Genomic DNA, 273236 nt, shown 5'->3' with positions numbered 1-273236 from the left:
CATGTCAATGAAGAATCTAATAAAAATTGTTGGTCTGCAGTCTGTAGTTTTTAACAGCATTCACAGCCAAAAAATAGGTCAAACTGGCAGGAAAAGCAAAGTATGAAGTGATGCATAGTTACACGTCTCCTTGATGGAACAAAGCATTCCATAGTAACAAGTTTATTCTAACTTTTCCCTTCTTTAAAACAAACTTCTTGCTGCTATTACTTGTGCCCTCTCGTGCATGCAAATAGTGATAGGTGGAGGATGCTTGTGTTTCTGTTTGTATGAAAATAAAGTGTATGCTTCAGTTACCCATTGATGGCGAGATGCCCGGGGTAAAGTCAGACCCAAGCAGGCCAACAGAGAAAGGATGCAGGAAGTCAAGCCCTGCTAGAAGAGAGGAGTGCAGGGCTTTGCATTGGTGTAAGCAGTGAGAAAAGCCTGAGGAAAATCTGAGAGAGGACACCATAGAATCATAGAATGCTTTGGGTTGGAAGGGACATTTAAAGGTCACCTAGTCCAAGCCCCCTGCAATGAGCAGAGACATCTTCAACTAGATCAGGTTGCTCAGAGCCCCATCCAGCCTCGCCTTGAATGTTTCTAAGGACGGGGCATCTACCACCTCTCTGGGCAACCTGTTCCCGTGTTTCACTGCCCTCATCGTAAAAAATTTCTTCCTTATATCTAGTCTGAAACTACCCTCTTTCAGTTTAAAGCCATTACCCCTTGTACTATCACTACTGGCCCTGCTAAAAAGTTTGTCCCCATCTTTCTTATAAGCCCCCTTTAAGTATTGAAAGGCTGCAATAAGGTCTTCCTGCAGCCTTCCCTTCTCCAGGCTGAACCACCCCAGCTCTTTCAGCCTTTCCTCATAGCAGAGGTGCTCCATCCCTCTGATCATTTTTGTGGCCCTCCTCTGGACCCGCTCCAACAGGTCCATGTCCTTCCTGTACTGAGGACCCCAGAGCTGGATGCAGCACTCCAGGTGGGGTCTCACCAGAGCAGAGTAGAGGGGCAGAATCGCCTCCCTTGACCTGCTGGCCATGCTGCTTTTGATGCAGCTCAGGGTACTGTTGACTTTCTGCCTGTGTGCGCACGTTGTTGGTTCATGTCCAGTTTTTCATCCACCAATTAATTACCACTGGGTAAGTAGGTCTGAGAAGAACAGCTTGGGAAATGGATGTGAAGCTTGAGGGGAGGAAATATGGAAGAATTCCTGCAGGAAACAGTTCTTATGGATCTCATGGTTGCAACCCTAATGTATCTCCTGGGATTTAAAACCTTACATCTTGTAGGATGACACCACACGCACAGTGTTGCATGCAGAAGCAAACGTGACCAGTGTAATTGTACTGGTTTCCAACCTCAGCAATTTCAGAGACTTCCCTTGTTTTTCAGTCTTTGTTACATATAGCACGTAAAAATGTAACCGAAGCTGCTTTTTTCCCTTTCCATTCTGTTTTTCCTGTTTTGACTTGATGTATATTGGATGATCCTAGCTTTTGGAAACACATTTATTTAAAAAAAGAAATGCACATTTTTCTTTCAAGAATACAAATAGTTCTGTTTAGTAATCCTTTTTTTTTTCCAAATTAAGCATTCATTTCCAAAATCTACAGGGGGCAAAATGCAAGCTTCATTTGCTATTTGCTGGAATATTTAACTACTATAGAATCCTAATTCATGATACAGTAAATAATTTTAGTTTTTTGTCAGATATGCCTTTTCTGCTTTATTATGTTTTCTTCCTTCAGTATTGTGTTAGTATTGAAGACATACCATAATGCTTCCTAATACTAAATTTTTTACAAGTGTGTCTGTGATACACACTCATTTCCTATCTTGAAATTAGTGTTTTAGAAAATTTCCCCTTACTGTATGAACTAAGATCTCCATTATCTCACTTATCTTTAGAGTTTTGGAAAAAATAAAATCAATGCAGAAATAACCCTTTCAGACTAAAGATTTTAAAATTTTCAGAACAGATTAGCAATAATGTAGTTGCCAAACCCACAATGTCTCACAAGTAAGGTCACAGCTAAAAAATGCAAACCAAACAAGCCCTACTCCCCAAAGGCTGTTTTCATTTAAGAGAAAATTTTCCGTGCTCTCATATCAGATTTCAGTTATGTATAAAATAAAGGATATTGCACTCTGCAACTAAAATAAAGCTTCTGAATGCCCCTTATTTTGGAGAATATCACCCATTCCAGTACCAAAATTACTTCTGTTCCACACAAATCTATTGTTCCATCAGTTTTGTTATCAATAATTGTTTATTCAAAGAATGGTGAAACAGGGTTTTACCACACTCTCACAGAATAGGTCCTAGAGGAACTTACTGTCGTGGAGGAGCAACTCTTTTATGATTGCGTGTGATCACATCCTGCATCTTCCTTTTGCATTGCATCCAACTTCTTGGCCATGGAAGACTGAGAAATTTAAAGTGAAAAAACGCCACTTTATCTCAATACAAAGGGATTAACTGTTCCTTAGTTCAATCTCAATCAGTAGAGCTATATCTTATGAATGATTTATTCAGTTGACTTCATTCTTTTCCAGCTCAGAAATGTTCCGGTTTGCATTTTATTTGTTATTTTTATTACTACCAGTATTATTGCAATGCCAGAAAATTGTAGTTACAGAGGAGGATTCTGTTTTGACCGTAGCACAGAGAAAAAGGTCCCTGCCTCACAAAACTTGCAGGTTAAGTATAAAACAACACAAGTGTCTGGAGGACCTATGTGCAGAGACAATAGGGCAGTAATAATCACCCAGAGGGACTGTGGTCATCGTATGCCACATTGTTTTCAAGCTTCTGTAAGTATCACAACAAGGGAAAGTTTTTAAGCAGGTACTTGAAAAAGAATAGTGATTTTCATTTTGCAAATATCGACAGAGAGATCCTTCAAGTTTCAAGTGAAAAGTGGATATAAACACAAAGGAAGCGGTTTAAAAATGTAAAATGTAATGATTAGGCAACAAGCATCACTGGCAGTGAAAGCTGAAACCTGACCTTGGTATTATATGAGAGATGGCGAATACAAATGGATCGTGTTATGAAAAATCTTGAAGGTGAAGATCAATAGTCTATGTTTGATGTACTAGAGCAAAGGAAAGATGCAAAGAGGACTGAGAAGTTCAAACAGAGGAAAGAAATTAACTTTGAAATAGCGTATAGGCTATGTATGAAAAGGTCAAGAATGTTCTTAAGGAGAAATACATTACAGTGATGGCTACCTGAAGAGCAAGTCTTAGATATGTAAAAGGTTAAGGAAGGATATATCTTGGTGGTGTTGTACGAAAAGAATTGGCAAGACATAGCCTTAGTATGAGGTCAAGCCAATGTTAGAAATAGCGTCATTATGTTTTAGTGATGGCAATGCATCTTATCCATTGTGCCTGAGAAAAAGGATGACAGAAATTTGGAAGGGAATTATGAGCCCTTTTTAGATTCTGCTGGGCTTGAGATGTTGTCTTAACATCTATAAGAAGGTGCTTGACATATGGAAGAAAGTTTTTGTTGGGATGAAAGTACCTGGTGTTCAGTGGTAGATCTCTAAACTGTCAGACTAGAGATGGGAGCTGAGTTCATAAATCTTATTATTTACTAGAGATAAGGTATAAATGGAGAAGTGGGAAGGATTGTATATTTATGAGCTTGGAAAACAGTTGACACTCAAGAAGGGTAAGGATTAAATATTGATTCTCAGGTTGCTTATAGCCTGGGAGGAGCTTCTTTTGAGTGAAGAGGTAGGATGGCAAGGGAAGAAACTGCTTCCAGGCAGTGGTTGTACAGAATACACTCAATGAATTTGGAGGTGAAAGGCAGAAGGAAGCCAGGGATGTGCTTGAATATTGTTGATACTGGAGAAGTGAAGGCATATTGGAGTGTTTAGAGGAAATATCCAGAAATAATTAGGAGGAAATGGAAGTGACATGACTATGCATGAAACAGACCAGGGGACATGCTCAGAAGGGAATGACAGGAGCAAGTGAAGTAAGTAGAGGGAGAGATCAAATGACAAACTTTGGTGGCTTTTTCTTTTGCATGCAAATTAGAAGGCTTTATGTCCTAGGATATTAATTAAACTTTGTGAATGGAAGTACTTGTAAACAGGATTTGTGTGGATCAATTTACCTGGGTTCAGCAGTTAAAACTTCCTGTATGCAATTGTTTTGTATGCAACATGGACATTTTAAATATACTTCTGGATCTCAAAAAAAGGCTCTCTTGCCTGTTACTTTCACAGAAATCAAGCTGTAAGGGTTAGTTGCAAAGACTAGTTTCTCTGTATAGGAGTTTGATTCCCAGTACTCCCATTATAGGCAAGGGGACATGGTTCCTACAGGAGATACTTCAGATCACCTGCAAGGCTCCTGCTCTGAATGAACCTCTTCAGCAGAATCTATGAAAGTAACCTTGTGAGGCTGCTCATCAGACTTCACAAATACTTTCCAAAATTCTCCCTTGTATACTCACGACAAAAATTGCACTACCTGATTTAAATTGTGTCTGAATATAGAAGCACCAATACATAGTTTGCTGAGAGAGGTTCATGTGATATTTCAAACTTCTTGAATAATTTGGCTTAGACTGACCCAATCCTGAACTCAAACAGAATGAAAAAATAGTCTTAAAACAAAAATGAAAGAGGAGAATTAAAATCCGAACTTGCTTTCACTATTGGGTTCAGAAAGGATGGAGGTGACAGATTGAGGCATGAACAACTAATTTTAGCAAGGAAGAAGGGAAGGAAGCCAAGCAGACTGCAAATTAATTTAACTGTTACAAAAACGAGTAACAGAGTTTGTAGGAAGTTGTATTATCTTTTGCTAGACCAGCCAATGTTGTTGGAAAATAACACACCTATAATCTGTTTTTTTCAGCAATATTGAATTGCCTAATAAAATATAATACCTGACATAATGGCTTTTTCAATCTCATAGCATGTTCAAACCCCAAATATGTAATGTGGGGTTGATATGAAATAAAGATTTTTTTCCTTCAAGCATAGAAGTAGATATTGCTTCAGAGTAACAGTTAACTTTGATATCAAAATAATATGAAAACCTAGAACACAAGCTTTTGCTTACTTTTTAATAGCTTTGGAACGGTTAACAGCTTTTTTTGACCTCCAAAAAGCATTCTTGCTGATCATTTTCTTTGGTTGAAACTATTCATGTTTTTGGTAAAATTGGTTATTGGTTTCAGTTATCACAAAAATGCTATTTGGGGGCTTTATTTTTAGGTCTGGAACTATAGATAAATCAAAGTGTTAGTATTCTGAAATATAAGAAACAAAGTCACATTTGTGATGTTTCTAGATCAGGCATAGGATGGATTTCATAGTCAGATTTAATTTTTAAATGAAATTTATTTATGATTTTACTATATTATTTATAACAATATTTAATGTATTAATATAGTGTATAAATTAATAATTAACAGGATAATTCTATTAATATGAACATCATTATAGTAATATTATAGATTAATATTGTAATTTATAATGTTAAATTAATATTTAAATTTGTTTTAATGTAATTGTTAACATACTGAGAATTAACTTACTGGCAGCTAAACTTAGTGAGAGCAGAAAATATCAAAGGAATGTTTTACAGTTTAACTCCTGAAAAACATCAGGAGAGATATATAGAATTGTTGTTGCTGTCCCAGCTATGACAAGTAAAGAAACAAAAAGTAGTACAAATTCCCTTAAAAAAAAAGTCTCAGAAATGATGTTGGTTTTTTTTTTTCGTTAATGACTTGACAGGAAGTTTCCTAGCATGCATGTTCTTTCATTCAATCATTTTCTTTCAAGTGCAGTACAAAAGCTTGGCTCAGCATATATAATGGAAAAATGTAATCAGCAATGTGAACCTTAATAAGGAAGTGAAATGATTGTCATACAAATTCTGAATAGCATTTCTTTCCCCATCCTTCCATGAACAGAAGGGCACTGTGCTTATATCATTCGTCTAAAGTTAACATTGACATCATCCTATGAGCTAGCCCCTTTCCCGTCCCATCTCTTATCTCTCAAAGTGCACCCTTGAAAGTTGGATCTGCTGCCATTACATATGTGTTGCTAGAAAACCCTACCCAATTCATACTGGTATAGCTTTTCCCCCTCAAGTCTGTCTGGCTCACATGAGGAGGAAGCCTGTACCGCCTGTAAAGAGCTTTGAACTTGTACCAATGGGGAAGAATGGTTTACACTGAGTTCAATGGCCAGCTGGGATACTTATGTTAAACCCAGGGATAGTGTGTTGTTTGGGATTAGGCTTAGTGTTTGAGGCAGCTGGAGATGGTGAAAAAGGTTTACTGGTGGAAACTATAGATACAAAGAGCTGACTGACTGCTGCAGAAAGTGTTTTATTTAGGTCTGGTAATGACTGAAGTGCTTAATCTCTGGTTATGGAGGTGGATAAATTAGGGTTGCGGTTAGAGAGATGGTTGAAGAAACCCAGGCCCAGAGAAGTTGTTTTACTGCTGGATATTGTCAGGTAGACTGGGATCCTAAGCACCTGGGAACAAATACCTTATGCTTCTTTCTTGGACATGTTGAAATATCTGCAGTGTATATATAAAGCTGAGTTCAGGGACAACATTTGAGAAAGTAGGGCTGCGAGAGCAAAGTTTATTATTGGATCCTGTAGCATCTGTGAAGATAAAGGAAAAATGGGATCTCTGAAAGCAAATGGCTCTCATTGCTTTCTCAAATGCTAATTCCAGTCCCAAAACTCAAGGCAGCCTTAGCACCATATGGTACCTCAGTCAGCTGCAGAAAACAAAGTCTAGAAAGGGGGCTTCCTGTTTCGTCATGAAATGTTTGTGGTAATGCAGTCAGAGAGAGCTTCTGTGGCCAGTAAAAATTATGTTGAATTCAGGGTCTGCTGAGGAAGGGTTAGGGTGGGGTTTTGGCTTAGAAATAAGCTTCAAGCAAGCAGAGCCTGGAAAACAATATTAACTGTTAGAAAATGCAGTGTCTGCAGAGATAGAAATAAGAGCCAGTGTTCTCTGCCATATTTCAGGTATGGTGGAGATAGCTGTACCAGGCATAAGGGCAGGGTTTTGGAGGATCTGTTAACCTGGTGGGTTTGGTTGGGATGATAGCTAGTCATTCCTTTTTAATTGCGTGCACCTAATGTGACTCTGGTTTCATCTGAGCTTTCAATATCCTTAGATCTCCAGGAGTTTCTGGAGGGTCCAGATAACATGTGAAAGAACTATGATGTTTAAATGCAGATCAAACCAATCTGCTTCATACATGAAGGTCAACCATACTGCCTTAGTTAACTCTGGAGTATTGAGTTGCCTTACCTTATACAGCTGGACTGAGTTTTCTTGATGTCCATAACTCACTTCTTCTGTGGCTTTTCAAAGTGCAGAGTTTTGGGTGGGTTTTGGTTTTTTTTTTGGTTGGGTTTTTTTTGTTTGGTTTTGTTTTGTTTTTCTTTTTTTTTTTTTTTTTTCCAGAAGGACATTTTAAGCTCTATTTTTTCTTACTATGATATTTGTTTTCTATCAGCCTTGCCATTTCTTGGACTTCCCAATTTCACCGACGCAAAGAGCCTCCCTATATTTGTGGGATATGAGTAGTAGGAATATTTTTTTATTTGTAGAAGGAGCTATGCAGGTGGCAGACTAATCCAATGAGTATATGCCTGTGTGGGAGAGAAGGAAGAGGATGTCAGTGTATGGGAACTGGCATAATTCCTTCCTCACAAGGGTAGTTCCCTAATTTGTGCAAGTCATTGGTGATGATGAGATGTATCATTGTAATCTCTATAGCCAAGACACTTGGAGGAACATCTGATAGATGTTTTTACTTCCACGTTGGACGAGCAGCATTTCTGATGTTGAAGTGGGGCTCCAAGGAATTTTTCAGTCATTTTGAGGATTTTCAGGGATAATTTGAAGTAATTTGAATAACGATGAGAACCAGCCTGGCTACATACAATATGGTAGAATCTATCTCTAATTCCAAATTCATTCTTGCCATATGTAATTTGTTCTTTGAAAAATGAGGGCAGTGGTTAATTATATATGAGAGGGCAGGAGTAAGGTTACAAACATATTTGTGAAATAGCTTTTTTTCCAGTTCATACAATAAAGCACAAATTCATTTCTGCACAGATTAGAGAGGAGCCTCCTTCTGTCAATGGATTTCTTTCTGTCAGAGAGTTTGTACCAGCTTTGCCTGAAGTCAGGTTCAGTCTTTGCTGACGTTAGCAGGGAACAGACTGAGCAGCAATGTCTCTTCTTTCTGCATTCCAGAAAATGCTAATTTCCAATATAAAACTGACTTGGTATTACTATGTAAAAATTATTTTCATGCCATATTCCTGTTAAAAGAATTGATGCTTGCAATTTTCAGAAAGCAAAAGCATCTTGCTTAAAACTGCAATTTTAGTCCTACCAAGTGAATGCTCCAACAAACAGTTTTATTATTCTGATTATACCTTCTCTGCATGAGGCTTAGCTATAATTATGGGAAATTAGGGAATGTTTCTGCTGTGGAAACATAATAATAACTTCTGTTAGTATTTTTAGATCTGTTTTGAAAATGTAGGTATGAATGATACTTAACTTTCAAATCTCACATTAATCAGGTCTTTATATGCTGGGAAACTCCTGGCTGACAGAGGCAGCCAAAATCTTTTTAGTGGAGTAGGCCAGTTTGAATGTCCCTACACAGAGAAAGCTGGAGGCTTCCAAATTTATTTTTTTAGCAGTCTCAAAAAGAGGGTCAGCAGAAGATGAAAAAGGGAAGGAAGGCTGGGAGCAGGGAAGTGGTGTTTAGTGTGAAATAAAAAGGAAGCTGAGAGAGGGAAAGGGCGTTGCAAGGGGGGTCTGAGAATGAGATAAAGGATTAATAGTTGAGTCAATTTTAGATGAAGAAAATGTTATCTTTTATTTTTCCTCTATTACTTTTCTCTCCTTTCATGCAATCTCCCCTGTGCCTTGAGATCCCCCTGCTGCTACCAGCACCCGCAAACCTTTCTACCCCCTGCAGCTGCCTAGTGCCACCGCCATTCCAAGGAGCAGAGACCACACTTGATTTCTCCTGTTCTCTGCGCCTGTTTTAAGGGTTGTCTTAGAGGACTGACGTTCTTGGTCAGCACCAATCTGAGTGAAATGTATGGATTGTGATATATAGGAGGTCAGATTATGTGGCCTAATGATCTCAATGGCCCTAATGAGAACAAACATCTGAAGCAGTGAGGGATCAAAATGATTGAATGTTGGATTCAAGTCCTGGATCCCTTCCCTTACAGAGAAGGTCACAGGATGACATGAATATGAATCATCATCTTTCTGTGAGACTGATAAGTAAAAATTTTATGACCTTTTTTTGTCTAGGACAAAAGAAAACAAGCAGAGGAAAGAAACATTTTAGCTTTGGAGGAAACGGGATAGTCAGCTCCATTTTTGATTCAGGCTTCAGATCTGGACTACTGACAAGTTTCTGATAAAGCTGGCCTTGCACATTGCTGGTCATATCGAAGCCAACTCTAACTCAGAGAAACCCAGAATATAAATCTCTTTCTGTGCAGATACTTTCAATCCCTTATTTAACATAGTGTCTTTGAATTACACGGGCCTCTTCCCTAAGCAGAGACAGAGTTATCACAAAAGCATGTTCAGGCAAGTGCAGTGACAGCAGAGCTAGAAGAAACTCCACAAAAGGTGAAGAAGGTGTGTTTTCTCAAACAATGAGCACACAGTTATCTGTATGTGTCAGCTGGGCTGCTTGATACATACTATATACAAAGTACTTCTTTTCTCTCTTGTTAAAGATCTGAATCTCTACATCCGTTTAAGTCATTCTCTGACTGTTAAGAAGGCTAGTAAGAAACTGAAGAGGAACAAGTTTCTTTCAATCTACTACAGACTAAATATGTGCCTTTTGGAAGAAGAGAAGGATGTAAACTTCACTGTGTGCTGCCTGAAACCTGAACTGCTCACACTTTCAGCAGAGGAGAACCAACCCACATGAGCTTGATTTAGAGGTATATTAGGCTGGGGATAAAAGACAGGACAATGCTATTGATTTATACTATGACTACATTTGGCACTATGTCATACAGATCGGTTCCTGCATTTTTAATGTTTTTATTCTTGGCTTTGAGAGAAGTATAACAGATGTTCTCAACACCCTACTGCCATAAAAGTTTTCTACCTTGGGAGTTATTCAAAAGGCTATTCAAATTGTGTGTTTTTATGAAATGAAGGGTGAACAATGTTTTGTTAAAATGTTCCTCTGAAAGGAAAGGCAAGGTGTAGTGAGGGCAGCAAACTTTTCCCCCATCTTGTTTCTGGAGTAGCAATTTACTTCAAAATAATCATCTGTGCAGAGAACAGTTTATTAGAAAATCATCTTGGACGGTAAACTGTTCCTTAGTTTTGCGGTTTCCTAGTGATGAATGTGTCACTACTATTGGTATCGCTATTTTATTAGCAATTGCTTCCTGAAGATATTGTATTCATATGCTTAATCTCAGTTAAAATATTATTCATGTGTATTTGCTTCCTGTAGAATCTCCTCTGCCCTTAAACAAATTTACCTCATGGACATAATGACTCTGCAGACTACATGAGCAGCCATCAGAACGGGCAACAGTAAGTCTTGAGGAAGACTAGAAGTGTAAGTACTGATAGCACACATTTATTCTTAAATTTTTAGCATGTCCCATTTTGTCCTGCTTAGCAACATCAGAAGCTTTTGGCATTGATAGTACTCCATTTAAGAGCCTCACAGTGCAGATGACATGGCTGATATCTTTATTTGACTTCCAGGTGACATTCTAGATATGATCATAAAACCATGCTTTGTCAGAGTTCTACTTCCCTATTCTGTTTCTTAAGGAAATTCCAGGGCTGCTGACATTTAGGATATATACAAGACCGATAGTTTTGGATCCAGGCTCATGGTCTCAGGTGTGTTTTAGTAGCATCCTTTCTTCTATTTGTTTTCCTCTTGACAAAACATTGATGCAGCATGCCACTTTTTCTCAGAAATGTGTAGTTCCAGTCTATAATGTTGTCTGATTAATAAAGTTGCCTACAATGTTACTTAATTTTATTTGATGATGCAAAATCTTGTATTCATTTTCTTGTGGTACTTGAGGATCTGTTTTGGAAGCTCATTTTCTTTATGTTGGCTCCCTGGTGATAGCGTTGTTGCAAGAATGATGAGTGTATTCAAGACTCACATGATTTTTAAGTAGGAGAAGATTTATGCTATTAGTGTTTCAGACAAGCCAATAACAACAATAAGTCTCAGTGGACAAACTGTTATGTAAATACAGGAAAAGCTAAACTTTACTGCATTTTCCTATAAATGCAATATTTACTGACAAATCGGATGCCTTTATTTAAGTTGTAAAGTATATGGATTGTAAATGAACATAATATTTTTGAACAAGTCCTCATGAAACAGTGACCTGTGTTGTGACTAAACATTTTAACTTATTCAATACCATATAAGTTCCTATTTCTGTGATGAAGCTTTCCCCAAAGCACAGCAAGTGCTTGGGGAAGTTGTAGCCAACACCACATATGAACTCCAACTGTGTATTTCAAAGCTGCTTTTTCAGAAATGTTGTTCTTTTATTGTACAGTTCAATAACCCATAGTTTCCAACTCATTAGACCAGTTGCTTCATTTCCAAGCATTCTCCTACTCATTTGAATGTATGCCTCTCTACTGTATACAGTAGAGATGACTGGTTTCCAGTTTGAAGTGGTCTTTTGAGTGGTTATGCTCCCTCTCAAAACAAGTTACAGGGTAAAGTAATGAGTGAGAAGGGAGAGCCAAGGAAGTATTTTAAGAGAATAATTGATCTACGTTGGTATTAGCTTGCAGGGGTGTCTGAGAATTGTCAGGTGTTAATTAAAGTGTGCTGAATATCCGTGGTGCCATTTATCAAGCAAGTTGAAAGAAAGAATAAAGTTTTTTTTCTGTAGAGATACTCATTGATATGACCAGAAAGGTAGTGTGTGTGTTCTCCTGATGGGCCAACCAGTTCCATTCCCACAGCAGTGGACGTCTCCTGGTGCCCTGTGTCAGCAAGGACAACCAAAATGTTAGGGTTCTTTTGTGAGAAACAGCAAAATAAGCAGGATCTAATAACGGAAAATACTTGCAGAGTTGTCAGCCTAGTATAAACAACATTTGGGGACAGCTGTAAGTCAGTGCTGAATTAAATTTCATTTGAGAAGTGAACACTGAAGTCAGAGAAATTTGTGTGCATTTGTTTCATTTGTATTCTTCAAAGGTTCAGCATGCTCCCAGCTGTTTCTTCCACCACTTATTAAATGTTTCCAAGTCTGAGCTGAGACAGAGCTATCTGGCAAGTAAGTCTTGAGATTTACAAAATGAGATTAATTTGGTTTCGATTTTCACTGTATGAAACCCAACACCCTTTGTTTTTAAGATTAAGTAATTCTGATAATGAAGAAAAATAAAGAAGTTTTCCTGGCATATATTTATCTATCTCTGACAGATTCTCTGTATCACTCACATATTGTAATATGTATATTTATTTTCTTCAACAAATACAATTAAGCCAATAGTTCTTGGGAAAATTAGTCTTCCACTACGAAGACTTTTGTCTACTTACGGGAAGAAGCTAGGCTTGAAAGATTATGTTTTCCAGAACCAAACAAGGTAAAAAGCCCTTGATCTGTCCAGATGTTTCCTCTAGGGACATGCCCTTCTCTTTGGGATCTCAGCATGTTTGGTGAGTCATTAAGTTGCCTCTTTCAGTGTTCATGCCTTTGTTAAACTATTAAAGGTTTCCTTCTTGGTGAGAGCTGAGTGACTGGAATGTACAGAGGAGAGTTATCTTTTGTAGTCAGGATGTGTTTATTCTCGTGAGGTTATTAATGAGATGTTTCCTCATGTGAAGTATTGGCAATCTAGCGTTTCCTTAGTTGGAGTATTCACTATCTGTGCATCTGACACCTACTTTCAGGAGCTCAAATCACTTCTCAGGTGTCAGATTTTGTGTCTAGCATTAAGCCTTTAGGTCTTTCTCTATTCTTCTCTCAACTTCTGCAGCTAAAATGCATACAATCCTTACAAGTTTTATCCAAGAAACTAATACTATATTGTTTTTTTCCCTTAATCTGCTTTAATTCCTCTTCTACCCTTCCCTTCAGAGCAGTTTCCCAGAGAAACAGGATTTCTCCATTCCTTAGGTGGTCCATACAGGCATCTTCCTTTAATTGGGTAGGTCCAAATGGCCAAAGTCTTTCTGCCCAGGGTCAAAGGTCAAAGTTCAAAGCTCAGACTCTCTCTGTGTTCTACCTGAGCTGGCCAGGCCCAGAGTAGCCAAAAACTTTGGGTGATCTTGAGACTGATGCTTCATATCCATATTGCTCTTTTAGGTAGTTTGCACTAGGCCTGTTATTCATTTATGGCAGCCAATGCTGGGGCATTTCTAGGAAATTTGTAGGAACGATCCTGAACTCTCTTTGATGTCAGTCACATAACATCACTTTAATAGTAGATGAGATAAATGGGGGCTAAACAAGACCACCTGATGTAATATACAAGATCTTTTTGGGAAAATTGAATTGCCCTAGAGCTAGCCTCAAGTCGTATAACATGAGCATAACTTTCACCTTGAGCTGGGCTTTGGTAGCTCTTGTATCTGTGTATGATTGTTTACAACATTCACTGTGAACCAGTGCCTGGCAAAAAAATTGGAGTTCATTATGGGATAATTTTGGGGGTGGAGCGTCTACCTACCATCTTGAAATAACACTTTGATATTACAGAAAATGACAGTGTTGCTGTTTCAGGAAGGGAATCTTACTTCGGTATGTGATGGCAGTGAAAACACGGCACCAGGACAGTACCACTCTCCCACTGAGCTTTAATAAATGGTAATCCCTTCTAAATGGAAAGCAATCCTCCCATATTCTTCCCCATGCTCCATGGTATGGAGGGAGCCACAAGGCTGAAAGCCTTTGTAGTGCCTATCTCTCTGCAAATATAATCTGAGGCGTAACATGATTACAGCCCTGGTAAGGATTATGCTATGAATGTGGAAAGGGATATTTTGTCAGCCAATAAGCACTGGCAAGAGGGAGAGAGCTCAGTTCAAGCGTTCCAGTGTGCATCCATCTAACTGGGCTCCCGGGAACAGTGAGAGCAAAAAGCAGACATGGATGGCTGGAAGCAGGATCAGCCACTTCATTTTACTCTTTAGAGGAAGCTGGGCCATGGTAAGCCTAGCTGGATGCTTCATTGCACTGCATAAATATATCTTTGGTTTCAGTAATGGCAGGGATGTTCAGTGGCGAGAACATATTGATTTTTGGATATAAAAAGAAAAATTAGCAGGGCTACAAGTGGGGATTGGACTAGCTGAAGCAGGCTGTAACTCTTTTTCTCCCAGGAAACACTTCCATCAGACTATTTACTTTGTGGCAGATCACATGTTTTATTTTCAGGGTGTTTGTTTTTAAACATGTAAAGTGGTAACAGAATCAAAAACAGGCATGAAATACATTAAGAATAGGATTGTTTCTCAAAGGAGTCTAAACTAAAATAATGATTTTTGAATGTTGAAATTAGTTCTGCAATTTTCTTTCTTTTTTTTTCAATTTTATTTGAAGGGTTTCTTTTTTGCTATGAATCTGTAGTGGATAAAACAAGTTGGTTGAAAATAGTGGTAAGATTACATGAAGTGTGTTTCAATTCGTATTTTTTTTTTAAGAAACATGTACATAAAAGCCATAAATTTCCCTCATGTGTCAGATTCTCCCTCCTGCACAGGGGTCAACAAAGAAGAGATAATCTAAATAAATTAAATTCAGGAGCTCTGAGCCTTATGCCAACCCGCATGCCCTAACACATAGGAAAGAATGTGGGAGTATTCCTCTCAATTTATAAGGGATTCCCATCTCTTGAAGCTGAATACATGAATGGAAATTTTGCTAATGAGAATAATTATCAACCCACGCTTTCCTCCAGCAGTGCCATGACCAGAAGACCTGCCTGTATTAGACTTGTTTCTACTAGCTGACGTCAGGTGATTGAAACTGAAGTAGGCCTGTGGACTTTCACTAAGTGAAATATAATTGTTTTGCACTCCTACGTGTACTTTTGTCAGCATTCGGAGGCATTCATACTCTCATTCCACCAGTGAGGTGCTCCAGAACTTATCTGTGCCCGGGGGCACTTTGCATAGTTCCGTGCAGCACGGTTATTTGGCAGAAAAATTCTCCTTTCTCATTATGAAAAATTGCAAAGCTTTTCAGATAGCTTGCTGATGCCAAATCCCTCCTTCCTTGTTCTATATTAGTCCCCAAAAGGTTTCTTTCTTTGCTAAATAGTACCATAAATACGTGTGGAAGCTGTAGTTCTAATACCATTTGGAAGTTTTTTATAGGTGATTCTGTAAGCACAAAGATATTACAGGAGAAGAAACTCATCAAATTAATTGGTTGCTACTTAACCATTTCAGTTCATGTCATATATGCTGGCAGCACTTTTAGGAGTGCCTATTTGAATAAAATATAAAAAGTACGTGGTAAATAGAGTGCTGATGCTGCGGTCGTTGACTTTAGCTGCATCTAGTGTGAGAGGACCAAGGCTGTACCACATGCAGTATGCATGGTAAAGACAACTGACATGGCAAATTGCAACAGGATTCCTCAGGAAAGGCTTTCATGGTGGATAACTACTGGAATAATAATATGAACCAGAGATTTTCAGAACTTGACTGGACAAGGCCCTGAGCAACTTGATCTGACTTCGAAGCTGGCCCTGCCGTGAGCAGGGGGTTGGAGTAGATGACCTCCAGAGGTCCTCTCCAACTTCACTGATTCTATCCATACATTATCTGATCTTTTAACTGATCTTTGAACCTCTTCAATGATTTCATGAGGTCTAATGGATAAAAATGGAAATATTCCATTGTCATAATAGTAGGAAGCTACAGAAGGGTTGTCTGTGTGAAAAAAAACCCTGTCATCAGCATACTTAACTGTAATGACTGAAGCACTTTTATAGGTAGTTGAAAGAGATCCTATTCAACCCATTAAAATAACTTTTCAGAACAGGCATAATTAGCCAATAATTTTCTTGGTTAAGAAAAGCACTTGCTCCCTTTTTTTTTGGAGTATCCACTCAGAATTTTCAGGCTATTTGAATTAAAAACAAGTTTGGAAATATGATTTTATTTTTTCTTGACAGGAATATGTAAACAAGATAAAGTAGGCTTTTCTCTTTTCCTGGAAATGACAGGATGTCCTCCAATTGTTAAACTCACTTCTAGACTACAGTTTAGAAACATTTTTCACATTTTCCTAACAATTTTCATGCACCTTTGATGATGCTTGCTACTATTTTCTTCTGAACACTACCTATTTACCACTTAGCTGTGAAGTTGCTGACCTTCCAGTAGATCCCGTGTTGCTGCAGTAAACTGATCATACTGTTACATTTAATTCTATAATAATTTTTTTTCCTAGTATCTCTTGCTGACTTCAGTGACTTCATCTGCAAAATTCTTCTGAGCTGAGCTGAAGTATCCACTTGTAGCCACTGCTCAGACCCTCTTTTTGTATTTTCTCTGCATCAGTGAGAAGGAAAGTAGGAAAGAAGAACTGAAGACTAAGACTCATCAGCTTAGTTTAAATTCAAGTTGTAATAAACTTTGAAACTATTTCTAAGCAGATGAGTCTGTTTCCCTTCTAAGACTTCGTGTAACTGGCCTTGTGAGCATGGAGGAAGGAGTAGGTTTCAGATGTTTTTGATTTTACTGAGGCTTTTGTAATCATGCTTTAAGCAAATCATGGAAACATGGTGTAGATTAATCTAGTATAGGATAGAAAAAGTGGAAGAATCAGGTGCTTCATGAGCATGTCTTGTGTCTGATAATATTTTCAGTAAATTGAAGGACAGTAGAATTCAAAATGACCTCAACAAATTGAAGAAATCGTCTGATAAAAATAGGATGTGATTTTAAAACAAATCAAGCAGTCTGTTGTAGGCTTTGGTGGGGAACAAGTGGTTAAGTGGAAGAAAAGGGATTGAGTGGGTGAAAGTATGAAAATGCATCAACAGTGCTGCTACTCTGCAAATGACAAATCCTGGGTCAGATAAACAAAGAGCTTAGCTTGCAGGGTACGTCAAGGTTTTCCACTTGACATTGTCTAGTTGGAGCAGCATGGCTTTAGAAGGATGTAGACAGATTGGAGATAATTCAGAGAAGAGAAACAGCAATAAGGAGTTTTTTATGATACATGGTCTATGAGGAAAGATGGAAAAAAATGGCACTCCGGAGTTGCTTAATCAACAAGGAAGACTAAGGGGAGACATACTGGTCTTCAAATGCATAAAGGGCTGCTTCAAAGATAGAAGTAATAGCTTTTTTTTTTTTTCTCTGTACGTACTGTAAGTAGGATAGAAATCGTGAGTTTCAACTGCAATAAAAGAAGTTTTGTTTAGACATTAGGGAAATGTAATGTATTAGGAAAATGTAGGAGGGTAAGGATCATGAAAGGCTGGAAGATGATTCTCAGGAGAGTTTTCAGTCATCATCATCAGAAAGAGCAGTTCAGAGACATCCATTAGGATCCGTATGGATTTGTGATTCTGCCCTAAAACAGAGAGTGTTAACAGATATATGTTAACAGGGTTCTCGTCTTTCTCAATTCTGTACAGTGCTGGGAAAAAACAGAAGCTCGTGGCTGGTTGGGGCCAGCGGCACAGATCTGTTATATGTTGTGTGGAGCATCTTTCTGCCCTGTCAGCAGCTCACTGTTAACCTGTGCTTGAACTCCCACTCCCTATTGTGTCCACGTGTTTACCCCCTTCCTTTTATCCTCTGGGCACTTTCAGTTCTGTTCCTGGTGAACTGCTCATTCTATGCTTTTAGGTAAAAGGAAAAAACATGTAAACTATAAATAGAATTACCAGTAAACAAGGAAAGTTAGTAGTTCCATTTCAGACAAGGAAAGCCCAAGTGGGCTAGAAGACAGCCCAACTGTGTTATGCGAGTGCTAGTGTGATCAAGGCAAACAGATTTGATATAATGTGGGAACACTGAAACGATGGTCTCTTGTGAATTCAAGTTACTTTCTCTGTTGACTGGATTTTGTAGCTTCTTGTGCTATTTCTCTGCATTTGTAATCTCTTAGTTGCTAGAAATGTGCTGCTGGCTAATGACATATAACTGCCTCCCTTCTTTTACATAATGTGTATTTGCTTTTAACTATGAACAGGGACATAGATGGACAACAAGTCCTAAAATCTTGGGAAATTCCCTGTTCTCTTTTGTGACTGTTTCTGAAACCTCATTTTATTACCAATGTAGTAAAGAAACGGGAATCTTTCAGTTGCTTTTTTTAAGTGACCTTTTTGTTTTTTCTCAAAAACATCTGTCAGTTCCCAGCAGTGTCAAGTATAGTCTGTCTGACCTTCCTCTTATTTAAATACTGTAAACTGTCTCTGCTGAAATCTGGAAATGTCTTCAGATTTCTTTTCAGAAAATTTTTAGGGATTCTACGCTGTGATGTCAAAAAGGACTGTGTAGTTGACAATTTACTGTAGTAGTTGCTGTGTGACATGAAGCTTTTACATCTTGCACTGAGGCCAAACTTCATCAGTTCATCTCTGCAGACCACACACCAAAGCAATTGTACTTCAGCAAGAATATATACATAGAATATACACATATCTGTGCAAACATGCATGACGTACTATTAATTAAGGACATCAAGAGCCTGATCAGAAATTACATCCAAAATCCTGTACACTTTGCACACAGCTTTACATAGGATACATGATCTCTTGCCAAACTACGCAGCACTGCAAAATGGACAGCTTTGCTCTTGGTATAAACCTTAAAAAGTAAAAATCCTGAGCCAGTCCCTCATGAAAGTCATTGCACAAAATCTGCTCCAAATACTTTAATGTCAATCATTCCTTAAGATTAGGAGGATAAAACTGAGAATAGTTAAAGACAGTGGATTAAGTCAAATAATAGATAAACAAAAAGGGATGAGTTTACATTAGGGATTGAGAATGAGGTTCTTTGCAATGCTAAAACTGTTCTGTGTGATACCTTGTTTCAGGCAACCTCTTGCCCTTGTGTGTTAGGCCAGGGCCTCAAATATCAGCAGAGATATCAGCAAAGATTCACCTTTGAATCTGTAACAAGCATGTTGCTTTTCTAATGAAAAATGTCCCACATTTGGGCCACTGACAAGTAGCTCAGCACTGGCTTCTTAAAATGGAAGATAAAAATTTTCTTAAGGTCTCTCGCGGCCGAGCATGCTCCGTCCTTTCTGACTCATAAGGGCAACTGACTGCAAGCGGGTTCCCCGTGCTTGATTTGAATGCTGAGGAGTCAAGAGCCAGGCCAGATGGTGGGGAGGGAAAAGACACAGGAGTGAGGTGAAGAGAGTTTAAGGCTGTAGTTGGTGGGAAGAAGAGGAAACATGCCTTTCTTTTTTACTTTTTTAACCCTCTCTGTCTCTGAAACATGTCTCAGTGCATCCTGAGAGAGCCTGGGTGTTTTCCACCGGTCTGTGAAAAGTACGGTGTGGAGCTTATGTCACGATACACGCTCAGAGTGCAGTACAGCATGTTTCAAAGATTGTGGGGAACAGTCACCCCAAACTAACAATCATCCTGAACTGGGTGGTTGCATCTGGTCTTAGTCAAGGGCAATATACTTAGTCAAGGGCAATATCCCATTTAAAAAACAAATCATCTGGGTATCAGAACAAGAATTTTCTGATTCCCTCAGTAATTTCTGTAAAGTCTCCAGATTTCTGTCTATCTTGGATGTGATGAACAAATGCTCTTTTATCTGCATTTTATCTTTAGTCTGACCTGAGTTCAGTGTTGGTTTAAGGTGACTCGGGGTTTAAGGTTTATCCAACAGTGAGGCTTTCCTCATCCATCTATTTGATGATCTGGGACATGGCCTTGTCACAACAACTACCTGCTTTCTCTAATGCATTCTCCAGCCTACCCAAAGCGTAAGCAGTGCACCCTTGTTAGCCTTGTGGATAACTGGTGGCCTGGGATATCCTGGAAACTCCCCAGCATGCAGCTCAGTGCTGGTGTGCGTGCTTGAACAGCAAGGATTGCAGACCCTTTCCCACTGCCCACAGGCAGATGGGCCAGAGCGACAATTTCTGAACTTTTGAGTTCTTGACTTAACAATCCCAATATTTCTTGTGTCCATGTGTCACATTCTCTGTCATCTTTTTTTGCTTTGATAAAAATAGTTATAAATTTTACCCTCTTTCTGCTCTCATTGCCTTTCCTTCTTTTTCTCTCCCGTCACATAATTTTGTAGCCTTATTCTTCTATCTTTTGGTAAAATAATAAGTTTGGTCTGTCTCAAAAAGCTTAATTGAGACACATAGAGGAACTTAGGCACCTAGACCTTCACTGAAATCACTGAGATGTTTGGTAGCTAAATAGTAATTTGGTGTTTATTTAAATATCTCTGTAGACTTGACACTTGAATGCCAAAGTGAAGCATAATAGGTGGAATACATTTTCACTATCTCTGCTCCCTATCCAGATCTTCTCATTGCCCCAAAATTATATAAAAATATAAAAGATTAGTTTTGGGGCAACTACCACAAGTCACCATTCTCTGCATCGCAAAATGGGACTAAGGCAGAAGATGGGTGAAGATGCTGTGGTAATGCTCCAGTAACAACCTTAAGAGGTATACTGACCAATTAATTAATTAAATACCATGGGTTTGGTTATCCATCTGCTTTGTTGTGCTGTATCAGAGCATTGAAACAATACAAATACCTTTCCAAAACTGGCTGAGGTAGAAGAACAAGCCCTTCTACTTGACCAAGAGAGGACATCAACAAGGAATACCCTGTTTGTGAGGCTCCATGGCTTTGAGAAGTACGTGTGAAGGGCAGAAGTGTCACAGCAGAAGGACAGTGACTGTTTTGATGCCTGTGGCAGCATTCCTGGCAAACTCAGGCATTCACTTTTGGAATTCCTGCCTGTTAATGCAGGTTGAATCGGCATAAAATACCCGAGATCTGATCTGCAACTCAGTTCCTGGAGGGGTAAACAGAACACACACTGAGTAGTTGATTGGCTTGCCAAAGTTGAGAAAGGGTAGCTGGAAGAAGATGTGGCAGGATCTGCATACCATATGGAAGTCCAGAGATCAGTGAGGATGTGCTTTTACGAGCACTTATAATGTGTGCATGGCAGATCTGCCAGTTGAAAAGTTTTGATACAGTTTAAGGTGTGGTTGTAGTTGGATCTGACTCCCTTTGGTCCAGTAAGTAAGATCATATGACAATGATGATTTTGTGCTGGCATGAGTTAGGGATGTGTTGTATCATAGATTTCCTGATGTATAGTCTGTTCCATTGTGGGGATTTTGGGGCAGTTTTCTTGGTGGTTCAGCCTTCTGTCTCTCAGATCAGTTACTGTCTCAGGAAGTAGCTTTACTAAGCAATGTCAGAGCTAGTCATTATTCGCATCTTGTCATTGTGAAAGTAGTGTTCCCCTTTTGCCTCCTACCAAGGACTACCAAGGAATGCTGCAGTAACCCTTGCAGCATGGATCTTGGCTTGGCTAAGCTTCTGCCAGCCTCTGCGCAGAGCGAAATATGTTGCTGGCCACTGGCTTCCTTCAGAGTTAGGCTGTATGCAATATAGAGAGATTGCAGAGCTACAGTGCTGAATTAAATCACAGATGGAGTCTTGCTGGTGCTCACACATAAGGTGTATCTTGCAGCCTGCTGTTGGTCCACCAGATCATGGATCCTGTTGTGTTAGAGTGTGCGCTGGAGGGGTAGGGCCTATGGAGCAGAGATAAGTACGGGTCTTTGAGAGGTGAAGAGGTGACTGCTCCCGGGGTCTTATTATCACTGCACTACATCTCACACAGCCTTCAACCTTGTCTTGCCCCATGCTGGTCCCATTCAATGCTTGTGTGCAAGACCTCAGGGCACTTGTCATGTGGTTCTGATTCACGGCAGCCACAGAATGATTCAATCCACACCATGGTCCGAGAGGGTGGCTTCCAGTGAATTCTCTGTGCCTGGGCTCTGTGGCTGTAGATTAGCTACTCGTGGTCATCCAGCTTTGGCTGAGGATGTCAGTACTCCTGAAGTGCGAAAATAAAATCTGTCGTTTTCTCCCCATCAGCAATTCATTCTACTAATTCGCTCAAAGTGCTGCAGTTCTCTGCTTGGGCCATCTTTTGAGGTGGCTGGCACTTACTGAACAGTCCTGAGCTGCGCTGATCCTGTGCGGAGGATGTCTGGGGGAAAGTGAATGCTGCTTTTTTGGAACATGCATGGTTTCATTGTAGCTTTAGCGGTATTGTGCTCTTTGGCCTGGACCTCTTGTTTGAGCAGGACGGACTGATAAAATGGGATCCAAGGAGCAGGTGAGTCAGATGCAATGGAGAAAGAAGGTTTCACAAGTATTTTTTTGCAGGCTAGCTTAATACAGCACCCATCCATGGGACTTGCCCAAGACAAGCGGAGATGGGTTCAGGCCACGTGAACAGGGAAAAGTGTCCCCAGAGGGTTAATGAGGAAGCCTGCTGTCCTGGTATATACTGCACCCTTGTCATAATCTACTGCTCAGTGAGCTATTGCTGGGGCTGTGCCTGTGTTGTGTCTGCATCTCTTCCCAAAAAAGGTAATCTAACTGGCAGTGAAAGCCAGTAGCATGCAACTGGAGGAGTATGTGCAGCAGGGATGAAGGCTGCTGGGAAGGCATGGTGAGAGGTATGGCTCTGGGACCTGCTCCAGAGGTGGGGCAGAAATGAAATCTGGGACCACAGAGTGTTGTGAGGTCAGGCTTGGAGTTGTCACGGAGGACGTGGCACTGCTCCAGAGGCTGAGCAGGCAAAGAGGCTCAGGCCAGAGCAGGCTAGGAGAGGGGAGCAGCAGCACTCTCTGCATGAGCTGTTTCCAGCTGTAAAGCTAGAAAGTAATGAGAAACATAAATAGGTGGGAAGGACAACTTTCTTACTAGCCAGGTGGCAGCTCACACTGCCCTTCAGTTATCTCCTGGAGTTACTGGGGAACTGAGGTTATTTTGACTCCCCAAAGCCCTGTCTTAATCTATGAGGGATTTCTCCCTCCCTCCCTCCTGGTTCACCCCCATAAATCCTTCACCCTCCTCCTAGGTAGACAAACTATCCCTGAGTGCAGGAAAGCCCTAGGATTCTCCTGTGAAGTCCTTGGGGCCTCTTCAGAACATATGGTCCCACTCAGGATGTGGGTAAGCTCCCAGGAGTACTGGCAAGACTCCTTCCCCTATGTGCAGCCATCCCTGGCATCCCACGCTGTCCTGCACGCTGACCCCACCTTGGGCTCTGCTCTCTGCCAGCCTCCTTTGGAGCACACGCTGAGCCGCCTGTGTGACACTACATCTCACTGAGGCCCCCAGCCACCCAGAGGTGTCCTGCCACAGTGCTAACAGGTCTGTCAGCAACACCGGGTTCCTGTGTGGGGCTCGTGGTAGGGGATGAGATCCAGCAGAAGGATAAGCCTCTGCAGTGCAGAGGCAGAGTTTCTGGCTTGGTGCCGGTATTATGCTATCATGTGGCATGCTGGACACAAAACCAGGGCTGGAGAGGGACTGAGGCAAGTAACTCATAAAGTCACAGTCGAAGAAGAAACCTGAGGTCAAGATCTGGGTGTAAATGACTAGAAATTGGGTGAAAAATTGAAATGGAAAACACAGGGCATAAACCTGTGTTTCAAGAAGAGCTGAAGGCACCAGAGGGAAAGAATGGGTTGATGGAAATTCATGCAGGGTAGCCCCTGGTCACACAGGTAGCATCTGCTACCATAAATCCTGGGAGCACAGCTGCAAACCAGCAAAGCTTTCTGGAGATGTTGGGATGTTTCTAGAAAGGATTAACAGCTTGTTTGATCTGCCCGTGGCATGCCCGATCTGGCAATAGAAGGCCACAGCTGGCTTTTGCATATAGTCGAGCCAGAGCCCGAGGCTGTGGTTTTGCAGCAGGAAGCCCTGAATGTCATACCAGCAAAGATGTTCTTGCTCCAGCTCCAGACCCCAGGCACCTGTGGTGTGTTGCTGCTCTTTCAGGAACACTGGTCCAAGTGTTTGCCCAGCTATGCTGTGAGCCACCTCAGGAAGTTGATCTGCCCTAGAAAAACAGGGGAAAAAAGGAAAAGGGTCATCTTTAGTTTATTTTTTTTTAAAGTCAAATATGTTCCTTGATATGGTCTAGCATGGTGGTGGCGGCCAGTGTGCCAGGAGTAAGAGGCTGCCAGGCCTGAGCAGGACTGCTTTAAGGCAGTATTGCTACCAAAGCCTTGTGTTACAAAACCATAATATGAATTTTCCTACAGATGTCGGAATAACCATGACGTGATGGTGGATAACCACACTGCTTCTCTGTTTTTACTAAATCATTATAATAACCTCTGTCCTTCACATAGACTTCCTTACAGGCCCAAAAGAGCTGATTATATGTTTGATTAGTTACTGAATGGCAGAGCCGAAAATGTAGAGGAAGACAGGAGGCTGACAAACAGAAAGAAGTTTTCTACAGAATGCAATCCAAGATTTCTCATATGACATATGACTTTTCCCTACTGCTGTCATGTTTAAACCAGAGAACTCTTAAACAATCTTGTGCTTGCATAAGAAAATTGTACTGCCCTGAAAATTTTATGATCTTCATTATATTCAGGTTCTGAGAAACCTCTGTGTTTACAGGAGCTGTTTCTTAAGCAAACACTTCTAGAAGCAGCTTTACTTCTTACCAATTACTTTGTTATATTTGGTAATCTTTGTCTAAACAGAATTATGTTAGTGACTAACACAGTTGTCTGCTATCTATTCACTCCCTTTTCCCAATAGTTTCCTACCCAGCATTTGTCACTTTCAAGCAAATCTGATGGTGGCATAATAATCTTAAAAAGAGCAAGCTTCTCCAGGTGTGAAAACACTGTGCAGTTAATAACTGATTTTGACTTCCTATGCTGATGACATACCCACTTTCCCCAGATAAATAACCAAAAGACTGAATGCTCCTGCTGGTGTGACTGCCAAAGTGTTGTGCAAGCAGCAGAGTTAATGGTATGCCGGTCTTGAGGAGTCATGGCTTGTGCCTGAATTCCCCAACATCTAATCTAAGTGGCATCCACACTGTAGCCCTTTCTTCACAATAAAATCTCCCTTCTCCTTGTCTGTTTTTCTGCAACCTGGAAAATGTCTTTTCTTTGGCTGGTATCCTATATGTCAGATTTGCTTGAAATTGGTCAGAGAGTGTAAAGCCTTTGGGAAAAGAAGGCAACAGCATGAAAGACAGACAAACTGCCATACACCAGCAGAGCGATCACATAAACCTTTGTGTTGAACGTGGCAGTTTTACTGCCCTGTGATGGCAGGAAAGGGAGGCAGAGCCAAGTGGAGGAACTGATGCAGGGGAATTCTGTAGTCTGTGCAAAGCCTGCTTTGGACAGCTTTCTCCACTGAAGCAGACAGTGGCATTTGTGAGCTGCCTACCTGTGGCGATGGCTAAGTAGTCCTTCCCATAAACCTCTTGGGTGGGTCACAGCTATGGGCTGCAGGGTATTCTGCCTTTTTGCTTCTGGGGAGGCCTCCAAGTACTGAGGAGCTCTCATCTGCAGGAGAGCAGGAACCTTAAATCTTTTTTGCTATAAAGAGGAGGGAATAGTGGTGTCAGAAGAGTCTGCTGACTTTTCCCTCTGTCTCTTTCCAGTAATCAAGAATCTAAAGGTCACTCCATGGAATTTCTCCATCCCCAGAAGCCCTTGCCTTGGGAATGCAGCCACAGGATTGATTCCTTCGTGAGCAGCATAAGCACAGTCATTCTGCAGGTCTGTTCTCTCTTATCTCTTGATGTTTTCCTTTGAGATTAAAAAGCCTATTGCTGGTATTTGGCTAGAGTGGAAGAAGCCAGACTTCATCCTTTTATATAACTCTAGCCTAGCCCTGGGGACAACTCTGAATCCATAGGGACTCTGCTGGCTTCTCTTCATAACTGGTTCCAGTCCTCTGTGTTGCTTATTGTGTGTGAAATTAGTAAAAATGAAACACTGATTAAAAGTTTTCCGATGGCAAAAACTGAAAAGGCAATGTGATATGTGGAGATTATTTCCTATTCCACAGATTTTTTTGAGTAGTTTTTCTCAGTATTTGTTTGCTTCTCTGCCATACGATCTACAGCTCCTTGTTGTATAAATGTGCATTCATATGCACAGCAGATCCATGGAGATCGCCATGGACCAGGAACAGCACACAGAGCACCTGCCAAGACCACAGACACATTCCCTTCAGAAAGAAGTGGTTGAGTCTCCATCCCTGGAGGTACTTAAAAGAAGGGTAGACATGGTGCTCGAGGACATGGCTTAGTGGTGGACTTGGCAATGATAGGTTAACGGTTAGACTCGATGATCTTAAGGGTCTTTTCCAACCTTAACGATTCTATGATTCTATGACTGAATAGAAATTGAGGAGAAGTTTCACCACTGGGTATCAGAACAATAGCTAATGCCTAATAAATTTTCTGTTGGCAAATAGGCAGCTGTATCACCTTTGCATAACATTATTGATGTTGTTGCCAGCTAAGTTAGACAGCATTAAGGGCATCTTTGAAGGAAAATACTTGTACATCTTTTTATAATTTGAATGGTATGTGCAGAGCGACTTGCTGAGACAAAATTCTGAAAAGTATGCAAGATTAAAAATTAAGGAGCCTGCCAACCGCAGGAACCCTGTTACCTGCGCTAGCATTTGCAGACTCTTAAATGACCCTGGCTGCACAATAGCTTCAGGAAGGTCTAAAGGTAAAGTTCTGGGCTGTGCCTCTCAGGTATGCAATATGAAACTTCAGGTTCAGTGAGCTGCGGGCTGTGTAAGCCCCATTCATGTTCTGGGAGCTGCAGGAGACTTGGGTGTAATGCGGTAGGATTGGGTGTTTATGTAAGTGGTGACTGATTTATGGTTCAGAATAAAACCTGGGCATTTCGTTGTATTGTCTGTTGTGCAAATGGACTTCCCTACCCCATGGCTATGCTCCAAGGAGCCAGCGCTGAGGGAATCCTCACAGATGCAAAACTGGGAATATTTTGTGCCTTTTGGCAAGGTAGGGAGATGAAAATTTCTCTTCCACAGGCTTTTGAATGTTTTGTGAAAATTAATAAAATTTAAGGCATTCTATTAAAACAACGATTCTTCACTAAAAAGGTTTTATTTTTGCTTATAATTAGTCAGGGTAGATTTGATCTATTTCTACTTCCAGGGAACCTACGGGAATTATTCCCATTGAATTCAGTGTATACAAGATCAGACTCGCCTGGCTGTTTTTTTCAGAGCGTAGAATACTTTTGTTTCTGATGAGACTTCCTGGTCAGGTTATTTTATTTGAGATAGAAAGCATATTTTCCAGTCACATTTCCATTTGAATCTATTAATTTGCTATGGCAAAGTTCCTAAGTATCCCCTTCTGCTTCCTGACCTTTGACCAAATGTTCTAATAGTTTCTCTATTAACAGTGAGCGGATGCAGAATTTCAGATTATACTAACTTTACAACAAGGATTATGTTTGGGTTTTTTGTTGTTTGTTTGGTTGGTTTTTTTTTCCCTCAGGGACTATTCTTACTCTATATGAGTTTCATATGAGAGAAAAAAAATACCACAGATGAATTGCTATGTTAATCAACAAAGAAAAATTGTGATGTTAATGTGCCACCAAAAATTGTTCTTAAGAGAGTCTCTGAGATAGGAAAACATCTCTACAACGTGAAGGCCCAAGCCCCTGTGATGGCTCGTTGCAACTTTTGTAGGAATCACTGGGTTTGATCTGTTCATTGTGGTGTTAAGAACTAGAATGTTCTCTATCTATGTCCGGCAGTGGCCAGACAGAAAATTTACATTTAGATTCTGATTTAGACAGGTGCCAGCCCACAGGTTTAAGCAATATGGGCAGCAAGTTTTCTTGTGCATCAGTGCAGATGTATTGAATTCAGCAGAGCTTCTCCCATTTAACCAGCTGGGAATTTAGATTCTTCTGAATTTTGAAAACTTTGTATTGGTTTTGGGCTTACTTCTGCTCTTGATTGCTGGGAAAGTCTTAGTGATTTCACTGCGAGCTCAAACTACAAATGAGAGTAAAATTTACATATAAGTAATTGCTTTTGTAATCGCTAAGTATGATTTTTTTATTATTTTTTTCAGTGACATCTGCATAGTTTTGTTCTTCCATGTTCTATATGTACAGATGTAGGTCCGCTGCCCCATTGGTAGCCACAGACCCTCTGGGTCAGTGAGGGGAAAAGATGTGCTTTGAGGCACACAGAGGGTGTCTGTGATCCTCGGGGAGGTGTTGGTACCCCAGTGTGTGGTGGGAGGACAACTCCAACCTGAAGTGCAAGGAAAGCTAGAGGGACTTGGTGGAAATGGTGTCTGTGGTGTGGGGTTTTGTTGGTAGCTCCTTGCTGAGTCACTGAACCAGAGCTGTGTGTGTGCGGCAGTGCCAGACCGGTGCCTGGCGCCTTCATGGTCAGCAGCCTTGTGCAGGGCTTGCCATGCTGGGGGGCTCTGGCAGCCTCTCTGGGTGCATGGCATCCAGGGACAGGGAGCTGGCACACCCTGCAAGATGAAAGAAGAAGCCTTGCTTAGCATGTGGTGGGAGGAAATAGAGCAACTGTTCCCTGATTTTGGCCTTATGCAAGGTCAGTTTAAAAAAAACCAAAACAAACCAAAAAATAACTTCCTGTAACATTGAGATGGCACTCTGCTGCAGTGTGTTAATGTTTGTATTTGCACCTGGCTTTAAGAGAGCTCAGACTAAGGAGGAAAGGGATGAAGCTTGTGCATGGTTTTATAGTGGTCAGAAAAAGATCTGCACACCACTGCAATAAAACTTTTGCTTAGGATGAGAATTTAGAGTGGAGAAAACAGACAACAGAGCAAGCAAATGACAAGCAAGTAGCCAGACGAAACCAAACCACTTCCATGTAAACACTCTTAGAAACTGTGGCCAGTATGTCATGCCAAGTTTGGAGGAAGAAGCAGCACACGAGACCTTCACGCACTGATTCCATGCACGACGTCTTGCTTCTCTTTCCTTTTCGGCTACATCAAGTGGAATATCTCGGGGCGGAAGAGTCTGTACCACCAGCGCTGTGGAACACGGAGACAATTATAAAACCCTGCTCTGGAGGGGAAGTGAGAAGCAGTGGAGTGAGAAGCTGGAAGGACTTAGCTAGCTCTGGTTAGAGTGACCAGATGTTTGGTTTTCAAGGGGCAGAGGGGGAAGATCATTCTTGCATTGTTTAAGGAAGAGAAAGATGTGCTGCTGGGTCAGATGAGCAGTGGAGGAGCTTGGGCTGAGATCCATATCTTCCCCTGTCATGAAATAATGATGGAAGCAGGATAAACATGCCTAGCGCTGCTGCTTAATGGGTGAACACTGTATCTCGTTGGCAAAACGAGAACACACAGCATCCCAGAGCTTTTTCTTATGACACCAGAGCAATCTACTTTAAAATTGCCCCAGTCAAGGGGTATAGCTCATCCTCCTTTTTGCAGTGGCCTCTCCATTTCTACAGCATCTCTGTTAGCTACTGCCACAGAAACATGACACAATCAGTCGTCTTGTTTTGCTGTTTACTTAATTAATTTTCTCCCCATCTCTGTTTCCAGCATGCTTGCTCTGTCCCTGTTTCAGCTGATGCCATCAACTTCAGCTGCTCCACAGAAATACCACGTCTTTTATTTCATCTCACTGGTGTTAGCCTTGTTGCTCCCACTTAGTGCAGATCTCTTAAGACCATTTTACCGAGAAGGCAGGAAACAAGATAGTCATGACACTGTGGAAACAGCCTATTGTTTCTTCTCCAGCAAACTCCCTCTGGACAACAATGCTGGGAATAAGCTCTTTTTATGGAGTGTTTTTTGGGAGATGCATTGGTGGAGTATGTCATGGTAAATTTGCCAGGCACAGAGAGTCACTGCCTTTCCTTGGTGGGAAAGAGCTAAGAGGCACATTAGGCTGTCACGGTGGAAAAGCAAACATCTAGAAATGCTCCACAAAGGTGCTTGAAACCTGGGCTATTTCCCTTGGTAAGGGTGGATGCTATGGGAGGAACCAAGCCCTGGAAGCAGTGTGTCCTGAAAGGCAGGACTTCTGATCCCTTCTGCTCATCACAGAAAAGCTGTGGGCTTGGTAGAAAATAGACTTCTACCTATTCTACCCAGAATATACCTGTGACAGAAGGAGGGAAAATGAAGAACCTCAAGGAAAGGCTGATAAAATTCCTCTTCTTCCAGGAGCAGTGTTGCAGGATCAGTGGAAAGTTTCTGTGCAGAACAGGATCCTTGGCAAGGATGCACCGCTGCCAGGTGAGACGCAGATGCCCTCAAGACTAGGCAAAGCATCCAACATTCTTCTTCCTGTTTGCCCCAGGTATATATTAGCAGGTTGTGGGAACAAAGCTGGGAACTGTCTCCTTGTCCGTCATCCTGAACTGCACATGGTGGTTTCCAAGATAGAAAAAGATGGGCATGTATCGGATAGGAGGGGCTGAGGAGCTCAAGGTGGCCAGGTTCAAACTATTTCTATTGCCAGAACAATTCTTTGGCTCAGTCCCTGTGTGCTCTCGGGTTACTACTGAGGAAGAAGGTGGCTGGCAGTAGCTTGCACCAATTATTCTGGCAGCGGCAGCCCCTTCCTTGCTGGTGTCCTCCCTGAGCATGCACACGCTTCACTGGGTGGCTGCACCATGCCTGAACAGGAGCTCCAGTGCTTTCAAGGAGCATCATGTTCACCATGTGTGCACTGCACACCCAGTCTCTGTGTGTGTGTGCAACAAATCCAGTTTCCTGCAACAGTGGCAGAAGGACTGTTCTTGCAGAAATAGGCTGTGCTGTTCCAGGTGCAGCCAATGCAGCCGTGTGATAAAGGAGAGCTGTGTACGTGGCTTACTGGAGGGGGGCTAAGGGAACTGGCTGGGCACTGCTGTGCTACACAGTGATGTACAGGGCCATCGATCCCGCTCCCCTAAGAGAGCTGTGGCAAGGGAACTGAGGACTAGACAGCTGCACCTGAGGGAAAAGGCACAAGGCTAGCATAGGACTTTGTGGGCTTTAAGGTACAACTGAATTGATGACCCCCTAAGTAACATTGACCAAAAAAGCCTAGATGTTCTGGTGTATTTCTGTCCTCAGCACTGGGGATGCTACAGGCCATGACAGAAATTTAAGTACAACCCAAGAAAAGAGATAGCCTGAGGTTTAAGAATAGGTGGGTGAAGGATAGGGAGAAAGATATGTGGCCATATATGCAGTTTGGCTATTATTTTTTACACCATTTAACAGTGAAGGAGGAAAACCAAATTTTTGCAGCTGTAGCCTATGCGGAGCCACTGCCACATTGTTTATCGTGCAAAAGTTTTATCTTCCACTGGAAGTGGTACGGCTGCAGCTGTTTAAATAATCTAGCTTTCTGAAAGACAGTAAAATCTTTATGCTGTTTCATTTTTTTTAAAGCTTAAAAAATGGGAAAACTGAATATTTACATGTATCCCATTAATAAAAGCAAAACCCAAATATACCTTTCTATTTAAATGTAGGTCCTGGAATTATTTCGGGTCAACATCTCATTAAGTATGAAACTTGTATGTATATTTCCTTTTCCTTTCTCCTCCTATATTAGGTAATAAAAAGTTTTCTTCCTGTGATTTACCATGATGCAACACACTGTAGCCCTTGGTTTGGGCTTTTTCCTACACATCTCAAAACCAGAGTCTTCTTCAGTTCTCTATTTTTATTCTTTCCACACGTGGATGGAACTGAATATTTCTGTAGCCATTGCATAATGCTGCAGGCAGCCATTAGGTGCTACCAGCTGTCTGGAAGGTCTAGTTTGAGTCCTGTGGTAAGGAGATGTCATCCTATTACAATTCTACTCTAATTTACACTGTTAGAAATCAAAAGTAATTCTATTGAAATGAATGAGTTATGCCAGCCATCTTAATGTGAGGAAAATTCAATCTATCAGTTTCCAAGGGACTCTTCCTTCTAATAAGCTTAGGCTTGATTTAGTGCCTATTGTAAACAAGGAAGCACTTTCTTTGACTATAGCTAGATATCCAAAATTAGCTGCATTTAGCTGCATTACCTACAGCAATGGCATGGGAAACACCTTATACTGACATTGGTCAGGCCAAGGCAGAAAAAATGTCAAACAAGCATACAGGCAGCCATAAGACTTTTTTTGTTTTGTGCTTCAGTAGCATCCCTTACTTTCTTCCTTTAATTTAGTTACTTTTTTTTTTTAAATAATTTACCTACTTACCTATGCTTTTCTTCTCATACAGCCTCCATATTCCCATGGATCAGATACCAGCACATGGAGCCTCCAGCAATATCTGCAATTTTCTGCCACATCTCAAAGCTGCCAGGCTCTGATCCCAGACCTGCTTCACAGTCCCGATGACCCGCTTGCCTCTAACTCCTCCTGGCAGGGTAACGACTCCTCTTCACCCTCTTGGCACTCCACATGCAGCCTCCCTAGGACATACTAAAGTCTAATGAGACCAGTGCATGTAGGGCTGCCACAATTAGGATGCTGAAAAGTCCACCTTATTGCAGAGTAAGCCTGATGGTATCTGCAGTTATAGTAGTGCTCTCGGTACTCGCCCAGTACACTGATGAACAAGGCCTTGAGATCCTGACATCTGTCACTTAGCTGTAAGGAGCAAAACAACATCGTGCTCAAGGCAATCCTTACGCTCGCCTTGGGGAAGGCCGTAGTGTAGGTATACAGGAGGCTTCCCCAGAGGAGGTTGAATTGCTGTTGTCTGGTTCTGATGTTAAGGCAAAGTTGGGTAATGTCCATCAGTGAATTTGAGGTGCTGGACCGGTGTGGAATTGTAGTGTGGTGCCTGCACAAACACCTGGTTCTGTTTAGTCAGCACTTCCCATCTGCAAGAGATAGCAGTTTGTGTTCCGGGAATCTGCTGGGACTCCCCGCTCCTGTATCTGTCTCCTTCTCAGCCTGGTTTCTGGCCAGGTCCTTTCCTGCTTCATCTTAGCTTCTTGCTTGCATCCCATATATAATCAGCTGTGATTTCTAGCTGGGTACCTACCATATATTTACAGTTCTTCCTAATTATTAGGCCTGTCTCCCTACAGTCTATCCTATATCTGCTCTATGATAATGCAATCTTGAACACCCAGAGAGAAACCTGCTGTCTTGTCTGCCTGGCTGTCACCAGTGCTGCTAATCCTGGGGGGAGGCAAGAAGGCATTAGGTTGGTGTGGTACCAGTGGAGGTGTTTGCATCTGTGATGCACAGTCATCTTTGTTGCTTTCATTCTAGAGGTGTCCCTAGCTTTTTGTTATCATCTGGCCTAACTAAAAGTAACAGATGTGCAGGTGGAAAAAGAAAAACAGATTTCTAGAAGTAGAAAGTGAATTTTGACATGTGTTGCTTATGTTCTGGACATCTGTACCACTGTGGCCACATAAAGCAGTTGCATGTAAAGGACAAAATATGACATAGGTATGTCTGCAGTTACAGTGCATTTAAAGTAGTGCTCCACATACTTTAAGATGAATGTTTAAATGCCGCTACAAATGCAGAGCAATGCAGGTTAGTGGGTGTGTGGAGAGGCTGTTGAGATGAACCGTCAAACGCTACCATATCTAAAACTGCAACACACCTGTGAGTCCTCAGAATGATTTTTTAGATGTTGGTCGCGTTCAGTGCTTGACTGTTTTGCTGAATTGGGCTGTGTTTTGGCTTACGATAAACATTGTGACTGATGTGCCAGATCCTGGAAGTGCTTTAGCTGTGTGATCACTGGCAGCCCCCTAGCACTGTGTTCTTTCAAACATTTTTCTGCTGCCGTGGCATGTGCTGTTTGCTTTATTTACATTCAAATAGGAGTTCTGTTAAACATTTTCCATATTTTTCTTTTCCTCCTCACTTCATCAGAATGCTGCAAGGCTGACTGCTGGTGTAGGGAAAGGTGCCAGAGGAGCCAGTGCCCAACTTGGATCACAGAGCTTTCCTCCAAGCTGGTGAGTCACGTAGCATCTCTAAGGATGTAGATCCAAATGGCAGATTAGATCCCTGCCTAGATTTGAGCTCCAAAAGTTGTCTGGAATACAAAGTTATACTGAGAGCAAACTGGTTCACCAGTGTCGTCTGACAACTGGTCTTCTTCAGGGCAGAGACAGACCACAAAATAATTACATCTGTAGGGTCTTAGTTGTGTGATCAATACACCAACAATGTTGACAAACGCCTGATGTGAAAGGAATCCCACCAGTAATGGATGTCACGCAGGACACGTGGATGCGTGAGATTTAGGGTACATGATGCCTGTTTACCAGTAGCCGCCGCCTTTATTTTGTTCACCTGGATTATCGCATGTGCTCTCATAACCCATTTAGAATATATTTATATACAACTTTGAGTTAGGGATAGAAGTACTTATTTACCTTGCTTAGTTTAATGTGTTTAGTATTATTGATATCAAATTATCTAATTTAGATTGAGATTTTATTTTAGTAATAAGGTATTTTAAGAAGTTTCGTCTGGCACTGAGCAGTGTTCTCACTGGAGTTCCTATCTACACACGTCCTGAAACCTGCTTTGAACAACAGTGCCTGTATTTGCGTGTTTAGGGAAGGGGTTTCCCTAGGAGGCTGACAATTTGTTACTTATCTTCAACAGAAAACTTTAAGTTTGAATCTAAAGATGCTTCCATTTATTTCATTTGTTCTTCTGTCTATAACTACTATTGCTGTGCTGTTGCCAGCAGAGTAACGATATGTGGTGGAGCACAGTGTGTTGGCTACATGGTGGGGACAGCAGCTGAGGTAGGGCACGCTAGGAGTTATGTCTTAAAAGAATAAGTTGGCACCTTTTCTGACTGCCAGCAATGACCCAGCAGTGGAGAAGGAGTTAATTAATTACAATGATTCAGAATCCTTACAGTGATTCAGAAAGAGCTGCAGTCACAAAGAGCATAAGAGTTATGTTGAAATTAAATTTTAAAGACTAATTCCAGGAAAGAACTGATTTTAGACAAGTCACAATTAATTATATTAATTTTTCTGGTAATAGTCTGGCTGTATCTTCTAACCAAATATTGAGAAAATGGGTAAAGCAGCAAAGCTGTCACAGCAAGGGGCAGGGGTTAAAGGACAAAATTGTTGTTAAAGGACAAAATAACATCTTGTTCTTGTAATTTTGAAGTCATAACTCCTAACATTTCCAGTGATATAATGATCCCGTAAAAGTTAAGAAATGCATTTAGGACCTGACAAAATAACAGAAAAAGGTATCCATTTAAAGAAATAAACTGCATATTTGTGGCCTTGTTAAAATAAGGATGAGGCAGGAAAAAGATAATTCCTCAGCAGACCCTTAGCATGACAGCAGAATAAAGGAAGCAGATGCACAGAGCTCTTTTAGATCATATATCTAAACTAGGTGGATACAGACTTCATCCTGGTGAAAGCAACATTTCCCCTGGAAATGAAATCCAAAGCGTTGTAATACCCAACGATTTTGTACAGAGCCCAACTCCATGGGGCTTCTCACAGAGCAATATTTAGAGGATATGTGAAAGAGAGACAGAATAGGCCAAGGTCTGGTTGTGACAGCAAATTTGGTCATGTGTGAAATACCTTCACACTTGCAAAAGGTGCCTGGTTAGGGGCCAAGGAAATTAATTTCAGCCATTATATTTTTGCCAACTACTTGTGGAACTAAATGCACTAACTGCATAAATTCTGCTTCCTTTGCTGACGTGGTAATGAATACAGGAGATTTAGCAGAACTAGACTGAAATTTTTTGAGCATAAGATTTTCAAAAAGAATCCTGGATTAGACATTATATACCCCTAAGCATACATACTGCCATGTGAGGGAGAGTCAGAAGTCCTTAGTTGTTTAATTCTGGATTGCAATGTGCACAGAAATGGATGCATCTAAAAATACACTCCTACTTTGGGGACTAATTAGCAAGTTTCAAAGATAGACAACCAAAGGGAAATTCAAGGGTAACTGAATTAGCATGCTTAATCATGCTAATGTGATCATGCAGAAAAGCAGAAAAAAATGTCCTTTTCATTTTTGTGTGCTTGTCATTGTGCAGAAGATGTGCCTTTCAATGAAAGGCTGAACAAACTGGTGCTGTTTAGCCTAAAGGAGCAAAAAAGATGAGGCGGGAAGCATGATAATGATGTTCAACTATGTGGAAGGCTGTTGTAAAAAGGAAGGAAACAACCTCTTCTCCATGTCATAGTGGGTATGGCAAGATGTAGAGGACTGAAAATAGACCAAGGGCTCATTTTGATGTTAAGCAAACTTTTTAAGAGTAGAGATTGTGAAACATCAGTATGAATTACGTAGAGAGTTTTAGAGTCTTTCTCTCTTGGCTAGGACAAAAACATTTTAATTAATCCTGCCTCACGGCAAAGGACTGGAGTAAATGACCTTTCAAAGTCCCTCCTAGTCGTCTGAGTCTCAGAAAGTAACCAGTAGCTTTTAAAGCAGAAAGACTGTGTGCATCTATTTTAAGGTGGCTAGAATTTCCAGCCCTTTCTTTTTAAATAGGAACTCTCTCTGGAGTCCATTGTTCAACAGGAAAAATTCTTGGGTTTCACCTTAGCTAGAAGACTTAATTTCCTGTTTGATATCCTAAACAGTACCGTATTCTCAAAGAAGAAAGCCCCAGATACCTTATTAGGAAAAAAGAACAAAACAAAACAAAAGTCCCAAAGGACAGTGTAGTGTGACAAGGTAAAAAACTTTATAGTGTAATGCTGCCTTCACAGCATGTTATTGGCTCTTGCTACCCCCTGCAGTCTAACCCAAATTAGTCCCACAAAAGAATTTAGGTACCCAATATCTCAGCAGATGCCAGTGTCTACAAGTGAGTTCTCAGTGCTGAGCTGCTGAGCCCCTGTGCATTAGTTGGGTTCACAAACTGGACAATTCCTTGGCTGCCTTTCCTGTGGCATGAGGTCCACTAGATAACTAATGTGAATAACCTAAGAGTTTAGGCATCCCCTGGAACAGAGAAAATCAATTTCAAACTTACACAGCAATGAATATTTAATTACACATAGTGGAACAGCTTCAACAAGAGTGATCAGGAAAGAGACGTCCTCAAATAGCCCAGACTCATGCTTCCAGGAGGTGGGAGACTTGCATGCGATTTTCTGCTGCAGAGCAGGAAGGGGAATCCAGCCAGGTTCTGCCACATCTCATGTGAACATTAACAACACCTACTCCGCCAATTAGTATGGGGTTAGAGTGGAAGAAGGAGGAAGAACATCTGACTTGCATTTCTGTGTTTGATAGTGTAGCAAGACACCAAAGAGATAGGCATTATCCCATTTTAAGTCATGCCTTTAGCTCCAAGAAGGCTGTTCTAGTATTTTTAGATTTTAAAAATCTGCTTTGCTTTTTGGCTCAGTCATGGACTCCACTATAGACTTAGCTGTACTAAGGGTGTCTGTAAGTCTGCCGAGATTTGTTAAGTACTGAGTATAAGCTGGTGACTGATTAGATCCTCAGGTGGAATGCTGCCTAGAAAAGAAAAATTCTTCTTGCTTTCTAGTGATAATAGTTTGCCCCTTTGATCCCAATTGCTAACTTGAATCCAAATAGAGCAGGATTTCACTTGAAGTCCTATCTTGAACTGCTTACAGCTTCTAACGCTTTTTCTTGCTGAAATTTTCTGGACCTGGTCGCTGTCCAAACATAATATACTCATTTAATTTGACCAACAATATTTTCAGTCACATTTGGAAGAACCATTTCCTCCATTTAAGTAAAAAATAAATACATGACTATCTTTCTTTGGAATAGGTCCACAGCTGAGATAAGAAAGTAGGAAAACAGTATTTCTTACTGAGAAATGCTTTTGCACGTTCTGTTGGTAGTTGGTTTGGACTTGGATGAGCTAGGGGATGTTGAAAACAGCGTTTCCTGGAGGATCTGTGTGTATTTATTGTGATGTATGTAGGAATGCCTTTGGAGGAGGGAGGAGGAAGCTGGTCTCTGAAAGACTGACTCCAGCCCTTACACAACAGAGCTTTTAACTTGTGTCCAGCCCCCAAATTCCAGCTCATTAATTTACTCATCTGTTTTCATTTACAAACAAAAAGAGAGCCTAAAAAGTTGCACTGACAACAAGTTAATAGAGACTTACAGTTGTAAAGGCAAGCAATGATGAGAGGACAAATAACCCCACGAATTTTCTATGCATCTCCTTGGCTCTCCCCTACAGTATATATTCCCTGGGTCACCACGTAAATCTAAGTCTGTCCTGCAGCCCATAGACGTTGAGCCCCAAGTACCTTGCAGTGGGGCCATAGCTCAGGAATCCTTGGAAGCACCTGTTGGTGTAACTATTCAACAAACCGCTTAACCCTGGCTCCCTAAAGGGTGCCTACGAGTACCTGCCCCTGTAACCTATTGTTATTTAAGTTGCACTGGGTAACATTGCTCATTACTTTCCTTATAGCATCATTATGGTCTGTTCTTTGAAAGTTCCTTATGCGAGCACGCCTGATATCAGGGGAAGGCTTTTGAGTGCTGTAGGGAGGTCTAAAGAAAGCTCCTACAATCAGATGCTTTCTCAGGAAAGACATCTCAGTAAAAGAGCTGTGTAGCTTGCACAGCTAGTTGCTGATTTTGCTGTTTGCTAAAGATACATAAATAGAGCTAACAAAAATACATGGAGTACTTTGCAAGCTCTAATGTCTCATGGCACAGGATTATATATTTTCAATATATGTATAGTCGTTCCAGTTTTTCTGATGGAAGCAACAGCCATAGATTTTGTAACAGTAAAAAAAAATATTGGCAGCAAGCTTCCTGAGGTAGCTATTCCCAGCATTTCTATAGCTAGAACAGAAGTCAAAACTGCATTTAATGTTTAGTTATTTAAAATGCTAGGCTAACTTACAAGCCTCAAAGAGAAAGAAGACAAGACCATTTACAATAGCATGTTGTAGCAATTAAGGGTATTATTCATAAGCCAGTTCCTCCAGAAAGCCTCTAAGCTGTCAGCACCTACCCTTTCTCCTCCCCCATCTTCACCAGTTGCTTTTTCGCTTGGTTATGGTGGCGCAGACTACCCTTCAGAGAGCCAAGTTTCAGGACAGCCACCCTGTCTTTCCTAGACTTTTTCTCAGCCACTGCTAACGCCTACCTTTGATTGGTATCTTGGCAGTTGCATAAGGAACGATGAGGTGAATGTCTAACTCTCAACTGTTTTTTTTTATATGTGAACATTTATTAAGACTTCACTGCAATGCGCGTTCATGTTGGCACAGGTAATGTTGCACGTACTTCAGTAACAGCGCCAATTCCAGATTTCCGTGTTCCGTTTGCAGCCTGAATGTTTTGTTATGACACAGTTTTTCTCCATGTGGTATTAAACTTAAAACTAGTGATGCCAAGTCATCGGCTGTGCTGCAGCAGAGTTTGGCATTGCAGCGTGGGACTTTCTTGAGCCGCTTAATCCTAGAGCAAGTTGAAGGGAGTCAGGCTGTGCTCATCCTCAAATCTGAGGAGTGTTACGAAGCTGTCACACAACATTTTATGACATTGTAGGTGTCATTTTAAGTCTTGTGGAACATGAGGGGTCGCATGTAAAACTGGAGTTGGAACTGGCTCAGCCTGATGGCAGGCTCAGGTCTACCAGGGCAAGGCTTCGTGCCCTTGTCATAGCCAGCCTGCTGCTTGCTTCGTGTGCGACCTCATTTACAAAATGTCCTTTCCCCCTGAGAATAATTCATGCCGCGGAGAGCCAGCCAGCCAGCCGGAGAGCCTGGGAAGGAGCAGGGCAGGCGGCTGCGGGGAGGCAGCTCTTGCAGGCGGCCGGTCCCCGCCAAGCCAGCGCGCGGCGGGAGGAGGGGACACGCGTGGGGCTGCGCGGACGCAGGCTGCCACCTGCTGACCGGGGCGGGGGGGCGGTCTGCAGCGCTGGGTGCCTGCTCTCTGCCAACAGCGAGGCAGGCTCTGGCTGTTACCTCCCGTCTTCCCCAGAAACCACCACCACCCAGGGGGGTTGTTTAAACACGTTTAAAGGAATTTAAATCTGAAGAGATTTGATTGAGAGGTTCAAAAATACTGAATTATTTAGTGACCACTATCCATTCTTGGACAAATGAGGGGGCACTGTCTGGTACAAGCTTAGTTGCACGCTGTCCCCCAAAGTACAGGAATAAGTCTTGTCCTCATGTCTTAGACCTTGAACCTCAAGACCCTTTGAGATCAGCCCAGATCACGGCCGCCCTTCCCCGTGAACTGCAGAGACATCCGCGGTCCCCACCCAGAAGAGGGGAGGTGCCCGGGCACAACCAGCCCCAGCAGGGACGGTGGCTGGCTTGCCAGAGGCCTGACAATCCATCAGAGCAGTTTGAGGAGTGTCGTAAAATGTTCCCTGCAGCTTCAGCTATCCCAGAGATAGGTCTGGAGAGGGATCTTTATACAGTATGAAGGAAGGACCAGGAAAAGACCAAGAAAGAGAATGTAAATCTTCAGATATTGATAATCTGGAAAATATATCGATCCCATTAGTGACTGTAGGGTAAATATGCAGGAAATGAAACTCGGTACTTCTGCCTCATCATTGCTTGTTCATATCCCAGCAACACACACAGAGGTATATTTATCCTCTCCTGTGGACAGCCAGTTGTGTGGACACCACTGCGGGAAGATGTATGGGAGGCAGGGTCAGTGACCTCCATACATGCCCCTGGGGCACGGGAGGCTGAGTGCTGTCCCTCCAAGGACTGCACCTTTGGCTCTCTCCTGCCATTGCTTTCCATCACTAACTCCTCCCCTGCGTTTGTTCAGGACCCTCTTTTCAGCACCCCTGTGATCACAGAATTTTTTTGCTGATTCCCCGCTAGGTTGTCTGCTATGAAGATAGCACTTGGTCACAGTTGCTGGTTTACTGGGGGAGCGAGAGACCTCTGTGTCTCTGTGGGAAGAGGCCATGTGGGAAAGGGCCCTCTAGCACTCTGTCTGCCTTAAAAGTCTTGCTTTCAGTTTGGAAAGGAACTTGAACTAAAACCACTGAAAAGCCATCCAGAAAATATTGACTGTACATTGAGTTTTGTGATTGTTCCCACATCCCTTGTAGTTCTCAACCGCAGCTCCGTACTAGAGGCTAGACGCACATGGTGGGCATTTTTCCTCTCACTAGCAGTGGGATAGCAGGAACGCGAGCTTCCCTTTCAAGTCCAAAATCAAAGTATTGACAAACAGTAAAAGAGGAATGTGAATTTTGAGGTTGTGTCTTCCCTCAAAACAAGAAAACTGTCTAACTCCAATGCTTTTCCCAATACAGTTTTATTCTCACAAATTTGTGTTGTTTTCCTTTCCTCTCCTCCACACAGGAGCCTCCATACAAGCCTACGTCTCTCTCACATTTTAATATGCTTCTCATGCTATCTGTACAGAAACATTTCAGGCTCTTTGTACTCAGCACTTCATTTCTCAGCCATGTCTTTTCAAGAACTGGCAGCCTGCAGGATAACTTTAAAAAGAATTTATTTCATATTGCAGCAATCCTGTATACTGGAGCTGTCTTGAACCTCTCCTGCTTTCTTCTGGTGCCACACTGTGATAGTGATCTTGTTTCTGTCTTCTCACAGGTGCCTGGTTTGCTCGCAGGCCAGCAGGAACTATTCTACAGTTCGCAGCGCGGGTGAGCAGATGGGGGGGGGGGGGTGCAGCAAAACAGCCCGTGGAATTTCTGAACAGACCCCTCGCTCGCGTTGTCATTTTTGATTTGCAGGGGACTGAAGTCAGATCATTCTTCTGGCATTTTATTTCTATGTTCCTGTTCTTCTATTGCTGTTTTTTTTAAATAACAATTATTCTGGTTTTACTATTTAAATAACAAATGCAAGTGTTTTGCAAAGTTTTGACTTCCTGAAGAGGGACCTTCCCCTTTGTAATCTGCTTTTCAAAATGTGCCAAGTCATCCCTCCCTGGGCAAGTTTCTGTTTCAGTTTCCTCTTGCATTTCTGATGCTGGGTTTCCACAGAACAGGAGAGTTTCGGGTTTCTGTTTTTTAGTCATTTCTCTTGCATTTTTTTTTTTTCCCCTGCCTAAGGCTGAGAAAGGAGTTATTTTACACTGCTCAGGACACAGCCTTGTCGTTTGGGGTAAAGAGGCTGGTCATGGCAAGCGTGCAAAATGCAGACCATAGAGTAAAGATACCAGAATTGTATTTCAGCGAGCAGCTACGGCAGTGACAGTCGTCTTGCTTTTCAGCATGAGACTCTGCATGGCCTGTCCTTCTGAGAATGAAAGGTGAGAGTGACAGGTGAAACAGTGCTAATGTAACCTGCTCGGTATGATTTTCCTGTGCAGCCCTAGTTAGAAAATGAGGCCAGAAGCAGGAGGCAGTGGAAAGCTGGGTGTGTTACTGTGGGTCGGCAGAACTAAATCACTTTCGGTCCCTGGTCCAGGTACTTTAAACTTGATCAGATATCTCTATGCCGCACTGCTGACTGGAGTGTAGACATACACACTCCTTTGCAAAATCAAAGGCACAATATAATCAGTCCTCTTATTTGTTGCACAGTGTTCCAGTTAAGAAAAAAAATTATGACGTATGCTAACCACTAGAGTTAATGGCAGTCTGGGTTCAGCCTTGCAGACATCTCCTAAGGAGAATATGACTCATTGCTCAGGGACTTTTTTTTTTTTTTAAACCATCTTCATTATACTGAGGTTGGGGAATTCCGGTGTGATGAAAGAAAAATTTCTCATTCTATTTCACTGCCCCAAATTTATGAGGTTTGGTACCTCCATTTTAAGATGGATGCAGATCAGTTATACTGACTGACCCACTGAAGCCCTGACAGGTGGACAACCTTAGTTTCTGGTGGCCAGATGCCTCACTCACACTGAGAGATAAAGCCAGAAGCCAAGAAAAGCCAGAGTTCAAGTCAAGCACCTGCCAACATACCTTTAAGCTACATTTATGCCTTCCTGGGTGGAACATGGTACAGGGAGCAGCCTGTCTACCAGGGCTTGTGAGAGCATGGACCTTGCCTTCCTTCCTGTCTTGGCTGTGCTTCTACATAACTGCAGCCTAGGAGGGATGGCACAGCCTACACCGCTGCTGTGCTGCTTTTCGGAAAGGCAGACGTTTTATTCTCCTGTATGTGTGGAGCCCGAACAAAACATGGCAATGAGGAACACACTGTCACAGCGTATCAGATCTGTACACAGATAGCACAGACACAAGTAATTTATACAATGCTATGCCTTAATCAGTCCACAGGTGCGCAAGTCTGGTGCATGGGCATTACACCATCCAGCTACAGCAGCCTGAAGGTTTTCCTTTGAAAAGCAGCACAGTGTGGGGATTTTGGCAGTATAGTAACGGCAAGCTGATTGATTAGACACTTAGGAAATGCAGAAAGGTTAGAGGCAAGAGGCTCCAAAGTGGGGTGGAAAGTTTTTCTGAGCACTTAGCATCTATGTGGTGCTTGATACCTGGGGAAGAGCTGTGCAGCCTAAACCAGGTCGGGGCTTGGCAACAGAACATGCTCTGTGTCCTTCAGACCTTTGATGGGTCAAGTCTATGAAAGGCTTAAAGTTTTTGAAGCTAATCTAAGTCCTGCCTTTCCTTTCAGGCTTATGCTTGATGCCATACACAGATTTCTAGCTGTTTTCAAGGGCCACATGCTGCCCTTGCAGGCACCTCAGCTCTAGCAACGTGACCTTCTGGAGCAACCCCATGCAGCTGTGGGCGCCTGGTGTTGCCTGGGGGGTGGATTGCCAGCAGCTGCCACCCTGCTGCCAGACCTGCCCTGCCCTGCCCTTTCCACACCCTCGGGGCCAGGTGGCAGTAACTGGACCTTACCCCGCAGACCAGCACGCCCTGGCTGGCAGGTGGGAGCAAGCCCAGGCAGATCTCCTCATGTTTTGGCTGAGTCTTGACACTGCCTGAAGATGCTCTCTAGGGAACTGACAGCAAAGCCAAAGAAGAAAGCCATCCTGCTTACTGTGTGACCTGGAAAAAAATCAAACCTTTCCACTGAGGTCTCCTCTTCTGTTGAAAGATTTTGTGAGACTTTGCATAAATGGGTGCGTGAGCAGGAAAGGCCTCGTTGCAAAACAGCCAGCACTATTGGTTCTTTGAAGTTAGGAGCTGAGCCCTCTTCCATCACAGAGCACAGAAAGGTAAGGTGTTTTTTTTTCAGGAGAGTGATCTCCCTTTTTGTGATTTACTAACCTGAGTAAAAGAAAACTTAAAAATGACATCTATAGGTTGCACGATAAGAAGGAAAGACAGAAGTCATGCACTATGTGGATTTTTTTTTTTTAATGACAATGTTTTCTTGTATCAGTTCCTGCATTAGAAAAGCTAGCGTTGCACACTTGCTTATGGAGACTTTATAGCTTCTGCAGGTTGCCTTCCAAAAATCATGGTTCTGCTGTGCTGCTTCAGCTCCTGCTTCTTTGAAGGGTTTTAGCATTAGAAAATGCTTGGAATTATTGCAGAGAACAAGGGAAATAATAATTATTACTTAGCACTGGAAGCTTTTGCATAGAAAACTTGCACATATATACACATAAATATATACACACATCTACAAAACTCAGGATAGTCACACACACAGGTGCTCTTATACAAAGGAGAAACCCTATTTACAACAGAGTAGAATTTATTTACACAGCAACACCTCTATTAAAAATTAATCAGGTGTATGTTATATAATTTTTTTTTTTGTTCAAGTATTCTTCCTGGTATACTTCACAGGCTCTTAACACCAGTTTTCACTTTGAAAAATGCAATATCCCACAATTTTAATGTAAGCATAACAATCAATTAAGTAATGCAGGACCATACATTTAGATTAAACCTTTTCTTCAAATAATGACTACTACTTTCTTCTTGTAGTGAATCCTATAGCTGGGCTCTTATATTTTACCTTTTAGTAAATAAGCCATAAAACTTCTCCTCCCAGTTCTTAACAACCAAAAAAAAGCTAAAACTTTTTTTAAAGGAAAGCTGTTGCTACAAAAATAACAATTATTTCTTGTTCATATTATAACTTCCTTGAATCAATCAGAACTGCCAATGAAAATGGCATTTAAAAGCTTTGTTATTTACATTATTAGAAAAATACTAATTCAGTCAGAAATAATTTTCAAATGACTCCATGCTATGTCTCTTCCAAACTACCAGAATAGGTTTTACTTAGCTCAGCACTATCATCATAGGAGTTTCTACCTTCCTGAGTGCAGGTTTTGCTTTGCTCAGTGTCATCATTATAAGACTGTCCCCCTTCTTGACAGCTGGAAACAGCTGCCTTCAATTTTTCCTCTATTTTATCAGCTGCAGCGCACATTTTAAACTCTCTCAGGCTCCTTATTAGGGTTCCATAGGCTCCTTTTATCCCATGTCTTTGATACCAGACTTGAAACAGCTTAATCTTCTGTTCAGATGTATCACTAACATAATCCCGAACAGTTTGATCTATGACAGGTTCTGGTACTTTGTGATTACGAACAAATGTCTTGACTTCTTGGAGTGTCATCTCCTCCACAATACCAGCAACATGGCTGCTCAGGTCAACATCTAGAAGCATAAAAGGAAATTAATGCTCTTGGCACTTATATCTTACTGGTTTTCATCACCTGCGCTCAGAGTTGATACTTCTCCTATGCAAAATAGATTAAGTTTCAGGTATTCATGACTCAGTATGTCTTATATGTGATTTTCTACAATATATAACGGGTCTGCTTTTACATGTTCCTACCAAATGCTAGGTAATTCAAATATTTCGGGTTGCATCCATATTGCTTTCTACCACTTGAAATAGAATCTCAGTTCCCTCTGTTACCTATTCTGTCCTCTATCATTAGTCTGGTCATCCCTCGTGTATGTGTTTTCCTCAAAATAGTGTTGGGAAAGGTCCTGAACAGGACAGGTCTTTTGTTGTGATATAGCCTTGGAGCTTATGTTCTTTTCCTATTGTGTGTTGCTAGTGTGCATACGCCCTTGTTTGTGTTTCTGCGATCCCACTGCTGGGTGTGGGACTACACCATTATCATAATTATATATGATTCTAAAAATCCAGCTTGCTGCCTCGTAGTGTCTGTACCATATGCAAACCAGAAATTCACCTTTTGTCAATTAGTAATTGCTTCCTATACAACAGAAATTCCTCCTGAGGCAAAACTTCCACAATACCGCTAAATGCCTTAAAAAGCACAATATGAACTGGCATGTTCACTGTTGTGCTAGAATGACAGCTGTAGGCGGTGGCAAAGTCTACATTAAAATACCCTTTTTTTTAGTGTAGGATTTACATGTCTGTATTTTTTTCTTCTACTGAATTTTGAGAAATTACTTGTCTCTTACCTGTGTATAGGAGTTGTACATTCTCCTGAAAAGAGAAGCAAGAAAGAAATGAGTGGAAACAAATTTTGTAAAGCACCAACCTTGTATAAGAGGATAAACACATTTCATAACACGACTTCTGTAGTTTTCTTTTAGTTTTCTCAATGATTCTCCTGTTTTACAAGCAAGGGAATCAGATCAGACAGACAGACAGACCTCTTTTGACTTGGGTAAGCTTGGGGAATCACCGTACAATTGCTATTGCCTAAAAGTATGCACAGGGGCAGGCACCCTGGGTCAGCGGAGGCCTGGTGATTTATGAAGTTTCGATCTTGGTCATGTAACTTAGGAAGCATGTCAACAAATTCTGAAGAAATAATACAGGGTTTCTCTTACTTCTCCCAAAAGAGTCCTCGTGGTGAAATTTACTTCATTAATGTCATGGAAGAGAGGCATGCACATGCCTGGGGAGTCCCAGTGTAATTTAAATGGAACAAAGTTCCTTGCATGAAGCTGAGTTTTTTGTGATCTAAGCAACAATACTTACATAAGAAGCCTCTATCGTGGAGGCCTCTGTTTTCTCCTTCCTAGTAAGACCCTTCCATTTTCTCCTGTCTGAAACAAAAAAGCATTTTTAAAATCCAGATCAGAGTATATCTCTCCTCTGAACTCCAAGAATATAAAATTACATTGAGTAAGCAGCTGAATATCTTATTCAGAGTATGACAGGAATAAGGAATAGGGAATCACTTACACCAGAATATTACTCCAGCTGCTAGTAGTGATAACACAGCTATCAAAGCAATGGGCCACCATAGCACTCCTGTTTCTGTTGGAACATTGGAAACATTACATGAAAGTTAAGTTGAGAAATGCAATACAGCAACACGCTCTGAATTTTAAACAAGATTGCGTCAGATTATAAAAGCCTTTCTGCTGTCTCCTAATGGCAGAAGCTACTTCTTTGTTAAAGTCCTACCTGTCATGAGCCCCTAAAAAGCAGTAATAGCTCCTACAACTGCACAGTGATCAAGTGAAAAGAGCAATCATGCTCTGCAGGTCAGTACAGGGCCCAGTAGATAAGATGCCTTTAGCTGTCAGGAATCACTATGGGCTGTTGTGTAGAACAGTACTATTGCAATAGCCTCTCAAAATACAGCAGATGCTAGACTATGCTAGGTTTTAAAATGGTACCTTTCATTCTGCACACAGTGTCTGAAGTTGAAGTACATTGTTTTTCAATTACGCCACCTTCACATCTGCAGAAAATATGAACAAAAATTATTACGGGATTTGTTTTTTTCTCTTTATAAACTCTGTCAACAGAGCAAATAAAAATCTTCTAACACTTTTTATCAGCTAAATATTTCATATATCAAGATGTTGGAGTTTGGAATTTAATAGGTATGAAAATGGTATGGAAAGGTATGGGAGTGAAAAAAGGTGTGGAAATGACTTTCTAGATGTAACAGTAGATCACACAAAGACAACAGAAAAGCTCAGATACTTAATGACGTTTTTTGAAAAGTATATACAGACTTAGTGGATGTATACAAGTTTTTCTGTGTGCCTTTGGAAAGCCCGCATGGATGCAAGTTAAGTTGACTGAGCTAAGTCAGCTCAATAAGCTAAGCGCAAATGAAAACTAGTACGTTTTCCCTCAGGTTATACATTACCTTAGCCTCTGTCTTGAAACTGACTGGAAAAAAGTGTGATAACATATGATATTAACAATTTCATATTTAACGATGAAGGCATAAACTTACGTGCTACATCGATCACAGTGCCCACATGGTATAGAAGAATTGCAAAAATGGTTCTTCGCACAGGTACATTTCGTGTTCTTTGTTGGGGTACAGTTCTTTGCAACCTCCAAACCTAAAATAAATTTCTTAAAGTTTATTAGTTTGAAAGAGCCAGGCCTCTGTGCACCAGCTCTTGTCCGCAGACTTGTGTGCTTTTATCTCTACCACTGCTGGCACTGGTGAGGCTTAATTGTAAGAACAACATAGCTTTTTTATAAGGAGCCCTGCTGCAGGAGCACTGGAAATATGGAGATGGCAAAGAGACCTCTGCTGGCCAAGAGCTCAAAAACCTGATCGCACGATAAAGTACTTGCTAGAAGAGGACTCATATGGCACGGCCAAATGTGGTCAGCTTCTTTTTCCCATTCAGAAGTGTAAAGCCGTAAGCAAACTCGGAAGATCACGTACCCCATCTCCCTGCTTGATGTCAGAGACAAGTTCTTTACTCTCCCTGACAGACAACAAGTTTCTCTCTTCTTGAGGACCTCCAATGGTGAGGAATTCCACTTTCTCTTTTGGGTAACATATTCCCTGCTTAAGTATCAAAACAAGTGAATTAATTTTCTCCTATCCTCAGTGCATATGATGAAGCTATATCTCCATCTATGAAAAATTATTTCTGCACGAAAAATTACTTAAATATCTACCTACTTGTCCTGGTTTCAGCTGGGATAGAGTTAATTTTCTTCCTAGTAGCTGGTATAGTGCTGTGTTTTGGATTTACGATGAGAATAATGTTGATAACCTACTGATGTTTTAGTTGTTGCTAAGTAGTTCTTACACTAGTCAAGGGCTTTTCAGCTTCCCATGCTCTGCGAGGTGCGCAAAAAGCTGGGAGGGGACACAGCCAGGACAGCTGACCCAGACTGGCCAAAGGGCTATTCTGTACCGTATGATGTCATGTTCAGTATATAAACTGGGGGAGTTGGCTGAGATGGGGGGACCACTGCTCAGGGACTGGCTGGGTGTCAGTCAGTAGGTGGTGAGCAATTGCACTGTGCGTCACTTGCTTTGTATATTATTATCACTACTACTATTTTACTTTTATTTTATTTCAATTATTAAACTGTTCTTATCTCAACCCATGAGTTTTCTCGCTTTTACCCTTCTGATTCTCTCCCCCATCCCACCAGGGGGGAGAGTGAGCAAGCGGCTGTGTGGTGCTTAGTTGCTGGCTGCGGTTAAACCGCGACACTACTATGAAAGCTACTTTCATAGGCATATAGGTATAAAAGGGGATTTTTGAGTTATCACATTCAGTGCCCTGCTGTAATGGGAAAACATGTTATCTTTCAAAATTTGATGAAGCTCTACTGTGAAACCAGTGTTGAAGCCATTCATGAAAATATCAAACATGAATGATCCTAATAATGGTTCTCATGGAACTTCAGTGGCAATTTTCCTCCTCCCTAATGTTTTCTACTGACTTCTCTTCAACTACATTATTGTCCATGGGATAATGGACTAGTCATCCTAGTAACCTTTCTTTCCCCTTCAGTTTAGCTAATAGTTTCCTTTGTGGCACTGTACAAAATGCTGAATTGTTTTGCTGTACTCCACTACCCATCCAAAAATGCTTATTATAGTAGCTAATGAGAGGAAAATTTTCTATGCATATGGAGGTGTTACAAGAAGGGGAAAGCACTAAAGATTGATATTCCAGCAGATGATCTGAGTACAACCATATTGGAGTTAAGAGCTGTCTCTCCGCTCACCAAACTCAATTTTGGATATGAGGAATGCAGAACTATGATTCCCTACATCCAGGTATACTAGAACTATAGGACACCTGGTAGAACTGGTAGGAGATCAGTTTAATGGATTAAAAAAAAAAAAAAAATCTACGATGGGTATTTATGCAACAGGTAGTGAATTTCTGGAACCTGCTGTCCCTCAGCAGGTTCATGCACAAAGGGCTCATAAATGGATACTACAATGACTAGGTAGGGATGGACCTTCTAACGTCCTTTCCCGCAACTGTGGATGCTGGTAGACTTTGCAGGGAACAGACCACAGAAAGTAGACAGGTTTGTTTGTGTTTTTTTCTAAATAGCATCTCTTGCCTCCACTTCTGAATGCAGAATACTGGGGTAGGTGGACCACTGGTCTGACCCAGTAGGGCATGCCTCAGTCTCATAATTTGGTCCTATAACCCACACAGGATCTTGAATGTATAAGAGATATCACTCTATCAGCTCCAGCGATTTTAAATAATATTACTATTTACATGAAAGACTACAAAAGAAACCATTGGGAATTCTCTCATCCCTGCTTCTTACAACACCCCTCTTCTTCTAAATAGAGGGTGAAGAAGAGAGAGCGCTTTTCTTCCTTGACTCTAACCAGTTTGTACAGGGTCTGTTTTGCAAGGACTGCTTTGGCTGAGCAAAGACAGATATAAGGAGAAATAATGGACCGACATAGCTTGTTCTTCTTCCTACTTTGTGCCTGACGAAGGGGAACTGGGGGATAAACTTATGACTTACTTTGTCATAAATTCCTTCATGTACTACCACTAAAACATTTTAATCTGCATGCTACCCACTATTCAGGGATTGTGGAGACTTTTCAGTCAAATCCTGTATCAAAAAAGAGCCATTGCTAGAGTTGCAATTTCTATGGATGTACCTAATATCCTGTCACATGAAGAGCACCTCAAACATTTGTCCAAATCGTTGTCATGATCCATGTACTCTTTTCCATTTTTACATAGACTACAGTCTTTGTTAATATCTTTTGGGCAGACGGTTTTTTTAACAAAACCTGTAGAGACAGAAAAACAAGAATTAAGATTTGCAATACCTTTGGACAGAAGCCATCAGCTCTAAGACCTATGTCAGACTTTCTTTTTAATCCCCAATACTTTTTGATTTACAAGTATGGACAGAATCTATATTCTTTATGCATACATATATGCTCTTCAGGAATGTAGTATACATAAAATCTGATTATCCTCCCTCTTCCTTCAATTTAGGACTGAAGGAGAACACATCAAACAAAACTGTACATGCAAAATTGGAAAACCCATGAATATATGGATTCTCATAGGCAAAAGCCTGTGCTTGCACTTTTTTAACCTCTTTCAAAGATGTCTATGTAATTCTTAGCTGTTTTGTGACAAGCATGTTATGCGAGAACTACTATCTGTAGTGAAACGTTATTGGTGCACTGAGCTCAAGAAATCCTTTTGAGGTGTCTGATGTCCTGTAATAAAGATACAGCTAGAATGAAGTATTGCATCTAGGAAACCACAGGATGCCGCTTAGCTATCCCAGCAGAAAGCAATTGTACATGTTGTGGTTTCCACTCTTAATGACTTTTCAACACAGTCTTATAACGATACTCACCACGTTCACATTTCTTGCAACACTCATCATGTAAACTGTATTCATTCAGCTTACACTTAGTGTTCCTCTTAGCAATGATCCTCCTTGTAATTGATTTATTGTATGCTATGTGTATTAGAGCTTCAGTATCATTTTTGCACTGTGTTTCAATAATTAAGACAACCACCTAGGAGAGAAGAACAGCAAGTTATAAAAAAACCCGAACTGTCAAGGACTGTAGGTGTGTTTTACTACTAGCACAGAGTACATCAGTACCGTTACTCTATTGCTAAACATTGATATTCGCCCCCTCATTAAAGTTGTTCATTACTTCAGAAGAGCTAATGGGCAATGAGGGCACATATTAGATTTAATGCTGTCAATCCTACCACTACAAGTACTGATCGTTTGAACATCAATGCTTGAGAACAGGCCCATACATCCGAGTTGTAACAGATGGCCTCATATCCCTAATTATAGTGCAAAGCAAAGGAACTCCCATTATTTTCCTGAAGAGCTTTCTCTGCCTCAGATCACTGTGCCTAAATCTGCCCTTTCTTAGCCAGTACTAATAATCTTTCATAGAAAACTTCCTTAATAGAAATGATATTTCTTAATTTCTTGCCACCCTACTCTTGCTTGCAAACTGAACAGTGTTAATGCATCTGTGAAGAATAAAAAACCTGAATGTTTTAATCTCAGCCAAAAATACCAGATTTCTAAAATGATCTTGTTATCACTTTGTTTTCCAATTCAATTATTTTTCTCCTCAGCAGGTGATGCCTATATATTCCTGAAAGAAGTACCACTCTCCTTTCAAATTAATTTATACCCTGATCCAATTTGAATGCACTGTCAAGTGAAATTGCATAGTGCTTGGTTTTTTAATTTGTTTTCCTGTTACTAGTCAGTAGTAACTTTACTAGCCATCGCTGTCCTGCCTCTTTTCATGATGATAAGAAAGCACTGTAGACTAGAGGACAAGCCATTCTTTTTTTCTATTTTGGGAGTAAGGTGGGAAAATGAGAAGGATGGATCTGCTGTAGTTTGCCTTCCTCTTGGCAATGGTTTGTGTGGACTTCTGTATATAATTTGCATGCACCAAGTATGAGATGTCTATATAATGGAGCTACGTAATGCTTGTTGGCTAGAGAACCAGATTCCCTCCTAGAAATGTTATTATGAAGGACAGCCTGCCTTTACTTTATCCAGTTTCTGCTGATAGTTTGGAGTGATTTGAAGATTTTCACCATTTATTTTACTTGTATGTTACTATCTGTGTGGAGCTGTAACAGAAAAAATTAAGACAGTCCTTGTCTTGAAGCGTTTGAAGTCTCAACATCTAAGCTGAGATCTACATTCACTGTTCTTGCTCCTCTTTAATTAAAAAAAATAGTCTCGTATTTTACAAAAGACTCGGAGATATACACTGTGAGGGATACCGAGGAAGGGGGAAAAACAATGCCTGGGAAGAAATGGAGCAATGCTATTGTCCTTAGCAAAATGAAAGAACAGGCCAAGTTGTGAAGCAGAGGGACGGCAGGGTATCTTTTTCAGAAAGGAGATTAGTGGGGAATGAGGTGCAATACAACAAAACTGTCAAATCCTCGTACCAATGGCACACCGCGTGGACTAAAAGTCCTGCTGATCACAGATTCACTGGCATTTTAAATCAGCATGCAGAACACCTTGACTAGAATAATTTATTTTTCATTTTGTCTTGTGTATTTGAAAGAGGTTAATTCTGAATGGCTGGTTATCTTTGAACACTTTTGAATTGCAGCTTAATACAAATTTGACTGTATCTGCTAATGCCAACAACAAGGGACATATTTAAGGAATTCTCTAGTAATTTGAGGACTGGTTATTTTTATTGTTACACTTTTTTTTTTCCTGCCAGAGGGTGACATTTAATGGCTGGTTAATTCAATCTTCACGATTTTGTGTGAAACTGCTTGGACGCTGACCGTAACTTTAGTTAGATGCAGAAAACTTTAATTATCTTAAATATTAACTTGCTGAAAAATGGGTTTGGATTTCAAACTGGGCTCTCAAGTGAAAGAAGTATTATCTGTGGCTAATTAATTGAAGTAACCAATATGAGCACTGTCTGCTGACTTCTACAAGTAGCCACTTCTTTTGATGCTCTAGTCTATTCAGAGATGGGAAGGTGAAAAGCATTTTCTTTCCTTAGCAGCCATCTGTTTTAAAATTTATATAATATTAGTTACTAGACTGAAATTAAGAAGGCCTTTCTTTGCACCTGGAGGAGAGAAGCTTCAGCTGCTAAAAGGCAGTTTAGCACTTGAGAAGCTGGGTACGCACGCTCAGCCCGTCACTTCCCTTGTTCGGCGCTCTGACTCTCTTCCTTTGCTGCCAAAGCTTTGAGGGTGCTCTTCTCTGAATCCCAGTGCAATGATGTTAAAAGGTTAACGTTAATGTAAGGCCTTAACAGAAGCTGTCAAATGGATGTGCCAAATCAGCGTGACTTGTTTTCCTTGCCTGGGAGAACCGTCTTACTAAAAACTGGGATAGAAAGTCCGATTAAAAAATAATTACTAAAGTGTAGTCAAGGACGTACGTCCAGTCTGGTTTGGCTTTCCCTGAAGCAAGGTGAAGCCCTGCCCCTCCATCGCTCCTCTGTTGCTCCTCTGCCACGTGTCAGACTGGGCCGAGGGAGGGGACGGCCACGGGACCACAGCGGGGGGACACGTGTTGCCTCGGCTCTCGGAGCTGGAGGATTGTGACACCCGGACTGGCCTGCCTGCCACGAGGCCTTGGCCTGCAGAAGGGTCCGGAAGCGAGGCAGTCGCCAGGGTGGGGAGGCCCTGAGACAGCACGATGGATCTTTGGCCGCCCCAGGAAAGCCGATGGCGCCAGAAGGCTTCCAGCCCTGAAGGCAGGTGGCGTGGCTTGGGTGCGTGGCGGGCCAACGCAAACGCCGCTTGCGGTGTGAGGAAATTGGTGGGGAAATGACTACTTCATCTCCCCGCGCCGACGGAGGAACTGTGACTCAGTGGGGCGAGCGAGGAGCGCGGCAACGGTGCTGCCGACCGCTCCCTGCTGTGCTCGAACACCGCAGCCGACGATGCTCTGATGAACCTGCCCCGGCTCGGCCGTGCTCACCCTGCCATGAGGGCCCCGCTCCCTCCTCCTCGCCTGCCCTCTCAGCCACACCTGGCGAAGCTCTGCACCCACAGGGACACCCTGCATCCTGCTGTCGGCACCCTGATCTCCCCTTTTCAGACCAGAGAAGTCAAGCCATTTTGGGGGGAGGGACAAGGGGGGAAGATCCTGGGCAACAGTAAAGAGAAGAGGGAGAGCGAAGGTTACCACAGCCCTAACGCACCCACAAACAGTACCTGGGCACAACAGAGAAACTGAAGGGCACTGATGAAGCACAGAGCACACAAAGAAAGAAAATGTCCAGAGTCGTGCAGAAAATGGGATATAATGAAAGAAGGAAACATCTTTCTAAATGACTAATATCAGTAAAACTTAGCTGATTTTTTTTTGTGTTTATTGAACGCCTACAATCACAGTGCGTGCACAGACGCAGCCTTCCCTCATGCTAACAAGCCCCTCCGCCTCTTGCTTATGTTTTTACACGAACAAGCTATGCTGATGCGGGGGGGGGGACACAGAAATATAGCACCTTCTGATGGAAGCCCTCCCGTGTCGCTCACGGAGATGAACTTCCTGGTACACTTACAAGAAGTGGGGATCACTTCTCAGAATTTTACGTTTCAACAGCACCAAACATCTACCTCGCTTCTGCTTGCAGGGACGTCTTACGCTGCCTTCCGTTACAAGGAATAATCAGAGAACTGTGGAGATTTTTCAAAGCAACGCCTTAATTTTTTCAAACTTTTTTTTCTCCTCCTGGATTTGCACCCTCTTAAAAGCAATTCATTTGCTATATAAAAATTTTAGTGTGTCTTATAGGAAAAAAAAGTCAATAGTCATTTAGCTTCCTGTGCACACCTCAGTTGCTTTCCCTGTTTGTCACTGAGCAGCAAGTGCTAGTAGTGGAAAGGAAGCACTTTAGGGGCTTTTACATAGTATGGGGTGATAGGTGCTTTTTTATGATGTGTACATTCAAACAGCGGCTGTATGTTTTCAGCCAAAAATGACTCACAGAGGCTCTCTTCTACCCTTCTTATCTTAACCTAAAAAAATAGTTGTCATATCTAAACTGAAGACTTAGATTGAATTAAGCAGTCAATGGGAATCAAATTAATCAATCAGGGATATCTAACGTTAGCAGAATCCATAAAAAATATCACGACCCCAAACTTTTTAGTTTCTCTCCTTTTGCATTGCTCAGACATTTAAGAGGGCTTTCTACCTCCTCCCTCTCCTTCACTCCTACAGAGTCCTCCAAAATGCTTTCACCAGCAGGCATCTTCTAAGCAGACTTATAAAACCTCTTTTCATTTGCGTTGCCAGGGCAGAGTGACAGGAACTTCAGTTTCTTTGAAAACTCGTGTCATTTTGGGATTCTCAGACCTCCGATTCTTCCTGTATCAGAGTATTCTTCATAATGGGTCAACTTCCTTCAACTGAAAAGCTTCAGCAGACCTACCTTATGGGGATGTCATCTCAGCTTTGGAAGTGTGTGAACATGTTATTTGCATACAGGACTTTTTAAAGCTTTATAACTTTTAACCCTGAGAAAAAAAATTGTCTCTGCTTTCTCCTGTTATCTTTATAATACATTTTAGTTTTAGCAAACCACTTCTCCCATTTCTAGTCCATAGATGCCTATGGATGAGGAGGCTGATGCCTTCAGAACTTGGTGGCCTTTTTTTTCCACTCCACATTTGTTACATGGGGCAACATGCATGAGATCATCAGGGGCTTTCTAAGTGTTAAAAAAGGGGGAAGGGGGGATTTTTCTTGCTTTTTTGCCTAGTGGAAGCTGAGAAAAACTTTAATTCATTTTCTGAGTTTTGATTTGCTTCTGGTACTTTTGACAAATGGTTGCTAGAGTTAGCTCCATTTTAATACAGTTTTCTATGTAATTAATCTCCCTTATATTAACCTTGTCAGGATGGCTTTTTCAAAGAGCAATTAATTTCACACTGCTTGTTAAGAGGATTCTCTACTCCAGTTCTTTTACTATGATAAGTAATTTCTGCTTCCAGTATCTCCAGTATCATTTTTCCCCCATCTCTTTCCCCCCCCAAGGCAGAAGTTGATAGCTAGCACCAAAGTAACCACTAAAAATAGTGTTTCATGTTCTAAAATCTTTTATGAGAAGGATAAAAAGAATCCAGTTCCATTTTCTGAAGCCCAGCAATGGGAGTTGGTATTTCTCCATAACTAAAAGCATCGTGAGCTTCTTAAATTTCAAGTGAGATGCATATGTTTAGTGTCTGTGACAGCAAGAAGCCTCAGTTACTGTCCAGTGTCTGAAAATAGTCGCTGTCCAAATTCAATCCGTTACTATTTCACATCTCAGCTGACTCACATGCAAATTATGGCAATATATTGGGGAGTGGGGGTTGTATGGTTGGTCATTTCGTTTGTTTTTTAATTTTGGTTTTTAGGAGTACTGTACTAGTGAACACCTAATAAATACAACACAATTTTGGAGCACTGGAGCAATATTAACAGCTCCCACCTCACTTTCATGATGTTGTGGCTAAGGATGAATAAGAGCTGGACATTGCAGAAATTTAGCAACTCTTCTCCCTTTTCCTTTTGTGACACAGTACAGTTTTCTTGTTGGCACTTTCTCTTTGTTCAGTGAGTTGCCTCAAAGATAAAGGCAGTTAACTGTGGAAACCTGAGCAGACAAATGTTTCCAGAATTGGGGAACGTACATTTTTCACTTGAGTCTTGGGTCATCCCATGACTTTAGGGCTATTTATATGTACACATTTAAATGGGTGCATTAGTTGTCTGGGAAATGAGGAGGAGGGGTTAGCGCAGCAATGTAGGAGTCCTGTTTTCAAAGGTATGTCTTCTAAATTTCCAGAAAACTGCCTGCTTTGTAGTCGTATCAGATAATTACAAAATATGTCAGTCACACTTCACTCTCTTAAGATCGCCTATTCCTTTAGAGTGCGTCTCTGAGTGATATGTGGTTTTGTGGCTCGGTTTACAGGGTAAAGTTGGATGTTTTCTAACTACGTAGGCCATTGCTATTTTGCATGACTACCCCTGCAACTGCTTCTACTTTAGTGCAACATGGAGTTCCTTGCAAAATTGAGGTCTCATTCAACAAACTACTTTCATGTTCTGGTTTAATCAAATTAGTATGTCAAATGCTGCCCAGTTTTACTGATTTATAAGTAGTGGAACAACATGCTAATAAAAAAAACCCATAATTTTTTAAAAATACAAAGTATGTGGGAGTGCTACAGTCTTTCTAAGGGGTATTGAAATTTGGAAACAAGTGGAAAATAAGAATAGAAATTATATGTATTCTCTGGGAGCAGTGTGAAAAGAGAAAGTATTTTCTAATCTTAATTTATATTCTGAATAGTTCCAAGATATTGAGCTAGACTGACATTTCTGCCAGTTGTTTGCTGTTCCTGTACAGGAATAGATAATACACACCTCTGTCAGCAGGTGACAATCCTTCTTTGTCTTTAACTATGCTCTGGTGCTTTGTGCAGGGGTGTGGATATAACCCTCTGAATCACTTTAGTTTACTACCTGTTATATCAGATCAGAATTTGAGTAGTTTTTACCTTAACACGTGATTTTAACCTGCCAAACCCCAAAGCAAACTGCATTCATTAGCAATGTAACCACACTGTGAAGAGATTTTGAATGTGAACTTCAGCGAGTTCTCTCTGAAATAGGCGAGAATTGGGGCTGGGGAAGCAATGTACATCGCATCCACGCTTCCAGGCAGGCCGCAGCTCTGCTATGCGGCAGGGCTTACCACCACCCACCCGATCCCCGCTATCCTATCTCTGGGCTGTCGGAGCAGGGCTGCCGCGGGGCATCTGCACCTGCATGTGCCCAGGTCTCCCGCCCAGGAGCTTGCTGCCCCTACAGCTCGTTGGCCTAAGGCACCTCTGCCAGCGGAGAACCCTGTGCTGCAGACACTGAAACCCTTCCTTACCTTCCTCGTTGACAATAGCCCTTCAACATGAGTGTTGGCGAAGGTAACTTTACTGACGACAGTTAGACACGTGACCTAAGCTCTGAAGCTGCAGAGACTCATGCTGTGCACAGGGGATGAGTAAGGCAAGAAAGCAAGGCCCTGCCCCACTTCTTCCAGTAAATGCTGCATGTCATGCTGCCGGACTTGGGCTATTTCCCTGGTTTTCCCTAGGTCACTGTCAGTAGTGGTTCAAAGCTCCTCCGCCACAGGTATTCGCTTTTATGTTGCTTTACCAGATCACCTTGGTTTGGATCCCTGAGGTGCAGCGCAAGTCAGCTTTCACCAACGCGGTCTTTGCGCGGGCAGATGCCCAGCCACAGACCTAGCCGTGCTGGCTACGTGCGGATGCTGAACCTGCCTCGCCAGTGTCTCCGGCCGGGTCCGGGTGGCTGTGGACAGAGGCCGACGCCAGCTATCCCTAGGTCCCCCGCAGCTATGGCACACGACCCAGTGTCCCTGACAGCCACCTGCATCCATCCCCCTTTTCTTTCCCTCCGTTTTTCCATAATGCCCACTTCCCTTCACCTGGCACCCTAAGAAGTGACTGTAAAATCCTAAAGTGCCTGAAGGTAGGTTTTTTAAAGGGAAAAAAAAAAAATCGCCGAAATGAATTAGGAGAAATCTCGGAAAAAAGTTTGTCGCGGCCGGCGGCGATCAGAAACCAGGCAGCGCTGCAGGCAGCGCTCCTGCCTCCGCCCGCCGCGGCACCCCGCGTCCCTGCCCGGCCACGGCTGGCCCCGCCGCCGAGCGCCAGCCCGGCCCGCCGCCGCCCGCCCCGCCCGGCTCCGGGGCGCCCGTCCCGCTCACCCGCGCGGGCAGACACTTACGAGGAGCAGGGGAAGGAGTCCCCGGGCCATGCCGCCGCTGCCCAGCGCTGACCCGCACCCTCCGGCAAGGCGGAAGCGGCCCGACGGCAGCCAGGCAGCCTGCGCCTCCGCGCCCTGCCCGCGCCCGGCTCCTCCCATGTTGATAAACACGCCGCGGGCCCGCCTCGCCCCGCCCCGGCTCCGCGCGGCGCCCCGGGGACCGCGGCCCGCAGCGGGCCCCTTCCCCGCCCCGCCCCGCCCCGCCCGCGGGGGCCCGCGGCGTGGGGAGCCAGCCCGGGCCAGGGGCGTCCGCCCCGCGGTGGGCCCGCGGGCGTGGGACGGGCAGCGGTGCCCGCCGGCAGCCCCCGGCTCTCTGCGCGGAGCTCCCCTCTGTGAACGGGAGGCAGGGGCAGGCCGGCTCCTTTTGGGTCTCCTTTTGGGCACCACGCTCTCCACGGGGATCTTAAGCGTTTGGGCTGTGTGGGGTCGGGCGCGCCCACTTGGCAGCTTGTGAATGCCAGGCACGGCCCTGGAGTCACGAAGCAAAATGCCAACAGACGTCGGGCTGGGCAAGAGCCATTTGCTTCATGTGCTTCGACTGCTGGGTAGAGCAATTGCCTCCCCGCCAAGGGCGGAAACTCCCATTTTGCAATATTGGTAAGGACGGGCTTGGGGCAGGGAGTCCTGAATCCGTAGGACTGGAGCAGTCGTTCAGAACACGCTAAATTCACTGCAGCAGAAGGTACTGCCTTTTGCTGTCCTCTTGAAAGGATTGGTTCATCAAACTCTGTAAACAGTTAACAAGACCTGGCCTGCGAGAAGAAACAGGAGGACACCACAAAACAGTCTATCAGGGAAATACCAAGATAAGCAGGAGAAAACAAAGCCGCTGATAAAGCCCAAGTGATAATCACTTGAACCATGAGTGAACTATCCTAATTAACACATTAAAACTACATCTCCTGAAAGGAGGACCCTGGCTCAAGCAAAGATCCCTACCCACTGAGCATGCTCTGTAAATTTAAAACACACTGTGCACACAAGTGGAAACGGGGCTTGTAAGAACCAATAGAAGCAAGGATGAATAAGTGGAATTGTGAAAATACTGATAACAGCTAATCAGAATGTATGAAATGTCACTGTATCTTAACCAAGGTGTGCTAGCTTTGTGGAGTTACCACCTAGCATCCATCTCTGCGCAGACATGAAATAAATATCTCGACTCCGTGTGCTATTAATTTTTTTTGCACACCGGGTAAAAGAACACTGCTTTTTGGGGCAACGTTCCCGGTCACGCCTTGTGTTTTTCTTGCAAGCTTTCAGTGGTTTCAAATGCTGGTAATCTGTCCTCCTTCATAGCATTAGAAATAACGTGATGGTGTCAGATATCGATACGTGTTTTGATCTTTCAGGTTTTGACATGATGCTGTTGCCTTGAGAAGACCATGGTTGCAATTGAGCTGGCGTTTTCATTTTAAACACCATTTATCAGTGGTTTATGACTCGGATTTTCAGAAACCCTTCAGGTTTTCTGCTGGCATGGCTCTTAGCTGCCATACAGATAAGCTGGGTTCATAACATCATCAAAAAATAGCTGCTGTTTTAAATATTTCAGGCTTTTTAACCACTTCCGGATAAACCGAAATGTACTGCTGACGCATTTGTAGAGATACTGCCTTTGGAGTATCCTTTAACAATCAACTCTTTGCCTTCCCAGTGGCAGTACGGAGTATGATGAACGAAAGGCACCTCTCAGGTGCAGTGCCCGTGTTAGACATCTGTAGGTCCTACTGGGCAAACCCAAGTCTGTGTGTATCCGAGGCTGTTAATTTTAGCAGAAATTTGCGTGCGGGTAGGGGTGGAGTAGGGACTGCAAGCAATGTTGCCTGGATCTGGACGGCTGCTGCAGCAGAAAGCTCAGTAGAATTGTTTCCAAATTCATCATTTGGGGGATTGTGGTTTTTCCTAAAAACAAAACCTGATGTGACTGGGCCCCCAGCAGGCATCGCTTAGCATTCAATAACACCTTGGTGTGCTTCTTGCCCTAATTATCCAATAACTTCCGCTAATGTAGCTAACTAACATCTATTAGGCACATGTGGTTTACACCCCCCCCCCCGCCCCCCCCCCCCCCCCCCCGGAGGTATGGTGACTGCATGTGTATATCTGTTTTGCGGTGGAATGTTTTTGTCTTGGTAGGGAGCTTTGAGAGCCATTTGAGAAGCCACCAGATTCTTGTCAAAACAATAGTGTCTGCATATGACTTGGAGTCATACCTCATGTAGTTAATAACTGTAGCTCTTTGGGGTTTTTTATATATGTAATGGATACAAGCCAAGGGACAGCAATGTCTGGGGTTTTTTTTATATACTTGGTTTAGATTTGTTTTGGCATATTGATAATTATTTAGCAGTTCTTTTGTACTAAGATTAGGCAATAGATTAATGTAGTGTGACTTAACCGAAGTAGTTCCATCAAAATTAAATTCTCCTTTGACTTACAATGCATATTAGAAGATCATTGTTGCACGGAAGACTTACACTGGGATACCTTAATATAATAAATGTAGGAGCTGTTGAATTTGAGAAGAGTTATGAACGCCTCACTACAATTGTCCTCCTGTTAGCTTTGCATTTTCTTGTCTTGTATATATTGACTTATTCCCCTGTCTTTTAGTAGATAGTAAGTTTGCATTAAAATGTGGGTTAGGGGACACAACTGTTGTATTTACACAACTTGATTTGGCTGAAAAGGGAGGAAAGTAGGAGACAATACAGAATATATGTTTTGGAGATACCTAAAATGAAACATTTTGCTATGTGATTCATGTTTTGTAAATAACCTCAAGTTTAAAGGGAAGGGGGATAAAGCTCAAACGCTTAATATTACCGGGCCCAAAGTAGAGTCATTTTGTTTCACTTTCTGTCTGCATTTTGTTTTATTTTGCTCTTCTGTTTTGCCTCCCCCCTCCCTCACCTATGTTCAGAACAACCTAATTTTGACTTTTGGCTCAAGTACTAGACTGAGTAGTCTGTCACTCACGCAGTTCTATTGCGTCTCCTTCATCCTTGGTTCAAACCTGTTCTGTTCTGTGACTCTTGACACGAGCATCAGATAATCCTTTTGGGAAATGATTGGAGTGGCATCAGTCCTTAAATCATCAGCTCTTACTAAGTACAGTTTTATGGTGGAATGCTTTGCCCTTTGTTTGCCGAATCGTCTGTGAAACATTAAAATGGTGACCTTGCTCCACCCGCCATCTGCGCCCTTTGCTCTATGATCTGGTGGACCAGAAATGACCTGTAACTGCTGTAACTATTGGCTGTTTTGTTGTAGTGTGATATGGCCAGATTCTGACAATTCGAGGTTACCCTTGTCCCTTTTTAACATACTACTTATGATCACTTGGGTCAGTGATGTAGTGAAAGGTTCTTGGTCAGATGATATGGTAGCAAAGCACTATATTGGCCCAAACACCTCGTTCTGTGGGTAGAGAAGCTGATAAGACAGCACAGAAATGGGAAACCAGTGTGTGATCAGAGAGGTTTATGAACACTCTGTGGGTTTTTTTTGTAAGGGTGCTCCACGGTGTTACATCAAATCAGATCAGGGAGTTCTGGCATGCAGCATGTTCGTTTTAGAAGTAATAGTGACCTGATACACAGCCCTGTGGAGCCATAGATGCTAGTGTTTATCTAAAAAAACCCACACTGACAATAAAACAGAGTGGAACAAAACAGAGTGGAAACTGAAACTCGTAGCAAGTCACTTGTCCCCTCTAGCAGTTCTCCTCTGGAGAAGGTGATGAAGGAGAATTGGGAATAGTCCCTGTCACTCTAAAAGAAAGCTGAAACAGATATGTGTCCTTTCTCATGTAATTCAACTTCTTGACACAACCCTGGATCCATGCTTTTTTTCAACAGATCCAATTTGATGACGTCAATGCATTCTTCACAGCAGGAAAAAAAATCAGTTTTCCAACAAGCATTTCCTTAGACTGGAAAAGCAAATTGGCTGGATGCCTGGTGGCTCCTACAGCCAATCACTATAACCTTACCATAAATGTAGATGTGTTTCTATCTTAGGGTTGATTATTGACTTTATTTTAGCCATGGGACCATCCTGTCCCAGTCCTCTGTGTGTGCACTCTACCAGTGAGCGCTGAGATCCTGAATGCTGCATTATTTAGCAAATATTTTGCATATCACACAGGCTCACTTAAAATTTGACTTTGTGACTTGATATATTGTAAATGCATCTCCCAAATGTTTTGCAGAGCCCTGTCTCCGTCCAGAACTTGCAGCAGGCAGCTTAGCTTCAGAGCTTGGCTGGTGCTCTTTTCTCTTTTTTTCAGGCTAATTGCTCTTAGTTGTTTTTTGGGGATGGTATTACTAATACTAAGATTGTGCTTTATACTTGCAAAGCTTGGTGTATAGCAAATGCTAACTATCAAATGTGTAACAGATGAATTGTAAAAGCTTTGAGATAATGTGCTAGGGAGGCTAGAGGCTCTCCAGAGGTGAGTGAGGACGTGCAAACCTTTTTCCTTCAGGCACTGCCTGGACAGAGCATGGCTGATTTAGTCTGTGAGTAGTATTAGTTTCCTGCATTTGTGAGTTAAATCCAAGGCTGAATCCTCATACTGAGGATGGGAGAGGAAAGATCTGTAGAGAAATGTCTGGAATTAAAAGGTAAATGTGAGTAAAAGGAGGTCTTTAGTTCTGCTTTTACCCTTTGATCTGAAGATGGCAGTAACAGGCACGCCAGATGGCTTTATTTCTGATGTTGAGTAAGTGACACCCAAACAGCCACCCTTCAAGGAAAAAAGTTTTCATAATAATTTTAAAGTTAACTAAGACAAATTTTATTAAAGGTGGTGGTGGGGAGGAGAAGCTAAAGGAAACATTTTAAAAGATCTTAGCATACTGTAATTGATCAGAATTTCTGAAACTGTAAGAAATGTTATGTCTTTTGGGATTTAGTTCCACTGGTTTGATTTGCTCTGTCATGCTCCTATTTCTGAGATATCACCTATCAAGTGAGACTAGTACGCTTAGATAAAGCGTGCCTTGTGGCTGAGACTCCAGACTCTCTCGTTTTTTGGGTTTTTTTTTTTGGATATTGCTTAACCTTTGATATTCTTGCGGGGGGGGAGGGACAGTGATGTGAAAAGTTTTATCCCTCCCACTAACGTCTCAGATGCAGTTCGGCATCCTCTGCAACATCAAACGTTCTTCAGAGTGAGAACAGGATGCAGTGAGCTTGCTCTGAGCGTTTCTCTCCTGGGCACTGTTGTGCACTTTTAACTGGAGCTTGTGCTTCAGGTAGATGATCAAGAACTAAATTTTGGTAGAGAGGGGCTATTGTGGTAGGAGCAAGGTTTGGAGATGGTGGGGCTGTCACTGTTCCCTGCCTTCACCTACTCACCCACTTCTACCACACATCTGCACAAACAGACAAGAGGCCTGGGTAGCTCATGCAGCTACAGGAGTGAGTCATATCTTCTCTGTTCAGCTGCACAGCCCACTGCATAGTCAAGCTTTTATGAGCATGAAGCAAACAAAATGAGTATGTAGTACAGACTAATTTATATTTCTATCAAAATGCAGTTGATGATTGTTTTCTGTCGGTGGTTCTCATCAGCAATTAAATGATGGGCTTAGAAAGCTGTGCATCTCTAGGACTGGTCATAACAAGAAGGGATACACTGATGTTTGCTGTCTGAAGCAGTCTGTTAAGTTCCCAGATAAAATGGTGGTGATATTTATCAGGTGAATCATTTCTCAAATACTTCTTGGAAGCCAAGTATTTCGGAAGAGGCATCCTTTCCGCACTGCACGGTAGCTGCCTCTCCTGCTGTCAGCCAGCTCACACGCAGGAACGGGCGACCGGATGGGGGACTGCAGAGGGATGAACAGCAGAATGTGCATTTCTGGTTCCCTGGGATGGGTGGAAGAGTCTGGTGCCACTGCATGCCACAGTTTTAACAGCCACAGATTTCCCATGCATTTCTCCCAGCCCAGGGGTGCTCAGAAACCCCCCTGTCTGGAGGTAGCCTGCTGAGAGGAGAGCAGTTCCTCAGTTTCATGTGAGAAATGAAGAGGGACTCACATCCCTTTGCTGTAATAGTGTGAGGAAATTGTCTTACCTTCTTGAAGTAGAGGTTTTGGACTGGGTTCTCAGCTCTCATTGAATCATTTCGGTAAGCCATGATTTTACTTGACATCAAAGGTAATTTTGATGTTGTCTTGAGTGAAGCTAAGATTTCACTACACGTGCATAAAGCAGATGTAAAGATCTGTTATATCTGTAACTGGGGACTTCCCTCCCTCTGGGAGGCAGGGCTGGCCACCAGCCCCTTCTCCATCAGCCCCCCAGAGGGGCAGCCCGGTCTGCCCTGCGCTTGCCGCATGGCAGACCCTGGAGCATCTCGGCTTGGTGCAGTGCAGGGCTGTTGCTATGTGGAGCTTGTTCCTTGCTCTCCCAGCTACTGTTCCACTATCCCAAGTGACCTGGTACAAAACCCACATATTTTCTTTTCAGGGGGCTTACCTGAAAAACAGGATCTGACAGAAACAAGTCTACAGAAGAATAACTGTAAATTATTAAAATCAAGGTAGTAGGGAAGGTTTAGCCCTCATGAAAACAGTAGCTTGTATTGTGTAAGCAGAAAAAAAGAAAACAGATGTTAGCCCTTTTTCCCAAGTGTGGTTGTCCCCTGTTCCCCCCCAGCCCATTTTTATGCGAAGGCCTGGCCATTTCCAGTGCAAGTGGTGCTGAGTGTTTAATGCTATAAAATACTATAGCAACACTTTTATTTAAATACGATTCAGAAAGGGGGACACGTTTATGCTGAACACTTGCTAATTGCATAATTTTCTCCTTTTATTAAACAACGTGTTCATGCTCTGTAACACAGACTAATCAGAGTGCAGAGGAATGATTTATATTATGTTGAAGAGGTCTGAGCGTTTGACCTTGTAAATGAATTCCCAGAGACAGCTGAATACAATGCAGTAAGTAACAGCCTCTAATTAGGATGCTGAAAGAGTTGTATGTAGTTCTGGTATCCTGATGTGGAAACTATCCAGGCATTTTCAAGATCCTTGGGCAACAGTGTTTTGCAACAGTGAAAGGAGTTACTACGTCTATTCAAGAAGCTACTAGCAAGGAACTGAAAGAAAGAGAAACCTGGGAAGTACTTACAGGACTGACAACATGGTAGACACCGTAATTCTGAGACAGAGAGATACAAAACCTCGTCTTTTATTTAGTACTGTTGCTGACTTGCAAGAAGAACAGAACATGAATCAGCAGGGTTTAGCATTTTCTGCCTGTAGGTACTTGGGATATTCTTGAAGCCCTGAAAACCGCAGTGAAACCAGGCAGATGTTAGCCTTCTGTCTATGGAATGGAGAGCTGTGTGCAGCGAGAGCTGTATCTGTACCAGTCCTTATGGGCGCACTATATGTGTGTATGCAATACAGAACAGTATCTGTGATGTTATCATGGTTAAGAAATGGATCAAAAAGCTGTTGAGGTTGGAGAAATCTCCAGCTGGGCTATAGGCAGATTAGACCTGGGTCCTGGCAATTTTCATCCTCCATGAGGCCAGTGGTACAACAATTGGTCTTGAAATAGGCTGGAACGAGCAAAAGCTTTGCAGAATTCTGTGTTTTTCTTTATTTCTGAAGGATGGTTATGTTTGTTTCAGTAATGTGCATCTAAGTCTCTTTTACAGTCATAAAAAGAAAAGAACAAAGCATTGTTCTTTGGTCTGATAGGGAATTTGAGCAAACAGTTAAAGGTAGGCATGTAAAACATTTAGTGGAAGAGGAAAAAAAAAATACATTTGGCTGGAAAATGCTGGCACACTTTCAGAAAACCAACCAAATCATGAAACAAAAATAGCATGTTATCTGTACTTTTCCATAGTTCTCAGGACTGTCTGTAAGAAAGAGGAAGAAGAAACTACTTTACGTAACTAAGATGCATCTGCAAAGCAAAGGCGAAAAACCTGCCTGCTTCAGTCTTCTTGTGAGACTTGAGCATCGTTTGGGGAGAGGTTTAATAAACTGAATGTGCTAGAGCATGAGTAATAGCTGTGTGCTAAATGCCTCCTGGCTAAGTGACCAAGCATCGTCAGCTGTCAGTCTCTGGGAACACCACGGTAGATAACAGGAAGGTCTCCCAGGGCCAGGCAGCAGCCAGGACGTGTGCAGGGAGGTGTGACAGAGGCAGGTTAACACTGCACACAGGGCAGAGGAGAGCACCAGCGAAGCCCTGTCCTTCCTGCAACCTGCGGAGAGTTAGGCACCACCTTGCCGGGTGTGTTTGTCTGTACCTTGTTTTCATCAACGAAACTGACATTCAGCAAAAGTGCAATGGATGGGTAGGGATCCTTCTGCACAGGTCAGAGATGCAAAGAGTTTTCTCAAGGCTTCATATTATAAACAAGATTCTGCTGGGGAGGACTCTGTTTTATCCTAGATCTATAATCTAGATTGTAGCAAGTTATAAAAACACATCACACGCAGACACACTTTATCTGTGACATTTATCTGTAACTTGTGTTATTGTTCAGATCGCTGATAGAGGCATTAAGGTGCATAGCCAATGATGGGTAGGGAATGTCCCGCAGAATCTCACCCACTCAGCAGTGATTTCCCTGAGCTGCTGTGCTGTGAGACTTCAGCTAGACAGTTCTCATGCTACTCTGCATAGGTCGATTCTGCATTTCCTTATTTTTAATTATTTCATGTTTTAGAAAGGAAAAGGCTTTAGAAGGCTTTTACAGCTAAGTTTGTAATATTTCTCAAAAAAAGTTTGGCAAGAAGTCATTTTTATAAAGCCTTATTCATCAGCATTTATTATATTATCTCCTTTTATTTTTTTATTATTTGGATTCTATATTGGCAGCTGTGATAGTTTGACTTAGAGTGGTGTGTTCATCTGGCAAGTTTGTAATTAGCTACTTCTTGCCATTACGTGCTTGAAATTTTTGTTAAACTGCCTTTCTTCCTGTTTTGGGAAAACCCCTTAAGCATTTTTAAGGACTAATGAAAATAAGTGTTAATTGTTCTAGAGGCACTTTGGCCTGTTTTCTGGAACACCTGGATCGATGCAGGCTATCCAAACCTGCTGCACTGTGCATGCCCAACTTTACTCTTCCAGCACCCTCCTGAAATGGAGTTGAAATAGAAAACCCCAAACTGTTTTGCAATCCTCTGAATCGACATCTGACTTTTTCCTGGTACAGAAAATGCACATGTATTAAATATGTTTGCATTTGCCACGTTATTTTTGACAATTCCATTTAACAGCATATATTTCCGTATCATAGCATGCCAGTTCCAAAAGTACATTTCCTTTTTATCCCAAGGTATTTGTTAAAGTATGTGTTCACTTTAGTCATATAGGTTGTAGAGTTCCACTTGTATTTTTCGTACATTCTTCAGTTTATTGCCATATAATGCTCATTCCTTCACTGTGATACAGTGGTTCCCATGGAAGTTTTAAAAAAAGAGTTCAGCTGTACTCTCGGGAGTTGTTTGTTTATAGGTTGTGCTGAGCGGCTGGTACAGAAGATGAGGAAGTTGTGGCAGGGCCATGTCTCCTCGTCCTGCCCAGCAGCGACACCTAACAACTGCTCCGTGTGCGCCGAGCCCAGGTGCCAGGAGAAGAGGGCTGGAGACCAGGTCTGGGTCATCTGCAGAGGTAGGTACCTGCTTGTTGACACTTGTGGTGAGAGGGACTCCATAGTTTGTCATTGTCCAGAGCCCACGGGCAACGAAGCTATGTGTCGGTCACAAAAAGTGAAACTCTGGCACTACAGAAAATTATTAAATTTGGTAGTGAAAGAAATTACCGTGTAGAGGTTCTTTTCCTTGCTGTTTGCTGGAGGGCCAGCCAAACTGGCTGACACAAGTGCTTGGGCTTGTGAAGCTGTGTGATACAACTACGCATACAGAGTCCACAGGCTTAATCTGTAAGTAATAGCCTTATGAAACCTGCTTCCAGCAAGTTTCTCTGATGGGAATGATCTGATTTCTCATAATGTGCAAGCTCACCTTGAAATCTTTATTTTGGTGAGATAATAACAGGGCAACCACTTCAAAAAATGTGGTGGGAACTTGGTCTCCTTGTTGCTGTCAGTCTGGGAGTACGTTGGTTGGGGAGCTCGGAAGTTATTGTGGAGGAAGGACCCCTGTGCTCTGCCTGCCCCACACGCACGCCGTGTAGGTCTGACTTCCTCAGGAATACAGGGCTTGTTTTTCACAGTGATATGGTGGGAAGTTTTTGTTTACATTTTGACAAATTTAGATAGCATGTCACTGGAGTGGTTCTGATAATCGGCGGGGGGCAGGGGGGAGAGGGAATCTGTTCTCTCTTAGCTCTTAGGAGGTTGTGCCAGTGTAACATTATCATGAAGCCTTGTCTATAGTGTCATTTAGGACAGATATGTCTGCATGAACTGTGAACAAGCTACTGAGGTGCTGCTAGGAGTATATGCACAGTGGAGCCAGTGGCCTGAGGGCTTATCCAGGATCTCTGGTGGATTTGCAGCTCTTTGTATCAAGATAGTGTTCATTTGGCTATGCTTCTGATATATTTGATATTTTCTTTCTAACATTAGGCATGTCTACACTAGCTGGCATGTGAGCTATGGGTGCTGCCTTGAAGATAAATTGTAGAGCTTATTTCCACAAAAAATCATGGAGGGCACTCTATCTCCAAAACTATGTGTTTAAATTAGGGAAATTTATGGAGGGAAAATCTGTCCACATCTATTACGCATGAAGATATAGGTACAAACTCCTGTCTCAAGAAATCCTTATGCTGCACATAAGGAAGCAGAAAGGATATAGGAAGAAAAATTATCACTGTAGGCCTCCCATTTCTTTCCTAAGCATCTGCTATCAGGAAATCTCAGAGACAGGATACTGAGTAAGATGGATATCAGCCTGACCCAGCAGGGCTCATTCTTATGTTCTATTTATTTATCTAAGAAGGATGAGGAGGGAGCCATTAGCTCATTTTTACTTTGAATACGTTCCTTTGATTTTGAATGAGGGATAACTTTACCACATTACCATGGAGGAAGACACTTTGTCAAGAAGATGAAGTAAGGTTGTGAATTAACATGCTGCTTCACCGCCCCCCGCCCCCCCCCCCCGGGCTCAAGAGGCCTAGGAGGCAAACGCTGTATCCTCTAGCTCTTGAACAGCACTGGCAAAACTATTTTCCAAACTTCGTAGGTAGAAAACTGTCATATTTGAGAATGATTAGAGCCATTTCGTCTTACTTGTTAGAGAGAGACCAGTGCAAGAGCCTGACAATCATAGAGAAAGCTAGTCTATGGGTCTGACAGCTTATGGTTGATCTGACACTTTACAGATGCCTACTGTGTGACAGCTGCAATGAATCAGGTTATTAGAGGGACTTTCTGCTCCTGAAAGCTTATTTATTCCTGCCTTTCTCAAAAGGAGGGGTGGGGAAGTGTAAAGCATATCAATGAGATAGAGGAGAGGGCCTGAAGCCAGACAAACCAAAACAGTTGGAGATTCTGAGATTCTGCTAATGCTACGAAGATGAAAGGAATCCCCAAATAAAAAGGAGCCAGAGACATATTTAGCATTCATTCCTAAAGAGCCAATTGGATGTAGGCAGGAAGGTCTCAACGCATGTCTCAGAAGTTGTTTTCCCTTATAAAGTAATGGCTTGTAATGTTATGAGCAAAGGGGTTACTTTATTCCCAGTTTTCTATAGCAGTTGGGATAAGACTGCAGCTTCTGCCCTCCTTTACCAAAAAAGTATGGTATCTACGAACTGGTGCGTGACCTCTGAGCTGGCATTCTTCAGGCCAGCTGAAGCCCATTTCCTAGGCGTGGTGGCTATGCAGTTCCTGCTGCTGTGGAGTCCCAAGCACATTTTGTGTCCGTACAACTATCTGCACAAGTTACTGAAAAACAGAGAACTTTTGACTTAAGGAACATGTAGCTAAGAGTTTCCACTGATCTCTCGAAAGATGCTTGAAATCAGTGGGGAAGTTCCCAGTGTGCATGGGAGCTTTGCTAGCATCACTATAAAGAGAGAAGGAAAAAGGGTATGAAAGAAACAAAATTATTTTTTCCACTTATTTTGCTTTCTCTGATCAAACTCTGGACATGCTGCTGTGGTGGAGACTGCAAAATGGTTTAGCGTGGACAAACAGAGAAGTTCTTAGGGGAAGCCAAATAAAAAACAGAGTTTTTGGCTATGGCTGCAATGAAAGAACTAGAACCTAAGGATATAGACACACCAGGCAAATTGCACTGTGCAGGTTTCCATACAAATGGGCAGAAAAAGTACTGAAAGATAGGCAGCAGAAAGCGGTGATGGAAGTGGCCTCCAGAGGGGAAGCTAAACTACTTTCAGAAATAGTACTGTATTCTTTTTCTTGCAAAAAAATTTAAGCTAAGCTGGTATGTGTCTGTAGCTACAGAGGAGGGTTCAGAGGTTTGATCCCCAGCATTTAGGCTTGGGTCTCAGAAGACTTGTTCTGTTCAGTTCTCTTTAGGTTCTTATTCCTGTCTCCTGCCAAGTACATTCCCCCCTTCCCCCTCCCCTCTGGCAATCACCTATGTTGCTGAGAAGAAAGGTGTAAACTACTAATGTTGTTTTTTCCCATGTGTTTTAATCTGTAGTAATATCTGTGTGATCATAACTCGAGCATGGAATCACTAAGAAGAAAAGAAATACTTATATTCTATCATGTCCCTCGAGCCGGACTGACCTAATTTCCTTGCATAGTTCACCTGTTTTCCTTCCTTCCTGCCCCAGGACCTTCCGTAACGTAACGCCCCAGAGACGAGCTGCCTGCGGAGCGCTGGCTCTCCACTGTGTGCTGGAGGCATGGTTGTGCAGCACCTCTGCGCTTTTCCTCTGCTGTTCCTGTGTGTCCATCACTACTGCTCAGTCAGCCTCTGGGCTTACTTCTCTCTTCTAGTCTGCATAGCCCTGTCTCCAACAAATATCCTTCATATGGTAGGTCCCTCCAAACAACTGGTGTTTCCTCTTTATCGCTGTATCAACAACTGCCTGCTCTGAATGAGATTCTGTGTCAGCTGTATCTTTTTCATGAGCACGCTGAAAGCTGGGATTCCCACATCTTTGGTGCTCATGACAGGCAAGGTGATGTGTGATCCCCACCCAGATAACCATTCTTCATAGGAGCCAAGGGGCTGCTGCTGCCATCATTGCCATCACCAGTAATCGTGGTACACACCCGGCTAAGTTTACAGGAACTGCGAGGAAGCTTAACAGAGATATAAACGCGTCTGTGGTATCTGCGTGGCCACTGCCTCCTATAATATCCACAGAGGCCTCTGGTAGAAAACTGTTGCCTGTATTTCTAGCTATGCTGAGGTGCAGTGTGAATGGTGTACCAGTTCTGCTGAAGGGTTGTTTACTTGGCTCTGCAATCTCATATGTGCTGTATCTGCTAGAGCATCATCACCAGTAAGCTTTTTTGGGAGTGTTAACCTCTTCTCATTAAGGGGAAAAGTTTGGATTCTTTTGGATCTTTGTCCCAGTCTTGGTATTTCCAAGGAGAAGTAGTAGATGATGCTTTTGAAAACCTTGGATTATGTTTCCTCCAATCTAGGAGGCAATTGATGTTTGTATCAAAATCAGACATGACACTGCAGTGAAGGGTTCTGCTGCGTGAAATTCCCCTTCCCCTTGACCTGAGTTCCCTGATCTAATACCATATGTTCTATGTGAGGTACATAATTTTTCTCAGCTGTGTTTTTGAGTGTTGTTTGAAAACAAAGAATTTAGTTTTCGCTGTCCTTTGAGTGTCAGTTGGAGATATGCAAAAAAGGGTCTGTTTATATCCTCTGTTGTAGGTTGCTTACCTTGGTGGGTTTTTTTCCTTTTTTTTTTTTTTTTTTAAATATCTCTTATATTTTGCCCCAATGCTGGAAGTAAAATAATAAATAGCTTTTGCATGGCTCATGTTCCAACACTTGTTAGCTTCTGTTTCTGACCCTCAAAGGCAGTTACATTCCTTAAAAGTTCCTTTCCTTAAAAGTTAAATTCCTTTTAGTCTTCAATCCATAATTCTGCTATCTCTACTTCTCTACTAGTGGCTGAATCCTTATAATCTCTACATCAGAAAAACTCCCACCCTGGTTGTATGGGAGATTTTCTTGCATTAGGACTACTCAATTAGGCAGCAAACACTCTGTAAGCAAACACATGATGCCCCTCCCCGTTGTAAAAAGACTCACAAAGCAAGGAACTCACTTGGATTCTCACATCTTTCTTGGCTTGTGTGCGTAGAGCAGTTTTGAATTTGTCATGGTTTAGTATTGGAGTTCAGAGATGCGTATTTCTGGTCTTTAGTGCAAACTTAATGAGACAGTATTGTTATGAAAGGGCTGCTTCACTAGAATCAGCCTGTCCAGAGAACAGCTGGCTACAGCTGTAAAAATCCAGTCCTGTGCTGAAAATAACTTGTACAGTGAGAACCCTTGCTTTATTCGCTGAAAATACGCTCAATGGAAAAGCTAGATGGGGGTTATAAAATTTAACAACTTTATTATGAACAATTTGAGATGAGTTTACGACAGTCCAGACTTGTGGCCATCAGTGGAGTAGCACTAGGGTGAAGTTGGCCCACAGGTCCTAGGGTTTTGAAAATAAGCTGACAGAGAAACAGAATGGATTCTAACACATTGCAATCCAGAGGGGATCATAACAATCATGGAATCATAGAATACCAGGTTGGAAGGGACCTCAAGGATCATCTGGTCCAACCTTTCTTGGCAAAAGCATGATCTAGACAAGATGGACCAGCACCCTCTCCAGCTGAATCTTAAAAGTGCCCAGTGCTGGGGAATCCACCACTTCCCTGGGGAGATTATTCCAAGGGCTGATTGTTCTCCCTGTGAAAAAATTTCCTCTTGTGTCCAATCGGAATCTCCCTAGGAGTAACTTGTACCCATTACCCCTCGTCTTTTTCATGTGGCTCCTTGTAAAAAGGGAGTCTCCATCTTCTTTGTAGGCACCCTTTAAATACTGGAACATGGTGACAAGGTCTCCCCTAAGCCTTCTTTTCTCAAGGCTGAATCTTTTAACAGAACGTTTTCACAACCTTCAAAGATGTCACTGTGAACCCTGTACAACAGCAGGTACTGTTTTCACTACCCTTAAGCCTATGGGCAATATTTAGCATACAAACAAAATGCCGAGCTTTTAAAGAGACTTTGTAGCAAAATTCAGCAGCTGTTTAGTTTGCCAGAAATATTTTCGTTGTTTTTGTCAAAATCTTTAATAAAAGCAAAGTGTTTTTTTAAAAATGCCTCCCCTATTATAAATGACCACTCTTCCAATTTATTTCTCTGCCTCTTGGATGTTACTATGGAGGCTTGGACATCTCTTGTTTGAACACATGCTTCTCCTGCCAGAGGGTGTCTACTGCGGGCACACTCCATCTCTCTGTATTTTAGCAACTCTCCTGAAGTTTTAAAGTGTTTATCTTACACAGCTGAAAGTCTCCTCCTGTTTCATGAGCTCTGCACTGGAATGCAGTGGAAGAGACCCAGGGCCTGTGGCCACCCAGATTAGAGGTTTTTGTAATAAGGTCCCTATATGGTTTTGTTAGAGACTTCAGCTCTGTCTCTGTCTGTCTCTGCTCCTTGTTTGGGAGGCTAGTGGGAGGAGAAGAGCCGAAGGGGCTATATAACCTCAGAGCTTTCAGATACAGAGTGCACCATCCCAGAGCAGCTATCCCCAGCCAAGCGCTGTCAGGGTAAGTGGCACTGAACCAAAAGCATGATTTGCAGATTGCTGGAGGACTTCAATTAAATAATGTCAAATGGAAGCTATTCAGGAGGATGTACTGCTGTGCTGTAGTTTGCTTAAGCAAACTAACTTACTTCTTAGAGCTGAATTGATAAAATGCTTGTAATATCTATACTGAGTTGTCTTTATTTTATAGCACTTCTGAAAGGGAAATAAAAGTTCTACCTGATGATTTTGCTGATTCCACCAGCACTCCAGCAATAGCATAAAATACAGTCTGTGTAATGCCATGGCTGGAATTATAGCTATATTAATGTTTAAATGAACCCGTGTGACCCTGCGGTGTTAGTTTTGTACAGAACAGAGTTCCTGAAGGGGTGAATTTGCCCACTGTGTAGTAGAGTTTCTCATTAGGTTTGCTTCAGTGCTGTTAACTCAGTGTAAGGTGATGTGAGTGTTTTGGGGAATGTGACTGTAAGAAGAGCTGGAAGTATGCAAAATAGCAGTGTCTAATAGGCTACAATGAGGATGCGTGTGTATTTATCCTTGTCTCTATGTATATGAAACTACTGTTCTGTAAAATGCCAAACATTTCTTTAAGGAACAGGCTGCACACAGTATTTCTTGTGGGGCTGGAGTTCTCTTAGTAGTTTGTTGTGGAGATTGGTGAAGTGATTGGTTATCTTTAGATATAAAGCAGGTAGAAGAAAGAGGCTGAATACTGTATTAATTACTTGGGAGAAAAATTTCCTTTCTTCCACAGTGCTGAGTGACGTTTGCTGCTGTAAGATGTTACTGCTGTGTGCCATGGCAGTCCTGAGCTGTAGCTCAGTGGATGGCAGCAGAGTGCCCTGTCTGAAATTGTTCAGCTTTGATTTTTCAACTTTTTGTGCTTTATTACTAAATATGGTTTTCATTTAGAGTCCACTAAGCTCAGAAATGTAGCCTTTCCTGCCCCCTTCTTTCCCCTCCCCCAAGTGATTTTTGGCATTGCATTAGCGCATGGGTTTGAGCAAACCCCCTGACCTCGAACTCTGTTCCAAAAACAGATGGTTGAAAAGCCTATTTCCTAATTAGGAAATGGTTTGTCCAAACCAGTCTGTTCATTCATGTTGGATAACAATTGTACTCCATTCAGTAAATGTTTGAATATAAAGAGCCTGTTTTCCCAGGAGTTTAATAAACACAAAAATTGCAACCTACTTTCCTTTGCCAAGAAAAATGATAAAATATCTGGAGTACATCAAGTTAGGATTTCCCTGTCCTTGTCTTCTCCCGGGAGCAATGCCCAAGCAGCCTGCAGGAGCAGGGCTGCAGCCGTGTCTCAGGGCTGCCTGGCTGGGGAGACATGGAAGATCTCAAATGAAGGATTTGGGAGAACTGTCCATGCTTGTTCCATCTGATGTAGAGGCTAAACAGGTTGTGAGCTCCTTTGCTCATCGGCCATGGCTCTCACTGACCCCATTCCCACTTCATCCTGCGCTTCCAGTATTCCTGTGGCAGAGGGTTTCGGAGACTGTGTGTGGAGCCGGCTGGTCTGTGGATGACAGCTGTCTCCTTTCGCTGTTAACACACTGCGATTTGTTGAACTCTGCATGGAAGCCCAGGCTCAGAGCTAGCCAAGTGATTCCCTACCACACTATAAATTGTGAGCAAATAGTTCTTCCTGAGTCCTGGTATTCAGTGCTTGTTTCTGTAGTTGACTTTAATACAAAGCTTTCAAAGCATTTTTATTATCCACATTATCTTCTTGTTGCCAAAGGAGGAAAACAGTTTCTTTTTACTGAGACAAGGAGCCAACATAAATTACTCTGCCACTTTACAAATGCAGTTTATTAGCACCTTTGAAATGATGATAGACCATACGCTATGGCCTGTTTTTGAAACACATACTGTCCCTGACTTCATTTTAAAGGCGGGTTATGTTTTCTGAGTGACTAGGGGAGGGTTGGAAAAGGCTTTCTTCTTTTTATTTGGGAACATTTATTCTCTTTTAAAAGGTTAAATGTAAACTTAATTGGCCATCTTGACCCAGTGTGTTAATATCTGCCTCAGGAAAACACTACTGGTACATGCCTAGCATTTAATGTGGTTAGTCTTTGGGAAGCCCAAGACTGGACGGGGAAGGCTGAAGTGCTCTTACCTTTGACAGCTTTCTGCATGTGTCAAGATTTTCACAGGGTGATGGAAAAATGAGGGAGGTTGTGCTGAATCTGATGCAAAGGGATCTTTGTTTTTGCAGCTGTCAGTCCAACGTTCTCTTTTATCTCCCACTCACCCCCAGCCGTGATTTTCTGTGACCAAATTTAGATAAACGTTTGCTGCTCCCTGATCTGTCTGCCTATGCTGCAGGATAGAAGTCTCCTCTGGAATCCCCTGGATAACCTCTAGTGCATACAGCCCTCCGGAAGACATGGTTGAAACCTCTCGTGCTTTCAAAAGGACGCCCGTTCCCTCGTACGGCCCCGCAGGCCTTGTGATTGCCAAACCGGTGCCATACCTCTCTTTGCTAGTGCTGGTTGCTTTCATACAACTGTCTCTGTCTTCAAGGTTGGGTCTGCTACCTGAGTATGTCTTTTTTTTTTTTTTTTTTTTTTTTTATTCTTTCCTGCTGTTTTCATAGGGCCGTTTTCTGTCTGGAGGGCCTGAGGACGTTGACGTAGAAGATGTGTGAGGAAGAGGACAGCACTGCCCTTGTTTGTGACAATGGGTCAGGGCTCTGTAAAGCCGGCTTCGCTGGGGACGATGCTCCCAGAGCAGTTTTCCCTTCCATTGTGGGTCGTCCCAGGCACCAGGTGATGAACTGCTTTGGTTATTCCATACTGGGCTTGTAGAAGGCTTTGCTGCCCTGTCCCCAGCCCTCCACCTCAGAGCCACCTTTTCCTGTGTTTGGGACTTGCCCAGCCCTGGGTAATCTGTGTAACACAGCATTTGCAGGCAAAATGAGTCCAGCAGTGCACTCACCTGAGTCAATGCAGGTCTCTTGCCTTGTGAGAGGAGTCCTAAAATTTTTCACTCCCTTATATGCCCTCTTCTCCCTGTCCCTTAATTTTGGGTTACCCAGAGAACTTGGTGAGTAAAGCTAGTTTTAAAAAAACACAAAAGCCCAACAAGAAATATCTGGAAATTTTGACTGCCCTAAAAGCTGGTGATAGGTGATATGTGGAAAACTAAAAGAGGAAGGAGAAGTTTTCAGTCAGTTTCCTATTAACCTTCCTGACTTTATTCATTTAGCTGCATCACAAATGGGCACCTGTCTAGTGTTGAGTTTCTTTAGCTTTAAGGTTTACATTTGAGTATATGATGCATTCCAGTCGATTTTAATAGTTTGCAAAACACATATATTATCCAAGCTGTTAAATATAGAGAGTTTCTGAGTCAGATCATCATTAGCATGAACTACAGCAGCTTGGCTAGGCCATGACAAACTAATCCTCCTAATTGGTAGATCCACCTAATTGCTTCTATGCCATCTAAAGACCTGGTGAAATGGGATGAGGTAAACTGGTTGTAAAATGCAGCATTTTATATACCCAGCACATACATTTTAAGCTCTTCAGGGCAGAAGAAAGGTGTACCTAATTGAGGCCCTAGGCGTTAACATAACTGAAAAAAAATATTCAAATGCCAGCTTCTGTAGATAGCGTGGATGCTATTAATTGCTCAAAGCAAGCCATACAGTCACAGTGGAAACAAATGCAGCAGATTTCTAGAACCTTTCCTTCCTGATCACGTATCATGGATAGCATTAGTGCCCTGAAGGAAGGATCATCCCATCATAAATTGCAAATCCAGCTTGCTTGTTTCTAAGACAGGGCAGTTAGAGATGCCAGGGTTTGGAGTGTGTAATGACTAAGTTGTGATGAGAGTATTATGCACTCAAAGCATCCTACTATATACTATTTTTTTCCAGTATTTCTAACTTTAACATAGAGATTACTGTATATCCAGAGTAGTTTCCAGCTTCTGGTCCATGGACAATTTCTACAGGATCCATGAAAACACCTAAAAAGAAGCCTGTACCAGTAGTTTTAAATTGTCTGTCTCTAATGGCCAGATTATAGTGTTCAAAAAGAAGGTTAAAAAATGTTGAAATATAAGCTTTGGGGAATGTAAAGTGTGTATTGCTCTGTCTTGACCCTTAGATGGCACAACATCACTTTCTGCTTTTTCTCCACTTTATTATAGTTTAGCAGAAGAGTTCATCCCTAAATAATAACAAACATTAAAGCAACCCTATTTTTTCACTTTATCTTGATGAATTTAACATTGTGCTTGTGCTGTTTACTTAAACTGTAGTGGAAACATGAACACCAGAGGTTTAAGTGAACTAAACATTTAATTTTAGAAATTAAAAAGCCATGAGTAATTCTCCATTCATTAGTATTTGTAAAGTATTTTGTAACTAGTATCACTGGCAACTGGATTTATTTCACAGCTAATGTTCTATCTACTTTGTGACACCTCTCCATTTGTGTTATTTTATAGGGTGTGATGGTTGGTATGGGTCAAAAAGACAGCTACGTAGGCGACGAGGCTCAAAGCAAGAGAGGAATCCTGACCTTGAAATACCCCATAGAACATGGCATCATTACAAACTGGGATGACATGGAGAAGGTATTTCAGCTTTGAAAAGTTGATGTGTATCACTGGTAGAGAGAAATACTTGACCCAAATGTTTACAGGATACCCACTAAATTTTAGATGAAAGTGTCATGCTATCAAGTATGGTTTGACGAGAAAGTTGTTAGCAACAAAGATTGACTTGCATCTAAAGCTGAAGTATCACTAGGAGTACATCGAAATAGTTATTGGGAGTTCTTTTACTCCAGTATGATCTATACATCTTTGCATTAGCAAAGAAGGGGGAAGAAAGAAAAAAAAAAAAAAAAGGAAAGAAAAGGAATATCCTCAATTTGCTAGTAAAGAAATGGAATTTAAGAAAGTATGTTTCTGCAAAAATGCAAAGCACGTATGTAATTTTGATGTGGAGGGCACTGTTTACACACATACTTCTTAGTGCTTGAAAGATTAGCAATATTGCAGTGCAATGCATCCATTTCAGAGCCAGTACTTGGATGAAAGGCTTCCAGAACCATGTTTACAGTCATAGTCTGTATGGTTGATATAATTGCTAAGATGGCATTTCTGTTTAATATTGTGCTGTGGAAACAGGGCTATTTGGAACAGTCGGGACATCACAACACGCTGCAAGCGTGTGGAGCCACACAGGACTTACTGACTCTCATAGCGTTGTATGTTTTACTTGGAAAGACAGCAAAACCTTTCAGATACCTAACCTATCAACCAGTCTTTAATCACCACCAGCTTGAAAACAAGCTTAGAAAAAACTTTTTGGCCTTTAGAAAGTCTCTGGTGGTTTTACTTCTTATTAGTGTATTAACCTCCTCTTGCGATCCGCTTGGCCTCAGATTTTTATAGCTCATAGGAATGAGCCATGAGGAGGCAAAGAACACAAGTTGACTTTCAGCCTCACAAGCCATATGCCTTCATTTCTTTTTATGAATTCTTGGGCTGGCCTCTATAAACCAAAAGATGAAACTGTTTTCAAGAGACCCGTTATCTATTGAGCTCTACTGCATAGGTCTGCATATGTTCTAGAGTTCTGGAACTGTTTAACTTTCAATCATTATTGAAATTGCATTGCTGGAACCAAGTCTGTCCTGCTCTGTCTCTTCTACTCTAAGAATAACATATTTATTCTCATTAACTTATGTGTCCTTAAAATAAGTCATATATTACTAGCAGTAAAACCTGAGGATAGTGGTTTTCTTTCTGCAGCTACTTTGGTAATCTATGAAGGCAATAAGAACAACCGCATGCAAAACATGCCTATCTCTAGGGCTGTAAGCAGGGTGCTGGAGCACAATATCTGTCTGGAAGTGATTCTGAACTGCTGGTTGATAGCGTTTCTTTCCTTTGGCTTCTCCCATTGTTCTCAGATCTGGCATCACTCTTTCTATAATGAGCTCCGTGTTGCACCTGAAGAACACCCGACTCTACTGACTGAAGCACCACTGAATCCCAAAGCCAATCGAGAGAAGATGACTCAAGTAAGCTCACAGTGAAGCTATGGCATAATTCCAACTTTGTGAATTCAACAGGATGTGAACTTCATAATTTCAGTTAGTCATGCTGTCCAGTAGTCTGTCTCTCCTAGTTATGGAAGATGGAAAGTGCATCGTGACCACCTGTCATATTTGCATGTTATTACATTTATTTTAGAAAGTCAGTTTATCCGCTTTGAATGTGAGTACTTCAGTCTGTCCAAGCTTTGTGTCATCTTAATCTGTTTTTATGCCCAGGCATATTACAAAATTATCTTTGATATGTGCATGTGTCTATATTCATATGTTAAAGATATAGGCCAGGTACAGGGAAATGTCTTACAGGACAAATATTTTTGGATTTAGATTTTGTATTTTCCTTCCTTGTTATTACCAACCATCAAGAAATATGAAAATCTTGTCTTCTCCCTCTCTTTCAGTATATTGCTTCAACTAAGCTAAAAGCCCTAGTATTAAGGCAATTATTTCAATTGTATTTCAGATTATGTTTGAGACTTTCAATGTGCCAGCCATGTATGTAGCTATTCAAGCTGTTCTGTCCCTCTATGCTTCTGGACGTACCACAGGTAGGCCTCTGGGGAACATGGCAAAGACATTTGAAATAGTTAAGTGTGTTGATGTGGACCTGGGAATGAATCGCGTGTTATCTTCTGAAAGGGATTGTGCTTGACTCTGGGGATGGTGTCACCCACAACGTGCCAATTTATGAAGGCTACGCCTTGCCGCATGCCATCATGCGTCTGGACCTGGCTGGCCGTGACCTGACAGACTACCTCATGAAAATCCTGACGGAACGTGGCTACTCCTTTGTGACCACTGGTAAGGACGCGCTGCTGACTGAGGAGGAGAGTTCTTTAATGAGCAATGTTTCTAGCAGTCTTAGAAGGACTAGCAGTGTTTCTACAGTTGATTAGACACAAGAAGGAATCCAGCAGGAAAGTCCCCTGCAAGACTAGCAGAGAATTTGTGTAAAAAATGGGGGGGGAGGTGTTGGAGAATGAAAGGGCATGTCTGTCAGCATGTCTGGGTCCTTCCTGAATGCCATTCTAAAGATTGAATCCTCTTGACAGCGGAGCGTGAAATTGTCCGTGACATCAAGGAGAAGCTGTGTTACGTGGCCCTGGACTTTGAAAATGAGATGGCCACTGCTGCCTCTTCCTCCTCTCTGGAAAAAAGCTATGAGCTTCCTGATGGCCAGGTGATCACTATTGGAAACGAACGCTTCCGCTGCCCAGAGACCCTCTTCCAGCCATCTTTCATTGGTAGGTTGAATGATTGTTCTGCCTTGGTAAACTGCACTTAAATATCAAGTCCCTGTTTTCTTTTTATTGCGTCCCATTTCTAACTCACTTAGATGTATACATGGGCATGTCCTAGCACCCATTATATAACAATCTTTCAGAACAGCACTATTAATATGATGGGAGGAACTTCATGTCAAACAATAAGGCAAAATGCTTTCCCAAAATAGACCCTGAATGTTTATTGCTGAGTCCTGGCATTGGGCCCATGCTGTTTTCTATGTCTTGCAGTTGGCTACTACAAGAAGTATGGCCGCAAAGCCACTTTTCTAAGTAGTGTGAGGGTTGTAGTTTGAATGTGCTTGCAGGGAGCTGGGGTGGGGGGGAAGCACTACTTTTATTTTTCAAAAAGACTGCTCCAAATCCTGAATCCGTGGTTCATCACATTTGCAGAGCAAAGCCAACATAATGTATGCTAATCAACAGCCATGAGGCAGACTTGAAACAAGGTCACACAAATCCAGTGTCGGTTCTGCCAATCGGCAGAATTTCAGCTCAGAAATAGATGAAGTAGTTGCATACTTAGAGGTATTAGGACATATTTTGACTGTTCTGTCTCTGAGCTGGCTCAATTTAAAAAAAAAAAAAGAAAAAGAAAAAAAAAGAAAAAAGAAAACAAATGATTCCAAGACCATATAAGGAATTCTTAGGACATTTGAGATTGCCTGCAAAAGCCTAGTGGAAACTTTACTATTCCACACCCCCAGCTTTCTTTTTAAGGAGGAGTTGTGTGCGTAAGCAGGAGAGGAGGGCTGTACACCAAGAAACTCCTAAGCAAATAATTTAGGCAGCTGGAAAATGACTTTCCAGATTTCCACAGTTCTGAAGACTGATGTCTTCCAAAGAGACACTGAAGTTCGTGTTGTCAGTTCTGTGTTAACAATTTTAAGTCTCTGTACGGAGTTGCTTCCTCATTGTTCTTCTGTAACTTCCCCAGGCATGGAGTCTGCTGGCATTCATGAAACCACTTACAACAGCATCATGAAGTGCGATATAGACATCAGAAAGGATCTTTATGCCAACAACGTGCTGTCTGGAGGCACTACAATGTACCCGGGTATTGCAGACAGGATGCAGAAGGAAATAACTGCTCTGGCTCCCAGCACTATGAAGATCAAGGTATGGTGCAGTTATTTGTAGACTATTTGATTTGGCATGTACAAAGTCCTCAAAAATCTAATGAAACATAGCAACACTTTACAAAGTAAGTACATATTTTGAATCATGTCTGTACCTTCTAGCAAATAATGACTACCTGGTAACTTTGTTGCTGGAAGAAGAGAGCCTCTGTCCTATTTCTTTGTTCATGGTGAATTCTGCAAACTGCCCCAACATGGCCAAAGAACAACAGTGTGGACCCAGCAGCATAAATTTTCCTCTGGTGCTATATGTGATCTTCTTCAGCCCTTTTTGGCTGATAGAGATGGGAGAGAGGAAATGCTGGTTTTGTCTTTGGCCTACAAGTTCAAAAAAGAAAGAGTCTCTGACAAGCCAGTCTTCCTTCTGCTGCTTCCAATCTTCCACTGCTTGCTTTGCAAACATTTTATCAGCTATAACAAGAAGAGTGCTCCATAGGTCACTCATTTTTCCAAGTCCTCCTGGGCTATCATTATATGTTTCCAGAGCAATTATCTCCCCTTTTCTTATATGCAGTCATGAATATGCAAATGCACTACTCTTACTGGGCTGACTGATGCAGGCAGAGAAAGTGAGGCTTTAGACTCAGACTTAAATAACAACTTTTTAACTTTACTGCTTGCAGCAATGGCTAACTGTAATGCCAGGGATGACACTAGCACATAGATACAGTGTTTTTGTTAATATCAAATATAACTGCTTCAATATTTTTGTATAACAAATGTATTTTATTTACAGTGGACAGTTGTACTTAATGCTTTTATTTCTTAAACAGATCATTGCTCCTCCTGAACGTAAGTACTCCGTCTGGATTGGAGGCTCTATTCTTGCCTCCCTGTCTACTTTCCAGCAGATGTGGATCAGCAAACAGGAATATGATGAAGCTGGCCCATCCATTGTTCACCGCAAATGCTTTTAAATTGCTTTATCTTCATACGTCTCCTTAGTGTATTACTGTGAATGTATTCAGGAAAATACATTCTTGTAATTTCATTCCATAAGTCCTTCATCGTAATGACTCTAATTAATTGGATACTATGTATTTTTTTTTAATAAATTTTAAATATGCTATGAAATTGCTGCTCCTATTAAAAAAAAAAAAAAAAAGCATTTGTGGAGGTACCATTACAGCTAGTTTGAAGCTCCATCTTGTGACATGAATTTGTTACTACACTATACTGGGCTTCAACAGAAAAAGCGGTACCTTTTGCTCAATGATACCAATGCTAGAAAATGCTCAGCTATCAGGCTGCACGTTCTCAAATTTTAGCCTCAGTAAATACTTTAGTCTGCAAAAAGAACCAGTCTTGATTTTTCCAAAGCTCTGGGCAGTACCAAAGGAGCATAGCATCTGTTCGATATCAGGATGAGCATGGGCACTCTGCTTTGTACTGCTCTATCCGGAAGTAGTATCTGTCCACATCACTTCTTAATTCACAGCTGTCATGCTGGAAAAGCTAATTTTTTAGAGTGTGTGGCCCAGAGGTGTACGATGTGTACTACAACAATTCAGTGTGTTTTCTTTAAAGAAATGAAACCTGTTCGTTTGAGAGCATAGCTAAACATCAATATTAGATTGAACACATGACTTTCCTATCATATGCCCTCAGGATGAGTGCAGCCTATTATTTTTATGTTGTGATTTCTGGCAAGGTCTAAAGGGTAATTAAGCTGGCTTAATACACTTTCTCTTCAGAACTGGTTTTTTTTTGGGGGGGGTAATGTAATCAAAGTAGATAAAATAATGTAGGCAACTGATATTCAACTGAAAGTATATGCATAGAAGCTGAAGCCAGTAATACTGTCTTAAAAGTATATATATGAGTAAAGAACTCACTGAGACAGACCAGGAGAAGGTCAGTTCTAAGGAACTTGCTGCAATCTGTGTTCATTAGAGTTCAGGATAAAGGATGCTATTTATTTTTGTTACCTAGTTTCCTGTCTAAACTCAGTAGTTTACCTCACATGCCTGTTACTCGTTATCTTTCAAACTGTAAGCTCTTTGCAACAGCACCTGTTATTTACCATGTCTGTGTAACCTCTGGGTTCCAGATCTTGTCGAGCTTCTGACTGTTAGCACATGTTCCAAACTTTATTGTACTAACCTTATTATTTAAAGTATAGGTCATCTAGGTTCTTGGAACAGATACTAAATAAACTCTTGTTAGAGCAAATAACTTTGTATGGTTCTTCCTTCTAACTCTATCTAGATCTTCTTATCTAACTCTAGATAGATTCAGGGAATCCCTTTCAGGTTAAGAACTTGATTTGAAATAAAAAATTCTACTAGGCGGTTGCTGGAGAAGACACATTTCTCCAAGGGACTCTGATGCATCTCTGCTATGCCAAGATGTGATGAGGGTCAGCTCTTAGGTAAAGGACTCATGTTTTCCTAAGTGTTTTCTGCTTAATAACTTAGCCGAAACTTGAGCTATACGAGGATGGAATGGGGAAAGGGATGAAAACCGGATACATTTAACTCTACTGCATATAATGCAAATTCACTGAAGCAGTGAAGAGACGTACATAGCTGGAAGTCACAAAAAGCCAACCACTGTTAAAAATCTCTAATTCTCAGAAAGCGATTGATGCCAACAAGTGACAAAAGAAACATTACTTGTTTCAACACAGTTACTGTTGTTTGAAGTTCATTTTATTGTTGTGTTTATAGGTGAGATTTGTTTACAGATTCAGGGGTAATGCCACTGAACTCCATCTTGACAGAGCAACAAAATAACTCCAAAACAGGCTAGAGCAATAAATATCAAACCATTCAATCTAAAATGTATAAATATAAAAGTCATTTCTGAAAATGTAGGAAAAACAGGAATCCATTTTTCTGTTTTGGCCATTTGTGTAGTAACACCGCTGTCATCCATCTGTATCACCTCAGATCCAGCACAATTATCTTTATGTCTTTCCCGACCACATGGGTGCATGGCTGCAGAAGAAGTCAACCCATTACTCACAGAAATCAGTTTCAGTAAAATAGCATACGAAGGCTATGGTTTCCTTTTAATTTTCTGAGCCCTTGATTGTACCTATCACTGTGCCTGTTCACAGCCAAACCTGACTGTCACAGGTATAGACTGCTGAATAAAGCAAGGACTACAACATGCAATCAGAAATAAATCTCTAAAGAGGCTATTGCTTAGTGTTTGGTCTGTGAAACAGATTATAGTTCTGTGCTATCCTTTTTGTATCACAGCATGGGATACCTGAACTGGAAGGGGAAGGTGTTGCATGCTGCATTAGAACAGGTGCATGGGGGAAGGAAGCAAGCAGCAAGGAAAGCGTGAACTCTGTTCTCTTCCTGTAGTAGCTTCAGATACGCCTGCCCACATGATGGATTTTTAAAGCATTTAGGACTACACTGTGTCTTTAGACACAGTCATGACTAAGGGTTTGGGTCTGTGGAGAAGAGCTTTTACCAGAAACCAGACAGATGGAGATGAGGATTGTTCTAGTCAGGTTTCATGACGCTTCCTGTATTATCACTCCTGATATTTTTCCTCCAGGAAATGAGGCTGTGATCTTACTGTTTTTGTTGGAAGATCGATGTGTTTTGGGGATTGTACTTGAAGGGATATTTGTGTTTCATATGTGATACCAGCACACTGTCTAATCAACTGAGCTCTTGTGGCCAGTAACAACTTCGTTCATGAAGTAAGTCTGTAAAGGACCACTGAAAAGAGCCTATCTGGAACAAAAGTCTGAAAAATTTTCGGAGTTGGACTACCTTCCCATTATCCCTAGAGTCAATGATAAAAGTACAAAACAAAATAAAGAAACCCAACCTCTCCTTCTTTTGAGGAATAATACTGACATTCTGAGAGTCCTACAACAAAGAAGTAAATTCCAATGTCTATCAGTATTACTTCTCTGCATTTGTTCATTTTATTTTGAGCTCTGTGAGATGCTCTGTATTTGACATGAGCCTCATTTAAAAAAATCTTAATTATTCAAAAGGTAAAGATTGTTGTCTTCCAGACAACAGTGACATTTCTGATAATTCTGACTGACTATACTGTTCAGCCATACATATAGCATACTATGCCATTAAAACATCAAAAAATATGGTAGTTACTGAGAAAGGCTTGTGAGAAGCCACGGGAAAATTATGGGCAATGAAGGAAATGGGGCTTAATCTACTCATAGCTGCACTTTTTAACAGCTCGGATGTTCTGTTGGGATACCACAGTTGGGGAGATGAACTGAATGCTTTGTTTAAAAACTGAAGAGCTTAGGAACAACTCTCACTTGAAACTGGGGCTTTTGATTCTGAAAGCAGGTAGAAGTGGTGACTGATGGTTAGCCACTATTTGAATGGCAGTGTGCCACACATTTCATGGCTGCTATAGACTGCTTAAGCAGACTTCTGATGTCTACCTTAGTGAAGTAAGGGTAATGAATTATTAAAATGAGGGGGAAAGTATAAAGAAACCTAATTCTGAAACACATATAATTTCTGCTTGCAGCAGAACCATGGGCAGGAATTTGGATAGTCAAAACCATGTTAGATTATATACTTACATTAAATAACTTAGGCTCCTTTGTATGTGGATGGAATCCCTTCTTTCTACAAGCAGAAACTTCTAGCATGCCAGCATTAGTAAGTCTGAAGATGCCAGTGCTGGAAAGCAAACGATGAAACTACTGTTACATACTGGCCCCATAATGCAAGTCCAAGGTTTCACAAACAAATTGCTTAGCTTAACAGAAGGTCAACAGGGTGGTACTCAGTAGCCTTTGATACATAGGAACTAAGACTGGGTTGGATTCTTAAAGATATTTGAAATCACAGGGAGCTGTATTCCTGTAAAGAAAGAGATGATGAGGGGAAGGGGAGAAAAACCACAGTACTGTTGCTATTCCCATTAGGCAGGTTAGCCTACTAAGGGCCAAGGCTAGTTCATACAGGAACAGATACAAAACAGAAACTTCAGTATTCTGGATTGCATTTCACTCTCTGAACTCTAGAGGAGCAACTTAATAGAGAACAGCCTTTAAGCTAGCTGTGTAAATGACTGGTGAGAGTACACATCCTCCCCACTCTTTTAGGTAATCTAGTAATACAAAGCACTAGAAAATGCACTGCTGCATATGTGTGACCTAACACTTCGAATATTGAATAAAAAGTTAGAAAAGTCAGCCTTCTGTAAAGAACATTAATACTTAATAACTACAGGACAGCACCTGATTAATAAATGTTACAGGTAGGAGTAACAGGTTAGAGTTGGCTACAGGGTATTAGCATAAACTATGAAAGAAGTCTGCAAGAATAGAGATTTGAAAAGGTATGCAGACATTGTGCTCTGGATTACAAAGCCTAGTGCTTGTGCACTTGCCACTCAATCTGTATTTACAGCTCTGCTACCTGAATGGCCCATACAAGAAGTTAGGCAACCAGAATGGGATTCATAGAAGTCATCTACAGGGGCAGAAGGCCAGAACAAAAGGCTGAAGAAATGCACAGTCTAAGCAATGGAGAAAGCCCCGGGGTCCTGAAACTCCAAGCACACCAAAGCAGACTGGAAGGAACCTCTGAAGACTGTCTAGTCCAGTCCCCCTGCTCCAGCAGAATCACCTCAAGCAGGTTGCCCAGGACCACATCCAGTGTGGTTTTGAGTATCTCCAAGGATATAGATGTCATACCCTCTCTGGGCAACCTATTCCATTATAAACTTTCACATTAATGCTTACACAGTTCCAGGTTTTTCCAGATACTTATTGTTTGTATTTTATGAAATACAAAAATAGGACCTTATTATCAAAAAAGTGATCTTTATCCCTCTATACTCCCCAAACTGCAATTTTTATTTCATCCTGGAGAAATACGTCTAACCCCTCCACTTCCTTCATCAGACGGAATGAAGATAGGTCTGTGGTAGGGCACTGGCAATGAGGTCTCTAGAATAACAGCTCCTGTCATTACTACTTGGTTGAGCAGAGTATAAAAATAAATAAAATTGAAAACCTGGGGCTGGGAGGGAGAAGGGAGAAGCCAGAAACAATGCTGTGCATATAGACTGACAGGAATGTAAGTCTAAACAACTTAAAGAAAACAAACTCACAGTACAATATCCCTGCCCTTGATCCCAGTTAACATGCACTGTTTGTATTTGGTCAAATTTTAAGATAAGGAGCAGGGGAAAATATCTAAATATTACTTAGAAAAATCAGAACTCACTCATTATGCTTTGGTGAACAAACAATTGCAATGGCCTCTGGCAACATTAGCTGATAAGAACAATGAGTATGAAGATCAACACTGGATAAGAATGCAGTTTGTGTTGGATGTGTCTACAAAAAGAAAGGGAAAACTCAACATCATGAAATATTTCTTACAAGTCAAGGTTGACATACATTCAAGAAGGAACAATAATTTGTAACAAGTGAAAGCATCAGTACTTCCCCGGGTTAGTTTCTTAGGTTCTTATTAACCCAGATTCTATGTTGTTAGGGTGGCTTTTCAGTATGAGGTTTATGGAGGCACATTCACAACCAGATGTACAAGCGATTTTCTGATCATGGGGGGAAAAAGGTGGAATGAAGAAGCACAAGACAAAGGGAAATGACTTGATTGTCCAAAATCCCTAAAAATGAAATTAATATAAAGTTTAAACAACACAGTACCCTCCCCCCAAATTTTGAATATAGTAGAAAAATAAATGGCATTAGAAAGTAATAAAATACCCCTAAATCAACATAAACAAAAGTTGCACTGGCAAAAGCAGGCCCATTGTGTCAACAGGATGCCTCAACTTCATTAATAAGTACTCATCTGTGGAGAACATTAGCGCTCATTTACATCACTACAATTAGAATTAAGTGAGCAAATTAATTTGGATTATTCCAGTTATTTTTTTAGTTTGTTATTTCCAGGGTTTCTTTCACATAGTATGCAGAGCTGATATAGAGAAGCCAGAATCTGAGCCACACGTACATGGATCCAACCTAAAGTGAGGAGATCATACTGATCCTGAATACCAAATAATTCTTCCACATTCTCCATGTCGCAGTAGTCTGGTCCTGCAGATTGCTTTGGCACTATTACATGGGTAATAGTAAATTCATTATGTGTCTGTAAAACAAAGAAACATTGACTTAGAGTTGAACAAAAGAACAAATGAATAAATGCTAAATCAGAATCTGAAAGATGTCAGCCTATTAGCTAAAACAAAGCAGTATAGCTCCACTGATTCCAGTGCAGCTATGCTGACTTACTGCACCTGAAAATACATCTTAGCTTTTTAGCATGAAAACATATAGGGAAGTATTAGTAACAACATGAGATTGTTGGATTGAAATGTTCGCAGAGACCAGTGTGAAAAGGGTGTCCTTTAAAAAAAATTAAAGACATGAAAAAAAGAGGCTTGAGAATACTATAATTATTTTCTGTGAAACATGGAACACCACTGCTCTTGCTATTCTTTCTCTTTATACAATTCCAATACGGTTGGACATTATCTTTAAAATTCTTTGTATGCCAGCATCAGCCATGACATCTTTCCCTGCTCTGAAAGGACATTAAGTGTTATTTAGGTCAAAGGAAAAAAACAGCCTGAAAATCAGATGTTCTACAGCTTGATGGGGCTTTCTTCTTTTTTGTTGTGCCATTATGAATTTGATGACTCCAGTAATTCTAACAGTCTTTATATTTCATTGTCCTGTAACTAAACCTCACTTACCTTAGCTGAATGCCAGAGAAAGTACTCGAAAAAGCCTGTATTGTACAGTGTGCTGAAAAACTTGCTACATTTTATAATGACAGCAGTGGAACTTTGATCATATGTTTCCCCAATAAGGCAAGCCTGCACTGCTGAAGTGACCACTCAGGTTATGATATGAAGTTAACTGCATTAAAGACTAATTGTTTAGATCTGCTTTTGCTCTGAAATCGACACATTACAGGAAAATACAGCACTATCAAATATGCCGTTCCCCATACAAATGTGAGGGTTAAACTGTACCAGTTTTCCACAGAGAATTCCACATGTCTCTATTCCTCTTACTGTATTTGCCTCTGCTAGCAGCAGAAATTTGTGACAGAGATCCCTGGGCAAAATGACGCCTCTGAGTGCTTCGGCCAATTGAGCTAACAAAAAAAACCAAACCAAAACAAATCAAAACAACAACAACAAAAAAACAACAAACAAAAAACAAAACAAAAGGAGAGAGAGATAAAAAGGCATTTGCAGCTTTCACAGTGAAGTTGCCTAAAATAAGGAAATATACACAGTTACAGGAAATTATTAAAAGTGAAAGAGTGATACTTACCACATCACAGATTTCTAATAAGAATAAATCTACAGCACAAGCACTTCACCCTAAATTGAGGTCACCAGTCCATGAGACATGCTCACTAGCCTGCCTGCCAGGTGACAGTGAGCTGATACCAATTCCCAGTCCAGGGCTTTCCAGGGTGAACCACCACAGGTTCTGCTTCTGTTCCCTTGAAGTCCATGGCAAGATACAGACTTCATTCCACAAGAACACTAAGGCTCAAGCTCTAGATCCACCTATTGGTACTCAACTGGAAAATGTGAAACTGTGCAACTAATCTCCTCTCTTAAAATGAAGAAACTATATGGAACAGTTGTGTGTACCTTAACCTGTTCATGCTTATTTCACTATGGACATCCTCACGGTGAATAAATACATATGCATATGCAATATGTGTATGGCTATAAGCAGCAAAGAAGCAGATAAAATAAAAAAGTTAAAAAAAAATCTCTACACTTACTCTGAACAGCACTTAAAGTAGCCACTGGCTTTAAGACCCGGTTTACTGGAGGCGAATGTCCAGCACAGCCAGATGTGCCGCTCCTCTCTTCTTTCTCAAGCAGCGCAGTAGATAAGGAACTGTTCTCTGGTACAGAAATACAAGACAGCATACTCCCATCTATCTGTTCAGACATAACCATGCTCTCTTTGATTTTCTGATCTCGAGCTAGCTCTTGCTTCTTAAGCTGATCCTCAAAGAATTGAAACTGCTCCGATTCAAGCTGCTGTTGCCGCATATGTGCGATTCGTTTCTTCTCTGCCTCTATTAGCTTTTGATGCTCTAGTTTCTTCAGTAATTCAGTTTTACATTTGTTCTGAAACATATGCAAAATAGTGACATTCTCAGAACACTAAAAAAAGCTACAAAAAATGAAGGGAAAGAAGCAACCTAGTTGTTTAATAAAACCATCAAATCCTGTAATTAAAAATTAAGTCTCTTGGAAGCTGTTTGCTGAACCGGCAAATACAACTATATCCCCAAAAGTAGTGTGATATGGAAGGAAATACAGTAAGTAACAAATTCCTAACACAAAGCTTCCAATCTGCGTACCTGTGGTGTTTTGTGTTCTTACTTCAGCAGTGATAGCACTTGCCTCATTTACCTGTTATAATGAAGCCATTAAAAAAAGACTTTTCAGAATAGTGATGGTGAGGAGACTAGACACAAGCGTAAGCCCTTCAAATTTTCAATGCAACAAGAGATCCATGAGCACGTGGGTTTTCTGGGTAGGTTTCATAACCCATTTTGTTATCTGGTTTTGTTGCTTGTCGCTGCTGTTTGGATAGGTTTGTAGACTTTCTCTGGCTACTTTCTTTCCTCAGCTTTCCCTGGATTGCTTAACCTGGCTTTGGTGCATAGCCTCCCCAGCCTCAGACACATTAGGTGCCTTCTCCACTCTGGTCTATGCCCCCTTGCCCCCAGGCCGCCTGCTGTTCCATGAACTGCAAGGGAAGCTTCAGGTTTCAAAAGTCCTTCCTGCTCCCTGGTAAAGGACAGCATCAAGCATCTCCAGAAGCAAACAAAAAAAATGGAGCGAAGTAATTTTGTAAATGTCACGAACAAAATAGAGCAGGAAAGAAAGCCTCAAACCAGTTGGTGACAGGAATATGGGCTGGGGGTGTGTGTGCTTTGTTTTGTTGGTTTTTTTTTATTTCCTTTTTAATTCTCTAGGTTCGTTTCAAGGAAAGGAAAGAAAAGGTGTTTTTTTCTCAGGTGCAATTTCCAAGACAAGTTTTTAAAAATACAGGTTCTGTTTTCAGTGACTTCAGTACACAAGATGCAAGTATTTACGGTTACTCCAAGACTCAAAGAGGATCAATTCAAACTTGAGCATATTCAGAGCCAAGGGACTTTTTCCACATACTCATGTAAGTGTATCAACAGTAATCTCTTTATAAAACAAAATCAGAGCGTACCCAAGACCTATTCAGATATTCATAGACTTATTATATAAATATCACAGCACATTTATTTCCAAGCACACACTTGCATTACTTATTTTCAAATGGCCAACCAATTAGATTCTGAGAAGTGAAAAGTCATTCTAAGCAGCCCATGAAATTATTACGTTCTTGTAGAACTGGCATTTTACTGCTTAATTTTTAAGAAGATTTATATGGCAGAAAAAAATATTCATACAAAAGATTTAATAACCATATAAAACTTACTTTATTTTGCATGTATTCTTGATATTCTAAGTTATATTTTTTTAAAAGATCTCTCTTCAGTTCATCTGTCCGTGGAAATGCAACATCTTTCAATTTCTTTGGGGTGGGGGAGAAAGAGAGATAAGTTTATTTTTCATTTTTTAAAAGAACCACCTGGAAAACAAACTCAGCTGTAATACAGATTTCAAAAAATACAAAGCAAAAAAAAACCCCTGCACTTCTCCCAGGAAAGAAAGGAAGAAATACACACGAAATCATCAGCTTGTGAAACTTCTATAGTACGCTGCTTTCGATAAAGCTATATTAATTTATATCACTGAAAGCTGTGACATGACTACTTCTTATCTCAAGGAAAGATTAATCCTTTTTCTACCAATCTGTTATCTCTGTTTTGTTTGATAGGCGTGTGATGACTAACATTTTTGATGTAGGCATAATTTATAAAAAAGCTAAGTCGAACTTTCAGTGTTTCAGGTAGAATCATCACATTTTTCTCTGGGACTCCCTGGACAGAAATATGACTGCATATGCCCATTTCTAGGTGGGGAAAAAAAAAATAGTTTATTTGCAGGAACAGCTACACTTGTAGCTTTCTGTGACAGCCCTGGCAGACAAAACGATTTTGTTGTGTAAAACAAAAACAATACCCAATGTTTTCTAGTGATGCAGAGGCTACTACAAAATAATTTAGAGGCTGTAGGTAAGGGAGAGAAAGAGACCATGTGCTTAATCCTACTGAGTGCCATAGGAGGGAGCGTGTTAGATGCCCTTTCTCCACAGGGATGTTTTCCTAGATTGTGGGCCACAGTCAAAATTTGGCATGAAGCATTTTGGCCTTGAATATGACATTATTCAGCTTTAACACTAGAGAAAGCAAGCAAATAAGGCAGCACAAATCAAGAGACACTTATGCTACTCATTTGGCAATTCCAAACATTTTAAGCTCAGTATTTCAAATTTTCGTTTAGGGAGTGGGGGAAAAAGAAAAAAAAAAAAGAAAAGTGAAACTATTTTGTATACAAGTGGAGGAAAAAAATCTGATAAAAAAACAAGTAAATACATATTTGGTAATAAAGAAATAATATAAAAATATACTTCGATTATTTAGCAGGGTAAGTAAATACTGCACAGACACCAGTAATGCCACACATCTCTCTTTCCCTCTGTTTGCAATAGTCATTTTGGACCATTAGCCACTCACATAATTGGGACCAAAATCAAACTCTAAATACTGTTAAATTAGTGTATTTTTATTATGTAAACTTTCAGAAATAGATGTACCTGGGTTTCCAACAATCTACCAACTTATTCGGAGACCGATCTTGTTTACCTTTTAGAATGATAATTTAATTTCCAGTAACGATCAAGTGATTAAACAAAAATAAAACATGAATGACTAGTGTAGAAAGATATCAGAAATTCAAGCTGTGGCGGCTGCCGTGGGCTATTTGTGCACTGAGAGAAAAGGAGTGCTGGGAAAGAATGGACAGATTCTAGTGGAAACATTTCTTAAAGGCCAGGAAACCATAACCCTACCTTAATAATATCTTGTTTTTCTGGTACTGCACATTGGTGATAGTCTCGGTGACTGGGCAGCTTTTCTACAAACAACCTAGAAAATTAAACATGCATGTGTCCGCCTCAGAAGCCAGAAGAATATCCGCAATAGCTTTTATGTTGGCACAAAAATCAGTTTCACTTAACTCAAACACTGAATTCCACATGACTTGGAGCAGGTTTCTACACATTCATTTGTTTAAAATAACACTTAAATTCTTGTATAGACTTGTATAAGACACATAGGGTAATGACAGGAGATTATTTCTACATCTGAACATATTTTGGTTTTCATTAGTAGTTGGGTTGGGTTAAAAAAAGGACTAACTAGCAGCCAGCACCTAAAAAGAGCCCTCAAAAGCACCCTCCACCTTAGCCAGTGTTAACAAATCCTGTTTCTACTGTCTTTATCTGTCCTTAGCTGAAATGCTGAATCTTAAATGGGAAGTCCAGAATGCAGCACTGACTACCATTAAAGCAGTTATTTTTACCAGACCAAGCTACACAGCTAACTGCAGTATTATTAACCTACCCATATGTCTAAATTATGGCAACACTCAGCTGCAAAGAGTTTGGAATACACAGCTGCTATCATTCTTTCAGCAATTTGTGCTATGTTCACCTCCAGACCCTCTTTTTATAGAGAGACATACATTTAAAATTAAGTGGAATAAGAAAGATTTGGTCTAGTTTTCAAAGTATGAGAAAAATAAGGGGGAGGGGGAGAAAGGAGGTCTCCTATTATAAAAATTTCAAAACATGCATATTAAAAAAACCCCAAACTTTCAGAAGTAAGCAAACAAACCAATCAATCCTACAGCAAAACTAAGTAGTTAAAAAGTTTAAATCTGCCACAGATATATTTTTCAGCTGGCTATTTTGAGAGTTGTAATGAAAGCTTTTTTTTTTGGGGTGGAGAGAATAATCATGCAATGAACATATACTGTGGATTTTGCAGTTACTCCTGTAATAACCAATAAATTATACTTAATCCTTTTGGGGAAGAAAAGTAAAAAGAGGCAAAAAGCAATTTTTTCGTGTTTTTTAAGTGCTGTGCAATACTACCGCCTTGAAGATTGGCAGAAGCTCATAGGGTGTAACTATTTAAGGCTCAGAAGTCTTATCTAAACATTGCTTTTTAAGCCATGCACTGTTTTTAACCAACATGCCGATAGATACAGAATACTCTCTGGGAAACAGTGCTCATTAGTATAGGCTGGTACCCTAGACTTAAACTTAAACCTCTGTGTATTAGGTTAGTTCATGCCTGGCAGTTGATAGATAGATAGGACTACTATACTAACAGCTGAGATGAAATTATAAGCCTGTGGTTAAAGATCTCCCAAAATCAAAGCTATTCTGCAAGAACACACTAAACATTTTTCTCCTAATATAAAGGGGTGCCCCATTTTCACTGCAACTCTTCATTTCGGTTTACTCAGAATTATAAACTGTAATGGCTACAAATGGTTTCTTACGTTATGAACTTATTATAAAAAACAAAAGCATTCTCCAGGTTTCCCTCCTCCATATATACTGATGCCATTCGCTCCATCTCTACTCCAGATCTAAAGTAACGACGTGGAGTGATATCTTCATTGATTGTGATATTGCTGCCAAGTTTGCTTAAGGCACGTACTCTCTCTTCTGGGGTCACAGAGATGTCTGTATGGTCAGGAATAGCTACTAGCTTTTTCTGAAAAAGAACAGAGAGATTAGCGAAGAGAACCAGATATTATGTTTCACTTTCAGTAAGTGATCTCATTCAAAAAACTCAAGGGAAATCTTCAGCTTTTTTCTCGAAATAAGCATTGGTTTACCCACCACTAGCCACAGTTGAAACATTCCAACATGTTTCTTAATTGCAAATAAATTGTGACTTCAATTACAAATACGAAGTGATCTTATTCCCCTCCCCAAATCTTCAAACTACAAAAAAGTCCCAGGAAAAAAAAAAAAAAAAAGAAAAAGATTACATTAAGTAAACCCCTGTAGAAATTACCAAAGGCAACACAAAGTGTGTCCTCTTTAGAATCCCACACACATGAAATTCTATCAGGTTCTGCCTAAAGTTATTGAAATAATGTGGTGGAGGGCCTGAATACTCAGACTCCTATTACATGATGTATAGGGTACGACTGCTGGGTATAGTTCAGCTAACAAAGAGCAATAAGTTTCCCCGATCAGTCAACAGTTCACTTCAAATGTTCATTTCCAGTTTCAAACGAGGCAGTTAAAGCCTAAGAAGTTAGAACTAACTCTACTGAAGAAGCAGCAGCATAGCTGCTTATTATAATCATTACCTTCCTGTTAAGTGGCTAAATAAGTGGCTACTGCAAGTTGTTTCCTTTTACTCTGATGAAAATTTTTACTCTTTCTATTCAAAATGTTCACTTCAACTTCTTAAAAGCCTGATCACTGAAACAAGCTAAAACCCCATAAACCATATATATAGAAATAAAATAAATTCTAACAAAACCATCAGGCAGAACGTGCGAGGAACTGGCAACATGCAGGAGAAGACCCTTGTAGCTGACAGCCAACACTGCTAAACAGCTCTCTTGAATTATTTCCCGTTTGAAAGAGAGGGTTCTAACCCATTAAAACATTTCTTTGTAATACATACCAATGAGCTAACAGTGAATGGTTGTTCCATGTTGTTCTCTGTCTGGAAGCCAAGCAGATCGCTCTTTTCCTCCAGAGTCTCCATCTGACTGCAAAGGGCAGTATCAATCCAGCACTCAATATTTGGAGCCAGCTGTCTCACGGTTTATTAGCTCTAGGGAAACTTGAACATAGATACGTTAATTGTGGTCCTGTCCTGTGCTGGAAAAAATATGACAAGTCGTTCAGATTAGAAAAACATTCAAATGTCTTGTAAGTTTGCATGCCTGCACCCACTCACTGCTTCAGTATCACAGTACTTACATATTTAATAATAATCTAAAATTTACCAGGCATCTAGAATTTTAAATGGGAATGCATGGGGGCTTACAGGACAGTTGTGGACTAGCTGACCTGTTCTAATGTTATTACAGTGGATTAGAACACAATATAATAAATTATTTTTACAGTTTTTACAGCAACTTGAAAAAAACCCAACTTCCAAGCACTAAGTGAAAAACTTAAAGGTCAAAGTCTAATCGCAGAATCTGTGTTTCCTTGAGCATATGTTTTGGCAAACATATTTATAAACAGTGTGAATCTGGCATCTTTTTTCCTGCTAAGCCTATAATTAAAAATAAAACTTAGCACACAAACTCGTATCAGTGATATAAAGCAGAGAAAATATTTCAAGCACCATGTGTTCCACCTGCACAGCTTGCTGACTTCAACAACACTCAAAATACAATGAACTCTGATGAATCAACTGATAGTAATTGCTTCTTGCACAGCTCTGAACAAGTAAAGACAAATATTTAGACATGTTGTAGTCAACAGCAAAAAACCCCCCAACAAACCCCTGAAAGGGAAATTAATTATTTAAATTACACTGGAAATATGAAAATGAAGCTCCTAATGTAGTTTTTAACTTCTGTGTACTCAATCTAAACAGATGTGATCCTGAATGTCAAAGGCACTTTATATATTGCAATAAATATGCTTTATGCTTTTGTAAAAGCATAAAGAGTGGGATCAGCAAAGATATTTTCTCAGCAAACCTCTCTCTAGAGGCCAGAGGATTCAGAGAAAAACAACCCTAATGTGTTTTTAGCTGGCTGCATTTCTCAAGTATTGTTTTCTGTATCTGGGTCTTCCTCATTTTTTTTTCCTAAAACCTAACAGTATCTATTAGATCAGCCTTTAATTTTAAAAATTAACACAAGTATTACAGGAGACATTAATTTAAGTAATACACTTTCTTTAAAATAATCAGAATCATACTGCTTTACTTGTAAAAGCCCTTACTGCTATACTCATTCCATCTTATTAATTTGATCTTATTCTACTTTTATGTATGACCTCCCAATCTCAATGCATATGTTCTTGCTTGACTTTATACCCATGTTTTCCATTTTCAAGATTTTTATTCTCATCATCAGGCATGTCACGGGTCTATGAATTCAATTTCAAGACCCACTTTTTTTCAAATTAAGGTATTCAAAATTCTTGCACAATTTTTGACAAAAAAAAATGGAGCATGGCTTACACACCCAAGACATCAACATTAGTTGTGGTTGCAGCGCTAATGGAAACAGTTCTCTAAATAATTTAATTTTACATACCTGGAGCTCTGGTGTAAGTTGTTAGCTTGGCAGAAGAGCCTATTCATTGCCTATTCACGGCCTGCAGAAAAGCCCCATGGGACCACAATAATTGAATTTTTTTGCTTTAGCCTACACCAAGAAACATACTGCCTTATGCCTAGTTCCACCTGAAACCCTTCTTCAGCTGGACCACTGTAGATGTGGTAGACTGTGAAAGGAGAGGGCTAAAAGCTTGGCCAGCAAAGAGCTCACATTTATTTCTGCTTAGAATCTGAGCTGCAGGGGCAGAAGACTAAACCTTTAATAAAAGACACTGCATTCATATGCTCTGTGTGGCTCAGAAATAACAATAAAAAAACCCAGAGCTAAAAAGCATATATTTTAAAATCATTTATTCACTCACTTATCCATCACTTGTGGATTTCTTTTTATTTCCCCTAGAAGCAACTGGGACTTGTACGATAGCTGAATGGGAGGCTGGTTTGGTCTAAAGTATGCATCCAAGTATGACAAACTGCAAAGTATTCTAGTCATTCAATTTATCAAAAAAAAAAAAAAATATTGTTCAAAAGTAAAGGGTGAAGAAATACATTTCTATTTGATACCCTATTTCAATTAGCAGCTTTTGAGCAAGAAAACTGCTTTTCAAGTGCTTTCTCCCTTACAGACTTTCTCCAGATTCTAGTGAGGAAATAGACACTTAAGAGAATGCTCTTGAGATGCCTCCCCATGGAGGACATGGGATATGGATCATATGCTGCTTTCAACTATTACCACACTTTGAAGGCTTTTCAGCCTAACTGACAGGCAAATGGAAAAATTTTTTATTTGTTTGTTTGGGTTTTTTTGTTGTTTTGGGGGGGTGGGGACAGTATTCCCAAAAAGGTCTTTGTTAAAGAAGCCTATGGTATCCACCCAGCCAAAATCTCTTTGGAACTGCCACAGGGAGACATCATGGAACCCTTTACTTGCAAACATTTCTCATCTTGGTTGCCTCTAAGAATATCAAAGTTATATTTATAAGTTATTTCAGTGATTTTTTTAACCTAAAGTAGCATTAAAAATAAGAAAAAAAAATGTGTAATACCAGGTACTTTAAAGAGGAGACATCTGGTAACAGCAGAAACTCACACTTCCTCAAAATTGTGTCAGAGCTTTGAAAGGATGAAGAAGCTCTGCAGAGAGCACAAGTCAAGCCAGAGTGCAAGAGCTTAGCAGAAGAATTGCTGCAAATAAAAGAGGAAACTGACTTTTAAAATTTGGTTTCAGGAGCACATTGAAAACCAGACACTGTAAATAAAGAAGAACTACTAGGATGAATTTGTATCACTTTTACAAATAAGTCAAATAAGACTCAAATATATTAGCTATTACAGGTAGCAGCATAAATAAAAAAAAAAATCCCAAAATGAATGCGGACTGTCTTATGACTGCGCTCCAATATATTACCCTTAACACGTGGACACACTGGCCAGAATTATAAACAATTAAAATGCAGAAAGTTAAGCTTTACTAAAAACACCACCACAAGCATGTCTGCCAGTTCCCTGGCATGCCTCTGCGCATAATGTTCCTCATGGTGCAGCTTCACAATCACCTTCAGCTGGTTGAAGGCCACGGTACTGCCAAGGGGCTCCCCTCACCCCCACCGTACTTCTTTGTACTTCCACTTTCTTGACACCAGTGACTTCAAGGCAAGTTGTAGCTGATCCAAATTGAAATCTAATGGACTTTTTAGAATTAATTACTTCCTTCTCAAACTCAGAATGCAAGGGAGGAGGCAGAAATATGAACCCAGCAGAACAGACAGACTCGCCCCTTTCTGAGGCAGTGCTGTCCTAGATTGACACGAGCTGGCTTTGAAAGTGCACTCTGAGCTTGTACAGTGCCTACAAGAATTGCCCAGTCCTGATAAGTGACTCTTTGTCTTCTGGAAATACACTTCTATTTTACTCTACAAAAGCAAAGAGAAATTCAAATATCAAACCTCTCTGTGTAACTGAAACTAATTATATTTAAATATACAAAACAGTTATGCTAATACAGTGAACTACATTCCAACACCAACCACAGGGGATAAGTAGCAACACTAGCTTGGAGCTATCTTAGTCTATTAGAGGGTAAAGTGCTCTAAATTCTAAGAGTAAAGATGCGTTATTTTGCTTTACAATTTCAGGCATTCCAACTAACTTAGATGGACTTAGGTAATGTTTGATTAAGAAGTGTTTGTACGTTTAGCATGCAAATTGAGCTTTTTCTAATAATGAATTTTCTGAGAGTCATTATCAGAATACAAGAATTTAACAGCCATTCAACTGTTAAGAAACTTTTCTTGATTTCATTGGTAATGGCACTCCTCACCAAATCCCACTTCCTCCTCAAAAATTACTTGTTTTCCTATATGATTCTGCTTGTTATACTATGCATTAATCCTTTGTAAAATCCAGCTTCATTAAATCAAAGGTCTTCAGCCGCACAAAATAGAGCAAAGTGAGAAAATCAGCATTTTAAATGGCATGGAAAGTCATTCTTTCTGTTCAGGCTAACAAACATGGTACCAAGTACCAGGGAAGTGAAAAGCAGAGCACGTGATTTTAACTTAAAAGTATATGCAAATACTAGTACACGAAGATAGAATAAGTATATCAAGACATATCAAGTACCTCAAGAGTAGGCTAATAATAAAGAGGTGACATAAGAAGATCTGGAGAAAACATACACAAACTCATGGTTTTCTGAGAGGTATATCATCATAATTCATCACAAATTCTCCAGTGCCCTCACAGGTCGCTGCATGCTGGCATGCTTCAAACAATTGCCCAGGATGGACAGATGTGGACAACCAAGAGCCCCTCCGCCTGTGCTCAGAGCCCGAGAGGCATCACCCAGCTAAGTTTGCAAGCTACGTAGCTGTGCTCTGTGATAGCAAAAAGTGGTACACATGGCTGCACAGCAAGGCTTATTAGCTCAAGTGCAGCATGAACTATTTAAGTTTCAGTTTATGTTTGCAATGCCTTGTGTGGAGCCAGCTCACTGTCTGGGCAGAAAGAGCTTGTATCAGTCTTCATGCATTCCTATGACAGGCTCTGAAATGTCTCTTTAGTATGATATGTCCTTCATCGATATAACCCGACTATGTGAGATGACTGTACCAGCAAAGACAACGAAGCCAAGCAGGGCCATGCTCTGCCAAAGGATGCACACAGTGGCTGGCGGTACCCCAGCGGGAGGTGCGCTGCTCAAACATTCTGGAGAAGACACAGCCACAAAGAGGAGCTTGGAGTACCAGCATCTCCCAGAAAGTAGCTGACTGCAGAGCACAAGGACTGAATTTCCCCTCCTTATCATCATCTTGAGGCTGCTTTTCCTCTTCTGTTCTTGAGGTTTTTGAAATGTGGAATGAGCCTTTTAGATTTATAAACAAGTAACTGCCTAACTTCAGTGTTAGTTTAATCATTAGTTTCCACTTCGTAACATTAGTTACTTTGAAACATTGTTATTAGTTACTTTGAAACATTAGTTTCCCCTTTGTAACATATTTTTAAATTCCAAAGGAATTAGTCATAACACACTGACTTTCACTGTTGTCAGCAGCATTTGTCAATATTTTGACTACTGGTCTTACTAAAAAGCTGCATTAAAGAGATCACTGGTAAAATTTTCCAAAGCACTTTTTTCATTCAAAGCTTAGGTTCTGCTAAGAATAACAGGGACTTGGGGCATGAGCAATGATTTATTCTTTGTATATTTTTTAGTAGTGGATTATTTCAGAAATACTCATCCTTTTGTTTGATATTTTAGTGGAATGTAAGGCCCAGATGTGGTTCCCATCAAAATCATTCACTTCAGTTCATTGAGATCAGGATCCTTACAGTTATGTAGAAACATTTGCTAATATAAGAGCTAAAATGTGGCATAGTTCCGCTTTTTACAAACTACTCGAGAGTGCAGTTCTGCATTCATCCCATAGTAACAAAAAGCTTACTTCAGTATTGTCATAAGAAGTTAGAACAGTAATACTCTGTTTTATTATAATAGGAAGTGTGATGATTATAGAATCCTAGAATAAAGATGCATCTCAAACCGTAAAGGGGTCAGTTCTCATTAAAAGCCAAGTTAACAAGGCAAAAACCACCTTTTAATTACCCATAATGGAACTAAATTGTCTCAGCAAACTTGAAATAGGGCACATGCAGTGATTGCCAGATGAAGATAACGGACTGTTTCATGCCAATAGGTCACCCATGATGCAGACACTTGCGTTTCTGTACTTTGAAATGGATTTGAAGTTCAAGCGAATTTGGTGAAAAATAGGTTAGAAATACAGGCACATAACTCATTCAGCTCTTTTTGAAATGCCAGGCCATGTATTGGCACAGCAAATAATCATTTATACACACACGTGGGTTTGATATAAAATCTGCTAAAACCCAGCCTAAATGGCAAACTGCCTTCTCTTGGTTTTCTCCAAAAAGAAACAGCACGTTCATCTGTCAACATGTTTTTTGAAACAACTGTTCACTGTTACAGCAAGCAATTCAGCTAGTATAGTAAGTAGTCTCTTCTGGAAAAAAAAACAACAAAGCACTGAATGCCATGCCAAGATCATTCTCTTGTGCAGATAAAAAACGCAACCAACCAAAAACAACAGAATGACCTTTCAATTAAAAGAAGAACCGCAAGAAGCCGCTTGCTGAGAACCCTGCATCTTTCAATGGAGAAGTTGCTCTTCATAGTAGGAGCTACTAAGCTTGGCTCTAGAAAAGCCTGTCTCAGTAACAGTTCATAATTTAACACTGCTCCTTAGCTCCATGGGTCCATTTAAACAGCGTTGCCACGACCTGTTCCCAGGCTCCACTAGCTTCCAGAGGCAGCTGCTGAGCTGTACAATCATCTCTCCTAGAAGTCAGTCAAGGTTATATCCTCTTTTTCACCTACTGTGAAGGACCAGTCCCGCCCACCTCCCAGCACACTGCCTAGAGCTCTCTCTGCAGACTGTGTCAGTGGCGTGCAGAGGAGATCCTCCCTGCACAGATCTGCCAAACCTGAGTCTTGCCTATATGGTTACGCCACTCAGTGCTATATCTTATATCACAAAACTGGGCTTTATTTTGATCTAAGGAAAATGTGGGTGCCACAAGGGTCTGTTTCCCCACAGTTAAAAAAAGTTAGAATGATTATTTGAAGACCTTCAGAGTTGTTCTGCAAATATTTGGATGACTGCAGTTAGTTAATGTAGCTACTTGAATATCATTGACTGGCTGTTTTCTAGGGACAGTTTTCCTTTTGGAACAGATACAGACATTACTGCATTAAGAAGCTACATCAATACAATCAGATTGCTACTGAGTCTGCTAAGACTCTGATAAACCACTACAATATGCAGATAACGTCCAACATGACACATGCAAAAACCTGACTCTTACTCCCTACAGAGAGTATGAATGTAGAACCTACAGGCTTTGCCCACTGCTTCAGAGCACAGAGAAGAACTCTGGCCTTCACCTATTTTCTCATTCATTTTTATGCAGACTATTTTGAAGTCAAGATCTACTATGTTCATGCTACTACAACATAATCCTATGCATTGGAGCTGTATACATAGGTGATGACTCACTACCAGATTTATTAATATGCTCTGACTACAAAGATATTGGTCGCTTTTAAGAGAATGTGATGAAAAACAGACTGGAAATATTGAACATTGAAACATGCATCTGTGAACTGCTGACAGTTCTTTCTCTTGTGGTTTCTTGTGTCAAAACAAAACACAATCCCTCCTTCCTCTCCCTTTTTTGGTAATGCCATTCAGTTTCAGCAGAAAAGCATTTTTAACATAATGGATAAAGCATCACCAATGTTAGAATGTCTTGGATTACCAGCAATAGCCTTCTTAGGCAGTCACAGAAATATACTTATGCAACACAAAACAGCATCTTTCCAGTGACCCACTAAAAGGATGTTCTAGATGTGGTCTAGAAAAACAGTGCCATTTCCTTCCTTTAGGAAATCCACAACAATCCCCCATCAAAAGTAGTGTGCCAGGGCACATTAAGCCCGAAGAGGGCAGAAATAAAAGAAATAACTGTTGTTATATAATTTGTTCTTTGATGATTCAGCTGAGATACTGAAAAAGAGAGATACCTGCAATACATAACATCACTGATAAAACTAACTTCCACCATGAAGACGAGAAGCTGTGTTGCTAAGGGAAACAAATGAGAGGCTAAAATCAGCACAGATGTCTGCAACACTTCATAGACTTCCAAGAAAAAAAGAAAGCATGATTCCTTGCAAATCCTCAGGTTTCACAGATTTTTTCTGCCTGTAGCCCTATTTCTCTCAGAGGCAAAGTCCCACTAGGATAGAAGGTTTAAGAACCTTCCTGTTCTTCCAATGAAAGGTAATGATTTTTCTGGCAATATTTGCTACTTAATTTTACAACACTTTCAGGCTCCGTAACCTCTAGTATGGACATTGGTTAACTGAGTAAGTAACCAGTTGCAACAGTCAATTTCTGTTGCTATCTGATGACAAATTCCTATTCCGTCTTACTTCTTATGGTTCATAATGTAGGCAACAAAAACAGGAGAATTAAATTTAGTTGACATTTCTGACATATAAATTCACAGTTCATCTGAAGTCTATTAAATTGCCTATAAAGAATGAAGCTTGTCTTGTGGCCTCAAATCTAGAAAAAATAATTTGGGGCATTACTCAATGGATTCTGACTATTTTGTACACTAATGGTTAAGTAAGCAAAGTGCAAGTAAAAAACTAATAGTGATATTGCCTACAGGATGGAGTGTGGTGAACCACTACAAATAACTACCAGTTAATCTGGCATGTTTCTGCAGTACAATGCTTATATTAAGATAATACAATTAGTTGACTTAATAATGAAGTCTTTGACCTCCTGCCCTGTCGTAGATGATTCAGGATGTCTCATACTATGAGCAGATGGGACAAAAACCCAGGAATGTCTGGCTCTACAGGAAGAATTCAGTGTGCTTTAGACCATTTTTTCTACTTGGATAGTTACAATATTTAATTTCTCTTTTGTAAGTTTGCTAAGATTGACAATGGCAAGCACATGTTTTATAGCAGCACTGACTGTAGCACAGTCAGCTCACAGGGCTGCTTGAAAGTCAGCTGAATTATCCAGAATATCGAAGCTGAGCACAATGATTTGTGGCTAACATTTTATACACTTGCAGGCCAACAGGCTATTCATCCCAGTGAAGCTATGCGGAAACTACCTTTGAGCTTATCTCCAAATTATTTGCTTTTCCTTTCAGGATGAGTCTGGTGATCTTTGCAGCCTATCCAAGCTCCTTTCCACATCGATGGAGAGAGCTAGACATCTCTGAAGGCCTTTTGACAGTGGTTCAGCGATACTAAAAGAGGAAAATACTTTCTACATTGACTATGTAGTGAACCCACAGCTTCCCTAATGCAATTCCATATGTTGTGTGCTGAACTGTGAGTCATCTAGAGCTGCCAGGAGGAAGTGGTAGGCAACGGGTTGTGTCTGAGCAGGTGCCCAACTCACAGCATTACCATGAGGTATCATCATCCACGTAAGATTGAAAATGCTGGATTTTTATAAAAGGGATGCCTATGCAACAACACTACTAAACCACAACACGTGGATCATTCAGGAACTATACAAGCAAGATCATTTCCTTTCAGGGACAGATACTGCCATTTATAATGGAAACTATGACCAGAAAATATGTTTTCTGGCATGGCAATCTAACTGTTAAATATTTATTAAAATGATATAGACAAAGACTTTCATTACATGGCAGCAAACTAAGTTTCAGAACACAAACTGGAAATGTAACCTTTGATACAGAAAAAAAAATCTCAGGAGTCAGATAAGAACGGAAAAAAACCACTAGGCATACAAGTCCAGCAAACAGAGACCAAATATTTATTTTTATACAGCATTTGCTTAGTGTTTTCATGCATAAGTCACCTTGCAACTCCCTCAGCAGCTGAAGATTTCACGACACCCCTCACCTTGAACTATGTTCTTCCTCAACTTGGTGATTAACTTCCAAGAAATGCCTTAAGGCCTGACCTTGAGCATACTTCACCCACATAAAGAAAACCACATGAGAAATGCCTTCACAGTATCCCCATAGCAATATCAGTAATACACGATTGCAGGATTGATCAAGACACTGAAGCCTATTTTTAAACATAACACTACAAAATACCCCCCCCCCCCCCGCACTTACAGCCATTTAAAATACTATTTAAAAACCGTAACTATGACATTTGCACCTACAGAATTATACAGGATTTGGGAGGAATGCTTCCTACATTCTCCTGTGATTTATGAAACTCCAGACTTGTCAACACTGGCCTTTGGTTTAGTTATTCATACCTTTAGCGCCTAGACATGCAATACACCAGGCAGAAATGCATTTAGCACGTCAGAAAATCCAGCTGTTACAGAGTAACACAATATATTGCCTCAGCAACACCCACAGCAACAAACCTGGGCTCCATTCTCCTAGAAGCGTTTAATGAATTTCTGAGTCTGTATCCTATTTTCTAGGACTTGATGGTCTAAGGCAATTTATCAAATATATGCTAACTACAGCTTTGGACTTTCAACCACTTCGGCCTGCAATGAGGAGAAAACCCACTTCTGCGAAGACAAAACTTTCTCAAAGCCGGTCTTTGCCTGAGGAATGAACTCCCTGGGAAGCACCAAGACCTCGTAATCTCACCACTTTCCATTCTCAGTAAAAGGTGGGGTTTTCCCTGCTCATAACGTCTCAGACAAGCATTCAGAACCACGTGCATGTTAAACAAAAAGAATTCCAAACCAAGAGGAACTCCCCCAGAAGAGGCTTTTTGCCACCCTTTTGAAAGAGGACAGCGCATCCACGTGTGAGAAGTGAATTGGGTTCCTTGATGCACGTCGGAGGGACACCTTACATCCTACAGAGGTCAGAAGGAGGTAGGTACAAAATGAGGTACATGAGCAGAAACAGCTTATGAGAGTTACAGATGGCCGGGGAACACAATTTCTTCTTTTTTTACATTGTTTCAATTTCTGTTCCGATGATAATCTTTCACATGTGTATGGAAATTATTTAAAGATAGAGTACTGTTATAAGTTCGATTTCTCTCTGAAAGCGTTCTGACCTCTGCTCCCCACCACACCGTAATCACCTATTTTTGTAGGCGCAGTGAAATCAGCAGCTTCACCCAGCCCAGGCTGGCTGCCCCCCCGCCTCCCCGCACACCCCGAGGCTGCCAGCGGCACCGCCGTGCCCAGGCTGCACCTCCGCACCCCGAGCTGCTCCCTCTCCGCCCGGCCCCAGCGCGCACCCCGCCCGAGGCTCCCGCTGCGTGAAGTTCCGCCCTGCCCGGGGGAGGGCGATCCCCGACCGGCCTCCGGGGACCGCGGCACCTGGCACCCGGGCGGCGATGGGCCGGACCGATGGCCCACCGGGGACATTCGCCAGGGTAGCGGAGCTGATGGAGCTCGTACCGGCCACGGCTACCACCGCTCCCCGGCACGACCTCTTTCTGCCCGCAGGGACCGTCGGCGCAAAGCAGCGGGATGGAGGCGGGGAGGCTCCCTGCCAGCTCCCTGCCCCGCGCTCCCCACGCCGGGGAAGGCGATGGCTGCTTACCGAATCTCGCATCCGTGTGAGCGGCCCCGGCGGCCGGTGCTGAAGACGAAGCGAGGGGCGCCCGCCCCGCCGCTGGGGTGGCGGGAGGGGGAGGGGATGGGGCGGGGGAGGCAGGAGCGGCGGGGCGGCCTGGGTCTCCGCCGCCCGGCCTCGCCTCACCTCGCCTCGCCCCGCCGGGACTCCGGTGCCCTGGGCGCCCTGCGCAAGAGCGGCGGGTGAGGCGGGGCGGCAGGTGCCGGCAGCCCGGCGGCGAGGAGCCGAGCCGAGGGCCTTGCGCCGCCGCAGCCGGCCCAGGTTGCGGTGCGGAGCGAAGGGAGGAGCCTGCGCGGCGCCGGGGCGAGCGGCGTGGCCGCGTCCCGCTCTGCGCCGCGGGGGCCGCCGCCGCCCGCCGCTACAGCCCAGCGGCCGCGGGCGCCGCCGCGCTCACGGGGCCGCCGTTGCAGCCCAACGGCTGCCGGGGGGCGAGGGGCGGCGGCGGCGGCGGCGGCCAGGGCGGGAGGCGCCTGAGGCTGGCGAGGGCAGCGGGGCCCCTGCGCCCCTGGCGTCTGTCCCCCCGGGTCGCCCACGTTCCTGCTGTCAGTCCAGCCATCGCTGAAGTCCCTACCTGCTTGGGGGCTAACCTGCACCTGGGATGCGGCTGGCTGAGGGGAAATGCAGTTAGCGCTGTGGCTGAGGAAGGTGTCTATGGGTAAGGAGGAAGAGGAGGAAGGTTTAAATGAAGGTGCAGTGGTCAGTATGGGACTGCGGTACCTGGGAAGAGGGATTGCTGGAGAGGAGGGGACTTTCTCCCCTAAGGCAGAGGAGGTAGGGGATTGCAGTAGGAAGAGAGGCTGTCAGCCTGGGTTTCTGAAGAGGCCATGCCGTGGGCTGGCCCAGATCTCTGCTAGGAATGTCTAGCCTACACAACAGTCGCTCCATGATAAGTTTGAATGACCTGCTTGGTGGCCTTCTGCTGAACTTGCTCAGCAGACATTGATCATATTGATGTCTTTCCTGGGGCCCAAACCTGGACATGAAGTCTAGGTGTGGTCTAAGATACTTGTGTTTAGCTCATCCTGCACCCCCAGGCATGGCAAGGGCATTTCCTTTCCTTCCTTCCGTTGTGTGCGTGGCTGTTCTGGCTGCTTGGCGTCCCAGCCTTGAAGTACGACTCAGTGCTGGTGGCTGTGGTGTGGGGCAACAGGTCTTGGTCCTGGCTTTAAGAACAGGAAGGACTGATTTGGGCAAGCAACAATAATCCTATTTCTTTGAACACTTACCTTGTTATCTTGGATTTTTCATGCAACACCAGTGGTTTACTGAGTTTGGCTGAAAGTGTTATAAAATACAGGCTCCAGTCCATGCCATGGAGGGGTTTCTCTGTGTTCAGTGGGGCTGCTGAGTTAATCCTGTCCTGAAGCAGAGGTGCAAGGGACCCTTACAGTGCCGCAAGGACGTTTTCTGGGCAGCTAATAGTCTTCCGAGGGGAAGTGTAAGGGGTAAGTGTTCCTGTTGTCCAGACACTGGCCATTCCAGCATGGCATTCCTGATGGATGGCAATAAGAAGACAACGTCTGGTTGCAGGAAACTTTAGCAAGTGGAGAGCCTATCTGATGAGCACTTGGAAATTGTTGTCTTCCATTAGAAAATTTGGCAATCCTTTGTAAAACTCAGTTAGGTCAGAGGTGATGTTAGGTTGAACATTAGGCTGATTTAGGTGTTCTGTATGGAACGCGCTGCATGTTGTGTTCTTTCCCAAGCAGTGTTTGTCACTGACCTGAATGCTTCCCTGTAACCTCTTGCAGGGTGTGTCTGTGGCTCGTTCTTCTTGCACAGCACAGGAAGGCCCTCTAGAGAAGTTTGAACTTGATGTCCTGGAGTTCCCGTTGCTGACTGCTTCCAAGCTGAGTGAGCTTAATCTCAGAGTTGTGTCCACACAACCAGGTTTTAAGGAACTGCTAGATCCCTCTTCATTCATCTCCCTAGAAACAGCAGTCCCCAGTGTCTGCCCGTTGCTTTCTGCAGTTGGGCAGAGCCACGTGCTCTGGTTCATGGAGAACCTGAGTTAATTCATGGTTAGCCCTGATTCTATGGCAGGGAAAAGGCACCTCTGGTGAGGGCAGAAGGAGTTTGGTGTTGCGATTCTCTGTTTTCCCTCCCTTCTATCATACGTTTTGTGCGGCATCATGCTGTCAGGTTCATCGTGTGCATCTTGTCTAAATGTTAGGTGGTGCTGCAGAAGTGTGAGTGAGAGCAGAGGTGAAGGGCTTTGCTGCCAGGCAGTTCAAAGAGGCGCTTGCTTCCTCTTTACCTAAGCTGAAATTGTTGGTCCTGCTCCCCCTCCCTTCAGACCTATGCCAGGTCTGCCCTGCTACATTGAGTAGGTGGGCTCAGTCTGTTCTGAGTTCTCTCGGGTGGTCAGGACACTGTGGTTTATAAATAAAGTGGTGTAGGCAAGAGCAGCCACTTCGCAATCTCTGTCTCTTGGACTATGAACCTCTCCAGAAGTTGTAAGCTCAGTTCCCAATGGTACCACAGGGTGCTAGACAAGATGTGTCATCTCCTCAGCATATGTTTTCTATAGTGCATGAGACAAGCATGTTGTGCTTATATATTGATGTCTATCTCCCAGATCATCATCAAATGGGTTTCGTTTGCCACAAGTCTTGATTGAGGAATGTGGGCTTAAGCCCCCACCCAGAAACACCCACAGTACCTGAGCTACCCTGTCTTGGCCTGTAATGATGAACGCTTTGATGTGATCTTTCACTTGCTGGATTAATCTTCTAGGTGAGCAGGCAGGATGCACTAACCCGGTGAACTGAGAAGCTAGAAGAACTGGAAACAACTGCTTTACTTTCAGTGCCAGGAATATTTCTTGAGATGGATGCTGTAGTCCTTTGAGTGCAGGCTGCTGCTGTGTCTGCATTTCCTCAATCCTCAGTTGCCAGGTTATGAGCGTGAAGATGTTTGTGCTTTTTGTAGTCAGGAGGTGAACAAACCATTAGTTAATGTTAGGGTGAGCAAATATCTGCATCTGTCCAACCATCAAGTGATGTCCACCTGACATAGGTTTTCTGCATTTGGATTCCTTGGCATTTGGCCCATTAAAGCCAACCACTGTCTGCTTAGATGCCAGGATACTCTTACAGTTGAAGGTCTTTTGGGTCTGGATTGCTGATGTTGGTAATGTGAGGAGAGGAAAACAGGCCAAGCACTCTGTCAAGGGGACAGATGATTTAATTTAAACAAAGATCAGTAATACTTCAACAGAGAAATCAGTATATCCCATTTTGGGGTTTTCATGGGATAACACCTCTGTCTCAGGTGGAGTATGTGGTATTGATCTACAAGGGAAGAGAAAGTGAAATCTTAGTTGTAGCAAAATCAGTCCTATAAAAGCTACAATCTTGCAAAATAAGTGATCCCTGGCGTGTTCCTTCTAATATCTTTGTATTTTCAGTGGTCATACCCATATAACTTGAATTCCTCAGAGAGACTCCAGTCATCAAAATAATGTAACATTATGGAAAACAGTGTAAGAAAATTACAAACCAATCTACAGTGGTTTGTAAAGGCCTATACCAATCCCTATACCCATATTCTACTGCTAAATAGTAATCTGGGGGGTTTACTGGATGAATGAGTTCCCTGTGTGAAGCTTTAAGGGTGTTTCCTCATTATTTCAATGATTTTCCAATACATTTTCTCAGTTGCATCAATGCCCCAGATGAAATCAAGATGTCCCCAAGTAGGAAAATGCTCATGGTAAACGAGATTAGTAATCCGAGGAAGTAGCTTTGCCATGTCTTTTGGATCTGCAAATTTGTCACGTCCACCGCTCCAAACAGCAATTGGTGTGCTTATCTTCTCTATGTTGTACGCAGGAGGAGCAGACTGTAAAAAAGGGAGGAGACCTGAGTGAATGCTGTTGTATCAGAAGTTGTGTTTACAAAAAGGATTCTGTGCAAGCATCTCTCTTTCTTTCCCTTCTGCACTCACTACAATAAAACAGTAAGGATCAGGGCCACCATGTTAGTGTCTATTTCCCCAACCCCATTCCCTGCCTGCCATGAAAAGGAATGATCCATCCTATTCCTGTGTCTTTCTATAATGCATGGCTGAGAGTTGTCCTGCAGTTTGACGCCTGCTCGTGGCCTTCAGGGGTGGGGATATAGAAAGAGCAGTGTCTGTGTTTATCAGGCAAGGACTGCAGAGCTGTTGTTCATGTGTGTCCATTTTTGGCTTGTGTAGGGTCCTCTTCATGCTTTTATGGGGCATGGCGTGAAAGACTGTTAGTTGCATTGTTCCAGTCTTTACTTGACACTGTCTCTCAGGCACAGTGTTGCTACTGACTGAGTAATAGCCAGTGAGGCTCCTTGCCTTGCCTATCATCAGAGCAGAAATCAAAGAAATATGGAAGAGTAGAATGGGGATCTTATGAGCCCTGAGCCAAATGGCTTAATGCAAGATGGTTATTTGTCTATGGGGTGATAAGGGACCATGCAGAAGATGCTTTTAAATTGACCCCTATTATCTAAGGGTGGTTCTGTTATTTTTCTCATTGACTGATTTTTTTGTCAGTTTCCTGACCATTCAAAGTATTAGGAATAAAACACTACCCATTCCAAAATTCAAACTTAAGTATTTAAAGACCACATGTGTGAATGGAAGATGACTGAGAAATCTTTCTCCACCTGTAAAATAATACACCACCCATAAAATAACTTGCCCTGATGCAGAAAAGCTCACTATAAGTCAACTGATCTGATAAAATCTAAACAAATTGTTAGGCAAGTTATCAGTGTTGCAGGAGGAGCGCAGCATTTCTGATTGTTGACTAGGCAGTAACCAAAGCTGCTAGTAACCAAGTTTTGTCTGTTTCCTTGTTTTCTGTAGAGGATACATTAGTTCACAACAGCACTCATCTCTACTGTGCTGTACTGAAGCATCCCTTCTGTTTTATTTTCATGGTAAGTAGCTTCCCAAAATCCAAAATCAAGGTAAGAGATGCAGTCCCACTTTTTTTTTTTTTTTTTTTTGCCAGTGTTGTTTAACTGAAAGGCAGCTTTTGACAATTTTTTGGGAAGTGAAGAGCTCCATACTCATCCAGTCCTAGGACTCTGGTGTGGCTCTTAGCCTTTTGGGAATGGCAGGTAAATTGACATGTCGTTGGGCACATCCCTGCATCAGTAGGGGAGGCAAAATGAACTTCTGCTAGCTGTCTGCAAGGAACTGTCTGTGCCTTGTCTGTGAACAGACTTTTACACTTATGAGTATTAGGTTCAGGTGAAACATTATCTCAGACTACTCTCTCCCTCTTTCTGTAGCACTCAAGGTGCTAAAAATCTGCATTTTTCTGCTCTTAGTTTTGCCAGGACCCAAGGATGAATGCTCAGGGAAACCGTATTACCTTACCTGGTTGTATTTCTTCATGTTTTCCTTAGAGCCATAGTCATAAGCTTGAAATCGGTCTGCACGTGTTACCTATTAATTTTGTAACAAGGACAGATAAAACGAAAATGTTAAGGGACAGAGCAGAGTGCTGGATGCATTTTCCTGCCTGTGATGGAAGCCAAGGCTCAGGCAGTGGACTGTGAGTTACTCCCACCCCTTCCTCTGCTTGCAGGCTTCCCAGGGTACTGGATGGATCGTAGGGTGAGTGGCTTCATCACCTTCCCCCTTGCTAACGTTCTCTCCTGATCCTCAGCTGCCACCCTTGGTATGTTTTGTTATTAATATTTTGCTTGACTACCTTAGATAACTAAAGTTGGGGTCCCTGTTCGTGATGCAGAGTTGGGCTCAGTTGTCACACGGAAAGAGGACCTGAATGTCTAGAACGTGTCAGGGCTATTACTAGTCTAGTGTAACGTATCATGCCTCCTCACACATCATGTCTTTTGTGTGTCTGTTTTGTCTGGACTGCTCACAGTGGTGGTGACATTTCCAGAGGCTCTGTACTTCTTACATGAGTTTGACTGTTGGGAGAAGGGTGTGATTGGCTTAACACTAAACTGTTGTCCTCTTGAATATATTTTGTCTAAAAGTAAAAAAAAAAAGAAAAAAAAAATAATCTGTCTTACTGAAAATGTGTGTGCATTAGTTTGTTTTTTTTTTTTTATCCAAACCTTTAAGTAATTGAGGATATGATAGAAACCTGCTAGCTTGTCTCTGTTTTCTGGATGTGGGTGCTGGTCATCTGGATCCTGGGAATTTTAGTCAGGAGTGTGTGCAGGAGCATGCATATATTTAAAACCATATTAAGTGTTGGCAGAAGTGGCCATGATTCTGTGAACGTGCAGTGATGTGTTTCTGAGCTGACTCTCTCACCCTCATCTGATTTGGAGCTTAAGCAGAACAAGCTTAGGTCTGAGAGTGGTGTAGATACCAGCAGAAGAGGCAGTTCCCCACTTTGCTGTTGCGCCTGCAGAAGCCTTTGTGTGATTAACTGGCTTTGGGAGGTGATCCAGGCTGCACTTAACCCTCTGGGAGAAAAGCTTTAAGCTGGATCACTTCTTTGTCTAGCTCACGCCCTGGCTGCTCAAGTTTCCACTGTCCTCCTGGTGCCTGCCAAGTGCCTAGGCCATGCTTGCATTCACTTCTGCAGCTTTCAAGGCAAATGTCTTCATAAATAAAGATGCAGGCTGGAAGCCATTAGAGCCCAACATGCAGCGAGGCCTGATGTGCCCTGGGGAAATCGCAGTGCCTGATACCAAAGGGGCAATTCAGGTAATGGTCTGGTGAGCCCTGGGAAACAGTGCTCCCTCTGTGGCAGGTGCTCGCGGCAGCACGTGAGAAGATGTGACGGGCACTTTCCCAGATCCACCGCTGCTGGACTTCCCTGGAGGCTGTCGCTTGCACAAAAAGCAGTAGTAAGAGTCTGTTTCTATGTCAGCATGCAGTTATACCTGATGCCAATGAATAATGTTCTGTACTGATGTTCCAGCAGGCGAATGTCCCACGTATGTGTCTATTCGGCTCTGGAGAGAAATCAGAAGGGTTATAAAGGCAGGGAGCCAGTGTTGTGAGAGAATAAAGCTGTGAAGGACCTGAGCAGCACAATGCTGCTGTGTTAAAACCCCTTTTTTAATATGATATTCTTCAAATACCAAACAGGAATGAGTATGTAGAATTTGATCCCTTTGGGAAATTCTTTCCCTCATTAGTGCTTAGTTGTATGTAAAACTTCATTTGAGGAGTGTGTATGGCTTTTTTTTTTCCCCAGTTTCTACGTTTTGTATGATGCTTTTAAATAGTGCTGCGCTTAATCAGTAAAGGAGGATTGTTAATAGACTGCTCAAACATAATGAGGCTATATGTGTGGGAGATTTTTTATGGGAACCCTTGTTAAATAGTCTGAGTATGAGAGATCAAAGGCCACTGGAGAACAGACATGTGGAAGATCTGTGAGAAAGAAAGGTAGCAGCTAGAATAAAGGACTGAGATCTTGCTGTTGAGAGAAGTGTGAAGAAACAGCTTTGAGTTTTGGCTGGAAATGTTTTGATGTATAGTGACCATAAAGAAACAAGCTCTTATGTTCAGATGGTCTGGATGTCTTCCTATTTAGGAAAGGAAATATGAATTGTGCAAAAGAGAAAAGGTCTTTCTCCACCCATTTCTCCATTTTAAAAAGCTTTGGTATCTGTCCAGCTTTTCTTTGGCTTAGCCCCAGAAGAAGGGACACTGAGGGACATCATTGCAAGATGGGACCATTCTGAATTCAACCTTTCTTCCTTGTGTGATTTGAATGTGTCAGGTGGCACATCTCATCATTAGCTGAGGTCCTAGTTAGCATTACTTGAAAACACCAACACATTTCTCTATGTCCTTGCAACTGTATGCAGACATAAGGCAGAAAAATTATTTTCCTTCAAAGTTACTTTAGCTTTACTTGTATTAAGGTGTTCTTGGACATGCTTACCACGTTCAGACTTTGTGTGCGGTCCCCAGTTAGGTAGCTGAGGGCAGCGCAACAAACTTTTCTCAGAGATCTGCAGATCCACGTTAGAGGCCCTTTCAGCAGTTCATTCTGGTGCAAAGTTCCTTTGCAGCCCAGTAGTAACTGATGGGAGGAAAAGTGCAAAACTTTTTTTTTTTTTCCTTGTTGCAGGAATATTTCATGCAGAAAACTGACACTCCTTCTTCTCTAATAGCCTTGCCTCTTAACTAAGATTGCTGAAACTGTTGCCATCTCCGTATCCTTTAAAGCTTATTCTTCCCAAGAGCACACCACATGTTCTTCCTGCTTCTTATTATTGGGCATGAGTCCTGGAGGTCACTATCCATCTGGTTTTAGTGCACTGACCTCAGTCAGAAAGGGCGGTTGGCTATGCTCATGACTGCAGAGTATAAGAAGTCCCTTTTTGCCCTAATATTTCTTCCCGGCAGATGCACAAACTGTACTGTGAGTATTGCTATTAAGTAAAGAGGGAGCAGACAAATGAGAAAGCTGTAGAGCTGGATGCTCTATGGTCACACAATGGGTACAGCTTGGACAGAAAGAGCATGTGCTCCTGCAGTTTGACATAAAGTATAGCATGCAGGATTTCCACCTTTCCCAGCAAATTCTATTGAATTGGCAAATTCTCATGTGAAATAGGTATTTCCCTTTAAGTTTACTTTATCATTTTGCAAGTAAATATTTCACAAGCATAAAGTAACTGCATGTCTAATAAAATTAAGATATGAAATACCTTATTTGTCCTTTTCTACTAGTGCTTAAGGCTAGATTTAGTAGCCTTAAGATTTAGTCTATGTTAGACTCCTTTTATTCTGGTATTTGTGAGCTTCCTTCAAAAATACTTGATTTAAACAAATAATGGTGAAAGTATACCTGTTATGTTAAAGAAGTTCCAAAAGAGATACCGTGTCAAGCCTTGCAGCTTAGCTCTATGGAAGGTCTGAAATCTACCAGCACTGTCAGCAGTCTGATACACTGAACTAATTCTTAACTCCTCACCCCCTTAATATCAGTTCAGGTTGAGAGAATCCAGTAGAGACAAAGCAGACAATTATGTCTTCTAGAAAGAGAAGTGACATACCCTGATCAGTGGTTGGGGAAGACGTGTCAATGTTATCAGCGGACTGGTACCATGTGTGGTTGTGGCTGCTGGTGCCAAAGCGAAGAACACTTTAACCCTTTGAGCCAACTCAGGATAAGTAGAAAATGCTACAAAGCCTGCAAACACAGAAGACACAAGTCCAGTTAGTGAAGAGATCTCTACAGACCAATTAAATAAAAAAGCAGTAGGCAGTAAAGAAGTAGTGAGACTAGATTAACAGCCCATTGTTTGTTGTCTCTGCTGCAGACCTAAGGAAAATGTTTTTTTCTTGAAACTTTTATTTGGGAGACAGAGTTCATTCTAAAGATGGAGGTTCATTAGAGCATGTCCAGATATTGATTTTCTAAGAACTGATAACTTTGCATTAAGGCCATTTTTACGGGAGAAGATGCATTAATCAGATTTTCTTAATACAAATTCCCTCTAAGTTCCCCAAACTGTAATAAAATAATGAGTTTTTCAGCTTGCAGTCTCTAAAAGACTCTATACATTTATGCTGGCATGCAGTAATACAATAATTCTCTGAAAGCTGGTAGGTTAAGAGCAGAACTTTTTTACTTGAAACTAAGCACAAACTTGGGTGAGAGTGAATGCACACATAAAGGAAGGAAGGAAGGAAAAGCAAAAAGGGTGCATCCTGTCCTGTTTTCTTAACACGTCCAAATTTCTCCACTGATGGATTTGGTGAAAACTTTAACTGATTGCCTAAAACACAGGTATCTATAGACAAAGTGATGTCTTGGCCTGAATGAGTTGTTCAAAAGACCCTTAGAATGCACTTATGAAAAGAAAGGAAAATAATTGCCTAAGAATGTGGTCACATGCCATTTCCCCCGATTTTCTGCTCCGTTTCCAAGTTTATTTTTGTAAAAGGGCAATGGCACACCATGGCATAAACCCCAGTATCTACTCATGGATCCTACATGTAAATCATACATAATAACAACTTTCAAAGACCATAAGTAAGTTGATATTGATATGCAGGTGCTAATACAAAGAAGTTTTTAGCATTGATCTTTCTTTTCTTATTTCCAGTGTCTGGCAATTTGTTTTTAAATAGTAATATGGTAAGTTATAGTCATAGATGAACTATGCTTTAAATAGTAAGTCTGGCATTAAGTTATGACAGTAATTTTATTTTTTTTTGTCTTCTGTTGTTTGAACTGTTTTATGGACTGTTGCATTAGCATTTACATCTAACCCATGAGGATTCAACATATACATCTTAAAAACTGAGATTAATGAAAGCTCGTTGTTACTGAAACTTTAACAAAAACATCAGATTGCTGGAAGACTATGAAAAAACAACAATAAAAGCTTAGAGCATAATAAGAAAGGATACTTAGCAAACTGTAGTACAGGGTACCTGGTAAATAATAGCTTTTATATATCAGTAATCCTTACGTACAGAAGTTAAAAGTGGTTTTGGATCATCTGTTTTTCACTTGTTTCAGATAGAACTGTTCTTAGAAAAGTTTCCCAAACTTTGCAAGTGTCAGTTTAGAAAGTACTTCTTCCTTTAATAACTTTTTATGATAAAGATAGTTAACAGAGAGAGACATATTCCATTCAGGTAGTGAAGTTAACTGTTTTGTACCCAGGCAGTCTTAACATTACCTGTTGTTGTGCCTTCAGAGTGACCAACATAGTATACATCCTTCTGTCCAGTTTTATTCATGATGAAGTACAACTCTGCTGGAATATCGTATTTACCCATTTCATCAAAGCTACAGGGGAGAAACACAAAAAGCTAGCAGGCAATTCGGCTACCATAGTGTGAGTTACTGAATGTCAGTTTTGTTCATTGCACCAAGCAGGACCCACTGAAAGACGAGGTTGCACGCTTTGTCTGCATTCTTGCTTGAGCTGGGGAAGGGGGTAGAGGGACACAGGTGTACTGCCAGGCTGCCTGATGCTTGGGACTCTCTGCAGAGAAGGTGCCAGTTTCACCTGCCAGCTGCAGCCCTTGGGGAACTGAATTTAAGCAGTGCTTTCACTAGCATGGGTTACAAAACACGTTTCTCTCTCAGTTAACATCAGTTGTGAGAGATCAGATTTCTAGACTGAGCTGAGTAGTGTCCACTCCTGTCTGCACTTGGCACATGGTATCTGGTGGGAGACTTCAAGGTTACAGACACATCCCAGTTTTGGAAATCTCAAAGAAACTAGCACTGTGTATCGACAAAGGTGACCTGTGTACTTCCAGCTTTGCTTCTGTATGTGCTGATTCCAGAAGAGCCTGTCCAGATCACATAGCCAAGCCCTTGTTATGACCCCCCTAACATGCCCAGAAGTGGCTGCATCTGAGGAAAAGAGTTGGTCCAGTCTCCTTAGATGTTGCATGTCCTCCTTGAAGTCAGATTATATGAAAACCAGTAGGGTTTTCATATAATCCAAAAGGGAATTATTTCATATAACCAGAAGGAGAAAGGTTCTGCATCCCAATATTAACTATCCAAACTTGCTAGTCAAAGCTTGCTTGCTTTCTTCAGCAATTCTTTCTCCACAGAGTACCTGAACTGCCAGAACTCTTTCTGGCAGGGCTTAAAGGTCTTGTGTTTTAAAGACCAGGTGTTTCCTCGGCTGTTTCCCATCCAGACGTCATAGCCGGCATCTGCAAGGATGAAGCCTAGGCTGTTGTTGGGCAGGTTAGAAATCCATTGGGTAGCATCTCCTAAAGCACCATGGTGTAGCAAGACTGCAGGCTTTTTTCCTGTAAAAGAAGAGGATTTTCTTATGCTGTAGTAGTAAGTAATGTGTAGTTAAAACTAGGGTGCAGAGTCTGGTTTTGCAGGAGTTTTTTAAGCTGTATACAGAATTCAGGCCACATTCCTGACTAGGTGCTCTTGCTGAGATGGAAAGGTGTGGACCATGCCATTGCATGTGCAAAGGTGAAGGATGGGGGTCCCATGTAAAAGTTGGCTCTCAGACATTCCTTATAACTGTATCACACCTGTGTTTTGGTTGTTCCTCCCAGCAGGAATTCTGAAAACGCCAAGAATGTATCCATCCTCCGTGGTAACTTGATATTCCTCACTGGGGTATCCATGATATCTGATAATTTCACTCTGTAGGAAGCCAAAGGAGAGTTTGTTAACACGCGAGTTCTCCTGTTTGGGAGGGTAACTGAGCTGAGCAGTGTGGATGTGGGCTGTTGTGTGATGACAGTGCAAGGCCCCTGGCCACAGGGGCCATGGCTGAGAATAAATGTTACAGGTCTTGCAAAAAGATGCATCCAAGTCTTCTTCCGACCCGCTTAGGTGGTAGTGGTCTGGTATTTGACCCCATATTATGGGACAAAGCAGAACTGTATTGCGTGACCAACCTTTTGGGAGAATGTTTGCCATGCCGTGCAAGGCTGATGCACATCATACCTTTCTAGAGAGTAAATATGCAGCAGTATCTGTATAAGTGCTGAAAACTGTGGGTTTTGGGCCATAATGAATGTTTTCTTGCCAAAGTGTGGTTGGGCAATCCGGGTAGGGTGGATCTCCTATTACAGACTCACAGCAGCACCTATTACACTCTTGCCACTATTGTGAGGCAATCTTTGGTGATTCAGAGCACGGGGTCTTAGATTACTTTGTGTTGTGAGAATCTGCAGTTTGCAGAAGGGATTCATCCTCCCTTGCCACTGTACTGAGCAAACAGGCTGTTACAGAAGAGGAGGACTTTGCTTCCCCTGAGACTAGAAACCAGCCTTTGCCTCCACTGCAAAGGAATTCTTCTCTCTGGCAGCTTGGACTGCTTGGATAGGAGCATCAAGGTGTCTTCTAGGCAGGTGCTCCTGATCACAATGCTGGAGGGACCCCTTTGAAGGGGTCCTACTTTTAGCCTCCTGACAGTGGCTGTTAGTGATGGGGCGATGGTAGTGGTACTGGGGGAGACGCTTTAGAAAGAAAGGGAGAGAAAGTGACCCAACTTACAACGTTCATAAAGCATTCAGGGTTGCGAGTCTTCCTGTACTGGCTTTTGTTTGAATTCAGAGTGGAGGGTGTTGTGCATCCTGCTGAAAAGGCAATTCCCTGGGAGCAGAGCAGCACGAGGAGGCACCACATCTTTGGGCTGTGTGACAGAGCACATGCAGGGGTGTTTGCATTAGGAAGAGAGTGGCATGGAATTCCACATGAAGATCCAAGTGGGGAGTCTCCTGAAGGTTGCCCAAGGTCTGAAGGCAGCCAAGGGGCTGCCAGAATAAGTACCTGCGTGAAGATGGACTGCCCAAAACTCACGCCATGTAGCGGGGGCCAGGAGCGAGTCAGGGGCTCGAGGAAGGTGTGAAACAAACCTGAGGGAATGTGCTTGTATGATATCGGTGCTAGCTTGTGCCATGAGTTTGTTCCTTTCTCTCTCACATACTGTCCTCCCTATTGTAAATCTGTGTCTTGGCCACCTGGAGGAAAGACTGCATTTTTGTGGGGTTTTGGAGTTTACTGATGGTCCTAGGGAAGCTTTTCTGAATAGAAATTGTAGAGTGCGTTCTATCTAGTTAGTGCCCTGGTTTTTGGCTGTAGCCACCTTTGTAATCAGCATAGGGGAAACAGACAGGTCATAAAAACAGAGTATATATTTTGTACTAATAGGTGATGCAATGGGGTAGCTAAATTGTTGCCCTTTTTAGGGTATATTTTTTCCTATGTGCTATATTGTCACCTGGCTTAGCTGGCATGTTTTAACGCACTTCCACATGAATGCTTTGTACATCAGAGAGAGTGCGCCAATGAACTCCAAGGCTTGACACGCACTCTCTCGTTAATTTCAGTGGCAAAGTCTTGATTGTAGGAGCCTTGAACAGCCGCCTACTCTTTTTAGCTAATGAAACAACACCAAAGAGCGGCATTTACCATAGCAAACTGGAATCAACAGAAATATTTAATTAAAAAAAAAAAAAAAAGTAGAGGAAAAGACCTCTTGAAAGATACATTCAAAAGGCCATTTCTGGAGACTTCTGATACGTAATGAAAATAAGCTTTAAACCTCCTAGAAATTGATCAATGTACTCTTGAGAGAGTCATAATATTTTTTCACATACACTGTAAATGGGACAGAAAAGCACCAGGGCAGTTAATGAGGCTAGCAGGTACCAGAATCTCCTGGTTAGCTTACAAGGAAAGCTAAAATGCATTTGAAACTGTGGAAACAAAATGTCCAATTTATGCATACATTTTCAATACCAAGATTTTCATGCATCCACAATGACATCCTTAGAAAAAAAACAACATGAGTAGAAGAAAATGAAACCATCAGTTACTGTTTTATTCCCATTTGTGCAGGTCAAAGACTTCTTCCTCTCCTCAACTTTAGCAAACATGCACTTTGATGCATAAAAACAACCTTGCAGATCAGAAAGGTTGCAGGCTCTCTAGTCTGACAAGTAACTGCACAAAAGCAAAACTGCACATCTTTATGGAGACAGGCAACAGAGAAAGAGACCATGAACACATATGTATAAGCAACTTACCTCTGCCTTGACTGCCTTGCTTCTGTCTTCTGCAGCAGCTCCTGGTCTGTCTCCACTAGCAGACTGATTCACTGGCAGAAACCTTTGCCAATAAAAGCAAATATTGCTTGCGTGGAGCAGTAGAGTGCTGTGTGATGTCTGCACATATAGGAGAGCACGTATAAGTGCTGATTTGACAGTATTTAAGGAGTGGAGTTAATTTATGCTAAACTGAAGAACTGGAAGACCGAATTGCACCATGGAGCAGGAGATGTGAAGAGGCGTTTAACCTGTGGTTGGGATATTTAGCAGGGACCTGGGGGATTCTTGTCCCCTGAGGCTGTGACAGATCTTGATCTGTACTGCTGCTTGTCTTGGGGAGTGCTGCGACCACATTATTTTGGGACGAAGAGAAGGAAGAGTCCAGCTTTTCTCAACACTTTCTATCTAAGAACGCGGTCTCTGCTGCTGTAGTTTGTACAGAAGCTGTTGTGGTCACTGGTTCCACAGCTGTCACTTGTTTTCTGAACTACTGTTTGCAGATTGCTTGGGAACAATTCTTCTTTTTTTAGGTAATCCTAGAATAAAAATACAAGTAATTTGAAAGGTGTGTATTTAGCATCACGCACACGTTCCTAAATCTGTTGTTCAGTGAACACCACAACATGCAATGACTAGTTTGATCTGAATTAGCCTGCTCCTGTAGGGATTCTTAAATATTGAATTAAGTTTGAAAATATCATGTAAACTTTGTCTCAGAGAGGATGCTAACAAGATTTCTTGCTTCTTCTAAGCTATTTCCATGAACTCTATGAAAACATAGTATCTTTGGAGACCTCTGCCTAACCGCTGAATTAGTTGTAGTCAGCCTGAGGGCTCTGTCCTCATTGAAATTGGCCTGGTGCAGCAAGTTCTCTGCAATGTCAGTGCTAAACATCTGCTGTCTTGAGTGGGCAAACGGAGTGAAGTCTTTGTTAGTAAACAGAACCTGAGAGTAACCACAGAAACAATTCTGCTTTATAAAGTAGTGTTCTGTCTGTGGAAAGACCAAAAAAGTGATTTCTCAAAGAAAAACATTACAGCTTGGCAAGTTTGATATCTCTGCTTAGTGAGAGATACAGAAGACCTTTCTCTGCTGTATTCCCAGCTAACAGCATACTACATTTTTCTGTTTTATAGAATTGTCAGCCTGGAATGATTTGCAAGATTTTACCTAGTTTCTCCTCATGCCGGCATATGGGATGTATAATATTGTTTCTGATATTGTTAGTAGGAATCGAGTGAAGAGCAAAAGATAGGTAAACCCACCTGAACAGGGAAAAGAGACAATGGAAGTTATACATGTAAAAAGAACATAGGAAACACAAAGTCTAAAAGGTATACAGAAGCTTCCCAGGACGTGTTGCTATGCTGTCCTTACTTAGAGAACCATGCCAGCTGAGATAGTAAGTACTCTGTTTTGAAAATGCTGGAGCAAAATTTTGATGCCCATGTGGTCTGGCCTACAGCTGGACATAGTATGAGATGCCCAAGTATGTCTTAACCTGCAGTGTCAGCCAACTCTCTCTCAGGTACCCCCTGGTGATCCTGTGCCTCTAAACATCCCTGATGATCCACAGGCGTAGAGGGAGAAGACAAAGGGGAATACGTGTGTTCCTTTCTCCTTTGAAAACTGTGTAAAATAAAAAAGTAGTGTTCATTCATGGAAATGGTCTGTATATGCTCTTCTTTTTGTCTTTGAACCCTATTCTTCTTCCCAAATACTTTCGTGGTTCTCATAGATTTTTTCCCTGCTTTTGCCAGTTGATTATTTGTTAAGCAGGCATGTATTGGAAAGGAGCTAGCTGTTTATCAAATGCTTCAGTGTGCTGAGTCATCACCCAATCACTATGCTACTTGGCCAATTTTTAATTAAGAGTTACCATACAGCATAACACTGATCATGAAAATGCATACACGTGTCAGCAGGTTTGTGCAGATGTACAGCCCCACTCACTTTTACAGGACTGTTGTGTTCCTCATTGTGCAGTATTGCCTGTGAACTCTCTATGGGGAATGGGATCTTGGGCAGGCCAGGATCAACCTGTATGAATCATGAATCCTAAGAATGATGTGAAAGGGAAAGATAGAAATTCAGCAGCTCTGCCTCCTCTATTCTATCCTTAGGATACATCGTGAAGTGGGAATGTGTCTGTGTCCTATTTTCTAGTACTTGCTGGTGTTGGGAGGGTTATCAAATGCACTGCACCCTGCAGGTATAGTCAATCCTTTAGCCAGGGACAGAACTTTCTCAAAACTAGCCCAAGCCTGAAGAAATGGATTTCCTGGAACCAGCTTCCCAGTCCTCATATCAGTTTCACAACTTTTAGTTCTCAGCACAAAGCGTATTTTTCTGCCCTTGATGTCTCCAGCACGTTTAGAACCAAATGTGTAGTAAACAAATTCCAAACTAAACTCACCGTTTTCCTCAAGAGAGTGTGCGAGCATGTGAGAGACGTTAGCTGTATTGCTCAATGCACTAGAAGGACATCCCTGGAAGTATTTAAAAGACGGGTAGATGTGGTACTTAGGGACATGGTTTAGTGGGACTTGGTAGTGTTAGGTTTACAGTTGGACTCAATGATCTTAAAGGTCTTTTCCAACCTAAATGATTCTATGATTCTATGGTTCTATGACATGCTTAAGCAGAAAGAGTTTAGGATGGAGCCTAAGGCTCTATGGTTACTGTATGTCCAGGTAACATCATTTCCTTGGCTCCTTCTCTGTTTGCTTATGGTAATTTGTGACAGTCCTTTTGGGTTCAAGGCATGGCACTTGACATGTGGAGATGGAACAAATCAATAGTGAACTGGGCGCATTAAGGAGGGCAGACGAGCTGCTGGAGCTTAGCCACAGGACGGGCTGTAACAGAAGTAACCCAGGAGTGACAATATGAGCATCAGGAGACAAGGGGAGGGCTAGGAAGCCCTGCATTTTTGATGTGACACCAGTGCTTCACTGAGTTTGACATAAAGTGTTATAAAATGCAGGCTCTGGTCTGTGCCATGGAGGAGTTTCTCTGTGCTCAGTGGGGCTGTTGAGTTAATCCCGTCCTGAAGCAGAGGTGCAAGGGACCCTTACAGTGCTGCAAGGGTGATGATCCTTGTGGGTCCCTTCCAACTTAGGACATTCTATGATTCTATGATTCCTCCGAGGGGAAGCATAAGGGATGGGTGTTTCTCTTCTCCAGACACTGGCTGTTCCAAGATGGCATTTCTTGGCAATACATGTTTCTGAGGACTGTCCTGCACAAACAACTTCAGCAGGCCACAGATTTCTTTCCTGAGAGTAGTGTAACTCATGCCATTTGGAGCAATATCATCTATAGTGCTTGGAAATTAAAAAGATAGATGGTCTTCCGTGCCTTTTTTTGAAAGTGCTGTTCTGAAGTGTAATTGATATTTAGTTTAAAAAAATGAGTTGCCCTTATTCTTTCTTTGGTGAAGGCCTTTCTGATAAACTCGGTTCACTTCCGGATCACGTGAAATTTTTAAAGTTTCTTTCAGGAAGTAAGAATCACGTTTCCTACACAGACTGAGTAGGTGACAGTTTGCCCATGTGCTGAGACTTGGCACCTTTTGGAGAAAAAAGACTAATTCAACAAACAAAGATTAAAACTCTCTGGATTCAAATCCTCGCTTATAAGCATGGTAAAGAACACTAAAGCAACATGTGAAACAGAAGTGAACCTGTGACTACATAAATTTACGTAAGTCTCATACCTCATCACAATTGGATTGTTCATCTGTTCTTCAGCTAAAGCTCTGACTGCTATAATCACTTAAGTGATTTTCAAGAGGGCGAAAGATGTGATGCTAGATTAAGTAGTAATTTTTCCTATCTTGTGAAAGGTGATGCCTGAAGCTATTGCTTTGCTTTGTGGAGGATTTTAGGTTTTTTTAGTTGTTTTTGGTTTTTTTTAAATACTTTTCCTTGTTACCATGCATTTGCGTATTGGTGTTAGGAGAGGATTAGATAGACTACTAAGTTGTTGTATGGAACAACTGAACTATTTGAGGTTTCCTTAAATGAGTTGTAGTTTATAAATTCTAACAGCATAGCCAGTTGATGTAGGAGGATGTCCATTCCTTAGGATCTGGATGTGAAAAAATACTGGCAAGAAATACCTTTTCACATTTGAGGTATTACTCGCTCCTCTGTGTCCTTAGGCCAACAGAATATTCACCACATGCTGAAAAATCAATCTATTCGAAGGATCCTAGTGAGGTTTGTCACAGGTAGGGATAGCGTACGTTCTTGTTACAAGCCAACCTAATTTTCTTCTGGTAAACAGCCAGTACTATCATCATCTTGTCTTCAGAGCCATGAACACTCAAAGGGGATGGTGACATCAACAATAATTCTCTTCCTGAGAAGCTCTACTGCAATTAATGCATAAAATTAGCAGGTTAAACATGAACCATATTCATTATTTGGGCTGGGCTAGGAGAAGACGACTGAGGAAAAGGTGATGAAAGCGGTTGGCCTACTTAATAGGAGACTGAAACTAATTATACTGGGAACTCTCATTAAAGGTGTGAGATCTAATTGCTTCCCTTTTCCCGGTAGGCGTCTGAGGTGTTGTCATGGTTTAACCCCAGCTGGCAACTAAGCACCACACAGCCGCTTGCTCAGCCCCCCCCCCGGTGGGATGGGGGAGAGAATCGGAAGGGTAAAAGGGAGAAAACTCCTGGATTGAGATAAAGACAGTTTAATAGGTAAAGCAAAACCCATGCACACAAGCAAAGCGAAGCAAGGAATTCATTCACTACTTCCTATCGGCAGGCAGATGTTCAGCCATCCCCGGGAAAGCAGAGCCCTATCACGCGTAACGGTTACGTGGGAAGACAAACGCCGTCATGCCGCATGTCCCCCGCTTCCTTCTTCTTCCCCCAGCTTATATACTGAGCATGATGTCATATGGTATGGAATAGCCCTTGGGCCAGTCTGGGTCAGCGCCCCCCGGCTGTGCTCCCTCCCAGATTCTTGTGCACGTGGCAGATCATGGGAAGCTGAAAAGTCCTTGACCAGTGTAAACTCTACTCAGCAAGAACCAAAACATCAGTGTGTTATCAACATTATTCTCATCCTAAATCCAAAACACAGCACTATATCAGCTGCTAAGAAGAAAATTAACTCTATCCCAGCTGAAACCAGGACAGGTGTTTTTGCAGAGGGTTTGGGATATATTTTAGTCAGAAGTAGCTTGGGTGGCAAATTAGCTACCATTCATAGTTACTTTTTTTAAGTTTTAGGTTTCATGCTTCCCCCCCCCCCCCCCCTTCTTCATTTGTGAAATTTTCTCTCTCTCCCTCCTCCCCTCCTCAGCCTGTTTTGCCACTTTCCTTTTTAGGCAACTAGAGGCTGTTATTGCAAAAATGACAAAGGAAAATGCTTCTCTGTTGTAACTTGTTCTGTCAGTCTCCTGTAAGTTGCTGTTCTTACGTTTACCTCCCTGGGTTGCGTTTCTGAAGAAAATTGTTTCATGCTACCAAGCAGAAATCACTTAAAGGAAATGTAGCTTAAGAAAGAGTGATAAGTTAAATATTAACCAGACTCAAACAAGCTCAAGAACATTTCCAAGTGAGGTTAACTTGTTGGGCTGGTGAACAAGAACGAACTCAAGCAGTGAAGAATAGGCATGGGGATACTCTATTCAGAGGTACGTGACCATTTTCTGCACGGTAACTGAAGCTATTGAAGATATGGATATTCATGGGGTTTGGTTTTTTCCCTTCGCAGCCTCCCATACACAGGCTTATACAGATCTGGAAGTTCTTTTCCTTTGGAAATGCTGTACTTTGACTATTACAAATTGACAGAAGTACTTTTTGTAGGAGTAAAGAAAATGCAATAACCAGTGTAATTATTGTGACTTCGCAAAGAAAGTATGTGTTCAACACTTTTTGTTGTTCTGTGTTGAAATCAGAATGATTCTGAGCATGGTACAAGCAAGAAACAACTTTGCAAACTGCAAACAACTTGGCTTATGTTGAATATAGATAGTAAAGCTAATGCTTAAGGAAACATTCCCCTCCACCCCGTGATTGTTTTAGGGATGTGAATTTTTTTTAGCTTTTATCTTTGTGGGTTTGTCCCCAGACCATGGTCCATTTAGCATACCCCTGGATTTTAGCATAAATGCTATCTAAACATATTCATTATTTTATAAAATTTCCATTTGTACACTTGGGAACAAATGAGGATTTTCGTCCTTTTTTGACTGTGAATACAGTGACTTGCACTGCTGTTTCATTTTCTGGAGATAGCATTACATAGCTGTTCCTTTAAAAGGTTACATTTCTATGCTGAAAGCCACCCTTTTATTTTTAAAAGGCTATTTAATGAATTCTAGTATCGTCTGGTCTTTCAGTATTATAGGGAGCTTGAATCTGTGCATTCATAAGGTGATGGGCTGGGTAGACTGCACCTTATTCTGAATGCATTTGTTGCCTCTCTCCAGATCTGCTACTCTGAGATGGTATTGTACAAGAACCCAGTGTCATCTAGCTTAATTAAAGTGGTGTTTAGAGAATGTTCAAATGCTGTCCGTATCTCCCATGCTTATTAGTTAATACTTTCATATACATTAGTTCTCTTCCTTTAAAATTTTGAGTGAGATATAGTTTTCTGGGTAAAGTATGGTTCATTTATACAGGATAGAAATCTAGAGAACTGCAAATAAGAAAGTGTAAGTTGCCTTTTCTGAGAAGTATGGATTGGATACTAGTGCATTCCTCTGCATCACAAACATGATTTAGACTTTCCCATTTAGTTCGTAGCATGCCTCTGGATGAATTTTAGTGCACAGGAAGGGACTGTGAATTGGTTCAGAATATCTGGACATTATGAAGTGATTCCTTTTTGTCTAAACAACTGCAAAGCGTTGATGTAACTTAGGCAATCCCCTGCACTTGTCAAAGAAGGAAGCAATTATAATCTGAAATTGCTCTCCCAGTTGCAAGACCGGCTTTACCTTAGCCTCCTCTCTATTGGCTGAATGCTTTGTCCTTAGTGCCATGCCTTTAACCTTTCTTTCATGTGTGGTAGAACTTGCTGAATAGCTCGTGGTTTATCACTGCCTCAACAAAGCTAAGCAGAGGGAGATGCAAGAAGCTCTGAAAAAAGTAGACAAATTCAGATGTGGCAGTTTATCTGGATCCGAGTAAACTACCAGGTCTTGATTTCAATCACATAGCCTACAATTGATTCAAAGAAAAAGGGATAAAAAAACCAGTTGTGTAGAGGTATTATCCTTCTTTCTGACAGCAAAAGTTTTTTTACTTTTCTTGCACCCCTTATCTGGTGATCTTGTCCTGAGTGATCTCAGCCATGAAAACCCTTGCCTGTGCTATGACTACTTCTCACCTTTCCTGAAGTGTCAGATACTAAACAATGAAATCCTCTTCTGAAGGGCTTGTAGAAGAAGTAGTATTGTAGAAAGAGAGATTCTAATCTAACTATAGAGGTTTTGCTTTAAAACTGCATATTCAGTTTTCCTTTGAACGCCTGACATGCATAAGCATCACTCTGTCATTGGCATAACTAATCTTCAAACTCTGATTTCCAGTCCCCAGTGTCAGCCCTTTGCTTTCTTCAGTTGGGCAGAGCCATGTACTCTGGTTCATGGTTAGCCCTGATGCTGTGGCAGGGAAAAGGCACCACTGGTGAGGGTCGAAGGATTTTGGTGTTGCGATTCTCTGTTTTCCCTCCCTTCCATCATATGTTTTTTGCGGCATCATGCTGTCAGGTTCATCGTGTGCATCTTGTCTAAATGTTAGGTGGTGCTGCAGAAGTGTGAGTGAGAGCAGAGGTGAAGGGCTTTGCTTCCAGGCGGTTCAAAGAGGCGCTTGCTTCCTCTTTACCTAAGCTGGAATTGTTGGTCCTGCTCCCCCTCCCTTCAGACCTAGAGCTCTTGTTTGTGTTGGGTGTAATGTCTGATGTGCCTATGCCAGGTCTGCCCCACCATCTCTGGGGTGGTCAGGACACCGTGGTTTATAAATAATGTGGTGTAGATGAGAGTAGCCACTCTGTGTCTTGGACTGCCAGCACTCCCAGAAGTTGTGAGCTCAGTTCCCACTGATGCTTTCTTCAGGGTTTCTTGTTGTGGGAGCACTGGCTTTTGTTTCTCACACGTGCCTAAGGGCGATGCCATAGACTGTATGTCTATGCTCCAGTTGCCAGTGCACCTCTAATGAAGGAAGCTGCAGGGGTTCTCCTGGCTGTCCTACACTGCTGTGAGACTTCTGCGCTCATAGTCCTGCTTCTCTCCACAGCTGAGCCTGAGTCTGAGACATGAACTTTGGATTCTTCTGATACTGCTTCCGTCTTGCATGTGAAGCCCAGTTATCCTGAGTACATATCTCATAGGCTTATTTCCCTCTTGTGTATGATGGGTGGGTAACAATTATGTAATAACCATAACATGAATCAGAATCTGGTTGTTAAGCTACATTATTGGTGAGGCGGTCTTCAAATGCTGTAGAAAACTAAGTGAAGGCTTCCAGACTTTTAGCCTCCATGTTTTTCTGTAGACATAAAGAAAATGTGTTTTCTTGGGTTTTGGATGGGATCTACTGCTTGTACATAACGTTGTCCTAACTCTATAACTGGCCTCACTGCTGATATTTGAGACAGGTGCTGTCTAACTGTGTGTATGTAAGAAACACTATTAATTGTCTTCTGAGCGAAGTTTGGAGAATTGTTTAAAATAGTCTTAAGCACAGTTACTCCTAATTTAGATAGAGCTGCCAGAGTGGCAACCCAAAAAAGTGAAAGGTGGAAGAGGGGTTTGTGGCAGAGGCTTCACAACCACAGAAATCCTTGCATACTTCTCAAGCTCCAGCCTGGAGCCTGTCAGGTTTTGTGTCCATTCTGCTGCTACTGGAAGCCTGTTTTGTAGCTTTACTCTGCACATGGCTAGAAATCTCTTTCCAATTTTCATGCTAAACTTCTTGGCCAGATATATCACCTCTTTTAGCTTGTTCCTTGAAATTAATTGGTTCTTCTTCTCTAATACACTTCAATTTATTTTGGAACACTTACAGACCTCTCTCTTTTCTTCAAATCAGTCTTTCTTCAGGCTCTTCATATTCTTCAGTTGTGTAGAGGTTTTACGCTCCTGCCATGGTCTGATTTCATTTTTGGACCCAGATGACAGGAACTGTATCCACTATCCCAGTTAAGTGCTTTCTATAACAGCTCTCTTCTCTTTCTGTGAGAAAGACTGCCTAATATAACGTTTGCCGCTAGTTGCTGTTTCTGATGCCTTTCTTGCACAGGTGACTGATTGCCGCCTATTTGTAATTTTTCTTGTCTTTATTCTTTCCTAACAGATTTTTTTTCTGAAGTCCTATTGTTATTGATTTCAAGAGGATGAGCTTATAGTTGTTTGGATTGCTTTGTTCCTTACTTAAATATTCTGCTACTATGTTTGCTCTTCCAGTCATGGAGTTGTGTTTGTCAATTTGGGAGGTATATTGCAAGTCTGATCTATGGGACTTTTCACCTTTCTTTGACTAAAAGAGGCATTTTCTAGAATGCAAACCAGCAGAGTGGGCCTCAAGAAAATCCCATCAAACCAGGAAAAAATTTGTTTGTTTGTTTGTTTGTTTTTCTAATATGAATGGAACATATTAAAGTGTGAAAGAATCAGTTCTACAAAGAACCCTCACTGCAGTGGAATAATAATAATAATAATTTAAAAAATACTTTAAGTACATCAATCACCCATGTATTAGCTGTTGGAATAGATGCAAATTGCTTCCTTACATTCTCTGTGCCCTGGATGTTTTCTAAGAACAGCCAGTTTCAGAAGGTAAAAGAGCATGAATGACTCTTGTGTGCCTGTCCCTGTGCATGACTTCAGTCCCAAATAATGTGGTCTCTTAGGGAGTGGTAAGTGCTCCATCATTATTCATGGTTCTAGAACTGGGTTCAACAGTAGTGGAAGGTTTAGAAAAAGATCCCACAACTCAATGAGAGTATCAGTCAGAAATGCCTTGGGCTTAATGGCCTAACAAGTAAAACTCTGAGGAAGGACAGAAAGAAAAGAGCAAAAGCATATCATTTGGTGACATGAGCTACTGAACTAGCAAGAATCAGACTAGAAAGGAGTAAAGTTGCACAGTAAATGGCTAGGGTTTGAGCAGGTGTTCAACCAAACAGCACATCTCCTGCATCTTCAAATAAGCAAAGCAATACTGAACAGAAAGAATAGTACAGAAATCAGAGGTACAGACAGACTCCACTTGATCTTCTGTTTCCTGGACGTGGAGATACAGTACTAGACACTGACATAACAGAGATTGAGGTTCCAGAGCAAACCGATCATTTAGATGGCATCGGTGTGCAGGTCACTTACACCAAGAGGGATTTAGAAGAGGGATTTCTCCTCAAAATCATTAAAACAGTTCTGGTTCTGGAGAATTGTATAATAGCAAATGGCACATATAGCCTTTTAAAAGAATATAGACAAATGATGCAAATTTACAATGTTGCATATATTCTTTGTAGATTTTTGTCTGATATAATAAAAACAAAACAAGAAGAGGTGCAAGGTCTGGTAAGCATGTAAATACTTTCTCTAGATAGGAAAATCACTTCTCTTATGCAGCTGTCCAGAAGACTAAGCAGCAATGATGCTGGAGGTAAACTTGTGTCCCAGATCACCGTTTGTCTGAAGTGAAAGTGTAAATAAGATTAATCTTTTTAATGGAAAAAAAAAAAAAAAAGAAAAAGCTAACTGCAGGGGGGTTGAGGAAAGGGCTCAGCGTTCAGGGCTAGATATTGTTCAGTAGTGTATTTAGGATCTGATAAAAGGAGGATGGGAAGGAAAAATTGCAGATAATATTTAAAGAAAATGCCTATCTTGGAAAATGGTGAATAAAAACCCCAGTATCGAAGACAGAAGAAAAGAAAGAAACTGATTCTCTTTTCGACTGGAGAACTTCAAATGCTACCAGCCTGCCACACCACCCACTGTTATTTTCTGCCTGTATTAGGCCATTAGAAACTTGTAGTACTCCTGTCATTCTCAGCCTCTCCTTAGTCTGAGATCTTGCTGCTGGAGAGGGAAGGGATTGTAGGTTAGGTCAAGGGTGCATAGAAATACTGAGTGAAGACTTGAACAGCAAGCAGTTCTCAAAAACCAAGCATGATCTGAGCTGCAGGCATACATGCATGTATTTTTTAGGTATGAAGTTTAACCTGAAGCCCTAGAAAAGAAACATTGTGGAGGTTTTAGTGGGTTTTCGTTTGTTTTTGGTTGGGTTTTTTTTTTTTTTTTTACATTTTTAGCTCAGGTTTCACCTGAAGTGTGGTTCTGTTCTGGGAACTGATGAGTCAGAAGTGGTACCTCTTGTTCAGCAGTGCTCACCCAAAGGGAAAGCCTGCTGTAAATTTAGAGAGGTGTGGGCTTGTAAGTGCTTGCTGCTTAATACAGTGACCAACTACCATGAGATCAGAAGCCGTTTTTTTAATGGCTGCAAATGAGCCAGATTCATTTCTTGGATTATAGACACATCGTCCAAATGGAACAGAAAGTTTATTGCACAGTGCAAGGGCTGTGACTTCTTAGGCTGAGGGCTGAAAGCTGCTGCGTGGTAGCTGCAGCAGTATCTCTTACCACCATCTTTTGGAAGTCACCTAGAACTACAACCTCTGCCAGGAGTGCTTGGCAGTGCCTTAGGATGTGCAAGTAGTAAGTCAGAATGGGAAGAACGGAGGTCTTTCTTAGTGAAACGTGTGCTAATGAATATTATCTTCTTTCTTCAGCCCATTTGTCAGGCAGCTTATAATAACGATTTCAATGAAGTTCAGCTCCTTTTGGAGAGCAACAGCAACTATCTGAACATCCAGGACAGCTTCGGTGGAGACACCCCCTTAATTTGCGCATGCAAACAGGGAAACAACAGGATAGTTAGCTATCTTCTAAAAAGAAATGCTGATGTCAACCTCAGAAACAAGGTAAGTGGACAGCAACTCACCCTTTGCAGTGACTGTTCTTTCAGATTCTTGGAGTGTGTGTGTGGGAACACTGGTAGTACTGCCAACCCTGAGGTTTGTTTCCAACTGAGGCATAAGTATAGCCTCCAAATTATAGTCTAATAAACCTTTTTGTTTCTATTTGTCTCCTCATTTATTTTCCTAATTTGCCATTACACACAACATAATAAATATTGCCAACCTGCATTTCTCTCTGCGTTCACGTTCCCAGTTTAGGTAACACTGCATGCCATCCCCAGTCCCCAGTGGGTTCTGCCTGCTTACCCATGCAGCGCTCTGCATTCATCTTGCCCTCCAGCTTGTATCTGTCCCTTCTGTAGCTTTTCTTTTCCCTCTGTCTTTTTCTTCACCCTGGTTAAAAGGAAGGTCTGAAGGAGCGCCTGTCCACCTCTCACAAATGTATCCCTGAGGTGAGACTGACTCCAGGAACACCTTTATTCCCTCTGCAGACCTGCTTTTGTCACATTATTTGACACATAATAGTGTTCTGGGGGGTGAAGAGGGAAGCCTTTGTCTGTTCTTCACCGATTCCCTATTTTAAAAAACCTACCTGCCTTGCACAATAGCTGTGACTGGCTGTTTTCCCTAAGGTGATGAGGAAGTGTGTTTTTGTGGTAGATTTCCTTGTAGGTTACGAATAAAAAGTAGCTGAAAGATTTCATAGATTTCATAGAATAGCTTGGGCTGGAAGGGACCTTAAAGATCATCTAACTCCAGCCCCCCTGCCATGGGCAGGGACGCCACCCACTAGACCAGGTTGCTCAGGGCCCTGTCCAGCCTGGCCTTGAACACTGCCAGGGACGGGACGTCCACAAGATGTGAGTTCTGGCTTCATTACTAATTTATTCTTATGATGTTAAGGGCAATAAATAGCCAGGAAAAAAACCCCACAACATTGTCAATTCTGTTGTATCATCTCATACTCCAAGGCAATGTTTAGCAAGTCCCTACACATTTGTGGGCTATCTTATATCTCTGGTTTCCAGTGCATTTGTTTAATTCATAGGAGGGCAGCAAATGTTCGTGAGGTCAGAGGCATATTCTATCCCATCTATTCTTCTTGATGCAGAAGGCTCTCCATCTTACCTCAAAGTCCCTTTGAAAGGGTTCAGTATTTTGCAGTAAGATCACTCTAATTGCATTGGCAGCCATTTGCTAGCTGTGCCTGGCTTTCTTAAATGCTTCTCTGCTTCACCTTCACAGATGGAACCAGGCCCTTGCATGCAGAGCTTGACTGTGGTGCTCAGGACTGAGAATGGGCAGTGGAGGATGACACAGAAAGGCTTCTCTGCTTGTTTTGAGCCCCAGTGTAATACTGTAACCTAGTTTGCCAAACTCCAGTTTGACAACCTGGAGGAGGTTTAACACGAGTGTTCTTTAACACACAATTTGAAAGCTCTACTCTTTAGTTGCTTTGGTACAGTCAGTATTCAAAGATTTTTTAAACTCTCTTCTCACTAGGAATCTGCTGTTGTTACTTGCCTGTGTTTCTCACGTGTGCCAAAGGAAATGCCATAGACTCTCTTATGTCTTTGCTTTAATAACCAGCACCTCTATAAGAAGAAGAGCTGTGGGGATTCTTCCTGCTGATTTAACCTGCTGGGCAGTGGTAGTAGCTGCATGAGATGTCCACTCTGCCTTCTTTCCCTCTGCAGCCATGCCCAAGTTTGCAGACACACACATGGAATCCTTTGGATCTCACATCTCTCTTGCACGTGTAGCCCAATTTCCACAAGCCTGGATGTGTTAAAGGGGCTTCTACCTGAAGCAAGCAAAATGCATGTGTCTGTTTCTGCTTGAAAAATCGGAGAACTGTTTCTAGTAGATAACCTAAAAGAAAGCTTGTGAAATACAAAATGGTCTACTATTGTCAATATTAGACTAATATAATCAGATCACTGAATCTGGTACTAATCAGAGTTCTTTTGTGTTTAGAAAGACCGCACATGTCTGCATTATGCTGTAAGAAAACGGTTTACCTTCCTTGACTATGTGCTCATCATAATCCTCATGCCAGTTATGCTTATTGGATATCTTCTCATGGTGAGTCTGGATGAAAGCAGGGAAGACCCTGTACCTTTCCTTTTCCACTTATCACCTTTCCCAGGGCAGTATTTCAGGCCAGGAACCTGTATAGAATATGGACTGCTGTTTTTCAAGCAAGGACTGCTGGAGAGCAATAGAAGAAGCAGTGGTTTTGCTGTGAATATAGCTAGTGAAGGAACAGAATTGTAACACTGCATCAGTCTGGCATTTGCAGAAGCCAGACACTCTCCTTTTGGAAAAAAACCACAAACAGTATTTAGACAGAATCTACTAAGTACTACATGCAGATGAACCGTCTTACTGTGTTACTCTTTCCCTTGCACCAAACAGGTCTCAAAGACTAAACAGAATGAAAACCTGATCAAGATGTTGCTTAGAGCTGGAGTGGATGTTGATGCTACAGACTTTGTAAGCGGATTTGTACAAATGCAAATGTGGTTTGTATGCATGCAACATTATTAAAAACAGACTTCAGAATCTTCTAGCAACATAGTCCTGCTTTCAGCGTAGGATCAGGGGCTCTGTCATGTAGCAGGAGGATTTAGTGTTTCCCCTTGACGCTTAAGCAATAGTTTTGTAATGTACACAGAAATAATTCTCCACTCATCAAATAATTCTCCCTTTCTGGCCAATGCCCTCTTAAGAGAATCCAGGCAAGCTTGGTTGAGATACTTATGTATTAAACACCTGATCCTATAAAGATTCTAGTGATATAAGGGTCTGAGTTTATCACCATTTATGAGTTCTTGGACTGGAGCAGATTTGTGGGCAAAGGTTGTGCCACAGCGCTAGACCCTGTGTCTTCTCTTGATCTTCAGAGTGCGCTGATCTGCCGTGTGTAGAGTTCTGTAACCACTAGCCTACTTGGGTGTCGTAAAGAGCTCCTCTCCTCTAAAGCAGAAAAGGAGAACCCTCAGTTTTAGCAGCACCAAATTCTGCAACACTGAAGTGTGAGCAAACAGTATTGCCTAAGGCATACTTGTTGAGATTAAGATCATGGAATCTTCTGAAGACAGTAAAGAATTATTGGCTTCCTGATGAAAGTAATAGACTTGTTATAGCAGCTGCATCCTGGGGGAGGAATGATTTTTTTGTTCCTGTTGCTCTTATGAGAATGTATTTCTTTTACTGTCTAGTGTATTGTGACATGAAATGATATGAGTCTTTTGCATCCAGCTGTTAGGGGGAAACTGATAAGGCTACAGGTAGTCGTACTTGCCTAAGGTCTACTAAAGAAGTAATAGAACTAAAATTCATCTGCTTCTGTTTCTGTTCAGTCTGGTAGCACAGCCCTTCACTACGCCTGTGAAATGAAAAACCAGGCAGTTATTCCTCTACTGCTTGAAGCTCATGCAGACACTTCTGTAAAGAATCAGGTAAGAAGGTTAAGTTGATAACTGTATTTCCTTATCACGATGGTAAACCAGTTGTAGGCCTTAGCTAGTGTGCAGCAGTTTCAAAAAAGGGCGCACATCTTCCTGGCAGCAGACTTATTTGCTGTGTGGTATAAAGCAATGTTTCGTCTATTGCCTTTGTTGGCAAGAGCACCTTTAAAGTCCAAATCCTTCACTGCTGGATTTCTACCAGTAAACACTGCCTGCATGTCCACCGAATTGGCAGATCTCATCTATCTTTATGGTACTTCTTCTTAACTCAGAGCTGCTCTACAGTTGTTCCTAAGATGCAGGCTGCAGGGGAGTAGTAAGAGCCTTCCTAGGTGCTTTTTGTGCCACTGGACACCATTCTTCAGAGAGGGGCTACGTCCCTACAGTTGCTTCTGTCACCAGAAAAGCTCGAATGTTGTCCAAATAAACATTGACCTGGGAGTATCTGCATTAGTGAGTTGAGGTGAGCAATGTATCATCACCCATGTCGCTCTTGAAATTAGCTCTTAGCTTAGCTCTGCGCTGACTTTAGACATTAGCCCCAGGGAACAGGGGAATGGCTGTCACTACTGGAGGGAAGGACTCTGGTCCTGGCTTCAGCATGTTCTGAAACCTTTGTTTTAGAGCAAGGATGTGACAGTGAAACTTACGCAGGAGGGCACTGCAACTGGGTGGCAAATTCAGGAAAGCTCTTTGTACTTGACCCATATCTATCAATTGCAATGTATTTCATCTGTTTCTTTCAGGATGGGGAGACACCCTTAGATATAGCAAGAAGATTGCGGTTCCACAACATTGAAAACATGCTAAGGAAAACTTCCTAGTCATCAAGGGCTCTTGAACATGCAGAAAATTACTTCATCTGGCAATCCATCTTGCACAGCAGCAGTAGTCCTGCAGAAAGTTGAGGGCTGTTACTTGATAAAGACTTGGTCCAAATCCACCCATTGCTTGCTGCAGACTTTGACTATTTTGTGTGAGACTTGTCAGTACACCCAAGGCCACGTGGGTTGAAGGGAGTTAATTTGATTTTACTAAGCTGCGAATGATTACAATAGTGTTCAAAATATTGCCCTTCCCATCTGCTTCCCCAGTTTTATTACTTGACTTGCACAGACTGTGGATTTTGAAAGCCAGCTATATTTCTGGAAGTCTAAACATTGCACATGATGGTTGGCAGCCAATGCAAAAATAGAATATCCTTTAGAGTGTGTGTTACTTTTTCCGTAGGGGATACACTTGACAACTGAACAATATGCCACAGCAGTTTATACAAAGTCTGGTATCCTCCCTCTTTGTATTTCTCTTCCTGCAATGGGAGTGACTGGGAAAACAGATCTCTCAGCTTAGCACTTCTTTCTTCCATCCCTGCTACAAGTTTCACACATCCTTAATTCTCACTATGTTTCTACAAGGGAAGGATTATCTTCTCTTTTTTTTTTTTTAATATAAGAAACAGCAAAGAGATTGAATGAGTTGCTGGAGACCACAAAGAAAGCCAATTCCCGGATCACTTTAATGCATTAAGCAGTAATACTCAAAATACGTTTGGCATGGTAAAGAAACAAGTCTCTTGACTACCTTTCCAAAATAATCAGTTTACTAAAGAAAAAGAAATCAATAGATGAAATGCTGTTGATGGGAACCAGATGTATCCTTCCCACAGGACTGGACAGGATAGCACGCTTTTCAGAGTGGTGCATGCAGCAGTGGATGCATATACCGAAATAATAAATTCATGAGTCTTCTCTTGCATAGGTGAAGGCAGAAGAAAACCTGCAGTGGTAAGCAATGTATTAATGTGGCCTGGTGCTTTGTGATTTAATAATGCAGCAATAAAGGGGAATCTCCTTTCAAATGCTGCTGTGTCTTGCTTTCTTGGTCTAATGGATCTTTATTTTTGTTGACAGTTTTGGCCATTTCCTGTAAGCTGTCATAAGTTCAGAAGACAGATGCCATGATGAGCAGTGCTAATGGCTGCTAGACTAGGTGCATGGAGAAGCTAGTGTATTTTTCCTGTGTTGTAGAACACAGATATCTTTTCAGTGTAACTATTCTATTGGTTGCTGTTTCCAAGTACAAAGAGTCTCGGTTGGGCAATATCAGCTTGAGACCCACCCAGAAACACCCGGGGAAAAAAAGCCATCCTGTCTGAGCCTGTAATAATGAACACTTTGGGTGTAACCTGGGGACAGACATTCTTACCTACCAGATCAACTTGTAGGTGAGTAGAGGTGAGGCACTTGCATGGATAACGAAAATGCTATCTCTTTCTGCTAATGACCGGAAAGGGAAAACAGCTGATTGCTTTCCCATGTTGTAGAAATTGCTTGAACAAAGAATGGTCAAGACACAGAGTTACGTAAAAGTCAAAGCTGATAGCTCAGAGTGCTTGCAACAACTTCATTGCCAGTGTCAAGAATAATTCATGGGGTGGAAGCTGTATTGCTTGGAGTGCATCTTGCCTGACGGGTCTATATCTTCTCATTCCTCAGCTGTCATCCATGGTCTTTGAAGTTGGGGCATTTAGAGTGCATGAACTAACCTTTGGGTGATGTGCAGGCATGGAGGGCAGGAGAACACTTCTATGAATTTTTCTGAGGTTGGACTCCTTAATGTTTGGAAGTCATCTATTGTCTGCTCACTTTCTTGTGTCTGAAGATCTCTTGGTTGTGTTGACACTAGGTAAATGTGAGGACAGAAAAAGAAAAAAAAGCCAAGTTCTCTGTCAAGTGGGTAAATTATTTAATTTAAACCAAGGTCAGTTGTGCTTCAACAGAGAAATGAGTGAATCCCACTTTTGGGTCTTCATGGGAAGACACAAATTGGGCACGGGAATGCCTCTGTGGGGTACGTAAAATATATACGAGAACAACAGAGATTAGGCTTAGGAAAATCAGTCTTGTAGAAATAAAAGCTGTCCAAATTAAGTGATCCCTGAAGTGTGTGCTCAAATATATTCACATTTTCAGCTTTCATCCTATACACCTCAAACTTCTCAGGAAGACAGCAGTCACAGTAACATCATGGAAAACCTCAAACTATGAGGAAAGCAAGAAACAAGTGCAGATATACCTATACTCGTATCAATTATGTGTGTCTGTGTGTTTACCTCTTCCCCAGGTATCACCCTTATTGCCAAATAGAAATTTTGGAGGTTTTTACTGAGTGAATCAACACTCTGCATGTGGTTTCAAAAGTATTTTGTTATTAGTTCAATGATTTTCCGATACATTTTCTCAGTTGCATCAAGGCCCCAGATGAAATCAAGATGTCCCCAAGCAGGAAAATGCTCATGGTAAACGAGATTAGTAATCCGAGAAAGTAGCTTTGCCATGTCTTTTGGATCTGCAAATTTGTCACGTCCACCGCTCCAAACAGCAATTGGTGTGCTTATCTTCTCTATGTTGTACGCAGGAGGAGCAGACTGTAAAAAAGGGAGGAGACCTGAGTGAATGCTGTTGTATCAGAAGTTGTGTTTACAAAAAGGATTCTGTGCAAGCATCTCTCTTTCTTTCCCTTCTGCACTCACTACAATAAAACAGTAAGGATCAGGGCCACCATGTTAGTGTCTATTTCCCCAACCCCATTCCCTGCCTGCCATGAAAAGGAATGATCCATCCTATTCCTGTGTCTTTCTATAATGCATGGCTGAGAGTTGTCCTGCAGTTTGACGCCTGCTCGTGGCCTTCAGGGGTGGGGATATAGAAAGAGCAGTGTCTGTGTTTATCAGGCAAGGACTGCAGAGCTGTTGTTCATGTGTGTCCATTTTTGGCTTGTGTAGGGTCCTCTTCATGCTTTTATGGGGCATGGCGTGAAAGACTGTTAGTTGCATTGTTCCAGTCTTTACTTGACACTGTCTCTCAGGCACAGTGTTGCTACTGACTGAGTAATAGCCAGTGAGGCTCCTTGCCTTGCCTATCATCAGAGCAGAAATCAAAGAAATATGGAAGAGTAGAATGGGGATCTTATGAGCCCTGAGCCAAATGGCTTAATGCAAGATGGTTATTTGTCTATGGGGTGATAAGGGACCATGCAGAAGATGCTTTTAAATTGACCCCTATTATCTAAGGGTGGTTCTGTTATTTTTCTCATTGACTGATTTTTTTGTCAGTTTCCTGACCATTCAAAGTATTAGGAATAAAACACTACCCATTCCAAAATTCAAACTTAAGTATTTAAAGACCACATGTGTGAATGGAAGATGACTGAGAAATCTTTCTCCACCTGTAAAATAATACACCACCCATAAAATAACTTGCCCTGATGCAGAAAAGCTCACTATAAGTCAACTGATCTGATAAAATCTAAACAAATTGTTAGGCAAGTTATCAGTGTTGCAGGAGGAGCGCAGCATTTCTGATTGTTGACTAGGCAGTAACCAAAGCTGCTAGTAACCAAGTTTTGTCTGTTTCCTTGTTTTCTGTAGAGGATACATTAGTTCACAACAGCACTCATCTCTACTGTGCTGTACTGAAGCATCCCTTCTGTTTTATTTTCATGGTAAGTAGCTTCCCAAAATCCAAAATCAAGGTAAGAGATGCAGTCCCACTTTTTTTTTTTTTTTTTTTGCCAGTGTTGTTTAACTGAAAGGCAGCTTTTGACAATTTTTTGGGAAGTGAAGAGCTCCATACTCATCCAGTCCTAGGACTCTGGTGTGGCTCTTAGCCTTTTGGGAATGGCAGGTAAATTGACATGTCGTTGGGCACATCCCTGCATCAGTAGGGGAGGCAAAATGAACTTCTGCTAGCTGTCTGCAAGGAACTGTCTGTGCCTTGTCTGTGAACAGACTTTTACACTTATGAGTATTGGGTTCAGGTGAAACATTATCTCAGACTACTCTCTCCCTCTTTCTGTAGCACTCAAGGTGCTAAAAATCTGCATTTTTCTGCTCTTAGTTTTGCCAGGACCCAAGGATGAATGCTCAGGGAAACCGTATTACCTTACCTGGTTGTATTTCTTCATGTTTTCCTTAGAGCCATAGTCATAAGCTTGAAATTGGTCTGCATCTATTAGCTGTTAAAAGAACAGATAAAATGTAAGTCTGGAGAGACCAAGAAGCAGAGTGCTGGATGCATTTTCCTGCCTGTGATGGAAGCCAAGGCTCAGGCAGTGGACTGTGAGTTACTCCCACCCCTTCCTCTGCTTGCAGGCTTCCCGGGGTACTGGATGGATCGTAGGGTGAGTGGCTTCATCACCTTCCCCCTTGCTAACGTTCTCTCCTGATTCTCAGCTGCCACCCTTGGTATGTTTTGTTATTAATATTTTGCTTGACTACCTTAGATAACTAAAGTTGGGGTCCCTGTTCGTGATGCAGAGTTGGGCTCAGTTGTCACACGGAAAGAGGACCTGAATGTCTAGAACGTGTCAGGGCTATTACTAGTCTAGTGTAACGTATGATGCCTCCTCACACATCATGTCTTTTGTGTGTCTGTTTTGTCTGGACTGCTCACAGTGGTGGTGACATTTCCAGAGGCTCTGTACTTCTTACACGAGTTTGGCTATACATGAGTTGTGCTCTGACAGCTGTGTTCAGGTGGAACATCAGACACAAGACGTTAGCTTTCCTGAGTCTATGTTGTTTAAAAGACATGATATATGCCCTGCAGGACTGATGAGTAGGATTTAAGTACACATCTGTTTGGGTTTTTTTCTTTGGTTTTTTTTTTGGTCTTTCTTTTTTTTATTTTATTTTTTGCAGAAACCTGACAATTTCATTTGTGAGTTGTTGTATGTAACACAGGGTGAGAGAAAGTCAGTGTCCATGATTTTAAAAAACCTTGACTTCAAGGCTTCAGGTAGCTGGGAATGTGCTAGAAGTCTGCTTGCTGTTTTGCCTTTGTTACTTTCTTTTGTCCTGCTGTATCTGTGTTTGCTTTGTAGCCACTTTGTTAGAGGCTAGCAAAATATGCCGTAAAACACTGGCTCTCAACAGTTTGTCCCCATTTCCTGGCTCTGGGGAGGTGTATCCTGCGGGACTGACTGCTGGGAATTTTTGCTGGGGTGTCCTCAGGAGCACACCTATATTCTAGACCATATCAAGTATTGGGAGGTCTGCCTATAGGATGCATGCAGATATATCCTGGCTCAGCAGGTGCACCCGGACACATGCAGTGATATTTCTTGGCCAGAGCTGTCTTGCCCTGGTCTGATTCAGACCATGAGCAGAACAAGCTCAGATCTGCCAGTACACAAGTAGAAACCCACCTTTACAGAACTGGAATCCAGGATCTAGACAGTGGCGAGAGTGACTAAATGGGTTTTGGTAAAAACTGGCTGATGGGAACATCCCTGTAGAGCAATGTCGCTTGTCATGTACTGCAGCAATATAAGGCAGTTCCCCACTTTGCTGTTGCGCCTGCAGAAGCCTTTGTGTGATTAACTGGCTTTGGGAGGTGATCCAGGCTGCACTTAACCCTCTGGGAGAAAAGCTTTAAGCTGGATCACTTCTTTGTCTAGCTCACGCCCTGGCTGCTCAAGTTTCCACTATCCTCCTGGTGCCTGCCAAGTGCCTAGGCCATGCTTGCATTCACTTCTGCAGCTTTCAAGGCAAATGTCTTCATAAATAAAGATGCAGGCTGGAAGCCATTAGAGCCCAACATGCAGCGAGGCCTGATGTGCCCTGGGGAAATCGCAGTGCCTGATACCAAAGGGGCAATTCAGGTAATGGTCTGGTGAGCCCTGGGAAACAGTGCTCCCTCTGTGGCAGGTGCTCGCGGCAGCACGTGAGAAGATGTGACGGGCACTTTCCCAGATCCACCGCTGCTGGACTTCCCTGGAGGCTGTCGCTTGCCCAAAAAGCAGTAGTAAGAGTCTGTTTCTATGTCAGCATGCAGTTATACCTGATGCCAATGAATAATGTTCTGTACTGATGTTCCAGCAGGCGAATGTCCCACGTATGTGTCTATTCGGCTCTGGAGAGAAATCAGAAGGGTTATAAAGGCAGGGAGCCAGTGTTGTGACAGAATAAAGCTGTGAAGGACCTGAGCAGCACAATGCTGCTGTGTTAAAACCCCTTTTTTAATATGATATTCTTCAAATATCAGACAGAAGACTCAGAAGCAGACATAGTAATAGCTGTCTAATAGTATGCACCTGCATGCTTTCTCTGTGAAAGGGAGTCTGTTCCATGAAGATAGTACTACTGTGGCATCCTGTGGTTCAGCAACAGTAGGGAAAATCCTTCCAGTCCTTTCAAGTAGATTCCTCACCTCACACCAAACCCCCATGCATGTGTAAGTCTTTTGAAGACTTGTGATCCTAGTGCTAAAGAAGCCAGCTTACAAAACAGATTACTTTTTCTTCTGTTTGCATTTTTATGGTTCTGTTAAGGAGATGTTCCAATTCCATCTCCCCAGATTCCTCCTCAGACTTGTTATCTTGCCTTGATAACCACATTAGTGATTTAACCCAGGTCAGGAAAGATCCTTAATGGTTTAGCTCTGCAATTCAAAAGGGCCGTAATGGCTTTAATTGCTTTTGCATTGAACCTTTGATTCTCACAGTTTCACCCCCCCACCCCCGCCGCCCCGTGCTTTTACATGGGGTTATAGATGGAGAAAAATGGGCCTCAGTCTTCACAGATATTGCAGTAATAAACATTACACAGGCCAGCTTCTGCATACTTTGGCCACAGTAAAGGGGATTTAAGACATGGTGCAAGGACTTTCTGTAGCTCTACATGTTGTGGGTTGAGCTGTTGGGCCCAGTTCTAAGGAAAACAAAAATGGGAAAATGGGAAAAATGGGACTGACTTCTGGCGCAAGTATTCTGAAAAGTGGGAAGAGAAAAGGAGCTTTTACCTGTCTTTTAATTATTCCAGTGTTCAGAGGACCCTGGTGTTTGCGTGCTAAGGAATGAAACTGGGAACTGTAGTACCAAGAAGTCTCTCTCCACCATCCATTGGGTCTTTTTAAAGAACATCTGTGTATGACCAAAATCTGGTCAGCTTAGCCTCAAAAGAGGGCATGTCTATTGACATATGCAGTATAGCTCCAGACTGAATTCAGTCCTTTCTTTCTGGGATTAGAATGTGCCAAGTTGTTGGTCCCATCCATCATTAGCTCTAGTCCTGTTTGGCACTGTTTGCACCACACAATGTCCTGGCATTCCCTCAGTCTGCTGAGAGCTACATTGTGGTTTATGTATGTTCACATGTGTGACAGTTACTAGATAAGGATAGCGTGCACAAATGTAACTTCCAAAATCACCTTAGTTTTGAGTAGGTATTCTTGCATATACTTACTGTGTTCAGATTTTTAATGTTGCCTCCAGCTATGTAACAGAGTACATCGCCACAAAACTTGTCCAGGCTTGTACATAACTGTGTCACAGGTCCTTTCAGAAATCCGATTTGGTGCATGGCTCCTTTGCAGCCAAGTACTAACTGAAGGAAGGGAAAAGCACAACAATTTTTTTTCTTGTTACAGGAGCATTTTATGCAGGAAACTGTTTCTCATAGCCTAGCCTCCTATCTCAGTATTCAAAGATTGCTGAAACAGCTTGCCCTCCCAGTACCCCTTAAAACACCTTCCCCATAGTGCATCACATATCCTTCCTTCTTCATGTTATTGGCATCAGTCCTGGAGGAAGCCATCCTTCCATTTCTAGTGTAGTGACCTCAGTGCTCACTCATTTCTGAAGTCCCAGAGATTGTCATGGCTGTTATTGCAGCTCTGGTTTAGTTCCTCCTGCATGAGGCCAGCAAAATATTAGTTAACAGCAAGAGTCCTATGACAAGACAGAGTATCACGAGTCTCCTACTTCACTGGGACCTGCTGCTACAAGCCCTATATCTCCAGCATTTTCCTCACAGCGTTTGGGAACAGATTTTTCAAGAGCACTCCATTCATCTCAAGGTCAGTATCAGCATGTCACCTGTTTGGGAACACTTTGTCTCAGGTTAAGTGAACCCTATGAAGGTAAGTCAGGCATTGGGCATCTTGGAAGGAAAAATGACATACCCTGAGCAGTGGTTCAGGAACACTTGTTATCTTAATCAGAGGGCTTGTAGCATGTGAGCATGTGGCTACTGGGCCCAGAGCACAGAAGATTTTCACCCGTTTAGCCAGCTCAGGGTATGTAGAAAATGCTATGAAGCCTGCAAACACAGAAGAGACAGCCTGAGTTAGTGAAGACATCTTCCACAGACAAAATAAATAAATAAGCAGTAGGTAGCAAACAAGAAGTGAGACTAGATTTGCAGCCCATTATCTGTTTTCCGTGTTTGTCTGTGCTCCATGTTTTACCTAAGGCAAGTGTTGAAACTAAGTCCTGAAATTAATTTTATTTGGGAGGCAAAGTTCATTCTGAGGTCTAGAGCATGCATGGACATTCCCTTTATCTGAACAGTTTTTGTAGGCAACACATCAATGAGATTTTCATGATAAAATAAATTCCCTCTAAAGTTCAAAAAACTCTCATAAAAAATGAGTTTTCCAGATGATAGTCTCTAAAGGTCTATGTATGTTTATGCTTCCATGAAACTGTGGAATAATCAGCTGAATACTGGGAGCTTTGAGTCCTTTCAACTGATTGTTTGCATCAAAAGCAGCTGAAGAAAGCCTAAATGGTTAGTCTGTTTTGCCACGAGGGTCTTTAAATACTGTTATGAGAGGAAAAGAAAGAAAAGGTCTGGAGCTGTGACAATATATGATTTTCCCACATTTTTTTCTCTTTTTGCTGGGTCATTTACACTAATGAATTGGCAGTTGCTCATTTCTAATCACTGCCCGTGCATGGATCTTACACATAAATCATTAACATGAGGAACTTCCAGCTGATGCTAAAAGACAGTTAGTTGCATTCAAAGGCCATGAAGTGAGTTAATGCTAAAGGCTGGTACTAAGAGAAAATAAGTTATTAATGTTTTTTCTTTCCTAATTTTCAGTCTCTGGCAATATGTTTTTAAACAGGAATTTGACCAGTTATAGCCACTCATGAACTATGCTTCAAATTGTAAGATTGCCATTAAGTCAAATGACAGTACTGTTGAAGTTTTTTTTCCTTGTCTTCTGTTATTTGAAATTATGTATTATATGTGCTGTTTTATCTTTTTAGTTTTTCCTTTCTGTTCACAAGGAAAATAACTGTATGTCTTAATACAAAAGATGAACGTAATGAAAATTCTGTTGCTGAGAATTTAAGAAAAATAACCAGTGCCAGTATCTGAAGTACCCAGTAAACAACCACTTTTATGTCTCTAATTATTTAAAAAGTTGAACTCTATTTGGATCTGCTATAAGGTTTCTTTGCTTATTAAGGGTAACCAAAGCTGCTTTTAGAAAAGTTTTACATATTTTCCAAATCTCAACTCAGAAGGCACTTCTACATTTGCTAGCTCTCCACAAACAAGAAGCACAACCGAATCAATGGGGAGACCCACCTACTGATCAGATAGGAACATGAAGGTTGTGAACTGTGAGTATCCTAACATTACCTGTTGTTGTGCCTTCAGAGTGACCAACATAGTATACATCCTTCTGTCCAGTTTTATTCATGATGAAGTACAACTCTGCTGGAATATCGTATTTACCCATTTCATCAAAGCTACAGGGGAGAAACACAAAAAGCTAGCAGGCAATTCGGCTACCATAGTGTGAGTTACTGAATGTCAGTTTTGTTCATTGCACCAAGCAGGACCCACTGAAAGACGAGGTTGCACGCTTTGTCTGCATTCTTGCTTGAGCTGGGGAAGGGGGTAGAGGGACACAGGTGTACTGCCAGGCTGCCTGATGCTTGGGACTCTCTGCAGAGAAGGTGCCAGTTTCACCTGCCAGCTGCAGCCCTTGGGGAACTGAATTTAAGCAGTGCTTTCACTTGCATGGGTTACAAAATGTTTCTCTTTTGGTTGAATTTATCTGTGAGGGATCAGAGATTTCTAGACAAGGCTGGTCAGCCTGTTGCAGCTGATGTTCTTGCTCGCCCCCTCACAGTACTGTCTCCCTTTTCCTCAGCATCCCGTTTCATTTCCCAGTGTCTGAAATCTCTTCCCCAGCCAATGTTCCCAACTCTGAGTAGGAGCGAGCATCCTTCTTTATCTGCTTCTTTACTCTCCTGTTCTGATGCTGGTTTAGGTAAAAACCATCAGGCTGAAGCTATCTAGGCCCCTCGGAGTTTCTGTCTTGAGTAATTCTCCCTCTACAGAGTACCTGAACTGCCAGAATGCTTTCTGGCTGGGATTAAGGGTCTTGTGTTTTAAAGACCAAGTGTTTCCTCGGCTGTTTCCCATCCAGACGTCATAGCCAGCATCCGCGAGGAGGAAGCCCAAGCTGTTGTTGGGCAGGTTAGAAATCCAGTGGGTAGCATCTCCTAGAAAAGCATGCTGTAGGAAGACTGCAGGCTTTTGCCCTGGAAAAGATGAAAGTATTCTTATATTGGAGCAGTAGTTAATGTGTATTTAAGATTGGGGTGCAGAGTTTAGTTTGTGAGAGGATTTAAATCTTTCCTTCTTCAAGAAGGTCCCAGGAGAACTATGCATGGATATTGGTCTAAAAAACCTGAAGGATTTGTTCCATGCAAGCAGGAACCATTTAATGGAATTTCATAACCATTTCTTTTTACAGCACTGGCAAATAAATAATTTAATGAGGAGGCCTGTCCCCACCTCATCTTGCACCGGAAAGCCAACCTACAGGTCCCTATATAGAAACCATCTACCCACAGCTGAAAACCGCTGAAGACATAACAGTATATGGAAGACAAAGAATAATTAATCCAAAGAAACATATCTAGCCTTAAGTCTATTCAGTAACCAACTGAGCAGGGCTGAGAGGCCCCTTATCTAACTTTGGTTAATGTTACTTTGAGAGTGAGGCTGGTCCAGATGATCTCCAAAGGAGGAGATCCAAACAGGAGGAGGCATCCAAAATAAATTATTCTATAATTCTAACGAAGAGTAATAAACAAAGTAGCACTATCCAGGGTACCTCGAATTCCAGGTAGAAATTTTTATTCCATTCAGAAAATGCGATGAAACAGATGAAATGCATTTGCTTTTCATCAATGACCTGATTTCTTATCACGTTTCTTAAGAATATCCCTGTCCTTCAGAAGGCTGAGAATTAATATTCATATGCCTAACGTGAGAGGCTTTGTTGTCAGGCTTCTATTTTAAATGTATATTACTTAGGGTATTAATGCAGAACCTCCCCAAATACAGTCTACCAAACCCTCCCCAAGCCCACATGAGGGAATAAAACTGGGATATGACAAAATTATTAGAAAAGTCTGAAATAAGGACAGAGACACTGAATGTGTGGACTTCAGATGGATTCAAAATTCAGGCCACATTCCTGACTAGGTGCTCTTGCTGAGATGGAAAGGTGTGGACCATGCCATTGCATGTGCAAAGGTGAAGGATGGGGGTCCCATGTAAAAGTTGGCTCTCAGACATTCCTTATAACTGTGTCACACCTGTGTTTTGGTTGTTCCTCCCAGCAGGAATTCTGAAAACGCCAAGAATGTATCCATCCTCCGTGGTAACTTGATATTCCTCACTGGGGTATCCATGATATCTGATAATTTCACTCTGTAGGAAGCCAAAGGAGAGTTTGTTAACACGCGAGTTCTCCTGTTTGGGAGGGTAACTGAGCTGAGCAGTGTGGATGTGGGCTGTTGTGTGATGACAGTGCAAGGCCCCTGGCCACAGGGGCCATGGCTGAGAATAAATGTTACAGGTCTTGCAAAAAGATGCATCCAAGTCTTCTTCCGACCCGCTTAGGTGGTAGTGGTCTGGTATTTGACCCCATATTATGGGACAAAGCAGAACTGTATTGCGTGACCAACCTTTTGGGAGAATGTTTGCCATGCCGTGCAAGGCTGATGCACATCATACCTTTCTAGAGAGTAAATATGCAGCAGTATCTGTATAAGTGCTGAAAACTGTGGGTTTTGGGCCATAATGAATGTTTTCTTGCCAAAGTGTGGTTGGGCAATCCGGGTAGGGTGGATCTCCTATTACAGACTCACAGCAGCACCTATTACACTCTTGCCACTATTGTGAGGCAATCTTTGGTGATTCAGAGCACGGGGTCTTAGATTACTTTGTGTTGTGAGAATCTGCAGTTTGCAGAAGGGATTCATCCTCCCTTGCCACTGTACTGAGCAAACAGGTTGTTACAGAAGAGGAGGACTTTGCTTCCCCTGAGACTAGAAACCAGCCTTTGCCTCCACTGCAAAGGAATTCTTCTCTCTGGCAGCTCGGACTGCTTGGATAGGAGCATCAAGGTGTCTTCTAGGCAGGTGCTCCTGATCACAATGCTGGAGGGACCCCTTTGAAGGGGTCCTACTTTTAGCCTCCTGACAGTGGCTGTTAGTGATGGGGTGATGGTAGTGGTACTGGGGGAGACGCTTTAGAAAGAAAGGGAGAGAAAGTGACCCAACTTACAACGTTCATAAAGCATTCAGGGTTGCGAGTCTTCCTGTACTGGCTTTTGTTTGAATTCAGAGTGGAGGGTGCTGTGAATCCTGCTGAAAAGGCAATTCCCTGGGAGCAGAGCAGCACGAGGAGGCACCACATCTTGGGGCTGTGTGACAGAGCACATGCAGGGGTGTTTGCATTAGGAAGAGAGTGGCATGGAATTCCACATGAAGATGGGGAGTCTCCTGAAGGTTGCCCAAGGTCTGAAGGCAGCCAAGGGGCTGCCAGAATAAGTACCTGTGTGAAGATGGACTTCCCAAAGCTCACGCTGTGTAACAGGGAGTGTTGCAGAACAGGTGAGGAAAACACTTGGGGATACCATGCGAGAATACACCTGAGCACTCTGCAGATGACAAGGGAGCTGTGGCTGGTAGGCAGGGTCAGCTCTTGGCACGAGTCTACTAGAAACTTGACAAAGAAGCATGAGTACCTGAGATGACCATCACCCAGCTTGTCTGCCTTTATGTGCCTCCACTTCTCTGCCGGCAGGAGAGGTGAAAGGAGAAGAAAGCACTGTTTGTTTCCTGTCTCCTCAGGAATGAGGCGAGAGAGGTTTGGATACGCTCTCTTTCCACCTGCCCTCTCCTCCTTTGGGATCAAATGCCATTCTTGGTGCTGGTCAGTGGTGTGCTGGGGTGAGGGATCAGCCAATAAGGCTCGTGAAAGGTTGTGCAGGGGCCAGGAGTGATTCAGGAACTCTGGGAGAAGGTGTAACAGGCTTAAGGAAACATGCTTGCACCAGATTAGTGCCAGCTTGTGCTTTCACCATGGGGTGATGTGCCCCAGACCAGGTTCAAGTTCTGTTTGAAATTAGTTCCTCTGAGAATATGAAGCAAACAAGGTGACCGTATGTGGCTCCCCAGAAGCTCCATGAGTCAGTTCCCAGTCAACTTTGCCTTTCAGACTGAAGCTGAGTCATCTAAGTCTCCATTTACCAACCCTTTGGGCTTCTTCGCCAGTCCCTTGCTGCCCACTTCTTCCAAGAATCTGCTCTGCTATCCCCAGATAACTGCATTTTTCCTACTGCTACTTCTGAGCCCAAAGTTTCTGTCTCTTAAAATCGATGGCTGCCACTGGCTGAGAAACCATGGAATGATTTGGTGTTAGAGCTGTGAACAATGAATCCTGAGACTGCCTTCATGTTGCCAAGGGCCTGTCTCCTCTATCTCTTAGAAATGGTTGTCCATATTGCAAATCTTGTCTTGGTCATGGGGAGGTGAGACCTTGCCCTGAGACCTTTGAGTTGACTGATGGTACCAGATTAGCTTTTCTGGTAGAAATTGCAGAGTGCAGTCTATCTAGCACCAGTTTATGCCAACTCCATCTACAGTAGATATGCTTCCAGGTTTTAGTCTTTATTTTCCAGAACCCAGTCAATGAGTGCAGGAACACTGTGAGCTTTCCAGACTTTTTTTTCAACAAGCAAATTTTGACTCAAACTGTCCCTAGAAAAGGAAAGAGAAGGTTCTGTGTCCCAGAAAGTTACTGGGTGTGGGACTATGAGTTAAAACTGTTTGGAGAGTAAGAGAAACACTGACACGCTCAGTGCTCCTTGCCTACAAGAGAGCTGCAAGTAGGTAGGGTAGGATTTTTCTTTCCAATCTGAAGAACTGTACAAAAAGGATTCATCCATGAAGCTCAGGACTGTGCTTACACATTCTGGAAAAGCCCTTATTACATCTAATTGTTGTTGTATGCTATGCCTGCATGTGTGAAGAGAGAATGAGGGCTGTGAAGAGAAAAGTAGATGCCATTCTGCATGTGGATAAAGACCATAAAGATCAGGCAGGCTACCTAAACGTTCAACAATAGAATCCATGGGACAAAAGGGACATGTAATGCAATGTAAGTCTTCAGCTCATCAAGGCGTCTTGTAAGATTGCCTCACCAGTAATGACTGGGGACATTCCTGCTCTTGTAGGCTTGGTTTCCACAGAGGAAGAGAGCATGCTTCTATGATTGCAGTGTGTTTATGTTAGTTTACCTTTCTGTTCATCCTGTAATTAACTTTTGATGTCATTGGTAAACATCTGCCAAGTTCAGCACTGAGATACAACCTGTAAGGTAATGGGGTTCGCAGAGCTCCTGAGGACTGTTTGCTATGGGAGGACTATTCAGCAGGGTTAGTGCCTCGCTGGGGGGAAGGCAGGCTGAAGGCAGCTGTTGTATGTTCTGCAACCAGCTGAGCAGTCAGCAAGAGTGAGCCAGCCAACTAGTCAGTGTCCATGTAGCTTCAAAGCAGCCACAACATACATGGCTGGGCATCAGGGTTTGTGAGAGAATTTCGTAGGAGACCTTCCTGTATTATAGTTTGCATTAGGAAGTTAAGCAGAATCAGAAAACAAGTCTTTCTGAAACCAGGCTTTGCTAGGTCCGCTAGACATAGAGAATCCAATTTTTAATGAAGAACAGAGGTTCTCATGCAGCCACATGTTTCTGGAGTCTGCTTCTAGCATAAGACATCTGCTATGATGAGACATGCTGCTCTATGAAGTTTATTTGGACTTGGAAATGGAGCTACAGATCAAGAGAAAATAAGAGAGTATTCTCTGGCAAGTAATGGGGGAAATGAGCAGGATTTGTAGGAGTGAGGGAGGGGTAACGAAGAGATTTTTGCACTCTCTAAATCTCCTTATAGGAGAAAGAGTTTCAACTTTTTCTGATCTTCAACTTAACCTTTAAATTTGACTGAACAAATTTAAAGAAGTCAAACCTCATGAGTCATAAGATAGTTGAAATGAAGCGGCATTTAGAAACACCCAAAACTTTAAACTTGGCATCAAAACACACTCTAGTCAATTCCCTCTGCATATCAAATGCTTCTTAATTTTTGTTGTCAAAACAGGAAGCCTCACAACTACATACTCAGGCAGCACAACACTCTTTTTTGCTTTCTGCTGTTCTGCTCTGTTCTAATGGGAGTAAAACATGCCTCCCTCTTCCTGCACAGGGAATCTTATTTGGGAAGAAAAAGTTCTGCTAATGTCTCAGCTTGTTTTCAAATCATTACCAAGACTAGTTGAGGCAATGCAGAGGCTAAATTATTCCTCTTGTTAGGACAAACATTTCTCAATGCACTCTATGATCATCTGGCTTAGCTGCATGGCTCATGGACTTCTAGGTATTTGCCTTTTAAATCAGACACAGCAGGATAAGTAATATCAATCTTAGCAGGCCACTGCTCCCTTAAGCTTCAGGAATAAAGACAGTTAGGAGACATGAAGAGCCATTTTTATCTAGTGAGATGAAGTCATAAGGAAATATTGGGCATGGTAAACTGTCATAAAAGAACATACTTAGAAGGAAAAAAGGTCAGAGAGAGAAACGCCCTTGAAAGTTCTTTAGGTACTTTTAAGATTTAGTGAAACTAAGATACAAGCCTTTCCGAAATTCATCCATCTATCCTTGTGTTTTAAGCAGTCTAAAATTTATTTCATATAAGCTGTAAGGCATACACACACCAACCAGAGAAGCAACTGTGACTAAATGCATACGAGAACCTGCTGCCTTACTCACTAACAAAACACACATATGCATTACGCTGCAAGAGCAGGCGGTCCGATTTACGCACACTGTTGCAATACTGAGACTTTTATTCCCTTGTTCTCAGACTGAAGAAAACAAGTGGAGGAAAATGAAGTAGTTGTTCTTTTTCTTCCTTTTGTGCAGGTCAAACTTCTTTGTCTTCTAACTTGAGCAAACAAGCACTTCTGTGCACAGCAATAGGCTTACAGATCAGAGAGGCAAAAAGCTGTCTATTCTTACAAGCAACTGCACAAAAGCAAGACTGCACATTTTTATGGAGACAGGCAACAGAGAAAGAGACCATGAACACATATGTACAAGCAACTTACCTCTGCTTTGACTGCCTTGCTTCTGTCTTCTGCCGCAGTTCCTGGTCTGTCTCCACTAGCAGACTGATTCACTGGCAGAAACCTGCCCCGATAAAAGGAAGCTGAAACACAACGAGAGCTTCAGGGTAGCAGCCGTGAGTGTCATGAGTTGGCAGCATGTATGTGGAGCGTGTTTAAGTGCTGATTTGGCAGTGCTTCAGAAGTGGGGAAATCTTTGTGATGAAAAAGATCTCCAGGCTAAATTCACAAAACCAAAATGCACCATGGAGCAGGAGAGTTTAAGAAGTACCTACAATCAGTGGTTAGGATGTTTAGCTGGGACCTGGGTGTTCCAGTTCCCTGAGGCTGTGGCAGACCTTGACCTGTAGTGTTGCCCAACTGAGGGGCTGCTCCGAACGTAATCTTTTAGGATGAAGAGGATGAAATGTGCAGCTTCTCTCAACATACTCTCTCAAGAACACTGTCTCTGTTATTGCTTTTCATTTGGTTTATGTTAACTTTAACGTTACACACAGACTCCTAAGTCTGTTTTTCAGTGAGCAGCACAACTCTTGAAACTCATCTTATTCTACATTACTCACTCAGAGTTGACATGGCTTCTGTAGGGACTTTCTGACGCCAAAGACATCATATAAGCTTTCTCCCAGTGAGGGAACAAACAAAGGCTCTTGTTTCTCCCAAGCCATTTTCATCAACTCTAAAAATGCAGTATCTTTGGGGATCTTTGCCTAAATGCTGAATTAGTTGTAGTCAGCCTGGGGGCTCAGTCCTCGCTGAAATTTGCTTGATGACCATGGGCAGAAGGACACCTTCTGTGTCCTTAGGCAGCTGGGCTACAAACAAAGTAGAATCCTCCTATGTTAGGACCTGCCTTTTCAGCCATTTAACTCATAAGTGTCTTCAGAAGAACTTGTATTTCATCATGGACTGAAAAACATTTAGAAGAACACCAGATGAAAGGGATGTGTTCTTGGCAACACCATTGCAAATGATATGATGCCTTTGGGTGGTGGGGGAAGGAAAGGAGTGAAATAAGAACAGGATGTCAGTGAAGCCACAGTAACAGTTCTACTTTACATACAAAGTAAAGAACACTGTTTGGGATGGTGAATAAAGTAATTTGGTAATTTCTCAGTGAAAAGCATTATAACTCGGCTGCTCTGATGTCTCTAAGTGACAAAAAAATTCATCAAACCATAAATTAATCACCCAGAAGGGCTTCCACAACATGATGTCTAGTCCCTCCACATGTCCCAAGGTGGGCTCAAGAGTCCCCATGATGTTTCCAGTGATGCTTGCCCAACCTGTTTTTACTGATTTTCCAGAAAATTCAACACTTTGCCTCCTCTGTGGTCTCCTAGGTTGCAAGATAGCTGCACAGCTGCAATTTCTTTCCTAGGTGAGTCTAGGGGATGCTCTGGCTTCTTTCAGGTATATTGCTATTGCATTTCTCATTGTAAGTATTGAAAACTCATAATGTAGGTCTCAAGTCCTCATGCATTTCCCCTACAAGCAGTGAGTCAGTTGAAGGGCTGACTCTCTGGAGGGTGTTTTTCCCCAGGAATTTGTATTGGGTGTAAGGAATGTCCTTGTCTGGAGGGGAGCTGTTTTGTTTGGATCAAGCTCTACTTACATTCAAGGAGCACAAGGAAACAGGACAGGCTTCAGCAGTGGGCACAGGAGACAAAACAGGCCTGTCGTTTGTCTTGGAAGGGAAAGGGACAGAAGTGGCACCATTCATGGTTAATTTGTTTGGCTAATGAACCATTTCGCAGAGTGAGACACTGACGCTTTGGTCATATAGTGTCATCAGTGAACTGGTTAGTGTAACTGCTGGGTTCAGAGTGTAACTTTGAACCAAAGTGTCACATTGAAGTGCTGTCATTGCCAAAATGAAATCAGCTCCTTTCTCCCACTCTGGAGAATTCATGTACACAGATCCTGAAAGTGTTGTCAGCAGAGATTGAGTCTGCCGAGATATCTCTATCTTGGGGGGGGTCTTGAACCCAAGCTTCCCATCTTCCAGGTACATGCTTGAACCATGAGACTGGCTACTGTTTTCTGCTGGGTCTACCCTCCTTGTGTCCCTTGCTCTTCTTCATGAAAAAAGTGAGCAGCCCTGTTTCAAATGAAGACAAACCATCTTCTTTTCAGGAGTGAGTTTTTTGTGTGAACTCAGTTTTTACTTTCTGGTCATTGTCTCATCTAATAATAAAATTAATCGATACTATAACTGCTAGAATTAGTCTTGGCTTACACTATGCCTTTCAATAAGCCCAATAAACTGAGAAATAATATGAAGAATGGAAAATGTCTTGAGATTACCGACTGTATCCAGAGAAAGTCAGTGCTTTCATTACTTTTAGGGTCTAAAGAAGAGAGCAGGCTGCAAGAAAACCTGGTCTTCTGTTAGCAAAGTACAGTTATTGCAGAATCTAGGCTGTATCAATTAAAAAGTGATTACTGAGCCACAAGGTTTCCAGAAAATGCCAAAAAAGTGCACCATCAGGATGCAAAAGGCATTGCAGTGAAACGTGGTGCGAAAAGAGTGTCAGGAGGAACCCTTTCTCTGACTTTAGCAGAAACGATCTGATGCTAAAGAAGGTTTTGTTTGTATCCAGTGCAAGCAAGTGTCATTGAATGAGTCAGGTATGGCTACTGGTTGTGGGTTAAGGATACTTTTGCATCAGATCAATAATTTCATTGTACATGTGCAAAGGTGCATCCAATCCCCAGATGAAATCCAGGTGTGCCCATTCAGGAATCCTCTTGTGATAGATGAGCCTCTTAATTTGAGACAGTAAAATGGCTGCATCCTTGGGATCTGTGAGCAAGTCTTGTCCCCCAGTCCATACTGCAGTTGGTACAGTCATCTCTTCTACATTGTAGAGAGGAGGAATAGCCTGGAAAACATGAAGCAGTACAGGAAAGCACAGCAAACTTTAAACATGCATTTGGGCCTTTCTTTTGTCACTGTTCAAAGTAGAGGTACCTAAACCAAACAGGAAGGAAATGCCTTTGCTTCCCTTTTCTGTCTGTGCTTGCAGGGATGACCCAGCTGATAGCACAGCCAAAGGAAAAATGCCTCCTGAGTTGACAGAGTTACGGTTGGGTCTTTGCCCTCTCAGCTAGGAATTCATAGGGCAAGAACCTGGAAAAAGATGGAAAATGTCAGGATGCCTCTGGGTAAACCCCCATCTCGGTCCTTTTGGAGTACTGGTCAGCCCCAGAAGACATACATGGTCTAGTTAGAAAACACAACATGTGACAAGGATGAAAAGGAGCATGGAGTGGCTTCTGTAGGAGAATAGAGGAAATAGCTTAGGACTCCCAAGTTTGGAAAATAAAGGCCAGAGCAGGGACAGGAGACAGGCTTATACAATCACAAATCATATGAAGAAAGAGCACGGGAAGCAATTATCCCATTACTTCTCATAACACAAAACTTAGAAGGCACCCAGTGACTTTCCAGGGGCAAGCAAATTCAAGACAAACCAAAGGAAGTTGTGTTTCATGCAAGCCATCATTAAAATATGTAACTCGTAATGATAGGCTGTTGTGGAGACCTAAAGGGTAGGAAGGTCAAGGATGGGATTAGAGTCTTGAATGGAGGAGAGGTTCCTCAGGGACTGCTTGAGGACAAAGTCCTTTTTGCTTTGGCTGCCAGAATCTAGGGGTAGCTATTAGCTCTCCAGTTGCCCTCTTCCTAATATTGTTTCTTTGAGCTCTCATACATTGGCAGTTGTTTCAGCCATGCTAGTAAGCAAGATGCCTCTTTGGTCTTATCCACTAGATAAACTCTTCTTTTTCCAAGTTCGTTTACTATCTTTCTTGCCCTTACCTTCTCTTATTCCTATTGATCATTTAATTGAAAACTTTTGGTCTTCCTCTCCCTCTCTCTGTGTCTCTCTTTTTCTTTTAAAATTTATTATTGGCATTGTTTGCATGCTTTCTCTGTTGACTTCCAAACTGGAAAGTAGTAATAACTTTCATCTATTTGTATTCTGAAAATGTGTCTCCTACTACATCTTTGCTGTCTTCCTATGTGCTTCTGTGCTGTCTAAGGGTTATAATATTGTTTCACCAAAATATACCTGTTGGTATTTTTCCATGTTCTTCTTTGAACTGCCCCAGTCATAAACTTGGAATTTCCCCGAATGGGCCTCCTAAGAGGATGAACAAGAGAAGGGTAGTTACAATGCCATCATTCAGGAAGTCTGTGGGTTCTTTCCCTGCTGAGCCTCTGACTCCAATCTAAAGCCTCAACAGAAGTTCTTCTAAGAGCTACGAAAAAGGCAACAATAAATTAATTAAAAGTCTCAATCAGTGAAAAGGAGTCAAATGTTTTTGTCAGAACCAAAAAAAGCATGGCTTCTGCAGAAAGACCCAGGGATGCTCTCACAGGCAATTTGTTCTAGTTTGTAAAATTGCTATTAACAACTGCCTCCAGCAAATTCCCTTCACTGCTGCTGCCGTGTTCTCTTCTGACAGTCATGTCGCCATGACTCAGCTCTGTGAGTGGCTCCTTCTTATGTTTTCTCTTCCCTCTCTGGTTTGAATACAGAATTCACCATTTCTAGTTCTTCCCTTGTGCTCTTGGCTTTGCCTACAGCGTAGGTTGTTACTACTGTGAGAGACACCATCAATGGGATCTTAGTACTGAAGGTAAGGTGTCTATTAACTCCTTTAATAGTAATAACAGCAAGGATAACGACGGCTTAGGAGTATTACTCCTGCATGTTTATACTTGCCCATCTGTGGCTAGATGCTGAATTAAACCTGAGTCAATTATTTGCAGAGCTCCCCCCACTGTGCCGTTGTAACCCTTTTTCTTTACAGGTCTAGGCCATGGTTACAAAAGCAACTTAATCAATTCTAATATTTTATGTAAATTCACAGCCAAAAGTATTGTTGGATTTTGAATAAATGCCTGTGCAAATGTCACTCAAACATATCCATGTGTTTGCTGTGTTGAAGAGTGCATTAACCCTCTTGCAAGCTCCCTGTGCTCGCAGCTGTTTCCTGCTCTGCTCCAGAGCCTGCGGTGCTGCCAGGAAACCTGCCTTGCATGCAACAGCTTCTGTGACTGAGCCCAGGCTTTATGAATTCTGAAAGCATGAGCCCAAAGACAGAAAGGCAGCTTCCTTCAGCACTGCTGCTGAGGATATACTGTGACAGTACCTTGTAAGTAAGAGATATAACGAATCTACTAAAAGTAAAGAGTTTATTATTTTTAGTTGTATTGCTGTCCAGACACTGATAATTTTGAAAGCAAGAGATGAAAATACAAGGGCTTTTACAAAGCAGCCTATGTCTTGCTCATTTCTTGAATCCACATTGGAAACATAGCTAATTTCTTAAGGTAAGCTCTGTACAGAACTGTGGACATAATTTATAAAAGGTGATGGATAAGAAGAGTGATATATACATCTGCATACACAGCTTCCAGCATACATGTTTTTACACAAATACACTTCAAATATATCTGTATCACATAGGGTATTTCTATCCTGCTTGCAAAAGAAGGATCAATGAAAAATAGTGTTTTGAATTGAGATTTCAATTGTAAACCACAAGATGCATGTGTTTCCAAGAAGTTAGCAATGGCTTCACAGCAGGAGATCAGCTATACTCACTCTATACCATTCAGCCAGAGATGAGTACCTATTTTGTCTTCCAGGTGTTTGCTAGTACCTGACTCCAGTGGATTATGTTCTGCGTAGAAGTTCCAGCGGGGGTTTGTGCAATATACACATTGATTAGGTTCTGAAAGAAAATGTTCAGTGAGTATTCTCTTCCTCCCTTCTGTTCAGATGTACATCAAAACATCTGCCACAGCAGTGTCATGTATCAATAAAACCAACAGAAATTGGAGTGGTGTGATTGGAGACTCCCTCAGTTACTCCAGATGTGGTGATTGGAGTAGCACCGAAAGAACAACCCCCAGCCAGAACAATTTTCCAGGATGACTGAGAATCTAAAAAAGTCCACAAGTGAAAAGGATAGAATAGAAAGTCAGCAATTTAGACTCCAAACTAGGTGGTTTTTTTAGGAGTCCATAACAGATTGTGTGTGAGAGGGTTGCTGTTGGACTGAGCAGCAAAAGGAACTGCAACTGCCTGAGGAATGCACGACTATTTGAAATAAAACACACCCTAGTCCTGCAGTGGTTTCTTGACAAGTTGCTGTGTGATCCTTCCTCAGAGAACACGCTTTAAGGCATTTTTTGGAAAACACTGGAGCAAAATTTTCATGCTCAGGTGGTCTGACCTACAGCTATACATAGCCTGATGTGCCCAAGTATATCTTAACCCCCAGTGTTACCTGCCAGCTCTCTCTCAGGTACCCCCTAGGTATCCTGTGCCTCTGAGCACATCCCTGATGGTCCCAGGCTTGGAGGAGGAGGACAAGGGGGAATACAATGTGTTCCTTTCTCCATCGCAAAGAGCTCCTGAAAACATGAAGCAGGTAGGGGTTTTATTTCTTCTTTCGTGGTGTGCCAGCATACTGAAGATCTCCAACAAGATCAGTAGTCACAATATGAACCAGGAGACAGTGCCCTAGGTGAGGTCTGGCAGAAGGCAGACTGCAGAGTTTTGGGGGGCTTTGAACATTTGTTGATTGGAGAGATGGTGCCAAGTGCTCTTCTGAGGAGTGAGGCAGTGGTCCCCTGCCAGTGATGGGGCAACCAGCAGATATTGCTGTCTGGTAGTGGGGACTGTTCTCTGCAATGTGATGCTGACTAATAGAAATTCAGGATTCACACCACAGGATAGAAGGTAAGTTTTGGGAACAGAAACTTAAACTCTCAGTAGAGCTGGTAAGAGTTATACATACCATGTCAATGTTTTTCAGGTTACAGCCACCCAGACTGAAGAAGACACTTCTACAAAGCCTGGCAAAAGCTCGGTGGCTGCAGACAGGGGCTATTAGCCTTCTTAGACATTCTGTCTGGGGAAGGAATTCTTTTTTGCCAAGCAAACCCTGCGAAATACAGGGGTGACATTCATTTAATAATCTACACTTGTACATTGTGCTGCTGTTTTTAAAAGACATTAGTGTCCTGTTCCTCTTCTCTAGCACTTTTAGTGGTTCTCACTTGCTTTTTCTTCATTTGCCAGATGATGTTCCCACAAACAAGAAAGAAATTAGGTGTTTTTCCATTGCATCAGCCTCCTCAGACATCACTCGATTTGTGTTACATCACTTTTAATGAAGAGATATGCTAAATGTTAACCCACAAGCAACCTTGTTAGCTGTTCAGAGACTATGGTTCAGCCTAGATTTTTGTGAAATCCCTTTTCTCCATGTGTTACCAGCTTGTAGTTTGATTTCCTTCTTCAGAGAGAAATTTCGTTCTCTATTTTGCCTTTGCAGTTTACTTCCAAACCTATTTAAATATAAATACACACTTCTGATGTACATTCATGCATTTCATATACTATTGGAAGGAGCCATTGTTTTTCTTCCGGTCAATCCAATTCCATATTTTCTTTTTTTTTGTGTACATGTCTTGTCCAAACTTGCCAACTTCTCTTTCTGTACTCTCATCTTCCTATTTTGTTTATTTTGGTCAATTGACCATCTGCTGTTGGGCACACCCGTGCCTCTTGGAAAGAAAAAATCTGCATGGCCCACAATAATTTCCAGTATAATTCTAAGTCGACAGACTTACAGCAGCAGTGCATTTGGCCCATTATGTTTTATTGTCTTTATAATAAATTAAAAAAGCCTACATGCTGAGAACAGCTTATCCTTGTTTTTCACACCTGCAAAGAGTTAATGAAAACCCCAGGGACATTCAGTATCTCAAATCACATTTTACTCCTGTTTTCCTGAAACATTGGTCTGTTGTGTGTAACTTACCAATGGTAGTACCTTGCGAATAACCAATATAGTACAACTTTTCCTGTCCTGTTTTCTCCACAATGAAATTTATTGCTGCTGGAAGATCAAACTTTGCCATCTCATCAAAACTGCAGGCAGGAGGTTGAGAGACATGCATAAACTAAAAATCCATTTGAATTCACATTTTTATTACAGGCTTGTCAGCAAAGAAACAACATGAACCATTTAGTGAATCATTCAGCTATTTTAGGTTCTGTGTTTTTCTGGCACTGGATATAGAAGATAGTATTCAAGGCTTTCTGGGGTATTTTCTCCCTTGGCATCAACAGAAGGACTATAACTTCAAGAAGTATCAGCTTGAATTGTAATGGTCTACATAGAAGGAACAGGTGGTGATATAGTAACAGAGCTCCATCCATAGAATCACACATTTTATACAACTTGGTGTTGAAGAAAAGGTGTATTTTTAAACGTTTGCTAAAACAAGTGTAAAAATGATTTACATTTTCTCCTTCCATGATTTTAGTGTTATTGTAATATACAGATTTGTGTTTCTAACTAGCCTTCAGAACTTCCTCCATAACTGAGGGAGGAGTGGCTTGGACATGACCTGTGCAGGTTCCTCTGAGTTGCTCTGCTGCTAAATCTCTAGTTTGAAGAACCTTTTCTAGCAGTAGTTAGATGAAAGTAGTCTCCACCACTATTAAATTTCACATGTATGTATAGGGGCACCTCAGCAAAGGGTGCTTTGCACCTCAGTAAAGAATGCTTTCTAAAAGGTAGTATATGTAAATCCCTGATTTAGCCAGCTTAAATAAATATGTAAGGGAAGGCAGTGGAGATGCCCTTCAATGGTTCAGTCTACCTGAAAGCCCAGAATTCATCTTGATCAATGGAATAATTTTGATGTTTTCTGGACCAGCGATTCCCTCTGCTATTTCCCATCCAAACGTCAAAGCCAGCATCAGCTAGTATGAAGCCCAAGCTGTTGTTGGGCAGGATTGTGACCCAGTTACTAGCATCTCCCAATAATCCATGTTGGAGAAATACAGCAGGTTTCAAAGCTGAAAAGAAAATCAGAAACAAAACAACAGCTTATAAAATTTCTTAATTTTCTGGTAGTTCAGGGACTTTACTGTCCCATATTCAATATTGGGATTTGTTCCTGCACCAACTTAAAGGGAGACAACTAATCATAAGAACAATACATCCCTTTCTGTAAAGAGAGAACTTCTAAGTTTCTGTAAGGATTTATGGAAAGATCTGCCTGAAACCAGCAAAAACTAGCTTGGCACCCTCTGGTCATTGTTTGTACAGCTCTACCGCATTTGCTTCAGATTCTCAACACTGATATATACAATGAAGGTGTGGGATTGTTTGCAGAGGTTTCCTTTATCCAAAATATGAATCAGTCACTGATAATAACTAGGTGTAAGCAAAAGCAAAGCAAAATTAGAACCTGGACAGCTTTCTCAAAACAGGCTGATTGGGCAGATTACAGCCTTTACCCTATTTTTTTTTTTATCTTTTACTCATCAACTCTTATTATGAGGATATATGCTTCATATTATAGTGGATTTTTATTATAAATAGGTGTGCTTGACATAAATCATGTTGATCTTGCAGGCTGTTCACGGCAGCCAGAATTCTCTACTAAAATTTCACTCGTGCATGTAAGTTTTGATGGGCATTTTACAAATATAAGGTATCTCTTTCCAGAATGTGCCCTATCTAGGCTGTTTTTGTCTCATATTAAAGAACTGTACCTGGGTTTCCCTGATTCTGTGTACCATAAGGGATTCTGTTAATGGTAATGATATAACCATCTTCTGTCGTCACTTCATATTCCTCACTGGGGTACCCTTTGTAAGTAATGAGCTCACACTAGAAGAGAAAGTACAAATGTATTTGCTTGCAGAAGTCCATTTCATATATTTTATGCATAAGATATTCATGATGAAGAAATGTTAGAGAGCAGATACAGCTGGGGATTTAGTCTTCATATATTAAGCATCTGAATAAAGCAATATCAGATTGGATATTGTAACCCCAAAAACTACAACAGATTTCCTTCATTCTTTGTGTTATATCCAGGATTTGACTATTCAGTTAAAATCTATTACAAAAAACCCTGTGTTATACTACTGCCATACAATCACAAGCCCTTGCATTCTGGTGATATAAGAATCACTATAACCTCACAGCAGGAGCTTATGATTCCCATACGCTGAGATCAGGAGCTACCTGGGTATGCTCCTGATCTGCTGCAATGCAAAGTGAAACCAGTTTATTTAAACTACCTTCAGAGAAATCCAGAGAGCTTCACAACTGCGTTTTTGTGAATGGCACATATTCAATGAGTACCACTGAAAAATTGACTACATTATGGGAAAAACAGGATCAGCCACTTGCATAGTCACAAGGAAAATGACTAGCACAGCCAACCTTAAGCTCTGAAATAAATATTACTTTTGACTTGTAACATTCAACCTGTTTTGTTATAAAAGAGGATTGTGTTTTATAAATTGTACTCAGAGAACTGCTCAGCGTAATTTGTCATGCGGGACAGAAACCCCGAGATTTTAACAAGTGACTAAAGATCTAAACAAGCTTGCTTGGCAAGAGGTGCTCTTCTGAAATGCTGGCCATTTCTGATGTATGCTGGTCATTCAAAAAAGGAGAAAACATAAGCCACTAGTTATTTAGAGTCATCTTTGATGACGAAATGCTGACATTCCAGATGGTCGTTCTTTCAGATAGTGGGATAGCACCAGCAATAGCAAATTGGTAACTGATATTTAAAAGGAAATTAACTCCGGAGATTTACTAAGCAAAGGTGTTTGCCTTAATTTCTATCAAACATAAGATGTGCTGTTACACATGCAGAAAGAAGTTTATCTACCTTCTTATTTCCAACACCTAGAAACCTCTCAGCTCTGAGACATGCATTCCTTCCATCTCTAGGTCACTCTATCGAGCAACTTACAATATTCATAAATGCTTCGGGATCCACAGCTCTCTTCATTCTCCTGAGTTCTGAATAAGTAATTCCGTGAAACAAATATGTCACAGCAACAAACAGTCATATCTTCTCTCTGGATAAAACAGTATATTCATCTGTCAGTAGTCCTGCTCTGCACTTGTAATCCAGACAGGTTCTGTGCTTTTCTGATGCGGGAAGTGCTTCCTAATACTGAATGAAGCTAGTCTGGTACTCCCTACTTGTTAGTTAAACAGAACAAAGCTGACTTTAAACACCTATCTGAGGGAGTTTGGGAGCAATCTGGATTCCCTGCTAAGGTTTGGACTAGGACGTTGCTCTCAATCAGGCCAAAAGTATCACTGGATCCAAGGAAAGGATCATAGCTTTTGGAGAAAAGAATTTCACTCGTTCTTCTGAGATGCAAGTCTCTTGCATTACCATGTTCACACATTAATTATGAAACATTTCTGGCTAACTCTGGGGATCACTGGAGTTATCGGGCAACTCATAACTAAATCAGTCAAGGTCAGAGTGAAGTTTTCAAAGTGGAGACAACTGAAAAAACAAAGACAATTGAAAATAAACAAATTAGAATATTTATCATTTAATTAAGAACTTAGGAACCTAAATAAAGCACTTACTTATAGTTGTCTAGCATAATTTATACAAAGCTGCTCAACGGCAAAATTTATCTACTCTGTAGGATAAGGATGGAGAAAAGAAAAGAAAGCTTTGCTAAATGTAATGATAGGTAGAGACTAAGTGCATGGACGTCCAGTTTTGTTCAAGAAATGAGGAACAAAAAAACCTGAGAGGAAACTAGCCTGCTTAGCTGCACACATAGCAGTTCCACAGTCTGTGAACACCTACATACTCCTAGCTCGAAGAAAATGCAGAGTGCTTGAATTAGCATTTTCTCTACGCCATACAAACACCTGGAGACCATGTCTAAACCTGTGTTGTCCCAGTGGTAGAGCGCTAAGATAGACTGAATTAGCCAACAAATCAACTGCATTTATGGTTTTCTCAATCAACAAGACTTTGTAACTTTTTCCCCAAGTAGTATGAGTATCTTGTTTTTTTCTTATCACTGAACAATTTATGTTCTAACTTTCTAACACTACATTCTGGTGTAATCCGTATCTTGAAAATACTTGGTTCCTTTTGCAATAAGAGGAACAGACATTTTAAAAACTTCTTTTTTCTTAGCTTCAGCCTCCTTTCTTTTGGTTGAAAGCCACTGCTACCTTATTCCCACATTTGGCACTTTCCCATGCCTCTCCAGTTATCCCAGAGTTACCTAAATTCAGGCTAGGTGAGTCATGCTACTCCTCTTTAGCCAAAAGGAATCTTTCAAGAAATAGGCATCATTTCACCCATGTGAGTTACAATCAAAACAATATAACACAATATATTTGTTCTCTAATAATAAAGCAGCTCCTCAAGCCTAGGTTTGATACCATCTTTTGCAGTGCCCACAAAGCCTTCACTAGTTTTGGGTGAGAAAGAAGATAAAGCATTACTGACCTTGTGCCAGAAATCATGTGTTACACTGCACAACTGAGACAATAGAAGAATGGAAACTCAATTCCCACATGTTTGGAAGCAGTGCTGGGTAAAGATGGCAGTGAAACAATGGTCATGCACTGTTTTTCCCCCAATCATGCAACACTTTGACAATAAGCATCTATTTCTTTCCCACTCCTCATTCCTTCTGTTGTGACTCCAGCTTTTCCCTAGGGTAGCACCAGAGAGGCAACTCCTTTTATTCTCAAGCCTCGTGCTTTTCATCTCCTTCACCACCACAATTATAACAAGGCTCTTTTTACTATCACAGACTGCTGGATTTTTAAGGAGAATACCAGCCTCTGTGGAGTGGCAGAGCAGGATCAGGAATTTTGATAACAAATATGTTCACAAATATACCTTATCATACCTAATGAAATTGTCAATAAACCTGCAACAATTTTCTGTTTTACTAAGAACCTGCCAATTCCAGCTTTTCATGTTATGTGGAAAGGATGGAAGGAACTCTGACTCTTTGATACTTCTATAGATGTTATTGCACATATTTTTCTTTTATTCTTTTAATGCTTATGTTGCTGTTCCGTAATTCTACATTGTTGCAGGAGTAGTTTCAGGAGATTTTCCTTTATTCATATTTCACCTCTAAAATGGCCATAGAATAAAATGGATATTTCCTAAATGACTACTTATGAAGCTAGAATGCTTTTCCATATCTGTATGGACTCAGGAAACATTACCATAATGGCCACTTGTCTCAGTGGTCTCAAGCATACTGGGAGTTGTCCAATATTGCCCAGCAGTAGAAATTCGGTAGGTCTGAGTAGATTGTTAGGTCTTCAGGAAAGTGACCTTTGTGAGGCTTTTCTTTTTGTGGAGTGCAAGCATAATGCAGCCATGTTCCCTAACTGGTGTACTAGCTATTACTATAATATAAACTTTGCAGAAGTATGATTGAAACTTTTTTTTTTTTTTTCCGTTTGCATGTTCTGGTATGAGGCTGGTGGACTTTGCATTCTGCCTGTGCCAGCTTGGTATTTTTAAACCTTGAACTAATTATTATTTCTTATTCAGTTCCCCACACTTGTTCCTCCAAATATTCATTCTGTCTCACAGATACCATTCCTCCACACAGAACAGATCAGCTTATACGCTAAGATGAACATCTACCAAGGTTTTGAACAGACTGATATTTCTATTTATGCTATAGCTCGCATACTTTTGCCTTGCAACACTGGCTCTGGTTAGGACCAGAATTATTTAATACAGCCTCAGAAGTTATTTTCTTTAATATTTACAGACCAGAAAGAAATATGAAAGAAAATCTCAGGAGAGGACCCATTCCTACAAGATTTGCTAGCAGGCCTTCAAAGAGAAATATAAAGGTCCAAGTTCAGGTTCTGGCAGGGAATTAGGAGAGGAAATGATTTTCAAAGAGCTGGTTTAGAACATCGAGTGTTTCCAAACATTGACTCTACACATGGAATGGGTTTTTTTTTGGAATCTTCTCTTTATTTCCTTTCATATACTTTAACATCTTTCATCTTCCCTCTAAGAAAACCAGGTTTTCTCCTTTTTAAACTCCCAGTGTCTTTCGAAGCTCAACATGAATTCCATGAGTGAACTGTCTAAGTACGTACTTGCCTTCGAGTACCTCATGCTATTCTAAGTCATTAAGATGTGATGTTAACTCACTGTGAACAAAGCCAGCTTCATTCTTTATTATAATGCAATGCTTCATTGACACAAAGAACTCAATAAAACAATATTGAGTAAAAGGACAATGTATAAACGGCATAACACCATAAATAGCAAACCAGTGGATAAAGTCATCATTGCAGGTTATTGGCAGCACATTTTGAAGTAAGTGTTTGAGATGGGGAAAGAAGATGAAGATGAGATGAGTGTTAGGCTGATTTTTTTTAAACACAGAGATGCACACTCTGTTGTAAGTTGACGGGTTTCGGTGGAAGTTGCAATATAAACAGGTGTAGAACTCAGTGGAAATGCTTAAAAGTTGAAATGTTGCTGTCAGGTCTGGCTGCAGCTTCACAAATGTGGTCATACACAAATGAACTTTAAACTGGTCAGTCTAGGCACCCTTATATGAACAAGTACCTTTGTATAAATTGTTGACTACGTGCTTGGTTTATAAAACCTCAGCTCCTTGCAGTGCTCTTTCTGGATGAAAAAACCCAGCAATGCACAGGAGATAATCCCTAGCATTTTGGTGTTTTCTGCAAACTCTTTGCTCTCCCCATTCCCTCCTGCTTCAGGAATTAGACCTGGCTCTGCCTGCAAGTGACTTAAGAATGGAAGATATTTTCAAGCAGCTGAATATAGCAGTTCTTCACAGATCAAATATGTCCTTTTGGCTTCTTCATCTAGCTAGTGTACATAGTTATTAGAAACATTTGGCTATTTTGAGTATGTTAAAGAGGGCCTTTAGAGGAAGGTATGCTTTATTAAGAGACAGACTTGTTTTTGTGAGAGTTGCCAGCCAGTAGTCTCCAAGGGAACACACAGCAGCAAAACCAGAAGGAAACCCTCCATGCACTCATATTGCTTTAAAAATATTTCATGCCATAACCGTGTAAGCAGTTGTTTCTTGAGAGTGAGCAAAACACTGAGATCTAATGACAGGGTCTAACAATGCATTCTCCACTGCATCCCTGGGACAACACCTGGTTTCTGGCAGTGTGGGTGCAACGCCTGCCCTCAGCCCCGCCCCCCCCCCCCCCATTGACTTGTCTCCCAGCACAGGCATGTCTTGGGGGGTGAAGGCAGAGCCCCCCTGTCCAGCAATGGCTCCTACACCTCCAAACAGTGAAGGGAGTCCTTCCAGTGGAGTCCACACACAAAGAGCCACATGTGGAAAAGCATAAAGCACTAGTGAGAACTGGTGCTGCTTGGGTAAGAGATTCTCATCAGCTCTGTCAGGCCTACAGAAATATTTCTGGTGCTCATCATCAAGGTAAATGGTATGGGCTTGCCTGGAGGATTTCCAGCAACTAGGCTGAGAGGCACAGTGTTCTTAAGTGATGGGTGAGGTAGCTCTGAGTTGGCACTTACATAATTATGAATCTTTCATGTGACAAAGGTAAAGTAAGAAGTGTCAGAAGGAAGGGCTCAGGATGGACAAAGGGGGGTGCATGCTTGTCTTTTCTGCTCACACTGCTGACACCTTGTCTGGGAATGTCCCAGGCAGTGCTGTCCTCCTGCCCAAGTCTCAGTCACCCATAGAAGGGGCAGCTTGCAAACAAAAAGCTCAGCACCAGCCCCTCTGTTAACTTGTCCAAAGGAAACACAGGTTCTGAAAACAGAAATAATTTCCACAGTACTTCTCGGCTGATGCTGAAGTTTGTGAAATGTATGCAAACCAGGATTTCTTCACCTCTAAGGGTGGATGAAGATGAAGTCTCTGTTGCAATTCATGAGCTTTGCATAACTGCTCAAATTGTTCAAAATTTTTGCCCCACAATCTACTGGTAATTCTTTTTATCCTTCTGCTAATTTTGTAGTAATGTATGCAGCAATATCTCCTCACCCCCATAGGAATCAACTACAATAAGAAAAAACAGGAATTCACACATCTGCATACATATGCATGGAAAGCTGAATTAAGTACAGTTCGTTTATCTTGCACTTGTTGCTAAAGGAAAGTCTTGGGAGCGTGAACTTAAATCTTCTGGCAGAAGAACTGGAACCAGTATGACCACTAAGCAGGAGTTATACTCAGTGTGCACCAGTCAGTGCTAGTCCATGTGCACCAGTCAGTCCCGGTGAACATGTGCCATTAAGCACTGGTAAGCATGGACTAACAAATGAGGCTGGGGTTGGGTCAGCCAATTTGCTCAGGTCAGTTTTGTGTTGGCATCAGCAGGAGCTACCGAGCTATTTTTAAGGATGGGTCAGAGGGTCTGTAAGCAGAGTGGCTTGTGTTTTAATTAGCGCTAAGCATTAAAGTAATGAGTTTGCTCTGAGACTGAAGGAGGCTGCTGGGGGGCGCGGATTAGAGATGGCATCGCAAAACCTCCATCCTCTGTTCAAACTGGCGTTTTTGCATACCTGTAGCTGGGTTGGGCTGGGGTTGAACTGGCTGCAACCCGGAGTGGGCAGTGAGATGAGGTCAGAGCTGGGCCCCGAGGTGGCTGGCAGCTGGGACCACCAGCTCTCTTCCCATAAACACCTTTCGCCTTGCTTCCTTTCTACTGAAAAATTCTCTTCAAATTCCATTACTAATTATCTCAGTCTTGGCTTGTTGAATTTTTTCATGCATAAAAAACAACTTCCCACTAACTTTTGCTACATCAACAGCTTAGATAATCATAGCTCTGTCTTTCCAAATTGTAAAGCATTTGGTTTTTCACTTTTACCTTTATACACAGTAGGAATTTCTTTTGAAACAGCAAAGGTATAGCTAACTTATAGATCTGGTCCTTTTTCTTTAAAAAGCAAAGATACAGTTACCAATACAAATTGCTGGTCTGCTCTGGGCATCAACATTAATTTTCCCACATTAAATAGTCCACCATAAAATAATAAAAAATGAAATAAAAAATAATTACAAAACTAAGATGATTACTTTGCACTTAGACCTTAGAATATTCTTTTGGTCTTTTGTAAGGAAAATGGAACACAATAACAGTGTTTTAACCTTGGCTATAGAAATGCACTTTAAATAGCAAAGCTGCTTATCAAATATAGTCTGTGTTTTCAGTAAAAGCTTTACCTTATAAAGACAAAATTTGTCTGGTCACCCCAAAGTGATACTTTTCAAAACCAAATGAAGAGTCTACACGTTCTGTTTTACTTATGTCAACAATATTTCATTCTCTTGCTATGTGAAAGAAGTTTACTTCTAAAATGTTAGTGCCAACACACAGTTTCACAACACTGCACCGAAATAGGACAAATGAAACTTATGGACCGCTTTCAAGCTCTGATCCATTTGATGTTGCACTAGACATTCAAAGTTTGCATGAAACAAGGGAACATTCTTTCATTAAGCCAAGTAATATCAGACAAGGGCATAATTCTTACCATCACAAAGGAAATCCGTGTCTTTTTTATGGTTAGGATGATCTCTTTGCTCTGGAAGCATTTTGTGAAGTGCCTTGAGGCAGGAAGATCCCTTTGCAGAGTGGTCTCATGGCTGTTTCCCTCCCCTGGAGCAGGTAGCTGTGGCCATCTGAAAAGTGATGAATTCCCAAGGTCTATGTAGGAGCACAACATGTACCTCAGCAGGGATGCCTCCTGGTTCCATGCTCTTTGCTAGTGCAACTGTCAATCTGCAATAGAGAAGCTCCAATGTTAGAGAGGAAACAGGTCTGAAAAGCCGGTAACTTGTATTTTCTTTTCGAAAGCCAGCAGGAAAACTGGTCATGTCTTCACTGCCTAACAAGTTGTGGTGCAGTGATTCTCAGGCTGATTCTGATCTGAGCTGGAGGCAGCCCTACAGAGCGGCGTATAGAGGTACCAGCTCAGACCTGGCTCTGGCAGCACCACTTTAAGGGTCCATACCCCTTGCACTGCACCCCGCCCCTCAGCTGGCAAAGCCAGGCTGGCATCTCCCTGCTGCATTCCCCAGCACCACTGTGGCACTGCTCAGCCAAATCACTCTGCATTTGTATCCACAGTCTCGCTCAGGTCATCCTGGCATCTTGAAATAACTGGTGTCCAGGTCTGACGAGTAGGACATTGAACCACTCGTCACTGTTGCGTGATTCTGCTTAAGTAATTTTGACCTCCAGGGCTTTTGTTTCCTTCCTGTTGTCCAGCTGGCATCTCCAGCTATGAGGACTTTGTGCACGGACTGTCCGTAACACTTGTCTGAACAGTGTCTAAGGCATATTTCAGTTCAAGCTGTTAATCTGAGTGAATATTCAGATAAATAAATGAAATCCTTACTAAGGGATGTCAGATTTTATTCATATAAGCCATAAAGACAGACCTGTCCTTATTACAAGTTGTATTGGCAGAGACTTAAGAGAATGGACTACTGGAGATAAAGAAGTCACTGATGGGTTTTTGCTTTGAAAAAAAGAAACTAGTATCTGAAAAAAATATTTAAAGAGATTTTTAACAGGCAGGTAGATTCTTGGAGCTAGCAATGCTGTCAAAATTTTCATTTGATCCTATCAGAATTCTGCCGTGTTTAAAAAATTGTTCCCTGGGTACTAGATGTAGCAACACTGGTTTCCTGTCCGTTTGCACCTTACAGTTGATTGTAAGCTCCAGTTAAATATTTCCAATGATTGCGGTATCTCTCTTGCTCTTATTCTTCCTCTTGTAATTTCCTAATCATGCTGCAGTCTTTACTGGTCAGGACACTTTGTAGTCTTTCTGTTCTACTTGGTCATTTTTTTTTCATGAAACACACGAAGTCTTAATTGTTTTGCAGAGGACTACAATGCTATCAGTGAAAACTGGACACAGGGCTCAAAAATTACCAGACAGACACACAGACAGCATAATCTCCTGAGAGTTGTTTCCTTCGGAAGGCAGCTTAACCATCCTTCCTTAAGCCTTTGAATAGAATCACTGTATGGTTCTGTACTATTGCTGGATTGCTCTTGTCTTCATGTTTTGAAAAGGGATTTTCCCATTGCAAAACAAAATGATTTTTATACTAGTATAATTTTCAAATTATAAAGACAAGTACAAATATTTTGTAGAATATTATTTTGCATAATATACTTCTGATATTGTAGACCCTCTGATGTTACAGACCCACCCTTAGCCTTATGGGCAATGTGCAGCGTAAAACTTATATGTGGTACATATACTGGATACCTGCCTTTTTAATTTCATAAGAAAGCATTTGTTTTCCACAGAAGGCACCAGCTTAGGAAGCACCCTGAAGTTAGTGCCATTGCTTTCTGCATGGCTGTGCATGATTCAATTTCATTGAGGGAGGAACTGAAATTATATCTGTTCAGAGAAAGCCTCGTAAGGCTCGCCTAAAAATGGACGGGAGGTCCCAGTCTCCAAGGGTTTTGGCACATACACAGAAAGATACATTACCGTTTTGCGTAGTGTGAATTCTCACCTGGCACGTTCAACACCTTGGAGGTTGCTCCAGATTGTACAAATGTGAACCATGTCATGTCCTTATCACACTTTATGTCCTAGCAAGGGACATTGAGGAGGACCATTGGGATGATCTGTGGAAGAAGCCAGGCTTCCCTTCCCCACTGCAGGATTGCCTAGCTCAGCAGATCTCCCACGTGATGCCTTCTCCACGCGTGATAACTTTCCCATATGCGATGTCTTCCCCATGCTGTTTGCTGCCACTGGCACCAGGGAGGGGGAGCAGCATCAGGGGCAGGTCAGCTCTAAGATGGCTTCTGTGACCACTAGTCTGTAATTTTCATTTGGGACTGCAGAGGATTACAGCCTTGGAGTTTATTTATTAGAAATTAAAATTAAAGCCAGAGCTAGATAATTGCTTATGGCAAACCGACTTCTCTGTGTGGTACACCAGCTGTCAACTACTAGTGGCTGAAATCATAAATACAGGGTGTATATGCACACAGGGTGTGCACATGCAACCCTCTACTCACAATGGCTATTTTTTCCCTTAGATGACAACTTACCTCAGAGGGAATTTGGGGGAAAAACTTTTGGCAGAATCACAGAATTTCAGCCACTAATCTGTCTGCTTTTTTTTTAATTATCTTTGGCCACTTCTACCTATGGGACATTGGACAAAGAACAGGAGTGTAGCAAGGTAAGGGGCTACTCAAGGTGCCTGTAATCAGTCCCTGGATCCATCAACAAGAAGTAACCAAACATGGGTTTTAGTGCCATTTGAGATGCCCTTGGGCATCCTACCTGCCTCTGGGATTTGTCCTAGGCTTTGTGTGTATTCATTTTGGCTGAACCAGTTTCTTGCTGGATCATGTCTGGAGGGTGTAAAGTGTTTTATCCTTATCTGTTTAAGATTGCTTTATTTACAAAAATATTAGTAAATAATGAAGACTGGATGTGCAGGTATCCTTCACTTGGTTCATGCAAAGCAGCAGCCAGATTTTCAGATGTAGAAGAAGCTTTCCACCTGTGATGACTGATGGGCACAAACTGGTTAAACCTGTGAACATCTGTTGTCTGCAAAATGTTCACTATTGGTATCTGAAATTATAGAAAAAAAAAAGTATGAATGAAAAGTGGGAGGTTGGTTACAAGAGGAATTCTAAACAGTTTTCCCTTTCACAGGCGATGCCAGTTCTCTGCATTCAAAGCCATGCATGAGCTTGCCAGGATCACCAGGAGCTCCCAATTTTCAAGATTTTTCTGTATGACTGAGGCATCTCTTTGAACAGGAGCTGAGATTCTGACATCCTCACATGACTCCTGGAGCAGCAATATTAATGGAAATGCCAATCAACCTTTCAATAAAATCTTAGTAAATTTATTAAGTTATAACACCATTATAATTCAAATTACGGCTTTTCATAGCTACTGAAAGCATGGCAAGATATTATCCTTAGACTTCAGAATACTTGATAGGTAATTTCATATTTTTTTTATCTAGTTCTTTAATGTTGTGCAGGTTAGAGGGTTTTTTGGGTTGTTTTTCCCATTACTGATATATTTGGTTTTGGTATTAACTCTGGTGGTAAGGCTACTTTATGACCAGACCTTTCTAGTCACGTTATGTTTTCTTACATGCAACAGGCCATTGTGCTTGCAGAGATCTGTGCGACATGTATTGAATGTGTGTGCGTAACTGAAAAACATGTGCTGCAGAGGTTAGGTCTGTTAGTGTGCTAATCCCAGAGGGTTTGCTGCCTTTGAAACATCAAATGCACTATGCATCAGCTACCCAGCATGCACACACGCATTTCTGTCTGGGAAATCACAGTCAGAAATAGTGTAACTGTGCCTAATTGGGGACAATCATCCTGATATTTCCTGTCAAAGCAATGTGGATTTTCTGTAGTGACACAAAATGAAATACCAGGCTCTTACTATGCAATGCACATTTGTCTTCTTTATTAGTAATAAATAAGGGAGGTCATTTAGGATGAAATTGGTTTGCTAAATACAACCATAGCGTGAAGAGGTGTGGTATCTTCTGTATGAGCTGAGGAAAAGCTGGTTCGCTGCAATCATGGTACTGTAAGAACGTGCCATTCCCATACACACCCTGGTGCACCATGTCTCTGAGTCCCATCCAGTCATCTCCATCTGCACTGTGAGGTGGTGCACATTGTCCCACTGGTCCTCCCACGAAACCACTCAGCTATGCTGCAAGAAGCAGAGTATTGCACAACATGTTCAAACCACCTCAGAATTAAAAAGCTGATGGAAAAGTTATACAGGGTAATTAATTATCATGTCTCCATGTATTTGCTTATGTTTGCTATATGTTTGTTTTTTTCAGTCTGCCTTCTGGCCTTTGAAGGGGAAGGAACCACTCCTAATATATGTCACAATTTCAGTTCCAAATTCAACTATATGTTGCCATACTTCTGCTCAGGATGAATGAAACAAATCTTCATTTACCTTCTCCTTGTTTATGAGGTGAGGCCAGCTCCTAACCTAACCACTGTCCTGTCCCTTGTCTACTCTTCTGTACTTCAGTCTTCTTTGCAGTCCTGTCATGTCCTTTACTCCCACTGTTTTCTCGCATGTTCCTCAGCACCTCCTGTCCCTCTTGTCTGCTTTTCATTTCAGTGTCTTGTCATATTTTCTTACCTACCTGTCCTTTTTCAGCTCTTCAGCCTTTCATAAATTCCTCCTGTTTCTCATCTTTCCCACGCACCCTTTTCTATTCCGCCTTCATGACCCTCATATGTATTTTCTTGCCTCACAGCTGTTTTTCTACTGTTCACCATACACCTTTACATCCCAACAAGTGCTCAGGCATATCAAAGTGAGTGAAATCCCAGTGCTTCTAGTAATGGAATTTCTTCTACTAAATCAGATTACTGATCTGAAGAAGTAACATTTCAATGTCATACCACTGGTCTCTTTCTCCAGACTATATAGCAGTTGGCACGGCCTTTTTTAGTTTACAGAGGGGACAAGCAGATATGGGAAAAATGTACATTTGAGAAATTATCATAATTTTAAAACAGAATCACTAACTTATCTTTGGACTTCAGTCCTTGTCCATCAATGAACAGCCCTCAGCAATTCCACTTTTCTAGTAGCGGCAACTTGAAATTACACCTACATTGGAACTACATTTATATCAGCTGAAGCTATTCCTTGCCTTTCCTTTCCATTTCAGTCTAGTTTAGTCTAGTCTAGTCCATTCCACCTACTCTATTCCCTGACCCACGTATCCTCCTGAAACTCAATATATTCTTTATTATAGAAGAGACGATAATGCAACCTGTTGTCTCAGGTCTTTTTCTGAATATTAGGCATGTATAATGGATGAGATTTCTGAGATGTTGCCCATAAAACTGTTCCCTGACTGCTTTTTGTACGCTTCCATTTATGAGTGATTCATCCAAGGCAGAGTAAATTTATAGACTTGCGAACTAAGAGGTCTGTTAAAGTTTCTCATGACTATTTTGAATAAATCAGATTTTAAACATGATTAGATAGATCAAATGACATATAAACCACAGTATAGTAAAACAGAAATTCTACTTGGCTTCAGTGCAACTTCTTCTTAACAGCTATCCTGTGCAGGTATTGAGCCATATAGACACCTACTCAGCTTCATAAGAAAACTTTTCAAAGATGTCAGACTTTTTCCTAAAAGGATAGAAAAAAGGCAAAATGCTATTAATAAAAATATCTTTCATCTTAGTAACTACAGCATTAAAAAACACTGAGACTGCCAAAAGAAATGAATATTTTCAGAAATATGATTTATCTAGTAATTTCTAATTACTGTTACGTGAAAGCTCTGCAAAACTTGATTACGAATTATCATTAATGATTTTCTACTTGAGATTAGCTTTGATTGCATCCCATTCAACTTGTAATTTTCACTTTGCCTGCCTGAGATGTACAATCTTTTTTAGCAAGAAAAAAAAAAAAACATGTCTGAATGGCTCATCTGAATGCCAGTAACATGGGAGTTATACTCTAATAAAAAAGGTTTAAGACATTGCCTAAGCTGATTTTTCTTACACTTTTTTAATCGTTTTACTGACTTAACGGCTTGCGGGGCAATAACTAAAATAATTACTTTTTTCAATAGAACGATTGAGTAACAAAACTAAGCTTTTGCATAGTAGCTCCGTGCAGTCCTGGGTGGCTGTATGAGTGTTTCACAGGTGTCAGCCACGCGAGTGGAAACCACAGAAAGTGCTAGGGTGGGCAGGCAGCTGGAGCTGAGTATTTCTCTGCTGTCATTTACAGCTCTAAGCAAGTAACAAGAAAGGAGAGAGTCTGTCCAGAATGGCATGCAGGATGTTGTTTCAGGGCAGAACCAGCACAGTAGCTGCAATAACATTTCCATGGCAATATAAAATTTGTATGGTATGTTCTCCTTTGCCTTGTCTGGTAGTCTGTATCGCATGATCTGTCATGGTACCTTTTCTAAAAACGCAGTGTTCACTATTGATGGAGTAACTCATACATGTGATGCTGTTTAAGGAAAGAGCAATGCTGTAATTAATGGGTTTGGGGCATTCTTAATTGTAGCTGCAGGACAAAAAAGCAAAAAATATTTTGGTATTTTGTGCCAGCTTTCCCGTGGTTGAAAGTGCTGTGTAAGTGGAAAACAAAGACATACAGTAGCTGTAAGCTTATGAACAATATCAGGATACAAAAACTAAAGATAAGTTGTATTTATAACTATCTGATAAATACATTAGCAGAGGGAGTCTGTTGTGCTTTCATTTGGAGTTTTGATTTAGAAGGAATCATCAGCTTGAATGAGGGAATGTTTGTGCCTGTGACTACTAGTTGGAAGTGAAGAAATCATAACACAAGTTAGCATGCTGTTGATAAAATAATTATAGCATAAATGCAATAGTTCAGTACTGGATAAGAGCCAGGAGAACTAATGACAACAGCAGAGCCTTCTCCATTTCCAAACCAGTCAGCAAGAATTTGTTTGCAATTTCCTTCTTATGGCACTTCCACAAGAGAGATGTTGACAGTAAGATTGTTGTATTTTTACACTGTGATCACATGCAGTCCAACGCTTTGACTTCCATTTATGCAGATGATGATTTCTTCTGAGCTTGCAGATGCTTGCATGAGAAACAGATGTTGAGAGGGAATAATAATTAATTTGAGAGGAATAAAATGGAGTTCACTTTCATGCTTGGACCTGAGTTTTTGACGGGAAGGTGGTAATTCCCTTCCTAAGCCCTTCCCCTCGTGGACCTCCAAGATCAAGCTTCCCTACCATGCTGCTACAAATGTATACGCCCAGAGAAGAGCTTCAGGTTGCCTGGCCCATCCAACTTCTCCCGCCAGATCTGGGAGCATGGAGATCAGAGTGTTGTAATACACCTGCGCCTTCATTGGCAGCCTCAGTCTTCCTGAGCACATGAAATGGGGACATAGCTCTGCAGTGTAACATAAAATGGGATGTGGTCCCTTCATCTGATCGGGCTTGGAGGCAGGCTTGCTGCCATGCTGGGGACTGTCTCCTCAACAGGCACAACAGTGAAAGAGGTAACCAAGAACCTGGACAAAGCCTTCCCACCTTGAAGTGGAGAAATGTAGTGCTACTATATCAAATGCAAAAGTAAGGTCACTATATCAAATTTCCTCAGAAAATTCTCCTTGAGTGTGGCTGAGGGAGTAGTCAATGTAGAAGAGCTTCTTCAGCTCAGTTTTGTGCACAATAAAGCTCGTTTTGAGTACTTCTGTTTTTTTGTTCTGTTGAAGGAAGTAATACAGTCTAGCACAAAACGTTACTGAAAAAACAAACTTGCTTTTTTATGGTGCAAGTTTTGTAGCACATCAGCAGGCATCAAGAGTTGGAAGGTGAGGTTTGCCCAAAAACAACAGAAAAACTTAACAAGTTAGTTAGGGCTGTTGTACATTCTCCTTTTGCCAGGCTTGTGTCCTGTGGCTGCCTCCTTCTTTCCTTCTAGGCACAATTTGGTAGGTGTTACCTTCCTCCGCAGAGTGGAAAGCCTTGCCCAAAACAGCAGCTGCAAGTGTGGCTCTCCAGGGAGAGCACACGCAGGAGCAGTGGGCGACGCAGCAGCCCGGGAGCAGGGCGCCATCAGGGAGCCAGGGGCTGATAAAGCAAGGTTGGGCACCTGGGTGAGTGCCAAACCCAGCCCCTCTTACAGGGGAATTTTGGAGAGGGAGGCAGTGGAAGAAGAGTTAGAGCAGGGAGGAACTGTGCAATCATGTCACGGTCTGTAGAATTTTGTTTAGCATGGATTGATCAGGATGATATTTCTTTTTAAGTAGCTTTTCTGAATGAGGCCAGCTCTAGGGTGGAAAAGGTTGCGGTGAAGGAGAGGCTGGGCAGAAGGAAGAAATGGGAGTAGGATGGGGATTAGTGTTGAGATGCTGTTCACAACTTCCTACTGTGCTGTATGAAGTCCCCTTTAGGTACAGGCTGGGATGAGGAGCTACCAAGAAACATTACTCTTCCTTTTTTTTTTCTTTTTTTTTTTTTCTTTTCTTTTTCTTTTTTTTTCTTTTCTTTTTCTTTTTTTTTTTTTTCTGTCTGAGATCTGGATTCCCTGTTTAATGCGTGATGCAAAGATCTGGGCTTGGAATGCAAGCTGATATATGGTGGCTGGAAGACAGATTCCTGCTTTTGCCACACCATGCCAAGAAGATACGGGAACTGACAGCTCCAAGGAATCCCAGGCAAGTTTGGGACCGGATTTCTGGTTCCTGTGACTTCCTGCACAGCACAAAGTGCAGGAGTCCAGCCAAAACAGAATCTGCATTTCTGGCCCAGCACATGGGAGAATCTCCTGAATGGGGCGGGAGAAGGCGCAGGGCTAAGGAGTGGTAGGGTTGCAGGTGTGTGAGCATGCAGCATTTGTAACTGAGTGGAGGCAGGTCCTCTCCTGCATGATGATATTGACTCAATATTGAATTAGGAGCCACCCATGCCACTGATGCTAATACCAGTGTTTGCTGCTGTTAGTGTTGCACATGCAGGTACGAGCTGGGCATTTCTGATTTCAAGTACTGACTGCAGAAACTGAACACTTCGCTCTCCAAATATACCTTATTTTCCTAACACTGCTGTTGTACGGATAAAACATTCGTATCCATATTTCAAACAGGGAGCAGTGCTCAGAATCTGGGGCCCAGAGTCCCCAGGGGGAGCTACAGAGTTTGGAGGGAAACCATCTAAGTGCCTGGCGCAAGGTGGCAACAATATGGTGGGGCAGGTAGCGTACCTGCCTTTGGGGCTGTGCAACAGCTACTCATGCTAGCATGCACTGGAGGCAAAGAAGAATTGTAACCGAAGCCTACACTGAAATCTATTTTTGCCTTATATATAAAACTTAAAACGCAGTAATTGTTTGCAACATAGTAGTTCATTGAGTTGAGGTGGTGGCTGTCAAGTGGCATTGTAGAGTGTTTCCAACACACACGTATGTGCAAAGCAGGCAAATTTTTCCTCATGCAGGGAAATCTTTGGAGGAAACTTTGAAGAAACCAATTCCTGCCAGGATTACCTCACAGAGTTTCACCTTACACATGTATTTCTTTTGGATGATTCATCTTGCTTCCCTTTAGTATGTGAATCCATAGGAGTTTATAGGTTTATACATTCAGCTCTAGCTCAGTGTCTTAATCTCAGTGGATTAGCTCTATCATGAATTAACTGTAATGCGGGCAAAAATTATATAGCAGTGTTCATGTGGTGCTGTGTGGACAGTTCAGGCAGCTCAAATTCAGATATCACTGCATTGCACAGTTAAGTGCAGTGTCAAGTTCCTCCTCTTTTTCTTTTGCTGCAATTACCCCGTATATATGAGAGTTTTTCATATACAGCCATATACAACTCCAACAGCTCTCTACAGCATCACCAGTGCTTTCAGTAGCCCATGGGATGCCCCTCACAGCTGGATGTAGGGAGAGGCACCAATACAGAAGTGCACACTTGAGCAAATAATCTCTGAGCCCTCTGCAAAGTCATCTGACGCCTCTGAGGCTGAACATTTCCTTTGCACTGGGATTTTAAAGAAAGCTGGAGACTGCATTTCTTTAAGCAGTTGAGCTGCTCTAACAGCCTACTGCCTCTGAAAGGGGTTCTTTTATCCCCTGTCCCCTTCATTTTGTGGCTGGCCCTTCCTTCCATGAATTTATTTGGCTCATTACCCCAGAAGATAGCCACCCGCTTTCTTTTTCCTAATTATTTTTTCTCTGGGCTAATGAGCTCTGTCAGCTGATGGAGCTGGCAGATAGCAGCAGGGGTGGGATGAGTAGTGAGGAGCAGAGTGGGGAATGTACAAACAGACTCCTTAGCATGGGTACCCCTGGGAGCAGCTCAGCCCCTGTGGTGGGAGAGCACCCGTCTGCTGCTGTTTGGGGCAAAGCTCGGCTGTCTCTGGAGCATCCTGCCCCCAGCTCTGTGACTCCATCACTTCCCTGGCACTGGTGCAGGTGCTTGGCAGACTCCAGGGGGAGCCAGCCATGGACCTTAACTGAACAGGCAATTTAATACCACAGAAAAGATGAGCAGCTTTTTTCCAGCCTTCATCTCCTGAGCCAGCTAGCTGTAGGGTTGGAGAAGAGCCAGGCCAACACAAGGGAGCAGGCAAGAAAAGCAGCCAGTTCCAGTGCTGTCTCCAGAAAGGCTGAACAACCAACCACCTCACCTGTAGGTGCCCCCAGTCTTGCTTATTGTAGGGAAACCTACAACAGGTTTTCAAAGATGAGCCTAAAAACTTGAAATACCTAATTCTGCAGACTCTAACTCATCTAACAATGAGTCTACCAAACTCATTTTATGCATTTCACAAAGAAATTTGCTCCACACACACTTCAGGGTGCCACAGGTGCTCTCACCACACTGCTTCTCCCGTTGCCAGCTGGCCCTGCTGTCCCACCGGTACAAAGCATGGGTCTGATTGAGTAAGGGCTGAGAGATGAAATTTGTTGCAGAGCAGCTCTCCCTACCTAGGCTGCCCTGGAGCTTTGCTCAGGGCTAGAGAGGAGGCTGCAGAAATGTGGTCTTTCGTCAGCAAATTGCTTGATCTATTGGGAGCAGTGCCTTTTCGCAAACCTTATCTCTCTGTGTAATTAGTTATGCATGTTCAAAGAACAGCCCTGGATGATGCAGAAAGTTGAGCTTGCTAATGAGAGCAGGTGTAACTGCAGAGCAAATGTGTGATCAAGTCAGGGAGCCAGCTCTGATTGCAGCCTTTTGGGGCAGAGTTGGAAAGGGTGGGTACCCTGTTAGCATGGCTGGGTTGGGATCTTTGTTGGTGCAGGTATGCTGTTTGGTCACCAACTTTAGAGAAAAAACAGCTTTGTTTTTATTTCTTAATGATGTGATGAATACACTAGCTTGAGGGTGGAGCTGTGGCTGGATCCTGGGCTTGCTGCTATCAGTTGTGCAGCATTAGGCTGTAAACGAGCACAATTTTCTGAAGACTTTTTTGCAGGTGCAAAACCTCCCTAAAGGCAGATGTTTACGTGACTCTTCCCCAGCATGCAATTACAGGGTGAAGGGTTAATTTGTGCAGCCAGAAGGAGGAGGTCTCTAATCCATATCGTGTTTAGAACAGATTAATACCAGCTATCATTTTAAATGTTGGTGATGCAACAAAAAGCTTTTTGGTCATGTCTGGTTGCAGGAATGACAAGTGTGTGCAACCATTCATAAGCTGCTCTTGTGAACAGTTTCCTTATCAAACACAGGCAGTCAAACATTGTGAGTCAATATCCTCCACCATCTTCCCCATCGATCTTCCAAATTAGGAGTCACTTAAAAAGAGTTTATTAAAAAGCAGCACTGGGTTCTTATCTGAATTGCCTTCTGATTTTTGAACACTAACACTTTACATTTTCACACTTCAAACTACACTGCTTTCCTAAATTAACATGGTGATTGTAACTCAGAGAGCTGAGATTTTAAAAAGAAGAAATAATGTATTTCCAAGAAAAACAGCCAGCCCCACTGGCTTCTACCTTATAAATAGTCTAAGTGGGTCTCTGGGATCTTTTCTCCTTACCACCGCCTCACCCCAATGCTTTGTGCCTGGGCTCAGAGCAGTTACAGCTCTTCCTCCCAGCAGTGGTGACAGTGTGGCCTCATGTCCTGCATCCAAGCAAACCCAGCCACATGAGCTCTTTCTCATGTGCAGCCAAAAGGGTTGCCTGATGCTGATGAGAGAGTCTCCATGATGGTATCTGCAGGCACAGATGGCATTTGCCATCTGGAAGCAGAAAGTCATAGTCTTCAGGTGGGAGAGAGCCAAGGGAGTGAGTTGAACTGGATTTAACAGTCCTCAAAGCGCAGAAAATATGGTAGGATTAAGCCAGAGGTGAAGGGTTCAGGGAAGAGCTGACATGGAGGGGTCTGGTGGGACAGCACTGTAACTTTATTATTGCCTTTGCCCTCTGGGGCCCATAATTAACACACATAGGGAGTTACACATGGTCTGCTGTGCCAATGTGGTGCTGAACCTTATAACCTGAGCTGCTACATCATCCCAAAGCTCTTCTAACTCAAGAGGGCTGTCTGGGCAGGGGACACCAGGAAGCCCCAGGGTCCTCCCTGCTCCTGTGTAGGTGCCCCCAAGGCCAGAGGTGATTTTCCTGCTGGGCTCAGAGCATGGGAGATGGCGGTCTCCCCTCCTCCTGCCTGCTGCTGCCTCATGGGAGGAACACACCATGGCTGTGATATTAGGCAGGAGCAGCTGCTGTGACATGTAATGCTGTAACAGACAGGTGACCCATGCATGAGGCCATGGGAGCAGAAACCTTACTGTCCTGGCACTACCCTGGCTGAACCACCACCTGTCCCCTGGGCATGGCGCTGCAGGGGCTAGGGACCACCACTGGCCCTGTCACAAGGTGTGGGGCCATGTAGTGCGGGCAGCCCCTTGAAAAGGGGGTAACACAGTTGTTCCCCCTGGAGGCAGGGAGGGCAAGGAGGGCCACCTCTTGGGGCCCCTCAGCTGCTAGAGCAGCAGGGAGGGACACCAGCACCAGGAGTAGCAGGTCTGCCCCGTCCTCGTTCCTGCTGAGGGCTCAGAAGAGGCCTGTGGAGCTGAGGGGAGCGAGGATGACAGGGGCATCAGGCGGGGTGAGGATGGGTGTTGTGTCCGACGTGGTCTCTTCAGTCTCGCTCTCCACGTCCTCCAAGCTCTCGCTGACAGAGGGGATGATCTGCACCACCTTCTCCTGGAAGTGCACTTGCTTGCGTGGGGCTGGTGGGGCTGCTGGTTGGGCAGGAGCTACTGGGGCCAGGCTCCTGTCCTTGCTGCCCTTCAGGATGCTCTTCATGTGGCCCAGCAGTGAGCGGTGCTGCTCCTTCTGGGCCCCGTGGAAGGTGTAGGTCTGCTCAGTGTCACCAGCGATGGTTGGGGCTGCCACAGTGGCTGAAGCATCCACGTACTGGCCTGCCTGGGGGTGTGTCTCTTTGTGCCCTGGGCTCTTCCTCCTCTTGCTCAGCAGGAAGTAGGCCAGGGCAGTGAGCACCAGCATGGACCCTGGGGAGAAGGACATGTTGGCTGAGGGCTGGGGCAAAGCGAAGATCTTGCCATGCAGTACTTGGTCTAGCTAGCTCAGCACTGTCTGCAACCAGCCCAGCACCCTGCACATCCCCACCCTCTCTGGCCCCCAACAGACCATGCTCCTCTTTCATCTGCACTACTCCCCACCCCAGCATGGGCTCCTCACCAGGGATGGTGACGTGCCAGACAAGGACAGGATGCAGGAAGCAAGCCACTGAGAGCAGCATGTACCCCAGGAATTTCTGGAAGCTCCCCGGGCGTCTAGCTCGCTTCCAGCAGGCCTGTGCCAGGGAGTCAGGCTCATATCTGGGAAAACAAACAGACGTCCTTATGGGATAGGGCACCAAGCACATGGCAAGAAGATCTGGACCTAACTGTCACCCATCTAGATGTGCAGATCCTTATTCTGGTTTTCCAGGAAACCGGTGTGTTGGTCAGGGAAGGTAAGCAAAGCCTGAGCCTCTCCCATGGGGAGAAGAGGCCAGGGGCTACATCTGCCAGAGGTCAGCATCTCAGGCCATCTTTCCTTGATGTGTTTGCCCACTTGGCCACAAGTCAATTAGCTGGAGTAAGGTGTTGCCTGTAAACTATGAGAGCTTATGAGTTTATGCTAAAAGCCAGCAGAAGTGCTTGGCCTCTGAGAAGTACATAAGGATTTTCCACATTTTAACTTAAACTTCTGCGCTGTCTCTGGAAGGGAGCTGCAGCTCACCCTGGGGTTCTGGCTCCTCCCTTAACCCCAGTCCCTTGGAGGGCTTCATACTGTGTGTTAAGCACATGTTGCAAATCAGGGTTTGTCATGTTGATGCTCAGCAAATTATGGCACGACCTTGGGTTAAAACACAGGTTTAATTGGGTGTGGACATGGCCCCATTTACCTCCCCCCTGCCCGAGTCCACTTGCCATGGCAGTAGGGGCATGACCTTTGGTCTGGCACTTGCAGCTCAGCTAGGTCTGGTGTTGCCTGTAAAGGGCAAGTTGCCTTAGAGAGGTCCCACCAAGGCTGGAGAAGACTGGACAGGGTCTACTCACATGAAGCACATCTCCAGGAACAAACTGATAAAGAAGACGCCTTCACAGACAGTAACTGCAACCCCTGAAAAACTGAAAGGTGGAGCTGTCAGGGGGGCAGGGCTGGGCTTAAGAATACTCTGCAGGTGGCAGAAGGGGCATAGAGGACCAGGATTTACTATCCCGCTCACACCAGAGTCTGCCTGCTGGGGTCTGAACAACCTCTGCTTGGCTGGTTTGTGGAGGAGAGCTTGAAGCCCTTCTGTCCCCAGGCGGTCATCCCGCTCACACCAGAGTCTGCCTGCTGGGGTCTGAACAACCTCTGCTTGGCTGGTTTGTGGAGGAGAGCTTGAAGCCCTTCTGTCCCCAGGCGGTCAGCTTGCAGCCAGTGTCACCTCTGGCCTGCCTGAGTCTGCAGTGGCATGGATGATGCAGTAACATCACTTTCTCTAACAGAAATAGCTTACTTATCTGAAACCTAGAGATGAAGATCTGAATTCCCCAAAGCCTTTGACACTGCTTTCTGCTGCTGTTGCAGTCTAGCTTGCAGGTGCTACATATGGTGGAGGGGTCGAACATGTCACCCCCACCAAATCTGACTTCAAGGGCAAAAATACTCACAGCAGATAGAAGGCCAGGCTTTTGAACTGTCCTCGCTGCAGAGTTTCTACGCCCACACCGATCAGCACTAGAAAGAAAAGGCAGGAAAGATGCTGACTGCAGGGTTGGTTTCCGACTCTCCAGCGCCCCATCAGCTCCCGGGATCAATGCCCTGATTTCCCCAGGGGCTGGCAAGGCTGCTCCTCCTGTGCTGTGCAGCACGTTCATGCTGACACACCAACCCGGGGGGGCAGAGCTGAATGCTGGCTTTGACATACAGTCCAGAAACCCATCCCAGCTGCATCCCTGTCATGGCAGCCTTGCCACTGTGTGCGCTGGGGAGAGGTGCGCTGGGGATACCAGCTGGCCTTGGACAGCTGGAGAAGGTGAGCAGCGCTGTCCTGTGTCTCTCCCACCCGCCACACCGCTCCATCAGGGCTGGCACAGGGACTTAGAATCATAGAATCATAGAATCATTAAGGTTGGGAAAGACCTCTGAGATCATCGAATCCAACCGTTAACCTAACTGCCAGGTCCACCTCTAAACCACGTCCCTGACTTCCACAGCTACATCCACGTCTACCCCCTCCTGGCCCAGGGACCTCTCTGCCCAGGTCCCCCCAGTGCCCACCAGCCTCTCCCGTGCCCTCCCTGCTTGCCCAGGCCTGCTGCACCCAACACTGGCTGCAGGGCAGCAGCAGGACAGGGGAACTGTGCCAGCTGCCTTCACAAAGGGCCGTAGCCATAGCACTGAGATCCTTTGCTAGACAAACAGAAAAACATATAATGGGAGCAGGCAGATTAAAAACAGGGAATGAACGTCCCCTCGGTGCCCCAGCCAGCACAGCACACTGGGGAGTCAGTTTAAGGGGGATTAAGAGTATTAGCGAGGCTAAAATCTTCTCTGGACTGGCCGTTGGGGGCCAATAGATTCAGGGGATGGAAAATTTCCTTCAGTTCCCCACAAGACTATTTCCAAAATGGAGCAGAAACAAAGTGCCTCGTACCAGCTGCAGAAAGTTGGCTGGTCCACCACCGGCCAGTCACGGTGCACAAGTGGCAGCAGCATGGGGCTGAGTGGAGCCCGTGTCTCATGGCCAGGGCATTGGTCTAGGCAGTCACCACACTCCTGTCAATGCTTGAGTTCTCCACATCTCACTGAGTAGTCCCTGCCCATCCACTGGTGCTTAGGAAGTTCACCACTGGTCCTGCTTAATGCACCCTGGCCAAGGCTTGAGGTGCTGGTAGGCTTCATTTATCTGAGCTGTGGTTTGCCCCAGCTGGAGAAGGGCACCAGGCTCCCAAACAGGGATGCAGACCAGTGCCCATCAAGCCCACGAGCCGGGTCAATGCCGAGGGTCTGTGCCTGAGCACACAGCTCTACCGTCCAGGCTGAACAAAACCCCTCTGTGGTCTCCCTGTGCCACCTGCAGCTGCTAGCCCCCAGGGGAACGCATGGGGCCCATGCACCACCCTCCCCTGTAGAGGCTGCCTCTCCAGCCCCAAGCAGAGGCATGGGGTAATCAGTCTCATCAGAGGGCAGCGAAGCTGTGTACGCTGTGTAAACCTACACGCAAAGTATTATTCTTTGCTATCTCGTGACTGAGAAGCCTTCTTGATAATCTTCCCTACAAATGTGGAATTAATTCATTCATCCAGTCATTCCCTGCGGATGAATGCAGAATTCAACAGCTTGGCTGTTACGCTTGAGTCTCTGCTCTGGATGGGCAGGTTTCCTGATTTTGCACAGCTTCTGCTTTATCCACAGAGCTGTTTGGATCAAGAATCTGTAAGAAGCAAAAGGCTGTTTCTGAGGTGTTTGTTTGGACTAGTTGCTGCCTTGATTTGGATCTTACCCAAACCATGTGGCTAAAGGCACATGATTAGGAATTAAATGGTTGAAAGCATGAGAATTAAGAAATAAGTAAGGACTCTCTACCTAGATGCAGAAATCACAAGGCCTAAAATCTCTTAACTACAGAGATGCCCCTAACACTGCAGTGAATTGCGGGGCTGTTTGATCACTCTTCACCAACTCGCCGTGAGGCCCTGCCGATGGCAGGGCTCTCTGATTTCTCACAGACAGAAACCCTGCAGCCCCACCGTTGCAGACAGCCATTACACTCCAAGATCCTGGGGGAAGGGGAGGTTTATATTATGTGGGTAACCTTCTGTGTTTGCAAGCAGCTTATGGAGCTGGCCAGGCCTTCTCAGAATCAATTAGTGAGGCTGATGCACTCTCCCTTTCACATTTTTTTTTTCAAACCAAACCCATGGGATTCTCTTCTGCATGGTTTCCATTTCATGCAAAAACCTCATACACCTCATCAGGCACTAAACACTGCATAAGCTGTTTTCTTACTCCACTGAGACACACAGAGGAATAAAACACAGGCACCTCCCATTCTTCACTGGCCTTTTGGGAAAGTCAGGTGATGCTGGGAATGCATCAGAGCTATGGAAAAGCACAGAGAATGGTAGTGCAGCTGTCCACGCTCTGTGATGCTCAGCAGAGAGATGACTGCACCGCTCATTTCAAGAACTACAGGAAGAGGTGCAGATGATGCAAAATGATGCAAATAAAACAAGCAGGAGAGAGATATTATATTCCACTAAGACACTTCCAAATTGTGAGCTACTTCCAATTTTGCTGTTCTAGCTTTATCTTTCCCATGGCAACAAGCTCATGTTTTCTCCCAGGAAGGTCTCCATGAGTTTTCCTGGAGCTTTAAGAGAGAATATGACCATCATGGGGCTCGTGGGCCCAAGGGGGATGGGGATGCAGAAAGGAATAGATTTGCATTTGCTGGTTAAAGCTGTGTCCCAGTTCCTATCTGTTGCAGTCTCATCATGATGTGCACTTATCTACTGGGAGTTTGTAGAGTTTGTATGAACTCAAAGACTCAAATCTCTGCCTGTTATCAGTCCTTTAAAGCACATTCCAGAGCACAGCCTCCAGTATCCCAGCTGGGCTTTAGGTGTCCTTGAGGACCTGTGCTCTCTTCAGCTGACCTATGTGCTTTCTACTTTGCCCCTGACTTGAGCAAAGTGTCTCAGGGCTGTTTGCAGCTGATAAAGGAAATGCAAAGGTAGGACGGCCTGCTGTGACCTACTCTGCCATGTCTGAAATCTGAAATTCCTGGGAGTCTGACACAAGAACCACAGGCACCACCTCAAGTCACCTCTGACCAGGAACCTCTGGTTCACACCTCCAGCCTTTAGCCAAATCAGGCACTTTGATCTCTGCTTTACTGATGGGGAAACTGAGGCAGAGATGCTGCCTGTCCTGTCCCCTAACAGCAAGTTAGCAGCAGTGCCAGAGTGAACCCCTGAGCCCTCCGTGTTACCTGTTTCCCCATGTCCTGTCCAGAGATGCCCCATGTGAGAGGGTTATTCACCACAGCTCAGTCATTCTGGGTGAGATACTGTGCCTGAGATAGCCCGCTCAAAACACCCGCATTTCATGAGAAACGAAACGCTCGGCTGTGCCACCAGACCCAGAGGACACTGGTCCCAAGCAGCCCCTGGCAGCAGGTGAGAGGATACAACTAGCCAGGTGGGTGAATTTATGATGTTTGTACTGCAGCTATAACCTGAACTGCTTCCTGAGCCTGCTCCCTGATGGGTTGCTAGAGAGGCAGAGCAGCGCTTTGGGAGTAAGTGTGCTGGACCTCTCCATCCTGCCTGGCACAGGACATCTCGCTGTGCACAGCACAAGGAGCTCCTCCTTCATTTTCACATCCCATAGAGCAGCCTGGCAGTTTTGCACAGCCATGAGTATTTTGCTTTTCAGCGTCATTCACATCTCGCCTGTGCCCATGTCTGTTTTACAAGAATATAATTTAGTTTTCTTTTCCATTTGTGTTTTAGCTTGTCTTTTGCCATACTGAGTGCTGGCTCTTCCTTTCTGATGTCTCACTGTGCCTCCCACAGCATTTGGAAAGAGCCTGGCCAGGCACCCAGTACTCTCCTTCCCTGGGTCCCAAAGCAAAAGCGAGCAAGTTTCCTTGTCCCCCTTGTAGGATGGGGCAGTGCCTGCACCTGGCCAAAGGCAGGGAGACAGCTCAGGGGTCCCAACACCCACTCAGTGCCTTTTAGTGCCAAAGAAAAAGAGAGCTCCCTCTTACCTGCTGCGGTGGAGATGCCCAGCAATCGGCAGGTGTACTCCAGGGCACTCCAAAACGCCTTGTGCCGCATGGCAAACAGACGAAGATTGCGGTGCCGACCAGGCAGAAGCTCCTCTTCAGAGGTCTCGCCTCACGTGTAGCCCAGCAGCTCCCAGACACAGGCAGAGCCTCCTGTGCTCAGGACCAAGTGACCTTGCTGAAGGAAAGGGCAGTGAGTGCAGGACTGGCCACCTCCAGTGGGGCCTCCCAGGGGAGGGTGGTCGGAGATCGAGCTGCCACCACAGGGAACCGGTCAGCACTGCTTCCCACTGCTCCCACGGGGGCTGCGGACACTTGGCCTTTTCCTGCTTGCTTGCCGCTTGCTCTCGTTGCTGGCCGGCAGTGATTAATGATTGGTAAGAAGGGGGTGCGGCTTTGGGAGCATTTGCACCCGGGGTGCACTTTGCACCCGGGGTGCACAGCCTTTCCTGCTCCTGAGGAGGAGGCTCTGGAAGCCCAAGCTGATTAAATGCATGTGAAGTCATTAGTGCTGTGCAGCTCCCGGCAGGTTAACCATTTGTGAGGATGGCAATGTTTGCTCTTGGTGCGAGAGTGGCACGTTTCTGACAAGTCATGAGGCTCCCAGGGCACCGCAGCCCTGCTGCCTTCTGCAGCTGAGCCCCCTGCCATGGCTGCTGCTCACCAGGCAGGTTTTGCCAGGCTCTGACTAGTACGGCTCGGGCAGTGTCTGGGCTGATGTGCAACCACAGGAACAAGGAGATCAGATCTATTCCCAAGGGTCCTACAGATCCAGGCCAACCATAGCGGGGGAGATGTGTATTTGTCTTCTTGGGAACCTCAGTGAAATGTATTTCTGTGTTGTAGTCACCAGAGCCATTTGAATGGCACTAGGGTCACACAAGTGTCCTCACACGTGGAGCAGGGGGCATAGGTACTCTGACCTCTTTGTATCGGATTTGGGAGACAGCTTGGGGGTCCTTGGCTTGTCTCTGCAGGACACACCGCCTCTGGAGAGGGGCAGCCCTAGGCACATCTGAAGGCCAAGATGGGACCACACTGGCCTGCTCTGGACCCCAGCCCCACATTCCTCTGTGCCTGAACATGGTGCATCCCACTTGCAGTCACTGATGCGATCCCCACCTGTGGCTGTCCGAGGAAGAGGTGGTGTCGGCAGCAGCATCTGGTCATTGCAGTCCCAGTAGGAGGGGCATGTGAGCAACAGCACAGTCCCGGCGGGCAGTGTGGGTGTCTGGTGCCTGCGGGGCCATGGGTTGACAGGTCGGTGAGCTCACCTTGTGCTGCGGCTGGTGTCGGGCGAGTCACTGCAGCCCCTGCCCCTCGCTGCGCTTGCTGTGAAGCCAGCAGCGGTGAGGACGAGGGGATGGGTGAATCACACTCAGCTCATGCACAGGCAGCCCTGCGGGGAGCCGGCAACCAGCTGAACCTGTCTCCCATGATCCCTTCTCACATGCTTGAGACCACAAAGCTGAACCTGGCCAGTATATGTTGTACTGACGTGTCCTGAGGGTAGAGGCAACTTGATCCAAGGGCACAGCGACAGCTTTTCTTCCACAGGATCTTGGTCTGTATTTTAGACTGGGATTTTCCCAGGACAGCCAAAAGCCTGAGCTCATGAAATGGGTCCCTAATTCCTGTAAATAACTACAGATAGTGTTTTTCTGAACACTTACAAGGTGGTGGGTGGCATGGATTTTGCAGCAGGCAATGCTGACAAGGTCTGGGAGTAGAACACATTTTCCATGTGAAAAATGGAAAAGGCCACTGGCGAAGGGCTTCCAGAGCATCCCAAGGGGCAGTGCACACCCAAAATGTGTCTTTGCCTTGCAGAACTGGCACTGCCTTTGGGTGTTCCTGTTTCCTCTCATCCTCCTGCACCACAGTGGGTGTTTGAAGGAACTACGGGTTTTCCACAACTGATGACTCAGCGATGTGTCAAAACTTCCTTTTCAAGAGAGACACAAAGAGGGAAACAGAGGCACGCCAGCAGGGAAGGTCACAAGAAGGTTGGGGAAGAGCCCAGCCGGGACACCCCCCTGCCCTGCCCGCTGCATCTGGGCACCACCTGGGTGATCCCCGTGCCCTCTCATGGCTCATTGCTGCAGGCTCCAGGAGCACCCTCTGCTTCCAGAAATAACCAAACTGGCTATGAGAGCCCTGAGATTGTGCAAACAGTCTGGATGCTTTTTTTCCTTGCTGTCTTGTTTTTTTTAACATTGATGTATTGAATTTCAGGTGTTTCTTTACAAACATGAAAGCTAGAAAACTACTTAAAAAGCAAATAGATGAAAGGAAAACATAAGAGTCTTTCAGAATCACTTAGAGCCACAAGCTTAGGCTTGAAGAAAAGCAGCAAACACTACAGAGCAATCCTGAGCACTGTCAGCACCCACCCTTCAGCAGCACCCAGCACCTCTCAATGCAGCAAACCGCTGCCTCCTCCTGTGGCGGGGGTCCTCATTGCCAACATGGGCAGTGCAGCATGCTGGGCTGTGACTCTGGAGCTCTTATTAAACTGCACTGAGCTCTCACCCAGAAACTAAATGACTTTGTCTAAGTGCCCTTGACAGTAATGTTTCCTTTCTGGAGAGCAACAAGCCCCAGGGTTTAAAATAAATGCAAATTTATGGGTGGCAGTGGTGGTGATGGAGGACCAGAATCTATTTGGGAAAGGCAGATTAATACGTTAACAATTTAAACCTCCTGTCTCCCTCCCATGTTCCCTTAGATATTGCCTAACCTCCATCCTCAGAGTGGGCCTACATCAGCCTTGCTGAGAGTCCTTGTCCCCTGCCCAGGGAGACCCTTAGCCTGGGGTAACTTAAAGCCTTCTCCACTCGCTGTTCATCAGTGCACTAGTGCTTCTCTCGCTCCAGTGCCCAGGAGAGGAGCATGGAGTGAGCAGGACAGGTATCCTCAGACTTGCCTCGTACCAACCCTCCTTTAGCAGCTCTTTCCTTCCACTTAGGAATTTTTTGGGTAGTGCTCCTACAAAGCAACTTCATATGAACCTGATTTTTCTTGGTAGAGGGGTCCCTTCTAATTTTGCCTCTGTTCAAGCGGGGAGATGATACCCTCAATGAAACTGAGCCATTTGAGTGTGTTTTGGTGAAGTTTTTAGGAATGACTTTATGCAGTCGGAAGAGGACTGAGAACTTATGACCTTAGAGGGGTTCAATAGCCTGTAACCAACACTGCAAAACCTATGCACCAGCACAGCCTTTTCTGAGACACAGAATAACAGTGGTCCTCACTGCACATTGAGCCACTTCTCTTGCACAAAGACTTGCCATTTGCACTTTGGCTGCCAGCCAGGATTCACATTTACAGGCTGCTTCCAGTGATATATGAGTTGATCTGAGAGGATTTTATTTCAGTGTTAGGGTTTCATGGTGATGTTAGTCCTCATCTTCATCTCTCCCTCCTTAAACTTTACTCAAGTCATTTTGCTGTCACACGGCCACCATGGCCATTATTCTGTGACCACGGCCACAGTGCAGTGTCTGTGTTGAGCCTTGTGCCTTGCCTCTGTGAAATGGTGATGCTGCAAGAGCACTGTGGTGAGCGGAGATTCCCATCACGGGGCATAGTGCACCACAAGCTGTGCTCCGGCAGAAACCTATGGGAACATGCTTGACTTACTCAGCTATTCTCATTCCCTGGCCCTTCCTGTAAAAACAGTTCCCAAACTGCCTTGCACAGTGCTCTAGAAATCTGTTTCTGCTATTTTCCCCCGTCATTTCTCTAGGCCCTTAGCTATAACCACCACATCAAGCAGCCTTGCTTGGCAGCCTTGGTCTCCTTTCTGAGCAGTAGCAGCAGAGGTAGGATCTCCTACCAATGTGTCCATCTGAGACAGACTGACACCAACACTCTCCCTTGGCTACCGAAGGACAGGCAGCCAGCAGGCAGCTGCCCAGAGGCTTTGCAGTGGTGCCATGTGCTGTCTCCCTGTGCCTTCCTTCCACCAGGTCACCTGCCATGTAGAAGAAAGGGATTATCACGACAGCTGGCTGATGGTAGATGGACCCAGTTGACTGGAAACACCAATGAATTGCAGCTGTGGGTTCACTGGGTACAAACATCTCCTTGCAGTCAGCGGCAGTTTCGCTTTGCCTTGTATCACCAGTGGTCCACAGCTTTCCAAACCAGTCTGAATGAACCGAGAGCATTCTGAGGTGAGCTTGTCAGACCTCCCTCCTCTGCCGGGGCAGGGAAAAAACATGGCACTAGGGTGCCTGAAGCCACATAAACAGCAGAGATGGAGAGAAAATCTCAAGTGTGCCCACTCTTATTTTGATGTAACCACTAAATCATGCCCTCTGGAGTCTTCAGACCTGGGGCAGTGCTGCAAGCCATGCTGAGGATGCCCGGCAGGGGACAGCAGGATCCCACTGCTGCACCGCGAGCCCATCCGCTCCCTGAAAAAGGCAGGCTGTAGCCAGCCCTCTCAAGGTGGTGATGAAAGGGCACCATAAAGTTTTACTGTCTGAACAAGAAGAGCATGACAGACACCACTTGGATCTGAAGGGGGCTGGGGAGAGCCCAGAGCCGCAGCAAACATGAATCAATAACTGGCCTGTTTTGCTTTGTGCTCTGCAATCAAAGGTTGTCCGACATGCTGCCAAACACTCACCCACTCCTCATGGAATTTCCCACCCCGCCAGGGATGGGGTCAAGGCTCAGCAGTATACTGCTCCGATTGTCCCCCATTAGGACAGCCAGCCCCAGAGGCCTTTGGCGGCACAACCCCAGTGCCTCAGGCTAAGCCAGCAGAGAGGGTGAGCTGGAGGGACTGGTGAAGAGCCTTTGTGCTCACAGCCTCTCCTGGGGACCTTCTCACTGCTGGCATGGAAGGGGAGGCACTACATTTCATGCGGGGCCAGGTCTGGCATTTGCACAGGCTGTGCCTTGTGCCTGGCAGTGGCTGGGGGTGAGCTCTCATCCAGGCGTCTGGCGTTAATAAAGCTCATCACACTGTGGTGCAGGATGGCATGGGGATGCCACTGGGGGAAGGGGACAGAGGTTGGTGCCTCTGTGACAAAGGCAATCTTAAATAGAAGCTGGATGTGGGAACACATCTGATGTACTTGTGGGGATCTCACAGACCTATATCACCCTCCGGTGGATGAGGGCCAAGGGTCCAAGTAGACCGTGCCTCTGACTTGCTGGTGACTCTTGCTTTCCCTGTGAAACCTGCAAGCCTCCTCCCCCTGACCCCAGGCTAACTCCCCTCGCGTAGAAGGGGACCTCCCAGCACATCAGCATAAACTTCTCTTCTATTTGGTCACCTGTTTGACACCAACCTTAGAAGCTTTCCAAAAAGTGGACTAACACTGTGGCAGCGTGCTGGGGACTCCTGGCTGGCCATCCCCCAGGGCTCTAACCTGCTCAGGGCAGATGGGATCAGTCTTCATCCCAGTGCCACCCCGCTCAGACTGGGTGGGCTGGGCACTGTTCACTGAGTTTGCAGTATTTTACATAATGCTCGGCAAAGAGGTGTGTGATCAGGACGTACAGGTATGTGTGCATGTGTATGTATGTATGCACTGAAAACTCATGTGTGTGTCTTAAACCAAGCTGTAATAACAAGAACTATCAAAAGCAGGTTTATTTACTATGCATCTGATCTCCAGTTCAATAGCAAGGCTCCCAGAGGTTGGTGACCAGCTCCCAGAACCATGTGATTATGTGAGACTCTCCATGAAAACACATTTCTAGCTCATGAAACTGAAGAGAAAAGCTGCAAAAAGAGGCTCAAAACCCAGAGAAAAGAAAATTGCCAAGTAAAAAAAAAATCTTTGTTTGTTATTATTAGTAGTATTACTTCCAATTGCATGGTTTAAATTTATGATCTTTGGGGAATGACAGTAAAGCTAAACCAGGAATACTGCAGTGGAACAAGGGAGAGGAGACATCATTAGAGCTGAGACTAAGTTCAAAGCACTAAGTTCAAGGCTAGGCCCCAAGGAAATGAATGCCTCCAATCTCACTGCTTCTCAGCTGCCTGTGAAGTTTCTTTGCTGACAGCAGAGTGTGAGTGGTTAGGAGGGCTAAGACAGGAGTGGGGCTGGGAGCTGCAAAGCACTGTGAAGGCGGCAAAGCCCTGACAGGGACAGGGGTGCTCCCCCAAACTAACGAGGATGATGCCAGCCAGCAAGATGCACGAGTTGCCTGTCCAGGGAGCTGCCAGCGACCTGGCTGCTCCTGCCACCAGGGATATGGCCAGTGCCCCAAGCAGTGGGCTGCTCCGTGTCTCAAGCATGAGCCCTCTCCTGTGGGACTGCCTCCGCTGTGCTGAGGGGCAACACAGAAAAGGAGCTGGTCTCCACCATCTGCTTGGTCCTTGTCTCCACTGAGAGGGAGTGGGGTGAAGGGGAAGCCTCAGCATGATGGATTTGCTGTGGCATGCCTGGGGCAGAGGGAGCAGAGCTCAGTGCTGGTCTTGGTGGTGAGGACTCAAGGGCCTCATCCCTTTTCTTTGGGAATCTCTGGTCTTCAGGATCCTGATCTTGGCTCTCAGGTGATCTCGACTTGGCATGTAAAGAGGGAAAGGAGACATGAAGGATGCTGCGTGTGTGATCTTGAAGCACAGCCACACCCTGTGCACGTCCCTGCATGTCCTCTGTACACCTGTTGCCCCTTGATTTCTGTCCTTTCTTGCAGAGTGTGGGCTTGGTCAGACTCCCCTACTGTGAGCTGCTCCCATATGATGGCTGTGGAGACTCCAGACATGTTCAAAGATGAGCTGACATGTCACATACACCATGTTGCCCACACATGCAGACACCCCCCATCAGTGACTCTGGATGGACTGCCACACCAAAAATAGATCCCTCTCCTTTTTCCGCAGAGTCTGCATGTCTGGGCTGAAGTCTAAAACACTGCCAGAGTATATTGAGTTTAACATGAAAAAGCCCTCCTAGCAGGTGGGTACTGTTTAAGAGGCAGCTAGAAGTGATTGGTAAAGCAAACACAGGCAGGCAGACCAGATGGAAAAGTCTATGCTTAGGATCACTTACTGCGATATAGATGTAGCTTGTGATCTGGATGTGAAGGCCATGGATTTCAGCCCCATGGGAGGATGCGATTCATGTGAGCACACGTCCACTTTTCCCACTGGCACTGAGAAATTCCTCACCCCACACAAAGTCCCATGGGACTGGAGTGATCAAACAGGGAGGTGAACAAAGGGCTTGAAAGACCCATCTCCACCTTTAATAGTAACATTTTGTTTCTAATAGTGGGCTGTAGTAAAAGAAGTCCAGCCCCACACCACAGGTCAAAAGAAAGCACAGAGCCCAGTGGGTACCAAAGATACACAGGGGCAGTGCAGAGGCAGAAAAATTACCCATGAGATACTCCAGAGCAGCCTCAGCCTATTCATATGTAGCTGAAAAAGGGATGAAATCAATCTTTGAATCAGCAGTTCAGCTGCTGTTGGGACCCTGAATAAAGATTGTAGCCTGCTCCCAAGGCCAGCCAATTCCTTCCTCAGTAGCTGCCAGTGGATATGAGCTCTGGGCTGTCACACTAGGAGGTGTTTGAACTGCTGGCCAAGCTGTCTAAGGCTCTGTCTCTCCTCTTCCAACTTCTCAATCCCTTCAGCACCCCCCAATGAAAACATTGCTAATATGAGCTGTCACCCTGGGAGACACCAACTCGTAGCAGCAGTGCAGGAGCCACGTGCAGGGGCGAGAGGGCGTTCACAAGGGGTTGCTTTCCCTGGAGAAGCGTGACATGTTATAGTGTACTGTATATGCAGGCTAACTCTTGTCATTGAGACCTGACAACATGGCTAACAGGAGTGCCATGTCAGCATAAAGTAAACGCTCTTAGTTTTTCTATTGCACTGACTCATTTTCATTTTGAATGGGGAAACTGAGGCAGAGTGATGCCTTGATCCAGACAGTATCACACAGCATGTCAGCAGCACAGCTCACTTGAGGATGATGAATCTTGCCTGCCCATCAATGAGTCTGCACATCCCTTGTGAAATCCGATGATAGCTCTCAATCAAAAAAGTTACTCAGCTAAAGTGTAACATGATTCATCCACAGGACTCAGAATAAATGCTAAAGGTTGTGCTGTGATGATGAAGAGTGAGACCCACCTCTGTGTGGAGTGGGTCTGTAACAAGACTGATATGTCACCTTAACACCACAGAATAAGGCTGATGTTTTACTTATTCCTGTACAGAGAGGAGTTGCCACCACAGGAGGAAATGCAGTAGTGTAAAAGCAGCTCACAGAGATCAAATATTCATGAGCTCTTGGTCTGGAGTATATTTCATAAGGATGGGTGGAGGAGGAGTATTTTATCAGCTAGCAGGAGGAGGGAGTGCTAGTAACTCTAAGTATAAACAAGCTCTGTGCATCAGGTTCAGCCCACAGCCATTTATCCATCCATCAAAACCATTTGACTTTTTGCCCTCTTTTCTGGCAAAAAGGACTGGTAACTTCTTCCTGCGTGGGAGCAAACAAGGTGTGCACAGCAGTGATTGATTCACCTGGTGACTGAGACATACATCAAAAAGCTTGCTTGCTGCATTTCAAGGCCCAGTGAGCAATTTATAGAAGGGTTTATGCGGATAAATAATCAGAGAGATTTATGTGAAGCAACACAAAACACATGTTTTTGGCTGCAAAGATGTAGAAATGCTCAAGTACTTGCAAGATGTGTAGGAGAGGTTATTTATGAAAATGTTCCTGTTCAGTGGGATTTACTCTGGGGCTTCATTTTACCCAGCGTTCCCTCCAAAAGACCAAAAGCAAACAAGCACAGCAGGATCCATCACCTCTTTTATCGTGTTGTCTAAAAAGGTTTCAAATGTATAGGTTTAAAATCACGACGTTTGGCACATCACCCCTAGCTGGGGCTGGGAATAGGAAGAGGCTGAGAGCAAGGAGAAGCAGCAGCAAAGGAGAGAGACCTCCTGGAGACAGGGGTCAGATGAGGTTAGATGAGTCTCTGGAGGAACTCCATATGCCAGCTCTCTGTCCCCCAGCCTAGGCACTGGGCACTGGATCAGAAAAGAGGAAGCTTCCTCTGCAAACCCTGTGACCCTGCCATGGCTGGTGTGATTTGGAAGGAGAGGAGCAGGCTGTCCTGCCCTCAGCTGGAAAGCTGGGGTGTAAACTTGATTTTGTCCACCACATCAGATCTTCAGGTGTGAGTCTGAGGGCCTGGGCAGAAGTTTCTGGCCATGTATTATATTTGTCTGGCTTGGGCATCCCCTGCGATTCTGGGTGCCACTGGCTGTGTTATACCTCACTTTGCACAGAGGTCCAGTCCCTGAACCTGGTCTGGGCTGTTCTGTGCCTGCTGAAAAGTAGGAGCAGGCTCAGTGCTGTGTTAGTGTGACAGTGAGCCAGAGCTCAGGTGTGCTCTCACTGCTGTCCCACCCTGCGAGCTCACCCTCTTAGGTGGCCACCTGCCCTGGACCACCTTCCTCCTGCCCCTTTGCACCTGCGGGGAGGCACAGAGCCTCAGCATCAGTATCAGAGCCAGCAGCCTGATGAAGACCCCTTCAGTCAGAAGAGACTCGCCACAGGGCAGGTAGCAAAGTCACCCTCTAACCTAGCAGAGGGTGTGCACCAGTGAGAGCCTGCAGTTCAAGCAGCCAGTCCCACCACACTACATGCAGCCCCCAGCACATCTGTTCACTTGACAGACGGTCAGATCCCCCACCACCATGGGACATTGCACAGGAGACGGCGAGGCAGCTGTCTGGCAGTCTTCTCCTGAGCTGCCTCCCTGACCTATTTTTCCAGTCTGAGCTTCTTCTCTTTCAGGAAGGAACAAGGGAGTTGCTCAAACAAATTACTCCCAAAATGCCTAGAGCTACCCCCATACGGCATGCACCCTGGTCAACCAGTGACAGTAAGACTGGAGAAATCCTTCCCCTTCTGCTTGCATACCACTCATCCATAACGATTCCTCCCTACCCGTCCTCCTGTCCCCTGACCCTCTTTCCTCCAGGTCTCCATCTCCTGGTGCTAGAGGCAGATCTTAGCACTGCTGGTAACTGGTGTTTCCCACCTCAGGTAGAGAAAATGATCAACGGTTTTAAGCAAAGTTGCGACTGCTCCTATATTTTAGGCTCCCTTTCTCTGTGCAGAAGTGCAGAGCTTGGGATTTGCTTGGGAATAAGCCTTCCCATCCATGGGAAAGACCCCCTGCCCTCATGTATGCTCACCACATGGGCCATTTTATTTACATAGCTGGGTCAACGCATTTATATTTGGTATGTTTGAGAGGCCACCACAGACTAAAAAAGAGCCTGGAAGAACATGCATGAAGGTTAGGGAGGGGGGATATGAGTGAAAACTGAGGAGGCTGGAGGTAACTCCAGGGCTTGCTTGGCTGTGTGGCCATGAATGCTGGTGTCTCCTGCTGCGAGCAAAAGGGCCAGAAGTTGAGGTCACTTTTGGATGTGAACTCAGGTCAGATTCAGGACCTTCTTTAAAGATTGTCTCAGGGAAAGCAGCACTTGAATACCATTTGGCTTTGCCCTGCCCAGAAACTGCAAAAACAACTCAGTCTTGTCCACCCAGTCTTATAGACTATAAGATGTCTCTATATATGTCTATAAAGAGACAGTCTTATACTGATTTTATAATTTTTTTGTAATCACGTAAGTCTGACCAGAGTCAGGTCTGAGGTTTCTAGATGCGGTGCTTTAAGTCAAGTCTCTCCTCATGTGAGTCCCCAGGAGATTTGCCGCTGTTCCCTCAGAGCAACCCCCCCTAGAAGGAGAAACCATGCGATGACAGTTGGGAGCTGATTATGCATTCCTCTTCCTCCCACACCCCTTGTGTCTGGTATGCATTTGTCTTCTTTTGTTTACTAGAAACATGCTGTGGGGCAGCATTTGCTTTACAATTGGGAATACTTATTAAAAATGAAACATTAGAGAGGACCATTGCTTGATTGTTGTGGGCATGGTGCAGCTGCTGGGTTAGCCTCTTCCCTCGCCAGCGCTGAGATGCCTGTTGAGGGCAGCAGAGCAAAGATCTGGTCTGCTCATGGTCAACAGGATTGAGTTTGAGGAATGGTTTCAGACCAGGTTTTGATGACAAATAGGAAGTAACTTGTCTCAGATTTGCCTTTGTCTTCTTCATAGGACATGCTTCTGTAAAGTCGGTCAAAACAAACATTGAAAATAGCATTCATTATTCAGAAATTCTCAGTTAAGATCGAGTGGGAGGTGGACAGGCTGCAGCAGAGCATCTTCTCCTGTGAACATGGTCCTGCTGGGCTTGTGCTGCAGCTCACAGTGTATTTTCAAGTCAAAATTGCAACAGAAACCAGAATAAAACCTCTAAGGATGAATGAAATTTTCTTACCTCTTTCTCCAACTCTACCTCATGCTTTTCTAATTATATATAGCCTTTTCCAAAACAAAGCCAGATCAATGACTTTCAGCCCGTGGATTGTTTACAAGCTCTTTGCTTGGACTGTCTCCTCTCTGCTGCTGACTATTTGGGGGATGTCACAAACCAGCTAATATTGCCTTAATTCTGGATGGCGACTGTTTAGAAAGGAGAAGCATTTTTATTAATTTAAAGCACAAAGTTATAACTCGCTTTGATGTACAAACCCTTTGACAAATTGTTCCCGTTAACATGAAGGCAATGTTTCAGGCACATTGTTATGCAAACTGACCATGTGCCTGAGCACGACATGTTTCTATCTGCTCATGAACTTCACTTTATACTGTGCATGGCCGCAGCTTGCCCAAGCACAGCTTGCCATCATGCCCTCTGGAAATGTTCTCAGCATGTTGTTATGGGATTGTCCCAGCGCTTAAAGCTGTGATCTGGGTCTAGCGATAGATATTGTCACTCATCTACTTGCTGGTATCCATGTGTTTGTTTCTTCCTCAGTCTTTTTCCTGCTCCCAGGCTGCACCTGGGGGAATTTGGTTGGGGTTTTAGGAGCCAAGATCAGCTTCACCTGGGAGAGCCAGGGAGGAGGTCACCTCTCAGGTGAAGGGTGGGCTCGGCTGGTTGTGGTGGCCTATGGGAGTACAGCAGGATACTTAAGTATCAAAGGCAGTAACTAAACAGGTTTTGATGGGAGATGTTTGTTTCTGGGGAGAAGGCAGCTCTAAGCTGGGCTCAGCCACTATGGTTTGGGAAGTGGACTTTGAGGTATCAGGGGATGAGCCCTGCCCCTCTGTTGCTGCTGTCACTTGATGTCTGGGTTTGGAGGTGTGGGTGTGTGCCCAGAGCAACTGTGCTCCCTCCTTGATTGCCTCTTTTTTGGTCTTGGAGATTCCAACCAAACTGACCACCTCATGGATCTCTTTTTTTTTTTTTTCACTTTTTTTTTTTTAATTCCCCAACAAAATAGCACCTTGCAAGTAGGACCTAACTGGCAGTAGGAGCTGGAGACACCTGGGTGAAAGGCTGGCTCTGAAGGTGAGTGTCTCATCCAGAGAAACACACTACCCTGTGGGTCACAGCTGCACTGCTGAGCACCTGACAGAGTGGGCAGGAGCCTGTGCTGTGCCTGGCTCTGCTGGAAACTGGGGGGCTTGGTAGCTGGGCAGGCTGCGATGAGCAACTGACCCTGGTAGGGTCTGGGGCCAAGTAATACCCTCATCTGTAGCAAATGGAACCTTGCTGCTACAGCATGTACACTCTGGGCATGGAGCCCTGCTTGGTTATGTTTCCTTTGTGCTAGTGAGGTGCTTTAGGGGAGACATGAGTGTTTCAGTGCTTGCCAGTGGGTCTGCTCAGGTGTAAGCCTTGATTAAAAGCAAAACAGGTGTTGGGCTTATGGGCTTCAGCTGAGTTACTGCTTGAAGTGAGGTCTGGTGCAAAGATAGGAGAGAAAATAAAAAATTATCAGCTGATGTTAATTAATCAGCTAGGCAATGTATGATGAGTCATGGATTTTGGTGCTGTCAGTACCCTTGTATCACAGCTGCTGGTTTGATGGGCAGGGGTGGCAGTCCCATTTTGCTATGGTTTAAGGCTTCACATTTGGTTCTGCTTCTAAAGTGAAATGAAAACAAGTTTATAAAATGTTTTTTCCCACACATGTGGAAGGAGTGAATAGGATCTGTTCCTGCTAGCATCTCCAGTGGCACACAGCCCGCTGCAGCTCTAGTGACATTTCTTCTGAAAGGCCTGCTGGAGCTGGTCTTTGTCCACAAATAGCTTTGGTCCCAGATGAAAAGCTTTTTTCTTACCATAAGCATATTTGGTAGAAATGCTGCATTCAGTGCAACTCCTTCCTTCCTTTAGCAATTACAGCAGAGTAAATGAAACTTTGAAATGAGCCTGAAGTACGTAACTCTCCAGTCCCAGGGCCTGTTTCCCTGGCCATCCTACAGCAATGAGGGTTCTGCCAGTGGTGCTGGGGTCCTTGGGGGAGATGGTGCTGCTCACCCGAGCTGGTGGTGTAAATGGTGCTAAATTCCTGCTCAGCAATCTCGTCCTCAGTAGGCTTTGTGTAGCTGCTGATTGAGGCAATTTGTGAGTGTAGTTACTCGGAGCAGCAAGGGCACCGTGCTGCTTACCTGCAATGGCTGGGATTGCTCCCTGCACAAACAAACAGGGCTTGCAGACCACCCGTTAGCTAGCAGCAGCCTGTTTCCATTAGCTGAATGCCAGCAACCCCCTCTCCTTGAGGAGTTAAATTGCCCTTGTGCCCTCTTTTGAGAAGAGCTTTAATTATGAAGAGAATGAAAAAGTACTTTTTTTTCCCCAAAACTTGTTGATAGTGCAAGACTCCCTGGCCTGTTTTGTGCTTTGCTGGCAAAAAGTGGGGCAAACAAGCAGGCATTTGAGGTTCAGGCAGGCTCTGCATCTGGTTGGTGTGAGCAGCAGTGTTTCCAAGGAGCTAATTGCTGAGTGTCATGGCTGTGATACTGCAGTAGTCTGGTGAGAAAAGGTGCTGAAACCCTCCCTCTCTGCAGGTGTGTCTGCTGTAAGCTCCCAGCACCTCACAGTTCCTCTGCTATCCTGGGAATGGGGTTTTCCCTTCCACACTGGGGTCTCCTGAGCCTTAAAAGCAGCTGGAGCTTAGCTTGCCTCTCGAAGATGTCAGCAGATACAAACTTCACTGTTGCTGGTTCAGTGGCATAACACCTTTGTGGGATAGCCGTGGCAGCATTTTCAGTTAACAGGTATGATATTTCCTATGATAGGGACTTCAGGATTGTGAATCTCCTGTAGCCTATGGTAAAATTTGTTTCAACTCTGGCACAAAATTCAAAGGAAATTTTAACCTTGTTGTGGTTTAAGCCCAGCCAGCAACTAAGCATTGCACAGCTGCTCCCTCACTCCCACCTCCCCCTGGTGGGATGGGGGAGAGAATTGGAAGGGTAAAAGTGAGAAAACTCATGGGTTGAGATAGGAAAAGTTTAATAATGGAAGTAAAATAAAGTAAAATAGTAGTAATAATAATATACAAAGCAAGTGATGCATGATACAATTGCTCACCACCCACTGATCAATTTCCATCCCTGAGCAGTGATCACTGCCCCCTGGCCAACTCCCCCCAGTTTATATACTGAGCATGATGTCATATGGTATGGAATAGCCCTTTGGCCAGTTTGGGTCAGCTGTCCTGGCTGTGCCCCCTCCCAGCTTCTTGCTGGCAGAGTATGGGAAGCCGAAAAGCCCTTGACTAGTGTAAGCACTACTTAGCAACAACTAAAACATCAGTGTGTTATCAACATTATTCTCATACTAAATCCAAAACAAAGCACTATACCAGCTACTAGGAAGAAAATTAACTCTATCCCACCTGAAACCAGGGCAACCCTTTTTCAGGAAGTCAGGCAGAAAAGGGAGGTCTTAGGAGGAGGTGAAATTCTCTTTTAATGAATCCAAGCTCTCTTAATCTGATATTTCCACTTTTAATTGAAGTTATTCCTGCTTTAGATTCATGTCTACTTGCAAAACTCTCAGCTTTAACATGGCAACATTTTCTTATGAGAGAACATTGCATTATCCATCTCTAGTCAGAAGCCACCTGATTTTACTCTCCGGACCGTGTAAACTGAGGGAAGATGACACCCTTTTTTAAGCAATCTAATCTGTGCTGGTGAGAGGGATTCTGGGGGACTAGCTTTTCCCTTGGCATGAGGAGACACAGAAGTGGAAGTGAGATTTTTCTTTGGTGCTCTGTGACCTTGATAAATCAGGCACCATAAATCACTGATGTTTCAGACCCAGGAGTTAAAAATTTCAGATCCCTTAATGGGCGGGAAGTGGAAGTGCCATATCTCTTGAGAAGATCCTCCTGTTTCTTACTTGCCTGTTAATTTAGCAGCTCCCAAAATAGCAACCTATAGTAGCTAGATTCATAATTCATAATTAAAACTCCTACCAGCGTTCAGACTCCACTGTTGGTTTGACCTCTATGCCTCTCTACAAGCATCCATTTCAAGGGATGCTTGCCCTCTTTTCAGGGAGGGCCCTGTGACTCATCTCATCAAGTTAACAGAAGGTCATATAATAGTCATAAAAATATTATGGATCCCTCCCACATTCCTCACCCATGGCAAAATACTGCAACAGGGAACAATCAGAGCTTTCTACCCGGGCATCCAATAAATCTGGAGAGGTATTAGGCAGAACTGAAGCTCTACAGCTGTTGGGGTAGAGGGTGAGTGCAGATGGATGGCTTAGGAAAGGGGGTCCTTTTTTCCCTGTTACAGCTTGGCAGCAAACCTGTACTTCAGGAATGTCTTTAAAAGGTGTAAATATTTAATTTGATAAAAGATATTGTTTGCTGTTTATTCATCAGCTGTATTGTGTAGTGATCCTCTAAATTCAGTGAAGTTGAACTAGGTTTGCAGAAATGCTGTTCTGCTCAGTTGCTTTCTCAATACTGGTTGTACCAGTTAAGAAGTTTATTCCATATGTGACCCATCCCATAGCAATCTCTCTCCTAAAGCTCTGTGCTGCTCCTTGCTGAAGTCTCACTGCTGTCAGACAAGTAGCTTTTAGCTTTCTCCCTTGGATCCCAGGAGCAGTGTGTAATTCAGGCTTTCTGTACAGAGGAACTGCAATGTCTCCTACAGGCTGTCCTTCTACCCAGCTCCAGCCCATTGAGCCCTCTCTCTCTGGCTGCTCTGTCTCAGGCTCTGCTTGCAGCTGATGAGAGTCCTGCTGGCATTGCCAGCCCAGCAAGCAGCCAGGCCATGTCTTCTCTCTGTGCTGCCTGAGCTTGTCTCCTTGACTCATTCCTCACCCTTTCCTAAGACCCTGTGGAAGGCCTAGAGGAATATGTGGCTTTTCCTATACATTTGCTGTATGATCTGCCCTGGGTCTGAGCTGCTGCCTGCTTATATCCTCAGAATGGGCTATTTGGGATGAGAGCTGTGCCATGTGGAATGGGGTGATACTGGTTGCTGCTACTTAAGCCAACACAGGGTCACAAAGTTTTCATGCCATTTGGAGTTCTGGGGAAAAGACTTGTCTGACTTGCATGTGCAATCTTTCCTTCTTCACACTCTGAGATTTTTCTCCTCCCTAACGTTTTCTGGACCCCCTAGTTTCTCTTGTGCCTCCTCTTGGCATGTACAGACACTGTGCCTTTCTTGGAGACCTCTGCCACCCAGCTCTTCTGTGCAGTGAGTCAGGCCTCCACCATGTATTGCTTCTATAGCCCTGCCAAGTCCTGCACATCATACCTCAAACTTAACTTTAGCAAAACTTTTATCTATGAATTGCTTTACATTTTGTTAAAAATGTCATGCAGACCACAAAAGGAAGGACACTGCTACCATGTGACTGAAGGTGTTTCCCACTCCCCCAGGCCTGGCAGATCATCTCTGCTCTTGCTGTCATCCATGGTGTCATTCCAGAATTGTTGTGCTGGCCTCTACAGAGCTTCAGTACAATTTAAATGAACCTGCTTCAGTTGAAATCAATGGCAAATTGTTGCTACATTGGTATTGAAGAGTACAAGATAGTTTCAAAGCATATTAGGCTTTACTGTGTATGAGAGCCCTTGAAGGCATTATCTACTGTTCTACTTATCAGTTTTCTGTTATATATACATTTTATTGAAGTCAGTCAAGTTAAAATGTATGTAGAAGTGAAGCGAGTTGCCCACGATCACACAGGGATAAACAGTTGTGGCTTTTCTGGAGCCTGAATTTCATCTGTCTGCATTCTGAACCCTTTGCACAGCTATGCTCCCATCATCTTGCTGCTGAGTGTGCATGCTGTGTTGTGTGCTTAAGTGGGCAGCAAAAAAGCCTTGTCTAACTACTGGGCCCACCTGTGTGATAGTCAAGAAACTCAGTCAGTAGCCAATATAGCCTTGACAGTGACACCTGCAATAACACTAGCTTTCAAGCTGAAGGCTAATCTTCATAGGCTTGTTCTAAGTATGTTTCTCCCAGTAAAGGGTGGTCATGGCTGTATTCCCAAATGATTTCTCTATGGATGGCAAGTAGCTGGAAGGTTAAGGGTATCAGAAGTGTCTACAGACAGAATTAAGAATTTTAAGGAACTGATGTGTGCTCTTGTCATTGACTCTATTGTGAAGTTCCTGTGAACAAAGGGGCAGGGTACCAGGCCATGGGGTTGAGGAAGGTCTTTCTGATGCTGGAGGTCAGAATCTATTAAAACTTTATCTTGAAGTGAATTAATGTGTTGACAATATGCTGCAGGGGTAAGGTCACACAGAGACACCAGATTTTTCTCAGGGGCTTATTTTGCTGCTCACAACAGTTTTCGGCCTGAAATGATGTATATGGGGGAGGGTAGGATAAGAGATGACTCCAGCTCCTCCCCCAGGAGCCTTTTGGCTAAATTTCAGGTTTTGGGGTGGAGATGTCAGTTATGCTCTGGGAGGGAAGGAGTCCAATTTCCTACATCTGCAAGCTGGTGGGTAGCCTGTGCTGCAGCTTTGCGGTGCAGTGTGTGAATGAGGAGTCTCAGCCTCACAGGGACTCTGAGTCCAGGCTGGCACCTCTGGGGTGTCTGTGCTCACTGCCTCATGAGGATGCATTGGGGCCAGCTCCTGTCCTGGTGTCCCTCTCCAGAGGGAGCAGAGTGGGTAACTGCAGATCAGCTGCTGTGCAATTGCCCTTTCTTTGAGGGTGTCTGCCAGCAAGACGCTGCCTGATGTAGAGTGAAGCTGTTCTCTGTGGGCATCCTAGCCAGCCTCAGGCTTGGAGACCTCCTGGAAATGAGGCCAGGACCCCTCTGTAACCCTTGCTCAGGTGGAGGCCAGGCACGAGGACAAAGTAGACCTCAGGGAAATAGCTTCCCTGGGGAAGCTCCTGCAGTGACAAAAAGCCAAGGTCTCTGGAACAGAGCCAGACACTGATGAAGGAAAAAACTAATTTCCCTTCTTGTGGGGCTTGTAGTACAGAAAATGTGGCCCTCTGGGACAGATGTAAATTTAGGCATGTTAACCTAACGCTGTACTTGTCTGAGAACTCCCCAAATTCAGGATATCCCTATTGAGCAGTCAGCCAGTTGTAATGGGAGCTGTTGAGCTGGAGATGGTGTCTGCTTCTTCCACTTTCTCCCCACCAGTCTGTTCCCAGTGTGGCAGGTGAGGGCCAGGGGCATTGTAAAGTAACTGGCATGAGTTTTCACTTGATTCCTTTAGCTTTTCACATAATGTGCTGATGTCTGTAACCTCCTGGCTGTTTCTTCTGTTCTTGCTGGAGAGGGGTGTAAAATGCAGCCCTTCAGGTGTGGGAAACTGCCCTGAACAGCAGTCTGTGTCCATGCTCCTTTCTAGCAGTGCTGCACCTCATCTTCAGCTGAGACCTGCCTCAATTTGAATCAACTTGAGAGCTGTGAGACTTGGGTCTCTTGCTATACTAGTGATTTTGCTTGTGATCGGGTGGTTTGTTGGTGAAGCCAGAGTCTTGAGAGTTGGCAGACTTGGGTTGCCTTTTCAATCCTGCCTTTGTGAGCAGGTGGGGTGGCCCTGGGGTGGTCGGTGTAGGTCTGTGCCTCAGTTTCCACGAAGGTGTATAAGAACTATTGCTTCAAACTGCTGTGAGGTGATTCAGTGTAGCCACGTAAGAAGAGATGCTGGAGTGTGTCAGACTAAGTGCCAGAAACTGTTCTACTGTCACTCATCAAATGTGATCTCCAAAACTGTTGTTACGGTGCAGTACACACACAATCACTTGGTAAGGGCTTGTTGGCGTTAGGAATCTGCTGGATGCACCACTGAGCAGAAACTGCTTGAAGAACCCATATTGCTAATTCAGGCTTTATTTGGCTATCACCAAAAGATGTCTGTGTCTTTAGGAAGTGGTGTGTTGCCTGAGATGTGCCAAGAAGATCTAAGAAGGGAGTAGATACATTTTCCTTGCATGCAGAAAATGTGTGGGGTAGAAACCCAGAAGACCCTGGCTGCATTTAGCATGCATGCAAAGTATTCTGGTTCCATTTCCAAGTGTCCTTTGTTGTGTTAATTGTCTGTTATCCAAGTGTGTTTTCTCACCATGCTTTTGAGGAGTGGCCTAGCCAGATGCAAAACACTGTTCTTTCTAAATGAAGGAGCAGCTGTTTGTGCTAGCCTGGTTTGCTTGGTTTTCACTCCCAGGGAAAGGGGAATCTGAGTGCTCAGCTGTTCCTAAAACATCGCTGGTGAAAGAACCCAAACTAACTGACACAGCAGGGATTTTGAAGCAGACAATTGTGGAGCTGAGATCTTTTCCCCCAGCAGAGCTCAGCACCTGTGTGCTCACAGCCTGGAGGCAATGCGCTCTGTGGCAGAGGCTGTGCTCAAAACCAGCCCAAAAGGAGCTGCCTCCTTCCCTGGACAAAGCCTGCTGGGGAGAGAGGGGCTGGGTGGACAGTCAGCCCCCAGCAGCCTGGGGGCAGAGGCTGGAGTGTAAGGGTAATGAAGAGCCGAGTCCAGCCAGGACTGGCAGGGAGTGTGTTACTGCTGAAGTTAGGCTTACAGTTCATAAAATTAGGGAACAGAAGTCAAGATGTTTTTTTCTGTAAGGTCTGCACATTAAACAAGAACCCATCCCACCCTGGTCTGTGTTGCAGCACTGTGTCCTGTCCCTGCAACAAGCATTGAAACATCAGACTGCTGCTGATGGCAGAAAATGAAAAAAAAAGTACACGATGCCCAGTTGTGAAGGCTCATTTCATTTACAGCTGGAAAATTGCCAATCTGCCTTCATAGCACTGTATCCCCTGGGGACCAGTAATGCCAGTTTATGCAGTTGCATGCATCCCCACTAGCTTCATCAGGCTGGAGCCCTCAGCACAATTGCTCTGTCACATTTAGCTGAGGGAGAGCAGGAGTGAGCGAGGTGATGTTACCCAGACCCCTGTTGTTTTGGGAATCACCCAGCGAAGCAGGCAGCTCTCTGTGCTTAAATGAAGCTCTTGGTAGCAGACTGATTATATCAAACACTCAGTGCCCTGGCAGCACTTCTGAAAGCCAAACCCAGACTGAATGACAAAGTGTTTTTCCATTCCTTGGAAAGTACATGCTCCCAAACTGCTTTCCTTTTCACTGCCCTACCATTCACTACACATGGAGGATTTGTTTATGTTAGGCTGTGTAAAAAAAAAAAAAAAATCTACATGTTATCTCGGAGCTGGGCAGATTAATCCAGAGGAAGATTTACTTGAGTGTAAATCAAAGGCTTTGTTTTCTTGGATAGTTCTTCAGTGTCTTGAGTCTAAATCCATCATGTTATCCCTGCAGCACTCCAATATTTCAAAAGAATTGGGAAACTTTGCTATGCACCACAGTTTGTAACCAGACTGGAAGCACTGGGTGTATTGCTGTCTTTTTCTGCTCTTGGGGCTTCTGCTCTGCTATCTCTTACCTAATTTATTTTTATGTTGTGATTAACACTGAAGAGCTCTGAAGCCCAGATGAGGGCTGTACAAATAAAAGCTACAATGCAAATCCATGACATGCATTCCTAGTTCTGTGTAAACAGATTCTGAGCTGAGCCTGTGTAACTGCATGCAGCTGATGTGCCCAGGCCTGTAGTTGACTAACACCTCTCTGCCCAGAAGCAGGAAAATATTCCCATGGTTGCTATACTTCTCCAGTTTTCCTAAGTGTTTCAGGCAGGAATTATAAAGACCCTTTGATTTAAATTGCATAAAATATATTCATCCCCTTGTATTCCTTGCTGCAGGTGTTAGATTATTTCCTGCATTGTATTCTCAGGTTGCTGGTGTCCCGCAGGTACCAGCCTACCTGGTGTGCTATGCTGCCATGTCTGCACCAGGCACTTCAGGAAGTTGTTGGGAGCAACAAACTCTCCTCCTGCTCAACAGGTTTTTTTCCTGTGTAATGGGAATGGTGGTGAGCTGCTGCTTGTTCTGACACCTTGTGGGTACCTCTGTGCAGGGAAGGCTTTAAGTGGGTGACACTTCCATTCCCAGCTTCAGCGTTTGAAATATGAATGTATGGAGAATATGGGTCTCAATATATTGACAGCTGGAGATGGGCGGTCCAAGAAATGTTGGCAGAGCTCTAGAGATTCAGCAGAACAACATTGTGGGCCTGGGTTATTTAGAAAGTTGGGCAGGATCAGTTCTGGGTGTTGACAGATAGTTTATGGTTTGTGTATAGCAGCTGGGCTTCCTGGATTGACTCTTGTGTCCAGTGTGATCTGGAGGCATTCCTGTTGAGAAATTGAGTCCTGGCTCCTCTGTTGCATCCACCGGGCAAGCTGGAGAGACTCTCTGTTGTTTGCTTTTTCCAGCAGCTGTGAGCACTTTTCAGTTGATCACATGTATGCAAGTCAAATGATTAAAAAAGGTATAACCAAAGAGCTGTCAGTTGCTGATGCAGCTCTTTAGTGTGAGTGAAAAGGAAAGAGAAGTGGCCCTGAGGCTGAGCTCCACATCTGGCTGTCAGGCTGCAGGGAAGCCGAATGCAAGGGGCTGGCCTGGAGGAGATGGGAATTCAGACTCTCAGCCAAAGGCACGGGTATCACAGGGAAGGATGGAAAGCCAGGTGCAGGAGCAAGAGCAGTGTTTTCAGGGTGCGATTCCAGAAAAAGGGCAGAGAGCTTAAGAGATAAAAGGTTAATTAGCTAGAGCTCTGTTGGTTGGTATGTGTCTTGTAGTGTTAGGAAACCAGCATCTTTAACAAAGCCTCTTCCTTTGGGATATAAATGCTGGGTTCAAATAGCAGTCAGGACAACGAGAAGTTTTGTTTCCCATGTCACATCAAACTGGAAATGGCAAGATATCCAAACCAATTGGCGGCTTGCACTGTCAGGTGCAGAAGGCTGAGAATTGCCAGCCAATACTTTCCTGGGCTGTTCCTTTAATTTCTTCAAGTTGCTGGTGTGTAAAGTTGCAGTCTCAATCATTTTTGCGCTGGGCCCCTAAGGATCAGCTTCTCTTCCTTTTGGCTTAGGGAGCACTAAAGCAGAGCTCAAGTGACCAGCCTTTTTGTACAGCAACTTCGAAAAAAGGCGGCTTTCTCCTCCACATTTTGTGCAGCTGCAGGCAGTCATGCACACTCCCACATTTTTTCATTCTTTATTCTGTCCATATTTCTGGCTCAGCCACCATAACCAAGAGCTGGATGGAGTATTGTTCCTGCATTGCTGCTAGAAATTTCTCTTAGTGCTGACACTGTAGTAAGGTTACAGTTCCATGTTGGTGTGAGACTCCAGAAATCAGCACTTGCCTTTCCCTCACAAAACATACTGTTGGTGTGTTTCCAGTGCAAATATAAGGTGTTTCTCACAAAAGTGAACTCATGAGCAGTTTGTAAGATACCTTTCTCTACTATGATGGGATTGCCCATGGATTTAATGTCCTCTAAAACCTTTATCAACAAAATTATGGATTTGCTACTGCATTTGTGGTATCAATTACACACGAGTATATTTGGGAGAGAGACTGTTAGTGTATTCAAAACCAGTGATTTCCTTTTTCCATGGTACAAGTCTGTTGTGGTGAAGTTGATGTCAATTCAGACAATTAGTGTGAGCAAGATTAAATCAGTTAATTTCTGCTCAGAGATTAAAACTTCTTTGGCAACTTTCTGGAAAGCCTAGATAAATAAGAAACCTAAAATCTGCTATGGAGGCACTGTCTACTTTGTCAAAGGTTTCTTGGAAGCAAGTTAGCTCTGGACAAGAGGCAGCTCTGAGCTATTCAATTTTTGATCAGCGGTGTTGAACGGGGTGAAAACGTTGCCCATGCCAGAAGGAGCAGATTAGTTTGATTCTACCCATAACTTGCTGTCAGGTCCACGAAGGATGCGGACAGTTAGTGTGACCCTATGCCCATTGCAATTTCTCAGATATTGTCACTTAGGTAATAACATGCCAATTCTCTTGTTTCATTTTTCAGGGTTTGTTCCTTTTTGATGATATTTAGGGGTGACAAGTTCAGAGCCTTGCATTCTGTTTTTCATGTTACCTTCCAGATCCATTTTATCTCTGCCCAGATCTCATTGGCATAGTTGTCTGTGCCCAGGTTGTTTGTTTTTTTTTTTTTTCACCTGGCCCAAGGGAATCTTTTTTAATGGACATCAGATGAACACCAGTTATTTCTGTGAAGTCTGCCTTATTTGGAAAGGCCCTGCTATTCCAGTCTAATGTAAAGTTCATTGCTCTCATGACTGACTCAGCCTTTCCTTCCACAGGCTGCATCCTCTATTTCTCCAGTAAGCTACACAGAGATGCTGCTCCCCTGGATGCCCTCTTACATAGTTATAAAGCTAAAAGACTATTTGCACTTAAAATTGGATGACATGTCATGGTTGGCTGACATGAGCATGTGTCTGACCTTGTAGTTGGCCCAGTTTTAAAACCAGATTCCCATTTGTAGCTGCCAAAATCTTAATAGCATAGATAGTATTCCAGCTGATGGCAGAGGCATTTTCAAAGGGGGCTGGGATGGAGAGCTTGTTGCTGTCTCCAGTCCTTGAGATTAGCAGCATTCATGGACATGTGTGGACATTTGCAGACCCCATGCGAGAAGCCAGACTGAGGATTTCATTAAATCTGTAATCTGTTGCCATTTACCTGCATATCTATGGGCAAAAGCGGCCACACGGGATTTGCAGGTATTCCAAATTCTTGGAAGAACTTATTTGCAGAGTAAGATCTATCTGAAGAAAAAGAATTTTCCTGTTGTCTAATATTTCTTTGAATTCTGGTAAAAACTGGAGTGCTTTGTAAATGGCCTAAGCCATTTGTATAAGCCCCAATAAACAATTGCCGTGCTGGGGCTGGCTCAACTACAGTCTCAGTCCCAGCCACCATCTGAATTTAGCTGATCTCCGCTTTCCTCCTGGCTTTTCAGCTGGTCTCCTGTTCAGCCTCTGGCTTTGTATACTCTTTCATGTCACTTTGGCCCAGCTTTTGACTTTTGATGTTAAGCACTGTCCAACACCTTTGAGTATATTGAATTTTCCAGGGAGTTTTAGAGCTCAAACAAGTTATGCTGCCTTGACATTCTTTTGAATGCTATGCTAACTATTTGTTGTCCTAGTTAGTGCTTTATTGAATTCCCTTCCAGATGTTTTCTCAGACTTTGTCCCCTAGGAGGTGCTGTGAGATAATTTCCCACTGTTGATAAATTGGCAAGTCTGTTTTCTGTGTTTGCTCCTTAAATCTTTGTTTAAACTACATCAGGATGGTGTGCTAGTTTTCTTCTTTGCTATAACCTAAAACTCGACAGCTGAGAAACTCACTATGAAGGGGAATCTCTTCAGCTACTTATTTTCTAATCAAAGCTTGGGAAAGAGAAAAAAAGGAAAAAAGCTTTCTGGAAAGAGTGGAAGTTGCAGCCTGAACCTGCTAAAACAAAGGAGTGTATAATGCACTGTTTAAACTGTAAATCCAGGCAAATATCCTTTCAGAATTTGCTCTGGGATTGATGCTTGGCAGCAAATCATGGCTGAAGACAGGGATATTTTTGGCCCCAGTTAGGATTTCCCTTCGTATTGTAGCCAACTGCAAAACCACCATCCAGCTGCATTGCTAGATATAGCACTGACCTTTTTACCTTATTGGACCACAGTTTGACTCTTAATTGAAATTGCACTATAATTACACCTCATGTCCCAAAGGACACTTGTCTGTCTCATAAACCAACACAACATATTGGAACAATCTGTTCTCAAGTGATACAGAGCAGGCTCTGAGGAACAACTGCCTCTCATCTCTGCTGGTGGCGGTGGCTCCTCCAGGACAGCATGGCTGGAGCTGCTATTGAAGGAGTTGTACACCTGGGTTTTAGAAAGTTGTGGCTGGTTTCAAGGGAGTTGGCTCCTCCCTTTAGCTGACCATCCAAAACATTCCCATGATGTAGAAGCAAAACCCCAAGGTCATTGGAAAAAACTTCCTTGAGATCTCACAGCAAGAGGAAGTTGTGTCTGTGGAAATGGTGTGCTCCTTCAAGTCTGCTGTGCCATTAGCCCAGGTCTGTAGAGCAGTGTGCATGGGTTGTGCCAGTACGCCCTGACACTGCCTTCAGGACTGGAATCTTTGTCCTGACTGTGTTTCAACCTTGTAATAGGAAAAGCACCAGATCCCATCAGCTCCACTGCCCTTTCCCTTGCAAGGGCATCCTGAAGGACAGAAGGCTGTTACATTTTTGGCTAAGTTCCTGATCTGGGCAATTAGAACACCAGGAGCATGAGGACATAAATGTGCTGCTTGGTTTAACATGTTTACTTTTCTTTCCTGCAGTTCTGATGCTTTCCTGATTGAAAGAAAATGCAATTTACGCCAAAAGGCTCAGTGAACTTTGTGCCAAGGAATATAGTGATATTTATATGGAGGTTCACTTGCATTTGCACTCTGTACCTTAATGCTTTGCCTAGGAAGAGGGATGTAGAAGGGTTTTGTAACGGTGGCTGCAGACCCTGTCAGTGAGGAGTGGAAGGGGCCTGGCTGATTTTGAAGGTCAGATGTGAGTAGGATACTGCTTTCTACCACCTAACAAGACTAAAATGAGTAAAAGCTAGCTTCTCTGTGCAGCTGAAATGATATCTGCAAAACAGTGATGCAGAAAACAAATGCTATAGCAGCAAGCCAGTTCTACAGTATAGTGCTGAAATAATAGTTATTTGGCATGTGATGCATGTGAAAACTAAAGGCAATTATTCCTTCCCGAACTCTGTCCAAACTACCTTTAATGGTCTTAAGTAATGGGAAATCTGTCACTTTCCTGGACTCCTTGGTCTAGGAGCCTTTTCTTCCTATCAGTCTCCGTTTAATTTCTTTTGGTCAGATTCATGCAGTTGTATGTCCACTGGCCCTTCTTTCTCGCACAGATTCCTCCTCTTTGCTTTATACGTGTCTATGAGAGCTGCACAAACAATCTATACCCCTAGGAAAGTTACCTGTCCCAGGAAGAATTTCCCAGTGCTGAAGATGAGTCATCCATCATGATAAAAATGCCTTATGGAGACAAAGTGAAGTGTGGAGTCTTGGGGACCTGCCTGAAAAGTTGGGTAATTGGTTGCATACGTAGCTGGTTAATCACTGTCATTGACTTGTGTGTTGAGTGTACAAAAGGAGGGTGGTGTGGTGGCTTGGGGGTGTCCAGTGTTGCAGAGTGGTTGGGAAGATTCTGTTACAAGATCAGTGTGGCTAAATGGCAAATACTAATTAAATCCTAGGAACATGGTGTAAAAACTTCATGCAAATCGTGCCCTAAAACACACTCATGCATTCAAGATGGCATAGGACTGATAGACACAGGTAGATGTCTGCCATTGGTGTTAATTTGGGGGGCATGTGAAGGAGCTATGATGACCCTACTTCAAGTGGGTGTCTAAAACTAGGCAAAAGAACCAGGGCCTTGATTTCTCAGCATGGCTACTTTTGGCCTTTAGCTCTGTGCCTTGCTGTTTTATTTGTAAATTGAGGGTAATGCTGCCCTACCCTCACAGGAACTTGTTAAATTTAGTGTTTGTTGGGCACTGAGACTGAGCAGCACTGAACAGGATAAATTAAGGGAGGTGAAAATAATAGCATTGTGCAGACAGCAGGGCTTAGGAGCCCATGCTGAGCAATGGAGGTGGAAGAAAACAGTGAGAAGCTGTTAAGTGAGTCCTGCCCTTCCTGTGTGCTGATGTCTGGAGCAATAGTCCACGACCTGTATTTTAACACTGGCTACACTGGAAGTTTTTCTCTGCCATTTTAATGGTTGTTTTGGCTTTTCTTTTTCATCATAGCTCAAGTGGGGATGAGTGTATAAATTGTGTGATGACGCATATGAGAAGGATGCCAGGGAGATGGGAGACACAGCTGATGCTCTCTGCATGCTGACTGCTCCAGGCATCTTTCCTCTTCAGCTGAGCCGCAATGAGTCAAGCTAGCTGGGTGAACATAGGGACAAGGTGAGCAAGAGTAAATCGCTTCCTAAGAAATGGCAAGCCCAGAATGATGGATTCTCTCCCTCTCTCCAGGTAATTAGTGGAGTCTGGTGGCAAACTGCTCTTTTGTCTGTTGATGGAAATAGTTTCCCTGATAAACTACTTGCATCTACTTGGTAATCAGCTTCCTCCAGCTCATGCCACGCCATCTGGAAATGGCCAAAGCCTGGCTGTAAACAACTGGCTTCTCAGCAGGAAGACTTTGGGCTCTTGATTTGCTAATCAGAGTATCAGGCAGTCACTGCTGCTGCTGTCTGGGCTTGCAGTGTGAAATACAGCATGCTTACAGCTGAGGGCAAGATTACTGTGTGGGGCACTCCAGATCCCAGCAGCATCCTATCCACCCTCCTGTCCATGAAGAGCAGTCTATGTACACCCATCAAGTGAAACAAGCAGGGGTTGGTTCCTTCCCCCTTCCCAGCTGGGGACCATTTATGTTTGGGATTGTCCAAGCTGCTTGGGGAATGCAGCACTCTACTCCCACAGCAGGCTGGTACCGAACTCTACTGCAGGCAGTTTGAAAGGTCCAGGTAAAGCTTTCCTGTCTAGAGGATTAACTTTTCTTGATTTTTCTTGACTCTATAGAGAAGGGAGTTCAGAGTTTTCAGTAGTTAAGAAAAACCTGTAGCAAACAACTGCAGAATCACTCGCAAACTTACCGCTTTGCCCAGGAGTTCCCTGTGAGGGAAAGTGAATAAAAAAATGTGAACTTTCTAAGACAAGATATTTGTAAGCTGTGATTTCCCAAGGAAAGCAAGGATGGCTTTTCCAAATGTGAGTGATTTGAATGCCTTGTCTGATTAGCCACAAACTTCCGCTATAAAAGAATTTGGCAGGAGACCACACAGGATAAGCTTCAGGCAGAAATCATCCACTTGGAGGGAGAGGTCTCAAAACAGGACTTCTGGTGGGAAAGAGTTAAAATTGCAACAGGATAGCGACTGCTTTTCCAGTGCAACTGCTCCAAATGTAACTGACAGGAAGCAATAATCCCCTCTGCCTTGTTCACTGCATTGGGCAGAGGTGCTGAAGGCTGACCAATGTTTAGGGCAACAGCTACACAGAAACCCCTTTCTTCTAGATTGACATCACCCACAGACTGGTTTCCTTCAAGGACACTCAGGTGATGTTGAAGACCATAGGAACAGGAAAACATCACATGTTAAAAAAATCTTTCACTTGTTTGGGTATGGAGCAAGGCATTATTTCCTTTGTCAGAAGCGTTGCAAGTGTTTCACTGACAGATTGCTCGCTTCAGCTCTTGTTCAATGAAAAGAAACCTACTTAGTTGCAAAGCTAGTGTCTATTGTAGACTATAAATTCATAAGGAAGATGAGGAATAAATCCCCTTTGCTCCTGGCTAATATGTGCATTTTCAAAGAGAAACGAACATTGTTAATCCTGCACCTTTGTGAATGAGTCAGCCATCTGGAGCTCAGTTTTCTCTTCAAAATCATTATTTTCAAAAAACAAAACAAACACCACTCTTGTTGCCTTCTCTTTATTTCCCTTTTGAATTTTGAGCAAATTTGTCTGGGACAAATTTTCTACCTTTTTTTATTCACCAAAATGTATGGAAACATGAAACAAAACTGGGTTCTCTGTAAAGTTGACCAGCACCCAGGCTGCTGTTTGTGCCTGTGACCATGTGCACAGCAGCACCATGGTCCCAGTTTGCACTGATGCAAACCTATCTCGTCTTTCCCCTCTGGAGTGTCCTTTCTGCTTGGCTGCCACTTGGGGAGAGGCAGCAGGGTAGGAGCTGCTCAGGTTCTCTTGTATATTTTCTTTCAGTAAGTAGTGAGGCTAAAAACAAAATCCAAGATTCCCATTTCTTTTTCTTAATACTTACTCTGGACAAAAAGTCCTGCATGTTGAAGGGGTAGGATGAAAATCACAAGACTTGGCAACACCAAGGTAATTTCTTCTCAAATTTGGCCTATGCTTCAGGTTTTTCAAGAATAGCTTTTATCAGTCTTCTCAAGAGAGTACTTCTAAACAAATAAATGTTTTTCCACTGATGTTTACAATCAGAAGGGGCAGCCAGAAAATTTGAAACCAGTGAAAAATAAATTGGTGAGTCATTGTCTTTGCCAATGGGGAAGTAGAACAAAATAAACAGCATCTGTTATGGAAATATCTTTTATTTGAAAGGTGTTGTCCAGTCTAGACTCTCAAAGACTATTAGCACCAGTGTTGAGGACTCCTGGCTTACATCTTTGATTTATGGTTCAACTTGTTCACATGCATCTACGTGTTGAGAAATGGCCAGTTTCACAAACAAAGCCTTTTATTCATAGCTATGCAGGGTTCATATTGCAGTTTTGTGTATAGATACTTACTTTGTGTATCTTGACATTATCGTTTTTCATGTTTGCTAATAGTGGTCATTGTTTGCCAACAATTAGTGTCTTACTGGGGCCTTTACCTTTAGTGCAGGCTGTTGCTTTCTCTGTAATCACAATTGATTCAGCAAAGCACTTATATTCTAATTTTGAGCATATGAAACCAGCTATTGACTCCAGAGGTCTGCCTTAAAGTTTAATTTTGAGTAGGTCTGTGTGGTTTACTGGATCATGGCCTAATCATGAAGTGATCTCCAACACAAGCAGTCCTGAATAATTAATATATAATTTGGAGATCAAAAAAAGTGTGAATTAGTCCAGTTAGATCTTTTGGGGCTGCAGCTCAGCAACACTGGTGCCTGTAGTAGTCTGAAACAAGGCATTCAGCTCCCTGCAGGATCAGCTCTGTGTATGAGCATTTGCTGGTCAGGAAGTCTATCACAGGTAGGGATGTGAGAACTCTTCAGACCTTGGGCCAGTCCCAGAAAGATTCATGAGGACAACAGGGAGGCATTAATTTCAGTGAATAGAGCCTGGCAAAACCAGACCAGGCTCCTTGTTAGCTGTTCTGTTTGCTGTTCAGCCCTATGGCATTCAACATGTGCAACCACAACTTGTGACTCAGACAGGCATTTGTGTTGTTATAAGAGTGCCACTTACCTTCAAAGTGCCCCACAAGGTCTTTGAGCTATAGCAAGATTGTTTTTTCAGACTGTGAATTTGTTTCTCCTTGCATGCTTCAGGACAGGGGATATCCCTTTTAGCACTTTCGCAATGAAGATGCCATTTTGTGTTATTTGCAATTGATTATTATTTTCTACTTGTTTTATTTGGATAAAACTTACCAAGACAATGTGGAAAATTCAGAGGTCTCATCACTGCTAAGTCATAGGCCCACATTTTAAAGTGCATTTTAAAATATGAATTGTGTGAAGCAATATCCCTTTTCTCATCAAAGTACAGGATGTTACATCTTTAAATCTTGTTTTGGGGGTGTTGTGTAGCTCTCATTCTCCCCTTCTGGTGCCCTGGCATATAGCAGTAACCTCAGCAAAGGAGAGTGCAGACAAACCATGATGTTCTCAAGCAACAGATAGACACTGTCCCAACAGGAATGACTTTTGGCGAGTAAGCAAGAACTGGCCATGAGCTCCTGGGTTGCTTACTGACACATTAGCAGTTCAGGACCTCATTAATGGCCTGTGGATGACAGGGCGCTTACAGCACTGATGTAAGGCATGTCTCTCTCCCTGCCAGTTTCCCCTGTGCTCAGGGGATCTTCTGAGCAAACTGTGTTGCCCTAGCCAGAGCTCCCATCAGCCAATGCACAGGGAAAGTGAATCCTGTGTGACCATGCTGCCGAAATGAGGTGGTAAATCCTTCAGAGCAGAGGGGAACTGCGCTTTAAAAGTAAACACAGAAAAGACATTCCTCCACTTCTATATGCACTTCATACTTTGCCAGAAAGCAATGCATTTACTTTAAAGTAATAGACATCTGTTCAAAGACCTCCCCTTCCCTGGTTGAATTTCCATCACTGTAGTCAATGTACTCCACCTTTCTGACTATAGGAGAGAAAAGAGTGAGAAGGGGAGATTGCTGGAATCTCTCCTCTTTTCGGATTGCTTCTTGCAAATGCAGTGTTGGACCTTGTTGGTGGGGAGGAGGATAGTTCTGGGAGTACAGCAACCCATCAGAAAATCCCGTCAGAAGTTTTCCACCAAAACGCATCAAGTTTCCCCACCAGCCTGTAGGAGGGTCTGGCAAATAGGTAACAAAGATGATTCCTAGCTGAAAGGTCATAATACTGGCAAATAGGAATTTTGAAGTTAATCAGAGCATCTTGGTTTATGACCCAACCATGGACTTCAAATGCATGCAAAAAATCATAAAAACCTCACTTTGTTGCTGGCAGTGATTCCTCAACTGCTTTAGAAATGTCTCTACTCTGCGTACTTATCTACTGTATCTTGGATATGACTTTTGTCTTAACACCTTGCCTTACATGGTGTGCAAGCACAAGAGCTGCATCCTCAGGAAAGAACTATTATTTTTGTCCTTCTAAGGACATGGGAAAAATTTAAGTGCATCTTTGTCTTGTGGCTGAACACTCAAGAAGGTGATTAGGCACTTAATTAGGAGTTTAACTTTCACTGAAAAACAATACATGCATGTGTGTTGTACACTGGCTGTGGTGTTAAGATGATTTCACTTATTTTATCAACCTGAGCGCCTTGGACTGTTGTTGATTGTATGTGGCAGTGTTAATCATGTATGCCATACAGAACACAATTAAGTTTTGAATTAAGAATTAAGTTTTGACTGAGCTTTCTGCTCTGTGCTATGTGAGGAGAACATTTGGGCAGCAGTAAGTACAGTTTAATCTCAGTTTGTGTTCACTGTGTGCCATAAACTGATTAGACATGTTCATCAACTATCCAACACTTTGAAAACATCACTGCAAATGAAAAGAGTTCATAAATCTGAAAGGTAACTAATTTGGTAACAGCCTAGCCACCAAATTATCAGCTTTTTCCCTAAGTCTGCATGCTTCTCTGTCATGCTGAGCTGTTGATAGTATTGGGGGAGAAACTATTTCAGCAGGCCAATACTGCAGAATGACCATTAGTTATTGAAGAAGGGCAGACATGAGCTACTTCCAAATTTTGTGTGTCCTTTCTACACAGCTAAAAGTTTGTGAATGGTCTCCTTGTCCTCTCCAGGAGTATTATAATAATCTCTCCTACTGACCAGCAGTTGAAGATCATTCTGTAGAGCCAAAAGTGGGATACTGACAGCCTCGACTAGTACAGGTTTATTGGACTAGCCATATGACAATACTCTGAAAATTCCTTTCAGCAAGAACAACATTTTGTGGTCTAGATTATATTGCTGACAGAATATTCGGAGCTCTTGGTCAGCTGGGAAATGATTAAGATTTTTTTTTAAAGGTGTTTTTTGTATTGCTTGCTCACAAATGAAATACAGATGCAAGACTGCTTGAGCTATAAATCTGGCCTCAATCATTCCTAACATTTCAACATCATACTGTGCGAAACAGCCTCCACTTAAGTCATTTCCAAATGACTGAACTTCACATTTTTCTTCTGTTATTGTCATCAACCTCACCAGATGTCATAATCAAGGAAGAGCCACTAATGAGAAGCTGCTGGTAAATTTGGCATGTCTCAGTCACTTCCACGTGAATACCTGGAGAACAGACTATGCATCTACAACTGCCAATGTGAATCAAAACCAAAACTAAGAATGAGAGCATGGATGTTAGCTGCTCTTTCAAACTATTCTCTATAATCAAAATAAATAGCCCTGTCAGTGTGTAGAAAGGCAACCTGATTCTTGAACAGGGAGAAGCTTTCCAGTCTTGTGGTTCCACAATTACACACTGCAACTAGAGCTGGAGACACAGTTGTCTTTTGCACCAAACTGAGCATGCTGAGCAGTGACTATTTTATAACCCAACCTCAGTCCGTTATTTTAAGATATTATTCATACAACTCAGGTACACTGTTAGCTGACAAAAATATCTTGCTGCTCCAGTAGATCTCTCTTCTTTTAAGATGATATATGTCAAGATGGTGAAGAACCATCAATTTAGATTATTCTCTTGCTGTAAATGATGCAGTCATTGGCTGTGTCTTTCCATCATTAACCCTTGTACAGAGCAGGCATTTTCCAGATATTTGCATGGCTAAACACATTTGTTTACATACTTCCTCACCTAGACAGATTTTCTCACTGATGGAATCTGAGAAAACCAATGGAGAGGTAGGAAGAAAATGTGTGCAACATATTTCTCTTGATGTATCTTTTCATCTGAGCTACTCTTACAATAGAGATGATGTCTGAGAGCATTTTGGACACAATGAACTGCAACCTTCAGTGAACACTGGCCCATCCCCAATACAGAGAGCTGAGTTTTCTCAGACTAAGGATTGTCCTCAGCCTCCCTCCAATGTGCAAGTTCCCTTTATGTGGCGATTCATAACGGAACTAGCCAAGATCCAGGTCTGAACACGCAAATACTTTGCACAAAAATAAAATGCCAGTGCCCCTTGTGGCTGCCCTTTATGATCGTACTGAGAGGTGGTTGTAAAGCTGAAACCTGTTTGCAAACAGTTTGTTGAATCAGAAGCTAAGTTACCATCCGGTCCCTTTGTGCAGCTTTCCCTTTTGCTCTTTTGCAAGTTCTTGCACATGGGAAGATTTACATTGTTGATGGAGAGTGATTTTTAAGCCTGTGGCCAACACACGTTAAGCCAAGAAATAGATTTTGTTTTGGTGTTTAACTTTGAAACAAAGGCAATGTATTAAAGTCAAGTAAGGTCATGGAGTCAGTGATCAAAAATCATGCTGTGTGCCCCAAATGACCAGGCACAAAGCCTAAGCGGTAAATTACTTACACTGGATAGATGTGTGTTAAGAGCAGTTGGGGAATCACTTGGTCTCTGGTCCCTTGGGAAAAGTTATGTTGGGCTCTATTAAATGAAAAGAGGGATAAATCCCCACAATTTGCCTAGAGGAAATTTGTAAACAGAGGGGCTGGAAAAAAAAAAGTTGAAAAATTGTTCACTAGTTCTAATTATTTAACTAACAAGGTATGGATACTTCAGTAGTGGAGAGGATGGTTGGACATGTGTGTTAGAGAAGGCTGGATTGAATCCAGACCTCTAGGATGATTTTCTGTGACAGTTTGGTTAATTATAAGAACCACATGAAAAAAGGCACATAAACTTCATCCTGTTCTGTTTTAAAATTTTCCCCAGAGCATAAGTCCTCCTTTAAAGGTTACCCTCTGATATGTAACACATCCCGTGTTTTACTAAGCTATGACTCTGTAATAAGTGTTTGAAATTTACAGCTTCAGTTAGTCATAGACTTGAGAAGTGTTTATTTTTTCTCAGTTGTTCTTGCTATGTAATGAATGTAACTCACTGAGTATTCTCAGACTCTAGCCCTGGACTCTGGCAGTCTTGTTCTTTCCAAGAAATAGCACATCAGCTACAGCACGCTGGTAATATGAGTGAGGTCCTTCTGCCTATTACAGAATAATAATTTGCAGACTGAGGAGGAGAGGCTAGAACCGAAGTCACACAAGGTCATTTCTGGCTGAATTGAAAAGAAAGCCCATGTTTTAAAGGCAACTTAGGAAAATTGCAACCACTTATCCATATTGGTTTACAGAAAGAGTCTGTCTGCCTATTTGGATGTGGTGCTTGCAAAATGGGGGGTTCCTTTTCCATAAGTAACTCATTTGTTTTGGTGAGTTAAAATTCTCTATTTGGATAAAGGTCTGTGACTGCTGGCAGCGATTGTGATTAATACCATGTTTCAAACAGCTCAGGGTTTCTTGCAGACACAATGGGAGCTGCTGTGCATGAAGGAGTCTGGATCTTCTTCAGGAGACTTTAGAAGCATTTGTTTGTCTTTTGAGAAATACTGAATGTGCTTTGTGGGAAAAGGAAACGCCACCATTAATGCAAGATGTATGTTCAGTAAATGACTAATACAGCAATAAAATTCCAATTAAAACTATGCTTCTGTTCATCAAGACTGATTAGCAAGTGTTTACTGCAAAGGATTTGATTTATTTAGTACTTCCATCATGTTCTAAAAAATAGCTGCGTAGCATGTATGTAAAGATTTGTTTCAAAAAAGTCTCGGTAGCCTTTTGCTGTGTAGAAAAGCTAAGGCACTGTGCCCCTGCCTCCTGCTGCCCCCAGTGAGTACCCATTCTGTGCATGGTAGTCCAACTGGTGGGCTCTCCCAGTTGCTGCCCCAGGCAAGCAGTGGTTGCCCCCAGGCAGTTGTGGTTGCCCCCGCGCAGGCCAGCAAAACGCTGTGCCACTCTGTGGGCTGTAGACCCAGCAGCACTGCCTATAGGCTGCACAGCTTCTGCTGTAAGAGCCGTTTTTCAGTTGCTGGTATCTTTGCCAACCTTCTGCATTTCAGCTGAAGCATTTTTTGCTGGTGCCTGCTTCAGACCAATGTGTACATTTTTCTTAATTTAATAAAAATAATATGGGTTTGATTTTATTTTTTTAGGTAGTTAGGGGAAGTTTACAGTTCTGCCTCTGTTCAAGGGTGGCAGGTCACTGATCCATTTTTACTGGCATTAGTTGGGAGGTATTTTATTCTCCTTTTTCATTGTTTTTCCTTTGATATTCTCAGCCTGGGCTGGACTTTCTCATTGGTGAGCCAACCTCCTTTCTGTCTGTCTCCCCATAGCATTACCTTACAGGCTTCCTTCGCAGCCCCTGGAGTTTGGCAGGGCTGTCAAACAGTGTGGAGGGCTGAGGCAGGAGTGTTTGAATTCCTCTGTCAGCCTGAATTGCCCTTTCGAGAAGAGCTAGGCTCAGGGGCTCTGTTCTAATGTATCTGCAACTCACATGCCCCATGCATGAACATTGCTCAAAGGTGACCAGTGCCCCACTGCTCAGCTGCAGCAACCACTGATGGTGCAGACAAGGCCCTTGAGAGTGTTCTCAGCCTTTGCCATAGACAGGACCAAATTTGATAGTCTGTGCCTAGCAATGCTCTTGCAAGGAGTAAGGATGGAAATACATCCTGCCTGCCTTTCAGTGCAAAATGCTGTGGGAGAGCTGTTTTGGACCTGCTGAGGCAGTAGTCACTGTGCTTGTCAGGATGACCCAAGAGGCACCAGATCAACTGCTGATGCCTTTGCCTGCTGCTAAGCTGACACAAAGCACCATGTGCAGGTGGGTCTTCTCCGTGGGCTCCATCTGGTATCTCCCTACACTGGCACCATGCAGGTTTACATGAAGAGTAAAGCAAATCTTAGATAGCCTTCAGTGAAGCCCTTTTAGAAGTGGATTGAGTGTGCTGTGAGCATGGGCCCCTGCAAATGCAATGGAGGCTTCACGTATTTACTGTGTGTCCAGATCCTCTGCTCTGTACAGCCTCCAGACCTTGTCTGCCTCTGTAGTGATGTCAGGCAGAAAAAGTGACCAAAGCATTTTCACCGCAGTAGGTCCACCATACTTCCTATAAAAGTCTTGAAACCTCCTGCCTTGGGGTTTGGCAGCAGCCTAAACTGACTACTACTGGCTACACAGGCTACGGGACGTATGGACCTGGATCATGGGATCTACCAGGAATTCAGGGCTCTGGGAGTATTCTCACAGGCTGTATTGCACAGTAAATTATTTCCCTATGAAAATACTCTTTCTCAGGGCTTTACTAGGCCAGAAAATGTGGCCCTTAGGAGGTGGAGGCTGCTTCAGGCTTGCCACTTGGGTTAAAATATAAAGCTTTCCTATGCCCCCCAAATCACTTGGTACCCAGCTGGGGGTGCTGCAGAGAGGATGCACTCCCCTTGCCCAGGAGCTGAGTAGGATTTCTCCTCATTCAGCAGAATAGAAAAGAAAAATAGAGAATGATGCATTAGGGACTTAGATGCTGTTGTGCAAACAATTGCTTGGCATCAGAGCAAAGCCAAGTAACCCCACCAGCACTCATTCATAATCAGCAAAGCAAGCAGGAGGGTCAGCTTTATTACATGGGGGATTCTGCTCAAGTGCAGGCTCCAGTCCAGCATGGAGATGTCAAGAAAGAGTGAAGGCAATGTAATCAGCTCGGAGTGTAAAAGTTACAGTCCGTTAGAGGGGGGAGCTCATAACATCCTACAATGAGTGAAGTGAGACTGGAGCTGAAGTAAGGAGGAAATCGGGGGTGGAGGATTTTCTGGCTTTTGAGGTTTTACGAACCTTGCAAACTGTTTTATGGGTTCACAAAGCTAGCTGAGTCTGTGAACAATTTTTTTGTAATTTAAACCCTTTTCTTTCCAGGGCCATCCAGGTTAACAATAAAAATAATGTCAAGTGATGAATTAAATCTAAATCTGCTCTGCAAAAACATCCTACCAGACTCAGCTGAGCCGTAGTGCATGCATTTCCTACCTTTATTCACTGGATGACGTGTTGACCGCTCATGTTGGCTGTGATTGGTTTCTAGTCTCATCTGTATTTTCAGTAACATTCATTCTTTTCTGTGATTTTTTTTTTTTTTTACTCTGGTTTCCTAAGGAAACAAAGGTTATGAAATTAATCCATTTGTACATGTATGGGTTTCTTTTGATTTCTCCTATCCGGTGTTTTTACTGTGGCAACTAATTTCATTCAAATTTACCAGAAAGGCACAGTTCTCAAAGGTAACTGTGTTCCAATATGTTTTGTGAAAATAAGTGCCTGAAGAGAGGGCAAGACCTTGTTAATGTTTCGAGCAAGGGGCAAAACTTCAGGGAGCTGAACTCATTAGGCATTATAAACTTACCCCCCACCAAAAAAAAAAAAAAAAGAGGAGGGAAGAAAAGGGCTCAGGAGAAACACACCATGCTGCAACTTCAGGAAATCTTGCAACTACCATGAGACTGAAACCCTTAGGAAACTGTTGTTAGCTCATGGAGCTCTCTGGGTTTCTGCTTTGCTGAATGTCTCTGTAAAGCAGTATGTAACCTATAACATCTGAGAACAAATCAAACTGACAATCCAAGCAGCAGTGAAACTAGATCAGTCTGTTTGTTATTCCGTGGCTAGTCATAAGAGAAACGTGGAGCTTGTTTCACAAATTGAAACATCCCAAATTATCAGCACGCCCGTGACCATTCTGCGTTCCTGTTTTTTATTGGTAGTTACTGAAGCCAAACATGACCAGAACAAGTCTGTTACTTCATCTCTGCTTGGCTGGAAATGTCGCTGTGGTCTGATTGTGCTCCTAGAAATATCAGACTTGGCTTTGCATCGGAGGATGGCGGATCTGGAGGCAACGTTTTGTGAGTTGATCCCACCACTTGTGGGATGAACTCCCTTTGGAGTCCACTGCTTGCCCTGGACTCTAAAAGACAGGCATATGTGAAAGGAACAGGGATGTGAATGTTTTGGAGTTAGCTCTGGATAATGTTGTTTCCATGTCCAAATTTCCACACAATCCCTGTGATTTCAATAGTAAGGTTAGGAAGGAGGAGAAAAAAGTAAACGATGTAAATACTTAAAAAAGGCATGGGGGGAGTGGTTCCCTTCTTGCCAACGTATCTGTCCTGCACAAACTGTGAGATATTCCAGGGGTACAAGCGAGTGTTCGTCCTTCAATCCTTAAAAAGCAGCTTTGCTTGCTGACAAGGAAGTACAGCAGCTGAGCTGTGGCAGTAAGTGGTGTATTTTTCCCCAGCTTCTCTTGAAAGATCATCCTGAGTTTTTCATCCCTCAAATTCTTGCATTCCTGGCAAACACTCTCTCATGGTCATACACCAATACTGCTACCAGGTAAGTACTTTCATGACCAAAAACCAGGTGCCTAAATGTGTGTTTAGTGAAAGTAACTTCAGAGGTTTTCCACCACACCTTTTCCTGCATTGAGGTCCAGCATCTGTCCCACTGGATCGGGGATTGCCTCCCACGTGCAGTTGTTTGGGAGAATACAATTGCTTTGGGAAATGCACAGAGGTGCCATATATAGGTTCTGCCCTCCTATATACCGCTTTGAAGTGGTGCATGCAGCCAGTCACTGGGGCTTCATAATCAGGTGTCTGACCAGCTTGTAAAAACTGACTTGTCCATTTATGTAGCTACCAGTGTTGAAGGTGCTCTGCAGGGTCCTGCCCAGAGAAGGGCCCTGCCTGCAATAGTTTGCAGCCTAAACAGAAACATGCTCGGGAGAGGAAATGGCAGTCCCTGGTTCTCTTTGGCCTTGAACCAGTTCCCTAGTACACGGCTAGCTGAAAAATTCAGCGGCTCAGGAAAAACTGTTGCAGTGTCAAGACTTCTTTGTCTCATGGGAGTTAGAAATGGAGCCCTCTCCTTTCCAGGGTTGCTGTTTGCAGTGTTTTACGAATTAAAAGTGCTAAGCCCACTGTTGAAGCATTTTGTTTTACAAACCATGAGGCCTGCTTTTGAGTGTCCCTGGTTGTAAATGGTCCCTGGTACCCTCCAACCATCCATCAGCTGGTGTGGGGCCAGAGGTGCTCTGTCCTAATGCCCTCAGAGTCATTTTTGTGCCACCCAGGGCCAAAGGTGCTCCAGGCTGTGATGTGTTGTGGCCACATGGCTTTTGCCTTTGGACGGATACTGAATCTAGCCCCCAAAAACATAGCAGGGAAAATAGCCTGGTTTTTTGGTGTGAGTTGATTCCTGAGTGATCCTCCCGGGTAGAGGGGCCTCCCCCATGGCGACTGGCTTCCCATCTGGCTAAGGAAAAATGGTAGGTAGGCAGTGTTGCAAGCGTAGGTTGTGACTGTGCACTGTTCTAGCCAAAATTGCAAAAACCAGCTGTCAAATGAGTAAGACCAGCAAGGGAGGGTTTTGCTGCTTTGTTGCTCGGGCCATTTTGGGGGAGGGAGAGAGGGAAGGAGGAGTGAAGAAGCTGGGCTTGATCCATCGCAGGCTACCTGCATTCCTTCTCCAGGGCGAGTGCTTCACAGCACAATTCCCTTATGCTCTCTTATCAGTAATGGGAAGGTGTTTTATTACTGGGTTGCTGCTGGCTGCTCACCAAGCACCTCTGAGACAGGAATCGTCACTCAAGCTGAATTAAAGAGTGCTTGAGTACATACAGGGGAAGGAAAAACAAACTGTCAGGAACTGAATCCAGAACTCCTGACATTCAGAGCTGCCTGGACGACATCAGCTTTTTCCGCCTCCCCTAATCAAGTGCCCTTCTTGCAGATGAAACCTGGGTTTCCAGAGATGCCCAAAGGAGTTAGGCACCCAGCTTCTTTAGAGACTGAGACACCTAATGTCAGAATTCAGGATTTCTGGGATTTCCTCTGACTGCGTCACTAGTTCTTTGTATGCTCTTGGGCACATCAGTTAACTTGTGTTAAGCATCCTACTCCGGGCAGTAATCCCCCCTCACAGCTCAGTGATGCTGCAGGCTGTAGAGATGATGTGCAGTTGTTCAAGCTTGGATATGACAAATTGTGTAGGCCAGAGCAGTGTTGTTGCTGCAGCCATTAAGGTATCTTCTGACGTGGCAAGGCCATGGGAGCCCTGTTTCTAGCCCCACCTTCCAATCAAATGGTTGTGCTAGCACAGCGGCAGTGCACATGCTCTGCCATGTTTGCCGTGTGAGGTCCCCAGGGGCAGCTGGGGTGAGCTGCTGGGGAGAGCCCCAGGGTCCTCATGGGTCACATCATTTGCAGAGCAGTCCTGTACACAGCCTGCAGCAGGGCAGAGGGTACCTTCTCTCAGGCACTCTTTTTTGAAGCAGCCCCTAACATGAATGCAATATAGGGATTTTGTTTTGTGGGAATTGTAATCTACAGCTTCCACTTTCCTTTGGAATGAGAATGTATGGACCTGGCAAGGAAGCGGCCAATTTGGCAGCTCGGCAAGCCTTGGCTGTGAATGAAAACAGATTGCATGGTCTGCATCGAGGTTTGAGCTGGGAAGGAATGGCGTCTAACTGTGCACCAGGGGTCTGGGAGTATGGTCGGGCAGAGAGGCATTAAGGTGTGGGATGCCGCTAGTACTGTGGAGACTCGGATATCTTATATTCTGCCTGTTGTAACGCCACCAGAGCTTACACCTCTCCTCTCATGGGAAGGGATTCCGAGTCGAGTTCCCTTGAGCCATTGTTTTGCCTCATCTCATTCAGTGGGCTGTGGAGTTGGTACCTGCCAGAAGCAGGTCTAAGTGGACCATGGAAGAAGCATTTTCCGAAGGGGAAAAAAGTTAAAGCTTTGGTGTGTTTTCCCACAGTTTTAAATTTTAGGATAATTGGGAAAATGTATATTTGTAGCATTATGTCAACAATTATTAATAAATATTGTTGCAGAAAACAGTATTTTCTGCTAAAAAAACATTCTCTCAAACATATTTTACTTACCTACGTGTTTGTCAAAATCAGGGACCTGAAGAATAACTGCCTGGGCTGAATGAGAGGGAGAACTGCATGTAGAGAAGGAAGATGTGGGAATGTGTGGATGGTCTATGGAGGGAATTTATTAACATCCCTGGTGAGGGGGCTGGATGGGTCCCTGCTGAATTCTCTGTCATCAGAGAGCCTCTGTGGCCCGCAGAGGAATCCCACCCTCCACTCAAAAACGGTCTGCCTCCAGGCATTGCCTACCCCAAGCTTTTGATGCAGTTATTTAAGTACTTGTGGCTTTGAAGAGCTTGTTCTTGACAACCCCCAGTGAACTTCTTTGGTAAACCAGCCCTGACTTTGACCCACATCCTTGAACCACAAGAAACACCAGCCAATATCTGTCTGCAGCATGCAAATGGCTGTATCATGGAAGAAACATTTTCCTAAGAGGAAAAGTTAAATGGGACACCCCTGTTGCTGCGGATGGCTTGTCTGGCTGCTTTTCCCTCCTAGAGGCACAAAGCCCCTCTGCTGGTGGTGGGGGCCCTGCAGCTGTGATGGCTGAAGGGTGATGTATTGCTGGAGCACACACAGGAATTTTATGAACGTTGGCTATCAGGCTTTCTGTGTATTTGGTGAGCAGCTTAATACCACAGGATAAATATCTAGGGACAACATCTATCATCACGACAAACCCTCTCTGAACTCCACCAGACCTGTGTTGTCTGTGATCAGCATTGGGCTCCTATTACGATTCAAGTCCACACTCAGCCCCTGATCTGTTTTCAATTTGCTGATAATAATGTCATTTATTTCTTGGTCTGGGTGCAATTGCAAATCAGGTTGGCTCCCTGCAATCGTCTTGCTCTGCCTCTTCCTTTGGTGATACGCTCCTCTGAGCAGCATTTTTGATCTCATTTGTATACATGCATGTGCAGTGAAGGAGCATTATGGACCAGAAGGGATGATTTTTGTTTCTTTCAAGACAGCTTCCCAATTCCCCGCTAATAAGGTTGATTATGGTATTTGCAATGTGCCAAGTTTGGATTCTAAACAGAGCCCAGGCAGCACTAGGATTGAAAGGCCTTTGGCAGGGGGATTGGAAAAGGCTGCTGGAACAATTAAGGCAAGAGCGAAGCAAAGACAAGGGTCAGACAGGTTTTCTTCATGCATGCAGCAGTTGAATAAAATCAGGAATTGATCCCCAGGGGCTGGGGCTAGAGACTGCATTTGCATTCAAGGGCACCTCTCCCCACCCCAGCGGCAGCAGAGGGGTGCTGTGTCTCACCCTGTTACTTCTTGCAAGGGTTTGAACCTTGGGATTTGAGAGATACAGCGAATGTGCCTGGTATTTCTGTCCCAAGAATGCTGGGAGTGAGGATGGGTTTAGCAGTGGTACTGGGCCTGCAGGATATGTGAGGGTGGAGGGAGAAACCAGTATCTTCTGCTACATGAATGCCCGAGACAGAGATCCAAATGGCTTGTTGCTGGGCTGCACAGGGAGGAATCCCCCAAGAAAGGGGACTGAGCTACCTGATTGTCATCTGGTATGGAGTAAAAAGATTGTAATTTTTCTCTAATAACAGCCTGTGCTCTATTTGCCCAGGTTTACAGCACCTTGCTGCTCCTGCTGTCTCCAAGCTCAGACATAATTTGCTGCCTGCTGCCATTCCTAAGCCTTTGCCAGCACTACTGCTTCGAGCTCCTGCTCTCCTAAAGCAGATCTTTGTTTCAGGTTATTTTCCCTGAATTAATTTGCTTGCTTTTTCCCCAGTCTGGCTCTTTGCTTGTTCTAGTATGCTCAGAGTGTGTTTTAAAATCTCTCTAAATCCACTTGTGTTTTTTATGTCTCCCCTACTATTGGTAACACCTCTCAATTAAGTTTCATCTGTGAATTTATTTGCTATTTGTTTTTCTTCCCCAAAGGATGCAGCATTTTTATGGTGACAGAATAAATATACAAAGGCAGATTTCAGGAGCCCAGTGGAGACTAACAAACTTTGTAGGGTGCTTTGGAGTTATCTCCAGGGCTGGGCAAGAAACCTGGATATCTAGTGATGGCTAATGGGCCTGAAGGCACCAGGGACAGGGGGTGTCCAAACATTTGGACACTCAAATTCCTGTCAGCTTGTTCTTCCAGAGCAGGACTGAATCCAAAAGGATAACATTTTTCTGGAAAGAAATTTTAGCAAAGATCATTATTGAACTAAGAAATGGGCTGCAGAAATGCAAATGTAACTCACCGTAATAAAGTATTGCAAATATTTTTTCACTCTACATGTGTCATTGGGAGTCCAATGGCTCTGAGAAGCTTGGTATTCAGGGCCAAACTATGGTGTCTTAAGGGCATAGAGGAAAGTGTGCATTCAAGTTCATTTGCATGTATGTTATGTATTTATCAGTTTTCATCTGCGAAGCACACACTAACATGATTTACGCTTAGCAGCAAAGGAAGGTGCAGGTAACCCAAGGATGGAATTTTGTCCCTTGTTAAGGTCATTTTAACCTCTCTAAAGCTGAAGAAGCCAGAGGTGTTGAGTTTTTCCTGGGGCTAATGTTAATATGAAAAATCATAGGTTCATTATAGTCTTGTAGTTCTGGAATGGGCCTGTAGAGATGTCCTTCATCACTCTGCACTTAAGCAGGAGGATTATTTCTAGACAATGGTCACGGTTGTTTGCCTGACTTATAAAAAACCCTCCCTAGGTAACCTGCTGCAATGTTTAACTATGCTGATAGTCAGAAAGCTTTCTTAATATCCCCTTTAAATCTACTTTGCCTTGTGTAAAACTGATTTTTCTTCTCTTACTCTTAATGAACATGGAGAGCAATTGATCATCATCTTCCTGACCTTTTAAATGTGAGAAGATTGCTATTAGGTGCCTCCTTAGTCTTCTCTTTTGTAGACTAAACAAATCTACTTCCTTCATCTATTCTTCCTGGGTCATATTTTCTATACCTCGATCATTCTTATTACCGTCCTTTGGACTTTTTCCAGTTTTCTACATCTCTCTTTAATTGTCATGCCCCAAAACGAATACAGTATTCCAGAAGAGTGAAATCATTGGTCTTGTGTTATATACACATAACACTTGTGATAATACATCTTAGAAAGAAATTTGTCTTGTTTGCAATGGCGTCACACTGTCGACTCATTGAGTTTATGTCTTGATCATTTTATGCTGTGCTGTTCCTATTCAGTCAGTGCATAGCTAATCACTCTCTCCTGTTCCTGCTCTTGATTTCTCCTTATGATGGCAATACTTTGTACTTGAACTTACCAAATTTCATGTTGGTTAGGACCATCTCTCTAATTATCAAGGCTGGGGTTTTTTTCTGATCCTGACTTTCCAAGGACTTGGCAGCCTCTTTCAATTTATGATCCTTTGCAGAGTTTATAAGTGAATTCTTTTGGCTGATATTCAGAAAGTTAGGACAGAGCTGTTTGTTCAGCAGGGACTAGGAAAATGGTTGAGATTTGTACAAAAATTATATATTTTTTTCCCCACGCACTTGTTATGTGACCATTTAAGCAGCTTCTGGTTGTGGTGTCCTTTCATTCCTGAATTATTAAAAACATTGGGTTTTTCCAGCTGTGTGTTGTAGTTGTACACTACAGGCATTTTGTAAAAAATGTATGAGTGCTCATATCTTAATGCTATTTCCTCAAAGAGTTCTCCTTCCTTTTCTAGTCCCATTTGTAGTAGACATGTATTGACTTTTCAGGCTCAAAATGAGATCAGTTTTCCATATTATTTCTATTTAGTGAAAAGACTTATTCTTTATTTGAGAAGAAGTTACTGCAAAAGTGTTCCCTCAGATGCAGAAGAGACTTAGGGACTGTGGTCTGTGATAAGAACTCCATCTAGATCTGCAACTTGGGGGTTTTTGTTTTTCTTGCCCACTGAAAGTTCATAGGGAGTATCTGCCCCAGGAAAAATCTAATTCCTTGAAATTCGCCCTCCTGTGTGTCACCGATTTCTTTGTGTGCAGCCTCCTAGTATCCTTTCCTCCTCCTCTTACTCTCTCTTGCTTCCGTACTAATAATGCTTTTTCCTAGACTGTGCGTTTATTTAGCAGATGATAATGGAGTTCACAAAAATTGGGAAAGTGGGAAGATACGTAATGTTGTCAAGTGAAGGAAAAGGGATTTCCTTGTTCTCATTCTTACAAATCGCTCGTTACAAGCAAAGTTGCTCCAGCAGACTCTTCAAGCATCATGTGTGGCAGACTCCATTCCTGCAGCATATTTCCCTGGCAGCATGCTGATGGATACTGCTCCAACCAGCAATTCCAGCAATGTCCCTCTCTGTCCAGCTGTCAGAGGACTACTTGAGTATTTTCAGTAAATCAGCTTTAATAGTCTCACCATTTCATCTGTGTAAGGTCGTTAGTCCCCAGGTAACTATTGAGACAAACTGTAATCACCTCTTGTCTGCCGCACCATAAATCCTCATTTTCACTTGCATGTCTGCACTGAAGCCAGTCTGCAGCTTTGATGTGGTGATCAACTGCTGGATTGGATGACGTGGGGAACACTGTCAGCTCTCCAGTACTTCTGAGAGAGGATGTCTTTTCTGAAAGCTTCACCCTTCCACCTAGATTTTGTTTGCGTAGACATAGGAGTTGCTGGAGAAAGCCCTCTGACTGGGATGACAGTGTAGTGTAAGGAAGAGAACAGTCCCCAATGGCTTTACTGTCTGTGGACCCATTACTCTTTGACCTGGATCTGTATTTAGGGTCTGCAAAGCCTGCTGAAGCCCAGCTTGCTGGCACCAAGCTCTGGTTTCCCAGCTTTCTGCCATGCCATGGCTGGAGATGAATGGCAGCTGACAGTGATGGGGCTGGTCGGTCAGGGTGATTCCAAGGGCAGTGTGGAGCCATGGTGCATCCCCAGCTGCTCTGGGGCAGAGGTGGTTTTCCTAGATCTCTGCTTGCACAGCAGTAAAACTGCAGTCTGCCAAGGAGGCATGGTAGTGATTTTTAGCCCCTGGGCTAGGCAACCAGCTGTGAAGGGATACGTAAGCTGAGGTATTTAAGAGGATGGAGGAAGCTCTTGTGTACTAGAGACAGAGGCTGACCTGTAAATCTAGGAGACCTGTGTGCTCTCAGAGGGCCCACGTGCTGTTCTCCTCTCTTATTCCCCTCTCTGCAGTTTTTGGGTTCCCAAACATGCTTTCCAGCAAGAAGGACTTGCTTGCTCCTCTGCTGTGGCAAAGTAAAAGGGAGTTTCTTGTCTCACCTCTGGGGCAGACCTGAGTTCTTACACTTCGGTAGGTCTTTATTTGCTTTCCTGATTTGTCGTTACATGCTGCCACATACTCTTGCTTCTCTCTGCAGGGGAAAGGACGCTGCCTCCTGCTGTGTCTCTGCAGCACCTGGCACACAAGGTTTCCAGCCTGCGACATGCCCTTAAATCATTACAGTGGCCCCAGATTTTCTACTGCGCTGATGGGATTTCAGCATTTCCCTTCCCCAGGAAAATCACTCATCCCACCCACAGAGTAGGACATGGCCATGTGGGATGAGGCTCTGGGGGAGCAGAGGTGATCCCTCTGCTCAGCTCAATGCGGTGCAAAGCTGATTGCACCAGTTCCTGTCTGCCTGCTTTGGATCACCTGATGGTCCCACCTGGCCTTTCCCCAGAAACACTGATGTGTGCTCTCTGCTTCACCCCAGCTAAGCCAAGTAATGTCAGGGGATTTCTGTAGTGATAAGGTTTTTTTCTCTTAATCATTTGTGTGAATACTTTAAAAGCCATGGTGGCATGGGTTGAGTGATGGCCAGATGGTTGGGATCCTTGCAGAGCAGCTCACCTCTGCATGGCGCTGCCCTGGGGGACCCAAGAGGTGGCAGGAGCAAGGATGGATGGGGCTCAAGCATTTCCTTGCTCCCAGGGTCCTTCCTGCCATGAAGCCTTGCCTTATTCCCCAGGACCACACTTGGACCATTCTCAGGTCATTTGCCCTCCCTTGAATCACTGTCCACAGGTTTTTTTCTCCAGCCTGTGGGTCCTGGAGAGAACTCCTTTGTCCCTGCAGTGAGAGCTGAGGGAGGGAGGAAGTTGAATGAGATGTTCTACCTTGGTTCCCAGAGGTTTTGTTTGTGACTCACCATGGATAAAACTCATGCTCACATTTAGTAGGGCAACTCTGAAGTCTTGGAATACACTTCAATTTGGTGGCTGGATATCAGATATTAGATTTGGTAGTAGTCATCTTTATATGCAAAAGTTTAAACAGTCTCTGGAGCACAGATGGTCTTCTGCCAGAGAGTCCTCATCTCCACAGCTTCAGTTCCTTCTTTCTGGTCCAGTGGATCTTGACTTTTTCATACTCTGTGGCAGCCTTCAACAGAAATGACAAGCGCTCCAACTCATCCTCTGTATGCATTCACACTTGTCAGCCTAAGGAGTGTACAGTCACCTCAGCCAGGCTCTGTGACAAACAACCCAGCCCACTGCTTGTCCCGGCAGGAACCACCCACTCATAGGAGAAGCTGAACAGACCCACTTTTGTCCCCTAATATATGAAAGTAGAGCAGATGTTAGAATTAAGACCTGTTAAACAGAAAGCAAAACTGCTTTCCAGACAGTTTCTTCAGTGTTTTCTGCCAGAGAGGATAGAGCTGGGAACACCTGCTCTGGCCACCTTGCTGGTCACAGCTGCCCTCAGTTATCTCCCCGTGCAAATGCAAACAAGGTGCCTCCCTCAAGTGGTCCTGTGTGATGTATTTGTCTGGCTACCTTGGCTGGTTTTGCCTTTTCAAGCAGCAGTGGTGTTTGGTTGTCTGCTGGACTTGATTGACAAGTGGAAGGATGACAGTGGAGGATGGTGCTATGTTTGTCACTCTTGTGTCCACGGATGTCTTGGCTCATGCACAGCTGAGAAAACTCGTGTTGCCACAGTGACTGAGCTACTCCATCTTGGCTCATCCTCCTCCTTCAAGGGCAGAGCAATGCAGGCAGCTCCCATTCCCTGCCAAGGAACATCCATACTGGGATTTGTATGTTAGAAGCAATTGTTATCTGCCCTGCCTAATCGCTGCAAACCACATGCATTTAGAGGCACCTAGGGCTGGGGGAGCCTGTTGTACAAGTCAAGACGAATGAGGAGGATGTCAGGATGATCTCTGTGCATAATAAGGAGAAAGAGACAGGCTGGGAAACATTGGACAAATGTAAAAAGGGAGCAATCAAGGAGAAAAGCTAGTTCTGGGCAGGGATGCTTGGCTTGGCTGCTTTCCCTGTGGGCTTGTTCCATTAACATTTGGATATTCAGCAAGAGCTGTCTTTGCAGGGGTAAGGAGATAAGCAGAAATGTACTGATGTTTAGTTTAAAAGTAGCAGAGCTCCAGGTTTCAAGTGCTTTCTGGCTGGCTTCCTCCTCCACTCTCAATGAAATACTCTGGTTTTTCTGTACCAAAATATGTGAGTGAGCCTGGGACATGCCTCGGTTCCCCGTGCACATGTGGTTCTGCTCCCCTCATCTGATTTCATCCAGATGTCTTTTTTATTATTATTATTAAACTATGCTGCTATTAATAACTTGGAAGTAGGCTTGCTCCTCTGAACAGCAACTGGATACAAAACCAGCACTGCATTTAGTCTGCAGTGCTGACTTCTTTCTTTGCCTATTTGCCATCCTAGTATTAAAAGATGCATTCTCAAAAATAGGATGACATCAACCCTTTTTTTTCCTCTCTGAGCTAATGCCTGAAGGTTGCTGTTACAGTAACTCTGTACTGTTATGATAAAGTCACTAAAAGCAAAGTCTTTACAGGTGGATTGGCTGGCTGGTGGGGCCAGGCACGTGAAATCAATGTGTTGATTTTGCTGAGTTGAGGTCAGAAATGAACATTGTCTTTAATTACCCTTCTTGGTTTGCAGTATGCACACAGGGGTTTGACTCCACTCAGTGTGCAGAGGTCTATTGCCTGGTCCTCAGCACAGGCAGCAAATGTGCTTATATGATTCTTCTTAAACATCAGTTTCACTGATTGCAGAAGGCTGCTGCTGAGTTTATACTGCAAGTTTCAGGGCACGTCTGGAGGGATGTCGCCTCTTTGAAAGAGAGGTTAGCTGCCCCTGGAAGTTTTGCTGCAGAAGGAATGCTGCTGGATTCATTGCCTTGCCAAGAAGCCCAAATGTGACACCTTTGTCTGAAGTCAGGAGAGGAGGGAGCATGTTTAGTTTTAGGGGAGGCAGTTTAGTTTTGTGGGTGAGACCTTTCCATGTCAGATCTGAGATAGGTCCGGTGTTTAGTATTGGCTACACTATTATTTTCAAACTTTGGAGATGTATTTAGACACTTAGTGACCCTACCATTCAGTTGTATGGAGCATCTGCAAATCTCTTTGACTGTAGGCTGGTACCTTGAAGTTTGGGGGCCCATGTGACTGTAACCATCTGCTGCCAATCTTTATGAAGAAACTAAACATGAATCAAGCCTCTAGGGATTGTACTGTGTGGACTTGATGATCCACCACATCCTTTCCAGGCCTGCATTCCTCTGGTTTTGAAGCTGGAAACATGAAACAGGGTGATTTCTGAGGACCCTATTAGTTTTGGCTTTAAATGGTAGCACGTATCTCCTGAGAACCATTCATGACATGAAAAGCCTTTCTTTTTTCTTAATGATAAAACCTAAACACTTTGCTTAACAGTGATTTAATGAGCAGAATATTCTCGTTGTCAGGGTCTGATGCTAATAATAGACAGATGGCTGGCAGTTTGAAAAGCAGTCAATGCAAAATATTTGCTATAAAACCCAAACCATTTTAACTTGAAAAAAATCGAAGTGCTTATTCCAGGGTCAGATTGTAAATGAATTGGCAGTAAATACAACCTACTGACAAGATGTGCTTATACTGCAAAAGTCTTGAAAACACATATAGCGTAAAATGGTGCCTCTGATATTAAGTGAATTACATGCACAGAAAAAAGGAGGTGGGAAGAAGGAGCTTGATGGAGGGTAGGAGCAAATTAGTGATAGGAAACAGCAGAAACAACAAAAATGGAGAGATGAAGATGAAATTTACTGGCTTGTTTTTAAGAGACAGTTCTGCCAAATTCAGAATAAGGTAATAGTTATACTTAGTGCTCTGCATTGTTTTGAAAAAGTCACGAAGAGCACAATCCAACGGTTGGCTGGTGGGACCAGATGTGCAATCGAGTAATGTTAGATGTCCATTGATGTCCCTGATGTTTCTTCATCAGAGTAACCAACTTGGCCAGATTGGTTACAGTAATGCTCCAGAGTCTGTGTGTTCTGGGGAAGCTGAGGGAGAAGTTGAATCTTGAGGTGTTTCTAAATTATGATGGGTTTGGGTCACTTATATATACCTGTTCTTTCTCAGGGCTAGTTCTCAGTCCTCAATTCATTCCTGGCAATCCCAAATCCTGGATTTCTGTCCACTCCGTTATCTCTAGCCTCGGAGGCTCTGAGATGTAAAAGCACAGTCTTGGTGGGGAGCAGGAAGTTCCCTGGCATTTTCCACTGCTACTTACTGCCTGAAACAAGGCATGAAAAACATGTAGGGTGTGCATTATAGCCCATCTTCAGAGATGTGTCCCGCTGTCTAATAGTCATGATGAAGTAGTCCCACGTTTCATTAAACCATTCTCCAGATAAGCATGGGAGAAAGACCCAGCAATTTGAAGGTCTGTTCAGGGTTTGCATATGGGAAAAGGACAGGAGCTTTTCATTGACATAGCAAGCTCAAGGTAATACAGTAGAGCAACTTCAGGGCTACTCTTGGGGTGAAGAACTATTGACTGGCCCCACATCAAATTGAATCCCCATATTGGAGAAGGAACAGTGGAAAATATATTGGAAAAATCTGCTTGAGACAGAACAATAGATACTGATACCTACCTGGATTTATTAAACAAGAAAACAGTCTGTGCAATAGCTCTGCTTTGCTTGCAACCATATGAATGGATAATGAAGAGCTAGAGGGAAGATTTAGAAAGACACAAAGTAAGCAGCCTATGGAAGGCCTGCATGCAGTCTCTTATGAAGAGTATTTGTGCAGTAGTATATTATTTGTCAGCACCTGATGAAGAAAACCTTTCCATTTTGAAAATAATAGCAATGATTAATCCTTAAAAGGAAAAGGCTTCAAACATAGGCAATGCAAAAAATTTCATTGATTCTTTAATGTAGAGAAGATGGAAAGAATCTGTGAGCTTAGTAATTTCACTGGAGGTAAAGAACTGCAGAACAATGGCATGCTATACCTGCTAAAGATCCAATTTTAAAATTAACCAGTGTGATGAAAGCATGAGATAGATCTACTGAGAACCTTTCAGAAGAGCCACTGAAACTAAGTAGTGTAGTTTGGAAATCTCTGGCCTGCCAAGTAAAATAGTTAATTTTTGGCTTACAATGGAAACCTCCAGTTTAACAAGGGAGCTGTGATTGCTGCTTCTATAACCTAGTAACACAGATCAAGAGATAAGGTAGACATGGTTTTGTGGTCCTCGGTCTAGTCCTTTCAGGTTAGCTAGAGTCCCTGGAGGCAATTACAAGCTGCCCATTCCAGAGACATTTGGTAGAGCCTACATGTAGATTACAGTATTGAGCAGATACTAAAGGTGAGTTTGCAAATTTATATACTGCCTTGATTCACGTATCTATTCACATCTATTCTTTGAGCAATGGATCAGTTTTGGCAAGTTTTTTGACCTCTAAATGCTTCCACTTTTTTCCTTACAAATATGCAACGTGAAATATTTGAACTAAACTACAAAAATAAGCCCACTGGTAGAGGCATTATCATCTTGAACACAGGTTGTCCAGTAATCCAGTGCATCTGTAAGGCTTCCTTGTGCCTATTTGGACTTCTGGTGTGGTAAATGCTGCACTGATCATGGCTGGGAACAGGTTTTTCCTAGCTGCTGTACCCTCACGAATTTCCAGAGTTTAGTCATACAGTTCGGAAGTAAAGCATAAATTACAGCAGAGGCAGAGAGCAATTGACAGGTATGGGGAAAAGGGAGAAAGGGCCTATTGTGTGAGAAGCAGACAGCTCTGCTGACCTGAAAATATATTATTCTATGGAAGCGCAAACCAGAGGGGCTGTGGAATTTGTTCTCAATTCACCATGAAAACCCTAGGCTGGGGCGACCATCCATTTGATGCGGGTGGTCCTTAATGCATGTCATAATTTACACTTAAGGCATATACGATCCCTTGAAATTCCCTTCTTAGGAGGACCATAAAAACAGTGTTGCACATGGAGCTCACTGGAGGTTTCTGCAAAGCTCCCCCATTGTCAGACATAAACACATCCTATTATTCTAGCTTAGGTCAGAGTTCAATGACTCCCCAAAGCTTATTTCAGTCCTAAGTTGATCCCACTGCAGTCCGGGTGGGCAAAATAGAAGTGTTTCCAACACAGCTACTTTCCTCTGGCTGCTCCACTCCGCAATCGGAAGCAAACATGACTCCTCAAGCTGTAGGTTAACGCACAGCTTATTGGTGAAATCACTCTTGCTCATCCTCAGGCTGTTTTCAGAAGGATTTTGCAAGCATTAATGAATTTTCCTCTTCTCTATATAGGAGATCCTAGGACTATCATTAGCCTCATCTTCAAGAACAGGAATCGGAAGTTAAAAGACTTCATGCAGGGAATCCTTGTTAGCACAAGAAATAGATCACAGATGTGCCTTTGCCTGTCTGCTGCGAAGGCAGAGCCCGGCCCCTTGCCGCACCCCGTGGGGCTTGGCCCCCCGCTCGGACACAGATGTCAGCATCGTGCTGCTGTGCTGGGCACTGCCCTGCTCCTGCACAGCCGCTGCCGGAGGGGCTTGCTGTGGGGCTGGGTGAGCCTGCCCCCCTCTCCTGAGGCATGGTCCCTGATCCCATCTCTGGCAGGGCAGCAGCAAGCAGTCAGGATGAACAGCAATGTACCCAGTCCATGCAACGTGGCTGTTCCCTAGACTGAAGCTATTACTTGCTCCCTAAATGCAAAATTCACTTTCCAGGGACATTTGTTTCTTGCTTCTGAGCATGGGAGGCACCCAACTTGGTGAGTTCGCCAAAGCGGTTCCTCCATAAAAGATCCTGCTGCCTTTGGGGCCAGTGACCCAAGGGCTGTCGATGCCCAAGACAGGGGGTCACGGATGGAGAGTGAGAAAACCCTTCCTCTGCTAAAATGAATGACGTGGAGCTGCAGAAGGGTTTGCATTTGGACTAGAGGTCTGGGCTGTACAAGCCAGGGAGAAGGCACTGCATCCTACCCTGGGAAATTAATGGTAAAGGTTTTACTTTGTACCTTATCTCAGCTGGTGGGAGGTAATGCTATCTCTTTGGACTACATGGCTCTGTGGTACAAGGGATGGCTCCACGAGAGCAGGTGAGAAACATTATGGCCATAGCTGCAGTTCAGAGGCTTCAGAGCCAAATAAATCAATGAAGGAAAACCAGAGAAAAATCTGACCACAGAATGTAAACAGAATAAAGAATGCTTCTTGTTTGGCATCTTATAATAACTGGACCAAGTGCCTGGGGAGAAAACCAAGCTATTTGACCTAAAATTGCAATGTGCATCAGTATTTTTTTTCTCCTTTTTATTCTTCTGTCTCCCAGAATCAGACAGTTTGTATCCTTATATGTGGTCAGCAAAAGACCAGAATGGCAACTCACATTGAGAGATCGGACAGCTGGACCTGGCTTTTGGTGGCATTTTATGTCTGCCAGAGCTTAACAAAGAGAAAATAGCAGGGACAAGGAACGGACACGCACAGCCTCTTTCCCTCCTGTGGCCTTCTGGAGGGGCTTTCCCTGCTAAAATCATGACCAACAGGCTGCTTCCCCCCTCTGAAATATTGCCTGTTCCCTTCACCAGAAGTTTCCTGTGCTGACTGAAATATTGAAAGGGCCAAACAACATGGGGGGAAGTTTGTTTATTCGTAGGGTGGCATATTCATGCCTGGCTTAGGCCTGTCCTGCTGAGGAATTTCAGCTATTTTGCTGGAAAGCTGCGGGGGGTTATGGCCCTGGTGGGAAGTGGGGGCTTGTGGTGATGCCTGTGACTGGAGTCAGGCCCAGCCGGCCAGCGGTGTCCCCTTAATACGAATAGGGGTCAGTGGGGAAGAGAAACTGGGTGGGAGCTGGGCTATGCCCTCAGGAACCTGCTTCTGAAGGGGGCAAATTGGGCCCAGGCCCATGGCCAATGCAGGGGTTAGCAGAGGAATACGCAGGGGGGCTGCTTTGTGCCCCTTCCCTTGCCCATTCAGCCTCTAGCTCCTCGGTTGGTAGCAGCTGGGGGTCTCCAGGGAGATTTGTTTTCCCTTTGAAGAGCCCAGATGCAGCCTCCACTGGAAACTCTTTGAGGGCATCCTTGCAGGGGAAGGCTGTGCTGGGACCTCCCTTACCCACTGTGAGGGCCTTCAGCCACAGGCCATGACGAGGTGAAGTACAAGGAGGAAAAGCAAGCGAGCCACTTGCATCCCAGGGCAATTATTTTTAAAGCCACTGCAGCAGTAATTAATGCTCAGCCTGGCAGCTGGGCCTCTCTCCGGAAGCCCGGCTGGTGCAGGCTCCTACAGGGCACCTCGTGCCCTTCCCTTGCGGTGAGGAGCAGTGGCTTCCCAACAGTGGCGGCCGCAGCGCGACCGTCGCTCACAGCGTGGGGAAGGACGGCAGCGGTGGCTGCCCTGGTGCCTGCCGTTAGGAAGTCTCCATCTGAATCTTGGGAAGCATCTGTGCTTCCTGCCACTGTGGGGTTTCAGTGCGGCTGCATTGGGCAACAAAGTTATGAGCTCCATACCCGCCACCAGCCTCACCGGGAGCAGGGAAGTGGAGAAGACTGGCATGGACTAAATGTTGATTTGCAACGCCCTTGGGAGCATGGGGTGGCTCAGGCAGCTGTTTTTATCTCTGTAAGCAGTTGGCAGAGCAAGTTGTATCAATCTATTTCAAAGAACAGTTCTTCTCCAGATCCAGAGGAAACACAGGTTTAAAGCATTGTCTTTAAATAGACTAGTTAAATAAAAATGGTAGCACCAGAAAACTGCAGTGTCCATCAAGATTGTGATGACTGAAGCATGGGACCTGGCAAAGATCAATGTCCTCATGCCGAGGGCTGCAGGGGCCCTAATAAACTTATATCTGCTTCCTCATGAAGCTGTACAGAGACCAGTGAAGCTCATTATTGTGTGGATTTTAGTACAGAACCAAACTGCGATGAGGGGCTTGCTGTGTTTGGTCCTATGAAGTCATGGTCCTGCTGCAGCCTGGACTGTGCAAATGCACATTGAGAAGGGCGGCTCTCTGTGCTGCATACGGTTCACTTGCCTCCTGAGTTTGGGGTCCCTTTGTCTACATGCTCACCAGACTTGGGATGCTGAGGATATTGGTTTTGCATGTTCTTTTCCATTAGTATTATTCCAATCTTCTTTTTTTGTTGACAGTTTCTACAAAAAATATGTTTTCATTAGAAAAATGCCGTGACCCTTCCCAAATTTCTAGCGTTGGATGACATTTGAGATTGTGTGTGCTTGGCAATCAAAGCCTTAAATGGTTCTTTAAAAAAAAAAAAAAAAGAAAAAGAAAAAAAAAAACCTAATATTTGAGAGGGGGTGGGTGTTTTCAAAAGAAAGATTAGCTGTTGCTTCTGAAAATTGATTTTCTGGCAAATGATTCTATTACATACATTTTTCATTAAAAAATAGTCTGCTGGCCAGCTGTAGCACATTCATGTTTCGAGAGAAAAAGGAGACCTCCATGTGTGCCGTTTGCCTTGGACAGTCAGAAGGTGGGAGGGGAAACAGTGGTCCAGAGGTTTTCCCGAGCGCTGGTGCAGGCAGCGTATGGAGCGGTAGGCAGATAGGATGCCTGGGGCATCCTGCTGGGATGACTGTGCCTGTCACACTGAGCAGCTGCATCTGCCACTGGCACCCCAATACAACACTCCCTGCCCCTGGAAAGCTGGAGGGACGCAAATCCCATAGCCTGCAGATGTAGGACAGAGGTGCCTGTCTGGTCTGCCAGGCTGAAGTCGGGATGTCTGTCCCTCCAAGGGGTGAAATCTGGTGAAGAGGTTAAAGAGAATTAAGCCATGGAGAGGGAAAGCATAAATGCAGCCCCTGAGCCCTCCAGTGACTCTTTGGAAATCACCACGACCATGTACTGGCTTGAAATTTTGGCACACTCTGCAGGTATATGATGGAAAGTGGTGCAGAGGTGACTTTTGAAGTACTGCAGCACCAAAATAACTGCTGGCTGAGGGTGCAGAGGGCAGTGGCACAGCTGTGAATGCTCCTAAGAAATGTCTGACACCTAGGTGATACCCAGGCACTAAAAAGCAGCTGCAATTCTTGCAGTGTGCTGCCAGAGCTGAGCACAGCAGAATGTCCCATGATCTGGGCTGGAGGCTCGTCAGGGCAGGGTCAGTGCTACGGCAGTGGGGCTGGATAATTGGCAGCTTTCTGTTTTGTGAAGTTCCTGCTCTATGTTTGGTTTCTTTTTCTAGAGCCCTCTCTCCTTGTCTGTCCAAATGAAAGTGAGCATGTGTAGCTAAGGATGCAAAGTTAAGGGCTGCTCCCTTGAGCATCCCACAGCTCAGTGGATGCTCTGTCCAGTTTTTCCACATAGGAATTTTCCTTGTTGCATGCAGTGGGATTTTAGCCTGCATTGTGAGCATCCTGGGATCTTTAGGTTTGTGATAGAGCAACAGGCTTACAGAAGAAAAAAAATCCTGACCACTGCAGTTTTTCCTGATCCCTTACAAACCAACAAGCAGCTCTGCCTCTATACCTTTGTAAGCTAACTTGTGTTTGCTCAGCACGTGTTGTAATTAATTGCTGTGTTAACAAACTACTGAGTTCACAAAGCCAGTGACTGTGTAGCCATTAAAAAAATGAGTGAGGAGGCCAGTATGTAAACTTGCTCTTTTTGCTATCCTTTCTTAGAAATCAGAAGGGTATTTATTTCTGTTGTGTTTTTGCATGGGAAGGCAATGGGCAAGAGTGGCCCATTCTAACTGTACAGGTGGTTGAGCCAGTTTTGCCTTGGCGACCGCCTGCTAAACCTTGGCAAGCAGCAGGTATGAGAGTTGGGGTTAAGGGAGCTGGTCCCTGGGCTTGCAACTAACAGCAAACTGTGCTAAGACTTAGCCCAACGTTCTGATCCAGACGCAGCTTGCACTGTCAGTGTGTGCAAAGTGCCAGGGGCTGATAATGAGGGAGCACTGCCTGTTCACAGCCTGCTACAGAAGGTACCAAGAAATTCTAGTGTTGCAAGTGAGGGGTACAGTAGTAATTGTACCGACATAATACCAAGCAGTTGTATTGCTGGGTTGCATTTTGCAACTGGGAAAATGTTCCACCACTTCTTTGTGACCTACTTATCAGACTGGTGAATCTATTGAAGGAGGGAAATACTGAAATATGAGTGTGATAAAAGATGGGAAGCCATGCTGATGATATTCCCCACACTTAGTTGCCCTCCACAAATATTCCTGCAAGTAAAATTCAGACCACAAAAATGCTTGTAGAAAGCTCAGAGCTTCCTATCAGCACTCCCATGAGTTTGTATCATGGCCAGTTGTATCCTGTGCTGCTTGCTTTGTTGAGAGCGGGTAGGCACAAGTAAGTGGAGTTGAATCCAGCAATGTCACAGTAAGAATTGGTTTGCTTCTCATATACCATTATGCTCCAGCAATCTTCTTGATGATGTTGGTGGTGTATGCTGAGCAAATACGTGCCTTCTGGCTATATGCAGTGGCTGAGTGTTGGCATTGGACTACCAGCATGAAATCAGGTGTTGACCTGCAGCCCACCTCCCGCTATGGAGGCGCTCTGCCAGCAGTCCTTACTGGGTTACACAAGGTGTGGGATTGGTGCCAGAAGTTCCCTGACATGGCTTTAGCTGGGAAGTGCTTAGCAGATTTCCCAGCCAGCAACAAAAAGCCTTATGTCCTGTCCAGACTTCATCTGGAAGATGGGGTGATCTCCTAGACTGGGCTGTTGTCAGGGTCAGCCAGCCCTTCTTCCCCCATCGCTCTCACCGCATATCACGTGAGCTGCCAGTCAGCAGCCGAGTTTGCTACCTGCTCCCTTGCTAGAGCTTGGTGCATTTCAAATTTGGCCAAACTCATAAGACGATGGTTTTGCCAGTCAGTCAGTATATCTGAAACTTGCTGGTGGTCTCTGTGCCCTGTACCTTCTTGTGGGGGAGGAAGCAACACTTCACTCTAGGAGGTGGCAGTGTCCCAGAGGACTCTGGCCTCACTTGTGTTTGCTGTCATAACCTTGTGAGGCAGTGGATTTTTCTTCCTGTATCTGTACAGCATCGAGCACAGAAAGGGTCCTGGCCTGAGGCTGATGTGCCTATGTGCCATCATAGTAATAGCAAATGTAGAAGAGAAACGTGATATTTGTCAGGGAAAAGCACAATAATCTACTCTGATTTTTTGCATTTGGCTATATACATAGCTGGAAATTTTGCAAAAACCTAGCCAAAGCAGTTGTATAAACTGCCTTAAATGTAAACCAGATACTGTCAATTTAGGGCATTTGTAGTGGTGGTGTAAACTGAGCTAGAAATGCTGAGCCATGGGTCCAGCAGACGGCCAAAATGCAGCCAAAAGCCTTTTCCCTGTGTTTAATTTAGTACAAATGTGACTGGATAGGTACCAAGTCGTGGTCCTGGTCACGCCCTGTGTAGGGAAACCTTAGGGGAAAGTGACTGGGGACTCTTGGTGAGAAGTCGCAGATCTTTGATCAGGTTTTATGATGAGATAACAAAAGTGGGTGAGTTGGAAAACCTGGCCTGAGGGCTCATCTGTTATGCTTATCTAAGGATAGGCCTGTTAAGTGCTATGCAAATAGAGGTGAGTTCAATCTGCCCATGCCCAAGCAGACTGGAAACCATGCAAACACAAACTGGGTGACCCTATGTCTCAGCTGATAAACCTCACTATGACCTTCAGCTTGGTACCTGTAAACCCCAGAGGAGTGAAGCTGGAGAGATGTGTCATGCAAAGGGTCACTCTGCCTCCCTTGGGTTTTATATTTTTCTTTAAATACCTGTGGCTGCCTACTGCCAGGAACTGGTGTGGGGTGGTCTTTGGGCCTGACTTATACATCTGCTTTTTTTTCTCGTTGGCTCAGCACATGTGGCTGTGTGGAGGTTAAGCCTTTTATAAAAAGGCTTTGCAGATGTACTTCAAGCAAAGCTTTAAAGGTGACTGGATCCAGCTTTACATGAGCCACCAAGGGAGAAAGCTGGATGTTAGAGTGCTTCTCTTGGAGGTGTGGTCCAAGCAGATACAGGGAACTGGAAGCTGAAGCCAGACCAATTCAGCGTGGAAATAAGGTGCAGATTTTTTTACGGTGAAGAGAATTAACTACTGAAATAATTTACTAGAGGCTGTACAGGGTTCCCTATCACATGCAGTCTTTAAATCAAGACCAGGTGTCTCTCTAAAATATGGCTTTTCTCAGCAGAAGGATGGGCTCACCCCACCACAGGGGATGATGTTGTCCATCCGACGTGATGCCAGACACCAGATTGTTTGACTGTAATATTTCCTTCTGGACTTAAAAACCTGTGGATCCTGTGGACAGAAGGAACTGCGTACTCTGTAATGGGGTATGGCTCTTGCATCCACTAACAGCATCTGGGAAAGTCTGTCAGATTTATAAAGAAAAGGGACTGGAGTTGCCTCTTGCAGTTTATGGGAGAAGAAGGAGTCCCTGCATGTGAAACCCCAGAGGCTGGATAGTGGCTGGGCAGGGCTGCTGCCTACTGGGGGTGTGACTGTTTAAAGGAAGAGCTGAGAAACACCAATGTACCCTGACTGCCTGCTGCTCCGGCAGCAGATGGGATTGAGAGAGCTGATGGCTTTTATGGATGGGCTTCTGTATTAGTACTTGTGCCAGGAACTGCCACGATGCAAAGCGATGGGATAGGGAACAAGGATCCTTCTTGCCTCCAGGTGAAGTCTGCAAAATGCATGTGTGGTAGTGTGGGTGGGGGAAAGAAAAGAGAAAAGGAAACACAGCTCAAAAGTGCACTGATATCAGGGTAGAGTTTACATGTAAGGTTTCACTTTCATCTGTGGCATCCAAACCAGCTTGGGAGGTAGGCATTCAGGAAAGTGTGTGTATCTGTGTTCCTTGAGACTGGATAGCAGCTTGGCTGCTGCAGGAACTTTATTAAATTCAGACTCACTAAGTGAAGCTGTTCTGGAGTGAAAATAAAGAAAAACAAGCAAGAAAAAAAGAATCCCTCCCCACCAGAAATTGTGGCTTTTCAGAGCAATCTCATACGAGTTGCAAAATCCATGTAGTCAGCAGTCCTGGTTCCAGCTGCTCTGACGCCTGGAGAGGTGACGCTGTGCAAACAGAGCTGTGAACAAAGTGAGAGGTGTGGGGGCACAACGTGCGCTGCATTTGCCAGGCACTGGCAAACCCCTTTGCAGCACATACTGCGCAGTCAGCAGTGTAGCCATGGTGCTTTTGTTGTGTCCCTGCAAATTGTGCATCTCTTTCCAAGCTGATTGTTTCTTCCTTGGCTGGCTGAGGGTGTCCATATAATCCAGGATAAATCATTTTGATTCAGTGAGCAATCTCTCACCTAACTACCTCTCCCAATCACAGCCATCACATTGGCAGGCTTTGCTGACAGATGATGCTACATTTGGCAGACAAATTCCTGACATTTACAGCTTCTGCCTTGGTTCCACTAGAAACAGCCTGCATGGCAACACAATCCGACCCCACCAGGTTCCTGGCTCAGCTCATCATCATTAGCTCTTTTAAAGGCAGCCTCTAAAAATCTCTGTGCCTCCCCTCTCAGCACCTCACAGTGTGAATGCTACAGCATGCTTACAGATGAGGAAAACAAGTCACAGCAAAACATAGGCTGGTTCTGGGAAGCTTCTTCAGAGTCATCACTCTTATTGGATAAGTGTCCGCAAGCTCTGTCTGAAACTGGGGCTATGTGTGAGGACACGTGCCATCCCCACGAATTCCAGCATGCTGCCCCTACTCATGAAGTGAAGGAAGTGCTTGCTGAGCTGGCTCGGGGCCAGCGGACAGAGCACTGCTGAGCATCTGCAAATCCCGCGCTGGAAATGCTGTGGTTCCCCTCTCCCGGTGGGCAGTGAATGTGTACTGCTCACTACAGCTGGTAGTTAATCCCCCTTCCACACTCCAGCACCTTTCTGCTGCTCCCAGGAATCCATTGCCAGGCTCAGACACACTGCCTCTGATGTGTGCAATTCATAGTCGCCCATGGGCTGGCCCCGCTCTACCTGCAGTCTGCCATCCCAGGAACTGGGGAAATCAAGATACATTGGCTCTGACATTAATGCTTCTGTCTCATTTGCTTAATTGCATTCCCTGGCTCTGGATCATTCTTAACTCTTAGAGAACAGGATGAGATTTCCAAAGATGTTCAAGTGCCTACGATGTAGGTGGGCTCCTACTGGGATCTTCAAATATTCCCAAACTGGCAAGCCAACTAATTAGCCTGCAAAATCTATTTAGCTTTTCTGCCTCTGTGGGAAGGGGCCAGTCTCAAAGAAACCTGACAGTTCAACATTTGCATGAACTGATGAGCAGCAGGTAAGACCTGATTCTCTGTCCTATCCTCTAACTCACCTGTGCACCTTATGGCCAAGCCTATTGCAGTGTTATGCCATATTTGCTTCTAGACGCCTTTATTCAGCACCTTGGTCTGATCAGTGTCTAATGTTGAAATCATGAGTACAAAGGAAAACGTGCATTCAAAGAGCACCTTCAGGCAACCTGCCTGTGCATTTTGTGCCTCTGGACCTGAGCCTTCCAGACCAACAGCTTCCTTTAACCTGCATCTTTTTTCTTGCCTTTTGTGCCATTAAAATGCTTGCTTCATTTTAAAATCCCAAATTAAATAACCAATCGCTGTGTTTTCCAATGGCTGTTTTTGAGCTCTTCTGAAAAGCACAATTTTCATTTCCATGGGCTTTCCTTGCTTCCTGTGTTCTCACAGGTGCTGCCCTACGGGGATGGCTGAGTGGAGCAAATGTGCATGTGTTCGCATTTACAGAAAGGATATTGGGGTATTCAGAGGTTGAGCAAGTTCCTCAGGCTCTGAATGGGCTAATGTCTAAGCTCAGAAGAAAACCTGAGGGCATCAGGAACAGCTTTTTTTTTGCATCATGTGTGATCCTTGCCTGTGATCACCTGATGCAGATCAGAGTAGAGCTTTTTCTCCTGCTGCACAAGTTCTTCCTCTTCTTTGCTCCTCATGTCTTTCCTGGCTGAAGTGCATCTTTGGAAGGCAGCAGAGCAGAAGGAGTGCCCATGTAAAAATGACAAAGGGTAGGAAGTTCCAGACTGCTTACCTGCCTTTTCTTCTTACACCAGTTATACCCAGAAATATTGCCGACAACAAAGAAAAATTTTCTCAGTTCCAAACTGAAACTCTTTTGAATCAAAAATCATTACCCAGAAATTATTCAAATAATTAAAAAAAAAAATCTTGTACAGATTTATAACTTTTTCAGTTAAAAATTATCGCCTGAATGGAGACTTTCACCAGAAGTGAAACTTCCATCTCTACTGCAAGCATTTGCCCACTCCAGCTTCTGGCCATGTCTAACTCTGCCCTGTATTTGGAGGTGTTTGTTGGATTTGCTTAGGGTATCTTCAGAGTGGAGAGGTTTGTGTGCCCATGTCCAAACGTACACTTGGTGGCTGGGTGCCTATGTTGTGTCATAGGACAGGGATGCTTCTCTGGCTGTCCCGGGGCTGAGCACTGGCCCCTAACGCAGCAGTCTGGTAAGCCATTTTTTTTCTCCTCCTGAGGCTTTGATATTTGCATGTTGGTGTTTTCATTATTCCTGGAATCTTTCCAGCCCTCTGCATGTCCTCTGGCAGAACAGTCCTGACCCTCTGAGTGCCAAAAGGTTTTCTACAGAGGAAATAAAGCCTGCATGCCCTGGAAGCTGCAAAGTCGCAGGCTGATCAGGGAACACCGCAGCATGGTGATGAATATCCCTGCACAGCACTTTCTACTGCATATAGGCCAAAACCAATTGACTTCAGAATGGCTTTTTTATATGACTTATCTCAAGAGCAGGACTAATAACAGTTTTACATGGCAGATGTGTTATAGTGCTTTCGTTCTGTTTACATGGCTCGGAAAGTGACCCATCTTACTTTTCATAGCTGCCACCTGTTGGTCAAATTAATTTCAATGCAATCAACCAAGTCATGTTTTTGGGTTTTTTTTTTTTCCATTTGTTTTGTTCTGGTTTTAATTATTATTGTCTCTGGGAACTTAATTCTGGGCTTTTGGATCAGTAAGCAGAACAAGTGGTTCTCCCGGTCTTGCAATGGCAGCTTGAAAGGGCTTACTGATGGTAGAAAATATTCTGTCTTTCTGCTTGCTTGCAAGTTTTTCAAAAAAATAAACCAACCAAAACCAAACCTTTGAACAGGTGAGCACTCAGTCAAAGTGATGGAATGATTGATTTGAAGCCTTCTCGCAATGCTTTGTCCAGGTCAACAGAGGACAATAATTAAAAGATCCATATCAACATGGCTCAGGTTTCAGGCAAATTAAGAGCCGAAGAATGCCAATAGTCTCTTTCTCTTGAAAAAGAGAAAGGTCACATATTATTCCCTACACTAAAGCTTCTTTCACAAATTCTGCTACACTAAGATCATACCCAGTCCATTCTTATTAAGTAATGATTTGCTTTGTTTATTTTTATCAACAGTCCTTGCTTCTGCCTTGTAATTATGCTTTGTAGTGACAAGGAAGCAGAAATGGAGAAGCTTTCCTGGGCAGCCAGCAGAGAGGTGAGCTGTGCTTCTCCTGCCCAGAGAGAGGGTACAGGGATAGGCAGAATCCCAGCACATGCGGGCAAGCACTGCTTTTTCAAAGTATTCATTGACGGTGTCCTGTCTCCACGTGTGATGGGGATCCTGGCTCTCAAAGCATTCAGAACTTGACAGCAGACAGGAGCTGGGAGCCACTGTCTTCCCACAAGTGTCTCACTGGAGGTGCTGGGGCTCCAGCCACCACCCCCACCCCCCTCCTGCTATTCATTCCTGCCTGTGGGAAGCAATGGAAGCTGCCATCTCTGTGTCTGAGGCTAAGGGCGTCTCCTTGGAGAAACACTGCCCTGAAGGATCTCACTTGGTACCTAGCCCTGTTCCCCTAATCCCTGCTGGAGGTCTAAGGAGCTGACATCTGAAAGCCTGGCTGGATTCACAGCCATGCATGTCTTTGCGCCTCCTACACTGAATGCAAAACCAGCTCTGGTGAAATGTCTCAGCTTTTGGGAGCTCCTTCGTCCTGGCAGTGATGACTGGTCCAAGGCCACCTCTGTGAGAGGGCGAGAGAAAGTCCCAGGCTTCATAGCACCCAGGAGCACCTCAGCTGCTGCGGGGGTCTTCTCACTGTTTGCACATCTGCGTACACCTCGTCTCTGAGTAGAAAGCTGTGCACTTTCAGAGCCACATCGTCAGGACCCAGCTCTGGAGCAGGGTGGGCACAATCTGTTAACAGCAGGTCCTCTGGGAGGATGGCACCAAAGTGATTCAAATCCCCATAGCGACTCTGTGGACTTCTACAGAAGAGCAAATGACACTGTGAAAAGAAGAGTTTAAGTCTCTCTTTGTGGTGATAAAAATTTAGGAGTGATTCTACTGTGGGCAGCGGACATATTCTGACACAGGCAAGAAACAAATCATGTCCTCTATATTCTCAGTATGGGTAACAAGAATGTGCTTTCTGTCCCATGTAGCACTGAAGAACAGGATGGAGAGAATTGGTCTTTGTTTTGAAAGCACTGGAAATCAGAGACTTTCAAAGCATTTGCAGGGAAATGCCTATAATTTAAGAAGATTGTAGGAGAGTTTTGGTTAATGTAACTATTCAACTACATATAGAAAATGGAATTTACCATGTAGGAAAAATGATTGAAGGAGAAAAAAATCCCCTTCTTAAAAGAACCTGAAGATGGTGTCACTCTGTTGGTTTCAGAATTATCTTATTTTTACCTTCTACTGAGAAATTTTGACTGTATCTATGTATTTTTACAAAGTCCTTAGGGATCTGCTGCAAATTTCTTGTACTTTTTGGGAGGGGATGTGATTTTTTTTTTTAAACTAGAAACTAGTCATATACTGCTTATTAGTTTTTACCTACATTTCCATTTCCATAAAACAAAGTTCTGATAATAACTATAATAAGGTCTGTGTTTATTTTGCCAGAGAAACTTTTTTGTTATAAAATAACCTCACAGGAAAAACATCTGTTTTGAAAAAAAGCATTTTCCTCTGACAAAAACAACTTGCTTGTTTAAAAGTGTTTAACTTTTTTCAGAGCAGGTCAGCAAAAAGAAAATGAAATGAAAAAAAAATGTGGGCAGCTGAGAATAAAGGTAACAACCTCTTAGACTGGCTACAGATGTGGGTGGTGGTGGTGACTGTGCTTTTTCTGTGTAAGTACAAATGACTTCTGAGATTTCATATCTTTATGATCTTTGTTAAGGTGGACCAGCTCTTCAATAGGAACCTTCTCAAAATACCTAAGCACTGCATTTCCACCTTAAAGTAAATGTTCAGTGAAGCGAAGCTGAATTTCACACAGCCAGGTAAAGACCAGTGGAGAGCTCACACTGCAGAAACAGAGGTCAGGTTAAACAGGGCTCTGTCTCGCATTTCATCTAGCTCCCCTGTCTGTAGCTTGGCAGAGGTGGGCACCAGATGAATGGGGAGGAGATGAGATGGTGAAAAGGGTGATGACAGATGGGTACCACCCATACATTCTTCCTCAGATGCATTTTCACATCTGTTTGGCATTTCAAGGGTTGTTTTCCTATGAGCATCACTCAGAGACATCCAAGCAGGTGAGATCCTGCACTTGAAAGGCCAGGAAGGAGAAGAGTTTACCAGGGAGGTACATCTGACACGTGTGGTAAAGTGTGGCTGTATAAATTAAAGGGCTGAATGAGCCTCCAAAGAAATGTGGACTACCCGGCCTCTGTCCCAAAATCAGTGGGGTCTTTGGGTTTTCCTTTTACCCCCAGGGAGAAGGTATTTTTCCAATGGTCTGAACTCCTGACCCAAACTTTTGCAGATCCAGAAGTGGATGTATTTTGTTACTCCCCAGATGTTACTATTTTTAAGATCTGGATCATCTATAGAAAATAGGACTCAAATGCTTAAAAGTCTTTGTAGGAACTTTGCCTGGGGCAGCAAACAGTCTTTGTCTTTTAAAATCTCCTTGCACCCTGTGGGTTTTGCTCACTTGTGGACTCACAAATAAAGCTGTAGCCCTATACATGCTTCCATTGGCTTCTGTCTTGCCAGCAATGTAGTTTGCCTGGGCATGAAGCCTCCAGCCCCAGAAATGCCAGCGGGTACCAAATGCTGCAGGGTTCCTCCTCTGCAGTCCAGGGGAGAGAAGCACAACCACCCTGTCTCTTCCTCTCTCTGCTGGCATCTGTAATGTGGAGGAAATGAGGGACAGAGGCATTCATTCAGAAACTGAGTCTTTAAAGTGCCTTTAAATACCGTAGTTGAATATCTTTGCTCTCCAACTTACCAGTCCTGCTGCAAATGCAAAAGGATCCTTTTACGAGTGTTTTCAGTGGATTTCGTTAAATGGAATAAACATATGTGTGTAAAATTCAGCAAATGCAGCTCTGAGACTACTGCTATAACAGTGTTAAGATAGTACAATAGTCAAATCAATGTCATAACTGAATCGGAGGCAATGAGCCTTGGTGAGGCATCAGTGAGCTCAAGCAGCAGCTGTCCATTACAAATCATGGGATCCTCACACCAAGGAACATGTGTGCAGGTGCCCAAAGATGTTTTCCTTCAAACAGGTGTCTCAAATATTGTTACGTTCTTCATGGGCACAGGACATGATTGTCTGTAGTAGTTTTTGGATCTTCCACCCAGGATGGCAGCCCAGCATGTGAAAACCAGGTCAGCTCTGGTTAGGGCATTAGAGGAGACAGTGACAGCCTGATCTAGCAAGGAGGCAGCCTCTGCTTTGGCTCCTGTGCTGATCCAGTGGAGCAGGATCTTCTGGTCTGTCTTGTATTAAAAGAAACCAGTTGCTTTGACTTAGAAAGCATCTTTAAGCTTTGGGATCAATTAAGTGGATTATTGCTTTTGGAAACAGATTTGATCTATTCAACTCACTGTAGGGATGTGGGAGGCCACTATGGAAAGCCCAGTCTCTCCTGACAGTTTCCTTGCAAAATCTGCTGTAGAGGTGTCATGGACAATATTTCTTCTGTATCACAAATGCTGAATGTCAGTTTGGTCCATGGAAAAAAGAAAAAGCAATCCATCTGGAACTTCATATAAGATTTTGTACCTATTAATGGATTTTCTGCCATTATTTCATTAACTCTTGAAAAATATTGCCTAGTGGGAGGTTAGGGAAGCAGCTAAAGCTTAGAATTTTTTCCCATGGTATTTAACACGTAGACAGGGCTACCTTTCCATTTCTGTCAGGATGAGAGCCACTTAGGATAAATAAATTCAAGACTGCTGCACACCAGACACAGGCCATATTTGGGTAACTTTCCTCATGAGAATCAAGTACAAGTTTCAGACTAAATCTTCAAGGCACGCTGTGGCATGCATCCAGTCTATCTAAAAGATTGCCTGTAGCTCTGGAATGAGGACAGTGAGACTGTCCCAAACCACAGTGAGACTTTCTGGTTCCCAAACTCCTCTGTGTGGCGACGCCTTCTCAGGGATGGATGTTCATGCTCTCCTCCATGGTAGCACGGCCTCAAACACTGCAATATTGCTGCTGGATACCATTGGGCTTTAGAGGTCACTGTCAAGCACTGCAGTCCCTGTTGTTTTTCTTTACATGGGAAACATGTCTCTCATAGGTCCCTCTGCCAGGACGCTGAGTGGATGCCCTTGTACAGCAGCATAGCCCTCCAGCCAAGCAGTGAGATCTTCACATCTTTTTTCGGCCAAAGTTTTGCTTTCTCCACTGTCTGTCTATTAGCCAAGCTCCTCCAGAGGCCAATGGGAAGCCTAACTGAGACTGGTGGGTCTAGCGGCTGCATTAGATGACTACCTCATTGACCAGCATTGTGACCATAGTCAAGTCTGTTTTGAAGAAGCATGTTGCATGTGATCTTTTTTCAGTTATAGTTACTCCTTTACTAAGGTGGTCTCTGCTAGGTGGTAGTAGTGGCCAGTGTCCTACAAGGGAAGAAGGCAGAGCTCCATAGGAAAAACAGTAGCTAGGGTGCCTCGCTACTCTTGGAAGGAAGTGGCACTAGACTCTCTGGCAAGTGAGATCTAGGGGGATTTTTACCAAGAAGCCTGGAGTTCTCAGAAGTTCAGTCAGATGAAGAGTAATACAAACTCTGGGCTCAGAAAATAACAGTCATTAAAGGTGATCAGGGATTTACAGTCTGCATTCCTAAAACTCTAGAGAGCAAGGTATTAGGTGGAGGCTAGAACCATTTATTTTAGTTATATTAAATGGAAACTCTAGACACTGTCTGACTCTGCCTGTTCCTACTGCTAACACCACCTGGCAGAAAGGTTTTATTGTTATTATCTGCTGTTTACTTCTCTCCTTTTAAAAAATCTTTCAGCCTCCCAATCAGAAATGGGCACAATGCCATGGGCTCTAAGAGACTAGGCTCAAATGAGGAAAAGCAATCAGATATGGAAAGTGGTTGCAAACATTTTTCATCCAGCTATCTGGGCAATCCTTGGGAATGCCAAAAGGATCCGGAGGAAAACAGTCTACTATCTGTAAAAAGGGATTACAAGTAATATTTTTCACAAAGACACAGAGCAGCTGTACTCATGAATCTGTAGTTCAGGTAAATGCTGCCTCACCCACTCCCCCAACATAGCCAGCAGCTAACCAGGACCATGGGAAGGACCATTGCCTGGGCAGTGGGCACCAGGCCTCCACGGCTCTGCCAGCAGGTCTGCGATCTTCTCCAGGGCACTGCAGACTCACCAAGCTCTGTGCCTCACTTTGTTCCTTTGTGGTATAGTTTGGGTAGTTGGTTGTTGCATGGGGTTTTCCCAGGTACGTGGCAGTTCCAGCCAGTGAGAATGGCAAGAGTTCAGTAGGGCTGCGTTTAGGGTTGTACAAAATAGGTGAGAGCTGAAGGAGCAAAGAGCTACTCTGAAACATTTGCTGGGGCTTCAGAGGCCCTCTGGTTCCTTACACTTCTACCTCAGGACCACCTCTGCTGCATCTGTGCAATTTGCCATCCCCAAAAATGCAGATGAAAGGGGAATTTTCCCCATACTATTGAAAAGCCTTGAGCCAATTCCCATGTTCAGCACCTGGGCAGAAAAGATCCTTGCAGGTGAATGATTCTCTGCATTTACAGCAGTACAACGTTAAAATCTTGTTTCAGGAGCATTTATGCTCCCTTTTGGAGGCAGGGGGAGTGAAAGCCTGCTTGGGGATGGCAGCTCATCATGCCCTATGTGTCTGTGCAGAAAGAGGATTGCTATGAGCAGCAGGCCCTGCTGCTTTGTCTGTGCAAGGTAGATCCAAGCTGCTGACCTCCACTCCACTCAGTAAACCAGGGAAACCAAATCCATTTTTCTCTCTGGCTCCTCTCATAAGGGTATGACACTCACAACAGCTCTTTTAGCATGGCAACTACACCAAACACACCAGGAAGAATAAATTAATTCTTAAAAATAAACAGCTGGCCATAAAAGAGTCCAGAGAAACCCTGGCCTCTGCTCTTCTGATAGCCCAGGGGTCTCAATGACAAATCACCCTTGCTACCTACCCCCAGTGAATATTCCCTGCTTGTCAGGCCAGCTAATTGTTTTGGAGTGGATGTAATACATCTCCTGTCAGGAGGGGTTTGTGAGGCACATGATGCTGTAAATGATCTTCTGTTTATCTAATCTCTTCTCTTGCTGCTATCATTGCACATATATACAAACTCGCTTTATAGCTTCCCTCCAGCCACTGCTCTGGTTACAAGCTTAAACAAGTCCTTGCTCATTTTAGAGCTACAAGCTTATTTAAGGAAATGAATGCAATACCACTAGGCTGTTATTGTCTCCTAGCAGGTAAGGTGGTGTGCTGTCCATACTCAGGCTGCTTTCAATAGCAAGGTAATGATCTTTGCAGAAATTTCTCTCCACTCGACAGCTGCTCAGCTGGGACACAGGTCTGCTGTTCTTTGCTCATCTCACATATGCAGAGATGACCCTAGTTTGATTCAACATGTGGAAATAAGCCATAAAACCAGATCAACCTACCCAAGTCAGATGAAGGTACAAGAAGTATGTCACCCAAGAGCTGGATCCTGATTTCTGCTGATAAGATGGCAATGCAACTCACTAGAAGACACTTAGGCAAAGCTGAAGAAAGACGGGACATGAACACACCATCCAGCACCCAATGGACATTCCTAAAGCAACTGCTTAAGCCACAAGACTGCAATAAAAGTATGGCTTAGTGTGTAGGCCAGTATTAGAAGTGACCTTTTCTCTGTGTTGCCAGAGAGAAATACGAGACCGGAGAAGGTTTTATGACAGCTTATAATCTCCCTATCACTTCTGCAGTGAGTGATTGGGCAGGCGATTAAGTTTTAATTGAAAAATTGGAGAGAATGGGGGAAAAAATAGAAAAAATAAATGCTCAAGTCAGCAAGTCACATTAGTGACAGCAGCTAATGTTTCTAACATGAGCTTTAAATCCTTAGCCTCCCTCCAAAGCAAACATATTATTGCATTGTTCGTAACGCTCTTAATTGGAGATATTTAGCCATCCAAATAGTAGAAGTACATTCATTTATTTGCTCAGAGCCTGGATCAATATTAATAGGTCATCTTAGGGGACATGTATTTAGTTTTCGTTTTAGAGATCACCTTCACAAAACAGTTTGAGTTTGTAAGCTGGGCATCTTGGTTTCCTGAAATCAGTCTCTGAAAACAAGAAGCTGGCTGAAGGCATTAAGGTTTGTGATGGTGGAGAAAATGGATCAGGACTTTCCTGGCAGAGAAAGCACTGCTTCAGCACAGAGGATCTGTCTGAAGCCACCTAAGATCTGGTCTCAGGAGGGCTGGCACCTGCTGGGATGAAAGGATTTGCTCTCCCATGGTGTACAAATGGTGCAATGGTCTGCAACCTCTGCTTTTGGCCATGGATGCAGCTATGTGCTCGTATCCCAGGCTGTGGCTGTGCCCTTTGCTTCGCCAGGCCCCTCACTGCACCTGCCCCAAGTGTAACCCCAGGAGCAGTGCCCAGATCTTCCTGGGTGCTAGGGGACTCTCTTGATGGCCTTGATCCACCACTTGCTTGAGCTTCCCCATCTACTATATACAACTATTAACTGGGGAGAGATTGTGAAGAATATAGTGGTATACAAGAAGGGTAAGGCTCTCTTTAAAGCATTAAAAAGAACTGCTGGCACTGGTGACAATAGGAAATTACATTTTCTGGGCAAAAGGAAAATTATGCATTCAGGCATTCAAGTCCCCAGGAGGAGGGAGGCTAGTTAATGAGTGCATGTTGAAACACATCCACTGCCAGTGAAGACACATTTGAAGAAAATCCAAACGCAGTAAAAAAGTGGCACAATTTTTTTCTTTCTAGGAACCAGTTCAAATCCAGCTCATGCCAGAGATTGTTTGCCATCTGAGAGCAGCCTGTGCGAGATCCCAGCCCCTGTCCCTCTACCAGGTGTTGGCAGCACAAACCTCCCACCCGCGGTCCCTGCACTCATGGCTTCAGACCTCAGAGAGGAGTCCACTGTGGAGGGAGTTTCTCTGCATGGTTCATGTATGATGAGGGTGGTGGGGACTGAGGCTAGGGGCTGAGAAGAGAAAATACTGAGCTTGTCATAGGCTGTAACCCTCTGATAGTCAAGGAGTTAACATATTTTTTCAGTACTTTTGTGTTGGGTGTCTCTTACATTATGAAATTACCAAGGAATTTAACAGGAAGACTGCATTTGTACTGAAAGTATACAAGAGAAAACCTTGTCTTTTTAGCTTTGCATTACAGACTCATTTTTAACTCCAAATGGTCTTTTTTCCACTCACTCATTCAGGAAATATGGTAATTTTTCCCACCATCCTGGGGAAGAGAACAGGAAAAAATTGATATTCCTACATTAATAAAGAAAAGAATATGACAAATGCAATTTCAAGCCATTTCACCCTTTGCTGTGAATATTTTCACACTGTCCTTGTGGGTGCCCCAGGTCCAGATGGGGTTTACATGCTGCTGCTGGGGCTCCTTTTCCTGGGCAATATCGTTATCCAGGGTTAGGAGATGTATTTGCCGTTGCAGCAGCTGTAAAGAGGACAGAGCCCATCCTGGGCAAAGACTGGCCTGCAATTCTCTGCTGATAAATAAACATCTCTGTTTCCCTTTTGCACTATGCAACTTGATGGTAAAGGTTTCAAAGAAATCTTGAACTGACATCAAAAAAGTCTCTCCAAGGCAAATAAAGGGAGATTTATTTTCTTATTCATGTTTCTCAAAGGCTCCTTCTCTGTGCCCTTTCTGTACACAATGGTTTTCACCATTCAGGAATGCTTTCATTTAATGTCTGAAATAGCTTTTTGTATCTCCTGGTATCTTTCTTTAACCGTAAAATAAACATTCTTTCCTTAACAGGTCGAAGGATGTGGGGTTTGGGGCAGCATGTAAATAATTGATCCAGAATGCAATTTTTTTACTCATTGTACTATTAGACTTTGTTTTTCACTTGGCCACTCTCTATGTCCTGGTCTCTTCATAAAAGTTTGGTCAGTATAATGTTGTAAAGATGTAATTTTGTGTTTAAGCCAAAGTAGTTACATCAACTCATCTTTAGTGGTGAGAATGTGACACCTTTTGTATTGGTACAACTTATCTCCCTTGCTTTGCAGGGACAGAAATGGCAGTATGCGTTCCCTTACACAGGTATCAGGGCACCAGCGGTGGATGGGGCTGTATTCGTGCAAGTCTGCTGGGATGGTTATGGGGGCAGGTAGAGAAATCCTTATTATCGAGTGGGATCTACTGATCTCACAGCTGCTTTGCCAGGTCCACACTGCTCTTGGGAACAAGCCGCTGGGCAAGAAGGACCACAGGGCAGATCTACTCTGATTGCAACTTTATGACCTTCTCTGAAGTCTATTTTTTCTGAGGAAAATAACAAACCATTCCCAGCCCTCTGGCACAAGCAGCTGCCACTAACATTATTGAACAAGGCAGAGCATGCCTCGTGCTGCTGCTGATTTTTTCAAATTTTTTTTAAACTAGATAAATAAGACGCGGCTACAATGATGATGGGACTTCAATGTATAAAACCGTAGACACTGGTAGGCAGGGATGCCTGTCTGGGAGATGAATTCCTGCACAGTGGTAATGGGTTGTCGGGATTTCCTGCATGGCTGTGTGAATCGGGGCCATCTGTCAGCAGCTTTCTGTGGTGACAGACCGATGCCGAAAAGACGGATGGAGGGAATCTGAAGCGAGAGACCTTCCCAGCTGTAGGGGAGGCTGAGCTGGATAGATTTACAGTCTGCCTCATTCTCTTTAGGAGTGATGCTTTCCTGAAATGTTTTTTACCCCGTACATGTGATATTTTGGCATTAGGTTGTTCCCCAGGTACTGCATTAGCTGCTGGGAAAGAGAACTGCAGGGTCTCAGCTCAGGTAACCACTGTACGTCCTGGGCAGCTGTATCTCTAAACCTGCCTGAAGGGGGGAGGATGTTTTACCCCAATCCTAACTTTCAAAGACTGCGAAGAAGACAAATCAGGAAGAGGCAGAGGGAGCTCACCCGTTATCTGTAACAAGACAGAGATTAAAGATACAGCTTAAAAGTAGACGCCTTGTGCTCTGACAACAGCTTATCAAAATATTTACTATATCCCCCTTGACTTAATGTACTTTTTGGTGATTCTCCGTGCTACCTTATGTAATTAATTTGTTGCAATTCAAGTATGCCATTGTTGGTTTTGAACTCAAACAAATGGTTTTAGTGGTGACTTATGTTTAAGAAATAGGAGCTGCCTAGTTCTGGTGAGCTATCCTACAACAACAAACCAGCTCAGGCAGTGCAGTACTCATAATAATGCTGTTTTGTGGCAGTCCAGCATTTCCAAGATTTCTGTGCTTTCTTTGTGGTACTGGAATTTTGAAGATGAGGTGGTTTAAGGCCATAAGCAAGGCAGGGACACCGGAGAAATGTAGTATCTTTCATTAGGCAAAAGTCTTCAGTAACTGAAGGCTTGTCTAGTTTTTCCAGCTATGTCATTTAGTCTAATAAAAGATATTGCCTCCCCTTCCAAACCTTTGTTGTGGACATTTTAAAACAGGGCTTACTTTCAAAGAAACTGAAAAATTAGAGGATGCAGTGGAAAGCCACACACACACTCCAAAAAATGGTCTGAGAGTTTGTGATTGCTTTGCAGTATGGGAATTGGAGAGCTCAGGCTACATAGTGCATCAAGAAAAAAAAAAGAGAAGCCTTGCTCAGACTGGTAGGTGCCTTCATGGGAAGAGCTTATCCCATTGTGAAGGGCTTTTTACTCTTGTGGAGTCACAGCAGGAACCACAGCTGGAGATTAAATTTGAAATAGAAATAATGGCTTTATTATTTTTTTATGGTATGTTGCTTTTTGTAAGCTTTCATCTACATTCAGCTTGCAGGCTCAATATGACAGTAAAAAAGTGAAAATATAGAACCTGTACATCACATTGACTGATCCTTTTCCCTCTTATAAGGAGTAACTCTACAAATGAGTTAAAAGAGCATGGAATTAGCTCCAAAGAGTCCAAAGTCCTGCAGTGTCTCTGAGGCTAAGGAGGACATAGAGATTCCCGACTCTTTGTGCTCGCCATCCTCCTCCAGAGGTAATGAAATACTATACAGCCAGGTACATACTATAAATACTGAATGACCTAAAGAACCAGTTGGAGACCGCTAAACACTGGAGGAATTTAATGGCTAGTCTAGGGTTTAAGAGACCTGCATCAAAAGATCTGCTCTGTCCAAGGGAGTTAGTAGCTCTTCCCTTCTCTCACATTTATCTGTGAAGATAAATGCATTAAGGCTTGTAGGAAGCTCATGTGCTGCAAAGTGAAGGCCAGGTGCTTCAGAACTAATCAAAGGATGTGGACATACAATAAACAGGTTGGTGGCTGATGGGACAGGCTTTCAAGAGGATCCAAAGCCTTTCCCCTGCAAAAAGCAGAGAGAACATTTGTCTTACTGACTGTTCAACAAACATTGTCCAAGCGGTTCTGGCGCAGCCACCCAACGTGTCTGTCCGCCCTTCCACCTGCTCCTGCATGCTTCTCGGTGCACTTGCTGCAGGCAGCCGCACCAGCCTGGTGAGAGAATGGAAATCACAGGGAGAAACAGTGCAATACTGGCTGATGATTGGATAGCATCGGCACACAGTCTTGCACCCAGTTAGAAAAGCCCAATTTAAAACCAATTCAAAGTGAAGCAAGAACAAGAGTGTGTATTTGCAAGTTTTTCATCTCTTTGATTTTTCTCTGCTTCTTGGTTTCACTCATCCCCAGGATTATTTTGCCTTGAAAATAATCAAGGTCCTTTAGCCCACACACATTAACAGCCTTGTGGAGACAAAGCAGTTTGCCACCCACACGTGCTGAAGCAACCAAGTTGTACCAGTGGCCCACTTAGGGACCCCCTTGCTTCTGGCTGTGAAGTTGGAAAGCTGATATTGCCTGACCCACTTGATTTGCTGAGGACCAGTAGTGCAATGGATAACACGTCTGACTACAGAGAAGACTGTCGTCAGGTCTCCCTGCCCAGGTTAACCTTTTATCCACCTTGGGGGTATGAGATGAAGTTCCCGCTGCCTGAAATTTTTGTCTGGGTGAGAGGATTGGCAAGAGACTTCACCCAGGGGAGGAGACTTTTGTAGACCTTGTTTTGTACATTTGTAGAGGGCAGAAGCACGAAGCAGGAGGGGTGGGGTAATTAACGGGAGCTGCTCTCGGATCAGTTAGTAGCGTGCAGTCCCCGGCCCCCAGAGGAGCTCCTGCTGGTGGCTGCAGCTCAGCCAAGGCCCAGCTCTCCTGGGCTGTTATTTCCAGCCTATTCAGGGAAGGTCTGATCCACAGCTTGCTGAAATCAGCGAGGATCCCTGGCTGACTCCAGTGGGCTGTGTATCACTCTCAGGCTCACAGGTGCTGCCACTGGTGAGACTCCAGCACAGTCACAGGGAGCTCAGAGAAAGGGAGGTCAATAAAACAAGCCACAAAAACTGGCTTCCTACTGTCCCTCTCCTGCCAGGCAGAGGCCCCTCTGCTGCTGGTCTTCTGTTAAGGGGTGTCAGGTGCCTGCTAATTATGGCTAATGAGGAACTTAATTGCCCTTCAGCACATGGCTGGCTGTTCAGGCTGCTGTGTGGTTGGGGGTGGGTGTTGTCTCTGTGTCTCCTTGCCTCACTCTGGCCCACACACGTGGTGGGAAGGGGTAGGAGGCCTTCCCCTGCCCTCAGCATGGGGGGGCTCTGTGGGGAGGGGTTGCCCCAGACCCGCAGCCTCCCGAGCACATGCATGTGCCCTTCTGGTCTGCTTGCTTGCATCTGGAGGTCTCTGGTAACCCTTCCTGCTGGGATCTGCCTCCTCTGCTCAGCTTGGGGACTCGTGAAGGCTTCCTGGCAAGGTATGCCCTTCTGGAGGGGGCTCTGGGTTTGTGCAGTGGCTGTTGTTGTGGGCTGTATGGGGGTGGCAGAAAGCAGGATCCTGGTGTTCTTCAGTGGTGAGGGGCTGGTGAGACCCTACTGACAGGCTGGGTCCCCTACCTTGCCATGTGCTGGATTTGCTTTGATCCAAATCTGTCCTGCTTGGTCTGTGTGTTTGGAGGATGGAACCAGGTGGGAAGAAGGTGCTTATGAAGTATGCACAGGAGGGCAGGCGTTGCCTTGGACACACTCTCCTTACAAGCATGCTGCCCCTTGCAATGTAGGAGCCAGGTTGTGACCCTGTCTCTTGTGTCAGTCTCTCCCTGCCCTGACTCCCCAGTACCATGCCCTGCCCTATGTGCCTCCCCTCCTCTCCGTCGTGTGGCACATTTAGCTCCTCTCCTCTCACCCATGCATCTGCACATAGGCTACTTCCCTACCCTGAGAAAAACTGGGTCCATGCCTCATCTTATGCAAAAGATGGTGCCTAGGTTCAGGTAAAATCCAGGTAGGCAAGGAGATGTATAACATATTGCATGTTTCAGAGAGTTGTGTTATAACCTAGAAGAAGCCTAGCTTCCCTCCTAACCATTTAACAAATTAAAATTACTGTATTCAGGTTTATCAAATCAGTCATCTTTATGAACAAAGGCAAAACCTCCCTCAAAGAGAGTAAGTCCCAGACTAAAGTTGCCCTTAGACTATTTACATGGCCTTTTCTTTCCTGAAAGCGGCTGATGTGTAACCAGGATTTTATAAAAAGACTGTTAGTGAACAGCCTAATGGGAGATAATGAATTTGTGTGTGTGTGTGTGCTTTGTTGTGTGACTCCAGGATAGCTGTGCTGGCTGGAGAGCACGGCTGTGGGTTAGGGCTGGGTGTGATTTACCCTCAGCAGAACTGACTGGCTCCAGCAAAACATCCTTGTCTGTTTGATTTCATATCAATTGAATGTGTTCTCAGAGACTTGTTGAAAACTGATGAGGTTTGGATTTAGTTTGACAGGACACAGCCAAGAGCATTTCAGCATTTTTAGCAGCATTTTTTCTGACTGCTGAAGAAATTCTCTGAACCACCTAATCTGCCTAAATGACTGAATTGAAAAAAAAAAAGGGGGGGGGGGGGGCAAGTAGTAAATGGAAGGAAATGGGATCATTTCAACAGCTACCAGGTGGTGGGTTACAGGAGATCCAAATGCCCCTGTTACAGTCTGATGTACCGCAGGCAGCTTGGATGGCCCTAAGGGGAAAAGGCTACAGGCCAAATTATGATTCTGGTCATGCTTGTGTAAGACTAGAAGAAACCTTTCAGCCTGGAGAAGTTTAGAGAAATGGCTGTGTTTTGAGCAAGTTAAATGCATTCTTTCAAGAGCCCTGTTTTACAGGCAGAATATTGTAAATGCTAAACTATAAAGCCTGTATCAAATCTTTGCTTTCCTGTGGAAGTGCCTTATTCAGTCATGTTTTTAAGTCTGCTTTCAGTGGTTGGCAGGCTAGAATCGTGCTGGGGGGCTGTGCAATAGCCCGGTTGCAGTTCACTTCTGATCGGTGACATGGGCTGACACTGTTGTGACACATGGGCACAGGGGGAGGCATAAGCTTTTATGTGCTCTGAATGCAAGGCTCTGGGACGAGTCTCAGCTGAGTGCACCTGCAAAATGCAGGGACAGCTGAGCACCACAGACCAGAAAAGAAAGGGAAAATCTTTCCCACTGCAGAGATATCCCTTGCTGGAGAGTGGGATTGGCTAGCCTTGTAGCCCAGTTGGAGTTAGATCACCTGCTTCAGTCCCTTCTGTTAATCCTCCCCCCAATAACTCTTTTGACATTATTTTACAGGCTGGCCTTGGCCCCTTCCTGCTCTGGGATGGGTTCACTTCATTTTTAGCACTTCCATTTTTACGGATTGCCTGTGGTTTCTGGCTTTGGTGTGCGCAGTTAGTGGAGGTAGTACTGGCAATGTACAGGGCAGGTGTCTGCAAAGATGGGTGCGTCTGTCCTCTCCAGAAGACCTAAGACAAGTCCCAGAATTGTTTGGTGCCTCAGATTTCCCATCTATGGGATAGAAATTGAGAAGGCAAGTGCATCTATGTTACAGGTCATGTAATACACAGTTTCTTTCAGGCAACATATAGCTGATACATCTTAAGGCAGTACCTAGGCTGTGCTGGATCACTTAGGGCTAACATGAATGTGCCTGCAGTTAGGGAGCAGTTCCACAGTTGCCCTTTCTCAGGATGAACTCAGCCCATGAAAGCTTAGGTAAAGTTTGACCCTTGTGTATGGGTCAGCCTCTCTCAGCAGACATCTGACAACACACTGCAAAATGAGGAGGGAAAAGCCAACCTACTAAAGCAAGTTCATTTACTATTGCCAAGGCAGACAGCAGGGATGGAGGGTACTCAAAGTGTGGCAGAAAAGGTTACACCCCACCATCTCTGAAGGCTTTTGGACACTGAATTGCCCATGGTTT

General features: G+C 43.3%; 8 protein-coding genes and 1 long non-coding RNA gene across 18 annotated transcripts; 3 read left to right on the top strand and 6 right to left on the bottom strand.

Annotated features, from left to right (window-relative positions):
• The first annotated feature begins 42084 nt into the window (after positions 1–42084).
• Positions 42085–84841, top strand: ACTA2 (actin alpha 2, smooth muscle). Of its 2 annotated transcripts, XM_087764503.1 has the most exons (11): positions 42085–42338; positions 43673–44222; positions 69011–69166; positions 77862–78033; positions 79727–79855; positions 81202–81312; positions 81809–81893; positions 81985–82146; positions 82398–82589; positions 83566–83747; positions 84541–84841. In XM_087764503.1, the coding sequence occupies exons 4-11, from the start codon at positions 77905–77907 to the stop codon at positions 84682–84684; spliced, it is 1134 nt and encodes a 377-aa protein (XP_087620629.1). In that variant the 5' UTR covers positions 42085–42338; positions 43673–44222; positions 69011–69166; positions 77862–77904; the 3' UTR covers positions 84685–84841. The 2 variants fall into 2 exon arrangements, with proteins under 2 accessions (XP_087620629.1, XP_009463869.1); XM_009465594.2 differs by lacking the exons at positions 42085–42338; positions 43673–44222; positions 69011–69166 and adding an exon at positions 75113–75245.
• On the bottom strand, positions 44345–59590 carry FAS (Fas cell surface death receptor). Its single transcript, XM_087764504.1, has 9 exons — positions 59471–59590; positions 51542–51707; positions 50823–50957; positions 48156–48267; positions 47584–47648; positions 47144–47218; positions 46937–47004; positions 46411–46435; positions 44345–45624 (listed from the first exon to the last, which is right to left on the bottom strand). The coding sequence occupies exons 1-9, from the start codon at positions 59498–59500 to the stop codon at positions 45209–45211; spliced, it is 1092 nt and encodes a 363-aa protein (XP_087620630.1). The 5' UTR covers positions 59501–59590; the 3' UTR covers positions 44345–45208.
• A 902-nt stretch (positions 84842–85743) lies between the features above and the next one.
• STAMBPL1 (STAM binding protein like 1) lies at positions 85744–109939 on the bottom strand. Of its 4 annotated transcripts, none has more exons than XM_087764494.1 (12): positions 109645–109939; positions 101073–101211; positions 98404–98565; positions 97256–97473; positions 95757–95832; positions 94221–94316; positions 92512–92866; positions 91739–91863; positions 90712–90849; positions 89956–90068; positions 88299–88398; positions 85744–86706 (listed from the first exon to the last, which is right to left on the bottom strand). In XM_087764494.1, exons 3-12 carry the CDS (start codon positions 98485–98487, stop codon positions 86650–86652), a joined length of 1362 nt encoding a protein of 453 aa, XP_087620620.1. In that variant the 5' UTR covers positions 98488–98565; positions 101073–101211; positions 109645–109939; the 3' UTR covers positions 85744–86649. The 4 variants fall into 4 exon arrangements, with proteins under 4 accessions (XP_087620620.1, XP_087620623.1, XP_087620622.1 ...); XM_087764497.1 differs by having other exon boundaries at positions 91781–91863; XM_087764496.1 differs by having other exon boundaries at positions 101117–101211.
• ANKRD22 (ankyrin repeat domain 22) lies at positions 109392–141945 on the top strand. 2 transcript variants are annotated; one of them, XM_087764507.1, is made up of 6 exons: positions 109392–109660; positions 135940–136131; positions 138106–138213; positions 138547–138624; positions 139494–139592; positions 140348–140482. In XM_087764507.1, the coding sequence occupies exons 1-6, from the start codon at positions 109436–109438 to the stop codon at positions 140423–140425; spliced, it is 780 nt and encodes a 259-aa protein (XP_087620633.1). In that variant the 5' UTR covers positions 109392–109435; the 3' UTR covers positions 140426–140482. The 2 variants fall into 2 exon arrangements, with proteins under 2 accessions (XP_087620633.1, XP_009463914.1); XM_009465639.2 differs by lacking the exon at positions 109392–109660 and adding an exon at positions 129582–129826 and having other exon boundaries at positions 140348–141945.
• Positions 113287–122743, bottom strand: LOC104013157 (lysosomal acid lipase/cholesteryl ester hydrolase-like). Its single transcript, XM_087764505.1, has 9 exons — positions 122612–122743; positions 121639–121753; positions 121200–121398; positions 120303–120412; positions 118665–118801; positions 117545–117685; positions 116532–116603; positions 115042–115110; positions 113287–113520 (listed from the first exon to the last, which is right to left on the bottom strand). The coding sequence occupies exons 1-9, from the start codon at positions 122741–122743 to the stop codon at positions 113287–113289; spliced, it is 1209 nt and encodes a 402-aa protein (XP_087620631.1).
• An 841-nt stretch (positions 141946–142786) lies between the features above and the next one.
• On the bottom strand, positions 142787–157095 carry LOC104013989 (lysosomal acid lipase/cholesteryl ester hydrolase). The gene is made up of 10 exons (XM_087764501.1): positions 156876–157095; positions 152989–153127; positions 152016–152130; positions 150752–150950; positions 150040–150149; positions 148565–148701; positions 147847–147987; positions 146444–146515; positions 144549–144617; positions 142787–143028 (listed from the first exon to the last, which is right to left on the bottom strand). Exons 2-10 carry the CDS (start codon positions 153118–153120, stop codon positions 142795–142797), a joined length of 1209 nt encoding a protein of 402 aa, XP_087620627.1. The 5' UTR covers positions 153121–153127; positions 156876–157095; the 3' UTR covers positions 142787–142794.
• A 2449-nt stretch (positions 157096–159544) lies between these two features.
• Positions 159545–167772, bottom strand: LOC104013172 (lipase member M-like). Its single transcript, XM_087766032.1, has 9 exons — positions 167710–167772; positions 166490–166607; positions 165589–165787; positions 164742–164851; positions 164258–164265; positions 163713–163859; positions 162570–162641; positions 160970–161041; positions 159545–159778 (listed from the first exon to the last, which is right to left on the bottom strand). The coding sequence occupies exons 1-9, from the start codon at positions 167746–167748 to the stop codon at positions 159545–159547; spliced, it is 999 nt and encodes a 332-aa protein (XP_087622158.1). The 5' UTR covers positions 167749–167772.
• Positions 167773–186666: 18894 nt separating this feature from the next.
• On the bottom strand, positions 186667–194017 carry TMEM72 (transmembrane protein 72). 5 transcript variants are annotated; one of them, XM_087766326.1, is made up of 5 exons: positions 193565–194017; positions 189459–189525; positions 188859–188930; positions 187993–188132; positions 186667–187802 (listed from the first exon to the last, which is right to left on the bottom strand). In XM_087766326.1, exons 1-5 carry the CDS (start codon positions 193632–193634, stop codon positions 187342–187344), a joined length of 810 nt encoding a protein of 269 aa, XP_087622452.1. In that variant the 5' UTR covers positions 193635–194017; the 3' UTR covers positions 186667–187341. The 5 variants fall into 5 exon arrangements, with proteins under 5 accessions (XP_087622452.1, XP_087622454.1, XP_087622457.1 ...); XM_087766328.1 differs by lacking the exon at positions 193565–194017 and having other exon boundaries at positions 188859–188922; XM_087766331.1 differs by lacking the exons at positions 187993–188132; positions 188859–188930 and having other exon boundaries at positions 193565–193632.
• An 11637-nt stretch (positions 194018–205654) lies between these two features.
• Positions 205655–222591, top strand: LOC148054821 (uncharacterized). The gene is made up of 5 exons (XR_015706775.1): positions 205655–205737; positions 205940–206007; positions 219878–219992; positions 220724–220888; positions 220958–222591. It is a non-coding gene; the product is annotated as an uncharacterized LOC148054821 (long non-coding RNA).
• Positions 222592–273236: the final 50645 nt, after the last annotated feature.

This window comes from Nipponia nippon, unplaced genomic scaffold (assembly GCF_047370975.1).
Source record: "Nipponia nippon isolate SJK-2023a ecotype South Korea unplaced genomic scaffold, ASM4737097v1 scaffold_3, whole genome shotgun sequence".
Lineage (NCBI taxonomy): Eukaryota > Metazoa > Chordata > Aves > Pelecaniformes > Threskiornithidae > Nipponia > Nipponia nippon.
Note: the sequence above shows the minus strand (reverse complement) of the source record. Positions and strands in the feature narration are given on the sequence as shown.

Excerpts from the sequence above, each read along its gene's own strand:
- LOC104013157 (XM_087764505.1), bottom strand. The coding sequence starts at position 122,743 with ATGTGGTGCCTCCTCGTGCTGCTCTGCTCCCAGGGAATTGCCTTTTCA. Across the intron at positions 121,754-122,611 it reads CTGAATGCTTTATGAACGTT|AGTGAAATTATCAGATATCA; the intron begins GTAAGTTGGGTC and ends GGCTTCCTACAG. Across the intron at positions 115,111-116,531 it reads ACATTATTCATTGGCATCAG|GTAACACGTGCAGACCGATT; the intron begins GTATAACTGCAT and ends CAAAATTAATAG.
- STAMBPL1 (XM_087764494.1), bottom strand. The coding sequence starts at position 98,487 with ATGGAGACTCTGGAGGAAAAGAGCGATCTGCTTGGCTTCCAGACAGAG. Across the intron at positions 95,833-97,255 it reads TTTTATAATAAGTTCATAAC|GTTGTTTGTAGAAAAGCTGC; the intron begins GTAAGAAACCAT and ends TTAATTTTCTAG. Across the intron at positions 92,867-94,220 it reads AAGAATACATGCAAAATAAA|AACAAATGTAAAACTGAATT; the intron begins GTAAGTTTTATA and ends CATATGTTTCAG.
- LOC104013989 (XM_087764501.1), bottom strand. The coding sequence starts at position 153,120 with ATGTGGTGCCTCCTCGTGCTGCTCTGCTCCCAGGGAATTGCCTTTTCA. Across the intron at positions 147,988-148,564 it reads TTCCTGAACCACTGCTCAGG|TTAGTACTTGGCTGCAAAGG; the intron begins GTATGTCATTTT and ends CCCTTCCTTCAG. Across the intron at positions 144,618-146,443 it reads ACATTATTCATTGGCATCAG|CTAATAGATGCAGACCAATT; the intron begins GTATAACTGCAT and ends TTCTTTTAACAG.
- ACTA2 (XM_087764503.1), top strand. The coding sequence starts at position 77,905 with ATGTGTGAGGAAGAGGACAGCACTGCCCTTGTTTGTGACAATGGGTCA. Across the intron at positions 78,034-79,726 it reads TGGGTCGTCCCAGGCACCAG|GGTGTGATGGTTGGTATGGG; the intron begins GTGATGAACTGC and ends GTTATTTTATAG. Across the intron at positions 83,748-84,540 it reads CCAGCACTATGAAGATCAAG|ATCATTGCTCCTCCTGAACG; the intron begins GTATGGTGCAGT and ends TTTCTTAAACAG.
- ANKRD22 (XM_087764507.1), top strand. The coding sequence starts at position 109,436 with ATGGGCCGGACCGATGGCCCACCGGGGACATTCGCCAGGGTAGCGGAG. Across the intron at positions 138,214-138,546 it reads TTATTGGATATCTTCTCATG|GTCTCAAAGACTAAACAGAA; the intron begins GTGAGTCTGGAT and ends TGCACCAAACAG. Across the intron at positions 139,593-140,347 it reads ACACTTCTGTAAAGAATCAG|GATGGGGAGACACCCTTAGA; the intron begins GTAAGAAGGTTA and ends TGTTTCTTTCAG.
- FAS (XM_087764504.1), bottom strand. The coding sequence starts at position 59,500 with ATGGCCCGGGGACTCCTTCCCCTGCTCCTC. Across the intron at positions 51,708-59,470 it reads GACTCCTTCCCCTGCTCCTC|GTGGTTGTCTTAATTATTGA; the intron begins GTAAGTGTCTGC and ends CTTCTCTCCTAG. Across the intron at positions 47,649-48,155 it reads CACTGTGATCGATGTAGCAC|ATGTGAAGGTGGCGTAATTG; the intron begins GTAAGTTTATGC and ends TATTTTCTGCAG.
- LOC104013172 (XM_087766032.1), bottom strand. The coding sequence starts at position 167,748 with ATGAAGAGAGCTGTGGATCCCGAAGCATTTATGAATATT. Across the intron at positions 166,608-167,709 it reads CCGAAGCATTTATGAATATT|TGTGAGCTCATTACTTACAA; the intron begins GTAAGTTGCTCG and ends TTTCTCTTCTAG. Across the intron at positions 165,788-166,489 it reads ACAGAATCAGGGAAACCCAG|CTTTGAAACCTGCTGTATTT; the intron begins GTACAGTTCTTT and ends TTTTCTTTTCAG.
- TMEM72 (XM_087766326.1), bottom strand. The coding sequence starts at position 193,634 with ATGCGGCACAAGGCGTTTTGGAGTGCCCTGGAGTACACCTGCCGATTG. Across the intron at positions 188,931-189,458 it reads AGCCTGGCCTTCTATCTGCT|TTTTTCAGGGGTTGCAGTTA; the intron begins GTGAGTATTTTT and ends TCCACCTTTCAG. Across the intron at positions 187,803-187,992 it reads CTGGCACGTCACCATCCCTG|GGTCCATGCTGGTGCTCACT; the intron begins GTGAGGAGCCCA and ends CCTTCTCCCCAG.